The 285437-nt window shown below is 43.1% G+C and overlaps 3 protein-coding genes and 2 pseudogenes across 5 annotated transcripts; 3 read left to right on the forward strand and 2 right to left on the reverse strand.

The window, feature by feature from the left end:
- Positions 1–32624: 32624 nt before the first annotated feature.
- Positions 32625–33554, forward strand: LOC308431767 (olfactory receptor 4X2-like; the record flags this gene model as incomplete). The annotated part of the gene is made up of 1 exon (XM_080931343.1): positions 32625–33554. The coding sequence occupies one exon, from the start codon at positions 32625–32627 to the stop codon at positions 33552–33554; it is 930 nt and encodes a 309-aa protein (XP_080787469.1).
- An 18354-nt stretch (positions 33555–51908) lies between these two features.
- Positions 51909–57525, forward strand: LOC308431728 (microtubule-associated tumor suppressor 1 homolog; annotated as a pseudogene). The gene has a single exon. The product of its transcript is annotated as a microtubule-associated tumor suppressor 1 homolog (transcript).
- Positions 57526–58927: 1402 nt separating this feature from the next.
- On the reverse strand, positions 58928–205000 carry PTPRJ (protein tyrosine phosphatase receptor type J; the record flags this gene model as incomplete). Its single annotated transcript, XM_080931497.1, has 23 exons — positions 58928–59451; positions 61440–61575; positions 62226–62386; positions 66683–66802; positions 67882–68016; positions 68110–68183; positions 70691–70781; positions 71980–72067; positions 72993–73034; positions 75039–75126; positions 76049–76173; positions 76284–76494; positions 77324–77455; positions 80146–80436; positions 81413–81685; positions 82275–82532; positions 85178–85435; positions 86534–86797; positions 89903–90115; positions 91081–91302; positions 92802–93056; positions 101584–101602; positions 204905–205000. 23 exons carry the CDS (start codon positions 204998–205000, stop codon positions 59293–59295), a joined length of 3711 nt encoding a protein of 1236 aa, XP_080787623.1. The 3' UTR covers positions 58928–59292.
- LOC308431695 (ubiquitin-conjugating enzyme E2 D3-like) lies at positions 149886–150321 on the reverse strand (annotated as a pseudogene). Its single transcript has one exon. The product of its transcript is annotated as a ubiquitin-conjugating enzyme E2 D3-like (transcript).
- A 15869-nt stretch (positions 205001–220869) lies between the features above and the next one.
- Positions 220870–221331, forward strand: LOC308431873 (ubiquitin-conjugating enzyme E2 L3-like; the record flags this gene model as incomplete). The annotated part of the gene is made up of 1 exon (XM_080931498.1): positions 220870–221331. One exon carries the CDS (start codon positions 220870–220872, stop codon positions 221329–221331), a length of 462 nt encoding a protein of 153 aa, XP_080787624.1.
- Positions 221332–285437: the final 64106 nt, after the last annotated feature.

Genomic DNA, 285437 nt, shown 5'->3' on the forward strand with positions numbered 1-285437 from the left:
ATAATCATTCATCATTATTAAGTAGGCATCACCCAAACGATGGAGAGATGGTTCAGTATATAGAAATCCATCAAAGTAATCCACAATATAAACAAACTCAAAAACAACAAAAAAACCACATGATCCTCTCACTAGATGCTAAAAAAGCATTTGACAAATTTTTTGACACCCCTTCCTGTTAAACGTCTTGGAAAGATCAGGAATTCAAGACCATAAGTAAACATATTAAAAGCAATATACAGCAAACTGTAGACAACATTAAACTAAATGGTGAGAAAATTGAAGCAATCCCACTAAAATCAGGGACTAGACAAGGCTGCCCACTTTCCCCCTACCTATTCAACTTAGTACTGAAAGTCCTGGGCAGAACAAGTAGAGAGCAAATGGAAGTCAAAGGGATACAAATTGGAAAGGAAGAAGTCAAAATATCACTATTTGCAGATGATATGATAGTGTACTTAAGTGACTCCAAAAATTTCACCAGATACCTCCTACAGATAAACAACTTCAGTAAAGTGGCTGGATATAAAATTAATTCAAATAAATTAGTAGCCTTCCTCTACTCAAAGGATAAACAGGCTGAGAAAGTGATTAGGGGAAAGACACCTTTCACAATAGTCACAAACAATATGAAATACCTTGGTGTGACCCAAACTAGACAAGTGAAAAGTCTGTAAGACAAAAACTTCAAATTTCTGCAGAAGAATATTGAAGAAGATCTCAGAAGATGAAAAGATCTCCAATGTTCATGGATTGGAAAGATCAACATTGTAAAAAATGGCCATCTTGCCAAAAGCAATCTACAGGTTCAATGCAATCTCCATCAAAATTCCAATTCAATTCCTCATAGAGTTAGAAAGAGCAATTTGCAAATTCATTTGGAATAACAAAAAACCTAGGATAGCAAAAACTATTCTCAACAATAAAAGAATGTCTGGGAAATCACTATAAATGACCACGAGCTATATTACAGATCATTGATAAAACATCATGGTAATTGTGCAGAGATAGACATGTAGATCAATGGAATAGAATTTTAAGGCCCAGAAATGAACCCACACACCTACGGCCACCTGATCTTTGACAAATGAGCTAAGGACATTCTATGGAAAAAGTACGGTCTCTTCAACAAATGGTTTTGGTTTAACTGGCAGTCAGCATGCAGAAGAATGCAAATTGATCCATTCTTATCTCTTTGTACAAAGCTCAAGTGCAAGTGGATCAAAGACCTTCACATAAAACCAGATACACTAAAACTATTAGAAGAGAAAGTGGGGAAGAGCTTAGAACACATAGGAACAGGGGAAATTTTCCTGAATAGAACACCAATGGCTTATGCTCTAAAATCAAGCATCAACAAATGAGACCTCATGAAATTTCAAGGTTTCTATAAGGCTGAGGACACTATCAAGAAGACAAAACAGCAGCCAACAGATTGGGAAAGGATCTTTACCAACCCTATATCTGATAGAAGGCTAATATCCAATATACACAAAGAACTCAAGAAGTTAGACTCCAGAGACTCAAATAATTTTATTAAAAAATGGGGTACAGAGCTAAACAAAGAATTCTCAACTCAGAAATAGCAAATGGTATAAAAGCACCTAAAGAAATGCTCAACATCCCTAGTCATCAGGTAAATGTAAATCAAAATCCTGAGATTTCACCTCACACCAGTCAGAATAGCTAAGATCAAAAACTCCAGTGAAAGCAGATACTGGCCAGGCTGTGAAGAAAGTGGAACACTCTTGTTGGTGGTGGAATTGCCAGCTGGTACAACCACTCTGGAAATCAGTCTGGTGGTTCCTCAGAAAATTGGACATAGCACTACCTGAAGATCCAGCTATACCACTCCTGAGCATAAACCCAAATGTTGCTCCATCATATAACAGTGACTCATGCTTCACTATGTTCATAGCAGCCTTATTTATAATAGACAGAAGCTAGAAAGAACCCAGATGTCCTTCAACAGAGGAATAGATACAGAAATTGTGGTACATATACACAATGGAGTACTACTCAGCTATTAAAAACAATGACTTATGAAATTCCTAGGCAAATGAATGGAACTAGAAAATATCATCCTGAGTGAGATGACTAAGTCACAAAACAGCACACATGGTATGCACTCATTGATAAGCAGATACTAGCCCCAAAAAGCTCTGCATACCCAAGAAACAATTCACAGACCTTATGAAGCTCAAAAAAAGGAAGCCAAGAATGTGGATTCCTCAGTCCTTCTTAGAAGGTAGAACAAAATATTCACAGAAGGAAATACAAGATCAAATAGAGGAGTGGGGATTAAAAATATCATTCATAGACTGTCTCACCTGGGGATCCTCCCCATATGCAGCCACCAAACCCAAGAACTGTTGTTAATGCCAAGAAATGCTTCCTGGCAGGAACCAGATATGAATGCCTCATCAGAGGCTCTGCCAGAGTCATTCAGATACAGCTGAGGATGCTTGAACCCAACCATCGGACTGAACAGGGGGACCCCAGTGAAGGTGCTAAGAAAGAACTGAAGGAACTTAAAGGTTTTGCAACCTCATGGGAAGAACAACATTATCATCCAACCAAACCCTCCACTACCCTTATGCTCTAAAATTGGACTCATGGCTCCAACTGCATATGTAGCAAATGATAGCTTTTTCTGGCATCAGTGGGAGAAGGGGCCTTTGGTCCAATGAAGGCTCATTTTCCCAGTATTGGGGAATGCCAATGCACTGAGGTGGAGAGGGTGATTGTGAGGGGGTGCACCTTCATGGAAACAAGTAGGGGGGAGCAGGGTGGAGGGATAACATTTGAAATGTAAATACAGAGAATATTCAATTAAATAATTTTAAAAAGAAAAAGAGAAAAGTGGTTTTACATCTGGTGAGCTGGCTCAGTGGATAAGGGCTTGCTCTTGCCACCAATATGAGGACCTGAGTTCAAACTGTGGAACCAATGTGGTGAGAGGAGAAAACTTACTCTCACATTTTGTCTTCTCATCTTCACACTTGTGTGCTCTGTTGTGCACAGATACATGTTTCCCTTCGACTAAATACATGTAATAAAAACAAAAAAGTAATCATATATATATATATATATATATATATATATATATATATATATATATATATATCATGATGTCACTCTAACCAAGTGAAAAATGTGTATGTCCCTGAAGAAAGAAACTGAAGAAGATATCAGAAGATGGAAAGCTATCCCATGCTCATGGGTTTTTAAGATTAATATAGGGAAAAATAGCCATCTTATCAAAAGAAATCTATAGGTTCAATGCAATCCTCACCAAATTTGAAAGAGCAATTTTCAAATTCATATGGGAAAACAAAAATCTCAGGATATCCAAAAATCCTAAACAATAAAAGAACTTCTGGAGAAATCATCATCCCTGACCTCAAAGTGTGCTACAAAGCAATAGCAATACAGATTGCTCAATGGCATTGGATCAAAGACCCAAAAATAAGCCTGTACTCCTGTAGACACTTGATTTTTTACAAAGAAGCCAAAACCATACAGTGAACAAAAGAAAGTATCTCCAACAAAATGTGCTAGTCTAACTGGCAGACTGCATGTAGAAGAATGCAAATAGATCCATATTCATCATTCTGGACAAATCTCAAGTCCAAGTAGATCAAGTACCTCAACATAAAACCAGGTACACTAAATCTCACAGAAGGGAAATTGGGAAATAGCCTTGAGTGTATTGATACAAAAGACAATTTCATAAACATAACACTAATGACTCAGGCTCTAAGATCAACAAATAACAACTGAGACCTCATGAAACGGAAAAACTTTTGTAAGGCAAAGAACACTGTTGGTAGGGCAAAAGGGAAACTTACAGCCACAAATTAGGAAATGATCTCAACTAACCTCACATCTGAGAAAGGTCTAATATCCAAAATATATGAAGAACTCAAAAATTTAGACTCCATAAAATCAAATAACCCAATTTTAAATAGGGTGCGAAGGTAAATAAAACTCTCAGCAGAGGAATCTAGAATGGTTAAGAAACATATAAAGGTATTCTCAACATCCTTAGTCATCATGGAAATGCAAGTCAAAACAACCCTGAAAAATGATATCAAATGATACAAAAAAATGTGATATATCTAATTAATGCAATGCTATCCAGCTATTAAAAACAAATACATCATAAAATTTGCAGGCAACTGGATGGAACTTGGAAATATTATCCTGATTAAGGTAGCCCAGTCCCAAAAGGACATGCAGAGTATGTACTCACTTATAAGTGAATATTAGCATAAAATGCAGGATAGCCATGCTATATACTCCACAGACCCAAAGAAGCTAAACAAAAAGGAAGACACAAATGAGAATGCTTGAATTTCACTTAGAAAGAGAAGTAAAATAGTTATGAGGCAGATGGAGAGGGAACTAGATGGGAGAGGGAATAGTGGAGTGAATAGAGAGGGTTCTGCATCAGGTATAGGAAGGGACAGGAGAGATGCCATATGGCCAAGAGAATGAATGTAAATCTGCAACTGATGGGGGTGGAAAGGTAGTGGGCATCTTCAGGCCTGAGACATCAACCTGGGATAAGGGAGGCACCCAAGAAACATTGGGAGTAGCCTTAGCTGTGAGTCACAAATTTGGGGATATGGAACCTGAAGACACTACCTCCTGTAGCCAGGCAGAAATCTCAGAGAAGTTATGGGGACACAAACTCACCCACAAAATTTATCCTGTCTACAAGAAGTGCAAGGACACTGGATGGAGCAGAGACTGAGGAAATGGCCAAGTAATAGCTATCCCAAACTAGAGACCCAATCCGTGGGCAAGCACCAGTCCCTGACACTATTAGTGATACTCTGTTATGCTTCATCATAGGAGTTTAACATGGCTCTCCTCCGAGAGGCTCTACCCAGCAGCTTACTGAGTTAAATGCAGACACCCACAGTCAAACAATAGATGAAGCTTGGGGACACTTATGGAAGAATAGGCCCAATGCAGAATAGAAATTCCATGGAAAGACCAACTAACCTGGACCCTTGGGGCTCTCAGAGACTGAACCACCAACTAAAGAGTATTCATAAGCTGGACCTGAGCCTCCCTGAACATATGTAGCAGATGTGAAGCTTGGTTTTCATGTGAGGCCCAGACAACTAAAGCTGGGTCAATTCCTCAGAAAATTGGAAATAGTTCTTCCTAAAGACACAGCTACATTGCTCCTGGCCATATACTCAAAGCATGCCCCACCATACCACAAGGACACATGCTCCACTATATTCATAGCAGCCTTATTTGTAATAGCCAGAAACTGGAAACAACCCAGATGTCCCTCAACCAAAGAATGGATACAGAAAATGTGGTTTATTTACACAATAGAATACTATTCAGCTATTAAAAGTTAGGAAATTATGAATTTTACAGAAAAATGGATGAAACTAGAAAATACCATCGTGAGTGAGGTAACCCAGACCCAAAAGGGTATGCATGGTATTACTCACTGATGAGTGGATATAAGCCAGAAAGTACAAAACACCCATGGTACCTCTCACAGACCCATGAGAAGAACGTGAAGTTGGGTGAGTAGAGAAAGGAGAATCTGGGAGCATTAGGGGATTGAGAAAGAATATGATTAAAATATATTGTATGAAAAAATTTTAACTAAAATATTAAATGAATAAAATTCAAAAGCAATAAGAATAAATTATAGGACCAAAAACGTTATGTTTGAAGAGATAGGCCATTACTTATTCCTTCCACTTGGGTGAAAACAATGCACCCTACACAATTCTGTTCCTGTCCCTGACGGACAGTTTATATTTGAAACACTTATTTATGTGTAAGAAAAAGTATTCTTAAAACAACTTTAAACATACTAAAAATGGTTAGTAGGTGGAATTGTATGTTTCCCTAATTTAGGGACTAAATTTTGGTAAGGTCATTTGTAACAGACATAAATTTCCATCTTCCTTATCATCTTTGTCAGCAACAAGTATGTTTTCTACTCACTCTTACGTTTTAGTTCTTATTAGCTTAACATCCATAAAGAAAACAATTTTAAAATCCTCTAAATTAAAATTAGTTCTTCTCATAATCTGAGGTCCATCGACAATTTATACCTTTGCCTGCCTGGGCTTCTACTTAACATTGCTCAAGTCACAGTCCTCTCCCCCACCATAAACATGTGTGTGTGCACACACACACACATACACACATACACTGCTAATTCCCACCATAGAGCCTCACTTACCCAAAGTATCCTCACCTGTCCCCTCCAACCCATTTTGCAGGCCCAACTCAAGTGCAACTTAGATGGTGAGTCTTTTCCAAATGATTCAAATACATCTCTTCTCTGATCTTTGAATATATATTTTAAATATACATTTAATAATAAAAATATTAATAGCAATAATTAATAATAATATTTTAAATATTCTGTTTGGGTCTCCCAGCACAAACTTGAATGCTCTCAGGAAGTCAAGGTCATTCTCATATTGCTCTTACTGAGTTTGTTCCATTAGAGTCAGTTCCCAAATAAACAATGCAGCAATGGCCTAACACAAGGTGGATCCTCTCTACTCTTTCACTGTACAGTGTACTCAGAATTTCACTACTACAGAATAAAGTTCTCATGCCTCTGTCACTATGATGCATTAACATTCATAGCAATTAGGATATTTGGTCACTGTAGTATCCACATTCTGTCTTCTAATAAAAAGTATTCTGTTACTCAAAACTATGTTTGCAATTTTTCCTGTCTTTATTTATATGTATCTTAGATAATGTGAAATGCTAGCATTTCCTTTTTAAATTCCATGCTACATGTGTGTTTCTGAGCATATATGTGTGTACTAGAAGCATTCAGGGTCCTACAAAGATCAAAACAGAGAATCATATACTCTGAAACTGGCAATACAAATGATTGTGTGTCAGTAAAAAACTGAGTAGTAAGTGCTCAGAACACTGAGCCATTTCTCCACCATAACGGCCAACATTTCTAAAGTATCTATTATGTTGCCAGACATTTAATGCCCTACCACAGCTCCAGATATTTTTTAATGTTTTAAGCTAATTTCTTGCCTTAATGATCTATGTGTGCACACATACCATAATGTAGGTGGGATGCTCAGAAGACAACTACAAAAGTCAGTCTAATAGGTTGTGGGATCCATATGAGGAATTAAACCAGGTCATCAAACTTGGAAGCAAATTTCCTTACCCACTGAAACATCCTGTGGCTCATATATATCTTAAATCATGTGTATTAATTGATTCCATTTTTATAAAAAACATGGGAACTGCCTCTGATTGTTATCAGCCTTTACATAAGAAGAAAAAAGACCACAAATAAATTAATTAACTGGTATTTATAGTTTCTGAGTGATTACACAGCAACAAAGGCAGAATTTAAAACCAGCAAGTTTAACCACTGCATCTTTGCATTTTACCCAGAATCATACATCATTAGTAGTGTAAACATGATGCAAAACAAAGGATTTCAAATTTACTGTAATGATTGTAAGTAGTCATAATTACATTTATTCATCTAGAAAAGCAATACCTCTTCTCTGAGGCTGAGCATCTTTTCTGATTCACTAAAGAAATAAGAGTATCTATAAAACAACTTTAATTTCATATACCAATATCAGATACAAAAAATACATCTGATAACATATCTTTTCAAGATGACCTGTTCCTTCTATTCATCAACTCTCTCTCTCTCTCTCTCTCTCTCTCTCTCTCTCTCTCTCTCTCTCTCTCTCTCTCTCTCTCTCTCTCTCTCTCTCTACTACTTAACCAATTAAGAAAATGATAAAACCCTCTTTTCCATGAACAGGTGAAGTCTATAAACAGGAGAGATAAATAAAAGTGAGTTAACTGATATCTATAGCAACCCATAAACTCTGCCTTAATTCCAGTAATTTCACCTACCTTTGGATTAGAAGAGCTGCTGTGCTCCTGCTCTGCCTTGGAGAAATAAATAGGTCACATGGATTTCAAATAAATTTATCATGAAATTCTCTGTTTTCATGAAACAGACAACAGCTCAAGGAAAAGTTGTGATCTAATTGGGAAAGAAACTAATAGGGAAGGAGTAACAGATTACTCTTTACAGAGTATTTCTTCTTCAATAAAGGAAGTCTCTTGAATAATATTACTATCAAGATTTCTCACTGAATATCCTAGCCCAGGGAACACTCAGCTAAACTACCTTAAGAGAATAGTGATAAACAATTTGAAGAAAAATTTAGAATAACCTTATAACAATGCTTGAACATAAAAGAAGAGGGACGAGTCTGAGAAAGGGGAATTGATTTCACAAAACCACAGTCTAGTCAGTATTCTCTCCAAAACGTTAGGCTTTGAGGGTATGAAGTGGAAATGGCCCTGCAATTCAAGGCTTAGATCTGTCCTCTAGATCAAACACCTATGGAGTGTTTAAAAAACAAGGATGATGAGTGGAGCAAATCACAAGGAAAGAAAATTCTAGGGCATCTGTATCAGGAAAAAATGTTTAGATTTACAACATTTAGCTTATTTAAAAATGTCATGAAAACAATATATTTAGAAGTTAAAAACAATCCTGTTTCAATGTAGCAGTGTGATTCATCCACACTGTATCCAAAGGCTGTGATTAAATGCTCACCTACTTGGACTATTCACATGATGAATGAACCCACACATATAATCAAGAGACTATCTTCCCCATGGAATTTCTTTTCCCTATAGAAAAACTTAGCCAAATTAATAGTTACTCTGACAATAATTATAAATATTTTGCAATTATTTTAGTGATATTTCAATACTACTTTACATAGTTCTGACTGAAGTAAATATCACAATTTTTAATGAAAAGAAAGACTTAGGCAATAGGTTTTGATTAGTTACTGAATAAGTTTCCAACTGAGAACACCATTTCTTCTACTCAGCTATCAGAAGCAATGACTTAACCAAATTCTTAAGAAAATGGTTGCATCTAGAGAATATCATCCTGAGTGAGATAACCCAGTCACAAAAGAACAGACATAATATGCAGTCACTGATAGTGGGATGCTAACCCCAGAGGCTCGGACTGCCCCAGAAACAACTCACAGACTGTGTGAAGTTCAAGAAAAAAAGAAAACAAAACAAAACAAAAAAACATTATGCTCAGTCCTTACACACCAAGAAAACATTGACTAATTCCTGGTTACATCCTGTTTTACATGTACTTTTTGCTCATTGTAACTAGTAAGACCTTAATGCAGAGTATCAAACCTTAAAAAAAAGAAAAAAAAGCCAAGCACTGACAAAAATGTATTTGTATACATTTATGCAAAAATGTTTAAAATTTTTTTCTTTTATCTTTGTTTTTTTAAATAAAGTTTTTTAAAAAGTTAGAATAGATTCACCTTCTCTGGTGCCAGTATTCTGATTCTCCAGTGATTTCTATTTTTCAAAATTTCCTAATTCCCCTGTAACTACTAGAAATGCTACCTCCAATATGGCCAAAAATACAGTCCAGGTGGCACCTCTCTCTGAAGAGAACAATTAGATTAATCTACTATAGTTCAATGAGACTCAGTTTTGGGACTTTTGAACCTTTTAGTGAAAGTCAGAGAAGCTGTTGAGAATATGTACATTTTTTAAGTCTCTGATCCCCCTTATAAAGTAAGTAGCAAAAATATGACAATAAATTAAATCAAGATGAGAGGATTTTTAATACTGAAAGATAATTAAGAACGTTTTTGAGGTTTTGGGTGCAATCAAATTTTAAAAGTTTTCTAATAAAACAAGATATATTTTAGAAAAAGAAGAGACTATTCTCCCCATAGAATTTCTTTTCCCTATAGAAAAACTTGGCTAAATTAATAGTGACTCTGAGAATAATTATAAATATTTTGCAATTATTTTAGTAATATTTCAATACTGCTTTACAAAGTTCTGGCTGAAGAAATTATCATGATTTTTAAGGAAATGAAAGTCTTAGATACTATGTTTTGATCAACTACTGAGTACATTTCCAACTGAGAACACCCTTTCTCATACCACCTTCTGGTTCTCCGGTTGCCACCTTCACAGAAAAATCACAGTGTTAATCTACACTATCTTCACTGCACATTCCCATTCTCACATTTGCATATTTATGTGTAATGTGCACTTATAAAATCACTTGTTCTCTTTGTAGTTCTGCCTCTCTGTGATGATCGTGATCATAACCACTGAATATGCAAGAACTGCTTCTGAACGATAGCTTCTACCCACTCATTCATTCAACTAATCATCAAGCAAAATCCCTGTCTCTGGTTAGTCCCTCTACTAAAAAGGTGATCAGGAGGCAGGAAGTTACATAAGCTTGAAGTGCATTCTTTGATGGACAGTAAGAAATCAAACTATCCTTCATTATTCAAGTTAAGGCAATAAGCATTTCTAAAATTGTTTATTGTTAACATCTCATTGGTTAACATAACTTTTACTTTGTGGAAGCATTTGGCTTGTTTCCTAATTCATAAGTAGAATTTTTCTGACATTTTTGTATTTCTTTAAATTGTTGTTTGGGCTTGGGCTGTAATTGCTTTCAATGCACTTTCTCTCCAGCCATAAAAACATTAGTGAGGGAATTTGGACTGTTTAAAATGGGTGTGTGAGGATGAGATAAAGAACTGGTTAGTGAAGGGCTGTGATTAGAGGCAGTTGTCTGTAGATATATCAAGAAACTGAGATAAAAGTTTCACATTTAACACTAAAATACTGATACCTTTGATTTAAAAAAAAAACATGCACATACACACTTATGCTAACAAGTTTCAGAGTCACTAACAATGTGTGCCTTCATAGCTTTAAATAACTTATTTTTTTTATTTCTGCCTGCACCAGGAGCTGACCCTATACTATAGCTCTCTATACACAGACCCTGCTGAGAGAGAGCTGGTCTCCCAGAAGTGCTGAAACACCTGAAAGCACAGGTAAAACCACCATTTCTGTTCTGTGAGTACTACCCAGAGCTTTCAGGACACAGGAACCAAGAAGCAGTATGGAACAGAATCCATTAGGTTTCTCTCTGTGCCCTCTGCTGACCCTATGCCACAGCTATCTCTACCTAGACCATACTGGAAGAGAACTGGTACCTCAGTAGTGCTGACACACAGGCTTACAAGAAGGCCAAGCCACTGGCAGAACCAGCAAGACCAGCTAATACCAGAAATAAGCAGATAGCGAAAGACAAGTCCAAGAACCTTAAAAACAGAAATAAAGGTTACATAGCATCACCAGAACATAGTTGCCCCTACACAGCAAGTCCTTAAATACTCCAAGAAGATTCTGATTTAAAATCACAACTCATGATGATGTCAGAAGATATTAAGAAGGTAATAAATAACTCCCTTAAAAAAATACAGGACAGCACAGGTAAACAATTAGAAGCCCTTAAAAAATTACAGGAAAACACAAGCAAACAGGTGAAGGAATTGAACAAAACTTCCCTGGATCTAAAAACAAAACTATAGAAACAATAAAGGAATCACAAAGGGAGACAACCCTAAAGATAGAAAACCTAGAAAAGAGTTCAGGAGACATAGACACAAGCATCACCAACAAAATACAAGAGATGATAAAGATAATCTCAGAAGATACCATAGAAAACATTGTCATAACAGTCAAAGAAAGTGGAAAAAAAAGGTTTCTAAACCAAAACATCCAGGAAATCCAGGCCACAATAAGAAGATCAAACCTGAGGATAATAGGTACAGAAGAGAAGGAAGATTCCCAACCTAAAGGGCTAAAAAAAAGTCTTCAACAAAATTATATAACACTTCCCTAACCTAAAGAGATATACCCATAAACATACAAGATGCCTACAGAACTCCTACTACATGAGACCAGAAAAAAAATTCCTCACATCACAAAATTGTCAAAACAGAAAATGAACAAAAAAGAAAGAATATTAAAAGCAATAAGGGAAAAAGGTCAAATGACATACAAAGTCAGACCTATCAGAATCACACAAGATTTCTCAACAAAGACAGTGAAAGCTTGAAGATGCTTGGCAGGTGTCATACAGATTCTAAGAGAACACAAATGCCAGCCCAGGCTACTATATCCAGCAAAACGTTCAATTAACATACTTAGAGAAACTAAGATATTCCATGACAAAACCAAATTTACACAATATCTTTACACAAATCTAGCCCTACAAAAGATAGTAGATGGAGACCTCCAAGGCAAGGTAGGGAAATTACACCCTAGACAAAGCAAAAATGTATTCGTCTGTCAACTAACCCAAAAGAAGACAGCCACACAAACATAAATCTACCTCAAACAACAAAAATAAGAGGAACAACAATCACTGGTCCCTAATATCTCTCAACATCAACGAACTCAATTCCCCAGTCAAAAGACATAGACTAACAGACTGAATATGTACACAGGACCCAACATTTTGCTGCATACAGGAAAAACACCTCAGTAACCAAGACAAACACTACCTCAGAGTAAAAGGCTGGAAAATAATTTTCCAAGCAAATGGTGCAAAGAAACAAGTTGGAGTAGACATTCTATCAAATAAAATCAACTTTCAACCAAAAGTTATCAAAAACAGATAAGAAAGTATATTGAATACACATCAAAAAAAAATCTACCAAGATGAAATCTCAATTCTGAATATCTATGCTCCAAATGCAAGGGCACCTACATTCATAAAAGGTACCTTATTAAAGCTCAAAGCACACATTGAATTTCACACAGTAATAGTGGGGGACTTCAAACCCCCACTCTCATCAATGGACAGATCATAGAAAGAGAAAATAAACACAGACATAGTAAAACTAACAGAAGTTATGAACCACATGCCTTTAACAGATATCCATAGAACATATCATCCTCAAACAAAAGAATATAACTTCTTCTCAAGACCTCATGACACCTTCTCCAAAATTTACCATATAACCAGTCACAAAACAGGCCTCAACAGATACAAGAAGATTGAAATAATTCCATGCATCCAATCAGATCACCATTGACTAATACTGGTCTTCAGTAACAACAAAAACAACAAAAAGGTGACATACACATGGAAGCTGAACAATGTTCTACTCAATGATAACTTGGTCAAAAAAGAAAAAAAATGAAAAAAATTAAAGACTTCAGAATTTAATAAAAATAAATGTACAACATACCCAAATTTATGGAACATAACAAAAGCAGTGTTATAAAAAATTCATAACTCTGAATGCCTCCAAAAAGAAATTGTGGAGAGCATACATTAGCAGCTTGGCAACTCATCTAAAAATCTCTAAAACAAAAAAGAAGCAAATGCACCCAAGAGGAGTATATGGCAGAAACTACTCAAACTCAGGGCTGAAATCAACCAAGTAGAAATAAAGGAACTATACAAAGAATCAACAAAACTGGGAGCTGGTTCTTTGAGAACATCAACAAGATAGATAAACCCTTAGGCAGACTAAGCAGAGAGAAAATAGACAGTATTCAATTTAACAAATCAGAAACTGAGGAAGTTCAAAAAATCAACAAATCCTACAAAAGCCTTTACTCAACAAAACTGGAAAATCTGAATGAAATGGACAAGTTTATTGACAGATACCAGGTACCAAAGTTAAATCATGATCAAGTAAAACATCTAAACAGTCCCATAATCCCTAAAGAAATAGAGGCAATCATCAAAATCCTCCCAACCAAAAAAAGCCCAGGACAGGATAGGTTTAGTGCAGAAATCTATCAGACCTACATAGAAAGTCTAATGCCAATACTCTCCAAAGTATTCCACAAAATGAAAACAGGCAGAACTATCCAATTTCTTCTATGAATCCACAATTTTGCTTATACCTAAACCAAAGACCCAACAAAGAGAGAAAATGTCATACCAGTTTTCCTTATAAATATCAATGCAAAAACACTCAATAAAATTCTTGAAAATCGAATCCAAGAACACATCAAAATGACCATCCATCACAATCAAGTAGGCTTCATCTCAGGGATGCAGAGATGGTTCAATATTCAGAAATCTATCAACGTAATCCCCTATAAAAACAAGCTCAAGAAAAAAGACCACATGATCATCTCATTAGATCCTGAGAAAGCACATGACAAAATACAATACCACTTTATGTTAAAAGTTTTGGAAAGATCAGGAATTCGAGGCCCATACCTAAACATAGTAAAAGCAATATACAGCAAACCTGTAGCCAACATCATACTAAATGGAGAGAAACTTGAAGCAAACCCACTAAAATCAGAGACTACACAAGGATATCCACCCTCTCCCTACTTATTCAATATAAAATTCAAAATCCAAGCCAGAGCAATCAGACAACAAAAAGAGGTCAAGGAGATACAAATTGGAAAGGAGAAAGTCAAAATATTGCTATTTACAGATGATATGATAGTATACTTTAGTGACCCCAAAAATTCCATCAGAGAACTCCTACAGCTGATAAACAACTTCAGCAAAGTTTCTGGATATAAATTAAATCAAACAAATCAGTAGCCTTCCTCTACTCAAGGGATAAACATGCTGAGAAAGAAATTAAGGAAATGACACCCTTCACAATAGTCACAAATAAGATAAACTACCTTGGCATGACTCTAAACAAGCAAGTGAAAGATCTGTATGACATGAACTTCAGGTCTCTGAAGAAGGAAACTGAAGAAGATCTCATAAGATGGAAAGATCTCTCATGCTCATGTACTGGCAGGCTTAAAATAGTAAAACTGGCCATCTTGTCAAAAGCAATAGACAGATTCAATTCAATCCCCATCAAAATTCCAACCCAATTCTTCATACAGTTAGAAAGACCAATTTGCAGATTCATTTGGAATAACAAAAATATAACAGGATAGCAAAAACTATTCTCAACAATAAACAAACTTCTGTGGGAATCACCATAACTGACCTCGACTGTATTACATAACAATAGTCATAAAAACCGTATGGCATTGGTACAGAGACAGGAAGGTAGAGCAGTGAGAAAGAATTGAAGGTCCAGAAATGAACCCACACACCTATGGTCACTTGATCTCTGACTAAGAAGATAAAACTATCCAGTGGGAAAAAATAGCATTTTCAACAAATGGTGCTAATCTAACTGGTGGTCACCATGCAGAAGAATGCAAATTGATCCATTCTTATATCCCTATACAAAGCTCAAGTCCAAATGGAATAAGGATCTCCACATAAAACCAGATACACTCAAACAAATAAAAGAAAAGGTGGGGAAGAACCTTGAATACATCAGCACTAGGGAAATTTTCCTGAACAGAATACCAATGGCTTATATTCTAAGATCAAAAATCAACAAATGGGACCTCATAAGATTTAAAAGCTTCTGTAAGGCAAAGGACACTGTCAAGAACACAAAACAGCAACCAATAAATTGGGAATAGATCTTTACCGATCCTACATTTGATAGGGGGCTAATAGCCAACATAAACAAAGAACTCAAGAAGTTAGACTCCAGAGAATCAAACAATCCTACTAAAATATGAGGTACAGAGATAAACAAAGAATTCTCAACTGAGGAATACCAAATGACTGAGAATCACCTAAAGAAATGCTGAACATCCCTAGTCATCAGGGAAATGCAAATCAAAACAACCCTGAGATTCCACCTCACACCAGTCAGAATGGCTAAGATCAAAAACAAAGGTGACAGCAGATGCTGGCAAGAATGTGAAGGAAGAAGAACACTTCTCCATTTTTAGTGGGATTGCAAGCTGGTACAACCACTCTGGAAGTCAGTCTGGCAGTTCCACATAAAATTGAACATAGTACTGCCTGAAGACCCAGCTATACCACTCCTGGGCATATACCCAAAAGATGTTCTAACCAATAACAAGGACACATACTCCACTATGTTCAGAGCAGCATATTTTTATAATAGCCAGAAGCTGGAAAGAACCCAGTTGTCCTTCAACATTGGAATTGATACAGAAGCTGTGGTACACATACACAATAAAGTACTACTCAGCTATTAAAAATAATGAGTTCATGAAATTCTTAGGTAAATGGATGAATCTAGAAAACATCATCCTGAGTGAGGTAGCCAAATCACAAAAATACACTCATGGTATGCACTCACTGATAAGTGGATATTAGCCCAAAATCTCGGAATACCCAAAATACAATTCACAGACTATATGAAGCTCCAGAAGAATAACAGCCAAAGTGCGGATGCTTCTATCCTTCTTAGAGGGGGAACAAAAATATTTTCAGGAGGAAATAGAGAGACAGAGCTTAGAGCAGCAACGGAAGCAAAGGCCATCCAGAGACTGTCCTACCTGGGGATTCAGCCCATATTCAACCACCAAACCCAAACAATATTGCTGATGCCAAGTGTATGTTGACAGGAGCCTGATATAGCTGTCTTCTCGGAGGCTCTGCCAGAGCATAACAAATACAGAGGATGATGCTCACAGCCAATCATAGAACTGATAACGGGGCAGAGCGGAGCCTGGCCCAACTGCCAGCCGGAAAGGCGGCTCGTACAGGCTGAGCAACTGCGACCTGGAACAGATCTTAGGAACTTCTGTTCCCACCCGGAGACGACTTCAGGACGCAGAGCAGAGCCTGGCCCAACTGCCAGCCGGAAAGGCGGCTCGTACAGGCTGAGCAACTGGTGAGTGGGAGACCTAGGCTGCGGGGGAGCAGAGGGATCTCTGCGGAGTGCACACGGAAAGGGCACGCCCTGCCCTGACCTGCCCTGTCCTCCCCGATCCAGTGACCGGGAACAGATCTTAGGAACTTCTGTTCCCACCCTGAGACGACTTCAGGACACAGAGCAGAGCCTGGCCCACCTGCCAACCGAAAAGGTGGCTCGGAGAGGCTGAACATCTGTGACCAGGAACAGATCTTAGGAACGTCTGTTCCCACCCGGAGGCGACTTCAGTATGCAGAGCGGAGCCTGGCCAGCTGCCACCCAGAACCTGGGCTGCCGGGGAGTAGAGAGATCTCTGCGGAGTGCACACGGAAAGTGTACCAGGGACACAGACCAGATACAAGGGAAAGGCAAGAACATATCACTGACAACAAAATGGCAAGAGGAAAGAGAAAGAGTATATCCCAAGGAAACCAAGACAATCTAGCAACACCAGAAGCCAGCTCTCCGATAGTAGCAAACATCGGAATTCCAAACACTCCAGAGAAAGAAGACACAGACCTGAAATCAAGCCTCAAGACGCTGATAGAGTTACTTAAACAAGAAAGGGAGGAAAAGCAAAAAGATTCAGAAGCTTTTAAAGAAGAAACAAGAAAAACGCTCAAAGAACTCAAAAAACGAGACGAAAACAGAACCAAAGAAATAAAGGAATGGAAGAGGGAAATTAAAACAGAAATTGACACAATAAAGAAAGCGCTAAAAGAGATAACCCTAGAGTCAGAACACCAAAAAAAGAAATCAGGAGTCACAGAAGCAAGCATTTCCAACAGATTACAAGAGATCGAGGAGAGAATCTCGGGGGCAGAAGACAACATTGCAAACATAGACAAAACAGCCAGAGAAGATGCAAAAAACAAAAAGCTCCTAACCCAAAATGTCCAGGAAATACAAGACACAATGAGAAGACCGAACCTAAGGATAATAGGAATAGAAGAGGGAGAAGAGTATCAACTAAGAGGCACAGTAAATATCTTCAACAAAATCATAGAAGAAAACTTCCCTACCCTCAAGAATGAGATGACCACGAGCATAAAAGAAGCCTTCAGAACTCCAAATAGGTTGGACCAGAAAAGAAATACCTCCCGACACATAATAGTAAAAACATCAAGTGCCCAAAGTAAAGAAAGAATACTAAAAGCAGTAAGGGAAAAAGGTCAGGTAACATATAAAGGCAGACCAATCAGACTCACACCCGATTTCTCAACAGAGACTATGAAAGCTAGAAGAGCCTGGACAGACATCATGCACTCCTTAAGAGAGCACAAGTGCCAGCCCAAGCTGCTATACCCAGCAAAACTATCAATCACCATCGATGGAGAGACAAAGATATTTCAAGACAAATCAAAATTCACACAATATCTGACCACAAACCCAGCACTACAACGAATTATAGGTGGAAAACCCAATACAAGGAGGGAAAATACAGCCTAGTAAAAACAAGAAAACTCCTAAACAAGAAAACTAAAAGAAGAAAAAAACACAGACACAACCCAACCCAAAAAAGCAAAAATGGCAGGAAACAGAAACAATTATTCATTGATATCTATTAACATAAATGGTCTCAACTCCCCAATAAAGAGACATAGACTATCAGACTGGATACATAAACAAAATCCAGCCTTTTGCTGCATACTGGAAAATCATCTCAGAGACAGAGACAGACACTATCTCAGAGTAAAAGGGTGGGAGAAAAACTTCCAAGCAAACAGCTCCAAGAAGCAAGCTGGAGTGGCTATTCTAATATCGAATAAAGTAAACTTCCAACCAAAAGTTATCAAAAAAGATAAAGAAGGACACTTTTTACTCATTACCGGGGAAATCTGTCAGGAGGAACTCTCAATCCTTAACATATATGCTCCAAATAAAAAATCACCCACATTCATAAAAGAAACCCTACTAAAGCTCAAAAAATACATTTCACCCCACACAATAATAGTGGGAGACTTTAACACCCCACTCTCACCAATGGACAGATCAGGGAAACAGAAACTGAACAAGGACACTGCAAAACTAGCAGAGACTTTGAACCAACTAGAATTAATAGATATATACAGAACATACTATCCTAAAGTAAAAGAATACACCTTCTTCTCACCACCCCATGGCACCTTCTCGAAAATTGACCACATAATTGGACACAGAACGAGCCTTCATCGATATAAGAAGATTGAAATACTCCCATGCATCCTCTCAGACCACCATGGTCTACGGCTGGTCTTTAACAACAACAAAGACAACAAAATGCCCACATACACATGGAAACTAAACAACGCTCTGTTAAAGGATAGCAGGGTCAAAGAAGAAATACAGAAAGAAATTAAGGACTTTCTAGAATTCAACGAAAATGATAACACAACATACCCAAACCTATGAGATGCAATGAAAGCAGTATTGAGAGGAAAACTCATTGCCCTAAGTGCTTCCAAGAAGAAACTGGAGAGAGCTCACATCAGCAACCTGACAGCACAGCTAAAAGCCCTAGAACAAAAGGAAGCAGATATACCCAAAAAGAGTAGACGGCAAGAAATAATCAAAATTAGGGCAGAAATAGACCAAATAGAAACAAAAAAAAACCATTGAAAAAAATCAACAAAACAAAGAGTTGGTTCTTTGAGAAAATCAACAAGATTGATAAACCCCTAGCCAGACTAACTAAAGGGCAAAGAGAGAGTATCCAAATTAACAAAATCAGAAAGGAAAGTGGTGACATAACAACTGAAACTAAGGAAATTCAAGAAATCATTAGATCCTACTACAAAAACTTTTACTCCACATAATTGGAAAATCTAGAGGAAATGGACGAATTCCTAAACAGATACAAGGTCCCAAAGTTTAACCAGGACCAAATAAACCATCTAAATAACCCTATAACACGTAAAGAAATAGAAGAAGTCATCAAAAGCCCCCCAACCAAAAAAAGCCCAGGTCCAGATGGGTTCAGTGCAGAATTTTATCAGACATTTATTGGGGATATAACACCAATATTCACCAAACTATTCCAAAAGATAGAATCAGATGGAATATTACCCAACTCATTTTTTGAGGCTACAATAACCCTCGTACCTAAGCCACACAAAGACCCTACAAGAAAAGAAAACTTCAGACCAATCTCACTAATGAACATTGATGCAAAAATACTCAACAAAATCCTTGCAAACCGAATCCAAGAACACATCAAAACCATCATTCATCATGACCAAGTAGGCTTCATCCCTGGGATGCAGGGTTGGTTTAACATAAGGAAATCCATCAATGTAATCCACCATATAAACAAACTTAAAGACCAAAATCACATGGTCATCTCACTAGACGCTGAGAAAGCATTCGACAAAATCCAACACCCCTTCATGTTAAAAGTCCTGGAAAGAACAGGAATCCAAGGCCCATATTTAAACATAATAAAAGCAATATACAGCAAACCAACAGCCAACATCAAACTTAATGGCGAGAAACTTGAAGCAATCCCACTAAAATCAGGGACTCGACAAGGCTGCCCACTCTCTCCCTACCTATTCAACATAGTACTGGAAGTCCTGGCTGGAGCAATTAGACAGCAAAAGGAGATCAAGGGGATACAAATCGGAAAGGAAGAGATAAAAACATCACTCTTTGCCGATGACATGATAGTGTACTTGAGTGACCCCAAAAATTCCACCAGAGAACTCCTACAGCTGATAAACAAGTTCAGCAAAGTGGCCGGATACAAAATTAACTCAAACAAATCAGTAGCCTTCCTATACTCAAAGGACAAACATGTGGAGAAAGAAATTAGGGAAAAGGTACCCTTCACAATAGTTACAAAAACTATGAAATACCTTGGTGTTACTCTAACTAAGCAAGTGAAGGACCTGTATGACAAGAACTTCAAACCTCTAAAGAAAGAAATTGAGGAGGATCTCAGAAAATGGAAATATCTCCCATGCTCATGGATTGGAAAGATCAACATCTTAAAAATGGCCATCCTACCAAAAGCAATCTACAGATTCAATGCAATCCCCATCAAAATTCCAACCCAGTTCTTCATGGAATTGGAAAGATCAATGTGCAATTTCATATGGAATAACAAAAGACCGAGAATAGCGAAATCCATCCTCAACAACAAAAAAACATCTGCGGGAATCACTATCCCTGACCTCAAGCTATATTACAAGGCAATTGTGCTGAAAACTGCATGGTACTGGTAAAGAAATAGGCAAGTGGATCAATGGAATAGAATAGAAGATCCAGAAATGAGCCCTCATGTATATGGTCACCTGATTTTTAACAGAGGAGCAGTAAACATTCAATGGAAAAAGGACAGCCTATTCAACAAATGGTGCTGGTCCAACTGGCACTCAACATGCAAAAGAATGAAAATAGACCCGTTCTTATCTCCTTGTACAAAGCTCAAGTGTAAGTGGATTAAAGATCTCCACATTAAACCAGATACACTGGAACTATTAGAAGAGAAAGTAGGGAAAACCTTAGAACACATAGGCACAGGAGAAAATTTCCTGAACAAAACACCAATGGCTCAAGCTCTAAGGTCAAAGATTAACAAATGGGACTTAATGAGATTGCAAAGTTTCTGTAAGGCTAAGGACATCGTCAAGAAAACAAAACGGCAACCAACAGAATGGGAAAAGATCTTTACCAACACCACATCAGATAGAGGCCTAATATCCAAGGTGTACAAGGAACTCAAAAAGCTAGACACCAGAGAATCAAATAACCCTATTAAAAAATGGGGTACAGAGCTAAACAAATCATTTTCAGTTGAGGAACACTGAATGGCCGAAAAACATCTGAGGAAGTGCTCGACATCCTTAGCCATCAGGGAAATGGAAATCAAAACAACCCTAAGATTCCACCTCACACCAGTCAGATTGGCCAAGATCCAAAACTCAGATGACAGCAGATGCTGGCGAGGCTGCGGAGAAATAGGAACACTTCTCCACTGTTGGTGGGGTTGCAAGCTAATACAACCACTCTGGAAATCTGTCTGGCGATACCTCAGAAAATTGGATATAGTACTACCTGAAGACCCAGCTATTCCACTTCTGGGCATATACCCCAGAGACACTTTAATACACAACAAAGATATATGCACCACAATGTTCATAGCGGCTCTATTTATAATAGCCAGAAGCTGGAAGGACCCAGATGTCTTTCAGAAGACGAATGGATACAAAAATTGTGGTTCATATACACAATGGAATACTACTCAGCCACCAGAAACAATGACTTAACCAAATTCTTAAGAAAATGGCTGCATCTAGAGAAGATCATCCTGAGTGAGATAACCCAGTCACAAAAGAACAGACATAATATGCAGTCACTGATAGTGGGATGCTAACCCCAGAGGCTTGCACTCCCCCAGAAACAACTCACAGACTGTATGAAGTCCAAGAAATAAAGAAAACAAAAATATACATATATTCACAAAACAAGAAGACTTTGACTATTTCATGTTGCGTTTTGTTTTGCATGTACTTTACGCTTATTGCAACTAGTACGTTTTCAATGCATACTGTCAAGCCCTTGAAAAAAATCAAGTACTGACTAAAAAACATATTCACATGGTTTTATGTAAAATTTATTTTAATGTCTGAAAAACAGTACTGACAAAAATGTATAATTTTAAGCAAAAAATGTTTAAAATCTTTACATTTATCTTTGTTTTGCAAAATAAAGTCGTTTAAAAAAATTTAAAAAAATAAAAAAAGAACTGATAACGGGGTCCTTAATGGAGGAGATAAATAATTAAAGGAGTTGAAGGAATTTGCAACTCCATAAGAACAACAATACCAACAACCAGAGCTTCCAGAGATTAAGCCACCATTGAAAGAGTACACATGGACGGACCCATGGATCCAGCTGTACATGTGGCCCTGATGGGCATCAGTGGAAGGAGAAGCTTTTGGTCCTGCCAAGGCTTGATGCTGCAGTGTAGGAAAATGTCAGAGTGGCTTGAGAAAGTGAAGGGTGAACACCCTCATAGAAGCAGGTGGAGTGTTGTTAGGATAGGGGATATTGAGGAGAATCCAGGAAAGGGGATAACATTTGAACTGGAGATAAAATATGCCCAATTAAAATAATCTGGATTTTGGGACTGAGACTGGTTTTAGTGGAGGGAAAAGTGGCAAAGGGGGATTATTCAAAGTACAGAAAACCTCTTCTCAGGATCAAGTGCAGCAGTATCCCAAGCCATTGGCACCTCTGGTTGGACAGAAGGTGATTGATTTTGACAGATATGAAGGTCATTCTCTAGGTTTTGTTTAAAAGACCCTAGCTATTTCACATGACCATTTTGGAATTATGATTTAGTTTTTGTTTTGGGTAATTTTGCCCCAGAAGTTTATTAAAATTGATAAGAATCATCTCTGAAGTGAATTGATAGTAATGAACAATGAGCTAAAAGATGCAGCCATCTCTTCAGTATTGGTTCAAACGGATAATATACACAGTTAAAGTGTTTCCTCTGCTGTTATTTTTGTCTTTCCCTCCTTCTTGTTGGTGTTCTTCAGCCAGAACTGTAAGGTATGTTTGATTTGTGTACTGAGTAGTTTCAGCAGTTTCAGATTACTGTGTAATATTGCTGAAGTTTTGTGGCAGTTCTTTTTATCTTTATGAAAAGTAGTAATTTTTGACTTCAGCTTGTTTCATAATTCAATGGGACAGCTTTTCTAAATGAAGACATTGAACAAATATAAAGTTTTTTCTTTTTCTCTTTCATTTACTTTGGAATGTAAGATGTGCCATTTGCACAGCAGCATGGTAGTGTTGAGATAGGTATCTGTGTATCTATGTGCACTGATGGTTAGAAGTGATCTTCAGATGTGAAATTCTTGTTTCTGCTTTTTGAAACATAAGTTCGACATTTCATCTGGAGTGGAAAAGTACAACAGTGGCAGATACATGGGTAGTGAAGAAGACCTTGCTCATGAATCCAAGGAACTTGAATAATTCTGGATCTAGCCATACGAAACTTCAAAATAAATATGGGTAGCTGACTTCAAGTAACTCTATGTCAAATAGTCATAGGTTCAGTATCTTCAAAGAACTTGGATATTTTACATCAGTCAGAATGTCTAAGATCAAAAACTCCAGTGAGAGCAGATACTGGCCAGGATGTGGAGAAAGAGGAACATTCCTCCATTGGTGGTGGGATTGCAAGCTGGTTCAACCACTCTGGAAATCAGTCTTGTTTTTTCTCGGAAAACTGGACATAGCTATACCTGAGGACCTAGCTATACCATTCCTGGACATATACCTAAAAGATGCTCCAACATATAACAAGAGCACATGCCCCACTGTGTTCATAGCAGCCTTGTTTATAATAGCCAGAAGCTGAAAAGAACCCAGATGTCCTTCAACAAAGGAATTGATACAGAAAATGTGGTACATTACACAATGGAGTACTACTACTCAACTGTTAAAAACAATGACTTTATGAAATTATTAGGCAACTAGAATGGATGGAACTAAAATATCATCCTGAGTGAGGTAATCCAGTCACAAAGGAACACACATGATATGCACTCACCGATAAGTAGATATTAGCCCAAAGGCTTTGAATACCCAAGATACAATCCACCGACCACATGAAGGTCAATAAGTTGGAAGACTGGAAGACCAAAGAGTGGTTGTTTCAGTCCTTCTTAAAAGGGGGAACAAGATATTCGCAGGAGGAAATACAGAGACAATGCATGACTGAAGAAAAGCCCATCCAGAGACTGCCTCACCCAGGGATCCACCCCACATGCAGTCACCAAACCCAGACAATACTGTGAATTCCAAGAAGTGCATGCTGACAGGTGCTTGATATGGCTGTCTCCTGAGAGGCTCTGCCAGAGTCTGACAAATACAGAGGCAGATGCTCTCATCCAACCTTAGAACTGAGAACAGGGTCTCAAATGGAGGAATTAGAAGAAAGACTAAAGGAAAACTCTGTGAGTATGGTGCCCCACAGCACCAGTGGCTTTCCAATAAGTTCAAGGTTTTTCATAGTGAACGAGTGATGGGTGGAATCTGAGCACTTCCCAAAAGAACCTCAGCAGGGTTTTTCTAGTGCCAAGTTTTCCTTCCTACTCATGGTGCTAATCTTTTAAAACACTGACTTTTTTATAAATTGAACAACTTTATTTTAAAAAATCAAAGATAAATGTACAGATTTTAAGCATTTTTGCATAAAAGTATATGAATACATTTTTGTCAGTACTTGATTTTTTAAAGGTTTGATAGTATGCATTAAAATCTTACTAGTTACAATGAGCATAAAGTACATGTAACACTGACCTCCTTAACCATGTCTTTACACTGTTTTTTTTCTGATCAAACTTTTCCCAATTCTCTCATGAACTTGCTAAAAGCAACTAGCAGTAATAGCTGTGCCAGGCTGCATGCTAGACCACCTCAAAATCCTCACCAAATGTAATATGAATGGTCTCCACTCCAATGCCCAGTAGAATACTAGTTCCCATCCATTTCTAATGCATTTGGGTCTTCTGCAGCCCCACCAGAGTCCTAAAGTTTTGTTTACAACATGCTATGTTACTTTTACTCACACCATCAAACTCTGAAGTTCTTCCTGCAGGCCGGAGCCCGCATGGCCGGAGCCCCCATGGCCAGGGTTAGTTACTGTGACCCTGTTTTCTTGCATTTTACGTTAGTTGCTTCTCACTGCACCATGACTGAATACAAAGCAGCCTAAGAGAGGAGATGATTCACTGGGTCCACAGACTGAGAGAGGCTCACTCGTGGCTCTTGACCCTTTGGCAGAACATCGAGGCCACAGAAACACATGGCGGAGACTGTTCTGCACTTCTTGGTACACACAAAGCTGAAATCATGGAATTTCATTGCTTGGCTGGCTTTTCTCTATGCACTTTTACTCTGATCATACCACCAGCCTATGAAGTGGTTCTACCCACAGTCAAGGTGGGCTTCCCCACTCACTTAACCCTCTCTGGAAACGCCCTTAAAGGTGCACTTGGAAGTACCTCAGAAGTCTTAGTTGAATCTATATTCAGTCAAGATTATAAGGAATTCTAACCATAACTCCACATAACCCTCTTCATGATAAATGGAAAATGATAAACATGCAGTTTATGTTAAATAAACAAAGGACATCAAAGTGATGGTAACATCATTTATCTTTTTTTAACAACTTTATTTTACAAAACAAAGATAAATGTACAGATTTTAAGCATTTTTTGCGTAAAATTATACAATACATTTTTGTCAGTACTCAATTGTTTGGGCCAGGCATGGATCACTGGGTAAAAGAAACAATTTTCTTGGGGTTTATCTTTGAGATATAGAAATAATATTAACATATTATCTTGCAATGAAAAGTTAGCAGCTCTCCATGTATACTCATTGGTTGGTGTTTTAGTCCCTGGGAGCTCTGAGGAAGAGAAACATGGATTGGTTGGTTGATATTGTTGTTCTTCCCATGGGGTTGCAAACCCTTCCAGCTCCTTCAATTCTTTCTCTAGCTCCTCAATTGGGGTCCCCATGCTCAGTCCAATTGGTAGCTGCAAGCATCCTCATCTGTATCAGTATGGAGGATAAGGGGAGATAGAAGAGGGAAGAAAGAGGATAACATTTGAGATATAAATATGAATAATATCCAATAAAGTGATAATAAAAGATAAAATAAAATTTTAAAATTTAAATTAAAAAAAAGAAATGTAAATACATAAAATATTTTTTAAAGTTAGCAACTTCATAAAATATCTGGAAATACCCAACCATAAAAAATCACTTGGATTAATTTTTAGCTGAAATAAACAAAATATGAAAGAATATAGAACTCAAGAACAATGGGCTGAAAAGATATCTCAGTGGTTAAGAGCACTGACTGCACTTCCTGAGGTTCTGAGTTCAAATCCCAGCAACCACATGGTGGATAACAACCATCGTAATGTGATCTGATGCCCTTTTCTGGGGTGTCTGAAGAGAGTAACAGTGTACTCATATAAGAAATAAAGGAAGAAGAAAATACATGTTTCTCCATCCCTAATAACATAGCTTCCATTACCATATTCACACATGGCCCAAGATGAATATTAAACCTTGGGTCACATTGGCAGCATTCCTGTTATAGAGAAAAAGAAAAAGGCAAAGGAAGTGCATATCCCCTCTCTTGAAGGGAAGCTGAATGATCTAATTTTTATTGCAGTGACCATGTACTCTGATAAAATTTTTGGTTGAAATATTATGGGAGAAAAGAGAAAATGGGTATCAAAGAACACCAGACATCACTCCAACATAAACTGGGCACAATGGCTAGGTACAAATTCAGGTATTCTGAATCTCAGGACTATTGTTTCTTTCCATGTAATCAGAGTCATGTTCAATGACTTAACCTTCACCAGCTTAGAAATAATAAACTGTCATAAAAAACACAATGTATATATTTTGGAGAAAAAAAATCAGTATTTAATAAATATTTAGCAAATATATAGTTTCCAACAAGAAACCATAGACACACATTTTGACATCTACCTTCCCTGTGCTAGAGAGATGGCTCAGAGGTTAAAAGTACTTGTTGCCCTTGCAGAGGACCTGGGTTCAATTCTTAGCATTTACATGTAATTACATTACATTTCAATTCTTAGCTTACAACCGTCTCTAACTCAAGTTGCACAGGATCTGATGACTTCTGACCTTCACAGGTACCTGGCAGGCATGTGGTACACAGACATACACGCAGGCAAAACATCCACACATATAAATTCCAAAATTAAAATTAATAAATTAATAAATAAAATAAAATATACTTTCATTAGACTCATTAAACATATTCTACAATACAGAAAATATTGGGTCTGAAATTTTTTCACAGAAACTCAATTCTGTGTAATTTTGATGTAATTATTCACTAGTCTTTCCTACATTCCTCTTTTTATTTTTTTTAATTGAACAACTTTATTTTAAAGACCAATGATAAATGTACAGATTTTAAGCATTTTTGCATAAAAGTAAATGACTACATTTTTGTCAGTACTTGTTTTTTTTAAAGGTTTGATACCGTGCATTAAGATATTATTAGTTACAATGATCATAAAGTGCATGTAAAAAAATATGTAACCTAGAATTAGTCAAAGTTTTCTTTGTGTGTAAAGATTAAGCATAATGCGTTTTCATTTTCTTTTTTTTTTTTTCCTTGAACTTCATATAGTCTGTGAGTTGTTTCTGGAGTGTTCAGAGCTTTCTGGGGCTAGTATCCCATTATCAGTGACTGCATATTATGTCTGTTCTTCTGTGACGAGGTAATCTCACTCAGGAAAATATTCTCTACATGCATCTATTTTCTTAAGAATTTCATAAAGTCATTGTTTCTGATAACTGGGTAGTACTCCATTGTGTAAATATACCACAATTTTTGTATCCATTCATCTACTGAAGGACATCTGGGTTCTTTCCAGCTTCTGGCTATTATAAATAGGGCTGCTATGAACATTGTGGTGCATGTGTCTTTGTTGTATGTTGGAGCTTCGCTGGGGTATATGTCCAGAAGTGGAATAACTGGGTCTTCAGGTAGTACTATGTCCAATTTTCTGAGGAATCGCCAGACTGATTTCCAGAGTGGTTGTACCAGTTTAAAACCCCACAACAGTGGAGAAGTGTTCCTCTTTCTCCTCATCTTCACCAGCATCTGCTGTCATCTGAATTTTTGATCTTAGCCATTTTGACTGATGTGAGATGGAATCTCAGGGTTGTTTTGACTTGCATTTCCCTGATGGCTAAGGATGTCGAGCACTTCCTTAGATGCTTCTCAGCCATTCGATATTCCTCAATTGAGAACTTTTTGTTTAGCTCTGTACCCCATTTTTAATAGGGTTGTTTGAGTCTCTGGTTTCTAGCTTCTTGAGTTCTTTGTATACCTTGGATATTAGACCTCTATCTGATGTGGGGTTGGTAAAGATTGTTTCCCACTCTGTTGGCTGCCGTTTTGTTTTCTTGACAGTGTCTTTAGCCTTGCAGAAACTTTGCAATCTCATTAAGTCCCATTTGTTAATCTTTGACCTTAGAGCTTGAGCTATTGGTGTTCTGTTCAGGAAATTTTCTCCTTTGCCTATGTGTTCTAAGGTTTTCCCTACTTTCTCTTCTAATGGTTTCAGTGTAGCTGGTTTATTGTGGAGATCTTTGATCCACTTACACTTGAGCTTTGTACAAGGAAATAAGAAAGGGTCTATTTTCATTCTTCTGCATGCTGAGTGCCAGTTGGACCAACACCATTTTTTGAAGAGGCTGTCCATTTTCCATTGAATGTTTACAGCTCCTTTGTCAAAAATCAAGTGACCATATATGTGAGGGCTCATTTCTGGATCTTCTATTCTATTCCATTGATCCACATGCCTATCTCTCTACCAGTACCATGCAGTTTTTAGTACAATTGCCTTGTAATATAGTTTGAGGTCAAGGATAGTGATTCCCACAGATGTTTTCTTGTTGTTGAGGATGGATTTCACTATTCTAGGTCTTTTGTTATTCCAGATGAAATTGCACATTGCTCTTTCCAACTCAATGAAGAATTGGGTTAGTATTTTGATGGGGATTGCATTGAATCTGTAGATTGCATTTGGTAAGATGGCCATTTTTACAATGTTGATCCTTTCAATCCATGAGCGTGGGAGATTTTTCCATTTTCTGAGGTCTTCCTCAATTTCCTTCTTTAGAGGTTTGAAGTTCTTGTCATATAGGTCCTTCACTTGCTTAGTTAGAGTCACACCAAGGTATTTCATATTGTTTGTGACTATTGTGAAGGGTATCTTTTTCTCTTTTTATATATTGCTTGATTGACTATTTGCATGCACAAAGGCAATTGTTTCAAAACATCTCTTAAAACTTTATATCTCATAGCCTTCTTATTAATTATTAGTAAAATGTAAAATATGTAGTTTACTCTCACTGTATTTGTTGAGATGTTTACACATTTTATTATATCAGCTTTAGGTTCACAGAATTTAGGAAAATACAGACATTTTCTATGTGCTTCCTGTCCTGGTGCCTGTGTGCTCAACCCCACCCTACTATCAAAATCTCACTAGACATGGCACTGTCACCCTAAGTTTATAACTTATTTTTGTTCTATTCTAGGTGTTAAACAGAGGCGTGTCCATTTCAAATGGATAACAACATATAGCCATCATGAAAGCACATGTTCACTGCCCTAAATCTCTTCTGGTTCAACCTTAATCCTCACACTTAGGGGGCAGGGACAGGCGAATTTCTGACTTTGAGACCAGCCTGATCTACATAAAGTTTCAGGCCAGTCAGGGTTCCAAAGCAAGACCATTTTGCGGTTTTTTAACCTTATCATAAGAAACTTAAAACATACTTAACTCACCCAATTTAAATGATTGTCCTTTCAGGGAAGTTTGTGTTTGTCAATAGTAGGGCATCACAACAGCAAGTCTGTAAACTCCTTGGGTTCAAATATTCTCTTATACAGGAGCATCCAGTGCATTGTAGGACACTTGACTGACTCCTCTGCCTCCTTAATGTCAGTGGCACTGCCACACACTCTCCATCCAGGTTAGTCAGAGGAAAGAAATGTTCCTAAACATTATAAATGCTGTACAGGCATAATCATTCCCCATTGAGAAATACCAACAGATCTAATTCACAAGCAGTGTCTTCACCTCTGTGGTTCCAAAATCCCTACACCATCTTAAAGAATGTAATTTTTCATAAATTCCATGACTAAGTTTCTGGCGTGTAGGTGAGATCTCCCCATACAATAAGTGCTCTCTGAAAAATGGGTGAATTCTACTTTCATACATTTCTTGATGATTTCTGAGGTTGTTTCCCACAAGGGCTTCAAGGTCCTGCTTCCAGTAAGATGTTCTTCCTAATTAAGAAGGGGTGAGGATCCCTGAGGACTCCCCACCTTTTGTCATGAATTTCCGCTGTCTTGTCTTGGCAAGAACCTAAAGCTGAGCCTCCTGAGTTCTTGATTCTCTGAGGAACTTCTGAGAGACAAATATGCTTTGCTTTTATTTCTAATTCACAAGAAGGTGAAGCTGTAGATCTCGAATTTTCAAGTCCAAGGCTTCGTGGGAACATATTCCTGTACTGTAATTCCACTGAGGCAGGAATCGGGACCATAACTGGTCTATGCATCTCCATCAGGTAACTGGAAAGACATCATGAGCCAGGGCTACTCCCACAAAGTTGTCTGTTTCTCTGTGTTTAGAACATAAAACATCACTGTGCTCAGAACATCAAAGGGATTGCACCACTGGTGTGAGCTTTGTGGTCACAGGCTTTATTTAGCTATGATAGGATACTTTGTTCCACATAGAAAAATAAAGGGAAGGGTGCTGTGAGACATGTGGTATTTCCCAGAGTAGGCCTACATGAATATTTGAGAAAAACTCTGGACTAGACTTTGAGTGGGACTCCAAAATCAATAAGGTGTGACATCATTCCTCAGGGACTTTGGTTTTTTAGGCTTTTACTGAACACTCACGATGAACAAAACTCCAGACTAAGGAGACTAAGTTAGATGTCAGCGATTCACTTATTCTCCTGACCTGTACTGAATGCTGTTTCATAACTTTCACTTCTGTGAGTATTGGAGACAAAGGAAAGAGCAAGGCATACTCCATCCTCAGGGAGCTCACACTGCAACAGGCAGCAGCATTCACAGAGATAAGAGCTATGGTTGCAGAGTGTCCCAAGAGAAGGCCAGAACGGTGCATAGACCTATGAACTAGGGGGTAGATTTCTTATCTCTGACGTGTGCAAGACAGCAAGGGCCAAAACTTAGCTTATGGCAGAAGAGGACCCCTAGGCTTTGTGCTCTCCTCCTCTGAGGTATGTGCTGTCTGCATGTTACAATTTGGATCTTGCATATCTGAAAACTTATAGAACTGTGTAGACATTGCAGAAGTTACTTCATGAGAATAGCTGAATATGAACCCAGGACTTTGGCTGTTTTCAGTGTTTTCTTCTACAAGTAACTTCCTGAGAGAATTTTCTAAGAATCTAGAAATTTAAGTCTGCTCTCCACCTCTATTTCTATCACTGTAAGGTGTCATTCCCGAATTTCCTCTTTCCTAGGCAGGTCTATATCACTTGTCTGAATCACTAAGGGATAAATATTTTATGATGTAGCAGATTCATCTGGCTCCAAACCTCAGCTCTTGCCAGAGGAAACACTGAGTTAATGCAGTCTCAGCTACCTTTGGGGGAAAAGGCATAGTTTTGTGAAGTTAGTTAGTTAGTAAGGAGTCTGGGTAATGCCCTGAGAGGTTATGTAGCTGGGCACTGAGGAAAGATGTTGGATCATTGTTCTGAGTGTTAAGAGTGGAAGAAATCAACATGCCAGGAAAAAAAAGTAAATGGATTAAAGTGAATGAAATGGAAAAGGTCAATATTCAGACATAGAATAAAGATAAGAATTAAGAGAAGAAATATAGTCGCAGGCTGGCTACCTCTGTAGCGAGCTGTGGTCCCCTTAAGGGATACTGAGCATCAAGAAACCTACACTAGTAGTATCTATTCTGAAACCACTGTATCTAAAGAGCTGAGAAACTTTGTTCTGCAAACCAAAAAAAAAAAAAAAAGACATAAGAAAAGAAAATTGCAGGGGGAATATATTAAAATCACTCGAAGGCAATAGAAAATCATGCAACACAGAAGAAAACAGTGTTCTGGCAGTCTCTTCCTCATGAAGAAATACAGCTTTTTAATAAGCCTTTTCTTCTTTGATCTGTTTTCAAAATTCTACATCCTACATACAAAGTGACTTATTCACCAAATATTAGACATTCTTACTGATATCCTATAGGCTGCAGGCTATAAACCCAAAGTCCCTAACAGTCCTTTATACACTGATGGTGGTCTCTCCTATAGCTTTATACTTTGCTATTTCCCCCCCCCCACTATTCCAGCCATTTGTACTCTCTGTCTGTCTCCATGGCAACTTCTTTCTTCTGCATGTTACTAACTCCTCATCTCTTGTATCATTTCAGATAATACCACTCAGATTGCTCCCCCATGGCTGACATATACAATGTGACTGAGTTCTTTTTTCTGGGACTCTCTTCTAATCAAGAGGTGCAGAGAATTTGCTTTGTGCTATTTCTGCTCTTGTACATGGCCATTGTGCTTGGAAATCTTCTCATGGTGGTCATTGTGGCAGTCAGCAGAAATCTTGGTTCCCCAATGTACTTCTTCCTCAGCTCCCTCTCCTTTGTGGAGATCTGCTACTCCTCCACAACAGCTCCCAAACTCATCTTGGATCTCCTTGCTGAAAAGAAATCCATACCTGTATGGGGCTGCATGACACAGCTTTTCTTCATGCATTTCTTTGGTGGCATTGAGATGTTTCTGCTCACAGTGATGGCCTATGACCGATATGTGGCCATCTGCAAGCCCCTGCACTATACCAGTATTATGAACCGACAGGTGTGTACAGTCCTTGTGGGAACAGCATGGATGGGAGGCTTTATGCATTCCCTTGCCCAGGTACTTCTCATCTTCCGCTTGCCCTTCTGTGGCCCCAATGTCATTGACCATTATTTCTGTGATGTGCTTCCTGTGCTTAAACTTGCCTGCTCAGATACCTTCCACATTGGTCTGATGATTGTTGTCAATGGGGGAACACTGTCTGTGATCAGCTTTGTGGTCCTCTTAGCATCCTATGGGGTCATCTTGTTCCATCTAAGAAATCAGAGTGCTGAGGGACGGCGCAAAGCTCTGTCTACCTGTGGGTCCCATGTCACTGTGGTTGTCATATTCTTTGCACCCTGTGTCTTCATCTATCTGAGACCAACAGCCACTCTTCCTATAGACAAGATGGTAGCTGTGTTCTACACAGTGATAACTCCCCTCCTCAACCCTATCATCTATTCCCTGAGAAATGCAGAAGTGAAGAAAGCCATGAAGATTCTATGGATCAGGACAACAAAAGCAGATAATAAATAGGGGCTAAAAAAATTAGGGGCTGAATTTTTTTATAGTCATGAATCTGGGATAACGTTAAATACAACAATGTTGATGGGAAAAATGAGTAAAAAAAATTTCACAGGACTTATTAGTTCTAGAGTTGTTCTGTATGGTCTACCCAAAATGTTTCATTTTAAACACCTGTAAAGTATTTCTGACTATGGAAATATTATAATACACCTAGCCATTTCAGAATGTTTCAAATTTGTATCCCTATAAATAATAATGTGAAAAACATGCAAAGGAAAATATTCAACTATAGACTCACTCACTACAGTGAATTTACCTTGTTGAAGAACATGAAGAACTTTGCTGCTCTGTGAAATTGAATTGCAAAGTGCTTCTCATAGAATCAAGACATTGTAATTAAATACAGTAGCAGACTGAGGATGTGGATCAACTACTAAAATGCTAATATTCACAAAGCCCTAGGTTTGATTGCCAGCACCCATAAACTTGTCATGGTGGTGCACACCTATGATTTCAGCATCCAGAAGCTGGAAACAGAAGAATCAGGACCTCAAGGCCATTCTTGGTTATGAAGACAGTTTTAAGCCAATCTGAAATATAAGACCCTGAATTATTCTATATACATTTTAATTAATAAAATGTTTTATTTGAGATTATAACACTTGTTTTTCCTTTTCCATGATCTAAACCCTCCTATATATCTATCCCAATCCCCCTTCAAATTCACCCCATTTTTCACTAATTGTTATCGCATGCATGCATATATACATATATATTCCCAAATAGAACCTGTCCAGTCCATATAATCTAACTTTTATGTATATTTCAAAGCTGATAGTTGGTCATTGAACAATCTATTAGTATGATTTTTCCCTGGAGAAGATCATCTCTCTCACTCCCAGCTTTTATCAATTACCTATACTTCTTTGTACAAGCTCAAGAATATATGTGTGTGTGTGTTTGTATGTGTGTGTGTGTTTTTTTTAAACTGTTTCAAGGAATCTCCTAACAATACATTTATTAATTTCAAAGGGAAATATATTATTTCCCACCCCCTTTCCAATTGTTTAATGTTCACATACCAAAATGAGATAAATTGATACCATGTGCCTCCTAACAGCCAACTAGACAGTCATAACACTTCCTTGGTGGGAAACTTGGCCTGAATAATAAATAACTCTGTAAAGTATGACAACTAAGAAAAACTGAATAATTCTTCCACAAGATTCACAATAATTGAGTGTAATATGGGTACTTGGATTTGGATCTTGTATTAGATAAAGGCACCTCTGGGAATGGTAGAGGAATCCAGGACATAAGAAAGCTGTACAAATGCTGATTTTTCTTAGTTTGACGATTAATTGTTTCTTTAAAGAGGACTCAAGCATCCATGAATGTGAAAGGGAGAAACCCAGTAACTGAACTAAAGAGCTCACAGTAAAGACTTGTAAGTAGAAAAAAATCAAGCAGAAGAAAGAATACCAGGACTTAAATAGAGGACCTCAAACAAATAAGCAAGGAAAATAAAAATTTTAAAGTACTCAGAGAATGAACATAAAGGAATGAAAAACCAAACCACCAAATTATAGGTGTAAAGGAGGGAGAAGGATTGCAAGTCAATGTCATAGACTTGATCTTCAGTGCAATCATAGAAGAAAACTTCCCAAAACTAAGGAAAGATGCACTCATTCAGATATAAGAAATGTACAGAACACTAAATAAACAAGACAAGAAAGGAAAATTACCAAGGCATATCATAGTTAAAACACCAGGTATATGCAATAAAGTATATTGAAAACTGCAAGAAAGAAAAGAACTCAAGTCACATATAAATAAAAACCCCTCAGAGTGAAAGCTGAATTCCTAATATAAACATTGAATGCCTGAAGAGCCCAGAGCAGTCCATTCCAACTCCTAAAAAACTGACAGCAAGGGGGAAAAGATATCTCAGTGGTTATGGGTTCTGGCTGTTCCCCCAGAACACTTCATAGCACCCACATGGCAGTTCACAACACTCATAACTGTAATCCCATGGAATCTGATGCCCTCTTCTGCTACTTAGACTTAATTTTAATATATTTGCAAGAAAATAAAAGATATCACAAGAAGCATTATTTAAGGCTAAAAAGATAAATGAGAACAGCAGAAAGACTGTGAAAAGAAATATAAAGCCATAATTATTAAAAACAAAAATACCGCTGAAAAAGAACAACTCCAAAAATTACTGTGGTTCAACAGTCACCCACAAACCATAAAAATGCTAATCTCAGTCAGACAGAGATGATTTATTGAATGCACACCCTAATACTAATCAATCGGGACCATAGCTCAGAATTCAGGGGCTGAGCCACAGCACTGAGCATCTCCCTCTATAATTATAAAGATTATGAAGGCTAAAGCTGCCAAACACACACACACACACACACACACACAAACAAACACAATAAGCTCATATACAGGTGCAGGAAGGGCTGCCTGGTGGTAAACTCTGACTCACACCATTTTAGACACAACAGTTTATATTATTGACCTTTAATTTGATGGGTCATACTTAAAGGTTTGTGAAATTTCTTAAAATTAACAAACCTCATATAGAACACACACAATATAACAAGATATGTGATCACTATAATCTTGCTCTGAGCCAAGTTATTTTTCTCTGGCAATGACTGGCAGGCATAGGACAGCAACAATATGAAACAGCTGACAGGCATGAAACAAAATGGCCACAGCTATGCTGTCGGTGGGGGCAGACCTCAACAAAAATCAACAACATAACAACCACAATTACATCTTTTAAAAATAGCATTAAGTATCAATGGCCTCAGTTCTCCAGCTTATGAAAGACAGAGCTGACTTAATGGACCAAAAACAAAATCTGTCTGCTTAGATTCGTTAAAAAGCACTCATACTGAAGGGTGACAAAAGTAACCCAATAAGCACTGATATTTTGATATCTGACAAAATAGAGCCCAAAGTAAAACTAATCATAACAGATAAAGAGGGACACATCATCTTAATCAAGGAGACAGTTAACCAAAAGGCATCACCATCCTGAGCAAATATGCATCAAACTCTGGGGCACAATTATATAAGACACGGATTACTATCTATATAATCTATAATAGCAGGTGGTTTCAATGCACCACTTTCTCTAATAAGTCAGCGGGACAAAACAAACAGCAAAACAAATGGAGATATGTTAGAATTGACAGATATCATACAGCAAATGAACTTAACAGATATCTACTGAATTTTCTATCCAAGCAACACAGAATGCAGATTCTATTCAGCAGCACATGGGAGGTTTTCTAAAATACACCACATTCTGGGACAGAAAACAAATCTTTGAAGATTCAAAAAGATCTAATTCACTTGTATTCTATCTCACCACAATGCAATTAAACTTAAAATTAACAACGGAAACAAAACCAAGAAAAAAACTTCCAGTAAATATATAAATTCATGGAGATTAAACAACTCATTTATGAATGATGAATGCAGCAAAGAAATCAAGAGTTTTTAAAACAAAAAGCAAAAGACTTTACCAGCTCAGGGCCTTCCACATTCATCCACTGTGTTAGAGAGGATTAGATGTCCAAGTTCAAGCTTAAATAATGACCATTTGCTTTTGCATACAAAAAAAACAAAAACAAACAAACAAACAAAAAGGCATACTAAAGAACCCACAGAAAAGAAGAAATGTAAGAGTCAGGTGAGATGTAAGACTCAGAGGGATGGAGGACAACAGGAGAATGAAGCCCTCTGAATCAACTAAGCAAGGCTTAAATGAGCTCACAGAGACTGAAACAAGAACAGAGCCTACACAGGTCTACACAGGTCTTCTGCATGTATACTATAGCTTTCAGCTTAGTTGTATTATGGGGCACATGAGTGTGTGAATGAGTGGGTCTCTTGGTTTTTGGATTTTGGGTTTTTTTTTTTTTTTTTTTTTTTTTTGGTTTGGTTTGTTTTTTGAGACAGGGTTTCTTGATGTATGCCTGCCTTCCTGGGCATCCTCCAACTCAAAGAGATTTGCCTACCTCTGCCTCCTGAGTGTTGTAATTAAAGGTGTTTTTTGTTCCTACTCTTTGGGCTCTTTTTCTTCTGTTGGATTGCCTTGTCCAGTAGGATGTATATGGATTTTGTTTTAACTCATTACATCTTATTTTGTCATGTTTTCTTGTTATCTCCTAAAAGCTTGCTCTTTTTTAATGAGTGACAAAAAAGGAGTGAATCTGGATGGGAGGGGAGAAAGTTGGGGGAGGACTAGGAGAAGAGGAAAAAGAAACTATAATGAAAATATATGGTGTGAGAAAAGAACCTATTTTAATAAAAGAGATAATAAAATAAAATAAAAACTTCCTGGAACTAAATAAAAATTAAAAGACAATACCACAAATTTGGGGGAACACATTGAAAGCAGTTCTATGCAGGAAATGTATAGTTCTACATGTCTAAATTAAAACATAAAAAAAAAACTCAGAAAGTATGGCAGTACACATACATCCTAGCACTCAGGAGAAAAAAAAGGTGAATCTCTATGAGTTTAACTAGTCTTGTCTACACATTGAATTACAGGACAGCTGAAAGACTGTGTTGAAAGAAAGAAAGAAAGAAAGAAAGAAAGAAAGAAAGAAAGAAAGAAAGAAAGAAAGAAAAAAGAAAGAAAGAAAGAAAGAAAGAAAGAAAGAAAGAAAGAAAGAAAGAAAGAGAAAAGGAAAAAGGAAAGAAAGAAAGAAAGAGGGAGCGAGGGAGGAATGAAGGAAGGAAGGCAGGATGGAAGGAAAGAAAGAAAGAAACAAAGAAACAAAGAAAAGAAAGAAAGAGGGAAGGAAGAAAGGAAAGAAGGAAAGGAAAGGAGAGAAAGAAAAGAAATAAATGAAAAAAAAGAAAATCAGAAAAGCATAAATAAATGACTTAATAATTAAGCTCATATTTGAAAAACCAAGAACAAATCAAATCTAAATCTAGTCAATGTCAAAAATAATTAAAATCGAAGCAGAGATCTGTTAAATATAGAGAGAACAATACCAAAAGTAAACAAATCTAGAAACTGAATCTTTGAGAAGATAAAAATTATTAAGAGACTTTTACCCCAACTAACCATAAGAGAGAACCCAAATTAACAAAATCAGAAATGAACAGGGAAACATTATACCATACACCAAAGAAAGTCAGAATATTTTAAGAAAATATTTTTAAAACCTTTACTCCATAAAGCTGGAAATCCTAAAAGAAATAGATGAATTTCTAGATTCATCCAAATCATTAAAATTAAACCAAAAGTTAAAGTTAACTATATTGTGTAGTTTCTACTACTCCACTTTAAGCTCTGGGGAGACCATGCTATCAGCCACCACCCTGATTCCCTTGGATCCAAGGATGAAAGACACATGCATACATTAACTTATTTTTAATATGCTTTTTAGCTAAATGGTTGGGCACCTCTAAGCCTCCCATGGCTAATGTGCCCTTACCTTCACTCCCAGCTCAATACCTCTAACTCTGCTACTTAGCTGCATTTCTAATCTTCCACCTGCTACCCCATGTCTAGTCAGGGAAGGGACCAATGGCCACTCCTTCCAAGATCTCACATGGCTGGTGTCTCTCCCTCCCTCTGAATAATGGTGAAAATCTTTTCTCCTCCTTCATCCTGTAGCCTGCCGGGAAGTCCTGCCTCTTCCACCCAGCCATTAGCCATTAGCATCTTTACTGATTGATCAAGAACCAACTGGGAAGCAGGACCTTCCCCATTCCCATGCAGATTCCTGATCAAAGTATCAGAACCACCTGTTACAATTAACCTAAATAGACACATTACAAGTGAAGAAACTGAAACAGTAATAAAAAGCCTTCCAGGGGAAAAAGGCCAGGACAAGGTGGCTTACAACAGAACTCAACTAGTCTTTCAAAGATCTACAGCAAATCCTTTTTAAACTATTTGAGAAAGGAAGGGGGGGGAGAGAGATAGAGAGAGAGGAAAGACTGACTACAGGCAAATATCTCTAATGAACAAACTCTAAAATACTCAATAAAATACTAGCAAACAGACTATATTAAAAAGATTATTTATCATGATCAAGTTGGCTTTACCCCTAAAATTAAAAAAATTTTTCAACATACACAAGTCAATAAATGTAATAAATATATAAATGGACTGCCTATATCACCATTTTCTAAATAGATACAGACAAAAGTTTTGACAAACTCCAACATGCAATCATGATAAAATGTACTAGAGAATTTAGACTAGAGAGCACCTACCTCAACACAATAAAAGCTATACATGAGAATCCCACAGCCAATAACAACTTAAATGGAGGAAAGCTTGAAGCATTCCACTGAAGCCAGTAAAGAGACAGGAATGTTCACTACTCCACTCCTTTGTGGTATTGTATTTGAAGTACTAGCTGGAGCAATAAGACAAGAGAAGGCAATTAAAGGGATGTAAATAGAAGAAAAATAAGTCAAACCATCCCTATTTGAAGGTGACATGATTCTAAATATCCATAAGATTCCAAAACTTCTCCAGCATACTTATAGAAACAAAGTCAAATTCAGCAATGTGACAGGATAAAAAGCCAACTTGCATAAATCAATATCTTTTCTATACCTCACCAGCAAACATACAGAGAAGGAGATAACAGATACATTCCCATACACAATACCCTAAAGAAAACAAAATATATAGGAATAAACCTAACTAAGGAAGTAAAAGACCTTACAATGAAAATCTGAAAAAAGAACTAGGAAGAGAGAGACACACACTGGAAAATGCAAAGACATACTCATGGATTTGTATAATTAACACTGTGAAATAATCATTCTTCCAAAAGTCATTTACGGATTCAATATAATCCTAATCAAAATCTACCACAGAGAATGCATCCACGGACATCACGGGGATTTTGAGTGAGGATAATGACAGACAGAGGTACAGGACTCTGGTTTCAGTTCAAGAATGAACAATTTTAATATTCCCAATTCTGGCTATATATCGTTTAACTGACAACTAGAGACCTCACTGCAAGAGGAGTCTGATCAAACTGAATCTTTGACCCTTTTATCTGAGTTCTTCCCTTTGTCTTTTCCACCTTGTTTAGTGTCCCAGAGGGTATTCTTCCTAGGCTTTTTCTCCTTTCTGCAGTTTTCCTGAAGCCATGAGATCTCAGGATTTGTGCTTAAGAAAGGAACTGTAGACTATCTGAACTCAAAAGAAAAAAGAAAAACTCATTTTTCACAGAAATTTTAAAAAACTATTCTAAAATTTCAATGGAACCAGAAAAGACCAAGGATTGCCATGACAACCATGACCTAAAAGAAGACACTAAAGGGTCTATAAAACTAGATCTGAACATACATCACAGAGCCATAGAAACAAAAACATGGAACTGATGAAAAACAGATAAGTAGACCAATAAAACAAAATCAAAGGCCCAGACAAGAGTACACACACTTCAGTAACTTAATATCTGGCAAATATGCCAAAAGCGTAAACTGCAAAAAAGACGGCATCTTACACAAATAGTATTGGGAAAATTGAACATCTACATGCAAAAGAATTAAATTAGATCTGCATCCAACACGTTACACAAAAAAAAAAAAAAAAAAAAAAAAAAAAAAAAAAAATTCTAAATGGATCAAAAACCTAAGCATGAAAACTGAAACAGTTTCTGCTAGGAAAAAATATGAGAATATGACATATATGTAAAAAAGGACTTTCTGAATAGACTCCACTTATACAAGAGTTAAGATCACTTACATTTATTTAAGTGCAGTGGTTTGCCTGAGAATGCCCCCCATTGGCTCTTAGATTTGAATACTTAGTCACCGGAAATGGCACTATTTGAAAGGATTAGAGTGTGACCTTTTTAGAGGAAGTGTGTCATCAGCAGTGGGTTTTGAGGTTTCAAAAAGTCCATTCCAAGCCCAGAGTCTCTCTATTCCTACTGCTGTGGATCAGGGTACAGGGCCCACAGCTACTTCTCTAGCACCTGCGTGTCTGCTTGTGTGACACCATGCTCCTGGCCACCATGCTAATGAACTCAGCCTCTGTAACTGTAAGCCAGCCCCAGTTAAATGCTTTCTTTTATAAGAAAAAGGGATGTCTCTTTACAGCAATAGAATACTAATATAACAGTCAACAACAATTTTTTTAAAGGACCAAATTTAAAAGACAGCAAGGAGATCTTTATGAGTGTGGGGCTTGGAGGGAAAAAAGGGAAGGGAGAAATAATGTAATTCTATTACGATCTCAAAATTTTTTAAATGTTTTAAATTTTTAAAAATCTATATTCCATATATGAAAGAAAACACAGCATTTATTTCTTTCTTATTAGCTATTTGCTTTACTTACATTTCAAATGTTAACGCCTTTCCCAGTTTTCCCTCCGGAAACCCCCATTCTATCCCCCCCTGCTTTTATGAGGGTGCTCCCCCACCCATCCAACCACCCACTCCCTCCCACCTCCCCAACCTGGCATTTCCTACACTGGGCCATTGAGCCTTCACAGGACCAAGGGCCTCTCCTCCTACTGATGTCTACAATGATATACTCTGCTACACATGTGGCTGGAGCCATGGGTCCCTCCATGTGTGTTCTTTGGTAGTTGGCTTAGTACCTGGGAGCTCTGGGGGGTCTGGTTGGTTGATATTGTTGTTCTTTCTATGGGGTTAAAAACCCCTTCAGCTCCTTCAGTCATTTTTCTAACTCCTCCATTCTAAATACTTGTTTTTCTTAACATGGTGATCTCTGGTTCCATTCATTTTTCTGCAAATGATCCAAGTGTGTTCTTCCTTGTGGTTGAATAAAACTCCATTGGGGGGGCTAGAAAGCTGGTTCTGCAGTTAAGACCACTTACCGTTCTTTCAGAGGACTAGTGTTTGATTCCCAACATCCACATAGTGGCTCACAACTGTCTGTAACTCCAGTTCCAGGAGATCTAGTGCTCTCTTCTGGCCTCAATGTGTACTGCATGCAGACAGACTGATACACAGAAAATAAAAATAAGCAAAAATAAAAGGACTATATAGTCTGTATATATCACAAAGAGAGAGAGGAACTGATGTGTGTATACAGTGTGATGTGGGTATATATATATATATATATATATATATATATATATATATATATATATATATATATATATATATATATCACATTTGCTGCACATGTCTATCTGTGATGAACACCTAAGCTGGTTCTATACCATGGCTATTATGAGTCACACAAAAATGATGCAGATGTCCCTTTGGCATATGACTTATATTTCTTCAGGCACATACCCAGATGTTGTACAGCTGGATAAACTGGTATTTCTGTTTTTAGTTTTTGAAGGAAACTCCACTAGCATTTAGACTGGCCAAACCAATTCACACCCCCATCACAAAAGTATATAACTGTATATATACAAATTAATGACAGGCACAAATTAAAATATTTGCAATTGTTAAAAATAATCAATATGTATCATCTTAGCAGCCCTACACAAAGAACTACAGGCAACTAAGGAATGCTGAGAATGAGAGAAATGGTCTTCTCCTAGGAGAGCCAACCAACTGACTATCCAATACCAAATGATCAGCTCTGAAAACATAGTTATAAGTAACATTATGTAGACTAAGAAGGCTCTATTTAGTATATATGTATATACATAAGTGTTTGTAGCAACAATTCACAAAAAAAAGAGAACAGGATTTTGAGGGAAATCAAGACAGGTATTTGGAGGCTTAGAAGGGAAGAAAGAGAAATGGGAAATGACGTGATTATATTATACTTTCAAAAATAAAAGTAATTAATAGGACTATTATTAAAGAAAGCAAAGGTCGCATGAAAATACATTCATAAAAATAATGAATGTGTCTTTGCATATTTACATTGGGAAAAGTCCCAAAATGCATTGTTATAAAGACAAAAGGAAGTTTCAGAATTATGCATGTGATGAAACTGCAGATGGGAAAAGTACTTGCTGTTTCTACCAACCCTCCACAACCCAAACATCAGCCTCTCAACTCCATAGAAAATGTGCCCTGCCAATGCAGTGGTTTCCAGGGAGATGAGGGACCAATTAGTCCTTTGTTCTCTGAGGTTAGCAATCTATCTTCTGCTTCTGGTCCTGTGCCCAGGTTTTGTGAGAAACTAATTATACACAAAGGAGCTAAGGTAAAGAGTCAAGAAAAGTTTGCAAAGAAGCAAATTAATGCCTTGGAGGTTCTTCAGAGTTGAAAACTTCTACTTCCTCGAGATTCCCAGGAGCTTCAGATCTGTAGCTAAGGACATAATTAGAGAAAGAAAGCACAGGCTCACAAAATGTGTCAGTCACTTTCATATCAGAGTCAGACTTATCTCAAAAAATAAAGGAAAAGAAAACAAATTGTAAGTTCAAATCACTAATGAGACAGAATGTGTGGTTCCAACCTGATAGTCTATCAATGCCCCCATTAGGTCCATAACAATATACTTAGAAGATATGGGCCACCAAACCAACACAGGAAAACAAGCTAGTTGCCTCCTCTCTACTTATCTAAGCAGGTCAAAATGGAAGGGACACTACAGTCATTTATGGAGTCATATCCTGTATAAAAGCACTGAACCAACTCTTTGGCCAATGTGGCAGATAATGCCAACACCCACAGTTCTCTTCTCCCTGGGCATGCAGCTCAATATTGCAAGGACTGTAGATAAAAGTGATGGGGTTTCTAAAAGAAAACTAATTTTCTAGCTCATCATCATTGTAGCTCATTGTAAATGCCACTGACCTGGTGACCATGGCTCTACAGATGCAGTAATCCTGCTGCAGGTTGGACCACCATTACTTCAAAGTTGTTCTTCACATTTGAGCTCCAAGGTCATAGTCCCCTGTTCACCTTAACATGCTCAGCTACAGATTCCCACAAAATACAATGATCCAGAGTGGCTGGGTCCATATTCTACACATAGCCTCCCACTCGGGCCCCAATGTATTTATTGGATGTGTTCTTTATTTTTTGAATAAAAATATAGTCAGAGAAGATACACCTAACCTTCAAGAGACTGGAGGCCCCAGGGAGTTTAGAGGTCTGGTGGGGTAGGATGGGTGGATGGAGGGACATCTGGGTGGAGATGGGGAAGAGGGGAGAGGCAGAGAGGAGGTATGTAATGTGGAACAGTCGGAGGGTAGACTGAGGAGGGGAATAAAATCTGGAGTGTAAAAATTTTTAAAGTAATTTTTATCTGAATAAAGATTAAAATAATAGAATGAAAAAATCAGGGGTTTCTACCCTGCCTTTGAACATTCAGTTCCCAGATAAAAGACAAAAAAAACCTTGATATATATATAGCCTTTAAAGCACTAGAGCCGGGCAGATGTCTACCCTCTAAACCATTAGTATCTACTTCCCACACAAAAACCCCAAGCTATAACTTGCTGTATTCCATCTGGCCACTCTTAATTCCAATTGGTCAGTCCTCGTGGCCATGCTTACATGATCCACCTACCCACTGTGCTTTTGAGTTCCATCCCACCGCTGGGGTGTGGGAACAGTACTGGGTAGATGAAACCTGGAGACTCTAGACTGCATTTACCCTACACCAGCTGTTGGGTCATGGGCTCTTGGGAAGCACTGATGCCCTGCTCAGGAGACAGGAGAATGCAGCCTTGGTTGAGGAAGGCAGAAGATGGCATTCCATGACTCCACCGTATCCAGTCACTGCTGGAAACCTAGCAGAGGAGTAGAAATGAAGGGTCAAGGGTCAACAGGCCTGCAAGGAGAATGCCCGGAGTTGGGGATCCCCAAACTCCTGGACATCCAGATGTTGCTGGAAGTTGTGGAGGAGCCAAGAATAGAAGACGCCAGCTTGGTCTGAGGGAGACTTAGACTGCACAGCTCTGCAGACGAAGTCTTCCTCCATGCTCCCTACAGCAGTTTTTTATAAAAGAGACAGTCCTTGGTTCCAAACTGCTTATTGGTTGTCCATTGTGAAAATAGGTGCATACCACCTCCTCAGGGTGAACCAGAGATTTAAAACTTTTACAGGAAGGAATGTCAAGAAGGAAAGCTTATTGGCTAACTCTCAGTGCCTCTAGCTAGTACCTCATTAGCATAGAGAACTCAGTACTGGTCTATGTGACCAAAGGTCTCACTCCTATGTAGGGAGTGTGGTCATGTGACAGGGGACTGCTCTGAAGTAGATGAAGCTCTACCATCCTTTCAGAGGTTCTGGGGTTTCCAACTCACTCAGTCTTACCAAGTTTCCTGGCAAAGCCCACTGTCCCAGACCCCATGGCATCTCCTCTTCCCACCTTCTCCCCACCTGCATGGTCTCCTATCTGAGACCCCAAGCTCAGGAACCAAAACTCCACCTCTCTCTTCTTCCCAGCTATAAACTGTAGGCATCTTTATTCACCAATCAGGAATAACTTGGGGGCAAGTTCAACATCACCTGGGTCCATGTGAGAATCTCCTCATCCATGGGGACAATCAGGACCAGTATTTAGCATTACAATACATAGCAACAGACCAAACCCCTCCAGCTTCTTCACAGACTAGTTTTTCTGTCTAATTGTCATTGGCTCAAAAATTTTAAAAGAACTTTTTATTCATTGTATGGAAGGTTCATCTATGAAAAATAATCAGTGATACGCTACCTTCCTTGCAAATTTTCCTAAGAATAAAAGTTATAAGGAATTACACTGTTTGTGTTATAGCTACAACTGTTTCAATGACAAGCCACAAACAGCTTTGTTGTAGGTCCTGAATGGCTTCTCCAGTAACACATCAAATTGAGTCGAATTCATAGTAAAAGGCAGGTTTATTGGAACAGTTCACTGACATCACAGGAGGGGATCAGTGAAGTTGTAAGGCTGGGCTGGGGTAGGGGCTTCTTAAAGGGGACTCGGGGGAAGTTGTAATGGTAAGATACCAGTGATAGCCTTATTTGGTGGGTCTTAGGTCCAGTGGTCACTTCAAAACCCAGAACTAGGATCTGGCTTTGTCCAGTGCTTCGTGTGGGCTTTTGCAAGCACAGGCTCCTGGTCAGAAGAGAAGGGCAGAACCTCTTGGCCAAGGCCATCTTGACTTTGTCTCTAAACCCCTAGCATAACAGGTCCAAATTAGAAAATGGAAGCTGAGGTTTCATTCAGAATCTCATTATTTGGCAGCTAATCTGGTTAACTCAAGACTGTGACAGATTTTAACTTTTATGCCTCTATACATAGTAAGGCTAAGAAGCTAATGGTAATAACTCCAATAATTTCAACGATTCCTCTGGGCATCACCTCACACACCTCTGTATGACTGTAAGCAGTGCCAGCCGGAGTGAGCCACTCATGTCTGGGTTCTTAATTAAGAAGCTGCAGCCTACAGTGCAGGCTGTGTCATGGCCATCGAAGCACAACCGACCCCACATGGGAACACTGCAGTTTGGTCAGCTCAGACACAGTTACTCATTCTGCCCAAGACATGGCTAATCTGAATCATGTATTGCCACCTACATGAAACATTTTTGAGTTTTCAGGTAAAAACACAACATTTTGTTGCTAAAACTAACTCATAATTTGTCAAATCTAAAAACTGCTGTTTGTACTTCATAAAAGACAGAAAGTATAAACATGAAGTTCCTGTTTCCTCAAAAATTCTTCAAACCCACTGTTTGTAATATTGTATGGATTCTTCAAACAAAGCAATTTATATTTATAGGCTACTTTCTGGTTTTGTCTTTTATTGCATGTGTGTGCATGTATGTGTGTAAATGCATGTGTGCAGTCATCTGCATACCACAGGATACATATCATGTCTGTCCCTTGATTTAGATTCTGGTTACATGAGTGAGCACATGTTTTTAAAATCTCTTTAAAGTTCCAATCTATAAAGGTGCATTTTTCTATCTTTATCTGGCTTCAAAAGAAATTTTATTCAAAATGTTTGATAATATTCAAAAGAGGTGTGACTATTCAACTTTTTAAGGAAAAATTGAGTAAGTGACAAGGAAAAAAGGTGGAGAAGACAGAGAAAGAACAGAGGCATTAAAAGCTTTTGAATTTATTTAAATCAAATTATTAACCATAGTTCAGTTCCCCACCCTGACTGGTAGTGTTTATTAGCTTACATTAGATATCTCTTGCTGTATGCAGTACTTAGTGTTGTCAGTTTAATACTGGGAGATGAGCTCTGGGCATGTTCATAGGAGATTGTGTTAATTGAAGCAGGAAGACCCACCCAGTGTAGGTGGCACCATTCCCTGGGCAAGGAATCTTGTGTATGATGAAGGAATCCAGGCTGAGCACTAGCATGCATACAGTAATTCACTGCTTTCTGATTTTGACTAAGGATATAATGAGTCCAGCTTTCTCAAGCTCCTACCTCTTATTTCCCTGATAAGATGGACTGTACCCTAGAATTGTGAGCAAAGAAAGAAACCTTTCTCCCTTGGGTTGTTTTTGTCCAGGTATTCTATCAGATCAACTGTGTAACAAATGATTCCAAACACAGCTGTTTGAAACAGCAGCAGCCTTTCAGACACATGAGCAGAGCATGGGTCAATGATCCTCTGGGAAGGTCATAGATGAGGCCAGGGTCAAGTTGGAGTCCCCTGCTTCTGACATCCAAACACAACAAGGAGTTGGAAAACCACTTGTGAAAGGCAGTTGCTATGTAGCTGAGGGAGAAGACTCAGGTCCACCACCACATGGGCCTTTCCTAGGGTTGCTCAGGACGTAAAAAGCAAATTGAGGCTAGAGGTTTTTCTGTAACTGGTTGGTTTTGGCTTGGTTTTGTTTAACATAACATTTTTCATTGATGCTCTGAGAATTTCACTTCATGCACCCCATCAAACTCACTCTGCAGTCGTTGCATGTCCACCCTCCCATCCTTGTGACCACTCCCAAAAAATACAAATAAAAATAAAAAATTTTAATGAAATAGAAAAATAACAAAAGTCCAATATGTGTTATCCATATACTCACTAGAGTATGGTCAAGCTCTCTGTGGCCTGTCCCTTAAACAGAACTGAGTCCTCCCCCTCAAGCACCCTGCTGCAGCCATCAATTACGGAGAGCTACACTTCAGCATCTCCATCACACGTGTTAGGATTTCTGTTTGATGGCTTCCTGTCTAGGCTGTTACCTGAAGGATGGGGGACTGTAGGAGGTAGGGGCTGTCACAGAAGCCTTCCATGTCCCTCCCTCTCAACTGTACATTGGCAGTGATCAATAGCACAGCAGATGTAACCTCCTTGCTCTTCACAGTCAGCGGGAACACAGATCAAGGCCTCCACACAGTTTCTGGTGACAGCCCCCAGCTGCAGTAGAATCACAGAGGCATCCTAGACCATGGACATCCACATGGCCTTTGATGGAAACACAGGTCACAGACATCAACACAGCCCCCAGCTGCCATAGGACCACAGAAGGAGACCATCTAGCCTGCAGATCCCAGACTTGAGACACCATTACCAGGTCACAAATAATTTTGTCAAGCTGTGGGAAGGGACTCTTGGGACATGAATGAATATTAAAGTAGTAAAGTCAGTATAAGATATTTTATTTATTCTCCCTTTTGATTTGTTGCCGTTGTTGCCATGAACATATTATGTAATAAGTGGGGTTGCAAAGCCTACCAAGTGCCAGCAAAAGCACATCCTTGGTTTGTTGACTTTCGGGGCTTTCTCGGGTGTGAACAAGTATCTTTTTCTGGGTCCTTTTTCACCTTACTCAGCCCTATTGCTTCTTCATTCCAGTGCTCTGGCTCCATCTAGTGGCCACATCTAAAATTTCAGCCTTCAGCTGGACAATTTTTCTGGTTAATAACTACCATCAAAGTCTAGATCTGTTTTCCAACAGGCCTCAGAGATATAAATTTAGACCTGTGTGTCCAAGGGGAATATAAGAGCTGTCATAACTTCTTCTAGAAAGATCTAAACATCTGTTCTCCCTACTTACATCTCCCCTGATGTTAACAAGGCCCTAGAAACCAGCAGACCAGTAACGGCCAGGACCAAAAACTGTTTCCTCCAGTTCTCCAGCTTAGAACCCAGCATCCAAACCTGTTCAGATGTCGATGAGGCAACATTCTCACACTCCAGGAAGTTTTTAAAGCAAGGCCAACACATTTTAAAATATGCTGCAGTTTTTTTCTATAAATGCCATTAACTGAATTTCTTTGTAAAAGATGGTCTCAGGCAACCCAAACTTGCTATGTAACTCCACCCTCCTGACAGAATCACCTCTCAAAGTCCCCACCCCTAATACTTTCAATCTGTGAGCATCAGGACATGCACATACAGGTCATAAACTGCCAGGTCCCCAATATTTATTTCCTAACCCATTGTTAAATCAGACTGTCTCCCTCTGTAATTGTCGATGACTGACACAAACATGCCAGCATCCACTGTGAAACTCTGAAGGCTTCCACTGATCACAGACCAACACCCCCTCTCCTCGCCATGGCAAAGCCTTGCTTCCTCACCAGCTAGTCCCCAGGGAGCTTGGTCTCTCAACTACTCTTCAAATTGCCAAACTCAGCAAACACCATTTCTTCTCTTCTCTTGGACCCTTTCTGATCTGATACACTGATACAAGGCTGCCTTTTTCTGGCCACAGTATATCAGTATATACATGCTAATCCCCTCTGATTCTGTCTCTCCCTAAGGTCCTTGAATTCCATGCAGGCAAGACAGATGTTTGTCCACATATGTACAACTCACTGCCAGCATAACAGACATAAAACTGAGGTTGAATACCCATCACTACGTTCTAAGTAATACATGAAGTGTCTCGGCATATTAACACATTAGATTTTAATGATACTCATATGTGTCAAAGGTTTGTCATCTTTTTTTTTAACTGAATATTGTGATGAAATGTCTCCATAGCTTGTGTGTTTGAACACGTGTTTCCTGGGTGATGGCTCCATGCAGTAAGGCTGTAACCTTTGGGAGAAAGTGCAAAGGAGGGCCTATAAACTGGCCCGACTTCCTGCACAAGCTTTGCTACCTGACAGCAGATGAAATATAACCAGCAACCTCTTCCACTGCTGCTGAACTATAACGCCCTGAACTGTTCCTCTGTTCCAGTTGCTTCTGGTCAGATACTTTTGCTGTGACACTGAAAAAAGTAACTAATACTCCAAAGTTACCCTCAGGTGAGTACCAGGGTGCTCAGCTGAGGCAGGAGAGTAGCTATAATGACTTGACGCAGTAATCATTAAGGTAAAATGATATGTTATGCATAAGGCCATAGCCAGTATCACTAGGATCCTCAAACCTGTATAAAGAAAAGGTTATGTGTGGATGGGAGAAGTCCCTACCACCTCTTGAGCTCATATCTTCAGCTTCCAGATTATAGAAATACACTTCTTTTAGCTTAAACAACCCAGGCTGTGGTATCTGAAACAGTAACCATTTTTTTAAAAAGATATAGAAAATTCCAGTGGAAACATGATCTTGTTAGGGATTCCTTGGTCGAATATAACAAACCAGTGAGGTGCATAGGAAATGGTATAGATGTAAGGTAAGGGTGAAGGGGAGGGAGGGAGAGAGGGAGAGGGAGAGAGAGGGAAGGAAGGAAGGAAGGAAGGAAGGAAGGAAGGAAGGAAGGAAGAAGGGAAGGAAGGAGGGAGGGAGAAATGAAGAAAAAAATCAAAGACATAATGTGTTGACATATTTTATATTTGGTATTTGTAAGTCTTTTAAAAAAGTTTTTCAGGCCATTTTTTCCCTTAAAAAAAAGCGACCACAGCAATACTCTGTACAAGTATAACATTCATTAGAAATGTGCATCATTCCAAAACAGTTACAAGAAAAGTACAGTTTAGAGTCCACATCCAACACTTCCAGTCTGTGCCCCAGGGAGAAAAAGCTACAGTTGATAAATCCACAGTTGCTACACAGCAATCTGAAAGATGCAGAATTCCAACTTTGTTTTGAGGTGAATCAACTTCAGTCACCAGGCTTGTTTAACTCAACAAGCACAGTCAAGCACTGCAAAAAAGAACAAGAGAAGAGGAGGAAGAGGAGGGAGGGGAGGGGAGGGAGGAGGGAAGGGGGGAGGAAAGGGGAGGAAGGAGGGAAGGGGAGGGGATGGGAGGGAGGAGGAAAGGGGAGGAGAGGGGAAGGAGGAGGGAAGGGGGACCGGAGGGGAGAGAGGAGGAAAGAAGGGAGGAGGAGGAGAAGAGAAGGAACAAGAGGAAGAGGAAGAAGGAGAAGGAGAGGAGAGGAAGAGGAAGAGGAGGAGGAAGAGGAAGAAGAGGAAGAGGAAGAGGAAAGAAGAAAAGAAAATGGGGCTTCTCTATCCCAGAAAACAAGTATGAGTGACCCAGCTGCATAGTTGGCCCTTCCCCACGCCTCCCCACCCCCACCCCTGCTCCCACCCCCAGAGCCTCCAACTTCACAAATCACAAAGCCAGCAGGTCCATTGTGCCAAAGTCTGGAGATCACAAAATGGCCTCAGAGCGGACACCCACTGGTGCCAGTAGTTGCTAGATTCAGTTATAGCGGAAAAGCCTTTCTCCTTAGAAGACATCAGTCAGTGGCCCAGTCCTCCAAAGTGGTTGGCCACCTGAGCCTTTCGCTGTGCCCCACACTGGCTGCTTTTCTAGGTGCTGCAGTCGTATCTGAGCGGGAGCTCCGTTGTTCCAGTTTCACCAGACTCTTAGAACTTTTGTTCACAGTTCCACTGAGGGCTTGGGGCAAACAGTGAGAAGAACCTTTCCCCATGCTCTGCCCAGCCTTAGCCTCTGCTGTCAATCTTCCCTATCCAATTGTTGTGCTATGCAAACTCCACCACACAGTCCTCCTCCGGATGTAACATGGCATGGTGAGCTTCTTGTGACGTGCCCATTTGGAACTCCAGACCTCTCTGCCACTAGCCTTCCTCCTGGGACTGAGAATGCCTTGCTGGGGCTGATGCCTAAAGACTTTCCAGACCCATACAGGAGAAGTGGAGATGGTTTCTGTGTTTTGCAGTTTTATACAGTGTGTTCATGTTGCTTTGATTTTTTTAAGGGACTCTAATCTTCAACATGACTATTTCAGCGGCGAGTCCTTTCCTCATGCTTTCTATGGCAGCAGAACCAGGGCATAGGTGTTGCATGGAATTGAACCCCTCGCCACCCACTACAATAGTTCCTAACACACTGAGAAAATGGATAAGTGGTACACAGAATGGTCTCTGAATAGCGCCCCCAAGTGGGCACATTGGACAGGGATTTGGAAATGAGCCCATCCATGTTCAACTTCACTCCACACCCGGAGACAGCATGGCTTCCCTGATTCACAACTGCATCGGCAAGTTCCCCACAGACGTGAGGCAAGGGGCCCAGCCTTCCCTGGCCAGCCCATTCTCTGAAGGGCTGGACACTAAATGAACATCAAAATGCAAAGGATTTAGCAAAAAGTGCAGTTTCCATTTGAGAAGTAAAATTCTCCCCGAGAGCATGGCAGCAGCACCCTGACCTCTTCTTTCGATCCTTTCAGTACCACAAAGGAAAGGTTACAAAGCAGGGCTTCCAGTTCATCATGGTTCGCCCTCTCTAACCCTACAATACTCATGGTCAGGTCCAGTCAGCCATCCAAGTGCTGGTATCGTAAGGAACAGAGTGCAGAACATCAGAAGACAGGTTACCACGGGGCCCATGGTGGCCAGGTCCTCAGAAAAGATCCCGCCCTCGTCTTCAACATAATACCATGGTCCCAACATACAGCAGGATGTATCACTGTGGAAAACAGCCACAGGACTCCAGGGACTTGGCGAATCCTTCATAAGACCTTATATACACTTCATTGCCTACTAGAAAATAAACTTGAAACTTCTTCAAATATAACCTGAGCCATAAGATAAAACACACTAATCTTGTCATGTTAATGCCTTGAGAAATTTGCAGATTATGTACCAATAAAATAAAACCACATAAATTCTGAAACTCTTGGTGAATACACACCTGAAGCCAAAAAAAAAAAAAAAATCTACATTTTCTTTAAAAATTCAAAGTAATTACAGCAGCAGTATAGTGAAAGAGGTTTTAAAAAATAATAATTACATCTTTGATACAAATCAAACTGTGTACACCTCAATTCATAGGAATGACTGGTTTAAGAGTTTAGTATCCCCTCCCCTGGCGGCCCATGGGGAGGCTGAAACACCTGGGCTCTGGGTTCCGGGTTCCAGCCTGGCCACCCGGTGCTGGTGCGGGTTGGGGTCGAGCTTCGAGCCCCAGATACAGATGCTTCACAAGCGGGACCTGCCGAGGGTGCAGGGCGCCGTGGCTCCCTCAAGGCTGGCTCTCCGCCTCTGCGGGCAAGTGCGGAGTGGATCCCATTCTGTAGCCCATCTGGGCCCCGGTGGGGACCTCAGGAGGAGCTAGGACACAGCGACTGAAACTCACTCAAGGACAAGAAGTCATTTCAACTTGAAAGGGTCTAATACTGCAATCGTGGAAAGCAATAGAAAGGGGAGAAGCTGGACCATCTTTCATTTACTCTCATTTAAAAGGATTTGAAGAAAAGATAAAATGGCAGAGCTGTAAGATTAATATTCAGGATGAATAATGATAAGATAGAACAGAAGATGAATCACATTATGTGCTTATCGGTGATAAAAACACGAACCCATCTAAATACTTCAAAGCAGCACCATCTACCCAGCGTCTTACAGTTACTCACGGGGATTGGGACTCTGCCAACCCAGATGACATGGTGGTTGAGTATGAAATGGATCCTGCTGTGGACAGTAGTGAAAGTGTCTCTTTAAGCCACCAGCATGTTGAAGCGCCTGATTACCCAGAGCCTTCAGGTGATTTCATGGGGAAGCATACTTTTGTAATGAATAGTGAGCTTACCTGCCAGTCTTCTGCACTTGTGAACACAGGAAAACCCCAGACCCACACAGTAACTTTGATTCCCTAGAGGCGATCCAGGATGAGAGGTTTGATCGATCTAAGTCCTGTGTGTGTGTGAGTCTGATGATAATTATGTTTGTTGAGACTCCCCTTAAACTTTGGAGCTAAAACAAACATATGACATGAAAGTAGAAAGTATAGCCATACCTTTATAATGCACCAAGCTATTGAAAAGGGTCAGCTTTTACATGCTCCTGGAGGTTGGCAGCCAACAGTGAGACAGAAATGCATTGTCCTGCTCCAATGGGACCCCGCCCCATTCCTCTCAGATGTGTGAGAGAGGGATTAATTATAACAGAGAGAACTTGGAAAACTTTCAAACCACACCATCTAAGACCCTAAACCCAACTTACACAATGATTTCTGATGTGCTGATGCAAACTGACAGTCCAGACATTGGAATGCAGTGTCGGTATTCTTTAGGAAATGTCACCAAAGACTACACAGATGGGACAGGGCAAGGGCTCATTGGAGAAAACGAGATACAAGCTGTGTCACTGCTGATGGCATTGTGGTCCCCAATGGGTCTGTATTACAGAAGTCCTATTGTGTATCCAAGGATGCCCCAAACAGTGAGACACATTCATACGGCTCGTATGCTCAGCAGGAAATGGGCCAAAACCTCAGAGGAACATTGCCCGACTGTCATGTTCATGGTAAACGTTCCATCCTGGTGCCAGCTTTTGATAAGAGTAAAACCGGAGTCTTGGACTGACTGTAAAGTCACAGTGACTGAAGATCCACACATCAATTCCTGGGACAAAGACTCAGACACCCAACATAGTACTGAGGAGCTGCCCCTGAGAAGTGTTCCAGGGCAGAGGATTTCATCGTATGAAATGGGGTGGGATGAGAACGGTGGAGCCATTTGCACAGAGAATCCAGCTTGCATGCCAACCCCACTTAAGCAGCCCCCCAGTGTGAGCGTCACACTTTCACCTGTGGACGTGATGCAGAAGTGCACTAATGTGGAGAACGGACTAAGAGATGCTAAAAGTGCACCAAACTTGAAAGGAGAGCAATCAGCTACCAAAACAAACACCACCATAGGCAGTAAAGTTAAGACAGAAATTGTAAGTTAACCCAGACCAAACCTCAAAAACATTAAAGCCAAAGTTATATCCAGATCAGCGTTGCAACCCAAACACGATTCCCTAATAAAGAACACACCCAACCCTAAGGTTACAAGGGGCCCCTCGCCCTCACCAGTGCCTTCTAAATTGTTGACAATTACTAACAAAACACCAAAAGCAGAATTCCTAATTAGCAAGACACACAAGCAACAGTTTAATAAACTCATTACCAGCCAGGCTGCGCAAGTTACAACTCGTTCTAAAAAAAACGCTTCACTCAGGGTTCTAAGAACAAGATCTGCCAGGAAATCAAATCAGGAGGATGTTGACAAGACAGGTTCTCCTCACGCAGGGACTGAGACCCGCTCTGTAGCTGCCTTGTTCCAGAAGATCAAAGGTCCTGGTTAAGATGAAAAGCTCAGAGTTTTTGGAAGTAACATATGTTTCCCACATCGATCAGATTGGCCCTGAAGAGGATGAGCAGGACTATGAGGCTCCAGTGGAAGAGCTGGGAAAGCAAAACAGGAATGAGAGTTTTGAATCCAAGTCTCTGTGGGCTCTGCACACAAAACTTCCACCAACCCAGGCAGGAGCAGTTCCAAGCCAGACTCCTGCAGCCTGAGGAGAACACCAGGTCTAAAAGCCAAAGTGGGGCCTGCTGCTCCCTGCCTGAGAAGGAAAAATGACAGTGGACCCCTAGGTTCTGACAGGGCCTTATCACATCAGAGGGTCAGGCGTGTGTCCAGCTCTGGTGGCAATGCTCCCATCAACAAACACAAAGAGAAACCTCCCAAACAGGCATTTCAGAATGGGTCAGGACCCTATCTGAAGCCTTTGGTACCCAGAGCTCATGTACACTTGCTCAAAACTTCTCCAAAAGGTTCTTCAAAAAGAATCTACTTACAGCTTTTAATTCAGTTAAGAACGGCAGGCAGAAGAATCTCAGAAGCCTGTACATCCAGACCCAGACAAATCCAGATGTGCTATCCTCTGAAAGAACACTTGAGTTGGCTCAATACAAGACAAAATGTGAAAAGCAACGTGGATTTACTCTACACCTCAAACAGCTTCTTTCCTGTGGTAATGCCAAGTTTGCAGCACTAACAGTTGTGATCCAGCACCTCCTGTCTGAGCAGGAAGAAGCACTGAAGCAACACAAAACCCTCTCTCAAGAACTTGTCAGCCACTTCAAGCACCTGTGCGAAGCTAGAAAAGGCTAGGAATGACTTACAAATAGTGTATAAAGGATCTGTTCAGAAACTAAACCAGCAGCATCAGACAGACTGCACAGAACTGGAGAAGCGGCTGAAAGAATTATACACTGCAGAGTGTGAGAAGCTTCAGAGCATTTACATTGAGGAGGCGGAAAAAGAGAAAACTCAACTTAAATGCCGCCCACAAAACCACTAAGCTAGAGATCGAAGCTGACCACTCAGAGAAAGTGGAATTGCTGAGGAAGACCTATGAAGCCTCCCTTTCAGAAATCAAGAAAAGCCATGAAATGGAAAAGAAGTCACTAAAGAATCTGCTTAATGAGAAGCAGGAATCACTAGAGAAATAAATCAATGATCTGAAGAGTAAGAACTTTAAATGAAAGGTCAAAATCAGAGGAACATAAGCAATTGTCAAGAGAGAAGGCGACTTTAACTCCTCCACCCCAGGTCATGGATCTGGAGCAAGAACTAGAAAGCCTGGAAACTATGTCAGAGATCAAGAATGAGAAGTAGCGCACGCAGGACGTGAAGCTAATGAAGATGGAAAAGCTGGTGGACAACAACACAGCACTGGCTGACAAGCTGAAGCGGTTCCAGTAGGAGAACGAAGAGTTAAAAGCTCAAATGGACAAAGGCATGGCCATTTCAAGGCAACTTTCCACAGAGCAGGCAGCGTTGCAGGAGTCCCGGGAGAAGGAGTCGAAGGTCATGGAGAATGAGGAGCTGTTGTGGAAGAGATCCCTGACATCCTCAGCCATCCCTTTCCAGTCCCCCAGGAATTCTGGTTCCTTCTCCAGCCCCAGCATCTCATCCAGATGACGGTTTCTGAACATGGGAGACTCTCTGAAGGCACTGAGGCGCGGTTCTGCAGGACTGACCCTCTCGTGGGAACTAGCGCTGTGTGAGCTTGCTGGAATGCCCGCAGGACAACCGGAGAGCAGAAACCAACTGTAGCAGCTACTTACACATGGAGGGCTCCAGAGGAAGACTTTTAACTTGGTCCAAAAGCCTCCTCTAAGAACAGATTTTGGAACTGAAGTGGACAAAGTTGCACAAAGCACTTACAGAACAAGGGAACCTTGTTCTCTGCCTCCTTCACCTAAGCATAAAAGAAAAACTCTCAGGGACCTATTGAGATAAAGATTTTTAACCTTTATCATGTTCTTCACCAGAGACGCCTCCTTGTGGTTTTTATTTCAGTCTGACTGTGGGCAGGGGGTGTGTGAGTGAGTGAAATGGTGTACCACATGGTATGTCACATGACTGTCATATTCCCTGCCCTTGCCGTGTATTAAAAATCAACAGCTGAATACAAAAAAAACGAGTCTAGTATTTATATATACAGTAGATACTGATGTGTGTCACTGCAGGTAGACTAAAGCCAGTGGACTTCGGAGGGGAAGGGGTTAATCTGAGTTCACACTGAAATGTTCACAGATCACCACGATACAAAACACACACATACACACACACACAAATACATATAAAATGACAACCTGAGTAAAACATTACTAAGAACCCAGAGCATCGTGAACCACTACATCACATATTGCACCTTTAAATAATCCTTCTTACCAAAGACAGAAATGAGAGAGAGTAGAAGACAGACGGGATGAGAAGGGGTGCACACACCACGGTATGTTGATTCCTATGTTCTTCCCCACCCCCACCCACAGAGAGTCTCATGGTGATATTTTAAATTTCTATTCTCACCCAACCAATGGGATAAAAATCTCACCAATAGAAGTCTTTGGCGAAAACTGGGAGGGGAAAAAAAAAAGAAAGAAAAAGGAACATGGAGCACAAATGACAAATGTGTGTCAAGGGCGGGCCACAGGGAAAGCCTCCTCCAATCAATGGGACAGGAATGTTACTGAGGAGGCAAACCTCTGATACTAAGCTACTGCTTAAATATTCTGTATATTCCAATTCTGAGATCCAATATAAAAATAGAAATATCTACTGAGTTTTGCCTGTGGAAGCATAATTCAGAAAAGGCACATGTTCAAATAGAAACCTACAGAGAAGAGGCACTATGTGCCCCTTCCTGCATGAGAAACACCCACAGCCATGCATTTCCAGCGACTAGATTCCAAGATACAGTAGGTAAAAATAGACCTCTTATACTTAAAATATATTCAACCCAACATAATCCTGGCTTTATCATGTGAATCATATAAAAGTCTTTAAAAAAAAAAAAGAGAGGAGGGGGCTAGGAAAGGAAGAGAGAGAGGAGAGAGGAGGAGAAAAAGAGGAGAACAAATCTGTTTGGAAAACAAAAACATAGCTCACTTTTCCTGGTTTTCCACAATTCCCAAGGAAAAAACAAAAAGTGAACCCATCCCATTGGTAATCAGGAATGCAGCTGATTTACACACCACCTTCCACAGCGCCTGACAGCCCCTGACAGCCCCAACTGCTGATCTGCCATGTTTTACATGCATAGCCCAATGCCCTCCAAGTAGTTCTAACATAACAGAACAAAGAACTGAGAACTGAGACACATAAAACGTGTTCCTGTCAGGGCGTTCTCCTTCACTGTGGGTGTGATGGTCCGGTTAGCTTCAGAAAGGGTTTGCTTTGGAACTAGGCGATGTAACCATTAGTCTTTCCAAACATGCTCACTGGCTCGAGGTTTTCATAGATTGTCATTGCAGTTGTGTTCTGATAGATGAGATCAACTTTTGAGTCTTTCTGGGCTCTGATAATATCCAAAACACACTGATTGAGGAAGACATACTGGTCCTGGTGGGAAGGAAATGAGAGAGAAGTATGAGCACCAGGTCCCAGGGATGAGAACACAGATGATGTTTAAACAAATCATCCTGTGTCATCCCAACACCACCTGTCCTACACAGCTTTCTTCATCAGCAATGCTTAACTAGAGGAGGTTCTCACACCTTTCCTGATCAGAACCTTGGAGAGGGTCAGATGAAGAAGCAGAGGAAATACTGTGCGGAGGGAGAGTAAGTTGGAAAGATTCTCTAAAGAGGAAAAGGGTTAAAGGGTGTGAGGTGAACCTGAGTGGGGGCTACTCTTTAGGGAAGCGTAATAACCAATCTTAACTGTCCACTGGATGAAACTGAGAATCACTAGGAGACACTCCTCTGGGTGAGTAGGAGGGTCACCAGACGAGAGATGGCACATCCTGAATGGGGGCTAAGGATTGCAGCAAGTAAGAAAGGAAGAGGGTTAAGCCCCAACAGTCGTCTCTCTCCTGCCTTACTGCAGGCAGGATGTGACCAGTGTCATCCTGCTGCTGCCACAGTAAGAGACACTGACACACTGTGACAGACCAAACCATGGTGAGGCAAAATAAACTTCCATACACCAATTGTTTTTTGTTTTGCTTTTTTTTTCAAAAAGTAACTAATACAAGTGTATCAGAATCTGCACATTACCGTTTAAATAGAGGAAGCATGTGCTGTTTAAAAAAAAAAAAAAAAGGAAGTGCCATAAAAGAAAACTTCATAAACAAGTGCATCCAATCTTTTCAAACTACTCCACAGATGGACACATAAATGTGTTCAAGGGGTTCTATAGTGCCACCTGCTGGGCAAGTTCCCTCTCTTCTTGCTGTGACCAAACCTGACAAGAAGGGAACTTAAGGGAAGAAGGGCTTCTTTTTGCTCACAGCAAAATGAGGGAAGAATCCACAGCTAGATCATGAGATTTCTGTTCTTCTCACTCTATAAAACTGTAGTAAAAAAAATGAAAATCTAACACAGAAGCAAATTTTCATTCTTTCTCCCCCAGTCATGCATCTCACCCAAAAGCACACAATGTACCCAGACCTCTAGCATACCTGCCAGACTCAGACTCTGCACATAGTCATAAGTTTCTAAGCCGGTACAGAGCAACATCCTGAGACGAGATGAATCTTGGTCTGGGAATGTCCACCCCTGGAAGCCACTTCCTGACACACTCTGATAAGAATATGCCCCAGGTTCAAAGATTACAAGGGACACTTCAGGAAGGGCAAGGTGGCTCCAGCAGCTCTACACACACACAGTACATACCAACCACACACACTCTGCTCAGTCATCCTTGTGTAGCTCTGATAACAATGTTCATTAACATCTGCAAGGCTAGGAACACATAAGATGCTACATTTCTGCTTCAGTGGCAATGTGTTATTTTCTACCATTAAAGTTTGATAATCTGTTCTGCTAGCTTAAAGATGGTCAGATCTCAAAGATGAAGACTAAACCACCCGTAAATTTTTAATAAACAATAACTTGTTACATTTAAAGCCTAATTTTATAAATTTAAAATCTAGAAACCAAACCAAGAGTCTTAAAAAGAGGGCTGGAAGAGATGGCTCGGCGGTTAAGATCGCTGCAGAGGTCTCACAGAGAACGTAGGTGTGGTTCCTACTACCTAAGGTGGCTCACAACTACCTGTGACTCCATTTCCAGGGGATTCAATGTCTTCTTCTGGCTTCTGTGGGCACTGAATACATGCAATACAAAGACATACATGCAGGCAAAATACCCATATGCACAAAAAAAAAATAATCTCTTTATTTCAAAGAAGACTTCTTAAAAACTCAGACACAGTAAAAACAAAGACTCCCGACACTATCTGCATGTGTGATTCTACTACTTCCTCAAGTACAACTGAAATTCACAGCCAAGAGCAAGAAAGATCTAGAAGAGTCCAGCATGTGATACTACGTGACCTTTCACTGACCTATGGGAAGGGCAAAGTGTCAAACAGAAATCTGGACTCACCTCTGTCTGTACCATCAGAGGCCTGTGCATCCGAAGATCATACACAACACCGTACACATCCACGGTGTTCTCGTTCTCTATCTGATAGATCAGGCGATCAATAGCAATGAAAGTACCTGTCCTTCCAACCCCAGCACTAGAAGACAGAGAAATGAGCACAGCACCATCAGTTGCCTCTCCACAGATCTCCCCGTCCCCCATTGGTACCCACATCTTCATTATCCCTCTCTGAGGCAAACACATTGCTCCTCAACTCAGCTCCAAGCAAGTTGGGCCAATGTCACAGACATCTTGCTAACCTCACACTCCATGTCACTCAAAGGGTCCTGTGACTTAGGACATGAAGGTGCATCTTTTTATGAAGCCTCTGCTCTAATTAATTCTTTTATCTTTAATGCTAAATTCTGCTGGTTCTATTGTAGGCATGGGCACACCGTTTCCGTAAATGAGCAGATGGCAAATACCCTCAGCTGAGGGCATCAGTGCAGTATAAAAGCAATGCAAGTGAGTAAGACAGTGGGCTCAGCTCCATAATAAAATGGCATCCACAGAGTGAGACCACAGAGGTCGATAAAAGGTTAAGCCCACCCTTTTAATATTTACTACAACACTACATAGCTTCTACAGTCTCATGGCTCAGGAACTAAGGTCACAGTCCCTGCTCGAATTTCCAACTGCCTACTGCATTTCCTCTTCAGCACTGCTTTGGACGGGGAGGGGGACATGTTCATAAATATCATTACATCTCAAGTTGTCACACCTGTATACAATGCTAACCATGCATACCTGCAATGTACCAGGATTGGTGACTCAGGGGGAATCTGCTTCATGTAATCCCGGACCAGGTACCGAAAGTTGATGAGCAGGTCAGTGGTGTCAGGAACACCATGGTCAGGCCAGGAGGTGAAATGGAACTGCCGCAGAGGATGACTCTCACTATTCTGCATCTAGAGGCCAACAAAATAAGTTAGAGATCCAGAGAGTCAGGATACCTGACACTGCAACAGTAAGTGAAATCAAGCAGGCCTGAGAACCAACCTTACTGCACAGAAAGAAAAACAGGCAGCCAGGCAGGAGTTACTCCCCAGAAATTCCAATCACAGCATATTTAATCCCCATCACCAAATCCTCATGGTATTCCTAAGAAGGGAGGGCTTCATCTCCCCTACTAATGATGGGCAGCAGAGGCGCAGAGAAAATGGCAATGACCACCCGATATCCACCCTATGTGGAGACAACACACCCTGTTCCATTTTGAGTTTAGATCACTTCTGTTCTCAGCTACCAGCCAGTAACTGCCCCACACGCACACACCTGCTCCTCCTGGGAACTTCATGAGCTGAATTCTACAACCCACCTGGAAATGGTACTTCCCTGAAACCCTTCAAAATCATTTCCCTAAGTATGGTCAGGAGGTCTACACCTGTTGGGCAAGAACCACCTGGTAAGTCCTGGGCTCTCTAGATAGTATATGGTACTACCACACAACTACCAACACCAAGCAACTATCTAGAATTATACTGATCTCAAAAGGGAACACACATTCACGTAGAGAAATAGAAAAATGCACACACTACAAGACAACACACACACCACAATGCACATATATACACATACAAACTCAGTCTGCTACTTTAACATCTGGCAAGCAGGAAACTGTGGGTACTGTCATAATAAAACTAGTCAGTTACAGTCTGTATTCTACCTTAGACCAAGCATGTGCCTATAATTACTAAAATTCTGTCCCCTGAGGCTACTCCTGCCCCTTTCTGTTCTTGATTCAACTAGATTCATTGATCTGTACCTGACCTTAACATGTCCCCTCAGCAGGGCAATGGACATCTCCATCACTGAAGCTAATTTTTTAATCTTTATTCATTATAAAAGCAATAATTTTTTGAGAAATAGAAGCAGATACTGACAAGCTTCAGTGCAGATACCTTGTCCCGCGCAAGTCGTCTCGCCCGCAAGAACGACGCGGCACACACAGGATCCTTCTGTAGCAAGCTTTAGTAACTCTTGAGAGGGAGAGCCAAAGCTATACAAAGCGGAGACCCTGAGTGCACCAAACCCTCCCCTTATATAGGGGTTTTGTCTCGCCTCGGACGTGGCGCCTCCTGATGGGCTAGGGCCAAATCATGCGATGTGATGTCAGAAGCGAGCACCTGGGTCTAGGGGCGTGGCTAGGCTTTAGGCGGGCATGCTCTGGTTATTTACCGTTGTTCCTTAACGGAAACCAGCGCCATCTTGCAATGGCATGTAGGGCGGCGCCCCACAATACCTAACATCACAAATATTATTAGAGGGGTTTACTTAGAGAATAAATTAGCTGTGGGGAGGAGGAGACACAAAGAAACCCAGGAAAGAGGTCAAAGAGCAGAGGACAGGAAGCAGAAGGGCAGGGGACAGGAAACAGGGGCAGAGGGCAAGGGAGCAGGAGGCAGGAAGAAGGGAGGCAGAGAGGAAGAAAGGGGGAGGGGCTAAGAGTAAGGGTGCTAATCAAAAGAAATGGAGCTCCATCTGTGATGTTCTCGTTCTATAAAAGGGAAATGTATGCATGCATTCACATAATTACGAAACACTATTTTAGAAAATGCCATGTAGAAGACTATATATATGCCTGAAAAAAGGCTTTAGTAGGAATTGTGAAATCTCTAGAATCTGTATCATTTCATTAATGCAAACACAATGAGAACAACAGCATTTTCGCCAACTCTATACAAAAAGGTTAACTCCAAGCAGAAGCAGCTGGAGATAAAAGGCATGCCAGTCAATTTAAATGGCAGAGCCTGCAGATATAAGCCTGACATGCTTCAAATGTTCCTCACTGACTGTGACCTCACTTATGTAAGTGGTCATGTCAGTGTGTGCTAAACATCACCAAAGGAAGACCTGAATTATTCCTGAGACCCGGTAAGAATTAATATTTCATATACTAAACTTCACCTATATCTTCATCTTACAAACTAGAACCCAATCTATAAGAATTAATATTTCATATACTAAACTTCACCTATATCTTCATCTTACAAACTAGAACCCAATCTATCAGTCACTGTTAAAATGTAATGCAGAGAGAGAGAGATGTTTTTCTATCATGCACAGTAACATAAATGATAAGCAAGGCATGGCAACACAAACCTGTCATTTCAGCACCAAGGCTGAGACAGAGGTTCAAGAGTTTACGGCCAGCCTGGGCTACCTAGTAAAACACTCTGCCAAAACTTCATCTACTAATATGTATGTTGACACTACCTTTTCAAATCTCCTCAGGATCACTCAGGATCCCAAAGTAGTACAAGCATGTGTGCATCCAACCTGCCCACACATCCCTGTGCAGTCATATAAATATATGACAGTAGACTCTACACAGCCCAGGTGTATAGCAGGCTATACTATCCAGGTTTCAGTAAGTACAGTCCAAATGTTCACACAGACACATTCCTCATACCCCTGTCAGTCAACAACATGTGATTATACTTTAGATCGTTTCTAAACTATTTATATTACCTAGTGTGTTTTAAATAGTTGTTGTAAGTATGGCTTAGGGAATGATGAACCTAAATGTACATGTTAAATACAAGCACAATTTTTATTCTGAATATGTTCAATCCAAGTTGGGTATGTTTCACAGCTGAACAACACAGCAGGAGTGAAAGGGGCTGGCTGTATGTTGGCTCCACGTATGGTACCTAAAACCTCCTTCGTGACGCAGTATGCACATAGTCAAAGTTTAGTTATCCATTCTCCAAAATCTAGCTATGCATGTGGCTTCCAAATTGTTTAACCACCACAAATAATCCTGACAGTATGATCGAAATGTAGGTACTGGGGGAATATATGAAAATATCTAGAACATGTAGTGATAATAAAGTAGAAGACACTGGACATATATCCAACAGAAATGAAACAAACACAGAGCTTACTCATCTCTTAAAGGAGTTTCTAAATAAACAATATTGTGAGAATAAACAATGCTGAGATTTGTAGATTGTCCTGAAGCTGTTGGTATTTTAATGTTAATTCCACTTCCCAAAGAAGGGCTGCCTAGTTACGTACTCATGAAGTGACTTCATCTGAACCTTCCCATTTTAATTAGTAAAATAAAAGAAAGGCAGTGACTGGGTGGAGTAAGAGTGGTAGAAAGAAAGAGTCAGAGGTCAGAGGAAGAAGGAGGACCAGGAGGAGAAACTCCAAAATGGAGATCCAGAAGGATGAACTAGATCCAGGTGGACTTAATTGGTATTAAATAGCTATGAACACTGAAGGATTTTATAGGTCTAATATCTCATATAGAAGGGAAGTTTGTATCTTTGTCTATTTGATAAAATCTTGTTGTGTAGAGAGTTTGTGGATTGAGAATTGAATATATAAACTTGTATGAAAAGCTATCAAGCTGTAGAATCGTATTTGTGTTGAGATCTTGGTAACGAAACACCCGGGACGAAGGCAGTAACAGGCAGAGTAAAACCGCCAAGGGAAGGGAGTCGCACGGATGAAGAGACCATGGGGGCAGCTCCGACTGGGTGACAGAGGCGCTCGGGGCTCCGTACTAAAGGCAGGCCTGTGGAGTGAGACCACGAGGCCGATAAAGGGATAAGCCTTTTTTATGTTTTTAATATTTACTGCAATAAAGATTGAGCTCTGTGACTCATGAACCCATTCCTGAACTCCAAATCATATCTTCATGTCAGAGACTCAAACTTGAGCTCACTAGATCAAAAGAGATAACCATTTGAGGCCCTCAACAGAAGCTGAAAAACATTAACATTTGCATGCTCAGCTGATATTAATGTTGACTCAGGACACTTTCTCTACTTTCAAACACTCTTTAGAAAAGATAAATAATTCAGCTTTCTAGAATGTCTGTGTGATTCGACTGGATTCAGTTTCATAACTTTGGGAACAGTGCATATGCCCTAGAATCCAAATCCTGGAATCAATACAAACGGTTCCTAGCAGTCAGCACCCACCCCATGCATATCCCCACCCAGATGACCCAAAGGCCTCCTGGAAAGGAAAGTGTCACTGACATAGCCATGCTCCTAAGACTCATTTATTCAGAAAGGACACAAAAGTCCCCTCAAGAACGTAAAGCTAGGGGTTCCTTAGATAGCATGTAGAGATGGGCACTTTAATTGTGAAAAAATGTAAAAGAGGCAAAAATGCTTTTTTCATGCATCAAATACTAGCTATTCTCAATATTAATACCCATTGATTTTCTCAGATCAATCTGGACTTACGTTTTTCACCACGAAATCTCTGATGGTCCATTCTGGAAGAACAACTTCTGATGTCATTATCACAGTTATATCCCCATATTCCTGAGCTTGCTTGGAAGGCCAGTACTCCTCACATTTGGTCTAGAACACAAGGTAATTCAGCAGGTAAATCACTTGCTATGCACACCTACAGACCTGAGCCCAGTTCCCTTCTCAATCAACAGGGAACACTGACACAGAAACATCCTGCAGATGACTCTGAGGGACAAGGAGGTGTGGCAATCACTGACTTAGGGACTAACTCTTCAAGTATGAAATCTACACTTGAAGATAGGGAAGGTAAGGGCAGGGGGAGGAAGAGAAGGGGGAAGAGAGAAAATGAATACCTTATTCTAGGCATGGGAGCCCATGCCAATAATATCAGCATTTAGGAAGATGAATCGGAATTGCTGCAAGTTTAAGTCTAACCTAGGCTAAGAATGAAGCCCTGTCTCAAAAATCAATCAAACAAAACAAACAATAACAAAACATAAACTACTAATAGCTGGGGTATTACTCAGCAGCAAAGCATGTGGCAAGGACTCAGCCAGGCCCCACGCCCAATCCCCAGCACTGAATAATAATAAATAACGTTCCATAAAGTAATGTTACTTCCCTTTCTTCAGGTACACAGTTTTTAAATTAATCATGTGTTTTTCAACTCATCTCTGTTTAAGGAAATATGAGATTTTTAATCCAGGACAGACCCTCCTATCTATGACAGAAATGGCAGGAGGGTTCCAGGCCACACAGAAAGAGAGGGGACTGCTGAGACCCATATGGAGATAAGTCTGAAAATGGTTTTAATTTTAAAAACCTAAGTTTGAAAGTCAGAGCTTTAGGAGTCAGTTGCTTAGAGACCACACAGATAGGCTCTGCAGGCACAGTGTGCTCTCTGACACCTCACCCTAGGTTTGCAGTGTCCACTGCACCAAACCAGTTCCATCCACTCACTAACTCCAGCAGCACAGATTTAATCACAAACATTAATATGAGCCCACAAAAAAATAATACATTTTTTTCAAGTTTTTTTTACATCTTCTTTCTAAAAGCTAAAATTACAAAACATTTTCTAAGGAGGAAAGTATTAATGTTTGGGAAGAATGCTTTTTAAAAGACAGATGGATTTCATGGTGTCCATTAATAAAAAATGAATGTATGATTTTTCATAAAACACCTACCCTTCCCTGCTCCACACATTTGGTCAACATAACAATGGCATATACGTTTTTCTCCCAAACCATACGCCAAAAATCCTTCAAAGTGTTGGGTAAAGGTCCTTGTGTGGCAATGAAATCTTTCTTGGAATGGTAGCCCTAGAAATAGAAAACTCAGTCATCATCAAAGGCCCAGACAGACACACTCCTATTCAGAGAACCCCCAGACCATGAGAGCAGCCACCCACTTACAGGCATATAGTTGGCATTGATGTAGTCGTCCATCGAATGGGTCTGGACTGAAAGTTTGACTCGAGAAATATCATCTGAGCAATTAAAAGAAAAAAGATCCTCATTCTATGTCATGCTTCAGGAAAGTAGCAAGCAGGAAAGTTCTAGAAGTACAAACTGGCAGCCTGTGACTGATTTGGTGCTTCACACCTCACATTCATGATCTCATTTGAACCCCATGGACAGGCTGTGGCACGGCACAGAGAAGATGAAGGCAGCCTTTGAAAAACTAGAAATGAAACTCAGGCACTGAAAGCCAGGCCTACATACATTCTTATCCCCTCAGACTAAAGAAGTCTTCATTCCTGCAGCCTTGGGTGTCTTCTCTGAGCAGAACAGGTGCTAAGCAACCATATTCACACCTCAAAACCACCCCACAAGCTTTCAAGATAAGGAAATCAGGAGTTTCAGATACAAAGTGACATTTCCAAGGCCTTCTATCTTGGGAAACAACAGACAAAATTTGCCTATTCTACTATGGCAAAAAGGACATCCAAGGTAACCTTTCCTCCACGGCCCTAAAAGGTTGTTATAGGGATGGTGAGATGGCTAAGCCATTTAAGGAGCTTGCTGCCAAACCTGGTGGCCTAAGTTTGACCCCAATAATGGAGGAAAAATTTGTTCTCTGACCTCCTCATGTATGCCATGGCACAGCCATACCCATACATATAAATAATCAATGAATTAAAGGTGGATGGATCGATGGATGGATGGATGGATGGTAGACAAACAGTCAGATAAAGTTCTAAATTTGGAGTTGTAGAAATAGCTCCGTCAGTAAAGTGCTTGCCACACAAGCCATGAGGACCCAAGTTCAAACCACAGTACACCCCAATGATCCCTGCACTGGAGAGAAATAGGAGGTTCCTTGTGGCTCAGTGGTGCTAATCTACTTGACTCAGGAAGGTCTGGGTCTCAAAAATGAATGGGTGAGGAGGTGGGGAAGATCTGCAGGGAGATGAGGAAGAGAAAAGTGGGATCAAAATATATTGTATGAAGAACTATTTTCAATTTTAAAAAAAAGGCAAAGCAATTGAGGAAGACAACCCAGTGTGGGCATAAAAGTACTATGAATGGAGAGATCTAAAATACAGACTCCTCATGTGTTCTAAACATCATTCTCATGTAGACAGCACACATGCAAGCATGCTCAACTCCAGAGTGAAACTAACTGAAGAAATTTCAAATGTCAAGAGATGTCATGGGTAGTAGCACCGAGGACAGCTCCTGGTCCCCATCTGAATCCACTTCCTAACGTCCCTGGGACAGAGCGGTACAGCAATACTAACAATGAACACAGTCGTGACATGGGTCTCAAGTGAAAGTCTTGTTAATAGAAACAACACCAAAACATCAAATTCCCAGCCCTCGTTCAAAATCATAAGCTTTTCATGAGCAGGCCAAAGGTCTGAGTTAGTCTCAGAAGGTCAGAGGCTTGACAGCTATCCCAACAGTATCAAAAATCACTTCTCTCTGATCAAGGACAAGAGCCATTGACAAGTAAAAGAAAAGAAACCAAAAAAGAACTCATGACGTAAATAATACTGAATTCAAATACAAATTAATAGAAAAGCATGCCTTCAAGTTTAAAAAAAGACAGTTATTAAACAATTTGGTGTAAAAGTTACCCATAAAACCACCATCCTCATGACAAGCAAAGAAAGGCTAAGATTCCCTGCCACTGCTCTCTGCCCACAGACAGCCACAGCAGGAAGTTCATGTTACTGGCCATCCTTTACACTTCAGTTTTCTATCCCCCTGTTGGGTAAGTGCTACTCTGGTTTCTTTTCTTTTGCAATGACAGAAAAAAAGCAACAGAGAGAGGGATATTGTGTGGCTTACAATTCCAAATCATGCCATCATGAGGAAGGCAGGGGCTTAAAGCAGCCCGTCCACACTCACACCGACCGGCAAACACTTGGACCTCTGCTTGCTACTCTCTCAGCAGGCACCCCTCTCAGACCGTCAGAACTCTCTGCCTATAGAATGCCTACAGAATGCTCATTAGGTCTTCTCCTAGTAATTAAAATCAAAATAATACCCTAAAGATACCTCATGAGCCAACCTGGTCTAGATAATTCCTAAGACTCCCTACCCAAGTGATTCTTGACTGAACAAGCTGACAGTCAAAACCAATCAGCCACATACAAACTAGCAATTCCCCAAAGCAGGACGTCCGTGAGACTGCTATTCAGCTGTCACACCAAGCAAGGAGAGAGTGTGACGAGGGACCAGCTCCTCCTGCCCCTTTCATCTAGAACAATGTAAAAGGAAGAATGTAACCCTGAACAGGTCATCTAACACGGTGCCTCGTTCTCTTCACACACAGGATGAATATTCTACCACCTACTCTACAAGCTGAGGATGTAAGGGTTAAATTAAATGAACCATCCCTTGGCTCACATACAGTTAATGGCTGTGAGAGTATCTGGTGCTGAATGGTGGTGGAGATACCGAGTGGGTATCACTGATTCCCATATTTCTGCCATTCACAGTGTGATGGCCAGGGACAAGGGAAGATGAAAGGGATAAAACCACTCACAGGGCAGGACATTGTTGTAGCGGTTCTTCCCTCTATTTTCGGCTATTTCTGCTGTATATTTGGGTAAACTTATTCCAATCAGCTTCAGATCCTGAAAGAAAATAAAAAAGTAAAAAACCAGTGAGTTGTATATTTAACTGGAACATGGAGTGCAGGGGCAGAACATGTTAACTACTGCAAACAAGAGAGAGGTGCTAGCGTCTAACCTCCAGTACCTTCCAGTAGGCTCTTACAGAATATGGCCGTGGAAGATGCAATCAAGTTGAAGTCACTGGGGAATAAGGTGGGTCCTTAAACCTAATATGGGTAATGTTATTATAATATGGGTACAAAGACAGACACATAAGAGGAAACACCTCGTGTTGGTGACAGCGCATACAGAAATCATACTTCTCCCAAACCAAAGGACAACTGGCCTTTCCAGAAGCTGGGGACACATGGAAGGATCTCCCCTAGAGGCTACAGGAGCAGGTCCTGCTGACACTGCTTTGGAGCCTCTTGTCTCTAGAACAGTGAGACAATGGTCTTCAGTTATCTACTTTATGGCACTTAGCTAGCATAGCACTTGAGACAAACAGAGGGGACTATGAAAGGGAAAGGATGACTCTTGCCTCCTCAGAGCTGGAGACCTAGAGGTGTGGTCAGGAGTCCTTTGCCTGGTAAGGCAGGTGAGGCGCACAGGCCTCAGATGGAACCAGGCAGCATAAGGACAAACACAATACAGCTGGAGACAGAGTGTCCCCATGGGGCCTGAGGAACCCGGGAGGATGTGGTATTGGAATGAGGATGGATGATGGGGTTGTGGGCAGGACTATGGAGTGCGAAAGCAGACAACAATGGGGGAACATCATCATGTGAGGACAAGCATGCAGGAACCTTCCATGATACGACAGTTCCCTCGGCTAGTTTGAACGGAAGATAGAGTCTAGAAGACAAGAGAATGACAAAGAAACTACTAACCCAGGGTTCCAATAATCCCAAGTCAGCTCTGAACCCACAGCTGTCCAGCCCCAGACCACCAAACAGCCCCTCTGGCTTCTTTGCTGCTCAGGGCCAGTTAATAATCCCCTAGCTTCAACCAACCGCTTCTGTCTCTCTCTGGATAATCTTCAGGTATCCACAAGATTAAACATAGACACCACCAGAAGTAAAGAGCCATGTGAGCTTCCTGGCCAGCAACGGTGTGTCCCAGAGGGTCAGACACACTCTTCTCTCCCCTCTAGGCTGCCCCTCACCCAAAGCTTTGTCAGAAAACAGACTGGCAGAAAACACCATTTACAAACACATACCTCATATTCCTCTGCAAACCCACAGTTGGAGTCAGCTTGCTGTTTCTTAAAGTAGGCCTCAAAATTCTCCACTCGGATTAACTTGGATCTAGGAAAACAAAGCAATTATTGGGTTTTGTTTGTTTGTTTGCTTGCTTGCTTATTTTCATTCAATCAAGTTCATACTCAAAACAGAAAATAAGGGAGCTTTAAAAATGAAGCTACTCACTTTTTAGGTCTTCATCATAGAAAATAAAAAGAAAAAAAAAAGAACAATTAGAAAGACGTGCTCATTTTAGAAGTAAACATCAACTCAAAAGAACAAAGCCAGCCATGGTGAGGAATGTGGGCTAGAGATTAACATAATGTTATTTTAAAAACTCTTAAATGTGAATCAGGAAAGCAGACTTATTTTATTATTGACCATATTTGTGACTTGATATACTGCTCACTTTTGAAAATTGACAATTTTCTATTGGGAAGCAGGGTGCTGTGGAGACAGCTCAGTAGGTCAGACTGATTACTGTTCAAGCTCAAGGACTTGAGTTCCAACCCTCAGCACGCCATAGAAAAGCTGGTGTGGCCTTGTGCACCTGTATCTCCAGGGCTAAGGCAGGGCAGGGACAGGAGAATGACTGAGGCTGGCTGGCTGCCAGCACTGCTCTGAATTTAGCAGGAGCCCTGTCTCAAGTAAACAGAGCAGGCACCAAAAGGTAAGACACCAAACATCCTCTGTGCCTCTGAGCACTCATGAGGGTGCGTATGTGTGTGCATAGGTACACCCCCATCACACACACACATACCTATTTATTAGTAAAACTGAAGAACATGGGGTGGGGGACAAAAATAAAGGGAGCTTCAGGTGAACTTAGTAAAACAAAGACTCCTTGCAGAAAAAAGCAAGAACTTCCATATGACTGTAGACAATCTGTCAATCAGGGAAAATGACAGCTATTTCTGTCAAAACAATCTATAGTCACTGAACAGACTGAGGACTGAGAATCTTAAAATAAGTTTGTAACTCAGAGACTTACTTAATTTGAGAAAAGGACACTTCATTATTCTTGGCATCTTTCCTATTTTGAAAAGAAAAAAGGCCCATCAGACAAAGAACTTCACCCTGCTCTGCTGCCTTTCTCATGCCACAGACACTTTCCTTCAGGTAGAACACTACAGCCTGCTTCCCAGTACCCTAATACATAGCTGGCTACCAGTACCCAGCCCAGCATGTCACCAGCTCACTAGTACCCAGCCAAACATAAAGCCTGCTCACTATTACTTAGTCTAACAGGCCAAGCAGGAAATACAAGCAAACAAAAAAATCTGTAAACTTACTCTTTTATTATTGAGAAGAATCAAAATCTATTCAAGAACCTAACATTTTGGAACGTGTGTATGTGTGTGTGTGTGTGTATGTGTGTGTGTGTGTGTGTGTGTGTGTGTGTGTGTGTGTGTGTGTACATTCCCTTACTATAAAAACGAGACTCCTTATTCCACCTTCTGCTTTTGAGGAAGCCATTCTGTGAATGAATGCAAAGAAGTGTGGCCAAGTCCTGAAAGGCCATCAGATATGCCTGCTCTGTCCTGAGGGCTCAGCTCTGCCTACAGCTGAGACACACCACAGCTTGGGCAGCGTGTCCCAAAATGGAAAGAAAGCATGACCACTGGCCTGGTCACTCTCCAGCTTGGGATCTAGCCTAGGAAAGTGACCATGAACATGCCCATGTAACTGTAGTCAATGAAAATTAAAATACCCAGTACAATGGTTGGGTGAATGACGGTAAATACCAGGCAGCCACTTAAAATGGCGCTGCAGTGAAGACCTCCAGAAGGTCTTCCATAAACAAAGCAGAGGAGCCATTAATGTCTAGCAGGATCGGACTGGGGGTGAGCTTCGTAATCACATGGAAATGGTAAGAGCAGATCTGCCATAGTTATGGGCTCCCTATCTTTTTGCTCTTCTTGTGGGTATGATTTTTATTCCACCATGGGTTTGAGTTTGGGTATTGGTGCTTTGTTTGTTGTTGGTGTGAGACAGGTGCAGCTATGTAGCTCTGACCAACTCTGCTTCTTGCCAGGGCCTGGCTCCCTGTGCTGCTGTCCTGACATATGGACTTGACCGCTCACATTCCAGCTTTTTGCTCTAGGTTCTGAATCATTTTCTAGCAAAGTATAAAAGATTTAATTGATATGAAGAAAAAGTATCAGATTAACTTGGGGAAAAGGTAAAACAATTACTGTTTTCTTGTTAAAACAGCTTTTATGTAGCACATGCCTACAATTCCAGCACTTGGTAGATAAAGGCAGATGAATCAGGAATTCAGGGGCATACTCAGCTACATTTGAGACAGCCTGGAATACACAAGACTTTGTTTTCAAGACAAAAAACCAAAAGCAAAATAAAATAGGAGGAGGATGTCAGGAAAGCTCAATCCTGGGTATAAACTTCCAGCCAGGAGCACCTGTCAGTAGGTGAATTCCAACTGACACATGGCTTCCCAGAGTTGGGCAAGAGAAATGTAGTAAGTGCAAAGACCAAGTTCAAGATCCTCTTTTGGTTTCTGCATCCCTAAAAGAACTTTTAGGACCTACCTGTTAGAACCTCCTGGAGATGAGGAACCCAGGACATAGAACACTTTTCTCACTAGCTAACTACACCCCAGGGTGGTTATCCAAAGAGAACAATGAGTAATAACTTAGAGTGAGACAGTTGCCAGTGTCCTCAGCTCCATGAGTCAGGTATACATTCCCAAACCACAGAAAAGAGTCTTAGGGCTTCCAACTGCTAGCAAGAATGGAACCTGAGTTCCAACTGCCCAAGTCTAAAATCATATGAAACTCTTAACACATTCATAGAACGCTGGCTTGAAAGTAGTGCCCTGCATATCACTACAAATCTGATGCAGTTGGGAGAAGGTTTACAATCAAATCATCCAACTGGCGTCAGAGAGTAAATAAGATTGCCAGGTAAAGAACACAGGAGATCTTTCACATATTCCCTCTGATTTTACAAATGGTTATGCCTTATAATAAAAAGTTCCCTTACACAATAGCACCCGATGATTAATAAGCAACATCACCTTTTCTTTCTCCAAAAGATGAAGCCTCCCACAGCCACTATAGCCAGGGCACCAAAGATACATCCAAACACTGCTCCGCAGATAACACCTGGGGAATATTCGAACAGAAGCATTTCAAAGGGTGTTCAAGAAGGGCCGTGTGCTACACCCACAGTCAGCCTGCCCATGCAGGATTCTGGGAGAGAGGAAGAGTGGTACGCACAGGGGAAAATGAGTATCTGTGGATGTAACTTTAGAACAGCTTTCAGAGGCTGGTTTCTTCTCCCTTAGCCTACCATTAGCGGAATGGTCCTGAGACTAGCATAGCCCTGTTCTAGGTCTCTGTCCAACTGCAAATTGGGGAAACTGAGCCAGCTACATTAGTGGTGTTTCCTGTCACCTATGAGCAGAAGTACCAACAACACCACATCCACACAGCATGGAACCCCCCTTTTATGGGCTATTTAAGGTAAGAGCTCGAATGCCCCCAAATTTCGTGTTCAGGTAACTAGTCAAGCTACCTGTTTCTGTCCTGAAGGAGGAGGGGAATCCTTACCTTGGATGGCTGAGATGCTCATATATCTAGCTCTGTGATAATGGGTAGAAGGAATACTTCACAAGGAGTCTATGACTAGAATTTCAGGTCTGCATTTAGGCCACTATAACACTGGATACACCCCATCTCTAGGCCTTAGAAGCCTTATATCTAAGCAGAGCTTGGACAAGACAATTTCTGTGGCTCCTTCTAATGTAAACATTCGAGGACTCTTAACTAAGTTACTCAAGCCTACAAATGACTCCAAAGGATTAAGTAATCTGTAGAAGTATGATCAGGTTTTAGAGAAGTGGGGAACTGTCCCTTCAAGCACCCCAGAGTGGGGAGCTAGGCTGACCCCAAAGACCAAAAGACATGCCAATTTCACAGAGTCAAAAGCATCCACCCTCCTAGCCACCTGAGAGAAGGGCATAGCTATCAGGCTTCTACAGACACAAAGCACAAAACCCACATCACGGCTTTTGTTTCTCTCTACCTGGATCTTGAGGCAAGAACACAGCCTCTGAATACCGACTGAAAGATACATAGCTCTCATCCCCATTAATAAGGCCATCATTTTGAAGGTTGTAGGTAATATTGGTAAAGCCAGCAACACAAGCCCTGTGTGGAGACAAAGGAGAAAATAAGGTGACTGGGGTGTGTCTACCATGATAGTACAAAACCTTAAATTCACGAGGCTCAGCAACCATCTGCAAGGACCCAGATATTACCGGTAGGAGCCCAGAGGCTCTAGCCTCCCATTGTAGTAGCCGAGGGTAGTGGATTGATTCCCCACATCAATTTCATAGTTCAAGACTTCAGACAAGCCCTGAGACTGCCCCTTCTCTTCTATTCTTATGAGGTATGTCACATAAGTATCCGAGGTTCCCTTTTTGAAATCTTCATATGTGTACTTCAAAACATCTGGGGAAGGATGGCCAGCTAAGAAAGAAACACAGAAGGCAAATGAGTGACAGCTGGAAGATGTGTCATAAAATAGCTCCGTAACGACACCGGTGCTGAGTGATGCTCTGGGAGCAGATGAGTCCTTAGTACTTGGCTTGTGCTACCTCACGGCTCCATCGGGAGTCACTCACAAAAGCTTATGGCCCCTATTCTCAAGCAAGAAAAAAAATGGTGCAGAAAGCTAGCAGAAACCTGCCCAAAGCCAATGCTCACACTGTGAGGCTGGAGTCCCTGACCCTCTGGCCCAAGACCTGTGTCTTTCTTGTGACTAGCTACTGCTGAATAGTCTGGACAGACAGGCAAACTTACAATATTTGCTTTTCTGATACTTGAGAGCATCAGACAAACAGCTGCCCTCCCTGGTGGTTCCACAGCAGAGGCTGCACTGGAGAGAGGCATGTACCTCTGTCACTGACATGCCTCATACACAGTGGTGGCTTGAATGGGAATGGCCCCACAGGGTCTTGTGTTTGAATACTTGGTCCCCAGTTGGTAGAGCTGCTCAGGAATGACTAGATGTGGCTTTGTTGGATGAGGTGCGTCACTAAGGGGTGGGCTTTGATGTTTCAAGTGTGAGTGCCAGTGTGTGCCTCAACCCTTCTGATTCCTGGTTGTGGACCAAGATGTGAGCTCTCAAATGTTCCTGTCTCTGAGCCTTTGTTCCACCACCATGGATGCGAACCCTTTGAAACTATAAACCTGTTAAACATTTTCTTTTATGAGTTGCTTTGGTCATGATGCTTTATCACAGCAGTAAGACAGATGGTTACATCACACAGGTTAGCCCATGCTGGACCCTTCTTACCTTCCCCCGTGGTGAGAATGACAGCATAGGCTTTGATAGGTCCGTGGCTGGCTTCAAACCCGCTGAACCTAACCTTTACTGAATTGTGACTGACCGGTGTAATATTAGGGGATCCATCTGGAGGAGGTGGGTCTGAAACAATATAAAACAAAACAATCACCCAACATTTAAAACCAAAGATGAAGAAAAACTACCAGGCAAAGAATGTGCTCCAGTGTACAGGATGTGCGCCTGCCTGAGAAGATCTACCCATGCCCAGGAAGACCTGCCCCTGTACAGGAAGCTGTACGCAGAGCTCATCCAAAACATATCCCAAAGTAAGGGGCAGGAAGGGAATGAGTACTATGCTGACCTGGACCCTGATACCCCACATTACCATCAGCTCTCCAATTTTAGCTATTCGGAAAGGATCTCACACTTCCCACTCTGAGACTGGCAGCTGCAAACTATGGGAGTTTACACACTGGAATCCCTGAAACCCAGCCCTTCCCATTCCTCCTCTTGAATGCCAAACTTGGCCCCTTCACATCCATTACCTTCAGCACATATGAAAGAAGCAATAAACGCTGGCAAAGATTTTCACCCCAGCTTTCCTTTCCTCCAATATTTCCCAACCCAGAGAAAATGCAACTTTGAATTTAACGTGTGTTAAACTTATAAACATCCTCCTCAAAAGGAAGCTCCTGATTAAAAAGTGAGAATTGCTGAGTGAAATATTTGTGCACGATCACAATTGTTCAGCTTAACCCCTGACACCACCACCAGATAGCCCTGGCTACCTTTAACACCATATCATAGCCAAGGTGACCTTGAACTTTTGATCTTCCTACCTCTACCTTCCATGCTGCAATGACAGGTATGTGCTACCACATGTAGTTTATATAATGCTGGAGAATGAACTCAAACTTTCATGCATGCTGGGCAGCAAGTGCTAACCAACTGAGTTACAGCCCCAACCCAGACACACCTAGTTCTGATGGGCTCTACGCCAAGTGCCATGCTCAGGCCAGGAAGCACAGGCGCAACCACAGGGTCTGCCCTGTAGCAGTATACACAGAGATGCTACCATAGAAACAGGAGCTACAAAGGAGCAAAGGAAATCTTCACTGTTCCCATTATGTTCTACAAAACCAAAGTGGCATGCCACAGAGCAGGGTACCATTGCACACTATACAATTTAAAGAGCCTATACATGCCTTACCTAAGATTTTATAGTGCATGGCCTAGGCAGCCATACCTGTGGTCTTCAATCAGAATATGCAGCACAACAGTCCTGGAAGCAATGATCCTCCTTTTCACAGTCAAGGCTTGTCTAAGACCACATGACTGGGAAACGGGAGAAACTGAACTCACTGTGAGCATCTGTCTGTCTATAAGATAGCTCAGCCACTTTCCAAGCCAAGTCCTTGCATTAAGAAACGGTCTTAGGATAATCACTGATGCTTTAAAGATTGTCAGCAACATTCTTATGCTCTGAAGAATATCTAAAAGTCAAAAATCACAAACTCAAAATAACACCACCACCCCACTAGCTGATCTAGAACACAAATTAGCAAAGACAGGGAAGCCAACTCTTCCCAAGCAGAGAAGAGAGGGAGAGGGAGAGAGGGGGAGAGGGAGAGAAGGGGAGAGGGGGAGAGGGAGAGAGGGAGAGAGGGAGAGAGGGAGAGAGGGGGAGAAGGGGAGAGAGGAAAGGGGGGAGAGGGAAAGAGGGAGGGGGAAGAAGGGGAGAGGGGGAGAGAGAAAAGGGGGGAGAGGAAAAGAGGGAGGGGGGAGAGGGGGAGAGGGGGAGAGAGAAAAGGGGGGAGAGGGAAAGAGGGAGGGGGGAGAGGGGGAGAGAGGGAGAAGGGGAGAGGGGAAGAGGGAAAGAGGGAAGGGGAGAGGGGGAGAGGGGAAGAGGGGAAGAGGGGGAGAGGGGGAGAAGGGAGAGAGGGAGAGGGGGAGGGGGGAGATAAGGAGATGGGAAGAGGGGAAGAGGAGGAGAGGGGGAGAAGGGGAGAGAAAATGAACAAATATGAAGGGTTGACAGGAAATCGAAGAGGTCTCTGCAGGGTGGTAATCTTTTCTTCTACTAAAGCAACTCGGGCTCTTGTCAATAGATTCCAGGGAGGTGAGTCCTGACTAAATACACAGTAATGTTGCTTTGAAGTCTTCTTCCATAAGTATGGTGGTCATATTGATACAGCTATATTTGAAAGAGAAAAGAGAGTCCTTATCTTGAAGTAATTTATATGGAATACTGACAAATACAAATAGTTAGATCATGTTCCAGAGTCTTCCTTCCGGTAACGGGAAGAACGGAGAGGGCATGAATGTGCTGAGAGTGGACTGACTGAGTGCTGATAAATGTCCAAGAGGACATGAGCTCAATCTACTGTCCAGACTTCCGATACATCTGACCATTTCTACAAAACGCCTTTCTAGATGCAACAATGAAGAGAATAGGGAAAGAAAGGAGAGAAAAAGAGGGGGAGGGGAGGAGAGGGGAGGGGAGGGGAGGAAAGGGAAGGGGAGGGGAAGGAAGGGGAGGGGAGGGGAGGGGAGGGGAGGGGAGGGGAGGGGAGGGGAGGGGAGGGGAGGGGAGGGGAGGGGAGGGGAGGGGATAAAAAGAAGAAAGCAAATTATTCTCTCAGAACTGCTCAGGAACTGAATCTCTCTTACTCTGCTCTTTAAGCTGGGTTGCTGAAGAATAAAGTAAGCAGTCGGCTGATAAAAATACTTTAAGGGAAAGTAAACACCCTGAACTGACTCTTGGACTGCACTTGCAAGCTTCTGGGCCAGCTACTCCAGGGGTAGCCAGCTCCCTGCCATGTGATGCCCACCTGTGATGCCAGTGGTGCAGGTGCTCTGGGTGGGCAGTGCCATCTTTCCACATGACAAGGTGGCAATGCTGATATTGTACGAGGTAGAAAAGTTCAAATAGGTGACTTCTGTGCTGCACTCTGTGACATCATCCAAAGTGCAGTTCTCCAGGTGAGTCATATTGTCCCAAGCATCACTCCTGACCCCCAGATCAAAGCCTGTGTTCATGCCAGGGGGGCAGGCCCACTTCAGAACCAGTGCTGGCTCCTTAGGGACCACTTCACAGTGGAAGAAGGCCACTGGTGCAGGCTCTAAAAAGCAAAGAACAGGACAAGGTGAGGCTCATGGGAAACAGAGGACCCAGCCCAGCACATGAGGAGACAGTACAGATTTGGAGGAAGATGCTCAGCTTCTCTGAAGTAAGCGATATCAGACCACATGACCTTGGGTCAGTCACATTATTGCCCTAGGGCTCAGTGCAGGATTGTCTGAGGATTAAATGAAACATGGGTGGCAGTCACCAAGCAAGATTCTGGGAAGAGGAGTTAGAGACTTAGCAGTTAGAGCACTTGCTCTTCTAGAGAATTCAAGTTCAGGTCCCCACTCCTGCCCCAGCTAGCCAGCCAGCCATACATGTAGGTTTTTCTCTTGTTTAAGGTTGCAATGACAACAGAGGTCCCAGCAACACCACTGAAACAGCAGAGTAAGTGAATAAACCAGCAGGATGCAGTCTAACTGTGCAAAAAAAGCCACAGACGGTTAACCACATGAGCTCTGATGCCTCCTGCCTCTCACTGTCAAGTTCCTGCAGATCCACTCCCATCATCCTGGCCTCCTATAAATTCTCCAATGCAGTGTTATCTCCAGCCTCAGGGCCTCTGCCCATAATGCAGGGTCAAACCCTGTGTTGCTCCTTCACGCCCTCAGATCTATGCTCAGATCCTTGGCATTTATGCTTTCCATGGACCATCCCCCCTTTCCTGGTTCTGTTTTCTTTTCCATCCCTTAGCCATAATCACCACCTATCTACTTGCTTGTTTGTATTTCTTATCTGTATTGTTCAGCAGGCTAATAGCCCCAGAAATGCAGGGGCCTCTCTACCAGAGCATGTGCTCAATAAACACATGTCCTGTGAAGCCAGGGTAATGGTATCAACAAATCCTTAATGATCTGCCAGGCTGTGTTGGAGTTCTCCATGTCCACAGTTACCCACTGCAGGTACAAGAACCTGCAGGCTGGGGAAGTTTCCCGCATGTGCTATGAAAGGAAGAACACAGGACTACTCACCCATACAGAACAGCTTCCAACCAGGTACCAGTGATAGTGTATCATCTCCAACTTGTGTAAAGATCTTCACTATATAAGAGACGCCGGGGACCAACATAGGGACCGTCACAGAAGGGATGCCTGTGATCATGCTGGTTACACTGCTGCCATCTCCAGCCCGCAGGATAAGAACGGAGTAGGCATAGGAGGCGGAGGCTGAGTCTGCATTCTTCCACCAGATGGCTGCCACGGTGGTGGTGGTGTTTACTTCAATGTGGGACACACTGCTGGGCCCTTGGTTTAGAATTAAGCAAACGAACAAAAATGAACCACTTTGAATTACAGGCCTATTTTATTTCTACGTCCAAAAGCTGACTAATGTTTTTTCAAGAAAGAATTAATACAATTAATATGCACCATTTCAAAAGATGGTTTCCTGAAAAGACTTTCAGAAAATTAAGTCTGAAAAGAATTTAAAACGCCCAGACTTCTTTTAACATTTAAATTTATCATATATATTCTAATATATCATCTCATACAGTGAGAGAGCTTTTTATATTTTATCATCTATATGCCAATATATTATCTCATTATAGTGACAGCAGCTCTCTAGTTTATGTTTCTGAGAGTGAACATCAGATTCCACCCTCCATCCTCACGCAGTTACGTTCTGCTTACACAGAATACCTGTGTTCACATAGCTACAGCAATGGTGTCTACACGTACAGAAGAACCTTTGCTGAGGCTGTTTTCTAGTTAAGCAGCTCCCACATCAACCTGAAACCCAGAGGCATAATCCACCCTCTCCCCATCAGCTACTGTATTTCCTCCACAGAAGAAATAGGAAGCACCCCTCTGCCTGCCTCGTCCCCACAAGACTCACGTGTGTACTGGGTAATGGAGCTGGAGCTGCCCTGGATCTGGTCCACTTCGGGAAAGATGGTGACATTATATAAGGTGCCTGGGGTAAGGTTCTCTACTGTGATCCATTTCTGAGAACTGTTGGTCCTGATGGAACCATTTTTAGACTCTAGAACTAAATAGTAAGTGTATCCAGGAGCACTGTCTGTGTTCTGCCACTCCAGCTGCATCTCAGTGGTGCTGACATTGACCACGTGGAGGTCAGTCACAGCACTGGGGTCTAGTCAGAGAGAAGAAAGAAAAGAATATAGTCACAATTCCAGCTCTACTTAAAAGTGTTTGTCAAAGGAACCAACTCTTTGTTATCCAACTTTCCAATGAGGCCAGACATCATCAAGCACTAGAGGTCAAGGCCAGCCTGGGCTACAGATGAAAAAGAGAGAGAGGAGAGGAGAGGAAAGGGGAGGGGAGGGGAGGGGAGGGGAGGAGAGGGGAGGGGAGGGGAAAGGAGAGAAGAGAGGAAAGAAGAGAGAAGAGAGGAGAAGAGAAGAGAAGAGAGGAGAGGAGAGGGAAAAGAAAAAGGGAAAGAAAAGCTCTGCAGTGAGTTCACAAAGGCCAAACAGTGTCCTGGTGCCTATGAAGATGAGACGAAACCCCTGAAATGAAGACACAGATGATTGTGAACATGCAAGACAGAGAAAATCAAATCCAGGTCTTCTGTGAGGTCATTCAATGCTCTTAACTGCTCTTAACTCTTAAAAGCTGGCTCTTTGCCAGCCCTACACTCACTCCATTTCTTACACCTGGGGTTCTGATGCGTTCAGTGGCAATTCATGAAGCTTTGTATGGAGAAAGGGCACATATATTCTATCTCAATAAATAGTATGTTTGAAGTTGAGTTTGATGCACACCTATCATTCCAATTTATGAAGCTGAGGCAGGAGGATTTCAAGTTCAAGGCCACCTTGAGCTCCTCAGCATGACCCTGTCTAAATAAATACTGGTTTGTTTTTCATCATTCGGTCTAAAGAGCATGAGTTCCATGTGGACCACCTGACACACGGAAGAGAGAAATAAGAAAGAAGATGAAGGGAGAACTGTATTTTATATACGTGATAGTTACATGATGCCTTTCTCTAACAGCAAAAAAGTCATGCTACTGTGGGGAAGGTCATTACTTACGCAGAGCAAATATAAAATAGAATGAGTTGTGTAGTTGTGACAATGGTGTGAAGAAAAGGTGTAGCTGTGGACACAGACAGGAAAGGAATTCAATCAGGAGAGGACAGCTAAGAAGTAAATATGTTCCCTTCCCCTTTAGCGTGGTAAATACATACAACATACTATTTATCATTAACTATCTGTCAATGTTCATTTTGCCAATTAAATATATCCATAGTATTGTATAAACATTACCATTATCACATTCAAAATGTTCTCATTTTTCAACATAAAATCTATACCTATTTAACACTATCTTCCCATCCCCACCCCAGCCCCAAGGTCCTCTCTGTCTCTGTGAAGTTGCCCATTCCAGGCACTTTGTATAAATGGACGCGACGCATAAGTACTTGTCTTTGGGGGTGTGGTAACACACACCTTCAACTCCAGCATGTGGGAGGCAGAGGCAGAAGGATCACTGTAAATCTGAGACAAGATGTTCATATAATGCCTTCCAGGCCAGCTAGGGTTACATAGTGAGACCTAGTTGTTAAAAATAATAATAGAATAAATTAAATGTTCTTTCTGTATGAGTGACTTATTCCACTTTGTATATTTATAAGATACATTCGTGTTATAACATACATAAAGATTTCACTCCATATGGCAGAATAATACTCTGTTGGGTAGACTATAGATAAATAAGGCCATATTCTGTCTGTGTGTGGCATGGGTACTGGATGGTTCTACCTTCGGGCTGCTGTGAATAAACACTGGTGTACAGACAGCTGTTTGAGACCCTGCTTTCAATTCTCTCTGACAGATAACAAAGTGGAAACTAGATCAGAAGGTATTTGTTTCCCTTTATTAAGACTGCGTCCCAACCAGTATGGCAGTTCTTTGTTAATGGACAGTAACTATAACTATCTAGGGCCTTATTCCAACCCTTGCCACCCATGACAAGGAAACTACTCATAGGAAAATACACACAAATACAAGGCTGATTTTAAATTATCCCATAAGATAAACATTGCCAGACATGTGAGTACACACCTTTAATCTAACACTTTGAGAAGCAAAAGCAGGCTAACTTCTGTGAAAAGCCAACCAGTTCTACAAAGGCCAGCCAGGGCTATACAGTGAAGCCTTGTTTCAAAAGCACATAAGAAAATAAATAGATAGAAACAAAAGTATTCATGCTAACAGAGTAAAATATCCATAATAAACAGTTAAGGAGAGAGCATATTATAAAACCACACATGAACAAAACCAGCAAGGTTTGTAAAGGGTAAACATATATGTTTATATACATCTTAAAACAGTATCAGGAAGCTGCCTATGGTAACATGTGACTCTAATCTCAGCATCTGTGACCTCAGTCACATAGTAAGTTAGAGAGTGACATGTAACCCTATCTCAAAAAGAGGTGGGGATCTGTCAAGGTGGCTCAGTGAGTGAAAGCACTTGCCACACAAGCCTGAGGACCTAAGTTCAATTCCCAGAGCCCGAGCCCAGGATGAAGGAAAGAACCAATTCCTAAAGTTATCCTCTGAGCTCCATACACAGTGCTGCACTAATTAATGACTTTACATGTGGTTTGTTTTTGTTTGTTTGTTTGTTTGACTTTTTGTATTGTTGATATGCACCACAGGCATGAAATATTTTTAAGATTTGTTTCATGAAAAGAAAAATAGTATTTGTAAAACAGGGTATGTATAGCATACACTGGCTTCCTGGGAGAAACTGCAGTGCCCGGATGCTTACCAGTTCGGCCCTCAATTGTCCTGGGTGGCCCTGAAGCCCCATCCAGTCCTCGTGGAAATATTTCAAAACGGTAAGTGGTCCCGGGCTTTAAGTCTTCGATGACATAGCTCTGGTTTCCTGTCGAAGCATTTCGACGTTCCTCACCTCCATTCGGCATGATGAAAATCTCAAATGACTCTGAGTCATTGCTTCTCCAAGCCAAACCAATTTCCCTTGTGCTGACGTTTGTCACTCGGAAGTCAGAAACAGGACCAGGGGCTGTGGAAGACAGTAAGGTTAGGGGAGAATTGCCCTCCCCAGGCAGGATGCAGCAGCGGCACTGTCCACAACACGAGTACCTGAGCAGCTCAAACAGGGGCATCTTGAGTTTGAGACCAGCCTGAGACTCACAGTGGAAGCTCAAAAACAAAAGCATGTAAAGTGTGTCTCTAGAGGACAGGATGGCCAACCTCATAAATACTGACCAGCATTCTCCAGAGCATCAACTGCAGTATGCGCCCCTTCAAAAGCTGGTGCTTCTGGCTAAGAAAGATCACTTGGCCACAGAAGTGCAGACACCATGCAAGTTATGCACAGGCAGTGATAGGTAGGGATTCCTGGGCTCTGGGATAGAGTGCTGGCCACGGCGGCTGCTCTATCTTGAACATATTACTCAGCCTTCCAAAGGTTTAATCTCATCCCTGTCATTTGCCTGCTGAGAAGCCTGCCCATATGGTCTCACACATGGTCTCCATGTCCACGTCAGGCTAACACTAACCATATCACAAGGATATCCTAGTACTCAATGACACGGTGCCAAAGGGCACATCTCAAGCCACTGAGCATGGCTCTCGTTACATCTCACACCCTGAGGGTCAAATGGAACCCTGTGGAACCATGTGCAGTGCTAGGCACTCCTTCAGGACAGAACAGGGCTCCTGGCATAGAGCAGACCACAGAAAGATGAGCCACGGTATACTGGTTAGCTTTCATGATTGCCTTGATAACAACCTAAAGTCACCTGGGGAAAGAAAACCTCAGCTCTGTGACTGCTAGATTGGGCTGGCCTACGGTCATATCTGTGAGAAAAGGTCTGGAATGATGATTGAAATGGGCATGCCCAGACCACTGTAAACAAGTGGGCCTAGGCTATTTAAGAAGACTAGCTGAGCAGGAGCCAGAGAGCTAGCCAATAAGCTCTGTTCCTCCCCTGCTTCTGCTCCAGCTCCTACCCTGACTGCCCTAAGTGTTCAGACTGCTTGCCACCTGGAAGTATAAGCTGACATAAACTGTTTCATCCACCAATTTTCTTTGGTCACAGAGTTTACCACAACAGCAGAAAAGCAAAGCAGACCACACAGTAAGGAGAGAACTTACTTGTGTATACTTGGAGGAAGCCTGGCGTGCCCTCCGTCTGATCCAGGAAAGGGTGAACTGTGATGTTGTACAAGGTTCTCGAGCTGAGTCCAAGGATGATGGCCTCAGTCTGACCAACAGTTTGGTTGATGGAGTCAGTACCCCCAGCCACATGTATTTTGTAGATATAAGAAGTATGGGACTCATTAGAGTTGCTTTTCCACGTCAGGGTCATACTCGAGGCGCTGATGTTTATAGCTCTAATGTCAGAAACCTGGATGGAATCTTTGAAGACACAAGAGGAGTGAAAAATAATCAGTGGTCAAGTCTGACCAGAGTGAGAATAGTGGAGAATGTCACCAGCTGGTCACCCTCGCCATCAGCTCACATGACCAGAAATGTTGAGTCTCACCTAAGTCAGACATCAGCCTGGCCACTGCACCTCACAGATGCTCTGTGTTCAGTGTGTGAGCAAACCTTGGATTCAGGGCAGACAATAGCATGGCCGTTCACCTGTGCTGCCCTGGTAGCTTGGAGGTAAGCCAGAAAAGCCTCCAGTACAGAGCTCCCCAAGAACAGACACATGCATCATGAAAAGGTCTCACACCTGAACAGACAGCACACTAGATTCTAAGCTGGACTTTACCAGCCAGGAAGACCTTAGGAAAGCCACTAAGATACTTCCTTACTACACAGGGATATCCACCCTAACCTTACAGAAAAACATGTGAAAACACTAGAGGTCCTTCAGTTATCTACTCTACCAGCCCGTCCTGTCTTTCTTCTGCTTGCCCTGTGTCCCAGGAGTTTGCGCTCTGCATGTGATATCACTGGGGACCTTTCACATGCCTGTGAGCACTCTGCACTAAGGAGTGGCAAGGGGAGGAGGCTGAGGGCTGCCTAATGGGAATAATCAGTCTTACATCTCACATCTTCTGCTTTGACTAGGCTCCAGAAAAACTATCTCCTCCCTTACTCCAGTTCTGGAGATGGCTTTCCACCAGCCATTTATTTGGGTTTGAAATATACTCTGATAGGAACTCAACCCTGGCTCACCTAATCAGTCACTTAAAAAATATCAGATGGAGTGTTGTGTATGTGTGAGTGAGTGAGTGTGTGTGTGTGTGTGTGTGTCTGTGTGTCTGTGTGTCTGTGTGTGTGTGTCTCTGTGTCTGTGTATTTTAAATATATATATTTGAATGTATGTGGGGGTGGAATATTAGATAGATAAATAGATAGACAGACAGGTAATTTGTCACATCAGCCAAAACTAACTAACACATGGGTACAAAACCCAAACACCATATAACGAGCACACAGCTTCTACATTTACCAAATCCTGGGAGTCTACACTGGGAGTCTAAAATACAACCACAATAACTTTAGTTTAAAGAACGTTTAAAAGCAGGTGTCTAGAACCCAACCACATGAATCCTCTTAGCAAATCAGGCAAATGTCCCCTCTTCTGGGTGGATACAGCTCTGAAGATGTGTCAAGGGACACAAGGACTAGATACGGGCCCCACCTACCTTCTTATGCAAGCTTCATGTGTGTAGAACAACCTACCACTAATTACAGCACCCACAGCAACCCAGTCTTTCCAGCCAGCCTTCCTATCCCTGAGTCCTAGCCATTGCCACTAGATCACTGAGGACTCTGAGGTCCAGCAGCTGCTCCAGGGCAACCTCTCTCCTTCCCATCGACTTGTTACCATTTCTAGAAGAGAAAGAAGAGAGACACAAGTCACTCCTCCTTCAGTATGAATTTGGAGGAGCTGCCATTCATTCCTTACAGGCATGGCTTGTAACCAATGGCTTTCCCACATTTATTCATTCCTTACAGGCACAGCTTATAACCAATGGCTTTTTCACATTTTTTTCCTAACCCTGTACAAATCACACAGCCTCACTAGCCATTGCTGGCAAATATTCCAAAGCATGCCCCTTCTTCCCCCAATCCCCAATTGCTAAAAGAGAAAATTATCAAGAGATACATGTAGTATCTCTCTAAAGGTAACTTTAAATCTTCCAGAACTACTAGGATCTCTGAGCTGTTCCCTAAATCCCCTCCTTTCCCTGCATCCACTCATCTGAGGCTCTGCTCCCCATTTTCCAACACCTGAGCTTATGCAGCCCTCCTGGCTGGCTCCTGGCTGGCTCCTGGCTGGCTCCTGGCTGGCTCCTGGCTGGCTCCTGGCTGCTCTAAGCCATCTGCTGCTGCTCACACCATTCTTCTGAACACATCCTTGCCCAGTCACCCCTCAGGATAGGGGTTGTGGTCCTCTGCTATCTTTTATAAATATTTAGATAAAAGAGCTTGTTATAGGGTCATAGATCTGTCCAAACCTCTCCCATTGTCCTCTTGCTTTCTGTCTTCACACCCTAAGTCTGTCATCTGTATTTCTAATCAGGACATTTCCTCAACTGAAGTGTCGTCCCTGACTCCCTTTCTGTACCGTCTCCATTCATTCAAGACACATCACCCTCCAGAGTGACTTTAGAGCCTCCCCTGGGACTGAATGTTGAAATCACACTTCCCCTTACAATGTCCACAGCAGGCAGAATGGACAGTAACCACGCACGTCAGCCCCGCCCCCTTTCCTAACAGTACCCAACATTCTTGACAGTAGGAACTGTTGTCATCACATGAGAGCCAAGGGGCATCAGCTCCCTTACCCAGCTCAGCCATTCATCAAGCAGATACACAGCATCTACCTGAGGGCTTTGTCTTCCAGGACATTAATTGATCTAGGCTGGCTTAGCACTTCCTGGATGCCAGCTTGTTTTCTGTCCTTGATCCTCACTCCCTCAAGTCCGCTGGCCTAGGATGGTACTTCAAAGTATTTTCTGCTAAAACACACTGAGCTAATGCACACCAAGTCCCTGAGAACTGAGGAAGCTACCGTACCTGAGTTCAAAGGGCCCACGTGCAGATGTTTTTATACATGTGTATCTCAATCCCCCATTCTAGAGCAGGAACCATCCATCTCCTTCTTGCATCATCAGCACCAATCACAACAGCTTCCAAATACTGAACTCACAGAGTGAGGGTGCCCATAATCACAGCTAATGACAGCAATGTGAATGTCAGCAAGGGTCTTGACAGAAAGGTCAGTGTGGACCTCAAGAGCAGGTCAAGAGCAGAAACACGCTGGCTAATAGCAAAGACCGATGTGATGTGGCACCAGCATCTACACCCTCGCTCAGTGTTTCACAGAGCTTCAGAAAAGATGAACTATGGCCACAGAGGTATACAGAAACCCAGTGCAACGGCTCGACCCAAAATCTCTCTCAGGAAGATCCTTTTCAAAACAGAACTAGCTGCTAAGCAAGAAATAATAGAAAACTTAATGAAACTCAGGCTGAATCCATTTCACAAAACCCAACCTACTTGTTTTAAACACTGTGTTCCCAGGCTGTCCTTCTGTGCCGTCTGCTGCTTGAGAATAAACGGTGACGTTGTACTGAGTATCAGGCTCCAGCATAGTGAGCAAGACCTCTGTGAGGAGGGGGTCCTGGGTAAAGGGTAGGTCTGCAGAGGCAAGAGAACTCTTGTGTAGTTGGGATAAGTTGGCCATGAGTCTTCTCTTGGTGCCATTGGCATCTGCTTCAAACACAGGAGGCAAAGACATTAACCATAAGAACACATCCCCCACCTTTCACCACCCTATCCCATAGGATGACACAGCCAACAGGGCCCACAGTTGGTACTCCATAAATATCTGTTCTCTACAGCCTCCCTGAAAAGATACCTCGCTTGGTGCTATTGCTCCATAAACACCACAGATACTTTGTAGTTTTCTTTGAACTCTGATACTTCTCTTTTCCTTGGGAAGTTACCTCCTGCCATTCGCTCAGACTGCTCCTTAACTCCACCTGTGCTAGCGCAAGTGCCACTCCCAACAGTAGCAGGAAGAGCAGAGGAAGAGATAGGAAGAGATCGTGACTGTTTCTCCTTGAACTGTGTGGAGCACTTCCTGAGAAGCAGCCTGACACACAGACCAAAGCAGGAGAAAGTTGAGAGTGCTCTGTCTCTTGAAGGCCTCACTACCTGTCACGGGCCATAAATTGTCTTTCGGCCTTAGCACTCAACATCTGGTTTCTGATTCTAATACCCAATTTGTCTCTTTGTTTCCTTGGTATAAAATGGGGATTTATCTCTCCTCTTCTTCATTTCAGTTACCAGAGGAATCCACTACAAAAGCTACAAAGAATACAAATGACTCCTCTAAAGAAAGCACAGAAGACAGCTTCTGAGTTTGCCTACTGAGGATCCCTCTCCTCAATGGGGGTGACTGAGTTGGCCACCCATTAGTTAACAACTGTTGCCATTCAGCTGATGTGAAAGTGAAAAGGCCTATCTACCTTCCCAACTCCAAGTCCAAAAGTTTGAAGCCCAACTACCACACTGAGCCCTGTGTTTGCTTGTAAAATAGGAGCCCTCCTTCTCATTAACACTGTGCAGGGAATCCTTCCAGGGTTCTAAAACCCTACACAAACACATACATAGTACTTTTAAAACCAGTAAATGCTAAAAATAAAATCCTGATACACAATTTTGTAACTCACCCAAGACACCTTCCATAACCAGGAAGTCATTCTGGGTCTCATTTGATGCTCGGAAAGGCAATGTATTACGGGTCCCCGGCTTCAGACCTGAAATATTGACTAGTGTGGTCACGTTTTCAATCACTATCCGGTAGGAAGCAGTGCCATTTTCATTGCTCCAGGTGAGAAGCGCCTGCGTCACACTCACGAAGGCAACACGGAGATCAGACACTGCCCAGGGCTCTGTTTCAAAACACACAGTGGGTGTTAGTGGGTAGCCTTAACTCACTGCCTAAGTGACCCACTGAATAAATGCCTTTCATATCAGAGTCTAAACATCCCATGACATCACAGAGGCAGGGGACAAACACCATCTGAAAACACGAGAAGAAAAAAACTCAAAACCCAAACTGATTATACTCTGCATTATTTTTCAGGATTAACCCCAATAGGAACTTGAAGTTCTTTAAAATACCCTTCTACACGATGGCATTTAATTATATTTATCTTAGACACTGAAAATAAAGAATCAAACAAATGACTGTTTCTAAATCTGGGAGTCTCAGTTCAAACTAATACAAACAATATCATTTTATAATGCCTAGACGTTCTTACCCAGGAGATATCTGTGCACTCCAATGCCAAGGAGATTTTCTAAAAGACATGCCCAGGCCCTTCCATCACCTTATTTGCCTGATTGTAACATAATTTAAACCATTCCAGCTAAAAGGACATACACTCCCTTCTGTTTCTGCAGCTTTTTTATTGCTTGTTTAGTTAGTTTCACTATGTAGCCCAGGCTGGTCTCAGACTTGCAACAATCTTTCCACCACTGCTTCTTAAGTACAAGAATTAGAAACACGTGCACAGCACCCAGCATCCCTCCTTTGCTTTGCGCTATAAGAACAGGGAGACCATGGGGGACAGGATGACAAGCTCCAGAACATAAACTGCTGCTGTGTGCAGTGAGGAAACCAGAATACAGATAAGCACATCAAGGCACAGGAGGTGGTGCTGCAAACAGAGCACCTGCCTGTGGCCTGCAGAGGGCTGGCTGCAAAGATGCTGGTTAAATGACTATAAGGCAGCCTCCAGCTAGACTTCTCACATCAGATATTTCACATAGATTCCTAAATCAGGGTTGGGTAGTTTTATAGTTAACCTGGGATTACAGGGAGGCCTCCATGCCCCTCCATGCCCACCTAGTATTTACTATGTTGTTGCTGAGCATCCAAAGTGTGGTTCTCACACTTGCACAGCAAACACTTTATATACTAAGCCATCTCCCCAGCTACGGTTGTAAGTGTGTGTGTGTGTGGTATTGCTGATGACACTGAGAGTTGAAGTACAGTCAAATAATACACCGCTGAGCTTTGTCTTTATTACTAATATCCCCCCACTGTCTTTGTCTTTATTACTAAAGAATTTAACACCAATAAACTACACAATTTAAGGGATCCTGGTGGCTGTGTGGACATCATGGTACTCTAGCAGCTAAACTCAGGCTCTCCAAGTTCTACTTCGGTCACTTGGTGTCCAGGACTATTGGATCTCAGAAGAAACTTAACTTTCCCACACCAGTTTTTGCCTTCAGCCATCAGGCTTTATGGGTACAAGAAATGTTCAAACAGTGTCTGATAGGATCTTTTCCAGAGTCCCACCCTGTGGGCTCCAAACGTCCCTCCTCGCCTCCGCATGCCACTGCTGCTGTAGCCACCAGCCCTGTTTACTTTGTCCCTCACCTGTTGTGATATTTTTGTCCATGGGCATCCCCAGGGTCTCATTGGCTGTTCCCGGTGTGATCGAGAATGTATAGGAAGTAGCTGGGCTTAAGTCTGTGATGTTGTACGATGTCTCGTTTTTAACAATGAACATCAGCCCCTTTTCCATCTTATTCTCTACTCTATATTCTGAAATGGCTGAATCATTGTGTTTCCATGTTAATACCACACTGGTTGGGCTGACAACAGCTTCAGTGTCAAATACAGGGGTCGATGCTATTTAAATGAAGAGAGAGGAAAAAGAAAAAGGGGTTAATTATATGTAACAAATTAATAAATGAAAGAATAAAGCCCACCTTGTTGGAACTCAATTTTATTTCTCTTCATTTGCCATGTTGGCCTTGAGTTTAAACCTTGACATAAGCAGATACAAAGAGAAATAAAATGCAGGAAGTTTTGGAAAACTGCCCATGAAAATATATTCTACACACTGGGTGAGTGACTTGGTTTGAGCACCTTCAAAGTCAATCTTAACTCTAATGTACCATACCAACTGTGAAGGGTTACCATTAAACCATCATGACAATATAAACAAGATCAATACATTAAGACACCTCACTACTCACCCATGGTCATAAAATTTTATTCAAAATTATTTCAACTCTCTGAATATCCCTGTACAAGGCCAAGTACGTAAGACTCCAAACCAATGGAAGCCATCTGGTTATTCACAGTAATACTAGCAAGTGAGTGGAACCTGGTTAAGTCCAATATTGAGGAGCAATGCCCAGGAACAGTAAAATACAAGGTAAGCCCTTATTCTCAAGGTGCTAGAGAAACCACAGGTGACAGTCTTCTCAGCATGAGCAGGATAATGCACCTCACCTGGAGGAGGTACAAATTCATCCAGTTCATAGAAAGGGAAAGAAGAGAAGGAGAAACTGAACACTAGGAATATCGTGTGAGCCCCTTCAGGCATGAGTTTCTTCTATAAATCGACGGGTTCACATATCACTGGGTGCTGCCACTTACAATCAATAACAAGTCATGAGAAGAAAGTGTTAACAGCTACATCAGAGGAATGAACAGCACCCTGGAGGGTAGTTAGCATTGTCCCCACCTCAGTACCAGCTGCTAAACGTGCATTTGTCACTCACTTTTCTCACCTGCTGGAGGATGGCTATGGCACCATTCTCAATAGCAAAAAGATATGCTAAGGGCTGGCTTGGTTTTTCATTCATACAGAGAATCTGAGCAACGTGGGGAAACAGACTACTTCATTTCAATAGTCATGGAAGGGGTACATTTTTACTAAATGTTTCCTCTCCGTTTACTGAAATAATACTATGGATTTTGCCCATCTTTTTATTAATGCCACATATCACGTATGCTCATGTGCATATGCTAAACAATCCTTAAATCACTAAGATGAATCTCACTTGATCACGCTGAAAAGTATTCAGTGTGCTGTTGAATTGAGTTTCTCATCTTTCAAAGACTTATTAATACAAACTTCCCTCTTAGAACTGCTTCTTGCCATATCCTGCATGTTTTGAAATACAGTATTTCCATTCTTTTCTCGAATGTTTTAATTCCTTTTCTTTTTTTCTTGCATTATTAGTTATGAGAGCATGTTACTGGTTTTCAAATGTGTGTCTTTTCTAGGCTTTGTAATAACTGATTTCTAGGTTTTACTTTAATGTGAGAGACACTTACAGTGCTCCCTGACTTCTTAAGTTACATCTTGTGAGATGTATTGTGTAGCCTAAAATAGGTCTATCCCAGACAGTACTCTATCTCCCGTGGAGAAAATACTTGGATGTGTCTCATAGGTTTCTTTAGTACAGACTATAATTGGAATTCAGTCCTTCTTTCCTATGTCAGCACTGTGGGTAGTTGAAACCGAGGTTCGCAACTCAGTACATACCCTTCTGAATGTAACATGAACACCTTTTCAATTTCTCACCCTGCCACCTGTCACAAGAGGGTGACTCTAAGCCTTAATCCAGAAATAAATTCTGGGGGCTACATCTAAATTCCACTCCCTAGATGTTATAGGCTAAATTGTGCCATCCCCCAAATTCATACATTAAAGTACTAAACACTGAGAGAGAGGGCTGTGTGACCACCAGGAGGACTCAGGACACAGACAGCTGAGCTTCCAGAACAGCCTGGCAATTGCTTCAGATGGAAAAACCAAGATATTCCAGGACAAAACCAAATTTACACAATATCTGTCCACAAATCCAGTCCTACAAAGGATGATCAATGGAAAAATCCAACACAAGGAAAGAAACTACACCCAAGGAAAAGCAAAAAATAATCATGAAAAAAAAACAAAAGAAGAAAAGCACACAAACATAAGTATACCTCTAACAACAAAAATAACAGGAAACAAGAATCACTATTCCATAATTTCTCTTAACACCAATGGACTCAATTCCCCAATAAAGACACATAGACTATCAGACTGGATACGTAACCAGGATCCAGCATTTTGCTGCATACAGGAAACTCATCTCAGAGACAAAGACAGACACTACCTCAGAGTAAAAGGCTGGGAAAAAGAAAAAAAAAAAAAAAAAAGAAAAAAAAAAAAACCTTCCAAGCAAATAAGCCCAGGAAACAAGCTGGAGTAGCTATTCTAATATCAAATAAAATAGATTTTCAACCAAAAGTCATCAAAAAAGATAAGGAAGGATACTTTATATTCATCACAGGAAAAATCTATCAAGATGAACTCTCAATCTTGAACATCTATGCTCCAAATACAAGGGCACCCACATTTATAAAAGAAATCCTACTAAAGTTCAAAGCATATATTACACCACACACAATAATAGTGGGAGACTTCAACACCCCACTCTCATCAATGGACAGATCATGCAGACAGAAACTGAACAGAGACACAGCAAAACTAACAAAGGTTATGGACCAAATGGAATTAACAGACATCTACAGAACATTTCATCCAAAAACAAAAGAATATACTTTCTTCTCAGCACTTCATGATACGTTCTCCAAAACTGACCATATAGTCGGTCACAAAACAGGCCTCAACAGATACAAGAACATCAGAATACTCCCATGCATCTTATCAGATCAATATGAACTAAGGCTTGTCTTTAATAACAACAAAAAGCCCACATTCACATGAAAGCTGAACAATGCTCTGCTCAATGATAACTTGGTCAAGGAAAAAATAAAGAAATCAAGGATTTTTTAGAATTTAACAAAAATGACAAGACTACACACCCAAACTTATGGGATGCAATGAAAGTAGTACTGGCAGGAAAACTCATAGCTCTGAGCACTTCCATAAAGAAACTGGAGAGAGCACACACTAGCAGCTTGACAGCACAGCTGAAAGCCCTAGAACAAAAAGAAGCAGATACATCCAAGAGGAGTAAATGGCAGGAAAAAAATAAACTCAGAACAGAAATCAATCAAATAGAGACAAAAAGAACTATACATCTTTGTAAATCAACAAAACAAAGAACTGGGGGAGTGGTTGTTTTTTTGTTTGTTTTTCTGATTTTTTTTTTTTTTTTGAGAAAATCAACAAGATCGATAAACCCTTAGTCAGACTAACTAGAGGGCACAGAGACAAAATCCAAATTAACAAAATCAGAAATGAAAGGGAGACAAAACAACAGAAACTGAGGAAGTTCAAGAAATCATCAGATCCTACTACAAAAGCCTATACTCAACAAAACTGGAAAATCTGGAGGAAATGAATAAATTTCTAGACAGATACCAGAGACCAAAGTTAAATGAGGATCAGATAAACCATCTAAACAGTCCTATAACACCTAAAAAAATAGAAGCAGTCATCAAAAGCCTCCCAACCAAAAAAAAAAAAAAAAAAAAAGCCCAGGAACACATAGGTTTAGTGGAGAATTTTATCAGACTTTTATAGAAGACCTAATACCTATACGCTCCAAACTATTCCACAAAATAAAAACAGAAGGAACACTACCCAACTTGTTCTTCAAAGCCACAATTATGCTCATACATAAACCACACAAAGACCCTACAAAGAAAGAGAACTTTAGACCAATTTCTCTCATGAACATCGATGAAAAAAATACTCAATAAAATTCTTGCAAACCGAATCCAACAACACATCAAAGCAGTCATTCATCATGACCAAGTGGGCTTTATCACAGGGATGCAGGGATGGTTCAACATACGGAAATCCATCAATGTAATCCACCATATAAACAAACTCAAAAAAAAAAACACATGATCCTCTCAGTAGATGCTGAGAAAGCATTTGACAAAATTCAACACCCCTTCATGATAAAAGTCTTGGAAAGATCAGGAATCCAAGGCCTATACCTGAACATAGTAAAAGCAATATACAACAAACCAGTAGCCAACATTAAACTAAATGGTGAGAAACTTGAAGCAATCTCACTAAAATGAGGGACTAGACAAGGCTGCCCACTCTCCCCCTAACTATTCAATAAAGTACTGGAAGTCCTGGCCAGAGAAATTAGACAACAAAAGGAAGTCAAAGGGATAAAAAAAATCAAAAAGGAAGAAGTCAAAATATCACTATTTGCTGATGATATAATATATACTTAAGTGACCCCAAAAATTCCACCAGAGAACTCTGACAGCTGAAAAACAACTTCAGCAAAAAAAAAAAAAAAAAAAAAATTAAATCAAACAAATCAATAGCCTTCCTATACTCAAAGGATACTCATGCTGAGAAAAAATTAGGGAAAAGATATCCTTCACAATAGTCACAAACAATATGAAATACCTTGGTGTGACCCTAACTAAGCAAGTGAAAGACTTGTATGACAAGAACTTCAAATCACTGAAAAAGAAAACTGAAGAAGATCTCAGAAAATGAAAAGATTTCCCATGCTCATTGACTGGAAGGATTAACATGGTAAAAATGACCATCTTACCAAAAGCAATACAATGTAATCCCCATCAAAATTCTAACACAATTGTTCACAGAGTTGGAAAAAGCAATTTTCAAATTCATCTGGAATAACAAAAAACCTAGGATAGCGAAATCTATTCTCAAAAAAAAAAAAAAATGTGCAGGAATCCTGACCTCAAGCTATATAACAAAGCAATTATGATTTAAAAAAAAAAAAAAAAAAAACAAGGCATTGGTACAGAGATGAGCAGGTAGATCAATGGAACAGAACTAAAGACCCAGAAATGAACTCTCACACCTACTGTCACTTGATCTTTGACAAAGAAGCTGAAAACATTCAATGGAAAAAGGACAGCCTCTTCAACAAATGGTGTTGGTTCAACTGGCAGTCAGCATGCAGAAGAATGCAAATTGACCCTTTCTTATCTCCTTGTACTAAGCTCAAGTGCAAATAGATCAGAGGCCTCCACATAAAACCAGATACACTGAAACTATTAGAAGAGAAATTTGGGAAGAACTTGAAACACATAGGCACAGGGGAAATTTTCCTAAACAGAACACCAACGGCCTATGCTCTAAGATCGAGAATTGACAAATGGGACCTCCTGAGATTGCAAAGTTTCTGTAAGGCTAAGGACACTGTCAAGAAAACAAAACAGCAGCCAGTAGATTGGGAAAGGAAGGATCTTTACCAATCCCACAGCTGAAAGAGGGCTAATATACAATATATATAAAGAACTCAAGAAATTAGACTCCAGAGAATCAAACAATCCTATTTAAAAATGGGGTACAGAGCTAAACAAAGAATTCTCAACTGATGAATACCTAATGGCCGATAATCACCTAAAGAAATGTACAACATCCCTAGTCATCAGGGAAATGCAAATCAAAACAACCCTGAGATTCTACTTCACACCAGTCTGAATAGCTAAGATCAAAAACTCAGATGACAGCAGATGCTGGTGAGGATGTGGAGAAAGAGGAACACTCCTCCACTGCTGGTGGTGTTGTAAACTGGTACAGCCACTCTGGAAATCAGTCTGGCAGTTTTTCAGAAATTTGGACATAGTTCTACCCGAAGACCCAACTATACCACCCCTGGGCATATACTCCAAAGATGCTCCAACATATAATAAGAACACATGCTCCACCATGTTTATAACAGCCTTATTTTATAATAATCAGAAGCTGGAAAAAACCCAGATGTTCTTCAACAGAGGAATGGACACAGAAAGTGTGGTACATTTATGCAATGGAGTACAACTCAGCTATTAGAAACAATGACTTTACAAAATTCCTAGGCAAATGGATGGAACTAGAGACTATCTTCCTGAGCAAGGTAACCCAGTCACAAAAGAACACACGTGGTATGCAGTCACCGATAATTGGATACTAGGCACATAAAGGTCTGAATACCTAAGAAACAATTTACAGACCTTAGGAAGCTTGAAAAGAAGGAAGGCCAAAATGTTGAAGCCTAAGTCCTTCTTAGAAGGGAGAACAAAACACCCACGGGAGGAGGTACCAGATCAAGTGGAAGAGCTGGGATTGAAGAGGGGATCTTTCAGGGGCTGCCTCACCTGGGAATCCACCCCATGTGCAGCCACTGGACCCAAACACTATTGCTGATGCTGGGAGGTGCTTGCTGGCAGGAACCAGATAGGGGTGCCTCCTCAGGGGTTCTGCCAGAGTCATGCAGCTGAGCAGGCTTGCAGCTAACCATCAGACTGAGCACTGGGACCCTGGTAAGGGTGCTGGGGTGGTTAGGGGGGAGAGTGAAGGAGCTAAATGGGGTTGTGGCCTCATGGGAAGAACAACATTGTCGACCAACCAAACCTTCCACAGCTTCCATTGACTATAACACCAACCATTGAGAGGCCCATGGCTCCAGTTACATATGCAGTGTCTGGTATCAATGTGAAAAGAGACCTTTGGTCCAGTGAGGGCTCGTGTTTTTTCAATGTAGGGAAATGCCAAGTCACTGAGGTGGGGAGGGTGATTGGGAGCTAGTGCACCTTCGTGAAGACAAGGAGGGGGAAGGGAGCAGGGTGGGTGAAGAGGATAACATTTCAAATGTAAATATAGAGTATCTAATAAAAAAAAAGTACCAAACACCAACACCTCCAAATGTGCGCATTCTTGCAAAACAGTGTGTCAAAGGCTTAAGTTCAAATGAAGTCATGAGAGTGGGGGGGTCTCTCCCCATAAAACCGCCATCCTTGTAAGAAGAGCAGATTAGTACATAGGCACCAGGGCTGAAGGCAGCCCCATGATGACACAGAAGACAGCCACCTGTGTGCTGAGAGAAGCTGACCCTGGGGAGAGAGAATGTAAACGGTGGGCATGAGGAGACCCGCAGACTAAGGCACAGCCCTTCCGTGGCTCCAGAAGTTCTCAGTTCCCAGGGGAAGCCTTCTGGAATGGCTCTGGAGTTTTGCTCACTGCCACTGAGAATTCAGTACCACTCCACCCTCTGAACTGGACTGCTCTAGAGAAGTGAAATTCTGCAGAGCTCCTGCCTACCAGTTTATCTACTGGGCTGATTCACAGGAGACAGTGCCTGTGTGGGCTCTACATTGTTTGTGAAAGTTCTGCGTATATGCTGCTTTTAACAAAGAATTGCCTTGTTAAAAGGGTTCAGTAAGTTCTGCCCTCTTTGTAAAACACCGTGAGATCAAGCCGGTCATTTTGTCTGGATGATACCTAGGCTTTGGGTTATTTTGTATTTTTGGTTGGTTGGTTGGTTGGTTGGTTTGGTTTGGTTTGGTGTAGTGTGGTTTGGTTTGGCTTGGTTTGGCTTTGCTTGGCTGGGGGAAAAAAAGACATTCCTAAATTTTAGGGACAAACACTACCATTTTTCCAAAAATATACTTTTTTTTAAAATACTAACTACTGTTATCCTTCTATAGACACAGTAAGGTCTTGATCCCAAAGCAGTGCTTTCAGCTGGACAGATTTAGCTATATAAGCCGTTACCTTGTCTCCCCATAGACCAGGGAAAGCACCCAGCTACAACTGGAACCCAGGCCTCCACACACCACTGGGGGCCAAAAGGAAAGCAATTTGATATAGATTTGCTGTTCTAAGGATGCCAGAACTTCGTGAGTATTGGGCAAGTGCCCAACCATGAGCTATAGACTCATTCCCAAAACCAGAAGACACAGGGGGCTATCTCTGCCTATAAGGGTTTCTGTAAGTCCACAGCACCATATTATACATGTAGTAAAACAGCAGCACAGGAAATGCTTGCAGAATAATGCCACATGAAATGGAAATAAGCAGCATTACAGTTCCAACACATTCATCTCACCCATGGGTGTGGGCTGGCAAAAGAAAACCACAGACAATCCAATGTTTTATGAACTGGTAGTTTTACTATGTCCCTCAAGCTGCCCCCCAAACTCCCTCGCTCAAAAGAATTTCCTGGTGTAGCCTCCCAAGGAGCTGGGAACAGTGCTGCATCTCTGCCATCAAGTTGAGAAAAAAGAGAATTTTTATAGTTGAGGTTAAATGACTAACAATATTCTTTTCACTTACAGGTTCTATCTTCATTCTATTTCTGGGGGGAAAATAAAAAGTATGTGGGGTTTGTTTTTTTTGGTTCATTGTGTTTCTATATGCATTGATGTTCTGCCTGCATGTCTGAGCAAGGAAGCTAGATCCTCTAGAGTTAGAGCTACAGACAGTTATGTGCCATCACTGGGAATCAAACTCATGTCCTCTGGAAGAGCAGCCAGTGCTCTTAACCACCCAGCCATCCCTCCAGCCCCATAAGTGGGTTTTTGATACATTTTCCCCCCTGTGGTTTTCCTTTCTTTATTCTCCCCCTTCCCGTTAATGTAGCTGTGTCCACTAGGGGGCAGTTGCGAACAACACAGGAATAGAAAGAAGCTAAGTACTCACCCGCACCTGCGCACAGGACCTGCAACGGAAAAGAAAAGGGAAGTCAGCAGATTTGTTCAGCCGTGAAAATGCAAATCAGAAACAGAGCAGTTGAGGACTTCACACTCGGTGGGTGCTGAGTGCATGAAAGGCCGTGGATAGGGCGTCTTGGGGCTTTAGACACAGGGAAAAGCACAAGTCAACTACAAAAGATTAACTGGGTTTTACTGCAGCCACTGGGCTACTGACCACAAAAACCAAACAAACCGTACTTTGTGTTTTTCACAGCTCCACTTGTGCCCCTGAAGTGAGCTGGTGCAGAAGGATGCAAAACAAGAAATGCAGACCACAAGCTCTTCCCCAGAGCCCCGTCCAGGGCCAGCCACTGCCGGAGCACTCGCCTGCTTCCGCCACTTTTTAATTGTCTGGTATGCAGCTCTGGGAAGGAGCAGAATTTGAGGCCTTACAGCCTTAGCTAACCATGCTGGTCCCTCAGCGGTGATGGCCGCCCTCCATACCACACATTATTCCCCACAGCCTAATGCAATTCAAGGCTGCAATGTCCCCCTGTTCCTTAAATACATGCTTTCGGTAACTGGAGTTTCCTGACTATGATGATTGAGAAAAAGAAAATAATCAAAAAAAGGAAAAATACCCCACAATTCCCCAGCACAATTAGAATAAAGACCCAACCTTAACTGCCCCAGCGGGTTCCTCTAGTCTCAGCCACACTCATGTTCTTGAAGCTGAGACCTTTACACATGAATTTCCTCTTGCAAATCATGCTGCCCCAAAACTTACTAATTGCCTAGGACCTGCCCAAATTGCCACAGACTCAGAAGTCTCTTCAGTAACCACCCAAGAAAGTTAAGCCACCCTAACTCTATCACCACTGTCTCCTCCACATGAGCAGAAGCACAGTACATACAGTAGGTGCTTAATAAGTGTCACAGAAAAGAACCAATTAGAGGAGGAGGAACAGAGTCCCCAAGATCCCCCAAAACTTTCCTCTGCCTCAACTCTCACGCTTAACCTTTCTCAACCCATCTGAGGGGTCCCAGCTGCTACTGCCCCTCAAGCCAGGCAATATGTCAATCAATGCAGTTTATAATGGACCCACGGGGAGGGAGAAAAACAGAAGAGTCTATGGCCAGCACAAGGAAGCAAGCATATTTTGCCCAGTATTTAAAAGCCAAGTTCAAAACCTCCACTCTTTAGGATGGTGGCTTCTGGCACCTGCCCATGATACATCTCTCCTTAGTGTCAATACACTATGGCCTCTCCTGGAATCCACTCATCTAAGGACCACCTGAAACCATCAAAGGCCTGCATCCTACCCGCCAATGGTTTGCCAAAAATGAGGTAATGAGAGGAATCTAAAAGTAACTCCAGTCACAGAGCACTGTCACAAATATTCCAGTAGAAAGCACCCACAAGGGCTAAGCATGCCTCTACAGAGCCAGTGCTGCGGCAGACAGCCTCCCAAGAAAGAGGACAGCAGCAGCCACGCCCTCAGAGGCAGGTAAACAGCAAAAGCAGACAAGAGTGCATGCAAAAGCAGAGTTCAGTGCCTCGAGACTTTCGACATGTGTCCCCTTAAGTCACCTGTACAGGTGAAAGGCAAGAATCATCTGCTGGGGAAAAAAGAGATCACAGCTCTGAGTCACTGCTCAGCATGCTAAAGTCAGTTCAGAGTGCTCTCAGACATGAACTCAGTCTTCCAAACAACTCATTAGTAAGGAGGTGACTAGTGAGGCCTAGATTTGAACCATGGTACTCAGACTACAGAACCCTGTGTATAACCAGCAGCTCTGCCACACTAGGGATTAGTGAAAATTTAAAAATTCATTATAAAAGATACTATATCCTCATGTTCCTAATAATAATAATTTTAAAAGGGGGTAAGAGTTCCCTGTGCTCTGAGGCAAACTGGGCCAGGTTTATCCTCCGAACCCTCCCAGAGGACCCTACACCACAAACAAGGAAGCCCAGATCTCTTTAGAGCTCATGGTGAAGCAACAGCCACTTCAAAGGCATACGGTTATCACCTCTTTACCAAATTCCCTCTCCACCTTTGCCCTCTCATCCTCGCCTCCTTGGACCTGACTTTCAAATAATGTCAGCCCTTTCCTCGGAAGCCAAAGGCACTAAGACTCAGCCTAAGAGAAGGGTGTCAGAGTCTGCAAGGGCCACTACCATGAGGTGCACAGAGGAAGATACTACGCTGCCACGGTGGCTTCCATGGGGTCTGCCTGTGATGCCTGTGGCTTCGGCAAGACTTTGAAGAACATCTATCTGTTGATATGGCTCCAGGAAGAGGATGAGCCAACCTTGAACCTTGAACTAAGTCAACCAGTAATCCAGACTCCTTGCCCAAGACCAGGCAACTACCTGCCTTTGCACCACCTGTTAACTATAGCAAGTTACACTAGTTCACGTAACAAAGTGAGGCTCACTGATGTTGACTTAACCTGCAACTGCACAGCAGAAAACACACATCTGAAAGACCAATGACTCCTCTTCCGATCAGCTCAGGTCAACAGAAGGCACAGTGAGGACCCCAGCTTCTTCCACAAACCAGACAAAAAGATACCTGTAAATGACATGTGCAAGGCACCTGGCCAGGTGGGCACTTCATATATACTTTGAAAAATGCCATCCTTCCACACGGAAGAAGAAGCCTGTGGTAATGACAGAAGATGGGTGTCCACCAACATTACTTTCAGGAAAGGGAGTCTGGGGACAATGTCCAAGTTGACAGCTAGATGGTGAGGACCACAGTTCCTGCTGCTCCTGGAGGAGCTGAGACTTCCCTCCCTCTGTCACCCTCCATCAGTCTCCACACACAGGGAAAGCAGTAAGCATTTCTCAGGCTCCTACAGGGAGTCCTCAGCATGCCCATGCCCAGATAGCTGTGGTGGCAACAAAAATACAAATGTCCACCCACAGAGAAGGACTGTGCTGCTTGGGTCACACAGTTCAAGATCAGATACTGGCTGTGCCCCAGAGGAGAAAGCCCGGGGAGAAACGCTGAAGACTGGAGGCAGGACCAACGCTTCCACTCCCCACTTCCCTCTGGGCAGAAATTAAAGTAGAGGATGAGGTATGCAGGGATGAGCTTGAGGTGGAAGCATGCCAAGCTTCAAGGTCTGACCCTCTCTGAGGCCCCCAGTCTTTCCCTCATAACCTAGTAGAACTGTTATACAGAGGACTAGGGAGTTCAACCTAGGGCTTAGGGCTCAAGGGGCACCAGACATCACAGGCCTTGCACCAGGGAACTGTTGAAGGTGTTGCAGAAGCACTATTTGCACAGCCAATAGGAAAAAATGTATCCACTGGCTATATCACATCGAAACAACCGAAAATCACTAGATCAAAAAGAGGAACAGAGCACTGACTCCTGATATATGGATGAATCTCAAAAAGATGGTATTGCAGGTAGGTGGCCAGACACATGACCCAACATAGTTCATTTATATAAAATATCCAGAGGAGAGACTTCACAGGGGCCACAGGGGCTGGAAAGGGAAGAGGCCTGATTACAAATGAACTCTATTTGTGGGTTTCCTTATGTGTGGTTCTCAGTGAGGACTGAGAAATGCAGTCATACACAGGGTGGGTGCACTAAATGTTGCTGAAATGTTCTTCCACACGGTTCCTCTGACTATTAAATAGATTCTCAGCTTTTGCACAGCCCCTCCCCACCATCAAGGGAGGAGAAATTTGTGAAAGAAAAGAAAAAGAAGGGAAAGGAGAAGAAAAGAAGAAACTCTTCTTCTTGCTCTACAACCAAGCCACAGAGACCTCACTGGGAACATGGACCTAAACCTTTCAAATTCTCCCCCAAATCTACATGGGACCACCACACACCAAAACAGACTCTAGCTCCTCCTCTTCCCCTATCTCTCTGGTGTGAGTTCCTCATTAACCCAGTTTCCCAGGCATAAGCTTTGGAACCCCTAAATGCACACAGGCACACACACACTTCTTCCTGGATCACCCATGGTTCTGATCCCCCAATTCCATGTTGTGTTCTGTCCTTATAATCTGAGGTCTGTAGAGCAGAGGCAGCTGTACCCTAGGCCTAAAGGCTTGTGGCATTTCAAAACCTCCTAAGACATCATCCACACACATTAAACTAACAAGAGCCAGAACAGGTGGTTATCTGCCGTTTGTTACTGTCCTGTCAGATTATGGCGATGACTCTATACAGAACCCTCTATTTGGAATACAAAACAGAATGATGCCTAAAGCAGAGCCTTCTGTGAACACTGAAAGTGAGTGAAGCCAGATCCTGGTCCCTCATTCATTTCCCTGGATGACATCTCTCTCTGACCCTGTGTGTTAGGGCCTTCCTCAGTGTGACAGGTCTACCAGATGACTCTTCTTAAAGTGTGCAGTGTCAGTCACTCAGCCAGAATAAGTGGGGGAGCGAATGGGGCTGTGGGAAGGCAACAGCAATGTGCAAGAATCCTGGAGGGTCACAACTTGAAAGGGGAGACAAGCTGGAGCGGCTGCTCTCCCATCTCCCACTGTCCAAACAGCAAAACAGAAGTCAAGGGCACCCCCAGCATAGAACACAGAGGTAAGCGTCCTCTTGGGGTACACATAGGTGGGCAGGTGTCAGTTGGGGCACAGAGAAACCCCAGGCTCATCTTCAGAGAGCCAGCTGATCTGGTGAGAGCCAAGCAGGGTCAAGAAGTTCAGGTTCAAGCTGTATGTGGTGGCAGCACACCCCTTTAATCCTAGCACTTGGGAGGCTGAGGGAGATGGATCTCTTTGAGTTCAAGACCAGCCTGGTCTACAGAGTGAGTTCCAGGGTGGCCTGAGTTACAAAGTGAGATCCCTGTCTTAAAAATAAAATAATAAAAATTAAATAAAAATAATAAAAGGCAGGTCCCACTTTCCCTGGCCTTCGTACTCTGGAGCTTGAGTCTCCCAAGGCCATTCATTTCATCAATTATGAAATAATGAAGGCATCTACAATATGTGTCCCATATGTGTTCTCTCAAGAATCAAATACAGCAAAGGTCCTTCCTTCCTGTCCCACCGCCCTTCTTCCTCACCAAACTCCAAAGCTACCCTTTCAATACACCTGACAATCTCTTAACTTTCAGTTCATGCCACTCAACTCCCTACCTCAACCCTTGCATGGTGCAGGTTAGCAGAGGCAGGGGGGTACTTAAGGTGGTCCACACCCACCAAGAGCCCAATAAGCCTGGAAAAGCTCTGAAGAAAATGGCAGAGCAAGTGAGCAGGGTAGACGAGCAGATAGACCCTGCCTAAGGACTCTAGAAAACGTAAGTGATATAACATGTAAAACTGTGTTTTACCCACAAAGAGACCCCCTGGGACCGCACTTGTTGTCACAGTAACCAACTCTCCTCCTAGCCTATTGCTGTGCTGTGTGTTAACATTCATCATCTCACTGAACCCTTCTGAGACCACAGGGAGCAGACGCTATGGTTTTCCCCATCTTCCAGATGTTGACAGCACAGCTGGTTCCCCTGTTGCTGTCCTGACACAGGTCAACTTACAGCTGAAGATTTGCACCCCTTCTGTCTGACCCTGGAACCCTTGGCCTTAACTCCAGGAAGCACTATGGAGCCTCAACAGATACCAGGAAAGCCAGGGTTACAAATGCCTGGCCTTGTCAGGCTGTCGTGGCCTGAGGGACACATTCTATCAGCTCATTGGGACTGAAATCGGCAAAAGAAACTAAAATCACAGAGCAGCCTGAATTTTAGCAAGTGGGACGGCTGCAGGTTTTCTGTTGTGCATGTTGGGTGTTCAAGGGTGAGTAAAAGGACTGAAGTACGCAACAGGACTCTTTATCCTTCTAAAGCCAAGCCCACACACCAGATGACAACAGTTAAATTTACTCACTGACGTAATTAACCAAACTGTGAACTGCTTCAAGCAATATTTAAAATCAAATAGTACTTTATCGGGTCTGAAGCAAACTGAGTCCGATTCTGAAAGGCCACTTTCCTTGCTCCCGTGCATCTCTCTGCGAAATACAGGCCACAGGAAGGCAAAGCTTTGACTTCTGAGAACAGCACACTGGCAAAGCCTCCCACCAAAAAGGCGGAAAGGCCCTAGAGTCAAGTATTACCTGGAGAACTGCTCTCAGTACATGGCATTAAATTCCACCATGGAGCCCAAAGGCAGGGCCTGAGCAGGAGAGCAGATAACACGGCAATGATGACCACAGCAAGATGACAACAGGCCCTGCACTCCACATCACATGTAAATAAAGGGCTCGAAATTACATCCCGCCATCCTTAGGGGTCAGCATCACCCACAGCTCTACATCCCAAAGACTCTGCGCAAAGCTTCAGTGGCACCATGGAGTCAGCTGGGGACACAATGACCTCTTCCCCAAGAAGCAGAGCAACACGTAGTCAGAGAGGCCATGGGAACTCTAAGATAGAGCTGAGGAGGCTTCAGAAATCTTGGGCCAGGAGCTTCTGTTGGTATCTTTAGAAGAGCAGTTACTGCCAACCTCCACACACACCCCAAAAAACTTTATGAATAACATATAAGAACACAATTCCACATTTCATAACAGTATGATCATGTATGTGTCTATGCATACCAGATAACAGTAACTAAATTTCAAGTGACCTTTTGATTTTTAAAGTAATCTGAGTGTGGCCAGGTCTGTACTGTATTCGTGGTCCACATGCCAATGCCTGGGAGGAAGACGCAAGAGAATGGCAGGTTCCAGGACAAGCAAGGGGAGTCTCCCACTTGTCTTCGAAGACAGGACAGTTTTAATGTTTTAGTGCAATAGATACTTGAGCAAATGTTCTCATCACCATCCTAAACACTCTCAAATTTGGAGACCGTGGACTAAGGAATCTTTTCAAACAAAACTCAACCATTAATGGAACCTTTAAATGAACTCCAAGGAACACAAGCTGGAAACTGGTAGTTTGCCTAGCCGAGGACTTTATGAAGGCAGACAGTAGGTCCCACACACTTTAGCAACTCCACAGATCACACAGCATTGAGACTGAGCACAGACCCCTATCTTGGAAGGGCTTGGCTTTGCATCTGCCCAGAGGCTGGGGATCTTGGCCTTTTTCCTTCATCACATGATAAATCTGGGGTTGCTTAATTGAGGCATCATTGTTGAATCCAGCAGTATCTTTCATTTGACTGATAGTGTTTTGTTCATTTGTTTTTAAGACAAGTCACACACAGTTTGTAGTCCAGGATGACCCTGAATTTGTCATGCCCCTCCCATAGCCCTGAAGAGCTGGGGTTATATGCACATGCCAGTATGCCCAGCATCCTACAGTGTTTCTTAAAACCTCACATTTCTTAAGGACATGGAGAATTGACTTTTTTTATTTTGACGTTTAATTAAAAAAATCATTTCTAATCTGGGCACATGCAAGCTATTAATTGGACCTAGGTGACCCTCTCTGTGGGGTAAGTGCTAAGCAAAAACAGCACAGGCAGTACCATCACCCCAGTGCTGAGGACAAGCAGCACAGTTGCCAAGCAACATCGTGCCCACACAATTGGTTTTCTCTATTAAATCTGAGCTTATGACGGACTGAGACACAATACGACTTTTCAAGGTTTAGATCACTTATTTATGTTTTCAACTGCCTGAAGACATCTGAGTGTGTGGCCTTCAATAGGCATGTGCTTTGCAACCCAAAGGCAAAGGTTATGATCACCAATGGACTGTTTACTTTCTAAGTTCTTCTCTGAGGAAGAGCTTTCTGGCCAATGTCACTTGTCAACCATGTCCACACTGAGAATCTACACTGCACCATTCTCTCTACCTTAGTCATCTCCTTATCCCCTAACCTGTTCCCCACAAACACCCCACCACCAGCAAAGAACAAAATGTCAACCTGTTGGTATTCAGTTGATGACTCCAGACCCTCAAACTGGAATACTGAATCCACTCCATAAGACTAACCAGTTCCCCCCTGCACTGCCCAGCTGCTCAAAGTTTGGATGAAACAAGCCAAAATAAGCCATTCACTAGGGCCCAAGGTGCTTAGAGGCTGCATGTGCTGCAGTCTAGAGCTTCCAGAGTCCCTCTCCAACATCCCCCACCCCTTTCTTCCAGCTGAGCAAAGAATATCCAGGACCCAGTTCCAACTAACTCTGCCTCTGGCTGTCCACAAAGTCTCTCACAGTCCACTCTCTACCCAAAAGCCTCCAGGGCTGAGCCTCGGTTGGCATGGGTGTAGGTGTCAACAAGCTCATTTTTGTTTTTAAAGAACTTCTGCCACATCACTTCATGCACAAGGACCCCAGACGTTCCCATACGCCCACGCCCTCTCCTTGGATTCCCCTGCACTGCAGAACTGAGAAGGGTGGGAAATGAACGGGACTTTGGCGTCCAGCCCACATGGGCACAACCTCTTTGTCAGCAGAGGCCCTCAGCCTCTTGAGTTTTCTCATCTAACCTGTGGCTTGAGTGTGCTGGGCCTTTTCAGCAGTTTGGTTTGAGCTACATAGTAGGGGGGAGGGCTCATTATTTGTAGAATATTTTAATTAAATGCATCCCCACCTAGCTTCAAATAAATGAGACCCAAACAATGACACTTATTTATTAGGCTCTGCTCAGTTACAGGAGTTACCCCAAATCTAAATCTCTAAAGCTAGTCTGGCCACCACCCAGATTTTCCTTCCCAAATACTTGCTGTTTGAAATTCTCTTGGTTATCACTCTTCTCGAAGTCTGGGGAGCCATTTCCCTCTGACACATGCTGGTGGTCCAATCTTACTCTCTCTGTCTTCTCTTCATTCACCTTCTTCACCTTCTTCTCCCTCTCTCATTTTCCACATACCCACTACCTGCAACCTCCAGCCTGATACCTCCAACTCCACCTCTCCCTCTTTCCCCCATAAATAGCTGCCTCCAAGTTTATTTAATGAATAGTTTTAGAGCAACCAGATCTTGGGGTGCAGAATTTAGCATCTGAATATAAGCAGCACCAGACCAACCCCCTACAGTTTATTCAGCAGGCTTGACAAATATTATGCACCTCCTGGCAACACAGCAGAAGTCTATGAATGAGATCAAACCATGAGCCCTGTAAGAGGGTGTCACCCAAGCACTATATAGGAATTAAGAGGATGTAGTCTCAAGTTAACAATTAGCAATAATGCCATCAGGTTTGGCTGAGAACCTAGAATCCTGGGTCCCTTCATAACCATATGGAAAAATAATTTCAGAAATGCAGGTGATGGTAAAGGTTACATCTTGATTTTCCTGTCTCTACAACCTTCCACTTCAGCGCAAACCTCCATCACCCACACATTTAGACAACACAGGAGATTCCACCAGTCTTCCAGTGAGCATGTAACAACTGCCTAAGAACAACCATCACCCGACACAAGGTCTCCAGAGAAAACCACAGTCATCTGCTCCAAGAGATTGAGCTCTTGAGAAGATGACACCTTAGCAAATCACATCACATGGGCACTGGCATACATGGCACAAAGAGGACACTTAAGACATCAAACAACAAAAAAAGGCCCTGAATCTTCAAGTGGCAGATGACTAGGGAGCTGGTGCAGTTTACAGGAGATGACTGATTACTTTTAACATCTCATTAAGCCTAATAAATGCCCTGAATCAGACGCCTGGTCAACTTCTATGAAAGGGTAGGCATTAAATATCTTGGGTTCTGCAGGACATACAAGTCTGTCAGTATAGAGTAAAGCCTGCCACCAGTCCACTAATACCCATGACTGTGTTCTAATAAAGCTTTATTCATTCATAAGGATATGAGTCTCATATAAGTTTTACATTATGAAATAGTTTTCCTTGCTTTTTCTCTCAACTCGTTAAAAATGTAAAAGCTATTCTTAGCTCATGGGTCATGCAAAAACAAGCAGTGACTATAGTTGGCTTAGTCCTGCCCCAAATCACATGTTTGCCCTGGACAAAACCACAGAACAGACATGCAGCCACACAGAGTATGGGCCCTGTGGGCAGGTTTGAGCTCCACATCCTGGTTTTGACAATTATTACCTCCTCTGAAATAAGTCTCAAACTTCTCATCTGCAAACAGGATTTATATCCAACTTAGCCTTCTTAAACACCTCAAGAAAACTCAATGAAATGTTATCAAGCACAAGGCATGTTCGAGAAAGGATGGCTGTTTAATTCACCTCAATTTTCAAAAGCACTCGGGGTCTCTCAAGGCTGGTCTGGGTTTCCAATTGTCTGATGAAATATTAGAAACAACACCTTTCTTAATGAATGCTGGAGATCTGGGAGATAAAATAACTTGAAATGTGAGACTGGTGTCAGCAGACAGTTTATACGGTAATCAGCATGGGGGCGGTTGGGGTGTCCACAGAGCTGCCAGCTCACAGCAGCCCCACAATTCTGAACACCACACAGCCTGAACCCCTCTTTTAGCACTTAGCATAAGGCAGTATACTCCCAGCTCTCGAACAAACTATTACACACTTCACATCTTCCAGCACCTTACTTACTGTCTCTGCTGAGACACACTCATTCAGCACCAGCTCTAGGGCCTGGGACAAAGCTGATCTGGCCAGCCTTCATGTAAAGATAAACCAGGCGTGTATCAAGTTCAGGAGACCTTTATGATCAGTCATACTGGAATCAAGATCATCTCTCCCAGCCTGCCTCTGTTTAGGATGGAGGAAAGAGATTCACACAAGCCTAACAAACACATTTGTTCGTTGATGATCTGCCAGCCCCTCTTCACAGAAAGAACACATAAAGTTTCCCTAGTCCCAAACTGCTTAAGGGCCAGTGAGAGAGACAAAGGACCATGTGATCAATGTGGTTTCTCTTCCTTTGCCTTAGGCAAATCCAGTGTTTTAAGTTCTACCACTGTATCTGTCTTGCCCTCTGAACCTCTCAGCAGAAATACTTTTTCCCCTAACAGATGCAACCAATGTCTCTTTAAAGCAAAGACATAAAATGAAGAGCTCTCGTGTCACATGCCCCCTTCTGATATCTGCATACCTCAAATTCCTCAATAATCAGTTGCCAGCCCCAACTCTTGACTCCAGCCAGCCTTCCTACCTAGAAAGTGAGAGCTTCCCGACCCTCTTTCTCAGCCCTGGCTCACTATCTGAGAGAAGCTTCACTGACCCTTACGGAATGCATCCCCACTGGAGCCTAGGGTTCCCTCCTGCACAGGCCAGCACCTGGCACTCAACTCTGACTACTAGGTATTCTCACTGCCTATCTGGCTGGACGTTTCTTGGTGAAGATGCAGTAATGCACACCTACACAGAACCTGCACTGGCTGGCAGGTGGGTGGATGGGCAATAAGGAGGAAAGTGGGTTAAAAAGATAAAAGTGGAGAAGGGGCCCAGGCACAAAAATTGGGTGGGATCTGGGCCCCCTCTTCAGCAAAAAACTGAAGAAGGCAATTGATCCAAGAAAAAGAATGAGATAGGTGATAACTATGACAGATAGGTAGATAGATAGATAGATAGATAGATAGATAGATAGATAGATAGATAGATAGATAGATAGGCAGACAGATGATAGATAGATATAGATAAGATAGGTGATAGATTGGATGGATGGATGGATGGATGGATGGATGGATGGATGGATGGATGGATGGATGGATGGAGTAACAAAGAACAGGAACTGGGGAGAGGGTGAAGTGATATTTGCCATTTTGTGAAATGTTTATTTTTTTCCTGCCTATCAAAGGCAGCCACCAAAGACCAAAACTCTATAAATCTCCCCCACACTTGTAAAACTTTTATGTAAATCTTTTAAACTAAGCTACCTGGTAATAAAACTTTTGCTTAAACAAAATATCTCCTCAGTTACACCCACCACCGCTGCCTATTATCTGATGGCCTGAAGCAGCCAACCAACTACCTTTTCCTTCATTTCTTCTCAATTCTTTTAAAGCTAGCCAATCATGAGAGACACTGGGGTTAGGCCCAGCCAACAGAGAAAAAACACAGTCACTACCCACGTTAGATTAAAGAACAAGTGTGTCCCAGTGTGAGCTTTAGACTAGTTTGGGTTGTGGTGTGACCTTTTCACAAAAAAGAAACTACAGTACCAAGCTACTTTTTGTTTGTTTGTTTGTTTGTTTGTTTGTTTTTGCTTGCTTGTGTATCCCTTTGTGTGACACTAGACACTAAAGTTATCTTTTTTTTCTTCTCAAAATCATGAAAGTATGAGAAGGCCTGAATTCAGATCCTCAGAACCCATGAGAGGCTGGTCTCTATAATAGCATCTACAACCTCGACTGCTCCAGTGAGGAGCAGACAGGTAGGCCTGGTCTCACTGGACAGCCAGTTCAGCCCAGTCAGACTCTGATAATTAATAAAACCATCTGTGGCACATGGTATTTAAAGAAAAGGCAAAAACAAAGGGACAGGCTAGCTCCTTCACCCAGCCTGACCCTTGTACTTCATCAGTTCCCTAGGACACTCACCTACCTGTCAAGTGGGGGAGACACTGGCTTGCAGCATCACAGCAGAAAAGGGTGATGTATTGGGAAAGCCCCTGAGACCTGAAAGAGCTACAACCCAGACTCCGACAAGAAGATCCCAACAGCCCAACGGGCTAAGCTGGAAGCTGCTACGATTGAGAAAAACTCAAACTGAAAACACTTGTTCATGGTTTTAAAACAAAGGGAGGACCTGTTTCTCTGGAAAACAGGCTACATTTGCCCAATGGGTTCCAGGTCTCCCACAATCAAGCTGGCCTTGATTTTATTTCAGTTTTGAAGACAATCTGCTTTCATTGTGTGTGTATGTGTGTTTGCCTACATGTACATAACTGTGTCTGACTAGCACGGAAAGACAGTATCATATTCCTAGAACTGGAGTTACAGGCAAAGTTGTGAGCCACCATGTGTCTGCTGGGATTGAGCCCAAGTCCTCCTCAAAAGCAGCAAGTGCACCAACTGCTGAGCCATCTCTCCAGCCCTCACCAGGCCTGTCTTGAGAAGGGCCCAAGGATATGTTCCCCTTAATTATCCAGTATACTGAGCACTTGTCCAGTTCTTCCTTCCAAAGACCCAGAAAACCACCATATGTTAAAGATATAATTCCATAGACCTGCATGAGAATTGAAACCAAGAGTGATTTTTTTCCTCCCAGACTAGGAACTTGAAACATTTTTTATATCAAGGTGAAGGAGACACTTTCTCTGCTACTCAGCACATAGTAAATCCTCTCCTGCCTACAATGGCACCATCTGTCCACGCAGCACATTACTGGTCACATTCGTGGATCTCCTGGCTTGCTTTGTGTGCTCTCAAAAAACAAACAAACAAAACCACTTTTAACAAGGCATGATGAGTGTATACCTAGTTCATAAACTTCACTGAACTGTGCCAAACTGAATGAGTCGGTATTTTACAGTTAAAACAAAACAAACAGTTATGGAAGTCACCACTGGATTGGTGTCTCTGCCCTGTCTCCCCAGTGCTTCTGAAGATTCAGTCTGTGCATATTCATGGAGGAATGCTCTAGCCTGACTGCCCAGCAAGAACCAAAACAGACACTTCTTAAATGATAACAGGCCCTAAGCAAGCAGTATAGGTATACCTTTCTTCAGAAGCAGCAATGGTTAGCCTTGAACCTGGCAGCACAGCAAGGGTTCTCATACATTAATATTCTCCCCCCCATCCCTCCCTCCCTCTCTCCCTCTCTTTCCCTCCCCCATCCCTCCCTCCCTCCCTCTCTCTCTCTCCCTCCCTTTCTCCCTCTCTCTCTGGCATTTTATCTAACCGAGGATAATTATTAACTATTAGCAATAATTACCACATTGTATAAATAAATTGCATTACAGAAAGAGTTGCCCTCTTCCAAAGTTGGCATTAACAAAGAAAAAAGCTAAAATTCCCAAAGTCTCCTTAAGTCCAGTCCATCTTTCTTTGCCATCTAATAAAACACTTTTTATTTCCTTTCATGGGTTTAAACTTCACTAAAAGGCAAATTGTCTGAGGGCATGCTGCTGAGACAACAGGACTCTGTGTGTGCTTAAATAATCCCCTGTTCCAGTTGACTGTTTTCTATCTTTCTGAATAGACACTGCACAGAATCGAGAATCAGAAATGGTCCTGTGATCTCCCTAATTGCTTCCACAGACAAGGCCAAAATGGGTAAAAATGTTTAAAAGACACAACTGATTCCAACCCTAAATGTTCCTCCAGGAGTTCCCAGCCTTCTCTCCTACCTTCCCCTCCCCACCAGCCCTCACACCCTAGGGCTGGGCTGGGATTCAAATGGCAGACAGGCTGCACTCCAGACAAGACCCATCTCTGCCCAGTAAAGGCCAGAACTTGGAAGAGGAAGGCCAGGAAGTTGAAGACAACGTGTTCTGAGGCACCCATCCTCTCACTACCCTGAAGGTGACCCAAAGTCCAATCCAAAACCGAGCGTTCCGGAGCAGCTGGATGGCAAAGGACTTCCATACAGCAAACAGGCTCCTTACAAACCACATGTGGTTTCACAATACACATATGCACTGCAGCAAAGGCAGGGAAGAAAACACCTACCCAGTCCTGGATCCGACATATCTCAATATAGCCAAGGTCTTGCTGGATTATACCAGAATTCCACAATTTTTTTACATTAAATCTGCAAAAAAAAATATCCAGGTCCCATTAATCAAAAGATTGGGCTGACAAGTCCATGTGAAAGCTAATGTCTCATCAGGAACAGAATGAAGTCCAAAGTCCCCATGGGTGTGACATCGGACAGAGAGCCACCAACTCAGGAAGCCAATGCCATAGGCATCTCACTATGAGTAAGCCTGCTATTGATCATGGCCATTCAGTAGAAGAGGAGAAATTCCCTGCTCTTATATGTTTTAACAAACTGCATATTAGAGCATTTAAAACTTGTCTCTGCTGTTCAAAGAAAAATTTCCCTGCTCACAGTGTGGCTTCTGACATCCTGCCAAGTTTCAGACTCTAAAATATGAATGGGATTAAAAAGGATTAAGACAGAGTAAATGTATTAACAGCCCTTCTACTGCATGCATCTATCTTATTCAGGAGCCAATGGCCCACCAGGGAGAAGGAAGGGAGCTGAGCTCATGTAACACCTGCTCAACGGAAATGGCCAGGTCAGCAGTGAATGCTGGGCTTTCTCTAGGCACAGTCTGCCAAAGGCTTGCTCCTTGACACGTAATGAAAAAGTGCTCCACCACAGACTGTCAGGGCTGCAGGAGCCATCAGCAACCAGGGGCTTCCCAGTTCTACTTTATAATGGCAAGATACTCTTGATAAAGTATATGTTGAGGAAAAACCCAAACTAGATCAGAGGCAATTGGTAACAAGATTAGTAAGCTTTAATTTGAGAACTCCATGTTGATTTTGTTATGTTGAATCACCCTTGGGTGGTATTCCTCAGGTAGCATCCACCTTGGGGTTTCGGGATTTTTGGTTAATTTGGTTGGTTGGTTTTGCTTTGGTTTTGGTTTGAGGCAGCATCTCATTATCTAGTTCTGGTTGGCCTAGAAATTACCACAGAGAACAGGTTAGCCTCAAAGTCACAGAGACCCTTCAGCCTCTGCCTCCCAAGTGCTAATATTAAAAAGCATGCACTATCACACCCAGCCTGCCTTTTTTGACGCCGGGCACACCAAATAGGCTAACCTAGCTACTCATTGAAGCCTGCAAATTATCTGAACTCTGCCTCCCTGATGCTGGGATTACAAGTGTATGCCAGCACATTGGCCTTCAGGTGAGTGTTGGGTGTCCTAACTTAGACTTGCAAAGCAGGCTCTTTGCCAACTAAACTATTGTCCCAGTCCCTAAAACTCCAACTCTGTAGTATTTTGTTACAGAATATCCTCTGTCTATAAGACACTAAAAGTGAGATGACAACACATTCCCCCTGCTTCTGCATTTCATTTGGTTGCACTAGGTCAGTAAAATTCTGCTTCACAAGGATGAAACAGCAGAGTTATAATCCTGGAGATGTCATAGAAATACGTGAAATGGCAGAGTAGAGGAACAAACAAATAGAAGGCTGCCAACATTAAAATTTTACATAACAAAAATATACAAAGAATCAAATTAAAGATTTAATAGCATTCCTGAAACATCACAAAATAGTCCCTTGGAAAAGCTCTTATATGTGCACACTGTAATCTTAAACACCTTATGTGCAGAATTTAAGGGTGAATATTTCCTCATTCTTTGGAGTATATAATATAACCCCAATACAAATACAAAAGAAAAAAGGGAAGTTACAGACCCATCAGTTACATTATCACAGATTTGAACCTTTCAGAATAATGTTAGTAAGGAGAAATCTAGAAATGCCCAAAATCAACAGACTCACAACCAGTGTGATTTACCTCAGCAAAACATTGGTTGAAAATATTCATACCACTGATCACAGCATGAGAGAACTGAGAAAAGCCTGACGATCCTCACCTTAAACCAGCCTATAGGGATTTGTTTAGTGTTTATGGTGTTTCCCCTGTATCTTATATGGAGTTACAGACTGTATCTTACTGAGCCCCTGCTTCCTTGAGAGTGCCTGGCACACAGTATGCACCTGTAATGGGTATTACCGACTGCCAACTTGACAGGATCCAGAGCGACCCAGGAGACAAACCTCTGGGCATGTCTGTAGGGACTCTCTTTATAGGGTTGCTTAACTGGGACCCACTCTGAATGGGGGTTTAAGGAGCATCTTCCATCTCCTCTTCCTGCCTAAGGATACAATGTGCCCAGCTGCGTGTGCCACCATGCTTGTGAGGCACAGTAAACCTTTAAACTATCAGACCAAAGCCCCCTGCTTCAGTACATTGCCTTTGAGAGGTGTTTTGTCACAGCAGTAAGTAATACAGCGCCCAATAAATGCCTGTGGGCTAGGGTCAGATGCATAAAGAAAGGGCACAATAGCATGTGCTGTCATTTAATGCAGATTGTTAGCAGCTGGCCCAGGTGCATCCACAGGTAGCCCAGAATCAGTCGCTTTTTCCAGATAGATACTAATCTTAGGTTTTTGAAATATGGTTTCAGCTGACAAGGTAGTAACAGAAAAGTGATTTTACATTAGTCATGAGAACTTCCTCCCATCGTTTGCTACTAATAAACTCAAGTGGTTGGGCTTGTCAAAACCAAGCAAATTCAAGACTCTCTTCAAATGGTCATCACTTGGATTACTGAACACCTTCTTAACTAGGAGGGTAAAGGGAGGGTTTATAAGAGGCCCACAGGCTTGTGTTTAGAACAGGAGCTGGAAAGCGCCCAAAAACCTGGACACTACAGGACTGAAGAGTCTGAGATAGAAAGAGGCAAAGAGTATCAAAGAAATTGGGTAGAGGTGGTTGGCTGGTTGATGGCTAAGTCATGAGGCTGGAGGGCTGGAGTGGCACGGTTCACTAGGTGGCTGGGAACATAGCCTACCTCCCTTCTACAGAGGGTCTAAAGGCCTTCAAAGGAAGGCTATTCGTGTATGCCTGCAAATCCCCGTTCTAGTCCTGGATCTACATGTCCTTGTTTGGGCCACTGTTCTTTTGTCCTTCCTGCCTATGACTTTCACAAAACTGTTTACATACAATATGACAGTGTACTCTGCAGAGCACATAAAGACAGTTGTTTGGAACTGCCCTTCTTCAGTTTAACAAATAGCATGCTTGCTTCAATAGCACATGTACTATAACGTTTGACAATTAACCTGCTAACCCACAATAACAGCAAGAAACACCTGCATTTCTGAACAATATCCTGGGCGACCCGGAAATAACAATTAATGTTCTCAGAGGGTACAACCTGCAGGCTTTATCAGGGAGGCTTAATGCGGCCCACAGAACAACTCTCCAGGCTTCAAGGCATTGTTCAGCAATGGTGCCCATGTTGGGACCCAGAATACAAGCTTTGAGTTCAGGAGACCTCTCTTCCAAAGGTTCACTTAGCCCTTCCTGTCTGACTCCAAACCTGAGAAAGTAAGTGACCTTGGAGAATTTTTTCAATCACCTGAGAAAACAAAAGGTCACAGCTGGGGCAAAAAGAGTTGTGACATAAACAATTCTGTCTTTCTACAAGAGGGGACTGATCCAGACCTGTCTTTAAGAAGAGGGTCATGGTGAGAAGACTTTTCCCAACACCACTACTACCCAAATGCCCTATCCTGCCCTGATGTATATGAAGAGTTTTATTGTATGCATACATTTACACAGTTAATTCCTCAAGGGGACTAGCAAAACATGCAAATGTACTTCTTAATGATAGTGACATTCTAGAATAGAAATATAGAAAGTTCTATGTGGCAGGAAATTTTCACCAACCTCATAAGAAATCACAGTAGTCTTTCTACAAGACAGGGGATGCTTCTGGCTCCATTTCATAAACGGGGCTATACAGTACAAACACAGAAAAACCTGACTGAGGCCATGACCCTGCCTGCAGCTCTGAGTGGCAACATTCCTGATACAGCCTTCCTCCTTGAGGCATGACCCTCCCCTAACACCCCCACCCAAAGTGGGCTTTGCTCACTTAAGAATAAACACCCCGCACCCTCTCACCACAGCCACGGGCAGATAAGCCAGTGCCCTCACTTGAAGTCTTTTGGAACTCAGTGTGACAGAATCACGGGTTGGGGAAGCCCTACTGCCACCAGATGTTTGCCTGCAGGAATGGGACAGACCCTGCAGGGCTCCTGGATTGCTGGAAGTCACAGGAACAGGGTAAGGACTCAAGGATGGAGACATTGGCCACATGCCTAGGCAAGCAGGACTAGGTGACAGCTCCAGGAGGAAACTCCAGGACAAGAGAAGTGGTGTTCTCTACCTCAGCAACACATGCAGCCCACAGGCTCTCATAAAAGGTAAGACCAGTGTGCTCACTTCTGGTCTGGAAGCACAGTGGACATCCAGTCCATCCTGGTACACAGACTCACCTCTGAAGAGGACCACTAGACTCAGCTCTGGCCAAGAGACAAAGCAGAAATAATAAGCAACTAGGCAGAGTCTGCTATGTGCCCAGAACTTTAGGAAAGGCTCAATCAAGAGTCTGGGAAAGAGAAGCCACCCTAACATCTCCCTGAAGAGGCCACCTCTTACTACAGTAAGTGCTGAGAGGAAGAAAGGGGCACACTAGGAAGAGAGGGGAAACATAAGGCTTCTGAGGGTGAAGATGACAAATGCTTTGTTTGAAGGGGGCAGGGCTTGCTCCCAAGCCAATGAAAATCCACAGCGCCAATTGAAACTAAATTTTGCCCTTAATGGGGTAGAGTCAGGATGAGATGGCTGCTTTGTGGAAAAATGTGTTTTCCCACATCTCTCTTACGTGGTAACAGCTAACATGTGTTAACACAGCGCTGTTCTAAAAGAGCTTTAGGTGGGCTGTTCATTAACCTCACAATGTTTCTGGGGGGATGCTACAGCTCTCCTGAGTGTAGCTGGGGAAAGATCCTGGGACAGAGCAGTCTGCCTTTGAGTTCACTCACTCACATTTGCCATAAAAATCCTCCTCAGGCCTTGTAAACAGCAATGGGGGGAGGGGTAACACTCTTTATCACACAGGCCTTACAACAGATGCATCATCTCCATTTAAAAGTTCACTGACTAAATGTTTAACATATTTTAACTGAGTTGGGGCCAGCAAGATTGCCCACTAGTAAAGGAGTCTGCTGCCAACCCAGAAGACCTGAATTCAGTCCCCAAGTACAAGTGTCCTCTGCCCTCAAACACCCATGTTGTAACATGCACATGACCATGTGCCCTCCCTCATACAGGAATATACTCGATAAATAAATATAACCTTTCCTGGGGGTGATTCCTACTCTAGATAATGCAATGATTGCAATCAGAGACCTAAGTATATTCCACCAGAGTCCAACTTGGAGAACCCATCATTTTCCTGGGCTTAGATTAAGCTTAAAACTGTGATACTATAAAAGGTCTCACCCAGAAAAGATTAAGACTTCCTCATGCCTGCATAGTTGGCTCTTCACCCCACTTCAGGTAACTTTCTGCATTCTATATACTCATTCAGTCTAGCCCAGTGGCTTTCAACCTGTGGGTACCAACCCCTTTCACAGGGGTCGAATATCAGATATCCTCCATATCAGATATTTACATCACAATTCATAACAGCAGAAATACTACAGTTATGGAGGAGTAATGAAAATAATTTTATGGTTGAGGCTCACTACAACATGAAGAACTGTATTAAAGGGTCACAGAATTAGGAAAGTTGAGAACCACTGCTCTAGCCCCTCCTAAGACCACATAGCCATGAACAATTAGAATCCCATGCAGTTGACAGGAAGGTGCAGGAGGGAGTATCTGTGATATCAAGCAAGGGGTTGATGGGCCTTCGGCATTCCTGTCTCCTATGAAGGAAGGTCAACAGGCCCAATCTAGAGGAATGCTCACAAGTAGTCAGAGCTTCTTCTGATGATGACAGTAACAGTCAGGGTCAAAGGACAATCTATAACAGCAATAAAACCCGTAATTCCAGAATCTGGAAAGCTGACGCAGATAAAATTATCATGAGCTTGAAGTGAGCCTAGGCTACAAGAGAAACTCCCCAAAAAAATAAAAACTAAAAAATGTTGCTAAATTATTACCAGTGGAATCTGCAGGTGGTTACAGGGGCTGCTGATCCAAGGTATATCCTTTCACAATTAAAAAAATGAGATTTTATTTAACTCCAAGTAACTCACATTTTTGGATATAAATAAATGCCCTAAATAAAATGTCCATATGTTCCTGAAGATAACAGACACAGCAAGCTTAACGGCGCATGCCTTTGGTCACCAAGCTCAGAAGGCAGAGGTGGGTGGATCTCCGTAAGTTTGAGGCTAACTTGGCTTACATAGAGAGTTAGAAGGAAGCCAGGGCTACACAGAGGAGTCCTACCTCAAAAATAAAAGATAGCAGACAGCCCTCACTGCCACACAACCTCCTGACCAAAGATGGGGTAATACTAAAACTAAAAAAAGAGAGTGTGTTACCTGAATAAATGAAAAATGATAAATTCATCATAAATTACTAAAGCGAGGCACAGCAGCTGACGTGGCTGAAGACAACACATCGACTTTCCGCAGGAAGGAGACTGGATTTGCTAACATTCCCAGAAGCCAAGCACAAGAAGCCTCGACAAAGAACCCATATGCTACTTCTCCCCTTCACCCTGAGCAGAGGAAAGAAACATGTTGGCATACACACGGGCCCATACTGAGTACCTAATCCAGCTCTCCTGAAAAACACTAGATATATTTTAATGGCAACAGCATATAGAGAAGGGACCCTGGGACCTGATTACAGCTGGACGTTCCAGTAGTGATGATCCATTAGGTCACAAAGACAAAGGTAGGCATTTTCCCACATCACCATACTGGATTTTAAGATAAATCTATGGCATCAAGCCAGATGATTTGGGGCCATATGCCAAGTCAACATGTATCATCTGTGAACAGATGGAGTCTCCAGGAGAGTTTGGTACTGCACAATGTAGGTCAAGACCACAGCATATCCCACAAAATCAGTTACGTTAGTTACACAAAGCTTCGAGAGGGAGATGGAATGTTTCTTGGTCTGAAAACCTCACAGTATGTCATAGAAATGCCTGCACCACACTGCCTAAACTCTATTAAAAGGTTCAATCCCAAATGAGAAAGAAAATGCTATAACTGGATATTGTTATTGTCAATCATCTTGGATATGGAGAGAAAAACAGGCCATCTCAAGAAAAGGCAGAGTCTGACTCTGGGCAAGGCCTTAGTTGTTAACGTTTATTTTTATTGGGGGCTGGGGTAGCAGGCAGGCAGGCTGACAGACAGGTAGACGTGGGGTGTGCACAGAGGTTAGAAGAGGATGCTGGATCCCCGGTGCTAGATATACAGATGGTTCCGCAGTAACCAACAGAGATGGAATGAACTCAGGTCCTCTATTACAGTGGGAAGTGCTCTTAACCACTGAGCTCTCTCTCCAGTCCCAGGCAAAGTTTTTCTTATCCTACCCTTAGACCTGTGCCTGGAATAGAGATGGGAAAGAAGGAAGAAGGATCTCAGATCTCTGAAACCACTGGACAATGAAAGAGCCAGACCATCAGTTAAGAACTGAGAAAACACACGAGTAACAGCTAAGATCACTTAGAACATTAAGTAGATGCAGAAACTTTGCTAAAAATATACTCTTCTGGGTAAACTCCCTAGCTTATCAAAATGATTATGTATTAACAAAAGGGAGGAGGAGGGAAAGAGTCTCCTTTATTCTTCAACCCAAATTTCTTCTGGTCCAAATCATCTAATTACACCACAAGAGGAACCCCTCGGGTAAGTAGAGCAGCTTCATCTGATGTAACTGAAGAAGAAAATGAACACAGCTATGGTTGCCTCAGACCAGTGCTCACAGACATTCTGTCTGAAATATGAGCCCTCGCTTGTCTTGAATATACAGGGTGATCTTGAACAAGCTGCATACCTTCTGTAAGTCTCAGGTTCTTTACAGAATATATACAATACGCCTAATTCCTAAGGGCCCACAAAGCCCTGACTTTTTATGGTTTTATATTAGGGTTCTGAACTTCCCAGACAAAGGTCGTTTCAGACATTACACATACAAAAACGATAAAGGCTGACACAGGAGTCACAACGAAAAACTACCTATTAGTTGTCTTATAAAAGTAAATACTTGCTCCCTACAAATAAAGGCCACATTTTAACATGCCTTATTAATTCTTTGACAATTTTTATACAGTGTTTTTGATTCCCCACTTTTCATAATTCCTCCCAGATCCACCCCTTCCCAACTTTATGTCCTCTGAGGGTTTTAATAAACCCCCAGAATCCAATATATGTTGCCTCAGTGGTATAGGACCACTCACTGAAAGGTGGTCGTCTACCAGAGAAAGTTCACATTCTGATGTGATGGTCCTTTAAACTGTAATGTTTATCTTCCTAAGGATTACAGTCTGTCTGTCTGTCTATGTCCATGTCCCTCTTCACCATAGGGTCTCACTAGCCCTGGCTGGTCTTGAACACACAGAAAATCTACCTGCCTCTACTTCATGAGTACTGAAACTTTTCACAATCTCAAACCAGTGTTTGAGCAGTCCTGACATGGGCCTTTCTAGGCATGATGTGGCAGTTTGAATAAGAACAGCCCCTCACACTTATATATCTGAGATCCTAGTCATGGGGGGTGGCATTATCTGAAGCAATAAAAAGGACTAGGAGGCATGGCCTTGCTAGTATAGATTTGGCCTTATTGGAGGAAGTGTATCGCTGGGGGTGATACGATTCCATGCCCAATGTCTGTCTCTGTCTCTCTGTCTTTCTGTGTGTCTGTCTGTCTGCCTGTAGACACCAGATGTATCTCTCAACTACTGCCCCAGTGTGATGCACGCTCCCTACCGTGATGATAATGGACTGAGTGTCTGAAACTGTAAGCAAGCTCCTTAAATGCTTTCCTTCATAAGAGTCGCCTTGACCATAATGTCCCTTCATGGCAATAGAACAGTGATTACACTACAACACACTGCAGTGCTCACAAATACAATGTGCTACTGTTCCTGGCATACAGTGCATTCACTTGCAGAATGAACTTACATAATGACTTGTCTGAATCATCTATCAGGATTGTTTTAGAGAAAAAGCATTAATCAGAATAATGTGATGATGATGATGATGATGGTACTCAGTGCACTACAGGAATTGGCTTATTTAATTCTTTCAACTCTTCCCAGTTTTCTATCAAAGATTTTCAAAAATACCAGGAACAGGAACACAGTAATACTGAAATGTCTCCAGGTTAGAAATAAAATAGATTTCAGATCCCACAGCTCAGTGTGGAGACACACATACAGTCTTTTTAAAGCTCCACTGTTCTGAAAAGAGCAGCAGGAAGTTATAAAGGAGCAACTAAAATAAACATACAGTGTCATCTTGCAGACCAACTGGTCAGTCAGGAGAGGCAGGCAGTCCAAAGCCAAGGACCTAACATGCTTCATAACCCCTAGGAAAAGAACCTGCTACCCCCAGGATACAGCAGAAGAAAACAAAGCACCAGTGTACAGGCTGGAAATGACTCGGTACACAATAAATATACAAACTTTAACCAGTCACTGCCTCAGGTCTCAAAGACAGAACCTCAGTTTACCCATCAGACAAACATCTTAGTCCCCAACCTAAGGCTGCCATCTTAGGCCACCCTCACTTCCACAGTCACCTTTCCCTGAAACCTGCTCTGTCTTGGTCCTCCCAGATCTCTCCCAATGTGGCAAGCAGAGCTAATAGGTAGAGAAAGTTCCAAAACTCCAATGGGAAAATGTTAGAGATGGTGGAAACCAAGACACTGTTCCGACACAGTGTGTGACTTTCGGCACACAGGGACAGCACTTGCCCAAACCTGCAAGGCTAAAAGGTAGAAAGATTAGCCCTCTCCCAACATAGGGATGGTAAAACTCCTCAACCACACAGAAAAGAATTTTGCTCTGTCTACTTTACCAGTGCAGCCCTTTCCATAATCCCCTGGCTTGTCCCCACCAGTGCTTCTTAAACACTGTTAGCCTGGAAACCACCTGGTGATTCGATAAATGGTTAAGGCCTTCAAAAAGCTTTTGTTTATAATAAAATTATCACATTATCATAAATAATCATCTTATGAAAATTTATATTTTCCAATACAAAAAAAATAGCATAATGACAATATCAGATTTTTGCAATTCTCTTTCATGGCTTATTTATACTCAAGAAACAGCCAGAGTCTCACATCTGCCTCTTCACTCACTGTTTCTACCACGTTTGCTGGGTAGGTAAAGTATGAGGAAATTCTGGGCTCATACGTGTAGTCTGGTAAAGGGAGGACCTCTACAGGCTTTTTGGTAAATGCAGGTATTTTTCTTGTTGCTGCCCTGTAATTTAACAAGTAGCCCATTAGCTGTGTTGTGGAAACCAAGATTGCATCTATGAGCTTTTTATATGAAAATCCACCCTTCTCTGTCTCTCTTGAATTTTGAGTTTGGTGACTGATAAATTTACAAGTGCTTTTGTTTCTAGTGTGTCTGCTGTACTTTGAAACAGCTCTTTACCCTGCAAGACTCTGTCATCGAGCACTGGTTACCTGGAAAATACCTGCTAATCAAGATCCATGTTGGAGAGAACGAGACGTTGAAAGAACAGATGACCATCCTTCTGAAAGTATTTAGGATCTTGCAGGCTCCCCAAAGGGCCTCAGGAACCTGCAAGTTTCCCAGCACCACAAGTCCACCTGAAGAACTTTATGCCTACTGAATATAAGTGTTCGTTCACTTGTCCCACCAAGATGCCACTGGATGCCAGATGCTAGGAATTCAGCAGTGGCTAAAGCAAAGAGGGTTCTCAAACAGAGGCCAACTGCACACAAACAAATAAGCAGATGTACTCTTCCACATCAGGTGCTGAGTAGAACAAAGCAAACAAACAAACACCATAACCAGACTTGTGCACACAGGGGGTGTGGTTTCCTGAGAACCCAGATCAGCCAATCCGAGCCTTGCTAATTCAAAAGTTTCACAATAAAATATGGATTTTTTTTTATATTACCAAAATACTGTGGATGTGGCGGTAGAGCAGGGCAAACTGCCCCTAAAAGGGCTACAGCTCACTATGGAGGCTGTATTGTATGGAGGCCCTTCCAGTTCTGTAAGAGAGGTAGACCCCAGAATTCTCACTCAGAGGCCGTCCACCCCCAGGGATAAGCACTCTCTCTTCACTGACCAGCCCTCACTTCTGTAACCCAGGCACTACACAGCAGGCTCATACACACTAGCTGGCAGACACCACACAAGGGTGGATACTGTTTACCTACTTAACAGATGAGGAAACTAAACCTCAATGAACATAAGAATCCCAGTCACTGGGAGGCTGAGGCTGGAGGATCATAAGTTCAGGGACAGCCTCAGCTACAGAGTAAGAGTCTAAAAGAACAAAAGAAATGCACAGTTTACTCTAACACACAGACTTTTATCATTGTCTGGACCTTTACTATGTCTGCATGTGGGGGGACCCGAGTAGCCAACAGCCTGTGGAGCAACATACCTAAGTTTTATTGTGACCACTGTGATCCGTATCTTACCCACGACTCTACGTCTGAGAGGAAACCGAGCTGCAGTGGTCGGAAACTCAAAGAGAATGTGAAAGACTTTTACCAGAAATGGATGGAAGAGCAGGCCCAGGGCCTGACTGACCAAACTAGGGCTGTTTTTCTACAGCAATCCCTCCAGCTCCATTCCCTGCTCCTCTGCCTGGAGGGGCCATGATCCCACCTCCCCCCAGGTCTGCCAGGTCCTCCTCGGCCTAGCATGATGCCTGCACCCCACAAGGGAGGCCCTCCCACGATGCCAGTGATGGGTCCTCCTCCTCCTGGGATGATGCCACCCAAGGGAGGCCACATGCCCATGATGCCCAGAGCTCTAATGACGAGGCCTCCCGCCCACCCTATGACAGTGCCCACACAGCCTGACATGACCCGCCCAGACAGACAAGAGCAGAAGGGCTCTTCATCATTCTGTTCTTGTTTCACCAGGAGATCTTGGTGCTGCGCCTGAGTGTTCACTAGATGCAGGACAAGGAACTTCCTTCCTAACAGAGAGAATGCTTCTGGAGAGAGAAGTGATAGAAAAAAAGTGTGGTTTTTTTTTTTACTTACATTGTGAAATGTGAAAATAAAATTGTCAGCTCTTTTAGTTTTTTTAAGAAAAAAAAAACAAATTATTTCTCCATGTAAAGAGAAGGCAAGGAAAACAAAAACCAATAAAAGGGGTTGGGTCTGTCGCTCAATGGCAGGGCGCTTGCTAAGCATGTCTGGCTTGGGTTCAATCCTAGCACTACAGGGAGGGAGAGGGAGAACAGGGAGGGAGAAGGAAGGACATGGAGGGAAGTTGAAAGCCTCCTGCTCCTTATATCCAGCATGTCAAGCCCACAGAAGAGCAAAGAAAGACATGGGGCTGGTAGTTGTCAGTCACTGCTGTTTGGAGCTCTAAGCTCTGTGATTATTTATGGAGACCCTAAGGAGCAGGTCTAAGGAATAAGGGGAAAGTTCTCAGCTTCTAGTGCGACTGTTTTCACCAGCACCTGAGCCACGTGTGCCCAGAAAGAGTTGTCTCTGAGAATTCATCAAGTCACTGGCCAACACACAGCCCGGGACTCAATCAGATCACTGATTTGTTCCGAAAGAACAAAGCTTATCACTCTGCCCCTTTGAATCTCTCTGACAGATAGAAAAGCGAGCCTGGGGCACAGAAAAGCCACACCACCCAGATCTCCTAATGAAGCAGTGACAGGAGACACCAGCAATCTTGTCTTTCCTCTGGAGCCCTGACAGCAACCCAGTCCCAACCTCTCATTCCAAGAGCCTCCTGAACAGCAGCCATGCATCTGTGGTCACCAACCAACACACAAGCCAGTAGGGAAAGTCACTATTTAGAGAGGAAACTGCATATATAGCAACAGACTGAGCAGCCACCCAAAGTACATCCAGTCCCGAAACCTTGGCCAACCCCAAGCCCCACATGGTACTTCCTCTCCTCCCCATTCATTGTGCCAACTTGGTTCCCACCAAGATTTACAAAGAATTGGAAGCTCCCTTTTGCCTGACTGGCCGGTGCATTCCACTGACTCAGAGTGTTCTGGGCACCCGGAGAAGACACTGTTCATTTCCCCTGGGCTGAGAACTGGCCCACATCCGGATCTGACACCAGCAGGAGGGGGCACTTAGCCACCAAGCATGAGCAGATGAATGGAGAGCTATTTTTAATGTTCTGTTCCTGTCTTTATTCCAGAAGGCTTGGCACCTGTGCCAAAGTTGTTGTAAGTATGGTTTACAGACCACCCGCATCCAGCAGCACCTGGGCGTGGACATTCAGATGCAGGGGTCCCAAAGAATCAGAGAACAAATTTTTAGCAAGCTCCTTGGGTAATTTTTTTTCAGAACCATTTGAGAATCAGGAACAATCTGGGTCTATATTCATTCACACATCCAACATTTGCTGCAAGTCTTCCACATAATGAAGCAGACATACAAAAGTAAATGTCACTTGCTCATTACCTTCAGGCCTAGAGAAAACAACACAGTGTGATGTGCTAGAAATCACGAGAACTTGACAATAGGAGAGATAAGTTGCCTACAGGACTAGGACAACTTTACCAAAGAGAGAAGCTTGATGTTGGGACCAAGAACAACCATTCCTTACCTTGGCTGGCTTTAGCACTGCCTTTAGCTTAACCAAAGCCAAGTCCAATCTGTCCTCATCTAACCTAGTGACCTCCTAATTTCTCACAGGTGCTGATAAATGTTTGATAGATACATAGAAAACGAAAATTTTAGCAGAATGCTTGCCTAGCACAGGTAAAGCCCTGAATAAGACTTCCAGAAACATACTATCTATCCATCCATCTATCCATCATCTATCCATCTATCCATCCATTTATTCATCATCTATCCATCTATCCATCCATCTATCCATCCATCTATCCATCTATCCATCCATCTATCCATCCATCCATCCTTCTATCCATCCATCTATCCATCCATCCATCCTTCTATCCATCCATCTGTCCATCCATCTATCCATCCATCTATCTATCCATCTATCTATCCATCCATCTATCTATTCATCTATCTATCTATCTATCTCTCAGTGTAATTTTTAAGAAGATAAATAGTAATAAAAGCCTGAAGCTGATTCCAAATAGGAACTAGCACTGGTAATTGTGTCCATCAACACCTCTAGTTCCTCTCATGCACAAGAGGCTGCCTCTTTAAAATTTCTTATACAATTAGGCTCTGGTTTTCTAAGGGCTGTATGTATATTGAAGAAATATACCCTTGCTTCATCTTAGTATCTTTTCACAATGAACTCAGAGATACTGATCCCCAGAAGCAGGCATGAGACAGGAGGGAAGCTGACCTCCCAGCCTTCTCCTTACTCAGGGCTCACAATCAGCCGTCCTAAAGGCAGCAAAGAAGTATCAACGCCAGCCAGAAAGAGACAGCTCCAACTTCTTAGGTCATAACAAACACACCCTTGAGAAGCCGCAGCTGGTGGGAGACAGCCTCCTCGGAGCCTCTCTAGATATTTCTTTCTTTCAGTTTTTTCTATAGAACACAGTTGCCCACTCCCCTCATCCTTACCCAGCCAGAAATGGAATTCTGAACTTCACCATCAGCCTATTTATACTTTGCTGTGCCAGCAAATGCCAGCATCTTGCCGCAAGATTAGCACTGGACCCTGAACCAGCTGGGTAATAGGTTCCCTCTGAGATTAATCTTATACATCACACTCTAGCAATGCCCCCACTAGAATACCAACATCAAGACAAGAAGTCCCATCAGAAAAGAAAACTCCCATTGTGCATTTCCTATAAAATGTCTTTTGGTTCTGCCCGTCTCTCCCTGTCCATCCACACTCTCATCTACCCTGGATGTCAATCCCTGGAGTCAACAACTATTTCTGTTGAGAGTTGTACAGTCAATAATCTAACCTTTGCAGGCCACAGGCAAATCAAATGAGTAACTACGGCTGTGTTCCGATAAAACTTTATGAACACTGGTGGTTGAATTTCATATAATTTCACATGTCACAATATACATTCTTTGGATTTTGTTGCAATCATTTAAAAATCTGAAAACTACTCCCAGTTCAGGGCTTTACAGAAAAAAGTAGAAAGAACTGCTGACAGGGTTTAGGAGGTGCTTAGGAGATGCTTGCCGCCAAACCTAACCACTTGAATTCAATACTCAGGACCTACATGATAGAAGAACAGAACTACAAACCGTCATCTATTTGATTTCTACAAACTGTCATCAGATTTCCAAATACTTATTATTACATGTGCACAGAGAAACACACATACAGGCATACACCCTCTCTCCCCCTCCCGCTGCCCCTTCCCCTCCCCCCAATGCAATTCTTTCAAGAAAAGAAATAATAAAAGCCTGCAACTTCAGTCCAGTTTTGCTATGTAATCTCACTTAACTATCTTGGAAAATGCTGCATTCAAATTAAGGTTGCAATTCTATCCCAAACGCTGTAACTATGACATAGAAGAGCAAGCAATCTTTTTAAAGAAAAAAAGTTCTTTTCTTCAAATCATAAAATTGCTTTCTTTTAAATATTTCTTAATTTTTTCTGGAATTGCACTGGTTATATTTGACTTTTATAAAGAGGCAGATGTATCTGAAATCCCTCTCTCCTTCCTTTAGAAGAACTTTAAAATAGACCTCCAAAAAACTCCTAAATGCAACCGCCACAAGGTCCTCCATTGATGCCAACTCCTATAGGCTTCAGTAGCCAGGACTTCTGTGCCAAGACGGCTTTGAAGTCAACTCTTTGAAGTGGGCTGCTTTGTCAATGCTAAAAGCAGTTAAAATAGAAGTTAAAAGATGGGGAAAGACAGAAACACAAGCATGAAAAAGGGGGAAAAAAAACCATTTGCCCTTTGCCATGACTGTGCTGGTAAACCTTATTCACTATCAGCAAAACTTTATGTTCAAAGCACTATGCTAGGGCCTGCTGGAGAAATAAAGGACCAACTGTAACAGACCTGTAAGGTAACAGCAAAGGTGAACTCCCATTATGGAGACAGAAGAGATCAGGTGCTGAGCAAGAATCTGCTGCCACCATCAATACCGTCCCTCTCATCTCCTGCAAGTTGGGCATCTACTTTCTCATTTCATGAGGCTCTGGGAACATGACCCACACACCCACATCATTCCTTAGATAAGTGGGTGGCAGAATTTAAACCACATCAAGTCTCCATTCTCTTCCCTCACAGTAGATTCAGTATGAGAAGAATATACCTGGGTTGGGGCAGGGGGAAACCTTGAGAGGTTTCATGGATAAGACAGCCTTCAAAATGCAGACAGGATAACCACTGGGAAAGGAGGCTATCCATGTGAAAGCAAAAACGTCTGGTCGCACAGAAAAAACTCTGAGCCAGCTAGCTCAACTTGGCTGTGTTTAGGGTATAACGGCAGAAAAGCGGGTCAAGGCACAAGACACAGAACGCCAAGGTTGAACATAACACAAAACAGCACCCACCGAGAACAGGTAAAGGCATATGCCATATCAACAAAACAAAACAACTTCTTAATAACTGGGGAGAAACATTAAGAAGCTACAGTATGAACTGGTACAAAGTCGTGTGCCTTTAATCCCAGCACAGAGGAGGCAGAGACAAGTGGATCTCAGTGAGTTTGAGACCAGCCTGATCTACAAAGTGAGCTTCAGGACTACACAGAGAAACTCCCATTTGGGGGTAGGTCAGGGAGGCATATGCTGGAGGGTTAACAGAGTGGAAGGCACCTGTGGCCGGCCAGACTGTGTGGTTCCTGTCTCACAGGATGAGAAGAGACGTCAGGCATGGCCCACACCTTTTATCTCAGTACTCTGGAGGCAGAGGCAGGTGGATCTCAGCGAGTTCAAGGCCTGCCAGGTCTATATAGTTCTAGGAGAATCAGCACTACAAATCCAGACCCTGTCTTATTTAAAAAAGAAAAGAAAGAAGAAAAGAAAAAGAGAAGAGAAGGGAGTTGTTTAAAATATCACTGCTTACTTGTACTGACCAACAAAATGCTAGAAATTTAAGCTCTCAGCTATCCACTGCATCCTTCTGAAGCTAACACCCAGCATGAAAAGCTCGCCTTGGTCCTCTATTTGCAGCAGAAACTTTAACTTGACCATGGTCTGTCGGCCACCACTCCTCCCTCACTGCACCTCCGTGACCTGCACGCAACACCTGACCTGCTTACTGAAATAACTCCAAAAATTACCTAACAAAGACGTGATACATGTTAGAGAACATCAAACATGAAAGTCACAGACATCAATAGGAGAGAATGGCCTCCAGGCAAAGGTTCAGTCTCTATGGCAGTCACAATGACCTTGAACCCCATGACTTCACCCAAACCACATGATGCAGTGACTGAATCTTTTTCAGCTTTCCCAGATCCCCTCTTGGTTACAAGGACAAGGAAGCTGAATTAATTTTAGACTAATATACTCAAAGTTTGCCTACATTGCCAGGATCGCAGAGTGGGTATGGAGAGATTTGGTACCACCAAAACGATGCCAGTTTACATAATGTATTGCTGAGAATCCAAAGTGTATGTTAGTTTAGGTCATATGCTGGGTAATTAGAAACTTGAGCATGAAATTTCTTATCAAGTGAAAGGATCTAAATATACCCATGAACAAATTAGTCCAATGTTCCAAATAGCAAAGACAGCTGAAATCATTATTTCTGGAAGAAAAAAAAAAAAAACTTAGAACACAGAACAATGGAAATATTCAAGTTCATAAAGACCTTAAACACTTTTATGAAGTTTTTTTAATTTTTAGAAATTTTTATCTAAATTTTTAAGACATAATTTAATGTCTGAAGTAGAATTTTGCCACATGAAATATATTAAAACTCCTAGAAGCTAGCTTAAATATTCTACCCAAGGGGGTAACACTCGTCTGCAAGCCCAGAATCAGAGGTGGGAACAGGTAGATCTTAAGCTTGAAACCAGCCTACAAATAAGGCACAGGACACAGAATGTAAGGAAAAACAGTCTTGAAAACTGAAATATAATACTAGAACATTTTCAGCATGAAGCTGATATGGAGGAAACAGTAAGGCCAGCACTTCAGCAGATGAAGGCCAGGAGCTTAACACCAGGCCGAGCTAATCATAAATAAACAAGTCAACAGAAAATACAAGAAAAAACGTTTAGACATGCTGTACTGGCTGGTTTTGTGTCAACTTGACACAAGCTGGAGTTATCACAGAGAAAGGAACTTCCCTTGAGGAAATGCCTCCATGAGATCCAGCTGTAAGGCATTTTCTCAATTGGTGATCAAGATGGGGAGGGCCCACTGTGAGCTGGTATTCTTGGATTGTATAGGAAAGCAATCCAGGAAGCAGCATCCCTCCATGGCCTCTGCATCAGCTCCTGCCCTGTGTGGGTTCCAGTCCTGACTTCCTCTGGTGATGAACAGCAATGTGGAAGTGTGAGCTAAATAAACCCTTTCCTCCTCAACTTGCTTCTTGATCATGATGTTTGTGCAGGAATAAAAACCCTGACTGAGACCCATGTATAATTACATGGGTTTTACACATACACACACACACACACACACACACACACACACACACACACACACGATTTTATACATAAATATGCATGTGTTTATGACAAGTGCACATGCACATGGAAGCCTGAGGGTGGTGTTGGGTTTCTTCTTTTATTGATGTCCACTCTTAATTTGTGTGTGAGGAGGGTTGTATCATATGTATTCCCATGTGTAGGTGTGTGCAACAAGTGTGCATATGGAGACCAGGGGTCAGCATTTGTGTCTTCCTCTATTACTTTCCACACTGGTTTTTAGAACAGTATTTCTCACTGAAACTAGAGCTGAACTGGATGGCCATCCAACCCCATGGACCCTTCTGCCCCCACCTCCAAGTGCTGGGATCTCTCTCTCTCTCTCTCTCTCTCTCTCTCTCTCTCTCTCTCTCTGTCTCTCTCTGTCTCTCTCTCTCTCACACACACACACACACACACACACACACCGCCTGGCTTGGCTCCCTCCCTCTCGAACCTGCATTCATCCTGGGAATCAGAACTCAGGTCCTCATACTTACACTACAAGCACTGTGCTCACTGAGCTATCTCTCCAGTCCCTGGATAAAATAATTTATTTTTTAAATGATTTATCCATCATGCAAGGGAAGAAAAAAAAAAACAAGAGAAAATAAACTAAAAAGTAACAAGAAGTTGAAACTGAACATGTCTTTTTCCAATTTGGAAGGAAATTTTCATAGGAAAGGAGAATTGGGAAAGGATCTTTTCACTGTTAAGGGTAAAAGTCTGTACATTTTCAGGTTATAGTGACTCACTCATAATTAAGAAGACATGGTGATAAACAACTTTAATGTCAGCACCTGGGAGGCGGAGGCAGCTCTCTGTAAGTTCAAGGTCAGCCTGTTCCACATAGTGAAATCCCGGGCCACAAAGACTGCATGACAGTGAGACCCTGCAAAAAGAGGTGGAAAAGGCAACAGCAGCTACCGCCACCTCCATGACCAAAGAGCATGACCCATCACACTAACGCCAACAGTAAACCCTTTACCTTTGCACTTCACATACATGTCCTCTCTCTCAATCTTACGAATAAAACAACCAAGATATGTGGCTCATGAGAAAAATACAAGGCTAGGATAATGGGTGGGGGATGAGTGGGCTGCCCTGTAAGACTTGCTAAAGAAGGTAACTACCACAGAAGCACCATTTCCAAAGATGCCAGGAGTGTGACCAGAGGTGGGATCCCCACACAAATCTGGGGTTGTTTCCTCAGCCTCCAGAGTACTGGGATTAGGGCCCTGACCCAGACACATGGAGAACCGAGTGCATAGCTGAAGAGGTGGCTTGATCTTAATTGTCAGTCTGATGGGATTTAGAATACCTTGAAACAAATCTCTAACCCAAGTATTTATAGATTGAAATAGATAGTTGTCAACTTCATGTCTTAAGTTATCCTGCGTCTCAGCAGTGTGGGTAAAGAGCTTGCCAGGCAATCCCAAGAACCTGACTTCAGATCCCCAGCGCCCACAGCACAATGACAAATTCTGTAATCCTAGTATCAAGGAGACTGAGAGCAAAGGCAGCTGGAGCCGGCTGCCACCAGTCTAGCCAGTTGCTGAGCTCCTGTCTCAAAATAATAATAATGCTGATGGTGGTGATGTAGAGTCAACTGAGGAAGATACTATCAGCCTCTGCCTTCCACATGCACCTAGCACACACACACACACACTCACACACATACACACACACACATCTAATATATGCACATATACTACACATAAAGAACAGTTCCCTGCAATGCAAAGCAGATGAGAAAGGCTGTCTATCCCTTCTTTTATTGTGCATGCAGTGCAGTGTGGTTCTAATGAACTATAATTATACAATCCCGGGTAAATCAAATCCTCTACCTCTCTGAAGATGGGAAACCATACTCTTCTACAGCAATGAGAGCAGTCATGGAGATGCTTAGGAATGGAATTTTCTTGTTTAAAAATCCTATCATCAGTCATAGCAAAATCAAAACCCCCTGGGAGCCCCTCATGTAAAGGTATTGCTGAAGTGAATTAATGTATACCTGCCAAGGGAAGGAAAGAAAGCAAAGCACAGGACCTGGTCCACCTGCACTGTGCCTGAGTTCAATGCCCAAATCCACTGTTCAGTCAGTGAGCTGTGGTCCCTGGTACCATTCCTTACCACACTCTGGGGATCCAATGATGTAAGAAGATGGATTTTCCATCCCATGTCAACTGCAAATATTTATCAGATGTTCAATCAAATATATGGCACTTTTTCCACCCCTGAAGGAATGACTTAGGGAAGAGGAAGTGGCTAAGAGGTGTGTGCTCTCCAGTGTGGTAGACAAATACTACTGTTTGTATATTCTGAGACGATCGGACACATTATTTCTTCACTTGTGATAGCTGACTCTCATTCTAACACTTGACTTTCATGTGAGAATCTATAAAAACTGAGATGCAATCATGTTCATCAGATATAAGTCCACCATCTGTATCTTTGAATGCCAACTTAGCATCATTGATGCTGACCTCACTCCACAGTCAAGGAGAGTGTCCTGCCATCCAGCTGCGCTGTACATCACCAGGCAATAAGCGTCCCTCTCGCCGACACATGGATTACCTATCAGCACACCTGTTGTCACAGCCAAGTAGATGGCAAGAGGTGAAAGCAGATGTATGTCTTAGTCCCAACAGTCACCTCCTTTGCACCAGCTAGACTGATCCCAGAATTAAGTTCAAAGCTCACTCTCTCTCCAGAACTGACCTAAGATTCTCTCTCCATGGGGCAGATCTGGACCATAAAGGAGCCTACAATAAAACAGCAACTGTTGGAAAAACACCAGACTTAGCAAGGCAGAGTCCATGTCTTGTTTAATTTTCAGAAAAGACACAGGAGAGTGGAGCTTTCTTGTTCTTCATTCCATTAAGGAGGCTTAGCCAACATTCCTTCAGAAGAGACATACTAATACTGGATTCAATGCAAGGCTCTGAGATCCTCTGCCTGGGAAAATCTAATGTAGATGCAGGCTAAATGGTTTCTCATCACTTCTGAAGTCCAAGCTCCAACAGAACAAAGTGTGTCTATCCATGTCTTTTTATTTTTAACATTTCTTTAAAAATTATTTGTGTGTGTGTGTGTATGTGTGTGTGTGTGCACACGCACGCCCAAAGAGTACAGAACAGTGTATCAGATCATCCAGAGCTGGAACTACAGGAGGCTATGGACCATCCAACATGCTTGCTAGGAACCAAACTCCATCATTAATCTTAACCAATGAGCCATTCATCCAGCCTCTCATCTGGGCCTCACATGATCTCAGAACTTGAGCAGTATTGCAAACAAATAAACCAACCAACCAAAATTTAAGAGGAATAAAAGGTTCATAATGGCTAAAGAAGCCCATTTGTCCAACTAATAGTGAAGTAACCAGAGTAGCCACAGTTAACATGGGTACCTCAGCCATGCCACCTCTCCACGTGAGGAGTGAGTGCTGAACGGCTGTGTGCGTCACACTGTCTCAGCTTCTTATACTGGGCACTCGGTGTTTAATGATCTTTTGAGGATGCCCAGTCAGCTTACTGGCAGACTGCTCACACTGAGCTGGAATAAGGTTTCCCAGGCCATGCATTCTTAGAAGCTCAGCATGTGCAGAGGCCCCTGGCCACAGAGGCTCCTGAGGGCTTGCATCTTTTCAGTTCTGCTCTATCTGCACCCTAGCTGCATGTCCTCATCGTGCAGGCCTCTCCGACTCCTCCTACTTTCCTGCTTATTTGGATGGAAACTAAAACAACTGTGCCTTTTGGACTAATCTTTTTAAAGTGAATAGAAAGACTCTTCCCTTAGAACAACATCAACACATGGCTTGGGTGGGAGGGATGGTCTGTTCCTGCTGCTTCTTTGGGTTTCTTTTCCTTGTAACTGCCCTGTTCCCTGGCTTGATACCTGCTGATGTGTGGCCAGTCAGATCCAGAACTAAGGGACCTTAGAAGAGGTCCTTCTCTTTCCATCTCCACGGAAATTCACATACTTTAGAGCCACTGGCTATAAGCTGAAACTTTCCTTCCGGGCTGTAGAGAGTGAAAGTGAGTCTGGCAGTCTACAGTAGCACTGAAAGCTGGGCTTTCCAAGCACAAGCTGCAGGCTTGCAGTGAGGAAGTCATTAGTGCCCCCACTGGCAAATGCTCTGCTTTCCTTCCCTTCCCCCCATTGTCTGCAGACCAGGGAAGAAGCTTCCAGGCTGGAGGCTCTGTAATTGCTCTGGGGATGGGGCAGTGTCAACAACGGAAGGTCTCCTCTCTAAGAGGCTTCCTAATCAGGTGAAGTCTCTGAGAGTCCCTCTACTTCCTTCTTTTCTGTATCCCCACCACAGGTTTTAGATGATCCAAAGTGAAACCAAAGATCGTCATTCTTCTGTCTTTGCATAAAGTCAATTCCCCTTTCACCGAGGCCCTGGCAGGTGCCCACAAAAGCCATTTAATTGTGACGTATTTAGCCGTTTCATTGCAGCCCTGCAAGGTGCCCACAACTGCTCAGGATACTGTCAACAACAGGACCAGAGAACTCCTGGGAAACCAGCCCCCCATCTAGCTTGGGAAACAGAAAAGTCTGAGTTCAGATCCAGACTCATCCCTTGCAACTATTTTCCTCCCACAGACTTAATGCCTGAGGCACTGCCCCACTACATCCAAGGCAGTGTAGATTTGTATGTACATAAGATTTAAGAGAAGGAACCTTGTTAGCAGTGGGGCCCATCTCAGAGAGGGGAGCAGGCATTCTCACATCCTGCTTTTCCTGCAAAGTATAGTGTGTGTGTGTGTGTGTGTGTGTGTGTGTGTGTGTGTGTGTGTGTGTGTGTCAGTGTCAGGAATGATCAGTTTAGTAAGGTACAGAATACCAGGATTCTGGAGGTCAACTGCCCAGGCAAATCCCATTTGGCAAAACCATGGTTCTGAAAAGGTGACTTGGTGTCAAAGAAACTAGTGCACAGCACTAAGGAGATAGAGAACATGTATCATAACAGATTGTAACAGGCTCTACAAGCAGGATCACAGCAACTCAGAAACATGTGTAAAAGGTTCTGAAATACAAGTGATACGTAGTTACAAAAAGAAGAGAAGAAGACTGTCAGATGTCTCTGATACAAATCCGCATCAGAGCAGAGATCTGATAAGTAGGACCCCAGATATCAGGCAGAGACAAGAAGACAGGGTAGAACACGAGAGTCCTGGGAAGAATCCATGTTGAGAGCTCAGGACTTATGGAAAACTAAATCATAGTGTAGCTTGGGGAGAGAAGGGAGCAGGTCTAAGGTCTGCTAAGACTGGGGAAAGTTTCTGCCATGTCCGCCTTCCACATTGAGAGCCAGGCACTATTCCCACTTTCTAAGGTAACCCAACGCTAAAAGGGAAAAAAAAAAAAAAAAAAACAGGAAAGGGACAAGGCCCAAGCTGGAAGTCTTGGCTAACACTGTCTCCTTTAACTTCCAAAAAGTTACACACAAGAGAAAAAGGACCCACACACCTCACAGTGGTGTAAGACAATACTGGTATGAAAGGGAAAGCCATGGACTTTGATTCCTGATTTGAACAGAAAACAGGTCCCACAGCTGGAAGTGGTTTGAGGGAAGACGTGAGAAGACAGTTATTGGTTTAGTTTAGTTTGTTAACAGTTTAGACTTATTTATTGTATGAGTGTAAGTTTTTCATATGCATATATATACAAGAGCACCACATGCACACCTAATGCCCTCAGGTCAAAAGAGAGCATCAGATCCCTAAGGCAGGAGTTACAGACAGTTGTAAGTCACCATGTGGGTGCTGAGAATCTGACCTGTGTCCTCTGTAAGAAAGTTAGAACCCATAACATCTGGGCCAACTCTGCAGTCCAAGAAGATGGCTTTTAAGATACCTTCCCAACTGAAACCAAGCATAAAACACCCACTTAGAAGCTAGCCTTTCACAGAGCAAAACCTAGTAGATATACATGTATGTGTGTACGGATGGATGGATGTATCGATGTAGATATAAATATATCAAAACTAGAGCCAGAGTGTGAGCTCTTCTTTAAAGCATGCACAGAAGCTGAGACGGTTTTTCCAACAAGCACCAGATTCTCACTTCATAGGCAAACAGAAGCCTCTGGGTAAAATAAACAGAAGGGAGAAAGTTCCCATCACATAAACCAGGGGAACCTCCTCTCTGCAGACCAAGCTCTGACCTTTATGTGAACTCAAAATAACTGGCTCATGATTTCACAAATCGAGAGGAATGGCAAGCATTTTGAATGATGCTAAAAAATCTTTATTTTTCCTCTGGCTTTCTGTTGGGAAGCCAAATGTATCTGTCATATAAAAAACAGCTAAAAACACACAATGTCCTTCCATCAGAACCAGGAGGGCACCACCCTCCAGGACGCTGTCACTGGATATGTGAAAACATAATATTCAGTGGGAAGTGAGCAAAAGATGCCAAGTTCCCTTAATCCAACAAATAGGTCCTGAACACCTACTATGTGCCAGTCACTGTTTCAGAGTGGTGTATGCGACAGTCGGGATGGTCCCTACATTCCTATGGGACTAACTATTCCTGAGCTGAACTTTTTGAAAAGGACATCAGTTTCTCTTCACTGCAGAACCTCATCTGTTCCCATAAGTATGTTTCTGTCTGGTTCCTATTTCTGCATATCTGGAAGCTGGGAATACAGGCCAATTCCAGTGGCCCTATAACCATCCGGCTGCAGAGAGCAAGCCTGTATCCCAGCTCTAGGTCAGGTGCTCCTATTGGCAGCGGGCAGGGAAGGTGTGAAGTGGGTAAATGTGTAAGAAACAAAGATGCCAGAGAGTCAATCAGTCTATCATTCCTGCTTATACCCTGTATACAGCCCGATAACCTGTGTTCACGTGCCAGAACAGGGTCGCATGCACTCCTAGCATGAATGACAATTAGGAAAGAGGCTTGAGTCAGGTAAGAGACTGGGAGATAGAGTTCAGGGACAGTGGTGTTTCAGTAATGTCCACTGTGGAGACAGAGGCAAGACAAAGACCCCAGTGCCAGCCTGGGCAGCAAGTAGCCAATGCCTCTGAGGCTCCCTAAAGAGGCCATAACCACCCAGGCCTCAAAAACCCATTCACCATTCATTCTCCTGAAAGTGGGGATGAGGAAGAGGCTGAGGGCCTGTTCTCTTTTTGATGGCTTGTGGTGCTCTGCCTCTGGGTCTTTTGTTTTGTTTTCTTTTGTTTTGTTAATGATTTTTTTTTTCTAAAAGAAATGGTTAGAGTGTTAGTCCTTCTAAAACACCCATCCGCCCAAGATCCAGACTTACTAAAATTGACCGGAGCCACTACAAGAAGCTGCCATCACCTCGCTGGCTTCTGACTTCTGCCGTTCTGGATCTTTCCACGTCTGTGGTGGGCAAAGCAAACGTCGGCTCGAGAATGTCCTGGCCTATGTTGTTGTTTGTGTGGCAACATAAGCTTGGATTATTTTAACTTAAAATGAATGGTTTCTGATCCTGTACGGTGTGAAGATATAGTGCCTCTGTCTTTGCAGAATGCTGGTTCACTAGACAAGAAAGAAGGTTCTGCTGCAGTTCCTTTCAGGCTTTGAAAGGGGCTTCTGTACAATGAATCCAAAAATACAGCTGCATTCAAATGATTCATTCGTTGAAGTCTCAGTAACCACAGAGCCCACTTCCACAGGCACCAGACACATTCATGCAGGTAAATACTCATACAAATAAGATAAAAATAAATACATCATTCTTTAAAAATCTACTTCATAGGGACTAGAGAGATGGCTCAGCAGTTAAACACAGTAACTGCTTTCAGTAGGGACCCAGGCTCAGTTCCCCGCACCCACATCAGGTGGCTCACAACTGCACATAACTACAGTTGCTGGGAATCCAATGCCCTCCGCTGGCCTCCGCACATGTATAAATTCAGAGATCATACACATAAATAAAAAATTTTTAATCTACCTTGCAGACCTGGGACTCTTTGTTGGCTTAATTACACTGTAGAGATAATTCAAAAAGCAAGATGGGATGTTGGCCGTCTAGGTTGGTAGAGCACTTCCTTCAGATGCGTGAAGCCCTGGGTCCAGTCCCCAGCATCATATCAACTGAGAGAATGCCTGTATTTCTAACATTTAGGTGGATATAGGAGAGTCAGAAGTTCAAGGTCAGCCTGAGGTCAGCCTGGCTACATGACACCCCTTTAAAAAGGAGAAGAAGAAAAAGAAGAAGAGGAAGAGGAGGAACAACAACACTGTTTAGGAGCCAAAATCTTATCTACCAAGGGAGTCTTAAAACTTCTTCCACAGAGCAGGTTTTCCAGGATCCCCTGTCCCTAAAGAACCCCATTAACTATGCTCAAAGCTTCCTGAAAGCCCCAATCAAATGACATTTTTATTCTTATAAGAACAGGGCTTGAGCCAATGAAACAGAAGGAATAGAGGTTGAGTTCATAGGGACACAAGCTCTAAGAGCAGGCACAGCAGGCATGCAACATTGTAGTAACACAGCCTTACCCTAGTGAACTGTCCTTTCTCTGCCTGATCCCTAAAAGGGAAGTATTAACAGGAGCTACCTATTGATTAGGAAGAGCCATGCCAGTGAACACCTCCTTATCACTCAGAATAATAGGCTAGATTGTTCTTGCTCCAGCCCACACACACAGATCACAACCCCCAAAATCAACCATAGGGTTTTACTCCTGACCTCTGTGTATCAGATGCTGTCGCTGAGGCTGGAGACAGATAACGAAGCAGGCAAGCTTCCTCCCTGTGCAACCTGTCTCCTCACTTAGAAAGGGGCAACACTTGTATAACAGCGATCAATGCTTTGGGTAAAAACAGATCAGGGTTAAGGATCGATCAGGAATTCAAGGGAGCTGCAGTACATGGGTGCTCAGGACGGGTTATGCCCACACAAACCCTTTGCAATCTAAAGCTGAAATGTACCAAAACACCTGCTATCACCAAGTGCTCCAGCTTGCCTCAAACCTGCTGAGGACACCTACCTCCACCTACAGTGGACAACATCTAACACACGGCTTAACTGATGATAAAGTACTGGCCATCTCATCTGGCTGGATGGGAGCTATGGGCCACTGCTCTATCCAGCAATGCAGAAAGTCTTCAACTTCATTTTGCTAAACTGGGAAAAGATCACAATCCAGAGCGCAGTTTCCCCTGAATGTGTATCACCTTTACACCATCATAAAAACACCCTAAGTTGGAAGCTGGTAAGATGGCTCAGTGGGTTAAGGCACTCACAGCCAAGCCTGATGACCTGAGTTCTATGCTCAGGACCCACACGGTGGAAGGACAGAATTGACTGTCCACAGGCCGTAACCTTTACCTCCATACATGGCTCATGAAAATGCACGCGCGTGCGCGTGTATACACACACACACACACACAATAATTTTCTTATTTCTAAACTGAAACCAGATGGGGTAGCACATTCTTGCAATCCCAGCACTTCCGGGATAGAAGCAGAAGAATCAGTAGTTCAAGAACTACTCCAGTGGCAGCAAGTTTGAGGCCAGCCAGGACTACATGAAACCCTGTCTCAAAGCCCCTCCTTCCACCAAAAAAAAAAAAAAAAAAAAAAAACTAAGTTGAGGACTAACTATACTTTGGGAGGAAGTTAGACACTGAGGAGACTGAAAAGATCCAGGGGGTAGTGGGGCCACTGGCACCATTCAGAGCAAGTAAGACAGGAAGTAAGGGCAACACTGACAGACTATATCAGGCTTTGTAAGGAACTTTCTCCCTGAGGGAAAAAAAGGATCATGGAGGGTTAGCTCAGGGAAAGAATAAGTGATTCAATTTCAGTTTCTAAGAAGGGTATTCTGGTTGCCTGTGGAACAGATACAAGAGAGTCTGTGGCAAATGTAGATAGGACAATGAAGTGGCTATCAAGACTAGAAGTGACAATGACTTGGACCCAAGCAGTAGCCAAGAGGTATGAGAAGCAGTCAAGTCCTGCGTTCACTTTGTTGCTCAAGCCCACAGACAGGTAGGTGGGCTGGATACAGGTCTCACAGGACAGGCTTCAAGGAGGACTCCACAGCTTTTCAGATGAACAGCTGGAAGAATGGAATGGTCAGAAACTGATGGGGAAACAAGCCAACAGTATGAACTGTGTTTCTGTTCTCAAGGGAGAGAACCAACCCTCCTTTACACCACTGGCAGCTTCTGGTTTCCAGATACAACGATTTTCCCACAAAAATCCCACCTTCTACGTGTTCCATTTTCCCAGAGAGCAAGAATGTGTTATCTCCTCTGTGAGCATCTACTGGTTACTATCCATACCACTACCAACCCCAACCTCTACCCACAACTGCTGGGTACATATACTTAACCTCAGATTCACATCTAAGCCACACCCTTCATATGAGCAGCTAGCAGTAATAAAGATAGTGTTTAGTCTCTCCTTTTTTTTAAGACTGTGCCACTCGGGTGGTTGAGAAATGGAGGTGCTGTTCAAACTCCAACAATAAGCACCTCAAAAACACTGAAAATAACATCTACCTTGACTTTTATAACTCTTTGGGACCTCATACTCACCTCCCTAGTCAATCAACAAATGAGGCCCAAGCACCTACTAGACAACAAAGTCTGAGGGTGGTGGAGGATCATAAATTTATTTGATGGTTTAATACTTCATGGTTGGTCACACCATGAGGAGATGACATGCAACTGGGACAGCCAGATATCCTGATTCTAAAGGCCCTGCTCTGTTTCTGTTCATTAGCCAGGCAACGGCGGACAAGTTAGTTAGCCTCTCTGTGCCTGCACTGCATTATCGATAAAGAAGGGGTTATGGCGTCATTTCCTTCCTTGGGTTATTACGAGGATTAAATATGCTAATTAATACATAGTACTTGGAAGAACAGCTGACACACTGGAAGCACTCAACAACTGTCATTGCCAGGACTGTCACCGTTGCTACCATACCCAACTGCTGCTCTAATAAGTAGGATAAAAGCTACCATTATCAAATTACTTTGTAGCAAGAACTGTACACTGAGTACCTTACAGGGAATCGTGCACTAAAACCTTGTAACTGGGAGTTTTGTTCTGCCTTTTTGAATCCAGGAATATGAAGCTCAGAGAGCAAGACTTTAGCAAGAGCTCACACAGCTCACCAACAAATGTCAAAGTCAGGATTTGACCTTGCATTTTATCAATTAATTATATACAATAAAATGAACATGTGTGCTTCTACCTGTTATTCACATGTTAAAATTACACACAGAATTGAGGGCACCTCCCAACACACAATGCTCCCTTTGAGGCACTTTAGCCCCGAAGTGCACAGTGGGAGAGTTCCCCACTGATGGTTACCTTATTCTCTGTGCGCAGTACCAATCACTCCAAACCACATCCTATTCCCACCACAACCCAAAAACCCACTTCCTCCACAGAACACATCCCAGGAAGCAAAAGTCAACATTAGGCCCTGGCGTCTCCAAGAACACCTTGAATATTGATCTATGTGTGCCAGCTAGTAACTGAGCTGGAAAAACAGACTTGCAAAGCCTGGCAAGGGATCAGAGTGCCTGGCACATCTTCAATACTTCTGGCTAGTCCCAGCATTAGCAGAGCTAAGCCAAGCAGAGTCCTGGAAAACCCCCAGGCCAATGCCGGGACCAGAGATAAGAGAGTCACAGTAGTGTTTCCTAGACTAGAGCCTGAGGCCTGCATGTGGAAGGGCAGGCAGGCATTTGTGCACCGGCCTGCCTGGCAAGCTAGCTTCCTTGAAGCAGAGCGCCTGTTGGCTCCTCTGAAAACTCTCAGTATGGTATGGTGCTCTTCCTCACATGTCAGTCACAAGACCTGTCCTTAAGCCCTCCCAGACCAGAATTGATCAGGATGATCACATTAGCATGGGTAGAAGGGAAAAGAACAGAGGACAAAAGCAAGCAAAAGGGTAGAATATGCTTGCCTAGAAGACCTGGCAGAAGATCTGGGTCTTTGATACATGAAGAAAAAATACTGTTTCATGCTCAGCAATCTCACCCAAGCAAAAACATAGTCCATATTATTCCAGAAACGCACCTTGGTGTATGTTGAGTCCCTATGCACCAGCTCCATAGTGGGGTATGGACAGAGATAGATCTAATCCAATCTATTCCCTTCCTTTCATCCTCCCAATCACCTTGTGAGACACCAGAGGCGATCTGACTTTACCAGTGAAGAAATTCACATTCAGGGTTGTTAACTTGTTCCGGTGTGAAACCAACTCCATGGTAATACAGAATCAGAAGTCTGAGTCAGAACTCCCACTTCACACTTTTCATGAAAAGGCATCAGCAAGGGTAACATCAGGAGACCCAGCGTACGCAGCAAGACCACAGAGATGCAGACATTCAGGACTGAAAATGATACCAAAGTTAGAAGATGGTGTCTGGGCAGGTCTTCCAACATCTGTAAGTCTGTCTTCGCCTGAGATAAGAGCCCATTTAAATCAGGCAATACAGAGTATGTGGCATGTGATTTCAATACAGGTCAATTCCCAAAGTGCAAGGTGTTAGTGCAACTGAAGCTCACAGAGCAAGACAGAAAGCCTGCTACCCGAATGTTTGCTGAAGCACCACCATCATCATCCTCATCCATTTCACCATCCGGAAGCTCACTTCTGAGAGCTCTCGATGTCCTGCCGCACTCACTGTGGTCTTGGCCATGTGACTATCCTTAAAAGACAAGGAAGTGATGCTCAGATGAGTGTCTGCCTCAAAGCCAGAGGGGTAGAAGGATGCACTCCCGAGGAGTGTAACTCCAGAATGCATGCTCAAGATGCCAGCGAAGAAGCTTCTCCTGACCTCTAACCTCAAAAAGTTTAGCTGTTTGATCCCAGATGATAAAATTAGCAAGAGGTCACACTACCAGGCAAACTTGCTCCCACTTCCTCCTGGCTGCTTCCTAAAATCACAGTTTCTTCAAAGTTACTGCTTCCTATAGTGTGTCTCCATCCCAGAACTTTACGCACTGAGACTGCAGCTGGGGAGACAGTTTTAAGCACTTTCTTAGCCACATCACTGGCCTCAATCCACACAAGGACAATAGAGCCCTCAGAAGGTCTCCTGGCATTAAATGTCCAATGGGGTATAAAAATCATCACTTAAGAACTACACAGGAAAAAAGGTTTAATCCAGCAACATAGCTGATCGGGCAAGAGATCATAGCCAAAGACCTTCTAGATCTGTGTAATTCAGCTGGGATGCAGAAACACCTTGGGCACAGTTCTCGTTTCCTCTCAGCATCCGAGGAAGTAAACGCAACACATACAGAGGGGTTTGTAATTGAGTGACATATTTGAAGGTGGCGGAAGCTGTGGATGAAAGTGTGCCTGGTTGGAGGAAGGAAGCGGACCCTCGAGGTGTGTTCTTAAGGGTATGTCTTGTCCCTGGTCTCTTTTTCTGTTTGTCTTTCTGCTTCTGAGCCCTGGGAGGCAAGCAGCCTCCTCTGACATGCCTCTCAGAGCCATGACATTGTGCCTGACCTTATGCTTAGAGCAATGGGCTGAACTGTGAGACAAAGGAAACCTATGGACTAAGCTGGTTTGCTCAGTTTGTCACAACGATCAAAGTTGACTAGTCCCTATTTGGGATTGAGCTGCAGTGAACATTGGCATACACATATCAGCTGTATTAATTAAAAAAACTACACAGGAACCCAAGACAGAGCAGAACAATGAACAGGAACTGGGCCTTAAATTCCAGTCCTATTATGCGGCCCATGAGCTAACTCCTGCTCATGACCCTCACGGGGCCTCTGTGAAAAGCTGAGACTAGTTACACCAAGCCCTGAGCTCAGGGCTGCCTCACTGAAATACAAGAACCATAAAGATTCAGGTCATCAGCTGAGTCTCACCTCACAATGCCCTGAAAGTCACTGGGGGAAACGGGAGCATGTTTTTCCACTTTTGCAGGTTAACACAGTCATCAGGAAAAAACGTCTTCCATACTTCCTTATGTATGGGATTGGAAATATTAGAATTAAATAACTTCCTCTAGGTCAAAAAAGATCTCAAGTAGCTTGACCTGAAAATCAAATGTAAGACTCCTCCAGCTCTCGATTGGGTCAGAACACTCCCCATAGAGCACTGACACTCAAGCACAGTGCATGCTTATGTGTATACACGCCCACATATGCACACTCATGGCAGCCCTGCATACCTAACCTTTTATGAAAACGGCATGCTCAAAATTATAAAATGCAGTTATAAGTAAATTAAAAATTTTTACTAAAAATATGTTCTAGATTACTAGCTACTAACTAGTGGGTATTTTTTTTAAGTTACTGATAAGAGAAACCATTCATGGTAGGCACCCAAAAAATCATTTATGTCATATGATCATTTCAGGAATACTATACAATCATGTCTATGATGTGCACTGGGGATAAAACCCTAAGAAATACAGCAAGAACATGGACAGTGTTCATCTACAGATTGTAGATTAGGACATTTTCATCTCCCCATGAACATCTTTGTTTTCTAGGTTTGTTATCTTTTTTTTTTTTTTTTTTGGTTTATGCAACTTTACTGAAGAAAAATAAATCAATTACTAGGAGAGCTATTAGTTGATCACTCATTCATCAACAACTCACACCATTGATTCAGTGCTGTATTGAAGTATTGGAAGACAGATTAACTAACAGCTCCAAGCCTCCTAACAATCTAAATGAAAATGACAAAATGTTTTTGAACAGGTCATTCCTTTATTGACACGCATAAAACATCACATTTTCTGTCCTACTGATGTTATAATTCAATACCAATTCTCCAGCCACATCAGTCATGAGCATTACGTATACAGTGCAGCCTCAGATCTCTGGCAGTGGAAGGCTAGACAAGAGTGGATGCTGCTAGGACAATGCTTCCTTCGCTGTGTCAGCTGAGCATCCATCCCGCCTAGGACGGCTTCTTCAGCACGTTAGAGCAGTGAGGACGGGTTTAGCCTCATAACCAAGTTAAGAGTGAAGACATTAGCCACATAATACACATGCCCCAGTTTTAAAAAAAAAAAAAATTCTTGGGCAACTGTTCTCTTGTAATTACTTTACAGTTTCTAAAAGCAGTTCTCATCCAAAGCTGGAAGAACTTACATCTTCTCAGATGAGCATGTGAATGAATGGAGGGAAGTAAACAAAAATTAAAATTAAAAAGATGAGGTCTGATAGGGGAGCAGCCGGATAAGAAAATCAAAAAAGGAACAGTAGTTTAACGTTTATTCCAGCTATAATGCAGGTTACTCTGACTTTAAGGTAGCATCACGTGGCAAACTTCTGAGCCCACTCCCGGGATATTCTGTTGTACTTATCTGTCTGTGTTAGAGATCCGTGCCACCTCTGGCACTAGGGGGTCATCCAGGTTTGGATCACATAGCAGTGAAAAAAATGGATAAAAGAACTTTAGAAACAGTTAAAGCAGGAGACACTGTGGTCTTAGAATATCAAGACAAATGCTGCCATTACTGTTAATGTTTGGATGATAAATTCTTGTTGTAAACGCCTTAGGTGGTTAGAAGGTAGTCTGTAGGAAAATGAACTGTCAAAAGGAATACACCACCTTGCTATGGGCTGTCACTAGATTCCATAATGTGGCTTGTCAGTGAAGCATGTCATCTCCAACTGGACTTGCAGAACATTGTGCTGGAAGGTCACAGGCCAAATCACTAAGTTCCTTATTAATCGGTTTCAGCGCCATAGTCTGTGCTTTCCACCCTGCTCCTCACTATCCCTATGTGTACTCACACCGGCTCTGCCAGACACAGGCACTTGTGATGTGCCTCATGGCCGGCTTACCAGAGCTCCACTGTTTATCTTTAACAACCACTGAGGAGGCAAGGAAAGCCTTGTGGGTAGGTGAAGGTGAATCCCAGTTCAGTTCCACCTAAGGTGACCTTGGGCCAGGTACTTACCTCTTCCCAGTTAACAGCCCAACAGGAGCAAGAGCCCTAGATGGCAGCTATTCCTATTAGGCTCTGGGAAAAGCAAAAACACAGGTACCACAGAATCCAAGACGGCATCAGTTAATTGGCCATTTCCCTGCAGCAGCTGTGGTACACTGAGGAGAAGACAAAAATGTTCACCAGGTACCCCAGCAAGATCCGTTAGACTTACCAAGATTCACGGGAGAGCTGAGAGCAGGGAGGCATCCTCTAAAATGGCTGCTTGCTACAGAAGAGAGCACACCTCACCCTATTCAGACCTAACCAGACTACTCTGCCTCACTAAACTGAGCAAATGCGCTTATCAAAAAGAAATAAGTTCTCTGCTTTTACTGCTGTATATGACGCTTTTATAAATTACATTTTCATGACACCGTCTTGAAGCCTCCAACGTTTAATTAACTTTACAAATAAATGCTCAAAGGTTCAAAAACAGCCCAGTAGGTACATAGCAGGCACTGGGGCATGTGTGGGCCAACGTGGGCCCTAAAGGAACTCGGGTAAAAGGAATCACCATCATATGCCACTGTGTATCCGAAGCCTCAGAAAATACACTGCCGCAAGTGAGCCCTAGAGTAAACGGGGGCATCTCTGAGACAACAGCATGACTGATTCCTGCATCTGCCATCCTGTTGAATGTCGCCAAGTGTGGTGACTGAATGTGTAGGTTTGACAAGGAGATGTGAAATTTCTTCTACTTAATTCTGCCCTAAGCCTAAAAGTGCTCTTAGAAGTAAACTTAGCTCAGCACATTGGCACACAACTGAAATGTCAACACTTGGTAAATGGAGGCAGAAGAGCCAAAATCAGGTCAGTCACAGAGTCAGCTTGAAGCCACTCTGGGCTACATGATATCCTACTTCAATAATAAAAATAAGGTCTGGGAAGACAGTCATCTATAAAGTGCTTGAAGCCTGAGTTCTCACCACACTGTGACTGTAACGTAACACTGAAAAGGCAGAGACAGGAGGACCTGAGGCTTGATGGCCAGCTAATCCAGCAGGTTAGCAAATCCTGAGTTCACTGAGATATAAGGTAGAAAGAGATACAGAGGATACACCGACCTCACTGCTGTACACATACACACATATACCAAAGCACAAGACAGTAAACTTAATCGAGAAAACAACCATAGTTGATAAAACACAGCCATCGACCTCACTGCCGTACACATACACACATATACCAAAGCACAAGACAGTAAACTTAATCGAGAAAGCAACCATAGTTGATAAAACACAGCAGGCTTTATCAGCTCTGTGTACAAAAACCAACATACTTCTGTGACATGCCACAAAACCACATTCACAAGACGGCAGAGGTTATAGAACCAGAAAAGCAGGCTTGCCGGGGTGCTCACTCCAGAAAGCACAGGAATGTTTTCAGCTCACTGTACATTTTCTTAGTGTCAGAGACTCAAAGACCTTCCAGCTTTCAGTTGGCTCTTCAACAAAAAGCACTTTTATTCACAAAGCTTTGGTAAAGCTAAGCTATGATTTTTTTTTCTCTGCAAATTCCCAGAAAGGAAATATTTAAAGGGAGCTTCACAGATGAGGCCTCCAAAGGCAGGCTCTGCTGCAATTTAATTTTTATTCTGAAAGGCCATCCACACATATGGTCCATGTCAAGCTGCCATTTCCCATAGAGCCCTATAGTCAAAATAACAGGTCTTCCAGGTTTCTTAAGCCAGTCTCTGTGTCAAATGCACCCAGCCTGTCTCCATTCACTGTATAACCCAGTGTGGAGTCTGACACGGTTGGCCATAAGTCAGTGCTGAACCACTGGGCATATCTGGCAATGTCTGCAAACACTCTGGTTACTACAATTGGGCAGGGTAGAAAAGGGGTGCTTCTGATGCCATTAGCATCCTGCCGTGCATAAAACATCCCCCAAAACAAAGCACTACCTCCTACCAAACATTACCAGTGCGGGTGTGAGCCCTACCGAAATGCAAGGCTCTGAAATAAAGCTGTTGACTGTGAACATCAGTGAAAGTTTACTCTAAGCAATGGATGTTCTTTGGGAGAAAGTGGAGCCTCTCCAACTACCCAGGCAATGATTGACTTTATTGAGTTTTTTGAATGTTTTGTTTTGGGTTTTTTTTTTTTTTTTTTTTTTTTTTGGTTGTTTGGTTCTGTTTGAGGCGGGTGTCACAGGGAGACAACCAACTGTCATGTGAGGATGCCAATACGTAAGTCACATGTATATGTGCAAAGCACAAGATATCAGCATCCTCTGCCATCCACTGTCTTTCTAGTGACAGGGCCTCTTCACTGAAAGGGGAGCTTGCATTTTAGCTGTGCTGGCTGAGCAGTGAGCTCTCATGATCAACCTGTCTCTGCCACCAGAGCTGGGACTACGGTTCACAGGGCTATCCCAGCTTTTTGTGGGGGTCCTAGAAATCTAGGCTCAGGTCGTGATGCTTGAAGAGCAAGTTCTGTTACCAACTGAGCCATGTCTCCTGCCCAAAGGTACATATTTTTTGTTAGTTTTATTTTATAGTTGAAGAAACACTGAATGGAGAAGGAGGGCCAGGCATTCAAAGTGAGTGTGCATACTTACATGTATTGCCACACATACACTACACAAACACACAACACACATTTCTCCAACCAAAAAAAACAAAAAGTTCCTCCAATGATATGGCTCAGTTGGTAAAGGCACATGCCCAAGGAAAGAGAAGTAGGTGAGACCCTAAACCCCTTCAACACATCTGCTAGGTTACATGGACAATGATGTCCACAGCATCCCCCAAGAAAACCACTAATGACTAGAACCCCATCGAACTGGCAATAGCCAATCCAGAAAGCTCAGAACCCCACAAAAGCCCCATGAGAAGTGCATACATACTACATGAACAGGGGAAAGCCTGGCTGAGTCACCCTCCTGGGTCCCCCTCATGCTCATGTGCAGTGGAGGAATTTCCACATGTCCATTTTCTACAAACTTGATCAGGATTCTAAAGTAATACGTTAAGGATGGAAACACATGTGAGAAGTTTATTTTAAAATCCTCTTGTGTCTTTATATGTGTTTTGTTGGAGGCAGGTGCGGTGCTTAAGATCAAACCCAAAACCAAGCACTCTACCTCTGAGCTGTGTTACCAGCACCTACATCTCACTACCCAGCCCAGGCTGGCCTTTAACTCAAGAGTCTCAGAACCCTGAATGCTAGGATATCTGCAGGCATGTTTAGTTTTATAAACTTTTACCCAAATTGAAATGTATATGAAGATAGTCAAACACATTTCATCAGATGGAATCCTGCCTCAGATCACAAATAACACAGGTTCTCCTCAGTCCAGATTACAAGCTCAGACATGCACTGCCCTTGGCTTGTTAAAAACATCAGTTGTGTTTGTGGTGCTGGGAATTAAACCTAGTGCATCACACACGCTAGGCAAACACTCCACTACTGAGGGCACCACCCACCACAGCCCCTACCTACCGATTTATTTACTTCTTGTGTGTGTGTGTGTGTGTGTGTGTGTGTGTGTGTACCAGAGTTCTGCATTGGGTGTCTTCTTCAGTTACTCCCTAACTTTTTAAACATGTTTTCTTTATGTGTATGTTTTGACTATAGGTATATATGAGCACCATATGCACACAGTGCCAGAAGAAGGTGTCAGAACCTCTAGGACTGAGTGACAGGTGGTTGTCAGCTGCCCAGGTATTCTGGGAACTAATCTGAGCCCTCTGTAAGAGCAGCAAATGCTCTTGATTGCTAAGCCGTTTCTCCAGCCTATCCCCCACTTAATGTCTGAGACAGGGTCTCTCACTGAACCTGGACCTCATCAGTGGCTAGACTGGTTGGCCATCAAGCTCCAGGAGTCTGCTGTGTCCTCTGTCTCAGCACTGGGCTAGAGACATATCATATATGGCTTTTTAGGTAGGTGCTGAGGGTCCTGACTCAGGTCTTTACACTCCAAAGCAAGCACAATTGGTGAACTGAACAACTGTTTCAGAGCCATTGGCCCCTGTTTTGCTTTCTGTTTTGAGATAGAGTCTTGATAAATCACTCACACTAGTCTTGCACTTGCTCTGTCTTCTACACTTTCACACCTCAGCATCCTGAGCAGCTGGGGTTAAAGGCTTCACCACCAGGCCAGGTCCAACTTTTTCCAAAGTGTGCTCTCGAGCTCACAGAGGAAGCCCTCGATTTCTGAGAGCAGAGAGCCTGTCACTCTTGTCCACTAAGGCCAGTGTGAGGCCAGAGCTCAGCACACAGTAGACTCCATAATTCCCTGGGATGAATAAATGAATGAATGTGACCCTTGGAACAAGGAGCTCAGTCGTCCATTTCTTCAAATATAAGACAGAGACATTACTCAGCTCTCAGCATGAGGATTGGATGAGCCAGTAGATGGGCCATGGCAGCCCTAGGCCTCCACACAGTGCCGCCTGAGCAGAGCTCAAGTGAGACCAGGAAGAAAACAAAGAGGTTGTACTAGACATGCATGTTATCTGCATGTTCCTCCTACTCACGCCACGAAGCCATTCCTTCACCTCTGCTGAAGGGAGCTGAGCAGGGCTGTGGTCTGCAGAAAGGAGCTGATGAGAAAACCAGGGCCACAGCAAGTCACCACCTCACTTAGGTGCTCTAAGCAAGTCTCCTCTGTCCCCATCACACTTGAGGATGAAGAGGAGGGAAGCCAAGGAAAAAGGAGCAAATCCAATCCGAATAAGAAAGATCCCTAAGAGCTGCAGTCAATTTGAGGAGGCAGCCCCATGTTTTCACTTGGACCAGGAGATGAGAGTAAAGAGAAGCCTGCCACCAGTTTCCATGCACAAAGAATAAACAGACGTACATCTCAGAAGACGCACTGATCACTGTACAGTCCAGTTCATAGCATGGTTTGTGTGGGCAGAAAAGACACTTCAGTGAAGAAGCAGTTCAAAGCCAACTCTGCCAGGAACACAGCTCCCAAAGTTTCTCTGGGATCTCTTTTCACTGGCTGAAAAAACAGACTCTGAGGACTTCCAGACCAAAACCAGTCAATCTGTAACAGGTATAACACCAAAATACAGGTTAACCCTCTGTCTTAGTCAGGGGTTTAACTGGGTTTAATAGTTTCTATTCCTGCACAAAACATCATGACCAAGAAGCAAGTTGGGGAGGAAAGGGTTTATTCAGCTTACACTTCCACATTGCTGTTCACAACTAAAGGGAATCAGGACTGGAACTCAAGCAGGTCAGGCGCTGATGCAGAGGCCATGGAGGGATGTCACTTACTGGCTTGCTTCCCCTGGTTTGCTCAGCCTGCTTTCTTATAGAACCCAGGTCTACCAGCCCAGGGATGGCACCATCCACAGTGGGCTGGGCCTCTACCCTTGATCACTAGTTGAGAAAATGCCTTACAGCTGGATCTCATGGAGGCATTTCCTCAACTGAGGCTCCTTTCTCTGTGATAACTCCATCTTGTGTCATGTTGACACAAAACCAGCCAGTACAGCCTCCAAGACACAAGAATGTTCCTTAAGACAAAAATTCCAAGTCCCACCTTTTGTGCAGAGAAAGAACGTGATAGACATGCCAAGGGGGCTACAACATAGCAGATGTGACCCTGAGAGGCAGTGATACAGGCAAAGTCCCAGCACAGATGTGAGGTCAACCTCCCCAAAATTCTGATAACCTATTGTGACCAGAAGCTATCAGGGATCACACACAAAACTTCATCAACCGTGAAGACCTTTATTCCACCACTGCCCACTGCTGGACTCCACTACTGCTCTTACTCCCTCATACCTGGGTCTCTAAGATCCTAGCATCCTCACCCTGGTTTTGAGAGAGCTACAGAAAGAGCACTGCTCCTGATTTTATACCATATCCCTTTCCACACATGGGGAATGGGGGGGGAAGCACCTGAGCTGTCAGCCTATCATCCTGACTGACTTCTCATTACCAAATCTAGGTGGTAAACAGGAACATGTGCAAATGAGTTAGTCTGTTCACCATTACTAGCAACCCAATATGCACTGAAGATGGGTCAAAACCCTTAACCACTCAGGCTGAGGCTTAGACCCAAACACTGTGGAGCCCCTTGGGCCTTCAGCACCCAAAAAGACTGATCTGTGAATCTGCCCAATTGTACAGTAGCACTCACTGAAGGACACACCTCCCACCTTCCAGGTGGGACCCACTGAGGCAGTCAACCCTACAACCAGCTGAGAAAATAATTAGTTTGAACCCACGGGGGGGGGGGGAGTGGGGAGAAACCTTGAAACAAACACAAGTGAAAAGGCCAAAATATACCTCCCCTTATCATCTCAGGGAAAACACTACAACCCTGTGTAGGGCTTACCTCAAGCCCAGTCCTCAAGGATGAAGAAACACACCAAGTGCTACAAAAACCCTTGGATCAAACTAACCATCTAGGAATAGAACTTTCCAACTAGAACTTGTGCCTCTCTTCAGATAACAGTGGTCCTTTTCAAGACATCAAGGTTTACCGCCACCATCCAGCCAGTCCGAATGGACCTCAGAGCCACTCATAAAAGGAAAGCTATTGACAGAGTCGATCACCCGCCCCAGGCCCCACACCCTTGTCCTCCACCCATAGGTTGGCACAAGATAAGGTATGATGTCCCTGCTTGATGAGTAGAAGCCATCAGCACACTGCAGCTGAACCCCTCCAGGAGCTCCCATGCTTGTCCACAAGAACCCCATGAGCTATCTCATCAGACCTTGCCGGTCTTGAACTATCCCTGTTGAGGTGCAGCGGGGTTGAATAACTCAAAAAAGGGTAAAATAGAACTTCAACCATTTCCTTCCCTATTCTGCTTGGGACGCCCACTGTCTCATACAGGTGGCACTTCTTCTGCTTAGTTGAACAATGAAATGTGGGGTTTTCCCCCCTAAAGACAAAAACTGAGGTTCTTGACTGCACTAGTTAACTCTCAAATCCCTCCACCCTCAAGCCAAGAAGCCCTGGTCTCCATAGGCCTCTGCCTGCGTCTTTCCGGCCTGAGGGGTGTGGTCCTGTTCTTGGAAAAGAACAAAATCTGACTAAATGTGACCTCATTGCTAAATATGGTGCCAAAAGAGAAAGTCCTGCCTAAAAGAAAGATAATCAAAGGCTATAAAGACCACTGTCTGTGCATGAACCAGGTTCCAGTCCTGGCAGGTCAGTACCCACACTGTAGGGTGTACTCTTTCTCCTAAGAAAGTACATCAACTGCATTTAGATACTCTTGGAAGACTTTCGTAACAGATCAAAGGTGAGTGTGGTTCCATGGCTCAAAACGAGTATTATTCATGATATCTGTATAAGTCTTACATTTAGGGAAGCTCTGCTCTCTGAAACAACACCCAGCCCTTCACCCTTTGCCCTTCCCCCACCTCTCTCTTTCTTCTTACATTCCTCACTTTTTTATTCACACACACACATACACATCAGGGCTACAGATAGAGTTTTACAAATGTCTACAGTCCCCAGGGCTCTCAACTGCTGTCCCTCAGCACGGAACAGAGCATGTCACTAGACAGGCCACTAGCTTCACACACTAACTTCTACTAAACACACTTTAATCTCTTAGTTTCAGGCCAACCTGTTCTACAGAACAAGTTTAAAGCCAGCCCGGGCTTCACTAAAAAATAAAAATTACTCTTGTGAAACAAACTTTCTCAAGCTTGAGATAGGCGGTGGTGCTTTTCATGACACAGAAATCTTCCCCTTGACCACCCCAAAATGAGAAAGCCTCCTGGTTGAATGTTAGAAAAAAAGACACCATGTGCTAGCTCCAGTGAGCAATGATCCAGAACAGAGTGTCCTATTCATAAAAAAAAAAAAAAAAAAAAGAGATGTTTTCTCTGACTACTCAGAGCCTCAGTCATGTCCAAGTGGGCAAATAAAACTCCTGAGCAAGAAGACACTGAAGCGTAATTCCCACCGTCACACTGTTCCTTCAGCCCTGTGTCTCTCACAAAAGGCCAACGCCATCTAATACGGATGTCAATTCCTGAAAGCATCTAATAAATCCTGACAGACCCATTCAAATGATCGGATCTTTACTGAGTTAATAAACATTTCTAGTTGGTCTCCATATAAATCCAAACTGTCCCTCTCCAGAGTGTGAATGTGTGTGTGCAACACTTTTTAACCTAAGAATAGAAGGTCCCCAAGCTTTTCATCTCCGTGACTAACTAGCCACACCCCATGCACCTAGGCATACCATGATGGTTAATGATAATCTGCGTGATACACACAGGAGCCATTCAACAAGAGTAGTCACTACGCAAACCTGAGAAAAACACTCCTCGCTTTCTCTCTAATCCTTCCCTGAGCTCTCGCTGTGAGTAAAGCACTGGGTAGAGACAGAAGTGAAGGAACCAGGATGCTGGGTTCAAGAGGTAAACAGTCTAGCAGACACAAAACACAGCACAATCAGATGCTCAGTGCAGCAGGACAGACGGACCCAGGACAGACTTGATCTGCCTAAACTCCCAGGTGGGCCAAGTGGGGAGAAAAGGGTGTAGAAAGTAAGATCTAGCAAGAAGTAACATCTATCTATAGCCCAAAAGGCCCAGAAAAGAGAAGCGCATGCCTGCCTGGAATAACCTGGAGCCTTCTATGACTGGGGCAAACACAGGAAAAAAGGAATGGCCAATTGGTCCATCATTGTGAGGGCAACAGGGGACCAGGGAGGATGTTCAATGGTGGGAGGAGGCCATCAGATTGATGTTTTCAAAGCATCTCTTTCTCCCTCTAGCACGTTTGTAGAGGCTGCAGACAAGTAAAACCACAAACTAATGGTCACATCTGTGTGTCTAGCAAACTATCCAGATTTTGGTTCCAGGGGGAAAAAATCTTTCTTTTCCCTTTTCTCTTCATAATGATCCAAAAGTTTCCAGGCATATGCATATATGTACATGCACACAGTACCAGGGTCTTGCAGTGGAGTTCCTAGGGCTTTGTTGCTTAGCAAAGCCTCTGTCATGGGAGAGTTCTAATGAGTAAAATGGAACAGTAGCTTGTCTTCCAAAGAAACAAATCTAAGACCTGCTACTTGGTGAATTGAAGGGTACCCTTAACCATCTCTGTCACACTTGAGCTCTTTAGCCTCACACAGCACATTCCTGGGGGTGGATGGGGATGGGGGGACAAACACTAGGGGAACAGCTCCTGGTAGACCACTTGCCTTTCTGGGCCAAAGGGTCATCAAAGCTGAATAACAAAACCTAATTCCCTGGTAGTTGTAAGGATTAAAGAATTTGCAAAAAGCAATCAACACACAGTACATGCTCAAAACTCAAGCTATTATCAGTCACTTAATAAATGTCCTCCCTGGAGAACTGAATAGAGGAAAAGTTGCTTGCACAGAAACTGACATCTCTACTATCAACACTCAAGCTTCTCCATTCCCTACCCCTGCCACTGGAAGTAATCTTCGGCATGAAGAAAAAAATTCACTATCACTACACACTTCCTATGGGCAAGGCAGCGCAGAGGCCTCAGCTGCAGAGATGACATCAAAATGACATGACGTGACCCAAAGAAAAGATTCCACGTGACAGGCACAGCTGCTGCAAAGGCACCAGAGGCTGAGAAGGCAATTGTGTGAAGAGGTTATGCTTAAGAAGCAAAGAAAGATAATCTGAAATGAGCCTTGGGAACAGCAGGGACAGGGCTACCCAAGCCATGTGTAGGGACATCCATTCTTTGCTCTGCCACATGCCACATGTTGGTTATCTGCCTGTGTTCTGGATCACCCACTGGCTTCCACAAACTAGACTCTCCTACAGGCAGCATCTCTCTGTAGTGATTTCCAAAGCTTTTCCAGTTCATGTGACCAAAGTGTACAAAACCCCCTCTGTATTTTCTCCTGGTTCTGAGAGAATACAATTTAGAAAGACTACTGCGGTCATGAAAACTGTGTAGCAGAAGTTTATGAGCTAGGGTTTGGTTAGCATGTTTGAGGCCCTGAGTTCTATCCCTGGAAAAGGCTGGTGGAAAGTCAGAAGAAAAGAAAAGGAAGGTCTATTTTGCAAACTACACACATGTACAACTGTCATTTGATTGACCAGAACTGGTGACTGATGTTCCCCAACAGTATTGCTAGGGCCCCTAAGCCATGCAGGCTATGTTCTAAACATCTGACTTGAGAAGACCTTCCAAATAAATGCTGCTCTTAGATGTGATATTTTCCAAACCATGTGACAGTCCTCTAACACAAGACACACGTGTATACTACATAAGGCAACCTGTCTTCATATGAGGTAAGGAGCACAGTCATCTGGCAAAGCCCTTGATAACAATCAGCCATGGAAATAGAAAAGTCAAAGGCCTTCTGGACCCCACAAGTAGGACGTACTCACTCATGAAGAGCAATATGGACCTGTTTCTACCAGGAAGACTTTGGAACTCCAACAGGTAAGTAAGGAGACAACAGATATACCACTAGAGATGGCACTGATTTGAAAGCAGGCAGATTTAGGGTTAAATCTTAAATTGTAGGCTGGAGAGGGGACTCTGTGAATAGGTTTTAAAAAATTGCTACATAAACGTGAGAAGCTGAGTTCAGATTCTCAGACCCCTCATAAAGGTAACACAGCCCCTGTGACCCCAGCACTCTTCAGCAACAAGGAAAATGGAGAAATCTCCAGAAGCTCCCAGGCCACCTCACTGGTACACTGTGGTGAACAAGAGATACTGTCTCAAATAAGGCAGGAAAGGCTCAGGTTGTCTCCCGACCTCCACAGTTGCCAATATGTTGCCACTTGTAACAAAACAGAGTATTTGACTTAAATACCCACAGTAAGTACAATGGGTAAGTAGCGATACACATTAACTACAAAGCCCCCATTAAAGAAAACAGTTTCCGTGGGGTTGCAAGCTAATACAACCACTCTGGAAATCTGTCTGGCGATACCTCAGAAAATTGGATATAGTACTACCTGAAGACCCAGCTATTCCACTTCTGGGCATATACCCCAGAGACACTTTAATACACAACAAAGATATATGCACCACAATGTTCATAGCGGCTCTATTTATAATAGCCAGAAGCTGGAAGGAACCCAGATGTCCTTCAGAAGACGAATGGATACAAAAATTGTGGTACATATACACAATGGAATACTACTCAGCCACCAGAAACAATGACTTAACCAAATTCTTAAGAAAATGGCTGCATCTAGAGAAGATCATCCTGAGTGAGATAACCCAGTCACAAAAGAACAGACATAATATGCAGTCACTGATAGTGGGATGCTAACCCCAGAGGCTTGCACTCCCCCAGAAACAACTCACAGACTGTATGAAGTCCAAGAAATAAAGAAAACAAAAAATATACATATATTCACAAAACAAGAAGACTTTGACTATTTCCATGTTGCGTTTTGTTTTGCATGTACTTTACGCTTATTGCAACTAGTACGTTTTCAATGCGTACTGTCAAGCCCTTGAAAAAAATCAAGTACTGACTAAAAAACATATTCACATGGTTTTATGTAAAATTTATTTTAATGTCTGAAAAAATAGTACTGACAAAAATGTATAATTTCAAGCAAAAAATGTTTAAAATCTTTACATTTATCTTTGTTTTGCAAAATAAAGTCGTTTAAAAAATAAAAAAAATGTAAAAAAAAAAAATAAAATAAAATAAAATAAATAAAATATAGATTTAACTTTAAAAAAAAAAAGAAAACAGTTTCCTAGAGATTTCATGATGATAATTATATTTAAATTTTTGGTTAATATTAAAAGGGAGTGAGATAAATGACATAGACCTGACACTTCTGAAATGAAATTTATAAACAAATGATGGCAGAGAAAAGGATTTACATTTACCACCAGGACTGCCTCAGAGAGCAAAACTGCAATTAAAACAAAGCAAGGAAGTCAATAGATGAAACTCAAGAGGATCAGTCTGGGCCCTAGACTAGCTCCCTGGAAGGTCGTGCTAGGAATGCTGAACCAGGCAGAGCAGAGATAGCTCTCTATCTATTCCAGCCGCGATGTAGGTCAGTGTGTCACTTCTTCAAAGAGGTGAGTCTGGAGCAGAGGAGCCAATAATTCAGAGGCAGGAAAGACAAGAGCTAAATTAAAGAGGCCCCTCTAGAGAACCAAGTACCCCCTCCCCTAAGACTTCAATCTTCGTGCTATTTTTTATGCTGCTACTGACTAAGAAGAATGCACTATTAAACAGGCCAAGTCTCCAACTGTCCTATAAATTGGTCCTGTGTTTCCCAGCACTAAAAGGGGTAGTAACTCAGGGAGCAAAATGCCAACAGTATGAATTTAGAAGATGGATAAAAATATATTCTGACCAAACTCCTCAGTGACAACCCTCTGAAGAAACAGAGGGACAAGAGAAATAGGCTTCTCTCTAAAACTTAATTCTATGCTCTAATTCAGAGCAGTATAATTAACCCCAAGTTTCACTGCTAACACTAAAGTTTTTCAGCCTGATGAGAATATCATTTAGTATCCTGCAATCGCCAATAATAGTAATATGACACAATGGTGCCTATTGAGGCTCTAATCAGGGCACATATTCATTTACATAGAACATTTTCTGTGACTCTCTGTAATACGACAGCACAAAGACTCAATTGAGACACAAGGCTCCCTTTCCCATATCAAAAAAAAAAAAAAAGGAAGAAGAAAGAGAAAAAGAGAAAAGACCCACAATTTCCTTTACAGGACGGCACAGATGGTCCCCACCCTCGCTGGGGGCTCGCACCACCCTGGCACTTCAGAGGAAACCCGCCTGCCCTGATGCCAGCCAGAAACTGGACACTGGCACTTGGTGTGTCCATCTGCCTGACCCCTGTGCAGAAAAAGAACATCCAAAGTGCTGCAGGGAAAGCTCCGGCAGGGAACAGAATGAGGGGTGTGGAGGGGTATGGAGGTTTTGAGGGCTGCTTGGGTGACTCTTACCAGGCCTGGGAAATGTGACAACCATTCCTCTATGACTCTACTAGGAGCTGTGGGCCATGAGGTGGGTCTGAAAGGGAAAGTATCTAGTGACAGCAAGTTACCAGAGATGGGAAGCCACTCTTTAGGGGTCAGAAGATACACAGGTCAGGGCTTAATCCCTCTCCACCTCCTTAACTGTGGACTGGGAACGAAGTACCTAATGACTCTGAGCCTTTATTACCGTCTGTGTAAATAAGGCCTCTAACACCGTGCAGGGACTCAGCTATTACTCGTCTACTACAGAACACAGGATATAAGCAGCAGCCACTGTAACAGCCATCGTCACTCTTTACACTCAGTTGGTTTCAAGATTTTTATCTTTCCACATGGTGTAACCTTGAACTTCTGGTCCTCCTGCCTCTACCTACCAAGTGCTAGGATTGCATGTGTGCACCACCAAGGCCAGTGGTACCTGTAGGTAGTACTAGGGACTGAACCCCAGGGTTTCATGCATGCCAGGTAAACACTCTACCAAATGCTACATCCCCAAGCTCCTGTCATTTTTTTTTTTTAAATAAAGCAGCTAACAGGTCTTAAAACAAGACCTGGAGAGAGTAAACAAGAACCAGTTTCCCAGCTGAAACTCTCATTCTGCCTCTTGTAACTGAGTGATTTCTATTTAATCTCCTCCCTGTTTGCTTTTCTGTAAACTGAGAATGCAGTTTCTACCACCTAGAACCATTATAAAGATCAAGTAAGTTTATATGCACAAAGTGTGTGTGTGTGTGTGTGTGTGTGTGTGTGTGTGTGTGTGTTTTGCAAAGGAGTATGCATAATCACATGCCAGGCACTGTTCTAATACTTCTTATATAAACAAAAATAAGATGACTTGGCAAGAGATCTGGGGGGAAATTGTGTCTTTTAATGCAACTGTAGCAATAGCCACTAATACTTACATTAATTAGCTCTCAGAATAATTCTGTCATTTCATCTTTTAAGTTAAAATTTAAGAAAAAACAGAACCGAGATGAATTCTGCAGAAGCCTGATCAGCACCCCACATTCTTACATACTTCCCTGAGACCAAAAGGGGAAACAGCTCAGTTAATGGGGAGCACAGAATGAATCATCATTTGTTCTTTTTCTGCTCCAGTCTCTGCTGCCAAGTTCTTCTGCACAGACTGCATCCTCCTCGAAGGCCATCCTAAATTAGTATCCACCCCAGAATGGGACAAGCATGAAAAGGGAGATTTCAATTCAGAAAAGTTCACAGGTTATTTTCCATCTGAGGAGAAGGTCTCTACTCTGTACAATGCCTTGGAGTTCAAAGTTGAAGACTTCACAAGTCTCTGCCTCACATTCCCCAGTGTGCTTTAAAGAGAGGCCATCTTTGCAATGCTAAGCTGCTACCTCAAACTGTCATCTAGCCTACAGAGATGTAGGATGGGTCTCATCCCTGTTCCCTACTGCTGAACCAAATCTTCCCTCCTCTTCCTCCTTCAAAACTACCAAGCCCTTTGAAAGGTCAACAATGTACAGACAGACAGACAGACAGACACACGCAATGGAGCCAGATCCCCAGCACAGACTCATCTTCCATGCTGCTGCTCCCAATTTCATCATTCAAAAGGATTTCCACAGCAAGAATTTCCAACCATAGCCATGCTCAAAGAACTGAATTACTAAGTGCTGGTCACTCTGCCCATATTCACATCAGAGCTGATTCCCCACAGATAATGGCTCATGAGTTTATAATGCCAGCCTCAATGCTCTCCTTGAACTCCAGGCTCCTGCTCCAAGCAGCCACACAAAAATTTCATGTGGGTAACTAACAGGCATCCAGAAGTCGAAAGTCCAAAGCATCTTCCTCCCACTTATTTAACGTCTCACCCACTTCACTATTTCACCACAAACCAATTGTCTGTCACTCACCTGCTGCTGCGGCTGCTACTGCTGTTTGTGATGATGATCATGATACCTCCTCAGATTAAAAACTCCCTTGGTGCCACATAAAACATGCACCTACACCATCCCCTAGTGTTGTGTCCCTGTATCCGATTTCGCTTTTCTTCACAGCCATGAGACCCACCCAACATTCGGCTTTTGTTAATATATCTGCCTATCTTCCCCTCCGGAGGGAAGCACTATGGAGGTGGGAGTTAGCACACTGCAGTGCACAGTACACAATCCGTGTGAAATAAAGGATACATGCAGAATGAGTCGGCTCACTGGTTGATGTTTGAGGCCAGACGACGAGAGGATCAAAGAAACAAATGGGATCATAACAGAAAAGATTAAGTACTTTTTTCTGTTTTATGATTTATTATAAGCTACTGTGATCAAGACAGCTTAGCACTAACAGGTAAATTAACATTTACGTGTTGAGTTTAGTATTAACAGTTAGGACAATGGACGAGAATGGAGAGGCCCACATTTATTGCCATTTGATGAGACCAATGACATGTGCATGTTTGTATGTGTGAACATATATGCCAGTCACGAGCACCTCAGGGCATTCCTTCTCCCTTCCATCTTGTTGAGACAAGGCTCTCTCTTCTGAAATGATTAAGTTTAATCGTTGGTCTCCAGCTTAGGCTCCTGGGTAGTCAGACTTATGTTAGTTAAGTTAGGCTTCTCAGTGTCTCTCAGCTCCTTTCCCTATCTGTCTTATTTCATAGTGTTTTAAAGTCAATGGTAAACCAAATTCCAGAAGGGATGAATGAATATCACAAAAATGAAGCCAGAAGTCAGACTGGGTTAAGCACAGTGGTAGAGTACTTCCCTATCATGTAGAAGCCTTGGGTTCAAGTCCCAGGGCAAAAAAGAAGGAGGGGGAAGGAGGGAGGGAGGGAGGGAGGGAAGGAGGGAGGGAGAGAGGGAGGCATGCAGGCGGGGAGGGAAGCAGGCAGGCAGGCAGGCAAACAAACCAGACTTGGAAGACATTCTGGTACAGTCTGGGAAAGACACTAGGGGCTGAATCCTGCTGGCTCACAGTGAGCCCTAACAACGCACTGAACACAAAGTTAGTAACTGTCTATATCCACCTTAACTCATCCTCATGACAAGCCTATGCCAGGGACCCTGTCCTTTAACATGGTTCTTGTTCTAATACCAGTGGGCTAGCAGAGGGGATTGGGAATAAGCCAAATAATGCTTAAAATGTTGGGGCATGTCTGTAATTCCAGCACTGGAGAGGCTGAGGAAGGAGAATCATGAGTTCAAAGCAGACTAGATTATAGTCAGATATTTTCCCTCAAATGCCAAAATATTTACATACTACTAATTCACCATCACAAAATAATTCCCTCTGGGACAAAACTGTCTGTTAAAGACCCAAGTTCAATTCTGAATACCCACATTAGACAGCTCACAACCACCTGTAACTCCAGCTCCCTGGAACCTATCTCCTCTGACTTTCATGGGTGCTGCACTCAAGTGCACACACCCACACAGACACATACAGACACATAAATAAAAGTAATTTTAAAAGTCCTTTATTTTACAAAAAGAGTTTAGTACAAGGTTCCAGAGTCCATTCCATCAAAGGTCTTCACCTAACCACGCAAGCCCAGCCTCCTGAGGCTCCATGCCACGGGGAGCTTCACAGACTTGTGAGAAGCATCTGACATAGTGACTGTGATCTGGACAACACACCCCACCCAGGTCTCCAACAGCACTGGAGCTTCAGAGCAGCCGTATGAGATGGTCTGATGCCCTGTCCTACTGACAACGCTGAGAGAGGACTTCACCAAGTCCCAATGAAGTCCTGGCTCATCTGCAACTCCATCAAATTCACTCTGTGTTACTGATCTTTGTCTCCCCTTTTCTAGGCACCCTTCATCCCCATTCCATATACAAAATCAGAACAACAAAGACCTAATAACCCCGATCACTGCACAGAACAATGAGGTGCTTCTGTGGCTAGAAAGAAGCAGAAGAATGGGGAGGAGTCTGGCACAGCAGTGCCTGCTACCTAAGCCCTTTGCAAACACAGCACATTGTCCATGTAAGCTCTTTACCTCCCCTTCTCTGAAAAGTAGTTTGATTTTAATGTCAGACATGGCACTGTAGACTAAGGCTATATCCCCACCCTCCCTCAGTGCTAGCCGTGTGCATGTGACCATGGGAAGACCTGTGAGACATGGGACTTCCAGGAAGGTTGCTGAGGGAGAACTGGCTCCATAGGGAAGCTCTCTCTGACTTCCTGCCAACACTGGGCTCAGTCACAACAGCTACAGTGATAGAGCCAGGTGCACCAAAGGAGAAAGTGATGGTCTCAGTCCTCTGAGGATCCTGAACTGTGGTTTACATGAGAAAGAAGAAAATTTTTCTATCCCTTAAGTCTTTAGCATTGCTATCAATCAGGCTTGTTGTTAACAGCAACTAAAGATAATCTCACCCAGGGCCAAAGTAAAACTGAACCGTGAACAAAACCCAGCCCTTCTCTTCCTTCCAAACAACTCAACCCCATAAAGAGCAAAGCATTGGCTAGAAATCGAACACCTTTGAAAACTATTCTGCCTTACATTTGAAAGGTTACAGTCTCTTATACTCCCACTTCTGTCTCTGGTCCCAAACAACATGCGACCAAGACCCTGTGTTTTCCTTGTTAATAGAAAAATGCCCCTCCCAGTCCTGCTACGAATCACTCCACAGGGACCTTCCTGACACTGAGGAAGAGTTGGAGAGGTGGGCACAGGAAACACACAAAAGGGGAAGAGGCAAAGCAGAGCCTCTACTCGAAAGTGAGTATCCATCTTTATGGCTTGGCTTTCACTCCTTCTCCTCTGCAGCTAAAGCTGGATGTTTATGAAACACAAAACAGTGTCACCCAGGTCTCCCAAATCTGACTTCTACGCTTCTCCACCATTCACAAGGGGATCACTAAAGAGATCCTGAATAAAGAAAAGAGAAATAACAAGTTCCCCAGCACCATTTGTGTGTGCACAGGGTTGGAAGATTTGTCAAATCACTGTGTCCACACAAAAGAAAAAATAATGATATGAGTAAAGTTTTTGTTAAAAGAGCTGGGAAGGGAAGATTAAGTAACTCCCCCCTTTCTCTTCTATCTTTCCATATAATCTGATTTTGTACATGTATATGTGCAGATGAGAATCAAACCCAGGTTCTCATGCATGATAACCACATGCTATGCCACTCAGCTATATGCCCAGCCCCTTAAATTTTATAGAATATGTCTGCATTAGTTTTATCAGCTAATGTTTCTATATATTAGTAACTCTCTATAGCTGTGGAAATAACTAGACCAATATTCAATGAAGTCATGATACATAATTAACTCGCATGAGCTCATATCCTATAGCCATGAACAGACTTGCTCAGAGGTTGATAGGCAGGTGGTGTTCACCACACACCATGCACCATGTACAGCTCCCAGCAGAGGGCCTGGCCCACCCCACCATCAGCATTCAAAACCATGGTACAACATGGCACAACCTGTGCCATGTAGTCAGTTTACGCACTCAGAAAGAGGTATGAAATAAAACACTCATAATTAAAAATTGTACCTTAAACTCAATTCCACTCTCTTACAGCTTTAACTTCCCTCTCCATTGTGAAACTACATGTGGGCCATGAATTAATGACCCAGGAGCTAAATCAAGTTCTCAGTGAGTTTGGTTCCCTCACACTGTAGTTTAAAACACACCAGATCTAAGTCTCTTTTAACAAGTAAGATATTTCACATTCAAAGTCTAGATCCCAGGCTGGGAATATAGCTCAACTTGGTAGAGTGTTTGCCTAGCACACACGAATCTCTGGGGTCAACCCCCAGCACAGTCTGTAATCCCAGCACCTGGGAAGTGAAGTATCAGAAGTTCAAGGTCAGCCTCAGCTACATAACAAATTCAGGGCTCACCTGAGCCTGGAATGCACAGGATCTCCTGGTCTCAAAGACAGTCCGGATTTCTAGCTTTTCATGAATTAGACAATGGACACAGTAGGTCCACAGGCTCAGGCTGGCACTGGAAAAGGACCGTGAGTTAAGGAGATGTGAAGGCAGAAACAGAGCCACATGTTAGTTCTGCTCCTCACTGTAAGAGAGACATACCTCAGGGTTCATACCACTATCAACAGCACAAAATGGAAGAATAAACCACAGGACTTTGTGTTTCAATTAAGATGGGGCAACAGAGACCTCTGGAAAGAAAAGGAAGTTTTCTTTGTGTCTGATCTACAAGCCAGGCAGCTATGAAGAACTATTAACACTGGACACTCTCTCTTTCCACCTGCAAAGCCCCTTCACGTCCACTCACGACAGACAGCAAGAGCCTTAAAAATATTCTTTGTGAATTCAAGGACAGCCAAGGAGGCATAGTGAGACCTTGTCTCAAAAAAAAAAAAAAAAAAAAAAAGTTTTGTGAAAGTTACAAACGTACCAGGTACTTTCAATATGTAACCCTATTTCATTCACACAATCTCAAGGCATAGGTTAGAGATGAAGAAACAAAGGTTGGGAGCAAACTTGTCCAAGGCCATTGTCAGTAAGACAGAAGCAGGCCACATGATACTGGCTTTGGAGACTGATAGATATACAGGGTGTTTTGTTTTGTTTTGTTTTGTTTTTCCTTTCCATGGAAGACTGGGGTACCTTCCTCCTCCTTTTGACTCCCTGAGTCCCATCACAGCCATACTGTCTTTAAGTCTACTGGTCAACCAGGAAACACACCTTTGCCTTGGTCTTTTCACTGTTCTTAGGAGCCAGATGACCACCGGCATCTACTGAAGTCTTCACTGATCAACAGAAACAAGACCATAGGGATGCTGAGATACTCAGGAGATAAAGGTGCTTGCTGCCCAGCCTGACAGCCTGAGTATTAGCTCCCAACCCATGTGGTATGAAAACTTGTTCCTGTAAGAGTCCTCTGGCCTCTACACCATAGTTCGAGCAAGCAAGCTTGTTCCATTTTTCAGGGTTCAATTCCACAACATTAACAATACAGACATTCTGGCCAAATCATCAGCAGGACCACACTGTGCATGTTGCTAGGTAGCCTTTCCTTTCATGGGACCAGTCTTACCCTATCTCAACTCTTTCTGACTGTACTTCAAGGGGATTCTGAAGTTCACCCACAACTAACCATTGTCCTGAAATCTTGATTCAAAGGAGCCCTTAAAACACCTGATGCTAACTCTTGTGCTGGGTGAGTACATATTTTGTATGCTAGAAAATGGAGTGACATGAGTTTACAAGCCTACAGTGATGACAGCCTAGCCCTTAGTCATATACTGCCATAGCCCAAAAGGATCCAAGCAACCACTTAGGCCAGTTAAGGGGAAAAAATCCTAAACTGAGAGTCTCACTAAAAGTCACCTAGCTGGAAGAGGTGGACCTAGTGCTGGAACCCAGTGCTCTAGGCTCCTAACACAGTTCTTATTATGACCATTGCTTCTTCTCACTGTCTTTGGGGGTGTACAAGCCTCGGCCATCCCTACATGTTCACAACCTTAAAGAACATACAGACACCATCACAGTGAGTGTACCATAGGAAGAGGCAAACGTGGGAAGCCACCCTAGCTGCGTAAAGGATGGACTGAGGCTTCCTTCGTTCTGTCCCATCATTCAGCTCCTGATCTGAGCTTTCAATCCCTTAGGAGACAATGCCAACTATGAGCCATGCAGTAGGAGAGACAGACAATGCCACGTGTTGCCATAGGCTGAAACAAAGATCTACTCTACCCACCTGCTCACATTTCTGCTCCAGCCACCACCCTTGCTCTCAATTCTGGGTAGACCTTCCATAATTTCCTCTTGAGTCAGTTTTCTATTACCCAACATCAAGCATCTAACTCAAAAAATAATTTTTTTTCATTGACAGTTACCAAACCCTGGGGGGCCATGGCAATGAGTCAGATGTGAACCTTCCACCATGACCTCATCATCTTGAAGACCTCAGGCTTCTGAGAGCCATGATACAAGCACTACACTAGAGACACAGGCAAGTATCGTGGAAGCTGAGAGAAAGTCATGACTGATTACAGATTTACAGGATGGGGAGGACAGCCCAGTTCTGGGAAATTATGCCTTTGTTTGAGCCTTTTGAAGGCAGAATTGGGGAGAGAGGATTTCCATAAACTGGAGAGGGTGTATTCCAGGAAGATGGAACAGCATGAGTGAAGTCAGACAGGAGAGAGACTGTGGACATGACTAGGAACACCCACTGGCCTATGGCAGCTGTAGCTGGCCTGGGGTATCTGGAAGGACAAGGGAGAAAACACCAGAGTTGGAGGTAGACACACACTGAACCCAAAGCATCACTTATTTAGTCCCTCCTACACAGCACAGAAGTCCCAAGAATGTGAGGACGGGAAATTCAAACTTGTAGCAGGAATGAGGAGACAGCATTAGAGACCTGGAAGAGGGACGTGGAACTTAGAAGGCTTTCTTGTAGGCAAAGAACCTGGCCTTTAATGTCCCCCTACTGCCAACTCTGCCTGCTCTGCACATCCTGTCCATCTCTGTGGGGTCACTGGCATCTGACCATCTGAATGACAGAATAACATCCACCTAATCTGAAGGGAGTGTGTGTATGCGTGTGTGTGTGTATGTGTGTGTGTGTGTGTGTGTGTATGTGTGTGTGTGTGTGTGTGTGTGTGTGTGTGTGTGCATGTGTGTGTGTGTGTTTGCTCGTTGGTTCCTTCCCAGGTGACTTCTAGCCTTGACAAACCCTCTGTCCCTACTCAGAGGCCTGAAGATACATAGTTGAACTGACCATCTATTTTTTTAAACAACAGACATCACGGTAGAAACATGAATCTTCTGGGGCTACACTTTTACAAGACAAAGAAGCTAACTGGCAAATGTTCCCTTTAGCCAATCTCCGTTCCCAAAATTCTTCTGAATCTTCAAGACTGAGAACCAATGTCCGCTAGTCACTAGGCATCTTTCAAAGGATTTCTACCACAACCCCCAAGAGATTTACAAACTCTCGCCACATGTAGCTTACTAGAGTCCTGATCCTTCCAGATCTAGGTGTTCGCCCTCACTCGGATCCTATAGCCTATCTATAAGATCAAGCACTCACAGCCCAGCACCTCACTTCTTCCTCTATACCTTCAGGCCCAGCCAGATGGCACCACTAAGGGAAATCAGAAGGTGCATCCAGGGGACTGGGCAGCAAGCCTAGGAGAAACCTAATACATCCTTGTTTCCCTTCTAGTACCACAGGACTCTTTATACTTGGCTCCTCCTGTTACCTACTGTGTGTCAGATCTTCCTAGCAGGGCTCAAAAAAACAACTGAATGAGACAGTTCTGTCAGAACTGGGAAACTGCAGGTAGCCCTGGTTTAGATGCCACACGGATATAGGAAATGACAGCACAGCCCACGCGTGAAACTAGCGATCCACACACACTGTACAACCAAATGTTCAACTGTCTCCAGCTAGCAATCCAGGCAGCAGGCACAGTGTTCCAGAACAACGTAGAAGGACAGCATGCTTACTCCTGTTAGCATCAGCCATTTGTGATGATTTGAGAATTGGCTCCACGGCTCTGATGGTCATTTTAAAAAAAAAAAAAAAAAAAAAAAAAAAGTTGAACAGGATAAAAAGAAATGTAACCATGGCTCTGTCTTCAGTGAACAAGCAGTCTCACGAAATATCAAACCATAGACACAGAGCCAGTCACTGAAGGTGCGAAGGAATGTGGACAAGCGTAGGGTGGGGTGGGGGACCTGCTGGAGGAACTGCTGGACCTGGGTTTGGAAAGAGGGCTTTAGGGTAATCAGAGAGGTGGTTTAAGGTATAAAGAGCTTACCCCAAACCTGACAACCTGAATTCAGATCCAACTTTTAAAAGGGGTACACAGCACACATGTCTGTAATACTTGCACTCCTGTGGGAAAGACAGAGAAGCAGACATATTTCCCCGAGTCAAGCACGGTAAGAGGCAAGGATAAAAACCTGTACAAAGGCACCACAGCAGGCACATCCCTGCACTTACACACATGAGCGTACATGGGGTGGGAGTAGGGGGACCCCCTTTGGGACATATGAAGTGACCCAGGAGAGTACAAATAATTAAAATCTTGCTGCATCAAAAATATATAGTGTCATCACAATTTTTTAAAAACTGGTAAGAAACATCAGATTTTACTTTGTTGCTGTTACTTATGTTGTGGACAGCAAAGGGTGCAGATATCAACCATGTGGCAGTCAGAGGACAACTTTCAGGGATCAGTTCCCCTCTTCTATCATGTAGGTCCTGAAGATCAAACTCAGGCTGTCAAGCTCAGTGGCAAGTACCTTCACCCACTGAGCCATCGCAGCCAAGTTCCACTTTAGTAAGTGCAAAGTCCTAAAACCCAGGGAACAGCCTGACGCAAAGCCACACATTTAGCCTGTGAATAGTTTTTCACTTGGCAAGTCAGTTCCTCATTGCTGTGTGATAATGCCAGTGAGTGAATGGGAAACCAGTTTGGGGAAATTCCTATGATTATCAGAATGGAAAGGAAAGGCAGTAGGAAGCAAAAGGATATTAGCAAGGCCTCCTAAGTTCTGGCTCAGGCGAGCGCTGCTCTGATCAACTGAGGAGAATGCCTGTAGACTGCGTTTCTACCTTCTGTTTTCTGTTTCCCATTAACCTCTCTCCCAAACTCTGGTTCCCTTGTGCAAATGAAAAACCTAACACCTATGATATGGAATGTTTGCATCTCTCTAATAAGAAAATCACTTCCTAACCTTCTGGACAAATTGCTAAAAGCAGCTACCACACTCTTCCATACTATATTTAGCTGTAAGCCATTCTGTGTAATCTTGGGTCTTCAAATTCCTTTCCCAAGAAATGCCTACCCACCCATCTCTACCAGTTTCCCCCGAGTCACTCACACCATCCTATATCTTCTGCACAAAGGATCCTTGGGTCATTTCACACACACACACACACACACACACACACACACACACACAGGGAGGAATGTTTTTTATTAGAGCAGGCACAGAGTCTAGAAGTTTCTATCATGGACTCCGGATACTCCCATCTTCACCTTTACTATGGAGTCTAAGAAAGAACTGTTAAAGTCAAAGTTCCTCATTTTACAGGTGTGAAATCAGAGCCTAAGAGAGGAACGGGCCTGGCCAGACACACAGCTTAGGCAAAGCCAGATTCCAGATTCAACAGACCAATGCTATTCTCACTGACCAACACTGCATCTTAATCATCTTATATAACCATATATAAAGCTTATCATGTACTCCGAACTCCTCTGATATGCTATTCTCCGCATTTTACAGAGAAGGCACTGAGACAGAAAAAGGTTAAGTAACAACCAATATCAACAGGGACAGAAGATCAGGTGTGAACTCAGGCAGCCTGGCTCTGTGACCGGGGTTCTTAAGTCACCTCACTGAAGCACTTGTAGACTAGTGTGCTAGACTGTTGAGAAATGCAACATATGCAAATTTTTCACCTGAAAATCAAGGTCTTGTAAAAATAAAGACAAAGCCAAATGATAACACTAGAAACTGCAACAGAAGACCAAGCATGCCAGGTTGACAGGAAAGCATCTTTGTCATCTTCTACAAGTGGTAGCTGCCTGGAGTGTGCTGTGCATAGTCATTTAAACAGTGGCCTTCATTTTATGATTTATTCTTGATACAGCTGTCCTTCAGACAGACCATTTTTAGCTTCATTCCTACATGTGATGCCCCCATGAAAGCTTCTAGAAAGGGACTAGGCACAAAGCCTAACCATTTATTAACAGTTCTGTGCTGTGGCCAGCATCCCCTCCCATACAGAATAATAGTGTGCTCATTCATTCTTAAAAAAAAAAAAAAAAAAAAAAAAGTCAGACTGCCCTGCTGGAATCATTCTGCATCCAACCCTGGTCAGATCATCTAAAGTAAATTAGCCAAATCCCTTGGCTTGTCCTTGTTCAATTCACATGTTTTCATACTGCTAATCTGCAACATCCCCACACCAGTGAGAGGCAGGAAAGAGTCTGGTGCTAAGATACAACCCAGTGGTGTCTCTAGAAGCACCAGGCTAGAAGCTGGCATTGAGGGAAATGCCTGCAGTATGGTTTTCAGTGGTTTTGGAAACCAGTGTCTGCTCAGCCGCTCCCACCTCCAGCAATGAACCATGACCAGCTGCAATTCGGGCCTTTGCTTTGCAGCCGACAGTGCCAAGTTCAGTTTTTAAAAACATCCAGATGTGAGCTTCATGGAAGTAGGCATATACAGTTCCCTAAGCCCAGGGAGCTCTAAATAACTTACTATGGAAACAGAAGCCATGGCAACAGGTGATAGAAAGTTGAGTGAAGTCCCCATAAGAACAAGGCACAAAAAGCATCAACACCGTCTGTCACTGCCAGCAAATCTATGGTATGTCATACCAAAAACTAAGGAACTGACTCAAATCTGTCTACCCCAACACTTGCATGCTGGGTGCTGACTTTTGGCTGCCACATAATAGTCACCAAGTAAGGCACAGGGTGGAGACCTCCCCACAAAGCAATATTTATTGTCTTTGGAGAGTCACTGGCTGAACCCTCATGAAATATCACTAAACTCAGCTCGATGAAACAAAGGAAAAGAACACTATTACAAATGAAAATTCAACCAAAATCTCAGGACATGCCTGTACTTTTTATTTCTAATTTCTGTATAAATATTGTAACAGTGAAGAAACACAGTGATCTCAGAAATAATGAGCCTTTGATAGCCACAAATCCCAATTATTTATTTCACTTTATTTTACTCCTTATCTCAAATACACAGTTCCTTTTCCTTAAAAAAAAAAAAAAAAAAAAAAAAAATCTGTCTTTTAAACAATATGTAAGGCAAAGCAAATGTAACTGAGAACCAAAACAAACCTTCCCTGCAAAATTTATAGTTCCTCTTCTGTCCCTGGCTGCACACATAACTGCCCCCGGGACTGTTGCTGTGCACACACATGTACAGCCGTGCTAATCTCCCAGGGTGCAGTGTGGAAGAGCATGCTCACACACTTTTTTCAACATAGTGTATCAATATGTTGCCCAGACTGGTTTCAAACTTTCAATCTTCCTGCCTTGATTTTTGTTTGTTTGTTTTTATTGTTGCTTATTTTTGTTTTTTTTTTTTTTTTGAGACAAGGTCTCTCTACGTAACTATGGCTGTCCTAAAACTTAGTATGTAGACCAGGCTTGAACTCACAGAGATCCACCAATTTCTGCCTACCAACGGATTAAAGGCACACAAAACTATGCCCAAGATACTGATTTCTAAAAGCAAATCAACTTTTCATCAAATTGTTAAGAAACAAAAGGGTAAAAGCCAAATGTGGTGGTACACACCTTTACTCCCAGCATTTTAGAGGCAGAGACAGAGGCATGTAAGTCTCTGCGCGTTCACGGCCAGCCTAGTGTACATAGTTTAAGGTCAACCAGGGCTACATATGTGGAATCCTGTCTCAAAAAAAGAGAGAAGGGGGAAAGAGGTTAAATCGATAGCATCCAGTACTACAGGAAGGGGGCAAGTGTCCCTCCAGAGCAGATCACAGAAGCACACCGTGTCCAGCACAGCCTTGTTTTAACCTTTAACCTGGGTCACTTTATTTTCAACTTAGGCAGAAGTTTACTAAGCCAATCTGACAGGGCTTCCCTCTCTATGGTTTGTCACGCTACTCAATTCAGAGGGAGTAATACGGCTACAGGGCAGCAGGTAGATTCCAGACCTATTAAGTGGCAAATCTCAAGCAGCAGGAATGGCCATGAGCATGTGCCCAGGAAGAGGAAGAACAGTCTCCATAATTATAACGAAAGCCAGGGGACCTCCTTGCTAACTCCTGTGTTCCTACACAGGGTGTGTCCCAAAGCAGAGTACAGTAGGACTCACAGCCTTCCTCCTGTGTCCCAGACCCAGAGCCTGTCTCCTCCCCACTCCCCTCCACCACCTCATCTTCTCACTTACATTCACAATGAAGCAAAAAGTACACAGCCTGGGTAACCTGACTCCCCAGGGAAGGAGAGGAATAGAAGGAAAGAAAGCCCCTGCTCCTCCCTCATAGGTATCTAGCTCCTCCAGGGGTACCTGTCACTTGTGTGAACAATTGGTCAGTTCATACCAGGAAATGAACAAAACAGCTAATAAATAGGGCTGACACTTAAATCCCTCCAGGGCTGGCACCTATTCAGGGCCCTACTTTCACTTAAGCTGTTTCTCTTGCACTAGTTTCTAACTTTCAAAGGCATCATGGTTAAATATCATGGAGCTGCTGTTACCCACCTACACAACCATGCATATGTGACCTACAGTTGGAGGACAACTCATGAGAGTCAGTTCTCTCCTCTGGGTCCAGGAGATTGACCTCAGGTTACAAACTAGGCAGCAAGCACCCACAGCCAGTGGGCCACCTCACCAGCCTTAGCCCCAGTATCTCCCAAGACCCTCAGCAGAGCTTCACACCTCTCATGGTCACCCCATGCGTGCACTCAGCAGAGCAGCCACATAGTCAGCTCCACACAGCAGCAACCCAGAAGTGGAACATGTGCCCAGCACTATGTCGGGACCTTGAAAAATAAACTCTCCACAAACTGAAGAAAAAAAAATACAGAATGGTTTCCATAATGTAAGGGGTTATAGACAATTTGCCTAACAACACTGAGCAGAGCCAACATGGACTGTGATCCTAAAACCAACCTGGGAAGCCAAAGCTGGAGACTACACTTTTGAGATCAGCCTGGGTATACAGCAAGCCTTTGGTCTGGTTTGGGTTTGTTGATACTGCTGCTGTTGTTGTTAAATATTTTTTAAGGCTGGAAGGGTTTCCACCAATATATTGATACAGCTACTTAGAATTAGAGATACTTTTATGAATTCCTCTATTTTCCTCATTCTATGCTTCCTCTATTTGGCAAAACCCACATAAAGCCTTATGAAGTATTTTTATAAGAAGTAAGTCACACTCACACTTGTATGCTACAGTTCCCTCTCTCTGCTCCAGTCTGGCAGACCTACCCATTTTTACGCATGTTAAGTTTGCTCCTGTCAGTTCAGGAGGGAAAATGCATCTCTAAAGCACTTTAGCACTTATAAAGTACTTTTAAAATTAAAAAGCTTCAGTAGACGTGGTGGCTGACATCTGTAATCACAGCACTCAGGAAGCTGAGACAGAAGGACTAGCCTAGGCTACAGAATGAGACTCACTCTCCAAACAACATCCCAGAGCTCTAAACAACAGCAATACACTGAGTTATCCCTGTTCATCCCTCCATAAGACAGCTCATTAGCAGGTGACACAGACAGGTGCGGCCAGCTAAGAGCAGCCGGCTGCATTTCTCTCACAAACAAGAACTCTGAGGCCCTTGTGGCTGCTACAAAGAGCTAGAACCTCAGGTGTTGTCCCCAGCAGATGACCTGATACTGCACACTGGAGAGGATCTGGCCATTCCATCCAACTTAACAGCTACCATGAGTGCCTTTAGGATATAAGTCACACATCACAGCTTTCTCATGATGCCTCCATTCCACTTCCCCCAGGAGGCACAGTTTTGTACTGCAGTGTATCCTACAGTGACAAATCATTGGCAACATATTCAGCATCCCAGAGCTCTTACCCAAACAAATCTTAGGGTCTCACACACACACACACACACACACACACACACACACACACGGTACCAAGTTGTTTCCTATGTGATCATACATCACAATAGGGTCAGCTATGTAATGTCTCTGTGACCTTGAACAAACTGCTTCACCTTCAGTGTGTGTAAACAGGATTCTTCCCAGCAGTGCTGGGACACTGAAGGGGAGGAATTCAGTCAGGCACACATTTTATTCCAAAGAGAGACATCATTTACCCACACCATACTTGGGCCCCACATCATCCAACTCCCAAATCCTCTCCCCACCCACCTGGTGCTTCACTGGGCTCCCACTGGGGTTCCCTGGCTTAGCATCTGCTAGGAAGCTGAGGCTGTATCCTGAGATGCATTCTCAGTCCTTACCTAGCAAAGGAAGCTGAGCTTCTTTATCAGCACCCTGTTTCCCCACTACTCTGCCAGCACTGCTGAGGGCTGTGAACTGGACAGAGCGGAGGTGACACTAGAGTGCTGATCCCCACACAGAGGCTGATGTCCTCCCTGCAAGCAATAGTTAGAAGAAGCCACTATGTCTGTCTGTCCCTGTTTTCTTTTTATTGCTGTGACGAAGCGTGCCAGGTTGAGGATTAGCACCTAGGAATGAGAGCCATATGCTCTCTTCCTGCAGAAATTGTCAGGACGAACAACAAACTTAGTTCTGAGGTTCACAAGATGCTGGCTTCCTAGAACATGAAACAACTGGGCAGTTCTGGAAAAGCAAAACTTTTTTCCTGCTTAATTCAGGTCTGGGGCAACTTCTCCATTAGCCCTCATAAAGAGACGTAGCAGTTTAGTATCGTCAAGGTCTGCAGCATCCCTACACCAGACCTTACAGCTCCCCGAAAAAGTACTGCTTGTCTTACCACCAGCTCTCATAATTCAGAGGCATAAGCCAAAGAAAGGAACAGTTCAGCCAAAATAAATACATCCTGAACTCCTTGGGGTCTTGGTTACCCAAGCTTTAAAATGGTGGCTAGAGAGATGTCTTGGCACTTAAGAGTGCAGGATGCTGCAGGGAGTCTAATTTCAGTTCCCAGCTCACAACCACCTGTAATGCCAGCTCCAGGGGATCTGATACCCTCACTGACACCAGACTCATGGGCACATATACCCTGACACATACAATTAGAAAGAATAAAATTTTAAAATGGGACATATTATTTCACCAGGTTATATGAGTCACAAGCAAGATGACTGTGGAACTCACGTGCCTGAATACAGTGTAATCGTTGAATAACTCTTACAAGAAAATAAGTTCCTCCCAGACAAGGACATTGGTCTGGTCACTGACGTAGCCCAAGGTTCTAAAGCAGTCAGTCACCAGCACAGAGTGGATGCTAAATAAATATTTCAGGTTCCTGAAAACATGAAAGACACAGTAAAACAAAAAGCACAGAGAGATTTTTTTATAACTCTTCCTCCAAGTCACTAGCATAATGAGGCTTATCTGACACTAGATGATCCTAAGAAGGAAAAGAGCCTCCACTCAGAGAAACAGCCATGACAGGACATGGCGATGAAGGGAATCCCCTCTACACATCAACCCCTCTTCCTCCACACAAACCCAGTGAACACTTCCCACGTGGCAATGTCCTTCGTCTGGACAATAGGCTACTCTTGAACATTCTAAAACCTGCTGTCTCAGCGCAACTTCAGCAAAATCAATTCCCAGGCCCATGACCCAGCCTACCTAACTGCAAAAAAAACACCACAAATCACAGACGTGGGGCCTGATCAGCTCCTAGAAAGGAGGTGCTTTCTTTGAGGTAGGTAGGGCATGTCCGGGGAGTCCCTGCCCACAGGATGTGTCACATATCCTGTTTAGCTTACTAAGCCCAAAGGTGCCTGGCAACTGGCTCCCTCCCTGTTACAGCTTATTTACCCACATAGCTGCTAACACTCAGTGCTGGAGCCACAACCCAGGCTCCCAGAGAGCAGGAGGTCAGGCCACACAAATGATGAGCGTGAGCACCTGTACATACATACACACAGTAAGTTCCACTCCTGGGCCTTCACCAGGAAAAAAAAAAGATTGACAAGTGCCTACTAAACAGTGGGTGGTGGGGAGGACCACAGCCTCAACTCCCTAGCTGCCCTGGAAGTTCTCAGACCCACTCACCCTTTAAGGTATACCCAGTAACTACCCTTGCTCCTGCAGGTACCCAAGTTCTGATAGTATTCTGCTTTGACCTCTGACCCCCGGATGCTACAGGGCTTAGGCTTGCAGTCATGTCTAAGGGGAACCCTACAAAGCCACCTGATCCATGGTACCATCATTGTGGGCGTCCAGTTTATGTATTTGAAAAAAAATGAAGGCAGCCTGTAGATGGATGTCACGAGCCCACACGGACCATGGCATCAGCTTCCACTGTGGAGATTTGTATTTTCAATGCCAACTTGAAAGGCTCTATGCAGATCCTGGGAGGGTTCGAGGCTCAGCCTGGAACATCCCCTCCCAAGGACCCTTCTATGGGTCTCTCACTCTGGTCTCTCTATCTATGTTGTCTTTACATCCCTGTAACCTTCTTCCTCAAAGTATATCCCTGCTGTGAGGCAGATGAGGTAACCCACACCTGTGCCTTTACATAGAGATAATGGTGCTGACTATGGGGGACACTATCCTACACTGTCACTCCACTGGTACTGAGGAAGCTAGCACAGTAAGTGCTCATGGAAATCCTGTTGAATCAACCAGCAGGATGGCAGCATCTGGGCAGCCTGAAGACAACACAACACCTTTGACCCAGCCTCTGAAGAGAGATTTGAACCATGACCTTGGAGCTGTGGCTTAATTCAATTAGCACCATTTAGTGAGAGGGTGTGGATCCAAACAAGCTGATCTACAAGGCAGCTTCTCAAAAGTATTCACAAAAGAGGAGTAAAGGGACAACAGCTAGCATCTTAGCCACCCCAGAAGTCAACACTTCAAAGATGCCCCCTTATCTAAAGTCATGAGGAACACATATATACACACAGAGCCACCCAAATCATGGATAAATCAGGACAAATGTTCTCTGTCACTTCAGCAGAACTGCCCTAAAACCCTCCTGACTGTATTTTCTTTCTCTAGATTTTGCTTTTGCTTTTCGAAGCACAGCACCTCTCCAGTTCAGGCTGGCCTCAGAATCCCGAAAGTTGGGGTTACAGCCATGTGCCACCAAACCTAGCTTCAGTGCTTTCTTGAAGCAAGTATTTTTTTTTAAAAAACTAAAATCAAGGGTCCCATCAAGATAGCTCGGCAGATAAAGGTGCTTGTTGCCTAGCGACCACAGCCTGATAACCTGAATTCAATCCCCAGAGCCCACATACAGGTGGAAAAAAGAAAGCAACACACACACACACATACACACACACACACACACACACACACACACATACACAAAACTAATAACAAGTGTAATTAATTTAAGAAAAAAGCTAAAATGAGCTAGTTATCACCATCCCAGGTAAGATAAACAGTATCGGGGGCTTGGCACCGTCTCAGACCCAAAGCCCTCCCTCCTAGTATGTTCTCTGAGTCCTGGTTTCCATATCTGTAACAACAGAACATGGCTTCAGGATCGCCATCGTAGTTCCACAAAGGAATGTGAAGAAGTACTTACCATGAGGCCTGTGCCAGCCAGAGAGTAAGAAGCTTCCAGCCCATCCTCTTCCCGGTAATTTCAGAGTTGGGCCCAAAGGCAAAAGTAAGTACAGACTCAGCTGGACAGTGTGGCACACACAGGTAGTCCCAGCACTCAGGAGGCAGAGGCAGGCAGATCTCTGTGAGTTCGAGGTCAGCCTGGTCTACGGAGAGAAGTCCATGACAGCCAGGACTACACAGAGAAGCCCTGTCTCCAAAAACAAATCAAAAATGTGATTCCAGTTGGCCCAGCAAAATTGTTGGGGCCAGGAGCTCTTTTCTCCAAGAACACTGAGCATGGTCTTCAGGTTTTGTTTTTGTTTCTTTTCCATTTTCCCGTGTGTGTCTGCATGCTCACATGTATGTGTTTGCACACACTACGTGGTTATAGGTATAGCCATTTGTGGGGCCACACGTCTTTATGTGCTTGTAGAGGACTGAGGCTGAAACCCGGAGTGCTCCTCAATTGCTCTTACTCCCTGAAACACAGTCTCTCAATCAAATCCAGAGCTCACAGATAAGTTCAGCTTGTTCTGGAGATCCCGTCTCTGCCTCCTGGTGCTTTATATAGGCTCTCCAGTCCTCACACCTGCTGTCTTGGTGAGGGTTTCTATTCCTGCACAAACATCATGGCCAAACAGCAAGTTGGGGAGCAAAGGGTTTATTCAGCTTACACTTCCACATTGCTGTTCATCACCAAAGGGAGTCAGGACTGGAACCCAAGCAGGTCAGGAAGCAGGAGCTGATGCAGAGGCCATGGAGGGATGCTACTTACTGGCTTGCTCAGCTTGATTACTTATAGAACCCAGGTCTACCAGCCCAGGGATGGCACCACCCACATTGGGCCCTCCCACCCTTGATCACTAGTTGAGAAAATTCCTTCAGCTGGATCTCATGGAGGCATTTCCTCAACTGAGGCTCCTTCCTCTGAGATAACTCCAGCTTGTGTCCAGTAGACACAAAACCAGCCAGTACATTTGCATAGCAAGTACTTAACAGCTAAGCCATTTATCCAGCCCCACAATTGCTTTCGCTGGATTGAGTCAATAGTGTTAAAACTGAGTCCCATTCCCACACCAGGTTACTGGCCCATGGTTGATGTTCCTCCTTCCTGAGCTGTCATATCCAGTAGAGGCAGAAGACTGAAAGACACAACCACTCAACACAATGTAAGCTCCTACACGACATCTCAAACCTGGACAAGGCCATTGATAAGACCGAATAATGTGTATAGATGGGTTTATTATATTGCACCAATGCTGTTCGCTTCCTAGTTTTGATTCTTTTGCATATTATGTAATTTGGGGAACTTGAACAAAAAACATTTGGGAACTGCTATTTTTACAACTTCTGTTTGAGAAAGTGTTTCAAATTTTAAAGTACAAATGTTTTTAATTAAGTCTTAATTTTTACTTTTTTGTATATAAGTGCTTTTCCTGTATATATGTGTATTTATATACAGGACACACACGCACAGAGTATGACGATGTAAACATACAAGAAATGTGGTGTAGTGATCCTCATGATAGATATGTAGGAGTTGTGTATGCCAGCCAGAAGGGAGCTCTCCTCGGCTTTGAGCAGCAGACTCTGGTCTCGGAGCCACAGAGCCTTGGCAAACTCACAGAGATCCCAGAGGACAGCTGCAAAGCCTTCCTTGGAAAGGCCAGGCATGTCAAAGGGAGAAGGCACCATGCTCCTTTTATAGATGAGAAGCCTGGGCTTAGGAAGGTCTAGACCAGTGATTCCCAACCTTCCTAATGCTGCAACCCTTTAATACATGTAGAGTTAACCCCCAAGCATAAAACTATTTTCATTCCTGCTTCATAGCTGTAGTTTTGCTATCGTTGTGAACCGTAATGTAAATATCTGTGTTTTTCAATGGTCTTAGGTGACCCCTGTGAAAGAGTCATTCAATCCCAAAGAGGTCTCAACCCTGGAAACATGGTAGAGCTCAGGCCCAGCCAGGCCTGCCTTACTTGCTCCAAGCATCACATTAGAGTGTAGTACCACACATGCACACCACACAGGCACACCACACAGGCACACCACACATGCACACCACACAGGCACACCACACATGCACACCACACATGCACACCACACATGCACACCAGAGCAGTAACCACAGGGGCACACCAGGTACTCTGTTGAGCCCACTGTCCCATCACTTTTCTCTAGGGCTTATAGTTTCTGTCTTAGTGCACATCTTTAAAAGAAAGCATATTCTTATATCTTTCAACAGTCCTTCCAAAGTAGGTGTGAGGACTGCACATTAGTCCTCGGTCTCAGGGACCCCTGCTGCTTTATGGAGACTGTTTCCAACACACGGGTTCCAGGGAGCATTTGTTTGTATGTTTTGGTCTGGTTTGGTTTTGTGCCTGCTAGACAAGCTCTGTACCCCTGAGTTTTACTCCCAGCTCAGCTCCTTTTACCAGCTGGCAAACCCACCCCAGTTCATCCCAATTTATCCCCCGGGGGGAAACTGAACCTCTGATACCACCCATGGAGTGACCTATCTCAGCCAAGCATGAGCAGGGCGATGACTTTCAGTATTATGTCAGCAAATTCTAATAATAGAAGGAACTATTTTTCTTCCCTAACCTACCTCCCAAACTCAACTTCCCCAATTTGCCAGCCTAAGTTCAGCCAGGGATTGGGCTGAGTTTTATACCAAAAGCAGATATGGTTGCTAAGTGTGATTGTGAAATGGGCAGGGTATGGCCAGCTTCCTCTACCTCATGGAAAGGAAATGGTTAGCATCTCTAGAATCCAACAGACTCCTTCAGTCTTCTCCCCGAAGGAATGGCACACATCAAGAATTCAACCCCAGAGCTCAATGCAGCATCTCTCAAAACCATTTCAGAGGCAAGTGTGTTCCCTGAGCATGCCATATGTGTACTATCAGTTTAAGGTCTGAGAGAGCAGGCCAAAGGGCATAGGTGGCTGGAGTTGGAAGTCTTAAGAGCACACTTAGAGAAGCTGTGTGGCCATGGGCAAGTGACTTCCCTCTGTAGGTCCTGACAGCAACATCTCAAAACATACCATCAAGGCCCTTTCCTGCTCAGCATTGGACCCTTGGGTCTGATCCCTTTGATAAATGTACAGGGACTATATTCTTAATCAAACTGTTTTAAGTGCGGCTCCCAACCAAGCAGCAAAGACAGCAAATGTAGACCAGGAAGCATACCCACCTATGTCCAACTGTGGAGACACTGAGCAGAATTAAGGAAAACCAAAAGAGCAACTGCAAGTCTAATTCTGGTGTAGGGAAGAATTCTGGCTTTGTGTTTTAAAAGCACCTAATTTATACCACTTAAGTCTGGCTTTTCATATGTGCTCATCACACTTTCAAAGAAAAAAGTGACTGACACATAACAGCCTGCAAAATAGTGGAGTCGGAGCAAGATCATCATCACAACCTCCTTCTAAGGCTTCTGTCTCTATCTTCTGACAAGCTTTTCATAAAATCCAGGGAAGCTGTGAGTCAGAGATAAAGACCACAGTCAGCCACTTGAACAGAGAGGCCAGCCCAGATAGGCCAGGCCACTAGGAGACTGGCAGAGCCCTGGAAAACCTCACAAGCAGTATAGGTGATATCCAATAGAAATGAGGGCCTCCCAGCATGGGGAAGGCTGCCAGTACAGCAGGCAGCACTCTTCCCAGAGACAACGGCTCACATTCAAATACCAGAAAAAAAAATCAATAGCTGCTGAATTAGAGCCAGCTCATTAGGAGGACCTCTGTCATGTTGCAGAACCCCCAAGTGAGCAGAAGATGGCCACCTAAACCAGCAGGCCACACGCCCATACCTGCTACAGCTCCTCCGGAGCTGCCCTTGTGCCCCTGAACTCAGTATCACTGAGCTCTGCAGGTTCCTATAGGTTCCTACGCCACCTCCCTCACCCAGCCCTTTCTCCCACCTGTCTGCTTCCCTCCCTCTTCCACTCCTTCATTCATACTAGCCTCAGGGGAGGATAAAAGCCTTGGGTTCCAGATTAGGAAGGTGATATTCAAAATCCACAGATTATCAAAGGCTGTAAATGTTAGCCCAAGAACCCAACCTCTATGGTGATTCTAAAGTAAGGCACTTTTCCTGTCACAATTCCCCCTCCCCAGCCCTCAGCATCTCTCTTTACCAATCCTAGCAACACATGTGTGCCACCATGACCCATTTGCTGACTCCACAATAGGCTTTTCCTCCAGATAGCATTCTGGAGCAGGGCAGCTTCAGAAAGCCTAACAGCCAAGTAGGGTCTGTCTCGGCCACTTTCTAACTGTGTAGCCTATTTGCAAAAGGGTAGGAACAGACCCTACCTCAGAGAGTCTCTTAAAAATAGGCAGGGCACATCCACACAGGTTTTCCATAGCCAACACTTCCCAGAGGCTCCAGCTCCATTCACTGACTTGCCAAGCCTAAATCTTCCTATGCTGAAAACCTATGTCTAGGACTCAGTCAGTAAAGTACGTGCTGTGCAAGTATAAATTTCAGTGCAGATCCCCAGAACCCACAAAAAGCCAGGAACAGCGGTATGGCTCTGTAACCCAGTGTTCCTATACACCCAGATGGGAACCAGAGGCCAGAGAAGCTCTCAGACAAGATAGCCTTATCCGGACTCCTCATGTGCTATAGCACACACTCATAAGTGTGCTCTCACACACCCCTCACACATCAAACACACCTATACTGAAAGATTTTTAAAAACAAAGCCTGCAACTATATAAATATGTGCAGAAGTATTCACAGCAGTTTCATTTGTAACAGCCAAGTAGCAAACACCAAGTGTCCACCAACTCGTGAAAGATAATCAAAAACAACGCACACCCAGGGGAGGGCCATAAAAAGGACGAAGGGCATATGTTCATAATTCTGTTTATACAAATACAGATTAGGCACACAGAGAGAGAGAGTGGCTGGGGGAAGTAGGAAATCAGGAGTGACCTCCAAAGAATACAGGATTTCCTTTGGGAGTAATGAGGAAAAGTCTAGAATTTGGCAGTGATGGTGGTTGTGCAGTCCTAAACATAATTTTAAAATGTCATTGTACACTTTAAAGGGCTGGCTTTTATTTATGTGAATTAGATCTGGATGGAACTAGTTTTTTAATTACCATTAAAAATAAATGACTACTGCATATAACATGAGAAAACTCTCCCATGATGCCTCTGTGATACAGTCTAAATCACAGACACCAGATATCCAGGCCCAGCACAAGCTTCATTAGCCATAAAACTCATTTTACCACTCTGTACCCCAAATGAGCCTCCTGCCCTGCACTGAGGGTCTAGGCTCCTAACATTCACCCACAGCAGCAGCAATGACAGCAACAACAGTTACTGGGTTACAACCCTGGCCTCAGTGTCCTCGAAGCACACACCATGAAGCTATGAGGTGAAGCTGTCTCCCGCCAGCTCAGCTCAGGTCAATAGCAACAACAGCATGCCCAGGACTTCCTGTGCTAAGTCCTTGATAACACAATGTCCTCACAGGTGGGAAACGTTAAGGCTGGTACTAGAAGATGCAGAAGGCAGGAGGGACCTGATCGAGGTCAGGCAACAAGGGCAAAGCTGGAATTTGACCTCCGTATTCCCTTCCACTCTGGGAGCGGAGGGTACCCTCTGGAGACTCAGCCAGGGAGGCCAAAACAGCTGCAGATACATCCACCAACCACGTCATTTGAAAGTTAGATGCTGGATAACAAGATCCCTTCCCATAAACTCTAAAAGTGAGATGCACACACCTGACAAACCCTGCAGCCAGATCATGTGACACGTGGCCTAGCTGGTTCCACCAGAAATTTTTCTAGGTACCTCAAGACAAGTACAGCTCAAACTGGGCAATAGCTCAGTGGTAAAGTACTTGCTGGCCAGCAAAAAAACCTAAGTTCAAATCCAAGAACCCATCTGCAACCCCAATGCTTTGAGGTAAGACAGGGGCTTGACTAGAGGCATTTACTGGCCAGCTAATCTAGCCAAAATGACCAAGTTCCAAGTTTAGTAGAAGAACCTGCCTTAAAAAAAAAAAAAGCCTTTAATCAGACACTCAATAGATACTCATGTATTAAAACTGAATCATATATTAGCCCTCCCCCACTCAATAAGAAAGATCACACAAAACAGACAAGCTGGTTCTGTATGAGTTACGCATGGTCAGAAAGTAACGTGAAACGGCCACCACACAGCTGGCATGTCTGAAAATGTGAATAATAAATTTAAAATATTAAAAAAAAACAGTAACACCAAGTGCCAGCATAGGTGTCATAAAACAGGCAAGTCATCCATTCGGATAGTCATGTAAACAAGCATCTCTCGTGGGACTGTGTTTGGCAAGTACAGTCAAATACTAGGACGCTGTCTGAAAGTTAACTCTGAGTAATCTCTACAGAAAAGGCTCAAAGGCCTAAAGCTATTAAAATGGTGAGAATTTGGCTGGTACTTAACTGTCAAGAGGAGAAAAGTTCAATGGACCAGAGCACACCTACCATAGCAGTATACCACAGCTGTTAAAAACTACGCTCCAGCCTGGGGACACAGTGTGGTATGCAAGCAGGAAGACTTGAGCTCAGTTCCCAGAAGCTGTGTTCTTTAGAAAGCCCTGTGGGACCCAATGAGGTGGTTACTGAAGCCATGCCTGACACCTGAGTTTGATCCCCAGAACCCACGGGAGAAAGAAAGAACAATCTCCAACAAATTAACATCTGACTTCCACATGGGTACTATAGCACACAGGCAACACACTTGAATTTCAGCCTTGAAAAAGCCCCCTTTCTTTCACAGTCTTCAGTGTGGAGGAACTCACTGTCTCTAAAGAAAATGTATACATTTATTTATTTATCCATCCATCTATTTATTTATTTGAGGTTCTGGAAATTGAACCCAGAACCTTATGCATGGGATGCAAGCACTATGCCACACTTCCCTGCTCCACGCTGTGTGTGTGGTTTGAGGCGGGGGTGGGGGCACAGCTCCCCAATTAGAATCACACTTTGAGTAGACAAGACTTCAGAGCCCCGTTTTGGTGGGAACGTGTTGGACAATTCCATTTTGATGCACTCTATAAGACCAAATGAATCTGGATATCTGGGTTTCCCAAACTCTTTATGTGGTTTTAATATGTAGCCAGGACTGAGAGTCATGGGGACCAAATCTCTTCTGGAAACAAGGTTTAGACAGGAGCATGACTATCCAGAACTACATTGTATTATGGGCAAAAAATGAAGACCTGGGAAACTGGGAAGTCAAACATCACACACTCTCAGGTCTTGGCCCCTCCCTTCTGCTGCTCCCGCCCCTCTCCATGGGTCACATAGACTGAGTCATGCTATTCCACTTCTTAGGGTTTTCTATAGTTTCACATTGCTCTTAATATGAATCTGAACAGTGCCTGGACCCAGATCCTGATGACCAGCCACACCTCCCCACTAGCTTCAGCTCAACACTGCGCTTGTCACCTGCTCAGCTGTGTCTTGGCCCCTCCATTTCCTTCAGGGCCTGTCTCTTGCTGCAGTGTTCTTCCTTAGATCTCTCAGCTCCTTATCATCCCTCCATCTACTTATTCTGCTTCCTTTCCTTGTCTTTATTACTTGCTCAGACTAGCCTCAAACTCAAAGTTATCCTGCCTCAGCCTCCCCTGTTCTGACATTACAGTCACAAGCCACCATGCCCAGCACTACTGGACATTCTCATGCAATCCTTTAAAGAAGAGTACATCACAGTTTTAGGACTTGGTGGATGACCATCTAGAGGACAAGTCTTAGCCATCAACTACATCCAAATTCGGCAAATAGATATGCCTTCCCTGTAACCATAACAGACATGACTAATCAATCCCAGCATTCTCTTTATACTGAACCAGAAAGCCCAAAGACTCTAAGAATCCCTTCTATTCTGGGGCCAAACTGTCACTATCAACCATTTCAAGATGGACACAAACTAGGAACCATCTGTTTTCCGCAGCTTCATGTTCCCGAGGTTTTCTCCAACTTGGACATTCTTTGACCAGCAATCATTAACTACCCACTTGCCTGGCAATGAGCTCAGCCTGTACGAGGCTGATCAGACCATGAGATCACATGTTCTATCCCAGAGGGCAAGCTTTGCCTGATTTCCTGAATCTAGGGCTCTTTGTCCTCTCCACCCCCACCCCACCCCCTTGGCAGCTTCACCTCCAACATTTACTGACCAAGCCTGAGATAGAATGTAGGATTACGCCAGGGCAAAGCCTTACTGTGTTCCTGAAAACCCTCATCCAAGCAGGTGCCTCTGCTATCACTGGTATTCAAGACAATAACAATGGAGGCCGTTGACATTTATGGAGAGCTTTCTGTGCACTAAGGGCTATCGCATATTTCTCATGGACTCTAGATCACAATCCTCTGAGGTGTTTATTAGCCCCATTCAGCCTGTGAGAAGATTTGGGTTTTGAAAGCTAAGTTGCTGTTTCTGAGTAAGTGATAGAAGTGAATCACACAAGAGCCACACCACTGGCTTGAGGCCAGTTAAGTCCTTTGCTTCTGGGCATCTCATCTCTAAAATGGATGCAATAACAGTAAAAGAGATACACAAGGCCAGCACAGCCTGTGACAGTTGGGTGAATAGGACAGAATAACCTTTCTGGAATCTGGGCAGTGTCCTGATCAGATCTATCCGGTGCTGAGCTAGGAGCTCCCTAGATCCTGATATAGCATGTGAACACTGAGTTTTTAGAAAACCAATTCAGCTTCCCCGGATGGCAGCACGTGTTTAAATGGGTTTCTCCTCCTGACACATTCATGCCATCCTCCCATGTCTGAAAGCTTTCTTTCCTGTCCTATGAGTGCCCTGGAACCTCCAAAGAAAGCTGAGCAAGGAGCTGATGCAGGAGAACTTGGCAGTGAACCTCTTCCCAATGGGATGTCCCTCAGACAGGCCTATCTCCTGTGTAGAACTTGGCACATCTGCCCTCACAGCTCCTTGTAACTACGGGCATCCCTTTCACCCCCACATGCCCATAGCAGAGCTCAAAACTATTCTATCACATTAACTCAGGCTTCCTGTCCCACCCCAAGCAAGGTACCGAGTCTCGGCATCCTCACCTGGCAGAGGAAGAAGCTGAAGCTGGGAACTCAAGGGAAAATAAAAGTCTTCAGAACAGTTATAGAGAACACAATCCTCCACCAGAGTGGTCCTTCCTCCTCAGCAGACACCATCAGTCTAAAAATATCTACTGTTGGTTGTCACAGCTAAGGAAGGGACACTACCGACATTCAGCAGGCAGAAGCTACAAACGCTACATTCCTATAATCTACCTGCATAGGTAAGTCTTCTGAAGCAAGCTGTCCACCCCAAAATGATCATGATGCTGAAGGAAAAGAAACCACTGTCACTCACCCTAACCATGCAGCTAAGTAAGGACAAAGCCTACCTGCCAGGCTCCAAAGAAAAATCAAAAACTAAATGTCCCACATGCCTCTTCCCAAAACAGTCAAAGGCTGAGTCATACCATGTGAGCAGATGGAGCCTGAGGGTCTGATCTCTCATGGCTCCCCACTCACTACTGCCGGCAATCTCCAGCACGTGCTCCCACACAGCAGACTCTGGCAATCGCTCTAGACAGCAAGTCTAGGGCTGGCAGAAGCTGCTGAACACGTCTCCGGTGCAGGACAATCCTTAGCAAGTCTTCTGTGTCACTCAGCAGACTGCTGAGTGCTGTGTTGGTGGAGGAGTAAGGATGAGGTTGGAAGAACCGCCCAAGCACCGTGATCTGAGGACAGGCCATGTGCTCCTCCTCTGTGTCTAAGAGCTCTGTGGCCTGGCACTTCCTATTGTGATGGATGAAGTCACATGCTCTGGGGGTTACAGTGCTTGTGTGAATGGCAAGGTCACATGACTACAAGTCAAAAGCATGCACCTGGATCCATGCTGCCATCAATACTGAAGATCTTCCCATGTGCCTCTGGGACATCCTGATGTCATGTGATCTGTGACGACAAAAAGGCTAGAAGCCATGTACAAGGCTGCTATGTCATTACTTTGATCGGTACCAAGACTCCAAAAAGTCAGACACAGCCTTTACCACCTTAGTGCTCTAAGATCTAAACTCCACAGTAAAGATATTCTTGTCATGTGTGGTCCTTGGGAAGCATGTATCTCCTGTCATGTGTTTACAGCACTGAACGTATAGACATCCACCTGTGAGAAGAACCATTAAGCCCAGCTGTCCTCCCAGAAGACTTAGACATGCCGTGTGTAAATGAGCCTGCCCAGCTCAACCACAGGAAGTTCACAATGGAGGCATGAGCCTCAGTTTCCCACTCTGTGCCCACATAATAGGATTAAATGAGTCAATGTAACAAGTGTTGGCAATCCTTCACATGAAATAATTACTATTATGAGTTCAATTATCTTAGTTATCCTAAGAGGAGCAGAGGTGGTTTATCTGAGTAAAGTTCACCATGGCAAGAAAAATACACAAAACAAACTGAAGACTGTATCACAGTGAGTAACTAGATAACAAAATGAGGTGCGATCACAGGTTACACACAGGAGACTATTCCCTGGCAAGTAGTGTCCACAGCTCACAAGCTGGCTCAAGGCACCCCAGAGAACAGCAGAATGAACTTGTTCCTCAGGGTCAGTAGGGTAAGCATCTCTCTTCTGTCTTTTATAGCTACACCACACACATGCACACACACACACACACACACACACACACACACACACACACACACACACACACACTTAGAATCTACCGTATAACATGTCCATGTTTGTTTTCAAAGACTTTCCAAATACTTTCCACTACACAGTGGTAAGCCTGCAGGAAGAAGCCTTGTGCTTTGCCTTCCTGGGGAGTCCTTAAAGAGACTGTCTGTCCCAACTGCTTTAAAAAAAAAAAAAGTAAGTAAAAACCTAAGTCACAGCCCATGTGTGTAGGAGGTTACATCATCTGGGTAAAGTAGGACTCACACTGGAATCACAAAGCTCACCCTGCAAAACCATGATGGAGTTCGCAGAGTTAACAGAGACTACCAGTGACTTTGTTTTCTTGTATTTATTGGGTTTTTGGTTGGTTGGTTTTGGTTTAGTTTGGTTTGGTTTTGGCCTTTAGAGACAGGGTTTCTCTGTATTAACAGTCCTGAATGTTCTGGAACTTGCTCTATAGAACAGACTGGCCTCAAACTCAAGGGATCTGCCTGCCCTGGGATTAAAGGCCTGTACCACCACTACCTGACCAATAAGTAAATACATACATACATGTAAAAAATGAAACAGATAAGTAGGAAACCACAAAAACAAACTTTGCTTAAATATATCATAATAGACCTATTATATTCTGATTTTTTAAATTAACACATAGGCACTGGAGAGATGGTTCAGCAGCCAGGAGTGCTGCTCTTGCGCAGGACCTCTGTTTGGTTCCCATCACCCAAATGGTGACTTACAATCATCCATAACTCCAGTTCCATGGGACCCAATGCACAGACATACATACAAGCAAAATACCCACATACATATGATAAAAATTATCTTTTTTAAAGCTATTTAAAGGTTTTAAAGTAAAGATAATAAAAGTTTAAACTATAAAAATAAGTAAGCTGGTGTGGGAATGGACTTTGCATGGGAACTGGGTTAGAACTAACAGACACTTAGATGAGGTTGGCCCAACCCTAGGCAAATCAGTTCCGGACTCAAGTTCTCATTTAAAATACCTAAGACTAAGCACTTGCCTAGCATTCATGAAACCCTGGATTTGATCCTTGGTAGTCAAAAAGAGAATGAAATGTAAACCAACGAACCAGGTGGTGACTGTAGCTCTCTATGAAACACACTTGCCAAAATGCCAAGCACTGACCAATGGTTTCTTCCACCAAGGTCCTCTGGCAGCATGAAACACAGGCCTTGTTGGGACTCACTGTCCTGTGTCTGCCTAAGCCTCTCTCTAGAACTTAGTCATTCTTGCACCCACATAATGGCTTCCAGCTACACATGACACATTGACACAGTAAAGAGCCTTACATTGGTTTTTCAGTGTCGGAGGGACACGCTCCCTGCCTTCCCTCCCCTCTGGGGCATGTCCCACAGCTCAGACACACAGAGACATACAGGTGACGTTGGAGGCTTGGAAATTTTTCTGGCTACTGCTGAATCGGTGGTTTTTAAAAAGCCACTTTACATGCAATACACACACACACATACACACACACACACACACACACACACACACACACACACCCTCAACCACTCAGTGTGGCTGCAGCTTCATAGCACAGTGCTCACCAGTAAACTCAAATATTTCCTATCATTTTTAGTGCTGGTTTAGACTCATTACATTTAATTTTATATTCAGTTTCAAATACATTGCCTTTGGTTTTCTTTCTCTCTTTTTAGGGGCCAAAGCATTGGGACTGTGTATGTCTCACTCTGTAGCCCAGGCTGACACTGAACTCATGGCAATGTTCCTGATTCAGTCTCCAGGTAGAGGGATTACAGGTGTGAGCTACTATGCTTGACAAATGATCTACTCTTTTTTCCTCCAGTGCTGGGACTTGAACCTAGGGCCTGGCACATGTTGGGCAAGTTTTAGCACTGAAGTACATCACCTTTCCCTTTAGGGTCTAAGGAAGACACACACGCACAGTGGCAAACTCGGAGATGCTGTTAGGTTTGGTGAGTTCAGGTGTGTGTAAAACCACCTTAAAACTAGAACTTTTTTTTTTATTTCAGACAGTAAGTGATGCTAATATCTCAGCAAAATAAAGTGATTCAACACAGCCAATATCTGAGGATAGAAGAGATGCTGAGCAGCAGAGGAGACAGCCCAATGTCACACAACTCGAAGGAAAATGACAGCTGACTCTAAAGTCCACGAGCCAAGTTCTGGGCATCAGTATCCAAAGAGTCTGCACAGAGAACTGCCAGCAGCCTGCTCAGAAGGCAAAGGCCCCAAGACATGGTGATGGTTCCTCAGCAGGCAACAGGAAATGCACAGTTCTGCCTGCCTACGTGGAAACAGGTGGAATGGTCAGAGCCGACTGTCACAGCCAAGAATTAGGGCTTCGAACTTTTCACTGATAGCTTAAAATAACTCCACTTGACTCTAGAGAAAATGTAGCCAGTGACAGGAGGTGGGCATGGCCAGATGGCCCAGCCACGAGGTGAAGAGAAATGCTCAGCCAAGACAAGTTTTTCTTAATGGACACAATATCCATACCCTTCTTTTGGAGCTAGGGTCACACTGGCCATTCCTTGACCATCTCCCATGGCCACTTATCACATTAGTTTAAATATACACCTTATCAAGAGAAATATAAATTGTACTATCAATTCTCCACTACTCTGAATTTTAATACATTCACAGGGAAGAAAGATGAATATTCACAGCATGTGCACAATCCAGGGTACACTTAATCTCTTAATCTAACTTAAGAGAATCTATGGCATCACTGTGGCCCATCATTATGTTTCCTTCGACCTTAGAATCTACCTTTGGAGTCAGCACCTCCATGTTTTATAAAATGTCCACTTACAAGGCAGAATGTGATCTCATGTTACCAGTGTTGTAGAGACATGGACAGCAAGGTTCAGAAAGGTCAGAGTACCAGACAGGTGGTAGAAGCAGGTCTCCAACTAGGCAGGTTGGCTCCAAGCTCTATTACCTGAGATCCTAAGAAACAGGGGTTGCACCAAAAACAATTAAGAGAAAGCTGGTTTGCAACAGAGATGAAAGCATAAAAACTCATTTCCTTAATTTTCAAAGTACATGAACAAATTAATAGCAAAAACCAAGTTCTGATGTGTGTGGTAAATGTGTATGCACATGCATGCATGTGTGTGAGCGGTGCTTGTGCAAATGAGGTGATGAGCTTCAGGTGATGTCTTCTGCTATATCTTTTAAGGTAGCACTTTCACTGAAGCTAGAAGCAGGCCAGCAAGTTCCATGGGTCCTCCTGCCTTCACCCTGCCCCTTCCCCCAGCACAGATATTCAAGCTCTTTATTCTATTTAGCATGCCAAGTACCTTATCAAGTGAACCATCTCCCCAGCCCAAAAAGCAATGGTTTTACTTTTTCTTTCTTTCTTTTTTTTTTTTTTTTTTTTTTTTTTGTACAGAATAGAGTTTATTCAGGTCATGGGAGAGTTAAGAGGGTGGTAGAGGCAGAGAGAGAGAGAGAGAAGTAGAGGAGTAGAGGACGGCCATGAGCACGTGGGACAGAGGGGGAAAGGGAAAGAGGAGAGCAAGGCTGCAAGAGCACAAGGGCAAGAGAGGCCAAGAGCTCTTTTTTTTTTTTAAGAGTCAACATCAAGTGAACATCCCTGAGACACAGGAAAAGATATTCAACTAACTCAAAATTAAAGATACAAACTATTTTTATAATGAAATTTTTTACCTCTCAGATTTGCACATTCTTAGAAGCTTAACAGTCCTCAACCCAGGTGAGGGTATGGAGCAGGTCTGTGCAAAGCCACATCTGCAGGTACACTGGCAATTAGGAAAGCCATTCAGCTCTTGAGTGTTAAGCGCTGCTGCCTCTTCTGTCTTTGCAATCCTAGGACCAGCACTGGACCAGCACTGGACCAGCACTGGACCAGTGGAGAGCCTCTAAACTACCACCTCTGCAGTTTGCACAGCAACCACCCCCAGACTTCCATAATTCTTAACTCCTTGTGTTTTACTGTGCTGGTTACAAAAAATAAACACCAAAGGCATTCCAGGAAGAAGAATTTGAGGAAAGGGGAGGGGTTACACTGAAAGAGCTGAGGGCCCACTGGGAAGAAAGGCCCATATGGCTAGCTTAGTTATTTAGAAGAATAGGCTTCTACAGGTAAAAATTGGTATAATCTCCAAAATAACTGAATAATTAAAAGGCTAAATACAGAGCATGACATGTATATAATTTGCTCCCGAAGTAGCATTTATGGGCCACCAAGATGGAACAGTAGGTAAAGGCATTTGCCACCAAACCTGTTAACCTGAGTTTGAGCCCCAGGACCAACATAGTAGAGGAAGAAAACCAACTCTTATAAATTGTCCCCGGACTGTCACTCATGCTTCATGATACATACACCACACGCACATACACTCGCACACACGCACGCGCACACACACACACACACACACACACACACATGTGCACGGATGCATGCAAACAACCAAAAATAAAAATACCGTGTTTACAGGGGAATGCTGGGAATCAAACCTTAGTGTAAGGCAAATGCCATGCCACCCAGCTGCATCTCCAGCCCATAGCATCATTTTCTGAAGTGGAACAGTCCTGCTGAGAATGAAGAACCTCTCATCATTTTGCCTCTCCATACCTGCTCGTCACAAGAAAAACCTTTCCTGGAAGTCTGTTTTGCCAAGGCATGTAGTGTTCTCCTTTAATCCCAGCACTCCCAGAGGCTGAGGCAGGGGCATATCTGGGAATTCAAGGCCAGAAAAAGCTACACAGTGATAACCTGATTTTTAAAAAGACATCTTCGATAAGGGCTGATAGCTTTCTGAGCTCTTGGCCGCCTTGCATCTCACATGGAGGAGACAGCACAGGATTCTCAGTAGGGCCTGAAGCCATGGTCAGCACTTACCTCCACATACACTATGTATAATGTTCTATCCGCTATACCTATGATAAAATTGATTTATACATTAGATACAGTAAGATATTAGCAATAACAAACTAATAAAAATAGAAAGTTATAACAATATACTCTTAAAAAATTAGGCTGTGGTTGCTCTTTCAAGATGCTCAACCTACTATTCCTAGTGTCAGTTGGCCAACTGAACCCTAAAAGCAAGAACACAGATATGAAGGGTCTACTGTACACGGGTTTGAACTGGAGGGTTTTGAGCTGGGCTCCCAAGGGAGTCTTACTAGTCCAGGGGCTAAAGATGTAGCTCAGTAGAAAGTGCTCACTCAGTACACATTGGGTTCCAATCTCAGCACCACAAAAACAAAACAAAACAAAACAAAACAAAACCAAAAATCCACTCTGAAGAGTTTATTAAAAGCTGGATATGACAGGGCAAGGTGGTACACCCCTTAATTCCAGCACTAGGGAGGCAGAGGCGGGTAATTTTTATGAGTTCAAGGTCAGACTAGTCTACATAGTGAATTCTAGGCTAACAAACAGCTACACTGTGAGACCCTGTGTAAAGGAGAGAGAAAGAGAGAGGAAGAGGGAGAAAGAAAAGTCTAGGCATAGCGGTACACACCTGTAAACCTCCACTAAGAAGTCAGATACGAGAGGAGCACCAGTTTAGTAGCCTCCTTGGATGAACAGTGATATCCTGTTTCAAAAATAACTTAAAAAGACCTACTAAAGAAGCTATGAAACCCCTCAAAGCTGGCGAAAAATTCTGTATTTTCACTCCTTTCTACTAAAAGTCTCATTACCTGTCACCAAGAAAGACAGCACCACAATAAAGTTCATGCTGCTATGTTTTAATGTCACTCGGTTACTCAGAAGGCATGAAATTGCACTGGGCTGGCTGCTGGCACATCTACCCAGGAAAATAACCCCCACTCCTGCCCTGGAGAAGCTGCTACTTCGTGACATAATAACAGCATTGTCTGCACAAGCTTCAGAAGTGGCAGCAGGGTCCGGCTTCCCTCTAACAGGAAGAAGGAAAAGTGGAACTGAAAATTATTTGCATGTCTAAAATTAGAGGTTCTGTGGGAGCTGCATTTCGGCCATCTCACCGCCTCTACCCCCCAACCCAGGCATTTCCAGGCTATGGAAATTCTGAGACAATAGGACAGCTACAGCTGTCACTAATAAGGAAGTAATAACAAGTTTCCTACAACTCCTGTCCTCTGAGGGGTCACCAGAGAAGCCACTGGAAAACCAGCCCTACCAGATGGTGATAAACCCGCTGTAGACTCCTCAGGCCAGAGATTTCTGACACTTACACAGGTCTCCACCCAGGGACTCTCTGCCCACCACCACCCCATTTCCCTCTCTGGCAAGGCCAGTGCCAGCTCTTTCTCTGAAGGGACAACAGGAATGACACACTGCCACCATCACCACTGTGACTATATTTCTGGTGATCTAAATTATTTCCCACCCTCAAAGCCCTTAAGAAAGCAATCTCTTCTTTCTCAGAATCTCCCTGGCTCAGGGACTGGCCCCCAAATTAAGCATTTATCACCTGTGTAATTTCACAACCCACCTCGTACTTAAAGGTTATTTACTCAGACTGCTTCCTCAGACTCACCATTTTATTCAAACACATTTCCTTATGATGACCCCCACAGGCAGCCTAGTCTGACTATAAAATCATGGACCTGATATCATTTACAAATACTGTAATGCTAACTAAAAAAATTCCTAGCATCAAAAAACAAAGCACCTTGCAGAAACATTTAACAAATATTTGTTCTAGGAACTAATGACCTGAAGCCCTGCTTCCTCCCTTCCTACCCTGCAATACCCCCACACAACAGCAGCAGCCACTTCCAACAATGGGATTAGGCTTCAGGCTTTACTATATCATTTGATCCCTCACCATCACCACTACCCAGCTCAGCAGGAAGTATTAGTGCCAGCTCCCAGATAAGGAAATGAAGAGTCACAGGTTTCGGGCTTGTTCTTGTAGCTACTGAATGGCAGAGCAAACACACACCCAGGTCTTCCGTTTCAGTTTACCCACACCAGGGCAGGTGTGCCTTTTATACATTCTCAGGCTTCAAGGAAACACAAGTAGCCAAGAGGAGCCTGAAGGTGTTAACTCAACATGATTTGGGACACAAAGAATCCAAAATAATTCTCCAGCCTATCAAGGTTCAGGGCCCTCAAGCCTGTCTCTTGCCACAAAAGTCTGGCATTAATGCTCAGTTACCACTGACAACTCTGAAGGCACCATGACTTCTACAGCACAGGACAGGGAACTGGAGCAACAGAGGCCTGGCTTCACTGGAAGAGCATAAACTGAGAACATGCGCAGCAGTTACCACCAGACCTTCAGAAATAATCAAATGAGCCAGTGCATTAAAAGCCCTAACACAGTACCCGCCACACCTATTGCTACCTATTAATTATAATATTATCAGTGGCATGATGCTAAAGGGGAAATACACAGAAAATTGCATCTTATCTGGCACTCAAAATAATTCTCCTGGCCAAGAAGTGAATCAACTAAGAAGTAATTACTTGTGGTGCGCTGGCTAAAGCCAGGCCTACAGCCATCCAGCAACTCGGCCCTAGCCTCAAGCATTACTTTTAGGAGCTAAATAACCTCTTTGCTGACCAAAATTGCTCACTCTGGAGCCAGGATTCTCTCTGCTCAGGAAAGCTTGGGTATCCCTGGTCATCTTTGTCCTGGGGCTGAACTTGAAGTTAGCTCAAAGTCACAGACTAACCATAAACCAATCTGCTCTTGTTTTCTTAAACTATCTGCAAACAACACAGAATGGTTGGGTTTTCCTTTGTTGTTCTGAAGCAAAACAAAAATAAAGTCACTCCTGTGAGAACTTTAAAAAGCAGTTATAAGAGGAGCCAAAACATTTAGTGTGTGTACTCTGGTTGAAGCAGAAAAATAATCAGACTTATAGATTAACCATAATACATAAAAATGCAAAGTTATTATCCACCAAATGACACAAGACAAAGCAAAAGGGAACAGTGTGACCAACCAAGTGGCTGCGGTGGGTTTTGTTGTGTTTCTATCCTCGATGTCATTATCATCATATATTTTAATGCAGACCGCGGTCAAGCTAATTAAGGAACCTGTCCGGGCTATAAGATAAGAAGGAAAGAACACTTTGCCACCCTGCCTAATACATGCATAAACCAAACTGGTGTGTAAATATGCACCCAGTAAGGGACCAGTTAAGATAGCACAGCCATGAAAGTCCTTGCACTAGGGTCACCTCTGACTGCCCTTCCTGTGTTGGAGAAAGGGAGTGAGATGCCAGTTTCAAAAATGGCTTTTCCAGCCTACTAAGTACTGATGTTTCCGGTGGCTCGGTTTCCATCTTCCACACCCTGTCCCCATCAGTGTCCAAACAGAGCTGGGTCTTTTCTGTGAACTTTTTCCCCCTTTCTTTTCCTCCCCTTCCCATTATTGTTGATTAACGATAACAAAAAAGAAAGCCTCACCTTAAAAAAAAAAAAAAAAAAAAATCAACTATTAGGGAAGCAATCAAATATGTTCCTTCTTATTTTCTACACAAACTTCAAAAATATCTCAAATCTGATTGACTTTTAAAAGATTTGTTATTTTTATTTTATTGATGTGTATGTATGTCTAACTATGTGATTGTCTGCCACGTACATGTGGGTGCCTGTGGAGATCAAAAGAGAAGGCCTCTGGAGCTGGAGATAATTGTAAGCCTGCTCTAATTGACTTTTAAGCTCAATTTGTAAGCAGTTTGGGGTATACAGTAATACAGCCCTGAACCCATAGAGAAAACACAGCCAAAAAAACCAGGTGCAGACGGGTAACTCAGTTTCTACTCTTGGCTTTTTTATAACCTATCTTACCTAGTAACTTCAGCCCTTCTCTGAAGTCCAGCATCCTCATCTAAGAGGTTTGAAGGGTTGGAGCTGTCTTCAAAACCCAGAGCTATCACTAAGCACACTGATGGTCAGATTCAATCCCAAAACTTGAGAGGCAGAGGCAAGCAGATCTCTGTGAGTTCGAGGACAACCTGGTTTAAATGATGAGTTCTACCAGCCAGGGCTGACAACATAAGAAAACTCTGTCCCCCAAAAGATGGGGGAGAGCTTATCTTTAAAAGGGGGGTTAAGGATAAGAGTCTAAGTGTTTTCAGTATAATGTGTACACAGATACATATGCCTGTGTTTACACTGGGCAGAGGACACAGAGTCTTACTGCTTTCAGACAGGGTCTCTTCCTGACTCTAGTGATAGACTGTCAGCCAACGAGTCCCAGTGACCCTCTTGTCTCCAGGCACACATGACCACACTCCGAATTTTACATTGGCCCTAGGATTTGAACTCAAGGCCTCATGCCTGTGCAGCAAAAACTCTTTCTCAACGACCCATCCTGTCAGTCCTGAGACTATCTGCATCAGTTCAAAAGCGCAGTGGGTGGGACTCAGTGGTAGAGCACATTCCCCATCCTGGGTCCCCTGCCCAGCACCACACAGGGCGGGGGAGGGTACCAACTACTTGCAATAGTCCATATAAAAACGAAACTGCTGAATATGATTTTTTGAGGTATTTCTTCACAAAACCTTTACATTTCCTATTTTGCAATAAATACAAAACAAGACTATGAAGACAGTACTTTTGAGTTTCTACAGAACAAACTAGAGGAAGGAAATAAGCAAATACAAAGCAAGCAGGGAGTAGCAATGTGCTAAAGAAACACAAGGAAGGCTTGGACAAGAAGTGAATTTATCCAAGATACTTTCTGCTGACTCAAAGCATAGCTTGCAGCTTAGTATAGTTGAAACAAAAGTAATGTATATATATACATATACATATATATATATACCAAAATAAAGAGAAATGGAGCACAAATGTTTCTATAATATAGTCTTTCAAGCTCAGGCCATCCCTGACCACGGACCGCAAAGGCAAACAGATCTCAATGAGCCTGAAGCTACCCTGGTCTGCCAGTGAAGTCTTGGGGAGAGGGGGACTCCAAATATGAAGCAGCTCTTTCCTTTAATATCAGAGATGTCTGTGCATGGGATCCCAACAACAACAGGATGAAGACAGCCCATCCACACCGTTCCTTAACGGTAATCCCATCTGGAAAGGCATTGTGTGAAAAGTGAATTTTTGATATTTACGAAATTCTTTCGCTGTCCAACGGAAGCCCTTCAAACAGTTCTGCAATGAAATAGCCTGGCCTCCTGACCTCCACCGTTCCATTCTGCACATGCTTCTTGCTAAAGATGGCAGTGGGGAAAGGAGGCAAGTGCAACTCTGTGGCTTCTTCAGACTCAGCTCACACCTACTCCAGTTAAGAATTATTTGCTGGGGACAACACCACATTCCAGGCCTCCCTGAGTCCTGTGCAAATCCTGCTCTAGAAACTATAAGTGACCCTTGCTGACAATTAGGGGCAGGCTCCAGACTTAGGCTCCCTTCTTCCCGCCTGCTCTGCTGCCCCGTACCTGTGTTTCGTCTCTGTCTGTCTGTCTCTCTCTCTCTCTCTCTCTCTCTCTCTCTCTCTCTCTCTCTCTCTCTGTGCACACACACCCAAACTTTTCCCTTGAAGCCAGATTCAATACCAATGCTTCACTTGTGTCTCACTGTCTGCTTGGAGCAGGTATCTATAAAACAAGTGTGACTTTCATTAGCAACAAGCAAGACAAGAGCATCCTCCAGGCCACTTTCCGCAGCAGGGTTCAAGACCACAGCCAGTTCCCAGAAGGCTATGAGGCAGAACTCGCGTGCTCAGCTCCCGCAGCACCAGCTGGGTGACTCTTTCACTTCTCTCCCTCAGTTCCCTATCTGCGAAATGGGAATGTCCTCCGGCCGCTTTGCATCACATCCCCTGCCACGAAAATACCACAGAGAGAAAAGATCCAAAATTCGAGTCCCACCATTACCGGGGGTGGGGGGTGAAGCAAAGGGAAAAAAGGTCTGGAGGGGAGGGGTTTAGCTCTCGCCCACAAAGCACGAATACACACACCCAGAAAAGCCAGCACCATCTCAGAAGCAATGATGAGAACAGGGCCAGCAGCCTCAAGGGACGCCTTTGAGCGGCCACCTTGGCAAGGCTGGGAACTTTCCCCCATAAACAGCGCCCTACGTTCTGAGGTCCGGCGCCTCGCCCACCTCCCGACTGTCCAGCGCCAGGGCCTGTCCCCAAGACCCGGCCACCGCCACCGCCACTGCCCTTCCGCCCAAGCTCTCGGGCCCCTCCAGGCAAGGTCGTAGGTCGGCCTCGGCTCAGCCAGGCCGGCCCTGCTCCGCATCCACAGCCCTCCGCAAACACGCCCCCTCCGGCCGCTTCGGGCACGCGAGCAGGGCCCGCGCTGGCCAGGCGTGACTAGCTCCGGGAAAGGCCGGGCCACCGCCGCCTGCAGCCCACGCGGGAGCTTCCATGGAAGAGTCTACGGAGACGGCTGGGGACACCCTGGGAACCCCGGAATTCCGCCCTTTCCCTGGCACCCGGTAGCCAGGGAAGGGGCTCGGTGGCGGGAGCGGGAGGCTGGCCAAGATTCCTGCCAGCCCCCTCCAGGAGGAAGAATCCCAGGACCGTGATCTCTCAAACCCTAGCGGAGTATTCCTGGAGCGGGTGACACACGGGCAGGTGCAGGCGATGCCAAATTCGGCTCGCGTCCTCCCACCACACGCCCAGGCCCACTCGAGGGCTTACCTGGCCCTGGTGTAGCAACAGCAGCAGCGGCAGCAGCGCCCAGCGGAGCCCGGGCGAGCGCGGAGGTGTCCGCGTCTCCCGCGCCGCGGGCTTCATGCCCTGCGCGCCCTGGAACGTGCCCCGGACGCGCCCCGCCGTGTGCCCGAAGCCGGGCGCCCTCGTCTCCGCCTCCAGCCGACGCCTCCGCCTCCTTCTCCGCCAGCCGGTCCGCCTAGTCCCCGCTCCGCCCGCCCCGGGCTTCCCCGGGGACATGGCAGCGGCGGCGGCCACACGGCGGAGCCTCCTAGCGCTCCTACCGCGGAGCGGCCGCGGCCCTAGAAACGCAGGGGCTTCGCGGGGCGGAGCAAGCGGCGCCCACCCCCCGCGCCTGGCGCCCAGCTCCCGGCTCCCGCGGCCCCGGCTGCTCCCTCTGCCTCCTCCGCGCGTCATGCGGCTCCGGCTGCAGGGAGCCGCGCGGAGCGCTCGGCCCCCTCTCCTCCCCTCCCCCTCTGAATATTCATCGCTTCCTCCGGCTCGGGCTGGCCGTCCGCGGCGGTGCTCCGCGGCCCCTCGCCGCCCTCTCGCCGCGGCCCCCGCCCCCAGCGAGCTGGCGGCGGGCGGGGAGTGGGCGGTGGCGAGCCCCGTGCACGCTCTGGCGTCTCTCCTCCCGCGGCCCGAGGAAGCGCCCCCTCCCTGCCCGCCTAGCCCTCCCACATTCCTGGGACTCGGGACCCAGGACGCTGCTCCAGAGCCATGAGCAAGTGTGGATGGGTCAATAGGGACTCTTCAGCCTGGGACTCCCTCCCTACCTCCCACTTGAGTGTGCCTCTTACCCAGGTCACAACCCTGTTTGCTTCTAGAACGCAATCCGGTTAAGCCTGGCCCGTGGGTGGGCTTTGGAGGAGGGAGTGGGTGAACCCCGAAACTACTGGAAGCACACCATGTATTCTGTTCTCTCCCCAGACGCTGGGCCAGGAAGTCAGAGAGCCGGCACAGAAGCTGGTCCAGTGATTAGAGCCCCAGCTGTGGCATATGGCAAGCCCAGCTGTGCTGTATAGTAACTGTGTGATCCTAGTTGTGTGACTTGGAGAGAGATGCTTCACCCTTTGCTCTTGGGTAACAGGAAGATACTACTGGTACCTGTCTACGGAGACTTGCCTGGTGATTAAATGAAAACATGGGTAAAGTCCCAAAGAGGGTGGGACACAGAGTGAGCCCATCTGGCAGCTGTCATCACAAGTCCAGATCTGAAAAGAGTTACAAATTACCACGAATATTGCTACTGTGCCTAGGCTCACAAAAGTAAACCAAAGAACTCTACCTACTGCACCAAGAAGTAATGAGAGACAGTACCAACCCAAGGCATGCTAGGGAGGGAAAGATTGATTCCCACTAAGGGAAGAGGTGACACTTGAGCTGGGCTTTGAAGGGTGGTTGGGTTTCACCATGCAGAGAGGGGGGAGCAGTGTGGTAGGAAGTGGGGAGCACCTTGGCAAAAAACAGAAGGCAGATTCTTCAACCTTGACCTTCTGAGAAACAGGAATAGGAAGCTGAGCATTCTGTTTGGGAAGACTTGAGTAGCCAAGATAATGAAATGGGTCTAGTCTAGACCCTGTGAGAACGGGAATGGAGACCACCAGGCGTCCAGTCTGCCTCGGGCACTCCTTGGGCCTCAGAGTCCCAGCTTCACACAGAGACAGGAGTAAAGGAGAAAAGGACGCTCCTGTCCTCTTGTATTTTGCATTTGATTACACACTATCTAATTATCACAGCACACTCAGAATTAAGTTCCTCCCTGTCTCATCCTTCTTGAAGCAGACACAAATGTCTTTTAAAAGCACTCACACCAGTCAGGCATGGTGGCACACAGCTTTAAGCACAACATTCAGGAGGCAGAAGCAGGTGGATCTAAATTCAAGTCTATCCTGGTCTACATAGTGATTTCCAGAACAACTTGGGTAACATAATAAAAAGACCCCATCTCAAAAAAAATTTTTTTAAAAAACACCTTCGTGGTCCATGGTGCCCAGAGGAAAAGAATTATAATGCTACTGCCCTGCATCTGTCCCTGATGCCCACAGACCATATACACCCATCCCAGTTACCACATATCCACATCTTGAATCTGTCAACTGATGTATGAACTCCTGCATGCACTTTGGTCCTCCTGGATAAAGTGTGTGCCCCCGTTTAAGAGGTAGTGAGCTCTTAAGGACTAACAGCCTTTTCAGAGAATGGGGTTGATATGTGCATAATAAACAAATCAAGATGAAGTGATACTCTGTATGAGAAATGAACCCTGAACACTGCTAGTTGTAAAGTCCTTGTGAGCAGGACCTCAGTCTACTCTGTGGCACCTTGGTCAGCACTCTGTCCACAGTAGGAACTGGAACTCTTGGCAAACCGTGTGGTTACCTGACAGGAACACAGAGTTTTTGCAAAGACAGACTAGGGAAGAATCGTTCCCTAGGCAAGGGGATTTGCCTGACTGGTCTCTTAGGCAGTTAGAATGTCCCAGCTTCTGTGTTATATAGTTGTCGTGGGTGAACCATAGCTGCCAATGCTTAACTCGATTTAACCACAGTTTTGACTTTGTGGCGTTGTTTTGTTTTGTAAAATGGTCTCTGTAGCCCAGACTGACCTCTAACTCCATATATACCTGAAGAAGGACCTCAGACTTCTGGTCCTCCTCTCTCTACCTTTGAGTGCTAGGATTATAGACATGCACCACCACACCACACTTGTGCAGTGCTGAGGGTTGAGCCCATGCATGCTAGGCAAGCACCCCACCAGCTGAGCTGATCCCCTGTCTATTTAATCGCCATCCTCATGGAGTCTAAGTAAGCTGCTCAAAGACAGGGCCTGTGTCTTGTTCGTCAGTGCATTCACAGCAAATAGCAGTCATCCAAATATACTTAATTAAATTAGGTGCATGCCTTTGACTAGGAAAATGAGACACTAATTATATACCAATACAACACACATACATACACTCACACGTTGAACACATACACACACATACACACTCACACCATATTCTGTTTGCAAAACAACTTTTCAGAAATAAATCTACAAAGTTTAATATACACTTGCCTTGAGCATATACGGTATAATGATATCTGACTTTTTCTCTCACCTCCCCTTCACACAAAGGCTAAAGTTTTATTGAATATAGTAACAGGCATATAAAAAGATCAAAACAAGAAGGATACATTCCCAAGTTGCCTAGTAGGAGATATTGGGGAGACTGGGATTGGGGGCACAACTGGGTCTTTCCTAAAAACTCTAAAGGGTGATACTGGACTCTGTGCTTTAAACCAGGTCTTTAAGCATTCCTTGCTGTCAAACATGCTTAGAAAATTCTATTGTTGCCTGTATCATGTCTCTAATAATAATTGTATACAAAGAGATACATGGATGGATAATAGATAAATAGTTGATAGAGAATCCAGTATTTATGCAAGGTCATGCAGCTGCGTATGATAAAACCAGGAACTGAAACCATTTTTCTCTTGGCTCTCTGCCATAATACCTCACCTCTTGATGTTTGTAGATAAAAGGTGACGTCAAATGCTCTTGTGGGCTGTCTGTAACCGTCTTTTTAATTATTATTATTGCATTCTTATGTCTGTTTCCCACCAATTTTAGAAAATTAAGAGACAGAATTTGTGACTTCTATTTCACCCTACAAACAGAAGAGCCAAGAAGAGGAAGACAAGTCCTTAATAGCATCCTACATCCCAGCAGGAGGCAGGCTTGCTGGGCACCAGCCTCATAGGGAGTCCTTTCAGCCTGGCAACCCTCTGTGTACTTTAAAAGCCACCATGAGCAAACCATTCTCCCAGGTCCTCCTAAGCGGAATGGAATGTTTCTTGAGAGTCTGATTAGCTAATGCTACAGGCATGGCTGCCCTGAGACCTTCCTGCCTTGATAACTTGAATGGAAAGGAAGACTTTTAGAAAAATCTGTGTCAGAAGGAAAAAGAAAAAGAAACACTGTATCTTCATAATAGTAACTCAAGTTTCCTGTGGACTAATAACTGAGCTGTTGTTAGAATGCCATGTTTGTCCGGCAGACCTCAGGAAAGCCTGAATCACAGCCTCACAGCCTGGGACTGCCTTGGTGACCTCCTCTCTCTCTCTCTCTCTCTCTCTCTCTCTCTCTCTCTCTCTCTCTCTCTCTCTCTGTGTGTGTGTGTGTGTGTGTGTGTATCTGTGTGTGTGTCTGTGTATGTGTATCTGTGTGTGTATCTGTGTGTGTGTCTCTGTGTGTGTATCTGTGTGTGTGTCTGTGTGTGTGTTATGGAAAACAATGCTTGACTTCCAAAGAAACAGTTGTGTGTACACATTTTTCTGTGCAGTCACCTGAGGATGTAGGAGAGATAGCTGTTGCTTTCAGGGTCCCCAGAAGTCTGTGACATGATAAGCCCACTTGCTTCTGTGTCCCTAGCCCTCCTCCAAAGCTAGAAGGACAAGGGATCTTCATATCCTGGCAAGACAGACCCAAAATTCATGGTCTTAGAATACCTAGGAAAAGGAAGTAACAAGAAAACTGAGAGCCTAAAAGACAAAAAGCTTTTGTCCAAGGCTTGTGTGGTGGTTTGAATGATAGCCACATGGGCTCATAGATTTGAACACTTAGTCACCAGAGAGGAGCACTATTTGAAAAGCCCAGTCTTTTTTTCTTCCTGCTGCCTTCAGATTGGAATGTATGTAGAACTCACAGGTACCAGGTCTGCCTGTGTCCTGCCATAACGAGAATGGACTAAACCTCTGAAACTGTAAGCCAGCCCTCCAAAAATGCTTTTCTTTATAAGAGTTGCTGTGGTCATGGTGTCCCTTCACAGAAAGAACACTAAGACAGTCCCAGAACAACTACACAATGCCCAGAAGTGGCAGGCAGGGGACAGAATACCAAGGAGCCTCCTGTAGGAACAGCCCCTCAAACAAAGGAAGAGCTGAGAAACAAAAAGACTTGAAAAGGTGACTGGGTTCAGGTCCAGGGGTCTTCGACTGCCCTCTTTTCCAAATTGAAAGTAAAATCTAATCACAGTGTGCTAGGTATCTAGGTTTCTGAAGTCAATACAAGAAATAATCTGCAGTAATTGCTGATAGAGAAGAACCCTATAATCTAAATAGTAGATAGAACATAGATACATAAATACATACAATATAGTATAATATAATTATATGTATAATTGTATAATTATGCAGATAGACAAACAAACAGATGCATGAGCTTTGCCTTTAGGAACCAAATGCAGTAGGAACATATGTGGATTCTTGGAAATAGAGTCAGCTCCTTAGTTCAAATGCTGCCATGTCTTAGCTGTGTGATCCTAAGCAAGTTCCATAGGTTCTCTGTGCTCCAATATCTTTATCTATGCTGATGTTGATAATCTATATCTCTGAGTTGCATTAAAATGGCTGGAGCACTTGTAATGTTCCTGGAATAAAGTAAGTGCTAAGAACATGTTTGCAATCATCAATATCTCTCTTTAGAAAATCTGCAGCAAATAGTATGATAAAAAGAATATGTCCTTTGGGCCAGATGGACCAAGTTCAAGTCCTATATATTGGCCAGAGCTAAAACACCTGAAATTCCAGCACTCAGGAGGCAAAGTCAGGTGCATCTCTGGGAATTCTAAGCCAGCCATGTGTATAAAGTGAGTTCCAGGCCAGCCAAGGGCACACAGTGAAAGCCTCTTAGAAAGGGGTGTGAATTGGTCAGGATGGACCAGGTTCTGCTGGTGCCACAGCAAACAGCCTCCCAGATCTCAAACACTGAATGTTCATTACATGTCCATCCACCTCAGGTCAAACTTCAAGTTATCCTCCCTCAGCCCAGGCCCATCTATCTCCTGGAGCAGACAGTATCTAGAATATTGTCAGTTGCTCCCATAGAGGGGCAGAGAGGTTAGAGAGTCTTATGTTTTGGCTTTTATGTGTCCTTCAAAGGCTAAAGGATTGCACACCAACTGTGTTGCCCTTGAGAGATGGTAGAGCCCATTAAAAGACAGAGCCTAATGGATATCAGTAAGGCCACTGAACATGCCATCAAGAGACACTGAGATTTTTGGTGCCGTGAGATGAACAACTTTCTTTCACCCTGTGCTTGGGCATGTTGGATGGCCCAACCACAAGCCCACAGCAAAAAGGTCAAGTGACCGTAGACTGGAACCTCTGAAACTGGAAGACAAAAATGTGCCTGCCCTCCTGAGTGTCTTAGGTATTTACCATGACCCCAGAGAGCAGACTAGCAAGAGTTCTAACTAAACTCAGACGAACTGGGGCAGCAATGGAATGCTGTGTCCTGGAAGTGCCGTCCATTTTTCTCTCAAGAACAAGAGCTGGAGGATCGGTCCTTTCCTGTTCAGACAGCAGAGGCGGAGGTATCCTGAAAACAGAAACAGTCTCTAAAATCTGCCTGCCAAAATATAGGCCCCTGACCAATGGCTTGGACAAGCCCTGGAAATCTGTCAAAAGAGACAGAACTTCTGGCCTGGTCAGAGGCCTACTGAGTCTAAATCTATTTTTCAGCAAGCTACATAATAGGTTTGTATGACCATAGAGGTGTCCACCGGGTGGCATAGCCTCAGCATACGGAGGGATGCTTCTTCTAGCTCTTGTCCCTGCCTTTAGTTAACATGCCCATCCTTTTACAGTCACCTCGAAAACTACGAGCTTGTGGACCGGAGTTCAGAAGTCTGCACTGAGCAGCACGCAGGTGAGGGAGGCAGTTACCTTCCTCACTCACGCTCTCAAACAGTTACTCTTTTTTTTTCTGGAGGTTTTAGGAGATGTGTGTGTGGTCGTTTTGTTTTCTTTGTATCTCAGGCTGACCTGAAACTCGCTGTGTAAATTAACTTGGCCTCAAACTCATGGTAATCCTCCTGCTACAGCCTCTTGAGAGTTGGCATTACAAGTTTGTGTGTATATGGATGTACTTACATGCTCATGCCTGTGCCGACAAAAACACAATCTCAGGTGTCATTCCTTCTACGGAGCCATCTATCTGGACTTTTTGAGACAGAATCAATCTTTCAGTAGCCTGGAGTTCACCAAGTAAACATATTTCTCTCTACCTTAGAGTTGGATTACAAATGCATGCCACCATAACATACTTTGTACACGGGTGCAGAGGAGCAAATTTGAATCCTCATGCTTGCATAGTGAGTACTTTAAAGCCATTCTCACACCCCTGTTTTTTATCTGTTTGTGGAGTTGGGCTTTTCACATTTCTTTATATATTCTATATGTTTGTGGGGAGTAGGAGTACCCATGCCACAGGGCATGTATAGAGGTCAGAGGACAAACTTATGGAGCAGTTCTCTCTGCCTACCATGTAAGTTCCTGGGACTAAACTCAGGCCAGCATGCTGGCCTTCACCATGCTGGCCTTCACCATGCTGGCCTTCACCATGCCGGCCTTCACCATGCCTGCCTTCACCATGCCGGCCTTCACCATGCCGGCCTTCACCATGCCTGCCTTCACCATGCCTGCCTTCACCATGCCTGCCTTCACCATGCCGGCCTTCACCATGCCGGCCTTCACCATGCCGGCCTTCACCATGCCGGCCTTCACCATGCCGGCCTTCACCATGCCGGCCTTCACCATGGTGGCCCTCATTTTGCTTTTTTGAGATGAGTTCTCATGTAGTCCAGACTAACCTTAAACCCTGTAGCTGAGGATGACCTTGAACTGTTGATTATCCACCATCACTTCCCAGTGCTAGGTGTAAACTTGTATACTCCTTGCCAGGCTTAAGTAAAATTGCTCTGAAAGACCTATACTGCTTCGAACAAAAAGAACACCTTAGTGAGTGTCCTTCTGCCTGCATAAAACTATAATCCAAGATAGCGAAAAGGCAACTATTGTATACCAGGCTCTAATTCTCCTGATCTCAGCCACTCCTTACCCCCACACTCATATCCAAAGGTGCCATCATGATCCCCACTTCATGGCTGAGACTCCAAAGAACTTGAAGTCTATGGGACTTACTGAAATACACACAGGAGGCACACATGATCTGCTTGCAGCCACAGCTTGTATTTGCTTGGATCCACTTCCAGGGACAGACATGCCTAGCCTACAGAAGTCCCACAATGGAATCCCTTCCCCACCTCAAGCAGTCCTGTCCACGTCCCTTTAACTTTCAGCCTCCCGGGGGGGGGGGGGGAGCGTGAACATCACTGCATCCCCTGAACACAAGCAGTAAATTAGTGATTTCAAGACACAAGGATTAAGTCTTCATCCCTCTCTGTTCTTATTCACCTTGTGGTTGTTTTTCCGTTGTTGACAGTTCCACCAGGAGCTGGGGTTTTCTTGTTTGTTGTTGTGCTTTTGTTTCTGTTTTTCTCTTTCCTGAGCCTTTCATCTATCTAATCTGCTAAAAGCTGCTGTTGCTATCTGGATTAAGCACACTGAGCTGCAGGGAACTATATAATGCAATTCATAACAAAGAAATTCAGAAGCAATACAATTCAACCTGCTCAAGGTAAAGATGAAAAAACTGACAAGGAAGTAAGGTGATTTGCAAGCGCTAACACAGATGTTGTGGGAATCAGCAGTGCGTCTACTGTGACCCCTATCTGTGCCTCTCCTCTGTGTACCTAGGCAGAAACGGAGATCTCCCTTGCTCCAGCCTCCACCCTTGTCAACTGATCCCCATGCATTTCTGGGATGTAAAGAAACTCCAGGAGGCTTGAGTTAGCCAATCATGAAGCATTTCAAGCCCCTAGGACCTGAAAAAGCAAGCTGGGCTGGGCTGGGCTGGGCTGGGCTGGGCTAGGCTGGGCTGGGCTGGGCCAGGCTGGGCCAGGCTGGACTTATTCTGGGACTATTTCTACCTTGCTCATGGTCCTTAGCAGAGAAATAAATCAGAAAGTAGTCTGCAAAGCAGCTGTGATCTGTACAGACAAGATACAAAAGTTGGCTTCAAGGCTCTTTCTGATAAAGCCCAACTTGCCTTCCTCTCTTTCCTACTGGTGCAGTGACAGGCATTCACATTGAAGTACCATAGCGATAAACAGGATAAAGCAATGGAGGATTCTGCCTTACTGTTTCTCATGGCCTGGTATTTGACATCTAAGAGAATCCCTGGCTCCAGCTTACTGGCCCCTTGGCACCAACTAGAAGCACACAAGCAGGTGTATTTTCTGCACACCTGAGCCACACAAAGGTATTAGCCACCCAACCTCAATCTTATTTGGTTTGTATTTTGTTTTGGAATGGGGTCTCATGTAGTCCATGTGGTCCTCTAATTCAGTGTACAGCCAAGGCTTGCCTCTAACCCCTGATCTTCTTGCCTCCACCTCTGCAATACTGGAATTACTGGTGTGTAATCTATAGGAAAGTCAGAATGGGTATGAAGATAGGGAGAAGGAGAATTACATGCACACATTTAACTGATATATAATCAATATGTTGATATATAGTATATACATGCCTTTCTATCCAATTTTTAAGGTTTATGAAGTTGTTTCAGAGTCTGGAAAGGTGGCTCACTGTGTAAAGCACTTGCCATGCAAGTATGAAGACTTGAGTGTGGATCCCCAGAACCCATCTAGATAACGGGGAGGTGTAGTGGCCCGCCTGAAATCCCAGTGCTCAGGGGGCAAAGCCAAGGGCCCACAGAGAAAGCTATCTAGCTAAAGTATCCAAAACAGTGAACTCTGGGTTCTGTGAGATATGCTGCCTTAATGTGTATGGTGAAGAATAATCAACCTCGGGCTTACACACACATGTGTGCACACACACACACATGTGCACATGTATAATATATACATGCACACATGAAAACCAGGTGTTATGGTTTGGATATAAAGTGTCCTCCAAAAAGACTCATGTGCTGAAGGCTTAATCCCCATATGCTGGTACTATTGAGAAATGATTTGATTACAAGGGTAATGACTTCATCAATGGTTTACTGAATTGATGAGCTAAGTTCATAGATGATTGGGTGTAAGAAAGGAATAGGGTATTATTGGAAAATGTAGATTACTGAGTGCCTTTGAAAAGCATATATATACATATAATTATATAATATGTGTATATAGTGTGTGTTTCTTACTCACCCCATCTTTCCCTTCTTTTCCTCTCCCCCACCCTTCTGTTCCTCTGTCTCTTCTGGCTGCAGGGAGCATCTGTCCTCCTCGGGTGTTCTGTCTTACCAGAGGTCCAGACCATGGAGCCAAGTGACTATGGACTAAAGCTTCAGAAACTCTTGAGCCCAAACACTTTCTTTACATTGTTTTTCTCATAGATATTTTGTCATAAGTAATAAAAATTAACACAAAAGTTCTTTCACATATAATCAGAACTGATATTCAAAACACTTTAGCCAGGTGAACACAGGTTCTGCAGAGTGAAGAAAGGTGTCCATTCTCAACGCTACCAACAATGCATATGGCCCTCTAGACAATCCTGAGAGGAGGGTCCTGTCCTCATAGTAAAGATAAGGAAAGAGGCAGCAGCGCTTCCTTGGGGTCTGCACTGAGTGTCTGGCCCCACTGTGTCTCGACCTCCTCCACGCAGGATGCAGCCCTTCCTTCTCCCCATCTCTCTCTATTCATCCCAGAGGTTTCTACCTGTTTTAGGTTTATCATTTTATTTCGTTGTTGTTTCTGAGACAGGATCTCCCAGTGTAGCCTAGGCTAGCCTCAGCCTCCTGAATGTGTTTCAGGTTCTTACAGCAGCTCTTAATCCATCTCAAATCCCATTTCTAGAGGGAATGTGATTAGCCTGAGCTGTTTCCCACATCTACCTCTGGTTTAAGCAATGGGACTGGAGGGACAGAGTTATATAAAAATGGCCACCAAAGGTGGCTCTATTAGGAACAGAAGCACAGACGGGGTGATACTGAGCTGGACAAATGTCCCAGTTGTATTCTACAGTGGTTGTACAGAACATCACCTGGTCCCCAGACTCTCAGACAAGGTTCTCTGATCCCTCTGTTTTCACCCTTCAAATACATAGCTACTCAACATACACAAATCCTCAGGAACCAAAGAACACCCCCACTTCTGGGAAAGGCTTAGGCCCAGAGCAGGGGTTCACTGCCAGTGGTGGCTGGCTTCCTGGGACGAGATCAAGGGAGAGCCATTAATGAAGAAGAGAGAAGCAAAGAAAGGATAAAACTGCCTTGAGCCTCAGAGCCCCAGAGGCCTGCCAGCTTCTTGCTCTCTGGCCGTCTGTGTCTTCTACTGAGAACACTATGTAGTGACTGAGTCTCTGGGGAGCACTGGAGGGGCCAGAGCTAGTGAGAGAATATCTTCAGGGAATGTCAACGTCAAAGACCTGCTCAGTGTCAAGCAGGAAGCCAGGGTCTGTGAGCTGGAGGCACAGGGCACAAAGGGACCAGACAGGAAGGCCAGAGCTGATCCCAAAAGGCAGGGGTGTGAGCAAAAGGAGAACTCAGAAGGAAGAGAAACAGTGAGCAGGGCATGCATGCCCAATACACTGCACACACATGCCAAGAGGCATGTGGATCTGGCTTCAAGGGCAATGGTGTGCCTGGGAGGCATAAGAGACTCACATTCTGCAGCTGGAAACAGAAATCTATCTAGTCTGTCTGGAGGGAGTCACTAATATATATTAAAAGCCATGGAGGAAATCCAGCCTTGGTGCCATACATCTGCTGGAAGTCTACAGTAGGAGGCTCACCTGAGCCTCAAGTTAAAGAATACCCTTAGCAATACGGCAGGCAAGACACCCATTGCTTTTCTTTTTCTTCATTATTCTTCACACCACATATCCGGTCATAGCCTCCCTTCCCTCCCCTCCTCCCAGTCACATGCGCACCTCCCTTTTCCTCAAATCCACTCCCCTCACCACACCCCAAGCTGTTTCTCATCATAAAAGAGAAGGCTTCCCAGGGACATCCACCAAACATGCATAACAAATGCATTAAGACTAAGGATAGGACTGGAGAGATGGCTCAGTGGTTAAGTGCACTGACTGCTCTCCCAGAGGTCCTGAGTTCAAGTCCCAGCAAGTACATGGTGGCTCACAACCATCTGTAATGAGATCTGATGCCCTCTTCTGGTGTGTCTGAAGACAGCTACAGTGTACTTATATAAATAAAATAAATAAATAAATCTTTTTTTAAAAGAAGACTAAGGATAAACCTTATCAAGGCTGGACATAACAATCCAGGAAAAGGAAAAGGGTCCCATGACCAGGCGAGAGATTGAGGGATAGCCCCCACTCCCAAACACCTCAAGTTAAACAACTCCAGCATGTGTGCAGAGGCCTGGTGCAGGCCCATGCAGGCTCTGTGATGTTGCTTCAGTCCCCGTGAGCCCCTATGAGCCCTACTTAGTTGACAATGAGTTCTTCCAGAAAAACCTGTCTTTGTAATAGAGCCCCGATGTCCTGGAACTTTCTTTGTAGACCAGGCTGATCTCGAACTCAGAGATCTGCCTGCCTCTGCCTCCTGAGTGTTGGTACTAAAGGAATTTGCCACCATGCTCAGCAGCACTCATATTTTAAAAGGGAAAAGTCATGAAAGGGTGAGGATGATGATGGCTTCTCTACACCCAGAATGCACTGCTGCTTCTCCAGCTCCTGGAAAAAGAAGGAACTTGACAAAATAAAACTGCTGAACGAATGGTAAGCAAAAGACAGATATATATGGGGAAGTTTGGCAGAGTAAAGAAGTAGGAAGAACCTAAGGGGCCACCAATACAGGACTTATGGAAGTGTGTATCTGTGAATGGAGAGATATACATCAAATTACATCACCAATTGTAATTTACCTCTTGTTTCTGAGGAAAATCCAGGACTTTGTTGGGTGACAAAAAAAGAGCAAAAGTAATCACTTCATTCCGTTTTTGAGATGAGGTCTTACTCTATAACCCAAGCCTGCCTGAAACTCACAGTGTATTCCAGGCTGACTTCAAGTGTATGGGCAATCCTCCAGCCTCAGTCTCCCACATGCTGGATTACAATACGAGCTATAATGCCTGGCCCAAAAACATTTCACATTTTATATTTTAAAAGTGAACATATGCATAGAAAATGTTAATAATTAATCCAAATAATAACAAAGGGAGATTTTTAGACCATTTTAATGATTTTTTTCATTTGGATATTTTTCATGTTCTAATTTTCTACAATGGTTGTATGTTATCTGTATAATTAAAAACAGTACCAAAAGAAGGCTAGGTAGCATTCCCTAACATGCACAATGCCCTGGGTTGAATCCTTGGCACATAAACAAAAGATACATAAAAGATGAAAGTGTGTGTGTTCAGGTGTGTGTATGTGAGTGAACGTAAGTGTATTCATATGTATGTGAGTACATGTGTTGGAGTATGTGTGAGTCTATGTAAGCATGTGTATGAGTATAATATATATGCACATATGTATGCATAAATGCATGCATGTATGTACAAATGTGTATGTTTGGGGGTATTCTTGTGAATGTGTGTCCTGGCTGGTTTTGTGTCAACTTGACACAAGCTGGAGTAATCACAGAGAAAGGAGCCTCAGTTGAGGAAATGCCTCCATGAGATCCAGCTGTAAGGCATTTTCTCAACTAGTGATCAAAGCAGAAAGGCCCAGTCCATTGTAGGTGGGACCATCCCTGGGCTGGTAGACCTGGGTTCTATAAGAAAGCAGGCTGAGCAAGCCAGGGGAAGCAAACCAGTAAGAAACATCCCTCCATGGCCTCTGCATCAGCTCCTGCTTCCTGACCTGCTTGGGTTCCGGTCCTGACTTCCTTTGGTGATGAACAGCAATATGGAAGTGTAAGCTGAATAAACCCTTTCCTCCCCAGCTTGCTGCTTGGTCATGATGTTTTGTGCAGAAATGGAACCTCTGAATAAGACAATGTGTTTGTGTGTGTGTGTTTGTGTGTGTGTGTGTTCAGAGGGTTATGAGTGTGTATGCATGTGTATGTGTATATGCCATGCATGTGTATATGTGTTCAGGTGTGTGCATGTATGTCTGAGTACGTTTGTATTATGTGTGAGTGTGTGTGTTCAGGTGTGTGTGCATGTGTTTGTAAGTGTATGCATTTAAGAGGTATATTCGTTTGAGTATGTGTGAGAGTATATGTGGGTATGAGTGTGTGTATTAGGGAGTATGTGTGTGAGTACATGTGTTTGGGTGTGGATGCAACACAAGGGCCAGGGAAGCCACATTGCTGATCTCCTCTCCTTGAAATCCAGTCCCCAGCTTCATCCCTCATTCTGCATCAGACCACCTGCTGGGGCCTCTCCACTAACATCTCCAGTGGCTCACACAGATCTCCACCTCCACAGTGGATCACACAGATCTCCCTAGTCACAAGTGGATCACACAGATCTCCACCTCCACAGTGGATCACACAGATCTCCACCTCCACAGTGGATCACACAGATCTCCCCCTCCACAGTGGATCACACAGATCTCCCCCTCCACAGTGGATCACACAGATCTCCCCCCTCCACATTGGATCACACAGATCTCCCTAGTCACAAGTGGGTCACACAGATCTCCCCCCTCCACATTGGATCACACAGATCTCCCTAGTCACAAGTGGGTCACACAGATCTCCCCCCTCCACATTGGATCACACAGATCTCCCCCCTCCACAGTGGATCACACAGATCTTCCCCCTCCACAGTGGATCACACAGATCTTCCCCCTCCACAGTGGATCACACAGATCTCCCTCCAAACTTTCTTTTCCTGATCATAGTTCTAGCAAACACTCCCTGGGAACCCACCACCCAAGCTTGACAGAGAAGCAAGTAGGCCAGTAAAGTAGGTAGGCAAGCTTCAGACTTTTACTCTCCCTCTTGTACTCCACACCTAGTTCCTCAGTTTTATCCCCAGCTCTGTAACAAATTCCCTGCTATGGCCTCTCCTCATTCTCTCTGTCAGGAGAGAAACAGGAGACTAAACAGATCCTGATGGAACATCCTGCTTTCCTACATTCTGTGGACCCCCTCAGCACCACCCCTCCTGGCTCAACCTCATTTTTAATTAATTAATTAATTTACATCCCAACAGGAGTTTTTCCTCCCTCCTCTCCTCCCAGCCCCTCCTCACCTTCCCTTATACCCCGCATCCACCCATCCTCATTCTTAAGTGTCTACTTCCAAGACCTAGACACATATTTTACCTGGAACCCCCAATGATCACACCTAGCAGGATCCCAGAAGAGTTTTACAAAGTTTTACAATGCAACAAACAGCCACCACACTCTCTTATGATCCAGAGATGGAAATAAAGAACAAAACATCCACCTAACAAAGACAAGACCAGAGATCAGCACCTAGAATTACAACCTTTCCAACCCCCGGTGCCTAGATACTACCAGCATCAAAACACAATCACTAATACCCAGGACAGTATATCTCCACTAGAGTTCAGCAACCTTGCACTGCAGGTCCTGAGTATTACAACATAGCTGGAGCACAAGGCACAGACCTTAAACTACCCTTTACAGATAATTATAAAGATCCTTAAAGAGAACATGAATAAATCCCTTAAGGAAATCTATGAAAACACAAACAAACCGTGGAAGGAAATTAATAAAACAGTTCAAGATGTGAAAGTAGAAATAGAAGCAATAAGTAAAACCCAAATGAGGGAATCTGTCAGTGAAAACTTTAGGACTCTAAGAGGAATGCCAGAGGTAGGGCTTAGCAACAGAATACAAGAAATAAAAGACAGGCACTGAAGACACGATAGGAAAAAACTGGACACCTCAGTTTAAAAAAACATTAAACCTAAGAAATTCCTGGCACAAAACTTCTAGGCAATTTGGGACTCTGTGAAAAGAGCAAACCTAAGAATAATAGGAACAGAGGAAGGAGAAGAAACCCAGGTCAAAGGCACAAAAAATATTTTTAACTAAATCATAGAGGACATTTTGCCTAACCTAAAAAAAGAGATACCTACCAAAGTACAATAATCATACAGAAAACCAAACAGACTAGAATTGAAAGGAAATTGAAAATAATCAAAGCAACAAACATAAAAAGCAAGTTCCAAGATGGCGGCCAGCAGGAGGCTAATGAAGGAGCTTGAAGAGACCCGCAAATGTGGGATGAAAAACTTCCGTAACATCCAGGGTGACGAAGCTAATTTACTGACTTGGCAAGGGCAAGTTCCTGACAGCCCTCCATATGATAAGGGAGCCTTCAGAACTGAAATCAACTTTCCAGCAGAGTATCCATTCAAACCACCCAAGACCACATTTAAAACAAAGATCTACCACCCTAACATGGATGAGAAGGGGCAGGTCTGTCTGTCAGTAATTAGTGCTGGAAAGTGGACAACAGACCCCAAGACTGACCAAGTAATTCAGTCCCTCACAGCACTGGAGAACGACCCCCAGCCTGAGCACCCACTCTGCGCTGACCTAGCTGAAGAATACTCTAAGGATCGTAAAAAATTCTGTAAGAATGCTGGAGACTTTACAAAGAAATATGGGGAAAAACAACCTGTGGGCTAAAATCTGCCATGAGTGATTCCAGCAAGTTTGAGTAGAGACCCCGAGCAGTACATTCAGACACCCCACAAAGCAGGACTCTGGAAATTGACACGTGTCACCAACTGGCATCCACTTGTGGAAGTTACTAATTTTCTACAGTTTTCTTAATCAAAAGTGGTCTAGGTAACTTGTAAAGAAGAATTTAAAAATTCATGTTTTTTTTTTAAAAAAACATAAAAAGCAAGAAAGAATGTTAAAAGCTACAAGGGAAAACCCAAGTATTATATAAAGGAATCACTATTAGAATAGCACCTGGATTCTTTTTTGAGATTCTAAAAGCCAGAAGGGCCTGGGTAGATGTTCTCCAGACTTTAAGAGTCCATAGATGCTATCCCAGGCTCCTATACCCAGCAAAACTTTCAATTATAACAGAGGGTCATTGAATCTCTATCTATACATCTTTATCTCTGTCTTCAGATGTAACTCTATTTTCAAAATGGCTGTTAACCAACTGTCATGTACCCAAAAGAAGACTCATCCTAGCCAGAACCAGACAAAGAAATGGTATTTGTGGGTGACAAATGCTGCCGCTTGACCCCATCCATGGTAATTAGTGAAATCACTGGTCTAGGACAAAGAGAAATGAGAGGCAAGACTATGGTGGCTGCATTAGTTAGGGTTTCCACTGCTATGAACAGACACCATGACCAAGGCTAACATCTAATTGGGGCTGACTTACAGAGGCTCATAGGTTTAATCCATTATCATCATGGCAGAAAGCATGTCAGTATCCAGGTACCATGGTGCTGGAGGAGTTGAGAGTTCTACACCTTGTTCTGAAGGCAAATGGGAGAAGACTGGCTTACAGGCAGCTAGGAGGGAGATCTCAAAGACCAACCCCTCAGTGACACACTTCCTTCAACAAGGTCACACCTCCTAATATTGCCTCTCCATGGGCCAAGCATATTCAAACCACCACAGTGGCCTATACCTACAATGCAGACAGTGGTAGAAGGTTCACTCCAAATTGGAAGCTAACCTGGTCTACACAGCAAGCTTCAGTCTGAACTAACCAGAGCTACATTGTAAGAACTTGTTTTAAAGAAGGGGAGAGAGGGAGGAAGGACAGGAAAAGAAAGGACAAGAGACACCTTCATATGAAGCATCTATACATAAGGATTTTTGTATAGATGGCTTTTCTTTCCGTGCCTTTTTGTATAGTTCAGAGAAGCAAATGCAAGTAATGGAGAGTACCTGCAAAGAGACCTCGACTCTGGCTTTATGCCTATGGGATTACAAGACTTTAGCCAAGCCTTTTACTTCTTTGTATATCAATTCTTTATCTTAAAAATGAGAACAATATCCACTATGGTGTTTGAGGGTAAAAGGAATTAACTTAATCCACCATGCCTCTTACAGTGCTTCATTTTCATGTTTGGGGCCAGTGAGACAGCTCAGCCTAAAACAGTGCTTGCTGCCAAACCTAGTGGCTTGAGTTCAATCCCTAGAATCCATATGGTATAAGAATTGAATTTACTTCCATAAACTGTCCTCTCACCTACACACATGTACAATCACATATGCACTGTAAACAAACAAAAACAAATTTCTCTCCTGTACAACCTGATCATTACCAGCTACCAGGCCCATCCTTTTCTACCTGACAACTGTGCAAGACTACATTTCCCAGCCTCCCTTGTGGTTAAATGTAGCCTTGTACTGTCAGTCACAGAGAATGTAAGATGCCAACTTCTGGAGTGGCTTGGTGAGACCAGGTTATGATCTCTGTGTCAAGCTATCTATAAAGATCTCTTATTGGCAACAAGGAACCCTGGCTTGAACTTTCCTCAAAAAACTGAGAAAGATGTGGGATTTATCTGTTACAGACACTAACTATACCTGAACTGACACAAAGCCAAATGCAAGACTTGGAATACCCAGACGAGTTTGCCATGAGTGAGTATCGAAACCCAACTAGTAACTATAGAATGTGCACCCATAAAGTCCTACCACCATGACCACACAGATGTGAGCTGAACAAGGAGCTGAGCACCAGCAAACATACCAAGCTTCACAGAAAAAAAGCCACAAGGCCTTAACCCTACACAAGAACTGAAGGCAACTGAGAAAGGCTGGGAGCAGGGGAGACGGCCCTCCCCAGTGAAGAGCACACCAGTGAACTGTCCACTGTCACGCATCCAGCCCTGAAGGTGTACATACAGGTAACATATGAACTCACTGGGCTATAATTGGAACTATATATGAATATATAAATACACACCTGCATGCAATAACACATATAATATATAATATATGAATACACACAAATACACACCTGCATGCAATAACACATATAATATATAATATATAAATACACACATGCATGCAATAACACATATAACATATAAATACACACATGCATGCAATAACACATATAACATATAACATACAAATACACACATGCATGCAATAACACTTATAATATATAACATACAAATACACACATGCAATTGATGAAAAGAGGCATGAATTTGAAGAAGAGCAGGGAGGAGTGTGTACGAGTTTGGAGAAAGGAAAGGGGAGGGAGAAATGTTGTACTTTAAAATGCTATCTCAAAATAACAAAAAAAAGGTCAAACGGGGAAACATAATCTGTTGGAAGTATGTAATTTCTAATATGTTTTTCACCAAACTTACAACACATTTTTTTCGTATCTTTATATGGATGCGTAAATCAACATACAATCAGTGGCACCTCAAACAGCTGAAAGTCTACTGAGATTTGGGGTTGCTCCATGGTTGTCAGATGATAAAAGAGAAATCACATGGCCCCTTGGGGGTCTTGACTTATAAATCAAAGAATTCAAGAATGGACTCAAATACAGGCCCAAGGACAATTTTATTAGAGTCTAGAAGGACCCCCCCAACCCTCAGGGCAGGCAAGCCACAGCTCTCAGAAGCTGGACAATGCAGGAGGGAAGAGGGGACTAGTCGTATTGTTTAAGCTGGCATGGAGGTCAGGCACGTAGCCAATGCACAGCCACATGGTGGGAAGGTTTCAGAGAAAAAGTAGGGGAGCCCAGACTGTTGGGGAAGCCCACAGTGTTAGGGAAAGGAAGCTTCAGAGAAGCAGAACAAAGAAGTCACACTTTTCTGAATAATTCAGAAAGGCAGACAGACTTACAAAGCTATATGAGTTCAGCCTATAAGCTACTATATTAGGAGGCAGAATTCTGTTATCTCATTGGAGGACTAACTATTCCATTTATGTCTTCAGCATGGCTTCAACGGAGCCTACTTTCTTAGAGGTGGTCCGTTGGCCAAGTGAATGACCTGGTCCAGCTGGAATGTTAGGTCTTTACCTAGGCTGGAGATTCTGTTCTCTTGACCAGAGCCTACAGAGACTACACAGTATGCTTGTGCTAGTCTCTCTGCCTCTCTGTCTCTCTGTCTTCTCTCTCTGTCTCTCTGCCTCTCTGTCTCTCTGTCTCTCTGTCTCTCTGCCTCTCTGCCTCTCTGTCTCTCTGCCTCTCTCTCTGTCTCTCTGTCTCTCTGCCTCTCTCTCTGTCTCTCTGTCTCTCTGTCTCTCTGCCTCTCTGTCTCTCTGCCTCTCTCTCTGTCTCTCTGTCTCTCTGCCTCTCTCTCTGTCTCTCCCCCCCATTCTTTCCCTTTGTTATGTGACAAAACTCCTCCTGAAGAGTTACTATATACATATCTACTCACCCCAGATAGAGAATCCTAGACACCCTGAAGTATGGGTACCACCAAAGTTCAACTTGGTGAACCAACCAATCAGTGTTTGGGGGTTACTTGCAGCAATATATGTGAGATGTTTCTTATAGGAGCAGAATGAGTTGAAAACAGCTGCATCACCAAAGTCCGCCCCAGTATAGGTGGCAGTTCATAAAAGCTGGGAACCCGGAGCGCACGGCACCACCCGCAGGAGGCTCAGGAGGTAGGAGGGAGTGTTTTCCAAGTGACTCAGTTGGTGTAAACCTCTTGCAGGCAGCTTGGCTGATGTCTTCCAGGAAGGTCTCCCTACAGATGTATGTGTCCTTGGCTGATGTTTTTTGTTGTTTCGAGACTGTATTTTAATTGCAGCATTTCTCTTTTCTGATTATAACTCCTATGTAGCTAGTCTGGTCTCAGAGTCTTCTCTGCAGCTTTTCTCTTCTAAGAATCTTCTTTGCAACATGGCTTGTGGAGACTTCTTCACGGCTTGATTGCTTACTAGGACAGGGAGAGGCCTAGTGAGTCTGCTCAGTTTCAGGTACTTCTTGAAGCTATTTTGAACTATTTACCTTCCAACTTAAGGAACTTCCCTGCAGAATACGGAATGTTTTAGTCTTGAGAAACTGTGACACAGCATTGTTTAGGAAACTATTGTTAGTACTGCAAGTATCAGCTTAATCGCCATTTATAATGTCTTCCAAAAACTCCCAGGCTAACACTAAACAGAAAACGTTCAGTGCCTCACTTTCTGCCTTGAGACTGACCTAAGTCGAGCCTTACTGTCTCCTCCCGCCTTTTCTCTCAAGGTAATTTCCCTTCACCTTTTTCCTGTATTTGTGGTTCACGGAATGGCACTCAGGGTTCATACATGACGAGCTGAGCTGCAGCCCTGTCCCCTCTGTCCTGCTTCTGTCCCAGCCTTGAATTCAGCCTGCATTCTCCTCAGTTCTGAATTTCATCCCTGCTACTCTTTCTGCTCTTTCAAATTTATGACAACTGAATTTCTTTGTTCCCTTATCTATCGCTCTGAATGTTCATCCCTTCTAAAGTGATATAAGGCTATAAAAACGAAACCAAAGATGTCAAGACATGTGAAGTGGTTAGAATATTGGCTGGCATAATTGAAATGCACAATAGGTATTAGCTGGGCTTAGTACTCATGAGCCTGTACTTTGAAGACAACAAATCTGGCATGTTTCAGCCTTTCCCTGTTTGCTGTGTTTATAAATGCATGTGGGTGTCAGAAGTCCAGGGTAATATCCATAGCTTCCCTTTGTATTTTCACCCATTTTTGTCCTAGCAGGACAAGCTCAGGACTGTTTTTGAACAGTTCATCCTTGAAGGAATAAGAGTAGGACAGACAAGGGACAGAACATGTCCGTGAAGAACATTAGCAAGACAGCCTCCATGGTGATGCTCTCTTGCTGGCTGTGGGATCGCATTAAGAAGTGAAGCCCAGGGCTGGAGAGATGGATCAGTGGTTAAGAGCACTGCCTGCTCTTCCTAGTCCTGAGTTCAATTCCCAGCAACCACATGGTGGCTCACAACCATCTGTAATGGGATCTGATGCCCTCTTCGAGTGTGTCTAAAGACAGCTACAGTGTATTCACATACATACAATAAATCTTATTTAAAAAAAAAAAAAGGAAGGAAGGAAGGAAACGGAAAGAAAGAAAGAAAGAAAGAGAAAAAAGAAAGAAAGAAAAAGAAAAAAGAAAGAAAGAAAGAAAGAAAGAAAGAAAGAAAGAAAGAAGAAAGGAAAGGGGGGAGAAAAATGGAACCCAACCACAATTTCACAAAAAAAAAAAAAAAAAAAAAAAAAAAAAAAAAAAAAAAAAAACTCTTTGTAAAGTCAAGCAAATTCATTCAATGTTGAAGTGCAGTTATGGCCTGTCAACAGGCGTCTCTTGCAGAGGGAAGAACTTGCCACTAGAAGAAAATGAGGACTGAGCCCCATGGGTCTCTCTCCTCAGCCCAGTAGCTGTGACTCAGCAGGAAGCCAGCCAAGGCCTGACTCACTCTACCACACCCAGGGTTTTCCTTCAGAGCTTGGAAAGTCTGCTTGCAGCTGGACATAAAGGGACAACCTAAGTCCACCAAAGCCAAGGAAACCATTTTTGCAACAATTTAATGCCTTGGTATTTAGAAGCACAAGCTCTCCCTTGGAGTAGAGTCTACCTTGGTTTCTTGTGCAACCTGGAGCAAAGTCCTTGTCCTCCTTAGCCACAATTTGCCATCTGTAAATAAGAGCAGTGGTGGGTCCCTCACAGTGACAGAAGACATAGACTAGAATGTGGTATGAGAGCTCTCTTCAACACGCCGGGCCTGGTCCCCAGTGGTGGGTCCCTCACAGTGACAGATGACACAGACTAGAATGTGGTATGAGAGCTCTCTTCAACACGCCGGGCCTGGTCCCCACTTCAGCACCTCTAGATGACGTCTAGACTGCTTTTGCCCCCGTTTTTGTTAAATATTCATTTTATAAACCTCCTCTAATGTTTTCCCCTGTCAAAGGACAAAAGTTGGGTCTAGCTGATTCTTTGCTTGATCTGATTTTACAGACTTACTTGCTAATATTTGCAAATTATGAATCAGGGAAGCTCCTAGTCTAAAAAAATAGACTGATCGATCCCATGGGAAATGGCAGAAGTAGGTTACAAGGTGGAAACAAAGAAGCAGAACAGAAGTGGGGTGGGGGTAGAGATACACCCACCGGTAGACAGCTTGCATAGTATGTCAGCCAGCATGCCCAATGCCCTGAGTTCAACCTCTAAAACTCCTAAAAATAAACAAATAAATCCAAGAGGTACTTTCCTTATTATACTCAGTCAGACAGACTAGAGGCTCCTGTTTAAGCAAACTTGCTATCTGTCCCTTTAAGGTTTTCATTTCATCTTGTGGCTTTAGTATGAGTGATTCCATTTTGAGTGGCTCCTGTTCCATGAGGTCTAGTGTAGGAAGGAGCTTAACTAAAAGAACAGCTTCCCATAATTTTTGTTAGCATCATTTTATTTACCACTTAACCACTATCCAATGATGGATCACCTCTATTGATTTCTCACAACCCACTGCAGAATTCAAGTTCCATGATTGTCTGTTTTCTTCACAGCTCTATTCCCAATGCTTAGAGCTGCCTGTCTTGAAATAGTTCTCAATAAACACAAGGTCAATGGATGAGTTATCTATTTTTTTAAAATCATCAATTCCCATTACACACACACACACACACACACACACTATATATATATGTACATGTGCATATGTGTACATGTGTACATATGTATACATGAATATAAATATATGTATATATATATATGAACACACACTATATATTTATGTACATGTGCATATGTGTACATGTGTACATATGTATACATGAATATAAATATATGTATATATATATATGAACACACACTATATATTTATGTACATGTGCATATGTGTACATGTGTACATATGTATACATAAATATAAATATATGTGTATATATATGAACACACACACATATATATGTATATATACAAATAACTTTCACCTTTGCTAGTCCCTTCACCACCGAGTCAGAGAACATTCCAAAGTTTCGAACCATACCACATACAAGGCCACTTTCCATCCTCATATGCTTAAATACATGACCCCCTCAAAGAACACAGGCAACTGCTGTTAGCATAGAACACCCAGTTAGTTCTAGGGTTTAGACATATGGCTGATAAATATATGAAGGAGATGGGATGGCTAGGGAGCTGTGAGAACTGAGGAAGTTTGATCACCTCTCACCTACAAGCATTTAAATTCAAATTTTAAAGATTACCTCTAACAGCTAAGAACACCTCTAAGCCATATCCCCTGATTGTGTTCTCTAACTAGTTACTCCTGACTTAAAAATACTCAAGTATTAATAATACCCAAAGCTTCTGGTTCTCCTCCAAATGCTTTTTCTGCATAAAGGCACCACCATGATATCTAAGACCCCAGATTTCTTTGGTCTAATAATTAGTTGAAATCTTTTTAAAATTTTATTTTTAAAAGTGTGTGAGTGTGTGTGTGTGTGTGTGTGTGTGTGTGTGTGTGTGTGTGTGTGCATGCACGCACAAATTTGTACCTCCAAGTACAGGTGCCTGTAGAAGCCAGAAGGAAAGGCCAGGTCCCCTGGACTGCAGTTACGGGTGTTGTGAATCACCTGTTGTTGGTGCTGGGATCTGAACCCTGTGCATGCCCATATTGCTCTTAACCACGGAGCCCAACACCTCTCTGCCCAAAGTTCAGCTTAGAAAATTCATCCCAAAATGAAGGAATAAATGAATGTCAACGGTCCAACAGTCCGGATGGAATCTCCCTTCAAGTACATGTCCCTGACTCTTCAGGATGAAAGACCTCTAGCAAGAGTCTCTGTTCACTTCAGTGTGTGAAGATTGGGGTGACTCCACCCTGGTCCCCAAGGATGATGAGCAGGAATTTGCCTCATGTTTGCAGAATCCTGGTGAAGTTCCCAAAGGGAGGCAGCTGGGAATAGAGAGCCATCTCTTCACTCCTACAGATGGAAATTGCCAGCACCCCTCCCACGCTCCCCCCACCTCTGCCTGTGTAGCATTTTCTCATTGAAATGGAGGGAAAGCATTAAGTCAGTCAACTCTCTCACACACACCTGATACAAACAGATGGGGAAAGGAGCCTAGGATGACTCAAATTCTAATTTCCATTGAGCCTCCGCCTTCTCAACTGTGAGACAGACGAATCATCGAGTGGCCTTGTAGCATTAAATAAAATTGTTTTCCATTCTGAGATAACTCTGCGCCTAGACCAACCAGTGCACCATGCTGCCCAGCTCCCATCCACGTCCTGAGTCCAGTAGGCGAGTGCAATGTCAGTCATTGCAATCGCAATTTAGATTCAAGCAGCAAATGCGGAGCCTAGACAACCAACCCACACAGCAGCTCCCCGGGGCCCCCCACCACCCTGCAACTCAAAACACTTTGAAAAGCATGTCTGTGCAGCTTAAGAGGCCTCATCACCACCCCCTCAATTCTCAGCTGCCTACTAGTCCCACCAATTCTCTATCATTTCGAGAGAAGCTTTAACTCTTCCTGGCTCATTGACAAACACAGGAGCTGATATTTTCTAGCAATTTCTGCTGGAAGCACAGGCTCTAAGAGATGACACTGGAAGTACCTTGCAGCCCCACAGCCTTGGAAGCATCAAATCAACAGTTACACTGCCACAAGGCCTGGAGTGCAGACACCAGGCCTTGTCCCCACACTCATACTTTATACCTGGCGGATGGCATCCTGTCCTACTGAGTGATTACTGCTTGGCTGTAAATGTAAACAGAAGCCAATCAGACAGGTTTTATGTTTTCTTGTCGTCTGCTTCTCCAACTTCGGATGGGAAGAAGTAGGTATAGGTTCCAAGCTTTCTTCTCATCCCAGCCCTTGTCTCCCAGAGTAAATATATCAGGTCTTCTGTGGTCCTAAGAGCTGTTCATCTTTGTCATCGAACTAAATCTTAAGTGAGTGGAGAAGAGACTTGGACTGAAATGACCCAGGAATAGCTTTGCCACTAACCAACAATATCTTCATTTCTTCTTTCTTTTTTCCTCTCATTGAAAACGAATCCTTTTCCCATACAATAGATCCTGCTTACAGTTTCCCTCCATCTGCTCCTCCCAGTTCCTCCCCACCTTCCCTTCCCTCCATTTCCTTTCAGTCTCATTAGAAAAGACTACTAAGAGATAACAACCGAGAGTGACAAAATAAAGCATAATGAGATAAAAACCACCACACTTAAGTTGGACAAGGCAAACCAGCAGCAGAGCCCAAGAGCCAGCACAAGAACCAGAGATGCACTCACACACTCGGGAGTCCCATAAAAACACTAACCTGAAAGCAGAATTCATACACAGAAGACCTGTGCAGACCTGTGCAGGACCTACCTGTGCCTGCTGCTTCAGTCTCTGAGTTCACTTGGGATTTGCACGGTTGATTCTGATGGCCTTATTCTCTTGGTACCCTTTATCCACTCCGGCTCCCATACTTTCTGCCTCTTCTTCCATGGTGTTCCCTGACCCCTGAAGGGAGGTATTTGATGGGGCTATTTCATTTAGAGCTGTGTGTTCCAATGACTCTCTATGTGACATAAGTCATACATGTGACATCTGTGCCTGTCCCTGTCTGCTGCAGGAGGAAGCTTCTCTGACAATGATTGAATAAGGCACTGATTTATAAATATAGCAGAATATCATTAGAAGTCTTTTTATTGATACTTTTTTTAGACCAATAGTGTTTGGTTTTACTTTAAGTCTCTAGGCCATCTAGATTTTGGTCCTTGGTCACACAAGCCATGTCAGGTGTGGATTTCATCTCATAGAGTGGACCTTAAGTCAAATCAGACGTTGGTTGGCTACTACCACAAGTTCTGATGGCCTATCTTTCAGTCAGTACAGTTTGTAGGTTAAAAGTTTTGTGGTTATGCTGATACCTACATTTCTCATTTTGTAGCCTTCAGAGTACCTTCCATCATCAATAACACTAGAACATAGGGATGAAGGTCCTTGTAGGCAACAGCTTGGCGTCTCCGTGTTCAATGACTTGTGTGAGTATTATTCTCAGCAATGTGACCCCATCCCTCATCAGTTTGTGGAGGCAACTCACTGTTTTAACAACAGCCTGGGTTGTTTAGGGATTTCAGTGGACCTCTCAGCCAACAACTCAATTAAATACAACCTAGAACTTGAACTACAAGTTTCACTTGGTGCCAAGAGATGGCCAACTGAGGTTCAGTCTTCCTCATTATTTATAATTTAGATCTTCTTCATATATTTTAGAAAGTTCCCACTACACTAAGTTTCCATATCATCCCTCAAATGCCCCCAATTCCAGCTGTCTCTTCTCTCTCCCTGCATTCCTTCCCTTAACCCTATCTCCCCTACCACCTCTCCTGATCCTCCTGTCTCCATCCTCACCTAACCTCAATCCACCTGTAAACTCTATTTCTCCCTTCCAGAGGGATCCATGTGTTCCCCCCCCCCCCCCGGTACACCAGTCCTATATACCTAACCTCTCTAGGTCTGTGGATTGTAGGTTGGATATCATTTATTTAATGGCTAATATTTACATATAAGAGAATACATATCATATTTATCTTTCCAGGTCTGGGTTACCTCACTGAACTATGACATTTTTTCTAGGTTCATCCATTTCCATGAAATTTTCATGATGTCATCTTTTAACAGATTTGCCATATTTTCTTTCTCCATCCTTTTACTAAGGAACATCTAGGTTGTTTCTACTTTCTATTATGAATAAAGTAGCAATTAATAAGGTTGAGCAAGTGTTTTTGTGCTGGGGTGAAGCATCCTTTGAGTATATGCACAAAGGTGAGATAGCTAGATCGTGAAATCAATCAATTCCCAACTTTCCCAGGAATTGCTATATTGGTTTCCATAGTGACTGAATATGTTTGCACTCCCATCAACAATGGTGAGTGTTCACTTTATTCCACATCCTCAGCAGCATGAGCTGTCACTTATGGACCTTAGCCATTCTGAAAGGTTTAGGTAGATTCTGAGTTGCTAAGGATGTTGACCATGTCTTTAAGTGTTTCTCAACCATCTGCCTTTCCTTAAAATTCTGTTTATATTTGTACCCCATTTTTATTTGGATTATTTGGTTTTTGAATGTCTAGTTTCTTGAGATCATTATATATTTTAGGTATTAGTCCTCTATCAGATAGTAAAAATATTTTCCCATTCTGTAGGCTACCACTTTGTCTGAATGACAGTGTCCTTTTTCCTTTACAGAAGCTTTTTGGTTTCATTGGGTACCATTTATTAATTGTCGATCTTAGTGTATACAATATCAGTGTTCTGTTCAGAAATCTCCTATGCCAAAGGGTCCAAAGTTCTTCCTCATTTTTTCCTCTATCAGGTTCAGTTATCTGGTTTTGTGTTGAGATCTTTGATACACTTGAACTTGAGTTTTGTGCAGGGTGATAAGCATGGGTCTGCTTGCATTTTCTACATGCAGACATGCAGTTTGACCAGAACCATGTGTTGAAGGTGCTTTCTTTGTTCCAGTGCGTATTGCTGACTTCTTTATCAAAAACCACGTGTCCATAGGTGTCTGAGTCTTCCACTGACTAACATGACTACTTCAATGCTACAAACATGCTGCCATTACTATACCCTGCAGTACAGTTTGAGATCAGAGATGGTGAGGCCTCTAGTGGTTCTTTTGTTACTCAGGATTGTCTTAACTATCCTGAGGTTTCTGTGTCCCCCCCCTATGAAGGCTGAAATTATCTGTAAAAAATGATGGAATTTTGATGGGGATTGCAGTCAACCTGTAGATTGCTTTTGGTATGGTGGCTATTTTTACTGTGTTAATCCTATTGATCCATGAGCATGGAAGATCTTTGCATCCTCTGACATCTTTGTCAGTTACTTCCTCAAAGACTTGAGGTTTTCATTATGCAAGTCTTTTACTGGCTTGGTTAGAGATACCCCAAGATATTTTATATTATTTGAGGCTATTGTGCAAAGTATTCTCTCCCTGATGTCTTTCTCAGTCTGTTATTTGTAAACAGAAGTGCTAGTAATTTTTGTGGGTTAGCTTTGCATCCAGCTACTTTGCTAAAAGTGTTTATCAGCCATAGGAGTTCCCTGGTGTATTTTTGTGTCACTTGTATGTATGATCAAGTAATTTCACTTCTAATCTGAAAAAGCGGTGGTTGACATTTGCTGTACCCCAAACTGCCCCTATCATGTGTTTGGACAGCACACCTCCATGCAGATTATCCATTTGGTCAGATCATCTCTCCTTAGACATCAAAGAGGCATTACTCAGTGCCTAAGATGGCAATGGAATATTCTAGGTTGTTCTGATTTCAGAAGCTGAGTAGGGCCAAGGTTGGTTAGTATTTGCCATAGGAGAAAGAGAGTCCAGAACATGGAGACAAACCAGCCTCAGTTTGAATAATTAGTGTGTTCTTTACCAGCTTCAGATGCTTGATACTGGGCAAGACAGATGCCACTTTAAGCCTTTCTTCCTCATCAACAAAATACAAACAATAATACATCCCTTGCATTATTGAGTATAAAATAGAATTGTATATACAGAGCCATAGCCCTGCACCTAACACATAGTAGGGCTCATTCATTGTTGGCCCCTGCCTCATTCTAAAACTACTCAAAGCATATTTGAGTCCACATATGATAATACATGACTATATTACCAGTACTTAGCAGGCAGAGGCAGGAAAAATGCAAGTTCAAGGCCAGCAGAGCATACAAAATGGGTCCTGGCTCAGCTGGGCTACATAGTATCTCAAAACACATACACACACACACACACACACACACACACACACACACACACACACACACAGAATTCTCTCTAGAGTAAGAACAGCAAGGGCCATGTGTTGAGATTCTGTTTCTGTGAACCCCGCCCACAGTGACCTGACACTATGAAAGGGGCTGCTTGGCCCTCCTCTCTCTCTCTCTCTCTCTCTCTCTCTCTCTCTCTCTCTCTCTCTCTCTCTCTCTGCCCCTACTACCCTCTTAACTCCCCTCCCCATGCCCTGAATAAACTCTATTCTATACTATACCTTCATGTGGCTGGTCCCTCAGGGGAAGAGATGCCTCAACATGGATCCACCACAGGAATCCCCCTGCCCCCACACTTCGCCACACCTCCATAGACCATACCCCCCCCACACACACACACTTTATCTCTTTTTTTTTTTTTTTTTTTTACCTTTTTATAAACATCCCCATATGCACTGCAGTGTTTTCAGCGGCAGGAACAAGCCCTGATTTGGTGAGCACTAAATAAAAGCTTGTGGAGAGAAAGAACCCAGGCTTCAGCTAATGCTAAGCTGGCAGTTGTGGCCAAATAGGAATAAAGCATCACATAAGGACCTTGCTTCCAAATCTCTCACTGCACCTACCAGATCCTGTGCAGACTCTGCCTGGCCTTGGGGGAGGGGTCTGCTTAGGCCAGTTCTCTGCTTGAATCTCATTATCCTCTATCTGTAAAATAAAAGGCAAACCACCAGGTCTCTACTGGGGCTGGAGACTTCAGAATCTTTAAATCCTGAGACTGGTTGTTAACCCTTTAAAGTGCAGACTCAAATGATGTCCACAATTGCCAAACCCAGACAAGCTGCAATCTCACCAGTCAGGTTTTCTGTCCATCTCTGTCTGAGGTCTCTTCACCCCACCCAGCTCTGAGAGGCATTCTGCCAGATCACACATGAAAACTCTGGCGGTAAGATCTATGAAAGTGTAAGCAGCAGGGTTTGCTGTTATGTGGTTAAAGCAGGAAACTTAGTTTTAAGAATAGCTCGGGTGTGGTGGCCCCAACATGTAATCCCAGCATTTGGGAAGTGGAGGCAGGAGGATGGAGAGTTGAGGATTTGAGACTAGTCTGGGCCTCAGATCTATGAAACGAGGGTGGGAGGATCTTGGCTCTGGTATCAGTCTTCTGGGAAACCTTTCCCTGAAATATTTTCCTTCAATCAATCAATCAATCAGTCAGTCATCAATCAATCAACCAATCACTTGACTTGTAACTCAGCATCCTGCCTCTAGGCTCTTTTCTAATTCCTCATAAACACTGCTCACTCTTAGTTAAACAAACCTTGAATTTCCAGAAACCAACCACCTTTGGTGCCTCCTTTCTGTTTACAGACTCTGAGCCTTCTTGGTCTTGGCCTAAGACTGTTAAACATTTCTCCCCATCATACCCTTTGCTTTGATTCACCATAATGTTCTGTTTTATTCAAGCAGTCTATTCATTTGTTCATTCATTCATTCATATTTTTTTACATGTCCTATAGCCCTACTATTGCCAGACATAGCTCAGGACCCCAGTATGATGACCAAAGCAAGATCTTGTCTTCCAGGAGCATGCAGGCTTGAGGTAGAAAGATGGACACAAGTAACAAGCAAGGAGATACCACCCAGACACAGAACATCCCGAAGAGGGACAAAGTGATGGATCTGGAAGTTAGGCAGTCCTCTCCAAGATTCACATTTAGGGAAAACTTCCAAGACAGGGAGCCAGCAGCCATCTGCAGAGCAGACCACAGGATGCTCCAGACTGAGGGAGAAGCAAGTACAGAAGCCCTAGGGTGAGAACCATCTCTGGAGTCCTCAAGGCAGCAGGAGAAAAGGGTGTGCCAAAAGGAAGCCAGCTCAGGAGTCTGGCAAGACGTTCTGACTGTGACGGGAAGCTCTGTCCAATCAGAAGCTGTTCTGAGGAGAGTGCTATGATCAAGTACATGAGAGGGTCCCGCCCCCAAGAACATTAGCCCCATCATTTCTAATCGTGATTTAATACCATGAGATGATGCCTTGGCATCTTCATAATCATATGGCTGAAGCATTAATCATTGGATGGAAATATGTCTTCCATGCTTACCTTCCAGAAAGCAGGGTCGAAACCAAATCATCATAGAAGTGTGCCAGAAGTGGCAGAGCCTGGACCAACTTTTACTTTTTCTTACATGGCTGCTGAAATATGTATTTTAGGGATTTGAGTGGCAGAACTCGCTGTTCTTTAGAGGAACCAACTCCAGAGCACCTGTGTTGGGCACCTCACAACTGCCTGCAACTGTAGTTCCAGAAGTGCAGGGGCCAGAGCTGGAGTCCAGTCTAGGCAGACAGAAGTGGAAATGATCCTTGGTGTTTCTGGTGTACGCCCTAACGTAAAGACTAGCTTCTAGATCCAGTAGTGGATCTAGGGTAATTGCATGGAAAGAAATTGATGTTCACATGTGTGGCCCTGTTTCCCTCTTCATCTTCTCTGCGTATCGGCTTTCTCATTGTCTTAAACCTATCTTGAATTTATTTTATTTTATTTTATTTTTTACATTTGGTGTGTGTGTGTGTGTGTGTGTGTGTGTGTGTGTGTGTGTGTGTGTTCGTGTGAGCAGGGTGCCAGTGTGCAAGTGTGGAGGGAAGTATAACATGCAGAGCCGGCTCTCTCAGGGATCTCTAGCTTGGCAGCAAGTAGCTTTTACCTCCTGAGCCACCTCCCCAGCCCAACTTACAAGATTTCATGGGCCTCTTAACTGCTTGGCTGCACCTTGCTCCTCCTTTCTGCATCCCTGAGTCCCAACAGCCTTCCTTCCCTGGGCTTCTGGCTCCTTGCCAGCAAGCATGTAACACCTCGATGGCTGTGTTCTGCTTCCCCATGTATATGGTGAGTTCTTTCAGAGTAAATTTCCAGGCAGAACCGTGGAATGCCAAGTTAGCTGTAGCAACAGCCCAGATTTCTCTTCTTTTCTTTTTCTGTTGGATTGTTTGTTTATTATGACACAAGACAAGATTCTGAGTTCATGGATTTCAACTCAGAATTCAAAATGGGTAGAGGCAAAAAAGGTTTTGCACCACTTAGTATGGGTCAGGGACCTAAGGAAATCTTCGAGGCGCGCCAGCTACGCTCTTAGTGTCAGGAGGAGGATGCTGCTTGTGGCTGTGGCTTTGAGCAACGTGTTTCCTTCTCTGCATCTCAGTGAGCTCATTTGTAAAATAAGTTGTGGATAAAGACAGTTCCTCTGTGAGAATCTCAAAGCCAATGTCCTACTAGTCAATACCTCAGAAGCCACATCTAAGCGCGTGGGCTGCGGCTTAGGCTTTGCAATGTTACAGCGCCCTCTATTGAGCGCTAGACCAGTGAAAATGGTAACAATAGTAACAACCCTGCACTGTGAGCTAGTTTTACAGAGGAAAGGAGGAGAAAACAAAGGAACAACCTATCTTATAAGTTTGTGGGCTTTAATTTATTTTGACACAACTTCAGACTTCGAGAGAAATCGCAATAGAACTAAATGAGAATGACTAATTTTTTCGCCCAGATTCCCAACAGTCACTGGTTGATTTATTTTCCCTCTCTCTTCCTTTGCCCCTCCCTCTTCCCTCCCTCCCTCCTTCTTTTTCTCCTACACACACTCCAAATGCATTTGTTCTAAGCCATTTGAGAGTAGATTGATTATATTATCTACTCTATTGCTAGTGAGGACTAATTATTATTCAATGTGAGACTTTATCCAAATTTCTCAAATTATCTCCATAATCCCATTGCAGCAGAAAAAAAAAAAATCTTATACCTGAGGGCTATGTCTCTTTATTTACCTGTATCCTGTAGTTTTTCTTTGTTTTTTGAGCTATTGGGTTGTTGTTGCTGCTGCTGCTGCTGCCGCCCTTTAGAAATGAGATGAGGGATTTTGCTCTGTCTGGGTTTTGTTGGATGTTTTCCTAATGACTATAATCAGGCTGTGCATTTTTTGGCAGTCATCCCACAAAAGTTTAGTTGTTTTTGAATTAACAAAACAGCATGTGTTTACCCAAAAAGTGCACTAATGATGTATAAGGTATTTACATGTGTGTTGATGTGTTGTCAATAAGCATCTTGAGATGTTTTTAAGACAGGCAACAGTCAGTCTCACTCCCAGGACTTTTTATTAAGGTAAAGTATTGTTTGATTCATGAGGGGAGAGCATATGTTATACATTCATGCATCTGTGTGTATGGGTGTGTTTTCACCTGTGTCTGTCTGCATGTGGAAGCTAGACATCAACACTGGATGTCTTCCTCAATAGTTCCTTTCCTTATTTTCTGAGACAGGGTCTCACTGAAACTAGAGCTAGCCAACTTAGCCAACAGTGGATGGCTAAGGAGCTCAGGGATTTGCCTGGCTTTGTCTCCCTAGGTAAGAAAAACACATTTGTGTCTAACTTTTAGGTGGATGCTAGATATCCAAATGGATTCAAAGGTTGGCATCCACTGAGCTAAGATGTATATGCAGCCCTCAGCCCCGTACCATTGCATAACAGAAGAGAAACAAAGCTGTGTGGTTTTCCCAGTCAACATTCATCTACTAAGACTGTTCCTTGCCCTAGCCAGAAACAGGGAAGCAGGGAAGAAGGCCTTGTATTATTTGATTCTAATCTTCAATGGACTTAAATCACTGCCTTCTACTTTGCCTTCCTTTAAAAAATAAAAGGATGTATGTGCTGTGTCTATCTCTCCCTCTCTTTTTCTCTCTCTTCCTCTCTCTCCCTCTCTCTCCCTCCTCCCCCCGTGTGTGTGTGTGCCAAGTGTGTGTCTGGTACCTCCAAGGTCAGAAGAGGACAGCAGGCCTCCTGGATCCGGAATTAAAGACTATTTGTGAGTGACCATGTGGGTGACTGGGAACCGAACCCAGACCTACTAGAAGAGCAGCCAGTGCTCTTAAACATTGTACCATCTCTCCAGCCCTCATCCTTTAAAAAGAATGTTCAGTAAGATCCGAGATCCTTAAAATTTTAAGATAATTAATCAGAGGAGAAAAGACTTTCAGCAAGAAAAGCACATGCGTGAAAACTCAAGGGCTCTTTGGTCAGCTACAACTTTGTTCTGAGCTCTAAGAAGTGATATGAAAAGAGAAGGATAATGTTAAAGGAAAGGCTTACCAGATAAGCCAGAGGACAAAATCCAGCCAAAAGCCAGCAAACGATTAAATAATACATGGTCGGGAAAGTTCCGCAGCGTCTAGAAAAAGACTCAAACATTAAGAAGTCGTCCTGTGGGCGATCTTTATTTTTTTCCACATTTTAATTTTTAAATTTACCTTTAGAAAACTGAAGGCACTTTATTCATAAGCTTTTCTTTTCCATATAGCCCAAGCTGGACTTGAATCTTAAGCAGTAGAGGCTGTCCTTGAACTTCAAACCCTCTGCCATCCTATGTTATCCTCCTTGCCTGAGATAATCAATCCTCTTATCCTCCTGCCTCAGTCTCCTGAGTAGCTAGGATTTAAAATTTTTAAATGTTTATAGTAAATAATCATTCATCCAACAAAACTCAAAAGATGCCTTAGGGTTTTGTCTCCATGCACCAAAAACCTTGTTTTTTTTTTCTCTCCTAAAACTCAGATCTGCCCAAAAGTCTGGACTGGTTTAGTAGTGTAGCTGTTGTTTTAGTTGCTTTTGCTCTTAGGAAAAGTATTTGGAAGAATACGTACGTGGGTCGTCTACAGAACAAGCAGGGAACCAAAGCTGGAGTCCAGGGCTTTGGCTGAGTTCCTTCCTCTCTCTGGGTTTTATTTCCTCATTTATAAAACGAAAGGACTAGCAGCTGGGCACGGTAGCTCGTGCCTGCTGCTTCAGTCTGGGGAGGCAGAAACAGGTAGAAAGCCTCAGCTACAGCGTGAAATGTTTTTTGGGTAGAAATGGGCTGATTTAGACGAACTCTAAAGAGCAAAGAACTTCTCTGGTCAAAAGTTCATCTTAGGGCTGGCGAGATAGCTCAGTGAATCCGAGCCTCTTGCAGAGAAGCCAGGTTGGTGGTTAATGACTATCTGTAACTCCAGGTCGGGGGCTCTGACACCCTCTCTGACCTCTGCCATCAGCAGGCACGCAGGTGAAGCACACACACACACACACACACACACACACACACACACAGGCAAAAGCCAGAGCAGTGCTGGAGAGCTCGCCTGGGGGTGTGGGTACGGAGGAGCCTGCGTGCTGACCAGCTACCACTCAAATCCAGGGCTCTGAGTTGGTCCATCCCAACATCTGTATCACCTGTGGATGGTTGGGACTGTGAAAGGGTCAGTCCTGCTGATCTGAAGCTACAGATTCTCCATGGCACCGGGCAATAACAGGATAACCAGGAGGAGTCCTGGTGGTGATCTAATATTGATGGTGTCACAGAAGTCAGAGAGACGTTGAACATGTGCAAGTGAAGATGTGTAAACAGAGAGTACACTGTGGGACACACCGTGACACACCACAGCTTCACAGTGAGATGTTTTCCATGTTTTGCTTGTGTGTGCTTTTTATTTTGGGGAAAGGTTGCAAAAATGAAGAGACAGGGAGATGAGTGAGACTGGGGTGCACAATGTGAAACTCACAAAGAATCCGTAAAAGGTTAAAAAAATGAAATATTTAAAAAATCTTTTTAAAGTATGTCTCTACTCTACTTGTTTTAAAACATTTTCATTGAATTATAATTGTATAATTATACAACTTTAATCTGCATAATCTGATTGCTTTGCATATTGATTATGCAAACACTATTTTATATTTATGATTAAAGTAATAAATACTTTAAAAATCACTGAGTTGGGGGGGGGCGCTGAGCCACCTCTCTAGCCCCAGAGCTCAAAACGTTAGACAATATAGTAACAATGCTATGTACAGGAAAGTTGTTGATAACCATGACACTTTCAGGTGTAGGGCCAGTCACTTCCTTTTGTTCCCTGTAACCTCATTTCTTGTAACATCCCACGAGGTGAATATGTGATAATCCCCAGTTTATGAATAGTAAAACTGAAGCTTGAAGAATTTTGCCCAAGGTCACCATCAGAAGTGAATAAACAGGCAACGGAATCCAAGTCCGTGCCTATGCCTTCCTGCCTCTAGTTAAACAGACAGGACAGACAGACCCACAGCTTGATACATTGGGTATTATCTGTGCTGCTGTCCTCTCAGCCCTAATACACAAACACACACACACACACACACACACACACACACGTGAGTTGACCAGAGATAACACATCTGGACAGATAGCTGAAGAAACCAATTGCAAGGTAGATAGTAACCTCCACAGAGAAAACACCCCAAGTCAAGCAGAGCTTAGTGAGCCAACAGACCAGAGGTGGCAGCTGGGAGGCAGAGGGAGCGGGAAGCAGTGAGGGTGTGCTCAGAGCCAGCCAGCTGTCCCTGCCTTAGCCTCAGGAATAGCTCTGCTGCTTGCAGTGTGGGAAAGAAATGAAAACCTAGAAGGCCACCCAGGCAGCTCTGGGCCAATCATCCATCTCTACCCTGACCACCCTGGTAGCAGTTGCTCTTTGATCTTACCCTAATTAACATGTTGTCATCTGAGGTCCCCAACTTCCTCCTACTGGTCCTGTGGCACAGTTGCTCAGGTCACTGTGCTTCAGCCTACCCCTCCCAAGTGCCCCTGACACTCAGAGTGATGCCAAAAGGCACGCTAATGGTCTGCAAGCCCCAGTGTGTTGGCTCACCATTGGTCCCTGGCTTCATCTTTTCTCCTTTGGCCTCCAACAGACACTGGCTTTCTTAATGTCTCAAAGCAAGTCAGATACTTTCTGGCTCAGAGCCTGCTGCTCTGAGAACCCCAGCAAGGATTCATCTTGAGTCCCTCAAAGTTCACTGTCTCATTTCCCTAAGACTTACTTACCTCAATGTCCTGTTCTCAGACCATCATATTCAAAATCCACAGCTGACGTTTCTATTCTCCTTACACAAGTCCCCTGCCATGGTGTCTGCTTTCCAGGGCTTTTTGGTGATATCTTCCCTGTGTCTTGTTTAACTTCTTACTGACAGTTTCTTTCTTCTGTGAGTACAAAACTCTAATTTGCTCCAGGCTAGACCCCCAGCCCCTAGAAAATATATACACTAAAAACATGATTTTTAAAAAAATACATGTAGAAAGAACATTGACCTCCTGTCACCTAGGAGTCTACTAATCTAGAGGTTAATGGGTCCATCTCTTGGCACAGTGAATGTGCCATACCCTCCTTCTTTCTATGAACTCCTCGGTTTTTATGATCGATTAAATAGTAAAGATGCATTTTTAACGGTGAGGGCTAGATAGCTCTTCAATAGAGAGCATATACTGATCTTCCAGAGATCTGAATCTGGTTCCCAATACCCATATTGGGCAGTTCACAGACACCTGTAACTCCATTTCCAGGGGCTCTGAAGCCACTCCTCTAACTTTCTGTGGGGCTCTGAGAGTCAGGAATACCTACTGGATTGGTGAGGATACCACATCCAGATTCCTCGGGGTTCCTCTCCTTGTTAATCCATCCATAAAGTTATCAGCAGAAATCCTGACACGAAGCAAATCACCAAGCCATCCCACAAGCACAGGGAGACAGTGGGCTGCAATCAGAGGCCATCTGGAATGCTGGACCACCCCTCAGGTGGATGCTGCTATGCAATTTGGAGAAGGTACAATATTTCCCAGCTGCAGCACCATTGCTAATACAAGTAATGTTTGTAAAATGCATAGCTAATAGTAGTGTAGGGAAGTTGGGAAATTAAAAAAGAAACAAATAAAATAAGATTAAGGGTATATTTTCTTAGGTTGGGGAGATGGCTCAGTCAGTAAAGAACTTACCTTTCAAAAATAATGACCTGAGTTCAATCCCTAGATTGAACAAAACCAGATCAGTGGCAGGCCAGAAAGAAGATAGACAGAGCCTTAGACCTCACTGGCCAACCAGGCAAGCTAGCCTCATGGGTGAAGCTCCAGGCTAGCAAGGCATGTGGTCTGGGTAATAAAGCAGATGTTACCTGAAGAATGAGACTTAAGGCTTGACATGCTCTTTTGATTCTAGCACTTGGAGGCAGGGCAAAGATATCTATGTGGGTTGGAGGTCAGCCTAAGTTACATTGAGAGATCCTGTCTCAAAACAACAACCAAACAAAACAAAACTTAAGATTGGCTTTGGACCCATAACATAGCATCAGACATTTTTCTTTCTTTCTTTTAAGTCTTTCTCTTTTCTTCCTTTAAACAGGATCTCACTATATAGTCCTAACTGGAACTAAGTTTGTAAACATGACTGACCTACAACCCACAGCGATTTGTTCACCTCTGCCTCTGACCACACTCCAACTGCTGGGATTAAAGATGTGCAAAACCATACCCAGCAAAACATATTTTTTTAAACCTGTATTTCAAAAATACTACCAGACCAGCATGCAATTATCATAAAAGTTACAGAATATATATTTTATATTCTTTGTCCAGACAAAGACTTTAGGGTCCAGGGTGTGTTTTATGCCTGATAGCACATCTCACTTTGAAGTGCCTCCTGCTTCAGATCTACAGGGTGTGGGATATATGGAACCAGCATAGGGTTCGTGGGCCCTGATGGAGGGGATTGGTACCAAAGCTCACAGCAGTGGCAGAGCAGCAGCAGCTCTAGGAGAAGCAGGTTTCCTTGTCTTTCCTCTCATGGACCCTTCCCTCGGCCACTTGTGTTTTTGTGACTCCTTTGGATACTGGGGCTCCTCGTTCCTTACAGATCTTTTCAGCACTGTGGAGGCTTTCCATGCGAAGACCTGCCTCTGAACCCATTAGAGAACCGAACTCAGCACATTCAGCCTCCTCCACCAAGGGGAAGAATTTGGGAGGCTGTCGTCCTCTCTCCCAGCAGCCCCAGGAATAGAATGCACTCACTCATTGGGTTTCTTTTCTCCAGAGAGAGAAATGGCACACTCAGTCTTAAAGAACCCTCAGAGACAGCAGGAACAAGCTGGAATTTCTTCTGTTCAGTATTTTTTCCAAGAAAACAACAAAACACTTTTAGAACAATTTTGTCTTCCTTCTCTTACAAGTTAAGAGTAGCTGACCGGTTCCCAGGGTGAAGCTATTTGGAGTCAGTTCCACTTCTCATGAAGCTGTTCCTCTGAACATTCTGCCATCTGGTCTTGTTTTGCATCTGCTTTTGTCCAGGGTTAGCCTGGGCCACTCTGTCTCTAAGACTTGCCCAGTTCCTTTATCACCCTCCCTGCAGCCCCACAAATTTATTTTTGTCTTTTCCTCTGCCCCATCAGATTCTGTTGTGGTTTCTGACAATTTCCCATTTGTTTAATCATTCTGGTAAAGTGGGACCCAAACCAGAAAATAAGACAGTATCGACCCGGGTGGGACACAGACCTTCTAAGACAACTCGAAGCAACAGCAGTGTGCTAACCACCCTCTACTACACTTTGCCAGCATGCATCTCTATGCGCGGTGTCGGGGCCAGCGGGGGACAGTGACTCTGCATTCAACTGTGTGCACTGTAGAACTATTATGGGCAAGGCTTTATGGTTCACGCTCAGAACAGAAATGTAAGGGGTAAATTAGCCTAGAAGAGGGGAGAGGTCACAGACAAGGCATACCTGAGCTGGGATTTGAAAGGTGAGAGAGAGAGAGAGAGAGAGAGAGAGAGAGAGAGAGTGTGTTTCTGCGTGTGATTGTGTGCAGGCACACTTGCCCATGACATATGTGCCCTCAATCTCGTACCACCTTTTTATTGCCACCTGATTTTTCTGAACCTGAAGTTCACAGGTTTGGCAGCCAGCAAACCCCCTAGATCTGTTCACTCCCACCCCACAAGTGCTGGAGTGACAGCTGAGCACTGTACCCTACTTTTACATGAGGGATATGGGACTGAACTCAGATACCCACACCTGCACACCAAGCACTATCCACTGAGCCATCACTCTGGCCCCAAGAATAATTTTAAAATCAAGGTTGATAAGAACCTATCTACCTAGCAGGCAGAAAGCAGAGAAGCTGCATCAGGAGAGGCTTCTGCCTGAATGGTTGATGTTGCAGCTGAACTGGCAGGTCAAAGCTTTAAACATCATCTCTTAACACACTTAGGTTTCTAGTCATGCATTCCCTATGCAAAGCTTTTGAGTTCTTCATATACCTGAAGCACGTGGTTGAGATCAGTGAAGAAAAAAAATGGTCTTCTTGGACTTCTTAGACTCATTGGCTGAGCTGCCACCATCATAGGCATTTTCAATGGCATAGCTTTTGAAGGCTGCTGGCCAGACTGGGATCGAGGAAAACTCTGGGTTCTGTCAGCTTGAGAAATGTGCACCAAGATTTCCCAGGCCACCTCAAGGCTGCTCTTCTGAAATCTGTCTTCAGACCAATGAGGGTCATCCCTGCTTGAGGTCAGAGTAAAGTGTTTGTTCTTTTGTAAAAGCAGGAGAGTAAGTAGGGAGAGAGGGAGAGGGAATGTCTCCAAACACTCCTCACCCCTATAAAACTAAGCACTGACATTTAGGCAGCCAACTGATAGGAAAGAGCCTGAAATGTCTTAAAATTATACAAATCTATACATAGTAGATACGGTAGTATACGTCTTTTATCCAACACCAAGAAGACAGAGGTAAGTGGGTCTCTATAACTTTGAGGCCAGCCTGATTTACATAGCAAGTTCCAGGACAGCCAAAGCTCACAGTGAGACCCTCAAACAAACAAACTATAAATAAGATAGAACCACACAAATCCAAAGGACTGAGTCTGTTTCTGCCTTCTGGTGTCATCCCTCCACCCCAACAAGGACAGCTCGGTTTCCCCAAGAGATGGCTATTATCCAGGCCTGGACACCAGTGAGACATTTCAGTGCTCTCTCAAACTTTGAGTTCTTCCACTTGGATTCTGTACCCCTGAAAAGAGAGGCCTAAAAGTACTGCTGCCAGGTCTTTAATGTTAGCATAAAGTGGGTATTGAATGCACACTGCCAAAATTTGCAGAGCTGAATGGTAGTGTGTATCAAATGTATACACTCTGGTACCCAGAGGGACTATTTTAAAATATTTTTGTTTTTAATTATGTGTCAGTGTGTGTATGTCTGTATACAAGTGTGTGCACATAGATACATAAATGTGAATGTGAGTGCCCTTCAGAGGCCAGAGGCATCAGTTACCCTGGAGCTGTAGTTGCAGATGGTTGTTAGCTGCAGGACATGGGTGTAGGAACCAAACTCTGGTCCTTTCTGAGGGCCTTTGAATGTGAAGTGCAACCTAGCATATTTGGCTACAAAGATGATGGTATTTTTGTGCACTAAGGATACTCCGCACATCTATTAAAAGAAAAAAGCAGCTCTGTGCGAAGCAATATATGATGGTCCCCAGGATATAGTAACTGGAAAAGCAAGGTACAGAATAGGGTTAGACATACAGCCATGGTCTTAAAAGGAGGTGGAAGAATGCAGAGCAGAGAAGATGCGTGCACATCCATGTGCTTGTATCAACGGTATTTTTGCCAGGAAACAACAACAACAACAACAACAACAAAAAAAAAAAAAAAAAAAAAAAACGAACGAGTTATTCTGACTTCAGGGAGTGGAAGTAGGTTATTTGGGCATAAGGAAAAGTCTTTTGTTTTGGGGTGTTTTGTTTTTTGGGTTGTTTTTTTTCTCCTAACCATAGACTTTTACCTAGCATTTTTTAGTTTTAACCTTAAGACTGTATTACTTTTTCAAAAAATAAATTCAATTAAATACATAATCGCATCGTCAATGCCTTACAAATATATTTAATTGACGGAGTTGGCAGATGTAGTGGCATTTCCACTGGTGGCTTACAGGAAATGTGAACAGTAACCCGCCCATGCGCTGCAGTCACCGCCCTGGGTCACCCGCCCATTCGCTGCAGTCACCACCCTGGGTCAGGGCTCTTCCTCTCGAGGCTCTGGTCCTCCTTTCGAAAATGAAGGTTGGGCCTGGTGGCAGCCTCTTTTGCTAAAGGTGTGTGTAAGGAACAGGTAAACAGTACTCTGTGGTGGCAACAGAGACTCCCTCCATGCCAATGTGTCCTGTAAACAGAATGAAAGAATATCATCATGTTTACCTCGTAAGAAGTTTTATAAAAACAACTTCTCTGCTTCCTTCAGCTAGTAGATAAAATAAATTTGGCTCTGCTCTGAGGCAACTAACTTAGCTGGAAACCACAATAAAGTGTCTGGGAAACTGGCCTCCTCTTCCTCCTCTAAACCTTGTGTATTTTGGCTATCTGCAAGAAGTATCCATCTGATGCTGAGGGGAAGGGTCTCTGGGAAGCTGAGCTGTCCACAAACTTTGCACTGGCAGCTCAAGAATCCAAACAAATCTCCTGGCTGATTTCCAGAGGCAGGGGTAGACCCAGGTACGAAAGGGCTTTTGCACATGACTGGGTGCCTGAGTATCGTCAAACCCTCACTGACTTTTAAAGGGCGGCCCACATATTCATGTTGTGTTGGGCCTTGAAAATTATGCTCTCAGTTCTCTTGGAAATACTCCCCCAAGTTTTTTGTTTCTTCACTTTGTAGTCTCTTCACTATTCACAATGTCAGTGTTTATTTGTGTGTGAGAAATGTGTGTGCGTGGTAGTGGTGAGGTATCACAGAGCATGTGGAGATCAGAGGACAACTTTCTGGAACTGGTTCTCTCCTTCCACCATGGGTTCTGGGGCTCAGACTCAGGTTGTCAAGTCTGCATAGCAAGACCCTTGATACACTGAGACATCTCAGTACCAAACTCAGTATTTCTGAATTTATCAGATCCTTTTCCATAAAATCTGTTTTATAGAAATCTAAAGGTCCAGGCACTTGTACCTGTACCCACACCCAAGCAGAAGGCTGTAACAGAGGTTAAGGGGCCATGAGAGAATGGGACAAAGTCAGGCACATATGTCACTATAGAGGGGCTGCCCCTTCACCCTTGGGCAGGAACTTTTGGGGATGGAAAGGCACTAAGCCGGTAATCATTGCTTGGACTGGGATTGTTCTCTCTACAGAAAGACGGATTCACAGGCCTGACAGAGCCTTCCAAAGAAGAGACAGGGATGATGTCTTTAATTCTGCAAATTCTTGTTCTTTCATTCCAAAGGGTATTTGTGGGGGTTAAAGATGTACCTCAGTAGGAGTAGAGTACTTGCCTAGTATTCATGAAGCCCTGGGTTCAATCACTGGGAGTTGATGTGCACACACCTGTAATCCCAGTACATGAGAGGTGAAAGCAGGAGGATCCCAACTTCAAATTTATCTTCAGCTAAATACCAAGTTCAGAACCAGTCTGGACTGCGTATGGCCTGGTCTCTGTGTTTTTTTTTTTTTTTTTTTCTTTTCTTCCTCTTATTTCTGTGGAGAGCTATATACAGTAAGCGCACCCACACCAGTAGTCTCAACTGTTCAGGAGGCTGGGGTCACATGAAGCTTGAGCCACAGGCTGAGTTATAGCAAGATCCCACTATATAAAAAAAAAAAGAAGCAGAAATACGAGTGAGGCTTGGAAGTACTGAGATACACTAGGAAAATGCTTTTTCTGCCTTCATGAGATGTAGAAAATGGTGAACTAGTGAGCAAGTATATAAATACAATGATAAATATGAATTTTGGCAACTATCATGGTGGGAACACAAAGACCACCAAGAAAAAATAAGTAGAGGGCTAGAGAAATGGCTCAGGGGGAAAGATGTTTGCCAACTCAAATGTCAGCTAATTCTTTGGTGAAAAAATATTATACTGTATTCTTTTTACTATTCATAATTTCAATGTTTCTTTATTTCTTTATTTAGGTGTGTGTGTGTGTGTGTGTGTGTGTGTGTGTGTGTTAGTTAAGGTTTCTATTGCTGTGAAGAGACACTATGACCACAGAAATTCTTATAAAGAAAAACATTTAAGTGGGGCTGGCTTACAGTTCAGAGGTTTAGTTCATAATTGTCATGGTGGGAAGCATGGTGGTGTGTAGGCAGACGTGGTGCTGGAAAAGGAGCTGAGAATTCTGCATCCAGATCAGCAAATATCAGACAGAGAACTAAGCCACTAGGCCTGGCTTGAACTTCTAAGACCTCAAGCCAATCCCCTAGTAATGTACCTCCTCCAACAAAACCACGCCCACTACAACAAAGGTCACACCTCCTGATAGTGCTTCTCTCTATGGGCTCACATAGGCCAATTTTATTCAAACCTACATTGTGTGTGTGTGTGTGTGTGTGTGTGTGTGTGTGTGTGTGTGGTGTGAGGGGTGCAACAAAATATGTGTAGATCAGAGAACAACTTTCAGGACAATCAGTTCTCTTCTTCCACCATGAAAGTCTGGGAACCCTAGTTTAATCCCCAAAACCAACACTTTAGAAAGAGAGACTTTACTGTTGCAGGACGTTTGATCACTCTGTGACCCCCAGGATGGTGTTATTTACTGAAAGAGCCTATACCTAGTTGGGATGTGGCTCAGCCCTTAGTATACACCTTTAATCCCTCTGATTTGAATACAAACATGCCCTTAAATACTCACCTTTAATCTCAAACAAGGAAAGTAAAGTTAGTTTGTAGAAGGAAGCAACTCTGAAAGTGATGTCTAATTGAGTGGTAGAAAAGTGGTAAATCAAAGAAATATTTAACAGAATAGGATATGCCCAATTCTCACAAAGAGAGAGGGAAAAGGGAAGCTACTTAAGGTAGAGACAGGTGGTATAGAATTGGGACTGTGGTACTCTGCAGGAGCACAGGAGAGCTGAGCGAGAGGGTAGGGCAGCACACACCGAGAGAAGATGGCAGTTTTACTGGGAGAGTTTTACAGAGATTGGAGACACAGGCAAAGACAGAATAATCAAGAAAATGAGGAATCAGAAGATTAGAAAAGATTTCTAGAGTTAGTTTGAGGCCAAGCAATGCAATTCAGAGGCTGAGAGAAAAGCCAGATTGAATAAGTCAGGTAGAAGAGGAATCTGAGACAGAACATCAGTTGAACCATCCAACTAGAGTTCAAAAAGGAATAGAAAGGTTGAGATTATTCAGCAGCAAGTCTCAGAGGCTGAAAACATTCTTGGCCTAGATTATATTGTATGGAGGCTAGAAGCTTTCAGGTCTGGGCCTAGGTAAGCAGAAGGAGGCAGTAAGTCTCTGAGACAACAATTACATCAGGCAAGTAAAAGTGACTATTACAATCTACTCCCTCAGGTTGTCGGCTGGCCTCCACACTTTTTCCATGGCATGTGCACACACACACACACACACACACACACATACACACTCACCACAGGGCAGGATGGGAAGAAGAATATAATAAAAAGACTAGACAGAATTGAAGAGGTGATCAAAGTGGACTTCTTTGAAATCATAGTGAACTGAGATTTTCTGATTGTGTCATGCGATGCAGACTCACATAATGTTTAGCTGAGGCAAGACCCATGACAGGACATGTGATATTTGAAGGTAGTATAAGTCAGGCTCAACAGACAGTGCTGGGGAGCGTGCATAGGTCTCCACTGATCTTCGTTGAGAGAGGCACAGCAGGGAACTCCTGGAATTCAGCTGATCCCCATGGCTCCCACTGACACTTGCAGATTCAGCAGATGCCTGGCAGTTTCTGCTGGATTGTGCTGCCACTAACACTGCAGATAACATTTATGGAATTTTTTTAATGCAACAAAACATGGTTTAGAGATAGAGATAGATCAAGAGACTCGTTCTAAAGGTTAACTTGACACAACTGTTTCACAGTGGATATGATTCCCACCACACACACTAGAAAGGGCAGGGCGACACTCTGTCCTAAGGTCTCTGGAAAAGACAGCATGGTCACAATCTCTCCCAGTTGCTGCATCTTTTGTCTTCAGACTGAATAGATTCTCCCTGAGTTACTTAGCGCCATCAATGATCTCTGGTCTTTATCCTGATCCCAAGTGCCTTCATTTATCACCTCAAATGCCACTGCTCTGCAGAACAGCAAGGTTTATTCATTTATTGACAGGATATCAGGTATCCCAGGTTGGCCTCAAACTCCCCACATAGCTAAGGATAGGTAACCTTAAACTCCTGATGCATGTCTGCCATGTCAGACTCTGCACGGCAGCCAAGCACGCAGCTGAGCCACATCGCAGGCCCTCAGGTCTGGGGGCTAACCTTTCTCAGGAGTATCCAAGCCCCCAAACCTCACTGCGTTAGGAGACAGGATGCCCAGCACCAGTGGGCCCTCCACTTGCCCAGAACTTTCATATCCATTGCTTCATGTGAATCTCTCAACAATCATTGAGACCAAAAGCAAAGATGATTGTGAGTTTCATTTCACAAAGTAGATTCAGGTTTCAAGAGGTTAAGTGATTTTCCTCAGTTGCAGAGCAATAAAGGGGATCCAGAACTGAGTCAGAAATCTGATGTCAGGATCAAGGCACTTTCTAGGAGGTGACATTACTCTGTGGAGCTATCTTCCTTGTTCTGAAGAAGCTACTTCCCTTTCTGTGCCTCAAACGAGAGTCATGGCCTATGCCATTGACCAAAAGTACAGTCTCCTATAGAGATTGTATGCAGGGCCCCATAGAAGAACTCTGAAAAGAAGACCTTTGTGGAGGCATTAGGATAGAACCCGAAGCTCTAGCCTGATCTCTACTTCACTCAAGGCCTCCTGAGTTCCACCGTCCTCCATACTGAAAAATTAGCCCTTAGATGAGGTGAGTTTTGTGGAGCAGAGGAGTAACCAAAAAGGAAAGATGAAAGGTTGCTTAGCAACTAGGAAGGTGGTCACATGACTGCTTTGGCCACCTGACATTGGTTTCCCTTTCTTCCTGGTGCCATCGTCTCTCCCTCCTTCTTTCTCTTCTTTCATTTTCTTTGCAGTTCACCATCTGGGTGGAATCATTTTCTGGGGTTCATTTTCCTTTCTGAGTGAAAGAAGCATGTGACTCAGGTTTGACCTGTTGTTGTTGTTGTTGTATATGTGATCTAGGGATCAAACTAAAGTTGCCTATGTGCAAAGGAAGCCCTTTCTTGACTGAGCTGTCTCCCAGCCCTAGGCCACTTCTGAGTGTCTCACACTCTTCACCTGAAAAACCTAGGCTACAGCGTGTCCTCCATGGGTTAGCGAAGAGGTTAAATGAAGTAATGACTATAAAATTGCTAGCACATAATAAGCACGTCATAAACTCTCAATAAATTGCAACCCTTAATCACTATAGGTGTGAATTTAGGGTGACTAAGTACGTGTTTACAACTCTCCTTCCACCTCGTGCTGGCTGAGAACACATTTCCTATTTGTCTGAAGTACATGTCTAAGCCTAAGAACACACAAACCTGAATCAGAAGACCTGTGCCTTAGGCCTGGCACTGCCAGAAATTGACTATGTAACACCAGTGAGTCCTTTACCACCTCTAATCCTCAGTTTGTGATATATTAATCTACATAAAGATTAGGCTACATAGGTTCTAGTTCATCATTGATTCCAACACACTGGGATCCTATTTGGTAAGGTGTGATGACTCACATCTATAATCCCAACACTTGGAGAAATGGGGAGGGAAGGTCATGGGTTCTAGGCCAGCCTGAGCTATATAATAAAACTCTGTCCCAAAACAAAAACTGAGGCTGTAGCTCAGCTGGTAGAGTTATTGCTTAGCATAAACAAGGTCCTGAGTTTTATCCCCAGTTCTGCCTAAACTAGGTAAGACAGTATGTACTTGTAATCCCAGAACTTGGGAGGTAGAGGCAGGAGAAGAAGGAGTTAAAGACCATCCATAGATATATAGGGAGTTCAAGGTCAGTCCGAGCTAGAGTCCTTACCTGAAAGGAAAAAGATGTGTAAAGGAAGGAGGAAGGGAAGGAGCAGGAAATGGAGGGTTATACTCACAGTATAACCCGAGTCCTGTTAAGTAGAAGGACTGGTGATCTTGGAAGGCTCATATCTTTCTCTGCACTCCTGAGCTCATGAACTACAAACTAGAAAGAAAGGTAATAGAGCCACAATTAAATGAGGCCATGACAGCCCAAACTAAGGAAGTGAGTCCTTAGGACCACATAGAAGGTAAGCAACCCTGGGGCTCTACTTTCATGTTATAAAAATGAATGGGCCCAGGGTTAAAAATATTTTGAGCAGACGGACCCTTCTCAGATATGCCGGGGGTGAGGTGACTTTTCAAAACTAAAGAATACCTTTTGGCAACCCTATCTAACCCCTCTATAACCAAACAGAGCTCCGATGTTTTTCTCAGGACTCCGAGGACAAAGGGCCCGCCTGGCCTGCACGCCTTATCTCCTGCTCTCAATCAGACGTGCTCCGTTTTCTATTGGTTTTATCTACAAAAACCTCCTTAGCTGCCCAACAGGAAAACTATGCTGAGGCCCCAGAGTTAGTTTGAAGGTCAGGCTGGGACTAGTTTGAAGGGAGAAAGTGCAATGGACTTGTTGGACCTCCAGCCTGTGGCACACCCACATCCCTGCATGAAGGCAGTGTGATGTAGTAGAAAGAGCAATAGGCAAGCAGGCCTGGGAGCCTAACCTTTGTTTTATAACAAATTATGAAAATATTCTGGGTGGAACATTTAGCCTTTTGAGCCTCAATTTTTCCGAGTACAAATAGAATGGAACAGCACCATTTGCCTCATGGGGTGTTGGATGTGTGTGTAGCATCCTAGGCCTGGGAGAAGGAATTCTGAGTATGTTTGTTTTCCTGATGATGGAGGTATGGAGTCATGCTAGGTAAGAGTTAGATGTTTCTCTCTGGCCTGGAGGTGAACTGTGCGGTGACAGTCATGCCTGTTAGGACTGGGAACAAGGAGGTTCACTGATATGGCTAATCCGATGTCTTACTGAAATGTTAATTCCTCAGCTTCTGCAAGGAAAGTTTAGTGCCTTCCTTGAAGCCCAAGACTGGTTTCGAAAGGTTCTTGGAACTGTAAAATACTGTAATCACTTTATGAGTAGCACTGGTATGCAATCAAATTCTCTTGCAACCTTGAGCAAGTCATTAAGCTTCTCCCAGCACCCTGTCAGGCTCCTTCCCGTCAGCAAGAAGCAGATGCTACATTTAAGCTTCCTAATTTGATTACAGACATTCACCGGGCTTCTTACAAAGGTGCACCCACAAAATAGAGTGCAGTATCTCCAGATTTGGTGCAAAACTCCTTGCTAACCCCAGGCCTCAAGAGAACAAGGGAGAGACAGTGACTTCAACGGAGATGGTTGCTGCATAGGACAGGCCACCATGCAAGAACTGTGGCCTTCAGAGCACACAGTTCATCCAGGGTATCCTAGGAGGGAGGGAGTTGGCAAATAATAGCCTGGCCTCACCCTCCTGCCTCTCATGTCCCCAGGCAGGGACCTTGGCTTAGCCTAGCCGCACACTCGCAGGGCACAGCAGGGTGGAAAGGGTGGAGAGCAGACTGGAGAGGTGATTGGCAGGTGTCCAAGGCCTGGCCTTGTGTGCACTTCACAAGTAAAGGAAGATGTTTGCTGAGCAGATGTTTCTTTCCATCCCCCAGCCTTACAGATTCTTTCTCCAGGTTTTACTGAGAGCCAAAGGGTAAGAGTCTAGAAAGGAATCCCAGCCCTCTCTTGGGGAGAGCGCTAGCCTTCCTGATTAATCAGGAGCAAAGATGTCTGGTACTTGAGAAGTGGGCAGATTTCTTGAGTCCAGAAGTTTGAAATAAGCCTGGGCAACATAGAGAGACCCCATTTCAAAGAGAGGAGGAAGCAGGGTGGGGGTCAGGGACATCCTTTTCTGACAGTCCTAAATTTAAATTAAATTTTACAATGGGACTCAAAGCAGTGGGCAGTGACAAAAGAAGTGATTGTATAGATTATTGTATTTTAGGATTTATTTTCCTCTTCTAACCAAAGTGAACCAGGTGTATGACTCATGCTAAACAGGATCCTTCTACACTGACTCACTGAGAGCAGCAAGGTGGGTCCCTGTAGGCCTTCTCTTCAGAGATAACTTTCATCCAAGTAGACTGTATGGCAATCTAATTTCTTCCTGTACCTTCTAGCGGACAGTCAATGTGGCCACCACGGGAGAAATCAAAGTGCTGAGTAATCCTGGAGAGACAACAGCTGTGTCTAATGTGTATCCAGGTTGGGGACACACGTCAGATGCCTAGGGAAGGAAGAATATTAAGCAGGCTTCCCAGGACTCTCAGCACGGACAGGTGGGGATAATGTTTAAAATCGATGGTTTGAGAGCCAATCAGATTCAAGTTCTTTTTCTGTTGCTTACTAACCACTGCAGGTGCATGACAGCGCCCTCTACCCAGACATACTACCTGACGGTTTTAACACTTGCTTTTGCGTGTTAGCCATCAGTGTGGTCGCCGAGCTCTGGACACATCAGTTACAGGGTTTTATGCACCTAGTTCCCTTACCAAAGAGCACTTCCTTTCTCCCAGTGCTGTGGGTGCAATTTATCTACTACAGGGCCGCGTGCTTGATCCCAGATGCAATGATCTAGGGAGGTAATAGAAGCATTAATCGGATAAGCCTGGTAGGAGGAGCTCATTAGATCACTGAGATCATTGTCCTCAGAAGACTGTAAAGCTGGTCTAAAAGTAAGTCAGTTCTCGTGAAAGAAAAAAAAAAACAGCTAATCATAAAAAGAGCATGCCTGGCCCTGAGCTTCTCTAGCTTCCTGTCTTACCATCTGATCCCTTCCATGAAGGCCCCCACAATACCTCTGAAAGATGATGTAACTAGGGAGACCTCAGAAGAACCAGTGCCATGATGTTGAACTTTCTACCTTCAAAGCAGTGAAGGAAATGGACATTCTTTTTCCACTTGAGCACACAGGCTAGGTTATTTTGTCATAGTAATAGAAAATCGTTATCTGAGAATATCTATCGATAGGAGGTAGAAACTATGGATCTGAAGAAGGATTTAGCTCCCAGAACAAATCAGCATTATGAAAAAAAAAAAACCTTTGTATTTGTAGTAGAGCGTTATAAAATACAAAATAGGAGGGATCTGGACTGCTAATAAATCTAGGACTAGATGAACCTATATACCAAATAGGATCTAGAAGGCTGCCAGGCACAGAATCCACATGACAACAGACTGAATAACCCAAAACAGTCTCTGGAAAGGCCGCCAGCTACAAACAAGGAGCAAATGAGGAAAGAAAGAGAGAGGGCTGTTGAGACATACATCTTATTTCTTGTTTTCAGTCCATTTCTACGTGTCTCACCTTTAATAATTTACCTGTTATTTATTGCTCACTAGGTGGCCTTTCCCCCTGAGAGTCACAAACCTCAGAAAAAGGAAGTGGGACCCTGGATACGGCTCCCAGGTCAAAAGCACTGGCTGCTCTTGCAGAGGCTCCAGGCTCAGTTCCCAACCATCCAAAACCCCAGAGTCTGATGCCATCTTTTGACCTCTTCAGGCACCAAGCACACATATGGTGCACATCCACGGATGCAGGCAAACACTCACTACATTAAAAAACAAATAGATCTAAAAACATTTTAAGACAAGAAAAGTGAATCCAGTGTGGTGGCTCCAGTGTGGTGGCACAAGCCTGTAATCCCAGCTCCTGGGAGTTAGAAGCAGGAAGAGCAGAAGCTCAAAGTTGTCCTTGAATACATCTGGAGCTTAATTAGCCAGCCTGAGCTATGTGAAGCCCCACCCCACTCCCCAAAGTGGAACCTGAGTGGCTTACCCAGAACCACACAGCTTTTAAAAAGAGAGTAGACAATCCCTACAGACTGACATGTATCCCTCCACTCTTTCAAGGCGTGCTGTAGGACCCTAAATAACCCACATGTTTGCTAAGATACCTGCTTAGCACCATTTCCTTCAAAGTGTTTAAAATCTTTACAATGTACCTAAACATGCCTTTTCCCTGGGATACAGGCAAGTAGCAAAACATTTGCCTGGCATGTTTAAAGCAAAAGGACCTTTTACTTTTTGTCTGTGTCCGCTCAGACTTTAGACCTACCCTGTGGGATTATAAACTATTGGCCTGGAGAAGCCATCCAAGAAGTTGAGTTGGCATGTGTCCAGCCTTGCCTTCAGGGTGGGCCTCAGGAACTAACAAGAGCTTCCTGTAAGATTCTGAATTCAGACTGTGACTCAGAAGGTAGAGTACTTGGCTAGACTGGGCCTTCCATGCTCAATACTACATAAAGCAGGCACTGGGGAGCATGTTTCAGTCCAACCATTTGGAGGGCAGAGGCAGGAGGATCAGTCCAGGTCTTACTAGTTTTACATAGAGAAATTTGAGGTCATTCCAGGATACCTAAGATCTTTTTTGGTTGGTTGGTTGGTTGGTTGGTTGGTTGGTTGGTTTGTTAGGCAGGTTCTTTCTAAACAGCCCTGGCTGCACTGGAACCCACTATATAGACCAAACTGGGCTGGAACTCAGAGATCTGCCTGCCTCTAGCCCCCAAGTGCTAAAGGCATTCACCACCATGCTCAGCTAGGACACTGACTTTTTAAAAAAATAAAACAGCCACATGCAGTAGCACTGGTCCTTAGTCCCAGGACTAGGGAAGCAGAGGCAGGCAGATCTCTATGAGTTTGAGGCCAGTCTGGTCTACATAGAGAGCTCCAGGTCATCCAAAGCTATATAGTAAGACAATAAGTAAGTAAGAAATAAAATAGAATCCTTAATCTACCATCTTTTCTACTACTCCCTTCCCCTCTTTCTAGCCCATTGCATCTGCTCAAGGATCCAGTCTTTCAGCTGCATTGGTAGCTACAGTGACCTCCACCGTGTGCTCCAATCTGCTCTTCACACACTGCTGATTAGTTGGTTTAAAGGACACTAAAGAATCTTCACCACCTCCCTATTATATTTATATTTATTTAAAACCATTAGCCCACAACTAAGGCCCTCACTCATACATTTCTAACTTGGCATTAACATCCTTTTTCAATGCTCTGTCTGGACAGGGCCTTCAACTATTGCCACTGCATCTCTGTACCTTCCCCAGAAAATATATCCATGCCGCAGTTTCTCTTCACCCCTTCCTTCTTCTCTTCTTCCATTTTCTCCATCAGTTCCTCCCTTTCCCTCTAAGCTCCACCTCTTCTCTTCAAGAAGGCTACCACTGGCTGTTAAGGTCACACATTTCATGCTCAGATTCACCTGCTTCTTGGCAGATATGCCTAGCTGACCTGATATGTGCTTTATGCCTGTCCTCGAGTCAAAGCCTATGGTATGTGGTGAACAGGTTTGCTGTAGCAACGTTCAACTCCCTCCTCAGCTTGATGTCTCAGTAGGACTGCCTTTGAACTGAGTCCAAGATGTCCTGGTTGTGTTGTTCAGCCACCCTGCAGGTTTATCTGCCACGGAGAGTCCTCCTTGCTTCTCCAGCTAAAAGGCACATTCTTAGCAAACATTTCAACTTGTATATTCAATATATAATATATAATCTTTCCTTTTATTGTATGAATGCTTTGCCTTCATGTTTGTCTGTCTGCCAATAGGTGTGCCTGGTTACAGTGAAAGCTTAAAAAAGACAACAGAGCCTCTGGAACAGGAGTTCCTAAGGGCTGTGAGCCATTGTGTGGGTTCAGGAAATCAAGCCCAGGTCCTCTACAAGACCTGCCAATGCTCTTACCTTCTGAGCCATCTCTGCAGCCCCTCAATTATTAAGAAACACTCCTTTCTTTTTATTTAAGTTATGAACCGTTTTTTATTGGATGTTTTATGTATTTACATTTCAATGATATCCTCTTCCCCCCCCCCATTCCCCTTCACCCCTTCCCCAGCTTCTATGAAGATGCTCTCTCTCCCACCCACCCACTCAATGTCCTGGCATTCCCCTACACTGGGAAAACAAGCCTTCATGGGATCAAGGGCTTCTCCTCCTATTGATGCCAGACAAGGCCATCCTCTGCTACATATGTGGTTGGAGCCATGTGCATTCTTTGGTTGGTTTGTTAGTCCCTGAGAGCTCTGGGGTATTTGGTTGGTTGATATTGTTTTTCTTCCTATAGGTTGCAAACCCCTTCAGCTCGTTCAGTCCTTTCTCTACCCATCCATCTACTGAAGGACATCTGGGTTCTTTCCAGGTTCTGGCTATTATAAATAGAGCTGCTATGAACATTGTGGTGCATGTGTCTTTGTCGTATATTGGAGTGTCACTGGGGTATATGCCCAGAAGTGGAATAGCTGGATCTTCAGGTAGTAATATGTCCAATTTTCTGAGCAATTGCCATACTGATTTCCAGAGTGGTTGTATCAGTTTACAACCCCACCAACAGTGGAGAAGTGTTCCTCTTTCTCTGTATCCTCGCCAGCATCTGCTGTCATCTGAGTTTTGGATCTTGGCCAACTGACTGGTGTGAGGTGGAATCTTAGGGTTGTTTTGATTTGCATTTCCCTGATGGCTAAGGATGTCGAGCACTTCCTTAGATGTTTCTCAGCTATTCGATATTCCTCAATTGAGAATTTTTTGTTTAGCTCTGTACCCCATTTTTTAATAAAGTTGTTTGATTCTCTGGTATCTTGCTTTTTGAGTTCTTTGTATATAGAGGATATTAAGCCTCTATCTGATGTGGGGTTGGTAAAGATCTTTTCCCACTCTGTTGGCTGCTGTTTTGTTTTCTTGACAGTGTCCTCAGCCTTACAGAAACTTTGTAATCTCATTAAGTCCCATTTGTCAATCTTTGATTTTAGAGCACGAGCCATTAGTATTCTGTTCAGGAAATTTTCTCCTGTGCCTATGTGTTCTGAGGTTTTCCCTACTTTCTCATCTAATAGTTTCAGTGTACCTGGTTTAATGTGGAAATCTTTGAACCACTTACACTTGAGCTTTGTACAAGGAGATAAGAAAGGGTCTATTTTCATTCTTCTGCATGCTGAGTGCCAGTTGCACCAACACCATTTGTTGAATAGGCTGTCCTTTTTCCATTGAATGTTTACAGCTCCTTTGTCAAAATCAGGTGACCATATATGTGAGGGCTCATTTCTGGATCTTCTATTCTATTCCATTGATCCATGTGCCTATTTCTGTACCAGTACCATGCAGTTTTTAGCACAATTGCCTTGTAATATAGCTTGAGGTCATGGATAGTGACACTGTAAAACTAGCAGAGACTATGAACCAACTGGAATTAATAGATATCTACAGAACATATCATCCAAAAAAAAAAAAAAAAAAAAAAGAATACTCCTTCTTCTCAGCACCACATGGCACCTTCTCGAAAATTGACCACATAATTGACACAGAACGAGCCTCAATCAATATAAGAAGATTGAAATACTCCCATGCATTCTTTCAGATTGCCATGGTCTAAGGCTGGTCTTTAATAACAACAAAGACAACAAAAAGCCCATATGCACATGGAAACTAAACAATGCTCTATTAAACAATAGCAGGGTCAAAGAAGAAATAAAGAAATTAAGGATTTTCTAGAATCCAATGAAAACAAAAACACAACATACCCAAACCTATGGGATGCAATGAAAGCAGTACTGAGAGGAAAACTCATAGCTCTGAGTGCTTCCAAAAAGAAACTGGAGAGAGCGTACACTAGCAACCTGACAGCACAGTTGAAATCTCTAGAACAAAAGGAAGCAGATACACCCAAGAGGAGTAGATGGCAAGAAATGATCAAACTTAGGGCAGAAATAGACCAAATAGAAACAAAAAGAACCATCCAAAGAATCAACAAAACCAAGAGCTGGTTCTTTGAGAAAATTAACAAGATTGGTAAACACTTAGCCAGACTAACTAGAGGGCAAAGAGAGAGTATCCAAATTAACAAAATCAAAAAGGAAAGTGGAGAAATAATGACTGAAACTGAGGAAATTTAAGAAATCATCAGATCCTACTACAAAAGCCTGTACTCAACAAAGCTGGAAAATCTGGAGGAAATGGATGAATTCCTAGACAGATACAAGATACTAAATTTTAAATAGGACCAGGTAAACCATCTAAATAATCCCGTAACACCTAAAGAAATAGAAGCAGTCATCAAAAGCCTCCCAACCAAAAAAAGCCCAGATCCAGATGGGTTCAGTGCAGAATTTTATCAGACATTTATTGTCGACATAATACCAATACTCTCCAAACTATTCCACAAGATAGAATCAGATGGAATACTGCCTAACTCATTTTTTGAGGCTATAATAACTCTCGTTCCTAAACCACACAAAGACCCTACAAGGAAAGAAAACTTCAGACCAATTTCACTTATGAACATTGATGCAAAAATACTAAACAAAATCCTTGCAAATCGAATCCAAGAACACATCAAAACAATCATTCACCATGATCAAGTAGGCTTCATCCCCGACATGCAGGGATGGTTTAACATATGGAAATCCATCAATGTAATCCATCATATAAACAAACTCAAAGATAAAAACCACATGGTCATCTCACTAGATGCTGAGAAAGCATTCAACAAAATTCAACACCCCTTCATGTTAAAAGTCTTGGAAAGAACAGGAATCCAAGGCCCATACCTAAACATAATAAAAGCAATATACAGCAAACCAACAGCCAACATCAAACTTAACGGTAGGAAACTTGATGCAATCCCACTAAAATCAGGGACTCGACAAGGCTGCCCACTCTCCCCCTACCTATTCAACATAGTACTGGAAGTCCTGGCCAGAGCAATTAGACAGCAAAAGGAAGTCAAAGGGATACAAATTGGAAAGGAAGAAGTAAAAACATCACTATTTGCAGATGACATGATATTGTACTTAAGTGACCCCACAAATTCCACCAGAGAACTCCTACAGCTGATAAACAAGTTCAGCAAATTAGCTGGATATAAAATTAACTCAAACAAATCAGTAGCCTTCCTATATTCAAAGGACAAACATGTGGAGAAAGAAATTAGGGAAAAGATACCCTTCACAATAGTCACAAAAACTATGAAATACCTTGGTGTGACTCTAACTAAGCAAGTGAAGGACCTGTATGACAAGAACTTCAAACCTCTAAAGAAGGAAATCAGGGAAGATCTCAGAAAATGGAAAGATCTCCCATGCTCATGGATTGGAAGGATCAACATTTTAAAAATGGCCATCTTACCAAAAGCAATCTACAGATTCAATGCAATCCTCATCAAAATTCCAACCTAATTCTTCATTGAGTTGGAAAGAGCAATGTGCAATTTCATCTGGAATAACAAAAGACCTAGAATAGCAAAATCCATCCTCAACAACAAGAAAACATCTGCCAAAGAGATTTTTAAAGAACAGTGTTGTACTTCAGTCTGGAGGGAGGGGGTGCCGCTCTGTTCCTCTGGGGTAGGTAGCTCCTCACACTGCAGGTCCCCGGGAAGGCTGCTTCTGGTGCGCACTCTGCCTGGCCCACAGGAGTTCAGGCTGGGAGGCGTCTGAACAAATCCCAGCAGGGTGCCGCCAGGTCTGTGAACTCCAGAGGTTCAAGACTCAGCTCAGATTATAGCCCTGTTGGCCAGGGCCATAAACCCCTACCTGCTTGTTAGAAAAGTGCAGAGCCTGCGATAAGGCTCTTGGATAAAGCATTCATGGAGGACCAAGGAGTCAGGACCACAAAGGAGCCAGGACCGAGGAGAAGGTTTCAACGTGTGTCTTTATTTTCGCGCGCCTCCCTCTCCTTTGTTCTGTTCTTTTTAAACAGCCCGGGATCCAACCACTGGATTCCCATACGTTTGCCTCAAAGATTAGCCATGATTGTTTTTGTAAAGCTACGTGTGTGGGAGGGGGGGGACTTAGGGAGTGGCTGATTTGTCTAGAGTCTATGTCACTCTCTCCTGTGGAGGTGGGTTTGGGGCTTGCCTAGAGTCTTGTACATCTGCCCCATTGTGGTGTGTCCAGGCAAAGTGGATTTGCAATCAGGAGTTCAGGAAGCACCTGCGGGTTGACAGTTACCTGTCCTGGGGCTTCGACCGAACTCGACCTTTCATATTTCCACTCTGGCCTTTCAATCCCACAGAACAGTACTGCACCTAAATTTGAAACAAGCTCTAGCTCCTTTGGAGTCCCACACAAAACCCAAGCAAAGCCGTTTGCACGTTGGAAAGATGAGATTTCCCACCACACTGCACCTACTCTTCTGCCCCCTTGGACTGGATGCCCACTCAGCACTTTGGCTTCTTTAGTGACAGTTCCAATCCCTTCTTGGCTCCTGTTCTGTCAATATACACATTACAGTGGATCCTAAACACTCTGTCTCTCTGTCTGCCATCCCCTCTCTTGTTCATTGGTAAAAGCTCTGGGATACCAAGAGTCACTAATTGAAGTGTCAGCAGATCTGGTGTCTGCTCAGAGCCTTCTGCTTTAAAATAGCCTTTTCTCACAGCACCCTTCTATGGTGAGAGGAGAGCACAACCTTCTACACACTGAAAGGTCACAAATTTCATTCCTGATAGGCAAAGCTCATGACTTAGTTTCTACCCCCAAAGGCTTCATTTACTAATATTATTGCATAATAAATTGGGTTCTATTATATTAACTTGGCAGAATCCCAATATTCAAGACATTATAACATATAACGTCAGATTTCGAGTTTTCTGGTGAAAATAGCCTTCTTTTAAATATAGCTATAGACCACAACTTGTATAATGCTGCTTTTAGAACTTCTTCATAGAAAACAGAGAAAAGAACTGGCAAGCTGGCTCCTCTGACACAGGCTTAGATACCAACACTGGACTCCACAGAATGGATAGAGAACCAAGTTCTGCAAGTTCTCCACTGACCTCCATATCTGCCAAGGCAGACATGTACACTAAATAAGTAAAAACATAATTTAATTTAACAAAACTAGAAGAATCCTAAACTTCCTCTAACTCCCAAAAGGCCTACTGCTCCTCCCTGTCAGGCTCACGTGACCACTCAAGTATGTGCAGCTCTGTGCTGACTACGCCCCCATGTGGACGTACCTACTACGGAGCTCCACACTATCCGTACACTTCAGGGCCTGATGGGGAGTCTCTGCTACCATATGAAGCTCATCCCTCCCATGCATCTATCTCCCCCTGGAAGAAAGTTTCAGACCTGGAGTAACCTGAGAACTCCATGCTGCATTGATAAAACAGAAATGTGGGCTCCTAGACCAACTCAGTGCTAAACACACTTAAGTGCTTTCAAAGGACAAGCAGTGTTGTCTGCCAGTATTTATTTAGCTCGCTGGGTGCTGCCTGCAAAAGCTGATATACACAGTGCTATTGTATAAATATGTATGTATATACCTGTTACATATGTAATATGCTTTATATGTGCATTCACATATAATACACAATTTGCATAGTATATAACTAGTTATATATTATTTATTTTATAATTTTCTATTGCTGCTATTTAAATATTTTTAAATGTATACTTATTTTATATGTATGAACATTTTACCTGCTTAGTACCTTATGTGTGCATGGTGCCCTCAGAGGTCAGAAGAAGAAGCCAGATGCCCTGAAACTAGATTTATGGATGATTATGTGCTGCTATGTGGGTGCTGGAAACCGAGCATAGGCACTGTACAAGAGCAGTGAGTGAGTGCTCTTAACCACTGAGTCATTACTGCAGCCACAGCTAATTATATAACATAATTACACATTTATTATAGGATATACAATATATAATTATATGGCTCATTTGTAACAATAAATACAAGTATAATATATAATATATGGTATTATAGACAGCACTCTGTCACTGAACTATATCCCAGCCTTTATTTGGATACATGTAATTAACTAAATTACCAATTATTTCTGAAGTTGCACCACCTATTTCTGGTGCTAGAAGTAAAAAGTTACTGCACCTTTATATGAGTTGAAGAAGCCCAGAGACAGGTTCTCTGTGTAGTTCAGGCTGGCCTTGAACTTGTGACACTTCTCCTATCTCAGCTTCCCCAGGGCTGGGATGGCATGCTTGTGCAAACATTATACATTCATCTAGTAAAGTCTACTAAACTGCTTGGATAAGAGGTAAGTAAGGTGGCCCTGGGAGATGCTGAGAGAGAAGGAGAGTACCTCCAATTCGTGGTGCTGCAGTCTCCGAAGAGGAAGCAGTGGACTGGGGTTTGAAGGGCTGGGACTTCTAAAACAAAGCTTTAACCAGGCGTGGCTTGCATGTCTTTAATCTCAGCACTCTGCAGACAGACAGGCAGGTCTCTAGGTGTCTGAGGCCAGCCTGATCTACACAGTGAGTTCCAGGTCAAGGTTGTAGAAAGAGAACCTATCTCAAACAAACAAGCAAACAAATAAATAAGCACAAATTAAAAAAGAAAAAACATAAGGCTTTGGTTTGGCAAACATTGTATGAACACCTGCCTTCTTCCAAAATCACCTGCTTTGTTTTTTTTTAGGTGAGGAGGGTATGAGACAAGATTTCTCTGTCTAGCCCTGGTTGTCTTGGGACTACTCTACTCACCTAGTACCCACGTTTCTCTTGATGAAGTAACTCTGCTCAGTATATTCTCCCTAGAATAAAAAAGGAAATGAAAGTCTTGGGGCCACAAGAGATGGCTATGCAGGGACCTTTCAGTTCTGCTCAAGAAAGACAAAAGTCTCCTGAGACCTGCTGTGGCAAACACTGCATGAATGAGTCTACAAAGGGCTGTGGATGCTTCCCTTCCGCTGGTGCAGCTACTGCAAGACACATGGAGCACGTGGGCCGTCTGGCCCCGGTGCTGGACTGAGAGCAGGAGTCAGTGGCAAACCCTCAGAGTAAATCAGTCTGAAATTTGTGTTGCCCACATCGACTAAAGGGCCTTTCCTGACTTCCTTGGCTACGAGTTGTTTGTTTGTTTGTTGATGGTTTTTTATTTGCATGAATTTGGTGCTAGGTTACAGGGCTAAAAGCTAGAATGTGTTCCTAAAGTACTTAGGCATATACACACACATGAATGAATGCATGAACATTCAACAGAAAGGCCCAAGTCTTCCCATCCATAAACTCGAACTATAAATCAACCAGACCAAAAGCTTTCTTTTGAATAGGTCAATAAATTTAACAAGCTTATCAGGGTAAGCCATGACAGAAAGCGGTGGGGGTACTAATTACCATCATGAAAGATAAGGGGCTGGAGAGATGGCTCAGCAGTTAAGAGCACTGACAGTTCTTCCAGAGGTCCTGAGTTCAATTCCCACCAACCACATGGTGACTCACAACCATCTGTAATGGGATCCGATGCCCTCTTCTGCTGTGTCTAAAGACAGCAACAGTATGTATGTATATGTGTGTGTGTGTGTGTGTGTGTGTGTGTGTGTGTGTGTGTATACAATAAATCTTTTTTAAAAAAGAAATGAAAGATAAGACATCACTACAGATCTTCACTGATATTAAAAAGTAATAAAATATCATAGAGCAGATGATATACTAATTATCGTGCCTGCTGCACTCTTATGGTGTACTCAATAAATTATTAAATTAAGAAAAGAAAGGGAAGCAGGAAGGAAGGGAGGGAGGGAGGGCAAGAAAAAGATTAGAAGGTTGAAGTAGAAGGACCTTGAGTTCAAGACTACCCTAGAGAGGTTGAGAGTTAGAGCACTTGTTGCTCTTGTAAAGACCTGGGTTTAGTTCCCAGAATCCTTGTGGTGACTCACAACAAGCCATAACTCCAACTCTAGATCTGCCCTCTGAGTGTACCAGGCATACACATGGTATACACACATATATCCATGCACAAGAAAATAAAATAAGTCTAAACAAAACAAAACAAAACTGCTAGCCCAGGCTACCTTATCTTTAAAAAAAAAAAAAACAAAAAAAAACAAAAAAAAAAAACCAACCATCAGGGGCACTAATGTAATTGGCAATATGGGTTTAACATTTATTTATTTATTTCAGATTTGGTGGCCTATGCCTTTCCCTGCTGAGCCATCCCGCCAGTCAAGCGATGTGTTTTTATTTTCAAATTCTGTTTTTCCGTTGCTATCATATAAGAAAGCAACCAACTCTGAAACATTAGCCTGCATTCTTGCTAGAATCATTTATGGATACTGCTTAGAAATGATATGGCTATTCTAATTTTTTTCTGCTAAGTGTTAACATGCATGTCTCCTTCCCTCTCTTACTAGTTGTCTGTCTGTTTTGTAGTATTTAAGACAGGGTCTCATGTTCCCCAGACTGGTCTTGAATTTATTAGGTGACTGAGGGTGACCTTGAACTCCTGATTCTCTCACCTTTACCTCCCAAGTGCTGGGGTGCTAGGTTGGAGCCCTGGTACCTAGCAGAGTAGAGTTTTTCAACTGGGATCCATAAATTTTCTTGAGCTCTTGATCTTCAATAGAAGTGTAAGCCTCTTAAAACTGTGTTACATTTTGTGGGTGTGATAAGTTTATCTGTTTCATTAAAGCCTCAAAGAGATCCCCAGTGCAAACCGGATTAAAAATAATTAATATATCCTTTAGCCAGGACTGGACTGTTTTTAGATTTCCTACCCCTGACCTAGGGAGAAAACCAGATACAAGAAAAGTATGCAGCAGTTCCTATCGGGAAATAATAATAACGGTAATACTTCGGTAATTACTTTTTTCCTCTGTGTTGATTGGGACCAAGATCTGGCTTTGGTGGGGGAAAAAAAGGGAAAGAAAAGAAACCCAGTCATTAAGCTGAGACTAGAAGGATGCATCTGTTTCCTGAGTCCCCCAGATCAAATGGGGAGGCAGCAGGAACTGCCTGTGCTGAGGTGATCCTCTAGTTCAGAGGAAGATGAGGGAGCAGGCCCAAAGCAGTAGGCGAGTGAGTCCAGACAAGAGCAGAAACAGGAGCTGCATTTGAGGCCATGCCAATAGTCTGTTTTGTTTTCCTCCTTTTCTTCAGTACTGGAAATAGAAGGCAGAGTCACACACAGTGGACTTAGAGGGTGAGGGAGATTATTGAGTCTCACTGTGCAGCCCAGGCTGGTCTAAACTCACCATCCCCCCACCTCGGGTTCCCAAGTGCTGGGATTATGGTCATTTGCCACTCTGTCTGACACCAGGGAACTCTTCTCTTTTTGATGCTGTTTTGTTTGAAACAGGGGATCACTATGAAGCCCATGCTATCCTAAAGTGCACGGAGATCTCACTGCTTCTCCCTCTGCCTCCCAAGTGCTGGGATTAATGGCTTCTTCCCTTTTAATTTTCACTGGGTAAGCATGAGCACATGGCATACCTCTGTCCACTATGACAGCCCAGGGGATCTGACTTAGCAGAAGGCTAGCCATCTCAGAGGCTGCTGAAACATCTCACAGGCGCCCTACCTGAGGTTCTGACTTTTAAGATTTATTTTTATGTCTGTGTGTAATTATGTGCACATGTGTGCAGGAGCTCTTCAAGACCAGAGATGGTATCAGATCCCTTGGAGCTGAAGTGAGAGGTAGTTGTGAGAAGCCTAATGTGAGACTGAGCTGAGGTTTGCTGAGCTGTCGTTCAGACTCCCATCTGGGGGTTCTTTAAGGCATTCTCTCCAAACTAAAGGTATCTCAAAGCAGGTATCATTGTGTCATTGTGGGGGGGGGGCTGCACATTTTAAACTGCTGGTTTTTTCAAGTGTTGAATCACAGCTTCTCACTGAGTCATGATGCTGTTTGACTTTGAACTTGAGAAATGCAGTCACCATATTGGGAGATGGTATAAAGCTTAACTCCTTTCTTCTAAGAAGAAAATTGAAGTTGCCTCTTCCTTTCTCTAGAGGAAAATAAATGAGTGAAAGGGGGTGGGAAATGGACCAGAGACTGAAGGCTGCCCATTATCACATCCAGCTAGGAAAAGTCAGGTCTCATCACTAGCTGAGCTCAAGGCAGATGGAGTGAGTAAACCATGCAGGGGTCGTGGGGTTGCTTTGGGCTGGAGCTGCATCTCAGAGGCAGAGAGCTTGCTGAGCACACTCAAGGCTTTGGGCTGGATCCCAGCACCAAAAAGAAAGAAGGCAGAAATATGGAGGAATATAGGGAGAGAGACAGGGGGAAAATTTTTAAAAAGAAGACACGAGATTCTTTGATTCTAGAAACAGGATTTGAAATAAACTCAATTCTTCATTTCATTTGTTTTTTAATAATTTAACATTTTGTCTTATGACAACCATGTTCATGCCCTGGTACAGAGGTGCCCACCACTCACACTTAATAATAATAGTAAGTTTTTAAAGCTTAGTCTTAAGTGAGTTGTAATATGATAATAATGAGATGTAATGTGCACTTATAATAGTTTGAACGTGTTAAATCAGGCTAATTAGCAAGTCCATCTCTTCACATCTGTCTTGAAGGGAAGGAAAGCCTCTAAGACGTACTGTTGGAATGGCCTGAATGCTGCTGTAATTTTTTCTCACTGTGTTGACTGAGTCCATGGCAGGGCAGCTTGTTCTCGGTCTGCAATGCTCTTTAAAGAACCAGCTTCTGCTGAGCAGGAAGAATCCATCCTGCCCAAGTTTGAGACTGTGTTACCCTGGACAGAGAGGAAGAGGGACAAACGGTTTCAATGGCGAGCTTTCAAAGTACGATCTTTAAACAAAGAGACTTGAGTTTGAGTCTCAGATGTGTTTCTCATTAATTGTAGGACCTTGAATAAATCAATCACAAATCACAGTTTCTCAAAACTTCAATTTCCAAATAGGTAAATAGTTGTGATTATGTGTAACTGGTGATATTAACAGAATTAAACAGCTAAGGAACAGCGCCCAGTATGTTGTCTGGCACACATAACCCGTTGGGTACAGCAGACCCAATGCATTACAATCTGGGAGAAGGCAGGCTCTGGTGGGGCGTGTACTCACCCTGCCTGAGAGTTGGAACCTTTGACTTCCTTACAACCAATGGAGGTTATCAAACATGACTAGAGTTCCGCCCTCACAAGACTAGAGTTCCGCCCTCACAATGTACACTAGAGACACTCCGTCTGGGACTGGACGCAGTAATGGACAGCACACCCTCAGTGGTTAACAGTGGCTCCCAGTGGTCAGGCAGCACCAAAACAGAGACCCTTGACAACCCAACCACCAAGCAAGCTTAGAAATTAACTTTTTCCCAGAAGAAGCATTATAAGACCTTGTTTAGAAGACCCAGCAAAGCCTAAGCCAGAACCTCTCACAAGGGTCTGAGGTGATCTATGTGCTGTTCTTACTTACAAAGCAATAATAATAATAATAATACAGATTAGACGTTTACTTTTAAAAACATTTTTATTGTGTTTAATGTATTCTGTGTGCATGTGAGGAGGTGGATGGAGGGTGGGTGTGCCCTTGCCACAGCATCCAAGTGGAGGAGGAGCCCTCTTCTCTGTTTCCATTACGTGGTGAGTCCAGAGATCTAACTCTGGGTGTCAGACTTAGTATGAAACCAGGAACACAAAATATGTCAATGGCTATATGTAGATATAATGTTGAGGTAATATTGTGGCTATATTTGATTAAATCAAGTATACTTCTAAAATAAATTTCATCTTTTCCTTTTTATTCTTTTTAGTGGCTTTTAGACAATATAAAGTTTCTTTTGTAGTTTATATTATGGTTTTATTGGACAGGGATGCTCTAAATATAACTACCAGCCCCAAGAAAAGCCAGATAATGCCAGGAGTCAGTGAGACAGTTCAGGGGATAAAGGTGCTTGCCAACCTACCTGACTGCCTGAGTTCTGTCCCAGGCCACAGCCTGCAAGTCAAGGAAGGAGAGAACGAATTCCCGCAGGCTGTCCTCTGCCCCACAGCAGAGCTATGATATGTGTTCATGCACTAACTCACCAGTGAAGCATCAGTCCCAGGCTCATTCCTACAGAGGGAGGTGATACTGATTTGAATTTGGCTTTTTTAGAACCTGTGTTTCTACTTGGCATTCACAAGTCACCATTCTCCTCACCTCTCAAGTCTTCTCCTTGAGCTAGCACTCACACATCAAGCCAATATGTCACCTGCCTTAAACAGGAACTAGAGCCAGGTACCAGCCCTTATGCTCCAGAGCACACTTTGATTCTTCAAGCTAAGCTAACTCCCTCTGGGCTTTCACCCTTATGTGTTTTGCCTTTGTTCCTGAAACTTCTAAAAAGGACATCAGCCTGTGCCCTGGTCTCCCTCCTCTTTCCTTCCTTACTAGGCCTGTATCTCTCCATGGGGCCCAGTGGAAACATAGCTGATACATTCTGTGTGTCATCCAGATATCTCTATCAATTAAAATCCTATGTTGAGCAAGGAATGAAGTTAATTCACCATAGGCTTCACCTATTGTGCACAGGGCCCTGGGTTTGATCACAGTGCAATGGTTCATGCCTTTAATCCCAGCTCTAGGGAGGTAGAGGCAGGAGGATCCAAAATATAAAGTCATGAAAGAGTTTTCAGCTATATAGGAGTTGGAGGTTAGCCTAGGATATAAGAGACTCCACCTCAAAAGAAAATAACACACACACACACACACACAATGACTGAGGACTGAACTTCCTAGATGAGGGAAGAATGGATTCCTTTTTAGACTCTATGCTAATCTGAGATTCTATCACTTGTAGGTTACAGAATATAGACTTATAAACAGACCCCTAGGACTTGCTCTGGATAAAGTGATCTTTTCATGCTAACCATGCACAGACCAGGCTAGGGCTTGAAAACACTTCCTGGGGGCAGTTCATAAGTAGATGGGATACAAGTGTGATTATACTTTGGATGCAGAAAAACCACTGCTGATGGTTAACTTGAAAGATGGTCCAAGAAGGCAAGGGATGAATGACAGGCCACTCCCAGGCCCTCTAGAGATTGCCAGTGTGCCCCACCCCAAGCTCTGTGCCATTCCCGGGCATTGGGCGTAGAAGGGAAAGGAAGGGATGTGGGCATGAACTGACGCCTCTGGCCCAAGAGGGTGGAATTTTGGGAAGGGGTGTGTTCTGAAAGTAGGGAGGAAGTTGCCACCCCATTGGAAAGAATCTGCCACCCAGCCTTCCAGCTGAAATATCAGATAGAGACTGTTCTTCTCCAGGACAGGAGGGAATGGCCAAAGAGGTTTACTCTTTTCCTGAGGGACTGAATAAAAGAACACGATGTTTCAAGCTCACAAAGGGGGAAAAGATAAGGGGAAAGTGGCTGAAAAGTCCATTGTGTGTTATCTCTGTTATTTTAAAATTAAATAATAAGTGTGGTGGGCTGGGGTCCCAGTTCATGCCAGCTGAAAGAGGAGCCCTGGCCTAACCCTGTAGTGTTGCATGGAGCAGGGCTCTCCCAGAAGTTCTCAGTTCTCAGCCCGGCTAAGACAGGGAACTGAAGACCCACTGAGTTTAGCAAGGCTGTATTGACAAGGATGGGGCAGGCGCATGTGTTCTGGGCCTGATTGAGCGTTTGCCTAGCATGTGTGATGCTCGTCACTCAACCCAACTGTGTGCATGCTCACACACACACACACACACACACACACACACACACACACACACGGGGGGGGGGAGAATATGAAATTTTGGGGACATTTAAAAATGTTACAGACCATCACAACAAAATGAGAAGAAAAACAAAACCAGCAACGGAAGAAACAATGAGAAGGAACTGCTCTACTTCTCCCATGCAACAGGACAGTCCCACCACGAAGATGAAGTCATAGGCCCTAGCAGAAGCCCATTTCTGTTGCTTTGCCAAATGAACATGTTATCAAACTGTCTTGCAAATATTTGTATCCATAGATCTGTGCTACAGTAGGGAGAAGCCAATACAGAGACTCATGGTGAAGAGCTGAGACTGTCTATTGAGTGCTCAGCTGCAAATGGCACACTTACAGTGACCCAGCACCAACCCCACCCTCGTGGCTGGAGGAAGAAAAAGCAGAAAGAATGTAAAAGCGGGAGAACATGGAGGAGTGCTGTGAAATATCATCTGGACAAGACATGACTGGGGCACTCAGGAACTCAGCACTTGTGGTCAACTGTACAAGATCTACACAGGGTCAAGACAATCAAAATTCTGGCTCAGATAGGAGAGGGTTTCATGAAGCTCTACCCCTAGCTGAGGAGCTCATGGAGGAAGAGAAAATCTGGGGGGAGAGGGTCTTTGGGAGGAAAATAGGGGTTGATATGATCAAGATACAATGTATATATGAAATTATTGAAAAATCAATAAAAATATTTTTAAATGAAAACAAAAAACCACAAAAAAAATTACAAGCAAACGAAAAGCTTAATGACAACAGGCCCTTGTAACCAGATGTGTCCATTTCTACCTTTAGGGTCAGTAACAGCAGAGATCCTTCAGGTGTGTTCAGTGAATGTGCCTGATCCATGCTTGACAGAGCCCAGAACATATGCCATCTCCCTCTCTCTCTCCCGCTCTCTCAGCAACCACACAGCGGCTTAAAACCATTTGTAATGGGATCCACTCCCCTCTTCTGGTGTATCTGAAGACAGCCACAGTGTGCTTACATACAAAAATAAATAAATCTTTTTTAAAAAGTATATAGTCAAAACAACAAATGTTCAAAACAAAGAAAGAATACTAAAAGCAGTAAGGGAAAGGGGACAGGTAACATTTAAAAGCAGACTGATCAGAATTACACCAGACTTTTCAACAGAGACTATGAAAGCTAGAAAATCCTAAACTGATGTCATACAGATCCTAAAAGAACACAAATGCCAGGCCAGGTTACTATATCCAGCAAAACTCTCAATTACCATAGATGAAGAAACCAAGATATTCCAGAACAAAACCAAATTTACACAATATTTGTCCACAAATCAAGTTCTACAAATAATAATAGATGGAAAACTCCATCACAAAGAGGGAAACTTCACCCTAAAAAAGCAAGAAGTTAATCAAATAAAATAGATTTTTCAACCAAAAGTCATGAAAAAAAAGAAAAGGCAGGACATTTTTTACTCATCAAAGAAAAAGATCTATCAAAAATAACTCTCAATACTGCACATCTATGCTTCAAATACAAGGGCACCCACATTCATAAAAGAAACTCTACTAAAGCTCAAAACATACATTGCACTACACACAATAATAATGGGAGACTTCAACACCCCACTCTCATCAATGGACAGATCATGGAAGCAGAAACTGAACAGAGGCACAGTTAAACTAACAGAAGTTATGAACCAAATAGATTTAACATTTATAGGATATTTCATCCTAAAACAAAAGAATTTCCCTTGTAAACATTGATGCAAAAATACTCAATAAAATTCTTGCAAACCAAATCTAAGAACATGTCAAAATGATCATTCACTGTGATCAAATAGGCTTCATCCCAGGAATGCAAGGATGGTTCAATATACGGAAGTCCATCAATGTAATCCATCATATAAACAAACTCAAAGAAAAAAAAAAAACACATGATCATCTCTTTATATTCAGAGAAAGAATTTGACAAAATTCAACACCCCTTGATGTTAAAAGTCTTGGAAAGACCAGAAATTCAAGGCTCATACTTAAACATAGTAAAAGCAATATGCAGCAAACGGGTAGCCAGCATCCAACTAAATGGTGAGAAACTTGAAGAAATCCCACTAAAATCAGCAACTAGACACTCTCTCCCTACCTATTCCACATAGTACTGGAAGTATAGCCAGAGCAATAAGACAACAAAAAGAGGTGAAAGGGATACAAATTGGAAAGGAAGAAGTCAAAATATAACTATTTGCAGATGATATGATAGTATACTTTAAGTGACCCCCAAATTTCCACCAGAGAACTTTTACAACTTCAGCAAAATTGGCTGGATATAAAATTAACTCGAAAAAATCAGTAGCCTTCCTCTACTCAAAGGACAAACAGGCTGAGAAAGAAATTAGAGAATTGACATCCTTCACAATAGTCACAAATAATATAAAATATTTTATCTTTGAACTCAGAGATCTGCCTTCCTCTGCCTCTTGGAGCTACATATCACCACTGCCTGGCTGTTTTAATTTCTTTAGAGATGTGAATTTGGGGGAAGCTGGAAGATAGCTCAGCAGCTGGGAGCACTGGCTACTCTTCAGAGGACCCAAGTTTAATTCTCAGCACCTCCATGGCAGCTCACAACTGTCTGTAACTCCTGTTCTAGGAGATCTGCCACCCCCACACAGATATAAAACACCAAGGTACATAAAATATAAATAAATAAATAAATAAATAAATAAATAAATAAATAAATAAATGTGAATTTTGGGGCCCAAGAGCTGTCTCAGCAGTTGGGATATAAATTCCTGGAAAAGGTTACCTTGTTTCCCAGAACCCATGCTGAGCATCTCACAACTCCTGTAATACCAGCTTCAGGAGAACCTCACACCTCTGGCCTTTGTTTGATCTTTTACACACACTGTCTGTACTGGTTGGTTTTGTGTGTCAACTTAACACAAGCTGGAGTTATCACAGAGAAAAGAGCCTCCCTTGAGGAAACGCCTCCATGAGATCCAGCTGTAAGGCATTTTCTTAACTAGTGATCAAGGGTAGAGGCCCAGCCCATTGTGGGTGGTGCCATCCCTGGGCTGGTGGTCCTGGGTTCTATAAGAAAGCAGGCTGAGCAAGCCATGGGAAGCAAGCCAGTAAGTGACATCCCTCCATGGTCTCTGCATCAGGTCCTGTCTCCAGGTTCCTTCCCTGTGTGAGTTCCAGTACTGACTTCCTTTGCTGATGAACAGCAACGTGGAAGTGTAAAAGGTGAATAAACCCTTTGCTCCCCAACTTGCTTCTTGGTCATGATGTTTTGTGCAAGAATAGAAACCCTAAGACACACACACACACACACACACACTCACACACCACAAAAACACAAAATTTAGGACTTTGACAGACCTAAATTGAAAGGCTTGGTTTGCCATTTACTAGGTATATGCTGTACTAAGCCTTTTCATATCTGTAGCAATTTTTAAAAATTATTTTATGTGCACGAGTGTCTTGCTTGTGTATATGTATGTTCATTATGCCCATGCTTAGTGCCCACAGAGGACAGAGTAATGCATGTTTTCGAGCCACCATGTGGGTGCTAGAAACCAAACTTGAAACTCTGGAAGAACCAGTGTTGCCCACTGAGCCTCTCTTCAGGCCTTTATATCTGTGCTTTCTACAGATGTGAAACAAAGGTAATCACATGAATCACCTCAAAAGGTTGTCTTAAGTATTCAGTGATGATCTATGCTCCAAAAGCCCGCAGAAGTGGGGTTCAGTGAAAGCAGACTTACTGCCTTTTCCTAAAGAATCTTAAAGTGGCCTTGCCAGAGAATCTGAAAGGGTTAATCAGCGCTGGGCTCTGGGAAAGTCTGACAGACAGATTTTTAAATATAGATACATCAAAAATGGTAGGGTCCATAGTAGCTACATATGCAATCCCCTTAAAGGCTTCTTGTGATAATCACATTAAATGAGTCCACAGTGACCAGCACACAAGGATCACTATGTAAGTGTGAGCTGTGGTGATCATTGTGCACATGAGGTTGGATTATCTGTTCTTATAGGCTCTTATAGAACATCTGGTCTGTCAGTGTTCACTTGGTCTAATTTTTGTGTTTGTGATCTTTAAACATTTTTGTGTCTATTGGTTACAAGGTCTAACTATACACTAAGGTTCTACTGTAATGTTCCATCTAAAATTCTTCTTAATTAAAAGAAATCTTGCCTGCATTTATTTTCTGCTACATTAAGTGTAGTATGTCATTTCTGTACGATACATTTAAGATTCCATTTCAGCTTTCACTAAGGTTTGAAACATTTGGGTCATGAGCTGTCACTTTGTGTCACATGGCCAAATGTTGCTTAGGATTTTGTATATGACACTTTATAAGTTTGCTTTTTTTCTTTTTTTAATCAGGTTTGTCTTTCAAACTATATTAAACTTTTAAGATAAAAAAATCTGATGTGCATATGTCCACATATGTGCATTGGGGAACATGTTCATGTTCACATGTGTGAAGGACAGAGGCTGGCACCAAGCTTCTTCCTCAATTGTTTTTCCACCTTCTTTTAGAAGGGGGTCTCTCTGAAACTGAGGCTTACTTACTTGGTTAGACTGGCTGTCCAAGTCCCACAGTCCTCTTGTCTCTGCCTCATCAGCGTTGAAACTGCAAGCACACACCAGCACACTGCCTTTTCACATGGGCGTAGGGATTGACCTCCAAGGTCCATGCAGCAAGTGCTTTACTGCCTGGCCTCAGTAGCTGCAGTTCCAGAGGGGTCCAAACCTCAGGCCCTCACTGGCACTTGCACTTTGCTTTTGTGACCTTGCTTTTGTTCTCATTTTGAGACAGGGTCTCACTATATAGCCTAGGCTAGTCTTGAATTCACAATCCTTCTGCCTCTGCTAGGATTTCAGGCATGGACCATCATTTGTTGATATTTAATGTAAAATATCCTCAGGTGACACTCTCAAGGGACTTCAGTTTGTGGTAACTGGGAGTCTCACTGTTGACAATTACTAAGCCTGTGAAAAGACCAGTCATGCATTTGTACAGATAATGAGAAATTTCAGAGAAGGTTCCTGTCTGTCTAAGTTCCCTGTAGATATTTCTTCAGTACAGAGTTAGGTGTGAACTGTGTGCACTCTGCAAAGGAATGTGCTGGCCTCTGTAGGCCTCTGTAGAGCTAAGCAAGTGCAGTGATTGTTCTGAGTCCAATTCCTGTTCTCTGAGGTTGTTTGGGGCTGTACTGACCTTCTGAACTGGATTTCTTTTCAGATGGGTGTATTTTTCGTTATTGCAAATTTCCTCCAATTCATCAGCAGAAATTATAGCCACTCTTCTGGGCACATATGACCCCGGTTTGGATGGCTTATGAATGTACCTTTCAATAGTGCCTTTCCACATTCTTGGTGGCACCGTTGCCCTCCCCTGCAAGGTCACTTGAGCTCTCTGCCACCATTTTCTGTGCCCTTCTGCTGTGAACCACTTCCTTGGGGTTACTGGGTTCTCTTGTAGGGAAACACAAACAAACAAACAATTTTGTTTGTTTGAGGTATTTGCTCTACCGTTCACTAACAATTCTTGGTCTTTTTGACTTGAGTGAAAGTCACCCTACATTGCTATATTTTTCCACATATTGTAAGTTTTGTTTCTTTGAGACGAGTCTCGCGTAGACCAGGCTTGACCTTGAACTCCTGATCCTCTATTGTCCACCTCCTGAGCATGAGGAGTACAGGTAAGCATTAGTAACACCCAAATTCCATCTTGGGTAATCTGTGTCAGGTTATAAAGGCTGTTTGCTACTTTACACAACTAACCTGTAACCTCTTTCTGGATTTTCCTATCCACCAAGTATAATCATTCATTTACCTGTTTCACCTAAGGCCAATTAGAGAGATGAATTAAACATGAAACGCAGGCAACAAAGTATAAGCAAAATCCAAGCCAGGTGATGGGGTATGCCTTTAGTCCCAATGCTAGAGAGGCAGAAGCAGGAAGATCTACAAGAATTCGAAACCAGCCTGTTCTACAGAGTTAATTCCAGGACACCCAGGGATACACAAAGAAACTGTCTCAAACAAAACGGGGGGGGGGGCGGGGGGATCAAGTCAGGAAGTCTCTGCCTAAAAGCGAGTTCAGTGTATGGGGGTGTAGCTCTGCTGGTAAAGTGCTTGCCTAGCTTGCAAGAAGCCCTGGGTTTAATCCTCCATACCATAAAATAGGCATGGTGACACATGTATAATCCCAGCACTCTGGAGATAGAGGTAGTAGTGCTAGAAATTCAAAGCCACACCAGATGAAATCCCAGCTAAGCAATAGAATCTCCAATTTGAGACTATCATAGTTACATACAGAATTCTAGACCAGCTTGGGGCAATTTATCAAAATCATTTTTTTAAAGCCTCAAGTCAATGAGATGACTTAGCAGGCAAAAGCACCAGCAAGTTCACGACACAAAGTGAGCCAATCCCCAAAAGCTGTCCTCTGAGCTCTACACACTCACACACACTGAAGCATGTGCACACCCTTACTCACACACATATAATACACAGTAAGGATAATATTTTTTAAAAAAAAACAAGGGTCATTTCTGCTGAACATGGTGGTGCACACTTTTTATCCCGATACTCGGGAGGCAAAGGCAGGTGGTCCTCTGTGAATTCAAGGCCAGTCTGGTCTACAGAGTGAGCTCCAGAACAGCCAGGAAAGCCTGTCTCAAAACACACACACACACACACACACACACACAGAGCCAGGGTCGGGGAGGATACTTTCCCATGTGTGTAAGTAGTAGCTTGTCTAATTAGTATATGCAACTCTTGAAGCTCAATGCCCAGTACCATAAAAATAATGTCCATTGCTCTAAAATTCCTGAGTGTTCTAACTTACTCCTTCCTCCCTCCCCTAAGTCTTGGGATTTTTAGCCTAGAATGAAATTCAGTTAGAGTGTGCTAAGCATTCTGACACGGCCTAGCAGGGACGGCAGTGTTGGACATTGGATTTCTTCTATCCACTATCAAATTTCAAATCCCATCTTTCTCACTGAAACCTAATTTAACTACTTCCTATCACGGCCCTTCAGTCCAAATCTCATGATATAATCCAGAGAAAATGGACATACTGTTTCCAACTAGAGTGAAAAAAAAAAAAAAAAACCCTCAGTTTAACAGAGAAAATAAATTTCTATCAGCAAACTCAGGTTGTCATAGGGCAGAGGTCTTTACCTATGAACCATCACACTGGCCTTAGATATTTTTTAATAAAAAGATTTTCTAAAGTATGTTACCAATTTTGGAAATTTCAAAAAACAAAGACGTTCAAAAGTTGTGTTACTAAAAATAGATCTGACCCTTGGTATTTGCGTAATGAATCCTCCAGAGCAGAAAAGACTTCACCCATTGAAGATACAGTGGAGCTAACTCATCGGCAGTCTCTCATTTAATCAGTTAAACGGTTCCAGACGGAAAACATTGGATGCAGAATAACGTTTCCGAGCCCGTGAATTGTGGTCAGTAAGTACAACAACATGTTCCATGTAAAAAGAAGCGTCCTTTGTCTATGCCTTTACGTAGCAAATGAGGAAGTCAGCATTTGGAAATACCATTCTAGTTTGGCCACCAAGAAAGATCAGCTCTCAACTCTACCACACTTTCAACAAGCGCTATCCAGGGCTTGCTCTTCCCTCAATAAGCACTAGAGATTAAAAAAAAAAAATCAGGCAGACCCTGGCCTCATAGAGCAAAATGCCACAGAGGTTGCCTTCCTCAAATAGCGTGTGGCAGAGGCTGGATAATAATCTGTTGGGTCAATGGAGTAAATTAATGAGGAGCTACATTCATAAAGCTCTGAGCAGAAGAGGGAACATGGGCCCTCCCGCTGTCAGCAAGCTTAGCAAAGACGTTTACCAGGCAAGAGTGAGCAAGGATTCCAGATGCAGAAAAACAGTGCTTACAAATGTAGTACCACGGATTTAGACGAGAGCTAGTACTTGGGTGTGGTTACAGAGTGACGGGCACATGGTAGAAAGTGGGGAGGCCACAAAGACAGGTGTGGGCTCCATATGAGGAGACTCTGGAAGTCAGCTACGTTTAGGTTTGACTTTAGCATGTGGCCATGTTAAAGAAGAGATAACGTAAGCGATAGTCTCAGAGCATGCGTGGAGGGGGACGGGGAAGGCGGCACTGAAGGTGAAATGCCTCACTTGTGCCAAGCACTGACTTAGATCCTCTGCAGATGTATGGAAGCCTCGCTCAACCCTGTGCTGCTCCGGCTGTTTTCAGAGGAGGAAACTCACATTACTTGTGCAGTTGTCCTCAGATCATACAGCTCGAAACAGACATTTCTGGGATTTGAAAATAAAGTTACTAAAAATCTCATTAGAGAATAAAAATATCAGCCAACTTGTAAATTACTAGCAGGAAATACCCAGCAGAGGATTGGAGAAAGTTATTGAGTGATCAAGGAAAGCAAAGCAACAGTGCACAAAAGGATATTTACAGCGAGGGAGCTGCAGCAGAGGAAGTGGAAAGATAATCATAGAAAACCACAACACGTGTTTTTTAAATGCAAAGCCCCAGGGAAGAGAGAGCCAGGATACAGTTCTGCTGTTCACACAGGCATCCTTAGCATTTGGTATCACTCTTTTTCTTCTTCTTCTTCTTCTTCTTCTTCTTCTTCTTCTTCTTCTTCTTCTTCTTCTTCTTCTTCTTCTTCTTCTTCTTCTTCTTCTTCTTTTAACTTTAAACAATTTGTTGAGAGTAACAAAGACCCAGCTCATGATCTTGCAAGTTTAAGGCTCTAATCAGAAGCAGATGGTACCCAGTTTCCTAGAAACTGCAGAATTCTGAGGACAACACCCACTCTGCCCCACACCAGTGATTTCAGTTCCTTCATAGACAGTGACACAAAGTTACACGATGTGCTTGCTTAGCACTGCACGGAACACCTGTCCTCCTAGCAAGGAAATCTTAAGGTTACAACTTTCTGTCCAGGACAGCAAGGTGGCTCAGGGAGTGAAGGTCCTTACTGGCAAGTTTGACAACCGGAGTTCCATCCTTGGTAACTACATGCTGGAAGGACAAAACCAACTCCCATAAGCTGTCCCCTGACCTGTACATGTATGTAGGGGTATGCATGTGTACACATGCACAGAAACATTGTTTAAAAGTCCTCCATTTTAGTGCATTTCTAATTTCAAAAATAATTCCTAAGCTGAGCATGGTGGCACACATGTTTAGTCCCAGCACTCAGGAAGCAGATACAGGAGAACTTCTGTGGGTTCAGGCCACCCTGAACTACATAGCAAGTTTCACAACAGCCAGGGCTATGTAATAAGACCCCTGTGTCCAAACAAACAAGAAACATAAATATTTTAAATCCTTTTTAATGTTAAAACATTTAAATACTGAACATCACTGAATATGTAGCTTAGTGAAGAGGCCATCCAAAACAAGGGAGATCTGAGGAACTCTCACTGACGTGAGGAACCCAAGGACATGTATCTGGGCACCACCTGCAACTGGGTATCGTGAGAGAATCCTGAAACAAAGATCATTATGTTCAAAAGTATACAAGGTCCAGTGAGATGGTTCAATGGGTAAAAACACTCCTGCAAACCTGAGCAAATGAATTAAATCCCCAGAAACCAAAGCACAAGGAGGAAACTGACCCCTGGAAGCTGTTCTCCAACATGTACACTCACAGTGAGAGTGCGCATGCACACACATACACACATACACATAAACACAAAAGTATGAAAGTCAGGCATGATGCCAAATGCTTGTAACCCTAGTATACCAGAGGTGACTCAAGGCTAGCCTGGGCTGTTTATGGTGAGACTGTGACTCAGAGTGCGGAGAAAAGAAAGACAATGCATACTTTGAGGAGATAAACTGGATACTTTATGTTAACTTGACACAGGCCCTTCTGAGAGGAGGGAATCTCAATTAACAAAATGTCTCTATTTAAGATCTGACTCTAGGTAGCTGGGCAGAGTAGTGCACACCTTTAATACCAGATATTTGGGAGGCAGAGGCAATCAGATCTCTCTGTGAGTTCGAGACCAGCTTTGTCTACATCATGAGTTCCAAGACAATCAGAGAAAAATAGTAAGACACTGTCTGAAAAACAAAAACAACAAACACAAAGCACTGGCCTATAGGCCAGCTTGTAGGGCATTTAATTCAGTGATTGATGGGAGAGGGCCCAGCCCACTGTGGGTGATGCCATCCCTGGGATGGTGGTCCTGAAGAAAGCAAGTTGAGCAAGTAAATGAGAAACCAGCCAGTAAGCAGCACTCCTCCATGGCCACTGCACCAGCTCCTGCCCCCAGGTTCTTTCCGTTTACATCCTTGTCCTGACTTGCTTTGCTGATGAACGGTGATAATGAGGCATAAGCCAGGTAAAACCTTTCCTCTCCAACGTTGCTTTGGTTATGGTGTTTCATCATTGCAATAGTAACCAGTAACCCCAACTAGGATAGAGCTTGTGTTAGAAACCATAGCTCTGGTTAGACTGGGACTGGAATTCAGAATTTAGACCAGGCTAGCCTCTGCCTCCTAAGTTCTGGGATTAAAGAAATGTGCCACCACACTACACTAAAGTATCCCTTTTAGTTAATAATACGTTATCAGCGGTTCATTCATTTTGACAATTACTAATGTAATCTGTTAATCACAGGAAATTAAAGGTTTATCTACAAAACAAACCTCTGTACTTACAAAACAACAAGCCTGATTGTTTCTCTGAAAGAAAATCCAGAGAATAAAATGTCTTAGTCAAACTATGTAAACTTTTTCTCTACCGAAGAATATTCCTTTTTAAAGTGTTATTATAAGGAACTGTGTGTATCTACATGAGTTTATGTGCACCATACACATGCAGGAGCCAAGGAGACCAGAAGAGAGCATTGGAGCCCCTGGAATCGGTGTTACAACAGCTCTGGGACACCATATAGGTGCTGAAAAGTAAACCCGGATCCTGTACAAGAGCAGTGCGTGGTTTAACATCTGAGCCTTCTCTTTAGCCTTAGTTTTAAAATATGTTTTGAAATTGGGTTCAGACCCAGCTAAAGATAATTTGGAAAATAAATACATAGCAAAGCCTTTTACCATTTCTCAGCTATTTCTTGTCAATCAGGAAAATTCAGAGCTCCTAGCTAGGCACAGTGGCACATGCCTGCATTCCAGTACTCTGGAGGTGGAAGCAGAGGAGCAGGATTCAAAGGTATTTTAAAAGGTCATAATAACTTTTAGCTCTGCCTGGGCTACATGACACCTTGTCTCAAAAAAAAAAAAAAAAAAAAAAAAATCAGAATTTTAGCACCTGCTTTCTCACAAGGATCTTGAAGAATGAATCGAAGGAATATAAAAAGCTTCAGACACGAATGTCATCTGAGAAAAAGTCATTTGAATGAGAACAAAGAATATTTTCTGCTAAGTTGTCTCTCTTATCCCAAGAAAGTTCATTTCCTTGCTTGTATGGTCTCTAGACAAGGAAAACACATGACTTGGCATCAATAAGGGAGACGAGGGCAGTAGAAAGGAAGGGAGAGAATTGTTAGACTTCTTGGCTAGGTTTCAGAAACAAATATTTCCCAAGCCTGGCACTGTCAGGCCAGCATCAGGACAAGCCCAAGAAGACAGACAAGGAACATTACCATTACTGGCTTGGCTCCACACACTGTTACTCAGGAGAAACTGTGCATAAGCAGGGTCCTGGAGGGTGCTGGAGAAGAACAGTCACTGGGTGTGGACCTGCGGACCCAGTAGGCATTTTGCCAGGCTGAAATTTCACTTACATATTTCAACTCATTTAATTTCCATACATTCTATCAAGAGTGACAAAGGCTGGTTAAAACAAGACAAACAAGCCCAGGATTCAGAAGAGCTTTGTCCTCTGACCTCCAGTTCAAGCCTCTTATCAAAGACTCAGAACCTGCTCAGGCCACTGACACCAGGCTCCAATGTATGAGAATGCAACTGGTTTTATTTGTCTGGTGACTCTTTTGGCACCTGCATAGAAATGAAACTTGGTGGATAAAATAAAATAAATGTTTCCAAAAATTCTATTTTTATGATTTGAACCTTTTTACCCTTTTAAAGAATGAGAATGGATGTTTTAGAGGGGGAGGGCTTTGGTTTTCAAGACAGGGTTTCACTGTGTATCCCTGGTTGTCCTAGAACTCACTCTGTAGACCAGGAGGGCCTTGAACTCACCAAGAACCACCTGCCTCTGCTTCCCAAATGCTGGGATTAAATGCATGTGCCACCCCACCCAGAAAGCAGAAGGATTTTTAAAAACTTTCCAGAGCAAATGAGAAAAATTACTAAACAGATCAGGAAATATCTCCACTGACATTTATTGTCATCATTACTTTGCAGTTAGACACAGGGTATGACATGTTGGTACAGCAACGAAGAAATAACAACCCTGAAAGTAAGGACAGAATGGAAGCACTCTAATACCCCCCCACTCAGGAACCAGAGGCACGCAGGTCTGAGAATTCAAGGCCAGCCTGGCCGACACAATAAGACCCAAGTCAGTCAGGGCTACACAGTGAGACCCTGTCTCAAAGAAGAAAGAATAAAATAGAATAAAAAGAGACCATTTAAAAAACATTTGTTTATGAGGCAGGGTCTCTTTGTGTAGCCCAGAGTGGCCTCAAACTAATGGTCCTCTTGCTCTGACTGAGTGATGGGGTTACAGTTGTGCACACAACTACTGTCTGAAGTAAAAAGTATTGTTGGAATCGTCCTGGAGTAATAATAGCAAAATGGGGTGGGGGGGAGAGAGAGAGAGAGAGAGAGAGAGAGAGAGAGAGGAGAGAGACAGAGACAGAGACAGAGGAGAGAGAGACAGAGAGAGGAGAGAGAGACAGAGAGAGACAGAGAGACAGAGAGACAGAGAGACAGAGAGGA

This window comes from Micromys minutus (genome assembly GCF_963924665.1).
Source record: "Micromys minutus genome assembly, chromosome: 17".
Classification (NCBI taxonomy): Eukaryota; Metazoa; Chordata; class Mammalia; order Rodentia; family Muridae; genus Micromys; species Micromys minutus.